The sequence below is a fragment of the Pleurodeles waltl genome, chromosome 6 (genome assembly GCF_031143425.1).
Source record: "Pleurodeles waltl isolate 20211129_DDA chromosome 6, aPleWal1.hap1.20221129, whole genome shotgun sequence".
NCBI classification, from domain to species: domain Eukaryota; kingdom Metazoa; phylum Chordata; class Amphibia; order Caudata; family Salamandridae; genus Pleurodeles; species Pleurodeles waltl.
Genome location: NC_090445.1, coordinates 391034165 through 391322522, shown reverse-complemented (window position 1 = coordinate 391322522; position 288358 = coordinate 391034165). Strand labels below are relative to the sequence as shown.

The following is a 288358-nucleotide window of genomic DNA, read 5'->3' as shown; positions in this document are numbered from 1 at the left end:
GGCAGTCTTGATAATGATGCAGAAACCCCGTGCTCATAATTTATGGAATAATGTGTATGCCTGTGTAGTGCCTAACTGTATCACTGAGGCTCTGCTAATCAGAACCTCAGTGCTTATGCTCTCTCTGCTTTTACATTTGTCACTGTAGGCCAGTGACTTAATTTACCAATTTCAATTGGCATACTGGACGCCCCTTACAAGTCCCTAGTATATGGTACCTAGGTACCCAGGGCATTGGGGTTCCAGGAGATCCAAATGGACTGCAGCATTTCTTATGCCACCCATAGTGAGCTCAGACAAACCCTTACACAGGACTGCCATTGCAGCCTGCGTGAAATAGTGCACACACTATTTCACTGCCATTTTCAATGCACTTAAGTAACTTATAAGTCATCTATATGTCTAACCTTCACATTCTGAAGGTTAGGTGCAAAGTTACTAAGTGTGAGGGCACCCTTGCACTAGCAAAGGTGCCCCCACATAGTTCAGGGCCATTTCCCCGGACTTTATGAGTGCGGGGACGTCATTACATGCGTGCACTACACATCGGTCAATACCAATTTGTAGCTTCACAATGGTAACTCTGAATATGGCCATGTAACATGTCTAGGATTCAGAAGCCCTTGTTTCACCCTCTCCCTTTGGAAATAGGTGTGAAGGGCTGGGGAGGAGTAGCCTCCCCCAGCCTCTGGAAATGCTTTGATGGGCACAGATGGTGCCCATCTCTGCATAAGCCAGTCTACACCAGTTCAGGGATCCACCAGCCCTGCTCTGGCATGAAACTGGACAAAGGAAAGGGGAGTGACCACTCCCCTGACCAGCACCTCCCAGGGGAGGTGCCCAGAGCTCCTCTAGTGTGTCCCAGACCTCTGCCATCTTGGATTCAGAGGTGTTAGGGCACAATGGACAGCTCTGAGTGGCCAATGCCAGCAGGTGACATCAGAGACCCATTCTGATAGGTGCTTACCTCTCTCAGTAGCCAAGCCTCCTGTCTCAGCAGCCAAACCTCCTTTTCGGGCTATTTAGGGTCTCTCCTTTGGGCTATTCCTCAGATAACGAATGCAAAAGCTCACCACTTCCCTCTTCGACTTCTGCCAAGGATCGACCACTCACTACTCCAGGACACCAGCAAAACCGCAACATAGTAGCAAGACGACTACCAGCAACATCGTAGCGCCTCATCCTGACGGCTTTCTCAACTGTTTCCTGGGGGTGCATGCTCTGAGGGCTGTCTGCCTTCACCCTGTACTGGAAGCCAAGAAGAAATGTCCTGTGGGTCGACAGAATCTTCCCCCTGCCAACGCAGGCACCAAACTTCTGCATCACCGGTGCTCTGGGTCCCCTCTCATCCTGACGAGCGTGGTCCCTGGAACACAGGAGCTGGGTACAAGTTTCTCCCACAGTCCAGTGGCCCTTCTGTCCAAATTTGGTGGAGGTAAGTCCTTGTCTCCCCACGCCAGACAGTAATCCTGTGTACAGCGTGATCTGCAGCTGCTCGGGCTTCAGTGCACTTTTCCAAGGATGCCTTTGTGCACAGCCTAGCCTGGGTTCCCAGCACTCTGTCCTGCATTGCCCAATTCGATGAGTTGGACTCCGATGTCGTGGAATCCTCCTTTGTGAGTCTGAGTTGACCACTGTCCTCAGATCTTCTAAGTGCCTGTTCCAATACTTCTGCGGGTGGTGCCTGCTTCTGCAGGGGCCCTCTGAGTTGCTGAGCACCCCCTCTGTCTCCTCCTCCAAGGGACAACATCCTGGTCCTTCCTGGTCCACAGCAGCACCCAAAATCCACAACCACCACTCTTGAAGCTAGCAAGGCTTGTTTGTGGTATTTCTGCATGAAAACACTCCTGCATCCTCCAGCACACCGTGGGACAACTTCTGACCAAAGGAGAAGTTCCTGGCACCTTCTGTTGTTGCAGAATCTTTGGCTTCTTCCACCCAGAGGCAGCTCTTTTGCACCTTCATCCGGGGTTTATTGGGCTTCTGCCCCCCCGGACACTTGCGTGACTCTTGGACTTGGTCCCCTTCTTTTACAGGTCCTCAGGTCCAGGAATCCATCTTCAGTGCTTTGGTAGCAGTTGTGGTTCTTGCAGAATCCACTATCTCGATTATACTGTATTTCTGGGGTAGTAGGGTAACTTTACTCCTACTTTTCAGGGTCCTGGGGTGGGGTATTTTGGACACCCTTACTGTTTTCTCACAGTCCTAGTGACCCTCTACAACCTCCTGTAGGCCTGGGGTCCATTCGTGATTTGCATTCCACTTTTGGAGTATATGATTTGTGTTGCCCCTAGGCCTATGTCTACCTATTGCATCCTATTGTGATTCTACATTGTTTGCACTACTTTTCTTATTGTTACTTACCTGTGTTGGGTTTGTGTACATATAATTTGTGTATATTTCTTACCTCCTAAGTGAGGGTATCCTCTGAGATACTTTTGGCATATTGTCACTAAAATAAAGTACCTTTATTTTTAGTAACTCTGAGTATTGTGTTTTCTTGTGATATTATGCTATATGATATAAGTGGTATAGTAGGAGCTTTGCATGTCTCCTAGTTCAGCCTAAGCTGCTTTGCCATAGCTACCTCTAACAGCCTAAGCTGCTAGAAACACCTCTAATCTACTAATAAGGGATAACTGGACCTGGCACAAGGTGTAAGTACCACAAGGTACCCTCTATAAGCCATGCCAGCCTCCTACACATAGCTAGAGTGGCCAGTGGCTGGCATTGGTGAATAGTTGGAAATGTAATTCCTTCAGTTTTGAGAATTTACTTTTTCACTGCAGGTACCATGATAAAAGTTGATTTCATTGGAAACAGTCAAAATACCCACACAAATGCCACCTGCTATAGTGTTGTACAAATGGAATGATCTTTTATACTTTAACAGGCCTTTGTGAATCAGTCACAACATGTCTAACTCCTGATTGTGCAAAGAGTCACAACCCTTTCTCTATTTTGATACTTATGCATTAATATCCCCATTTTACTCCCATTTTACACGTTTTGGGCCAAATTCAAGACAAACACATAACAGCACACAAAATAGTACCACAGGAATAATATTTTATATACTATAAATACATTTGTGAATAGGCTTCACTATTGTGAGAGAGCTGAAAAGTAGGAGCTGGGATGGGAATGTCCCACGCATGATGTACAATCATGTTGCCCTATACCTAGTGCCCACTTTGAGAATCTGGTAGCCTGCTTTTTTTTTTCTTTTATCTTGGTCCCAGCCTTGCACTCATCTTGCATGCTTATGAAGGCCTAGGCCTGTCCCTTTATGTGAATGAGGTCCTATGACGGGCTCGCAAAACTTGCCCTTGTTTTGCTGACTGTGGACCACCATTCCTGTCACAAGTTTAGCATGTAAAGCAGAAATAGCATGTATTTTGAGATTGAATAAGTGTGACAAGTCCTGTTTATCTGTGAAACTTTATTGGAGGCTTACTTGCCCACTTTTGCAAGGTACTTCTTCAATGAACTAACCCAGATCCATGTGCTAACCAAATGTGTGTTATGAGAGTACATGGATGTGGCCTGTCTAGTGAGTACATTGGCCCTGATTATGACTTCTGCGGATGGAAAAGGCCGTCCACCGAATTTCTGACGGGTAGGATGCGAGCAGTGTGGCAGCCTCCTCGTCAGGGCCTATACGAGTTTCCTGCTGGCCCAGTGGGAAACATCCTGAAACATTGTCTCCGGCTTGTAATAAAGCCGACAGCAATGCTGTAGTGTGTAGGGTGCATCACCATCGTAATGTTCACTGTCAGCAAAGAAGGCAATGAATATTGCAATGGGGCTGCTAAGGGGGGGTCCCTGCACTGCCCATGCCAAGTGCATGGGCATTGCAGGGGTCCCCCTGGGACCCACTTAACCCCATCTCCACCAGCCTTTTCATGGTGATGCTACCACCATGAAACCTCTGGAGGAGAAGGGATTAGGACCTAGCACTGCCAGACCGATGTGAAGTCATAATCTGGCGGTGCTGGCAGTCCGACGCGGGGCTACCATTGCGGTCGTAATATGGTGCTCGGACTGCCGCATTAGTGGCGGTCTGACTGCCACCGCGACCCTGGCATTCATTAGACCGCCAGTGTCATAATGAGGCCCATCATGTCAATGAGTGAGCCAGAGTACTGCAGGCTTGTGGATTTCATTTTGGAAGTCCCTGACCTTTTACTGTGCACAATATTAAGCTGATGATGTATTCCCACACAGTGGAAGTTTATTGCTGGCATTCTTTAAACTGGAGAAAGGAGACCTAGGCACTGAAGTGGGGAGAGAGAAGGTATCGCTCCTTTATCATTTTGCTCAGGAGGACTGCTGACTAGACTTCCTGCAGCACTGCCATTTGATGATGGGTGGAGGTGAACGATGGGACAGCAGTTTCTGTTTTTCAGCATATGAAGGGCCCTTTAGATGAAGCCAGACTTTTGACTATTTTCTCATTACTATAAAAGAACACATGCACATCAAACTTTAGAAAGTGGAAAGAATGAGTTTCAACAGCTTTCATAGCAAGCACACTGTGAATATATATTTTCTTGCACTCCTGGCATGTATTTGCTTCCAAGGCATGGTGGGTGGCATCGACTTTGTTACTTTTTCTGTGGAGACTTAGCAACGCCTGAGTGCATTATTTATTTTGTATTCAGTTACTTACTTTACTTATCTGATAAAGTTTATATATTTAATTTTCTAAATATTTGACTTGCTTTATAGGTTCACAATTACTGACTCCTACAATAAACATCCAGATTGATGTTTACTAATGCCACAGTTGGTCAGAAAGGAAGACATATTATTACAAAGTTCTCATAATGAGAGGGCTGTACTATTTTACTAAGGCTCATCCTCCTGTAATTATATCTTCACATCTGCCCACAAATACCCCCAAGGAACCAAACAGTCTCAGGTGGTTCTGTTCCTAGAAATTTGCCTTAACCCATCATTTTGTTGGCTCCCTTTAGTCTAACTCCCCTCGCGCTTGTACACACTTTATAAAGGTTGTGCTCCCATTACAAATATATGAAGCAAAGAATAGCATGTTTCAGAAATAATCTAAAAGGATTTACCACTGAAGACAAACGCTAGATAGTGTTCAAATAATTATCAAGATCACAATTCAAACAGAAAGTAAAATATATATCGAAAAGTGGACTTAGCAGGACACTCAACCATTTCTATGAAAATAGGACGCTGTTAATCTTTCTGTTTTTGACATATCTTGAATTTTCAGCTGAGTATTGTATTCTTTAGGGTTAGGAAGCATATTCTTAATTTGAACCAGTGACATATTTCCCACATGGCTCTTCCTACTGCAGTTCTGCTACTCTTACACATTCCCATCCAAGAGGCAGCCATACCGTTATGTTCCTTAAAGAGCCCACAGGAAAGTGGGATGGCCTGGAATAGAGACATAAACATTGGAGGCATCTTCGCAGTGCATTTCAGCAACTACAATCCTGGAACTGATTTCACTACAAGACCACACCCCACTTCGTGCAAAACGTGAGTATCTCCCTTTATGTCCAACTTTTAACAGATTATTTCCGCATCGCTCTATGATACAGTTACCTATCTTAAGAACTTCAAACTAGATGATTTTTTCAAGAAAAACGTCGATTGGACCTGTTGTTACAAGAATTGAAAAGCTTGAGAAAGACAATACTATCAACACTCCTCCATTTATGAAATAATTTCATTAGGTTTTAGATATCGCCTACCGACTCAAATGTTATCTGGTCTTTTAGTGATGTACTTACACGCATAGATGGTGTCCCATACCTCTTGACTTGTCTCAAACGATGGGGCACTGTGTTACCTGTGTCATAGCGCTAATGTACATACTATTAAATCTTCAACACAGACCAATTAAGAGCAAACTGTCTCTCTTAGAAAGGTTTTAGGTATTGGATAGTGTTTACCAATCACTAAGCCCAAACAACCAAATTCGCTTGATTACTCTTCAATTAACGCTGCCTTCCTGTCTCTCCCCAGCCAGGTAAATGTAATATTGTTGGTTTGTTGAGATGTCACAGAACACCTCACTTATGTGGCGCTGTGAATAGCGTGGTTTGCATCACATAAAATGTCCAGAATTTTTCTCTTCTATAGAACGATATCACATTTCTCCTAAAGATTTGCTCACTTGCAGATTCTGGTATTTCTTTGGACTAGATGAAAGATGCATCTTCTTTTCAAGTAAATATCTGCTTTAGGATTCTGTAGATTTTACTTCCAACACAGCTTATCTTTATGAGATCGGCCCCCCGATTTGGACGTTAATGAACAGAGTGTATTTGATGCTACTTTGTTTCCATCTTGCTGTGGTAGGATCTTGTATTTTAGAGGCAAACACAAAGTAGCTCCGAATGTTACTGGGGAAACTTAGTGAGGAATCCTGATTTCATTGACCATGGGGAAAGTAAGGTAAAACATATGAGGTTTCTTTATTGTGTATGCATCCTTCCATCACATCTGTGAACTCAAATCCTACATGGCACAAGATGAAGGAGTGCAATACTTATCCACATGGGGACGTTAGATACGTTTGGGCTTATATAGCAACACTACTTTAATTATTTTCAGTTGTTACTTAACAGGCCCCGTAGGAGAACCTGGATATTGATGCGATAAGTTTCTAAACACCATGGTCCATATTTATGGATGGTTAGCGTTGCTTTAGCGCCATTTATTTTGGCACTAAAGCGGTGCTAACCTAACTCCTGATTTATATTTTGATGCTAGACCCGTCTAGCATCAAAATATAGGAGTTAGCACCATGTTTAGAATGTGTGAAACCACCTTGAGTCAATGAGATGCAAGGTAGGCATTCCCATCCTAAATACAATGCTAACCCTCTAGCACCATATTTATCCCCAGGTGCAGAAATGACGAACAAGAAGGAGGCGGGCCTAAATAATGGTGCCAAGTCCGCTTAACGCTATTATTTAACACCTTAGGGTGCAGGTTGGCCCATTTCCATGGCTAAACACCATGGAATGGGCACAAAGATGCCCACACCAAGCCCCAGGAACAGCACAGGGACACTACAGGAGGGGGACCCCCTCCTATGTAAGTTTAGTTAAGTATACTTAATTAATGTGCACAAGCAGCATGGCAGCACACGAGCACAGTGTCACAAAATGCGTACTGCACCATTACAGTGACTAGAATACAGAAGTCAGAAAGCAAAACAGATGGGAACACTAAAAAGTGATGCATGACCTGCATACAGGTTGCGTGCCTCTGACTATAGTTCACAGCGCAAGAGTTGCTGTGGGAAATTTATGGCTGTCAACACAGTCAATGTTTAACTAACCAGATCTTCCCCAGATAATCCATTGCAGCACTTCCCTTGCTAATCCAAGGTCACTTCACTCTTTCAACATAAATCAGTACTCACTGCGGGCCTCCATAGGTGAAGTTTTTGGTACCACTGACTTGTGATAGATACCAGATCCAATTTCAAGAGGTCTCCAGCTTTACCACTTCTAATTCATTTCTCCTTACTTCTCCACTAAGCCAACATGTACAAGCTACACTGCCCCATTAGTGGTTTTTTTATATCTCGCCTGGGCAGACAATGTGCTGTTGCTTGCTAGATTTTTTGTTAGCTTGAAGGGGGCTTAGAGTCCACCCACTGCTTACCATTGGTTGGCTTCATTGTCACTCTTATTAGCTGGCTCCTGTTTGGTCAGTACATGCTGGTTTCCTTCTTCTTTGTGTGTTTCTCCTTCCCTTGGAGCATTGCCTAATTACAGCTTCCTTTCTATGTGAGTGTCTTTCTGCTGCTTACACTTTCTAATCCAGGCTAAATTTGCCTTCTATTAGTACCATTCACTAAGAGTGCATGTTTTTCTGATTTGCGTACATCCTGGTCCCACTCTATGCTGTTGCTTTCACCCGCTCCCTTTCAGTGCTTGTTCCGTTCTTCTCTTCCATCCTCTCTCCATCCATCCCTCGATTTCTCTCCATTTCTTTCTATTTTCTCACTCATACATGTGTTTTCAGCCTTTTTCCATATGGTCACACTCTGTGCTGTTGCTTTCATGCGCTCTCCTCCATCCCATTGTCTGCACTGTTGCCTCTTGACACCACCCTCCCGCCTGTTGTCTGCAGTGTTGAACGTAGATACTCGCCCTTCCTTCTGTAGTATGCCATGTTGCTGATTGATATCCACCATCCCTCCCAATGTCTGCCATGTTGTGCCCTCCCTCCAGTCCTCTGCTGTGTTTCCCCACTCTCCTGTTGTCTATTGTGTTGCCCCCCACTCTCCCGTTGTCCAGTGTCACCTCCCTCTATCCCGTTGTTCACTGTGTTGTCCCCTCATAGTCGCCACGCCTCCTGTTGCCATCAGTCTCCTGTGTGCACAAGATCCTCAGTCAGAGAGGCCTGTTGCTGCTCGTTTATCTCCAAAACAACCACCCCTGCCAGACGTAGCCAATAATACTCTTGGAGCTACCTAAGCTGCCGGGATGTGCTGCAAAATAAACCATTCCAGTTTCTAATGTATGATACTTGCGAGTTGTGTTACCAAACTCTAAATTGTGGTGTAAACTCTGATGGCTTGGGACAAGTATTGTAATCTGAATTTACCAGTTCCCATCCTGTTCCAGACTGACCGGCAATCAAACCCTATATACACAAAGGCACTAACCCATGGCTTATACCCACCACATTTCTTTCACAAAGGACCCTAAAACCCTTTGGTACACCCACTGGTATAAGACCATTCTTCAGCCCCAAAGGCACATTAACTTTTCAATTCACAAGTTTTAAAAACGTCGATAAATATTAATTAATTCATGGATTATTGAGGATGGGAATGTACAAAATAAGGCGTATTTTCTCTGAACACCTTGTTTACTGGAACTTCAAAATGTCTATGAATATAGTTACCTATTATTTAAGCATGATTTTTATTGATACAACATGAATTATTTTCTAAAAAACTAACCTCGGCTGGTTTGTGCACGTCCCCAGACAGCTTGCCTCTGAATTAACATCATTTACAGGGTACATGACTATGCAATTTCTGGACAAATGCAATTCACGTTTCCTGCATTTTTCATTATTGATTCAACTTGAAATCTAAGATAAAATGTCAACATCTAATTGCATCTGAGTTAGACAGGAATCCCATTTTTGTAGCGCCAGTCTCTTAGGCTCTGTGACCATGAACAGTTTACAGAACAGTTTTCGAAAAAATAAGTGCTACAGTAATTTCAACTGGGGTGATTCAACAATATGCTGAAGACGACTAGTTCAAAAGTCACTGATAGTTACCCGGTTGATAAGAGTTCAAATCATTAGCCCAACTATAAGAGCCACAGATAACTTTCTTGTCTTCAGAAAACTACTCAAGACTTTGCTCTTTCCTTCATAACCACCATATTCAAACAACTATGGACTGCATATGCCTATGTTGATAAATATTTTTTTCAGATTATGTGTATATTTCTAGTTATTTATAGTTCTTTAGAAAATATGTATCGCTACTATGTCATAACAAAAAAATACACACACACTCTTTAAACCTGTTTGACTAAGTATATTTTACCCATGGTTCTAATTATGTATTGTATGTGCATATGTGTGTTTATTCATGTGTGTTTATATGTGTGTATATATATATATATATATATATATATATATATATATATATATATATGTATGTGTGTGTATATGTTGTTTTTTGTGCTTGGCATGTTCGTGGGTCATTGCATGGCTCCTGGGTGGGTTGTTATACTAGATATCTATGAATTCCTGCTCACATGTTATCACACTTACCTACCCATCATATGTCACGTCTCTATCAAACTATCCTCCATTCTCACTCTGACTCATCCCAATTCCTTTCTACTACTTTAATCTCCTAAATAACTCTGCCTAAGCTCTTCCCTCCGCTTCCACATCTAACTCACCAAACCTCACTCTACTACCGTGACCTCCCACAAAACCCTACTAAATTCTCCCGCATTTATCTCACCCTTCTACTATGCTCTCCCTAACCCTTCCACATGCTCTTCCCTCCTCCATCTCCCTTTACTCATCCCAAGCCTTTGGGTTGAGTAAATGAAGGATATACTCCCAATTAACATTTCTGGATTTCTTTCCTCCTCCACCCCTCCATTACTCCAGTCAATCTAACTAACAAACTCTCATATCCACGGCTCAAATTAACTCATAATAATACTAAAACTGTGCTCATTATTTCCTGATACTAATCCATCACTAATTCTTGTTGGGTTCCAGATTAGCGTGCTACTCACTGAAAAGCGCTTCAACGCCTCGTCAGGGGTAGTAAGCGATATATAAATACGATTGCAATACAATACAATACAATACTATATATATATTTTTTTGTAAGTGCCATTGGGGGTCCCTTTCATGGGTCCCATGCCTGGCACTAGGTATGTTAGTCTTGCCAAGGGGACACTAGTCCCCTGTGGTGGGCATTGGGGTGGTGGGCATGACTCCTGTCTACACTTAGCAGGAGTCAATTGTTGGCTGCTTGGGCGTCAAACAATGATGCAAGGCTGGTTAGCAGCATATTATTTGCCGCTAACCAGCCTAATGTCATTTCAGACTCACTAGCGCCATTTTCCCTAACGCCATCCCTGACCATCTAGCTTCTTGTTTTTAGATGCTAGCCATTCCTTAGCTACATCTTGCGTCATTTAATAAATATAGCACTAAGATGGCTCTAGGAAATGGCGTTAGCCGGCGTTGAGAAAAATTATGCAAAACTGCATTAGCGCAGTGTTGGGCCATTTTTCATAAACATGGGCCAAAGTGTTTCTCCTGCCATGCTTCTGTTTTCTCTTTTGTGGCTGCTACATTCCAAAATGTTATTTTTGCCTGTTTTTCTCTCAAAGTCTTTGAACAAATTGCAGTTGCCAAATCTGCCCCTTCCTATTGTCAGCAGTTGCAGGTCTACCTGTTGTTTCTTCTGTCTCACTCAACCAGACATCAACATTACCAACATACTTTTGTTTCCCATATATTGTCTCACTACACATCTACTCAATGCTTATCCATTAACTATAACCTTGTAGACATATCTCCTTTGCTGCCTCCAAGTTCAGGTAATCACCTTTCTCCAAGAGTTTGAAACTACATAGAAGAGCAATGAATGGTGCAAATTAATTCTACCCACCATCAAAGTTAACATGTATATTTTCACTCGGCATGCTTATGTCATTTTACAGTTATAGTTCATGTAGATGCATGTATGCATTGCTAATATTATCCACAAAGCACAATAGTTCCAGGACTGTCGGTTGACTTTAGTATTTTGTTTTGAATACCTAACACTGCCAACTCCAACTATATTAGTTGCATATATGTTTTCTTATCTGAATTGTGTAGCTGCTACAAAATAAATAAATGAGCTCTGTTAGGCCTGGCATCCTTGCTGCCCTCAGACCTCCTGTTTGCTGACTTTAATTTGCTAGCCTTAAAACTTTGGCCACTTTACCACTGCTAACCAATGCTAAAGTTCTTGCATTCAAAACATGTTAGATTGGCTTGTACTCAACTTGCATATTTAATTTACTTGTAAGTCCCTAGTACCTGTGCCCAGGGTCTTTAAAATGAATGCTACTAGGGGTCCTGTTGAATGTGCCACCTTATTAAGCAAAACTTTAAACGTGTCTCAGGCCTGCCATTGTAGCCTGTGAGTGGGCAATGTTAAACTGTCATGTTGCCCTGACAAAGTAACTTTTTTACCAGGTCCAGGGCTTCCTCTGTAATATATATATATGTGTTTTTTTTTACATAGGAAGGTGCCTCTTTCTGCAAAAAAACAATCCTGCTTAAAACACTTGCACTCTTGCACCATGGTGCAAGGATGCCTGTGTTGGCGCAAGACAGCACATTGTGCACCGACACTGGGAAAAGACAGGAATATGTGCTGTATAATTTTATATAGGGCACATTCCTGTCCTTTCCCTGTCATGCAGTGCAGCATGTGACTTGCTGCACTGCGTCACATGTTGATAAATGTGCACCGTATTGTGTGAGCAAAAACAATCCTTTTGCCTATGCTCCCATAGTGAAATGAAAGAAAGCACAGGAATAACACTACTGTTAAGAATATTGATAATAATACTATTGTCTCCTTATAATTTGCTGTCCATGAGTTTAAGAGCTACACTAATTAAGAGGTGTTCATACTACTTAATCAGCAGAATTCTTGTTATAGATGGATGCAGCAATCATTAAGGTCAAATTAAGATTTGTCTTTGCTGGAGAGATTGAATCCAATTTGTTCTTTGTCCCAGAAACCAAAAAGTATTGCGCCTGGAACTGAGAATCTTAAAAAGTGAGAGCATTGTATATAATTAGGATGTTAACTCTGCCAAAAACAATTCCTAACACCCATTATCATCTGTTAGTTTTCAATTCAGTTAAACATGGTTTGAACACCTAAATATTACATGCATGTAATTGTTGCTAACATGGATCCATCTGTTCCTCGCCCAACCATCTAAGCATGCGCACTACTAACATACGCACCCTTCTGCATTGTCCTCCTTCCATATGTTCTCTCAAGCTTGAACAGGAATTATTTGCGTAATAGAGCTATCAAAAGTTAAAGATGACAGACCCTGCTCAAAATTCATGGCAGACCGAGGTCCTCATTATGACAATGGCAGTAAATTCCCAATACCGCTGCAATGATTGCTGCCAGCATACTACTGCAGAGGTGAACATCCGTCCACCAGAATATGACACATACACACAAAACCGGCAGAAAACAGCCACAACCACAAATCTGCCAGACCCACTGAATGTGATAAACTGTTGGAACTACTACCCATACCGGTACGCCACCAATACTACACCCTCCAAATAATGACCCACAAATCACCACAGAGGACATTCAACAACGGTAAACCATTAACGGTGCATACTACCAAGGTGGATATGGCCACTCAAATACAAAACAAGACTACATTGCCAAGGACAAAAACCCCACACCTGACACAAATACACAAACCCCACTCACCCACCCACCAACAGCACTATACAACACACACTCACATCACCCACAATCCTTTGCTAACACAACAGGATGGCTACACTTTGCGATGCTAATCCCAAAGAGAACTTCACACACATATAACAACTACCAATTTATCCGACACGCACCACACACCACACACCCCACCACATCACACATCAGCATCTGCACAATGTACACACAACACCCATGTACCCACAAAGGAGTTGCAGGTCATGGTTGAGGAAATAGTCAGAGTAGAGCCACAGCTGTTTGGAGCACAGGTCCAGCAGATATCCATTGCCCGGAAGATGGAGCCATGACAGAGGATCGTGGACAGGGTGAACACCATGGGACTACATTCACACACAAGGGACGACATAAGGAAGAGGTGGATTGACCTACGAGGGAAGGTGCGTTCCATTGCAGCAAGGCACCAGCTTGCCATCAGAAGTACTGGTGGTGGCCCCCGACTCCTCCCCAACAGCTGACAGCATAGGAGGAGCAAGTCTTGGTAATCCTGCATTTTGAGGGATTCACTGGAGTAGCCAGAGGGCGGAACACTGGTGAGTCAACATTTACAGCCTATCACCCACCCCCATTCCTGCATGCCATCTCGTCCCCTCACCTTGACTTCCATCACTCCTCTCCATCCCACACAGTGCACCATCCCAATTAACAAACCTAAAAGCCAAGCCATGCATGCCATACCCACTCCATGCACATCCCTTCCTGTCCTGCATGTACACCACCAATGCATTCACAGCATGGAGAACTAACAATCCCACAATCCATCACCATACACAAAGAGAGGTGGCACGGCAACAGCAATAATATAGGGGAAGCTAGTGATGCAGAATATGTCACAGACATGTAGCATAATACACCACTTAAATCTCCACAGGCGCCCCAGCCAATCTCAGTGGCGAGGAGGTGCCACAGCTACCCAGTCCCCCTCCAGAAGATGTCCCTAGTGATGACAGCAGCTCTGGAGCTCTGGATCTGGATGAACTCCCTGGCCCATCAGGGACCAGTGGTCAGTTGGCTACCCCAGCCCCAACCCAGTCCACTACATAGCCTCCCCCCTCAGAATCTAACACCACAGCTACCACCCTATGTCCCCAGACCGCTGTTCCAAGGACACATCAATCAGTAGTGTGTCCACCTGTACAGGGACCCAGCCCATACCTCACAGGCAAGACAATGAGGGTCCTGGGGTCAGTGGCCGTGGGCACGCTATTTAGGGGACACAGGCAATGGGGGCCAGGGACGGTCGGAGGACAGCTGTTCGCCAGGGGGAGGATAGGCCCAGAAAACTGACTGCCCAACAGGCACTGGTTAATGTCCTGACACCTTACCAACAATCCCAGGACAAGAAGGGTCAGCTGATAAACATCATGCAGGAGAACCAATGGCAGAAGGGGGAACACCTTCAGGACATCAAGCAAGAATTCCAGGCACTGAACACCATCATGGTCTTCATTGCAAGGGTGCTGGGTGATATGGCCAACATCATGAGGGACTACACAGCACACCAGCGAGCCCCTACCACTAGCCTGTGTACTGACCAACCACCAGGAAATTAGCCCCTCCTGAATGTCCCACTTGTGGTCCACTGTGTCACCTTGTCCACTTTAAACTGCCATTGCTCCCCTTCCTATGGCCCCTTGAACACTGGACCTGTGCTACAAACAGACTGGACCACTACACTGGACTATTCCCAATCATCACTCAACTCTATTGCACTTTGCATTGTATACACATTTTTAACACCCTTGGACACAAATTGAGTAATATTGCTTTATGTTAAGGTAATGCGCAATGTATTGAACTGTAATGAACTGCATGATCCTGTGTAAATGTCCAGTAATATGTTGATCCATCCTACAAATGTGCCTCATCAGTCTGTGCACATTACAGTAGCACACTGTTGTAACCACAACAACAACTGCAATAAGGGAAGGCATAGGTGAAAAGCAGGTGGGGTGCAAAGGTAATGACTAGCATTATACTACAGCCACCAGCACAAGTCTTACATGAGTGCCCATCATATGTGTCAATCATATGTGTCCTGTTGTCCACATCTTCCTCCTTTTCCTCCACCTCACTGTCCTCAGTGTCCACTGCTGCCACAGCTACATTGTCTCCCCCCTCCTCCATGCCGTCTGAGGGCCAAATTATGCAACATGCAGCACGCAACAATCCTGCAGACCTTCTCAGGGGAGTAGCATAGCGATCTACCTGTCAGATGGAGGCACCTGAACCTAGACTTCAGGAGACTGAAGGTCCTTTCAACAATCCTCCTGGTAAACCAAAGTCAATCATTGTACCTATTCTCAGCCCCTGTTCTCGGATTCCTAACAGGGGTCAGGAGCCAGGACAGGTCTGGTTAGCCAGAATCACCTGCAAGAAGTAAGGCACACTCATATGCTCTGCAAAAAGGCATGGGGTAGAAGTCCTGAAGGCATACACTGACATACATTGGGTGGGGACTCAGGCTCACCAATTAGCCACACTATGTGCCTCTGTAGTTGTGCTATTAGCTGTGGGACACTGCTATTCCTCAGGACAAAGGCATCATGCACCAACCCAGGATACTTGGCAGTGACGTGGAGATGTACTGGTTAGAAAGGCACACCATCTGGATATTGAGTGCGTGGAAACTCTTCCTATTCCTGTACACTTGTTCATTGGCCCTGGGGGGGACTAAGGCAATATGGGTCCGTCAATGGCCCCAAAAACATGTGGTATATGTCCCATTGCATAGAATCCAGCCTTCACAGTGGATAAATCTACCTGGGGGAATGTGATGTAGCAGCACATGTTTTTCAGCAAGGCTGCAAAAACCCTTGCATGCACAATAGAGAATATTGGCTGTGACATTCCTGCAACTAAGCCCACTGTCACCTGAAAAGAGCCAGTTGCCAGGAAATAGAGCACTGAGAGTACCTGCACAAGAGGGGGTATTACTGTGGTGCAACGGATAGCAGGTAGCTGATCAGGCTCCCATTGTGCACAGTGCACACAGCTCTGTGATTGTGGCCCTGTCCAGACGATGGGTGAGTATGATGTGCATGTCCTCCAGTGTAGCCAAGTCCACAAGTGGTCTGTACACGGGTGCTTGCCTCCTCCTCCTATTCCTCTGCTGTGGTTGGTACCTAAGGGACCCAAAAGTAAGAAGAAAGTGACAACAGGAACCATGAACACACTACCACAGTGTACACAGAGCATGCTCGTATGTTGGTCACTGGAATTGTCTAGGTGTTTACATTTGACTGAAATGACACACTTATCAATCTGTACATGTGTACCAGCATTAGAAAATGGCAACCACCTGTCCTGTATGCAGGGACAGGTAGAAGTGACCTCACTCTGCTAGTGTTCGCGTCATGGCAGGAAGTGGTCTGCACCCCCATGAAATTCCGTATTGGATAACATGGGCCTCTATGGAGTATGGGAACCAATGATGATCAACGCCGGATGTGACGGTGTTCACCAGCGCAGACGTGACCGCCATTTTATTTTTACAACTTCAATTGATTCCTGACTTTCCACAGGACGAAATCTCCACTGGTCGTGCTGCTGTGACCTGTGTCTGGACCCTGCCATGGTACATGCAACAGGGGAAAGGGCCCAAGCCTTCACATCCGAGGATTTGGAGAGGCTCGTGGATGGGATCCTATCTGTGTATGGGCAGTTGTTTGGGCCTACAGACCAACAGGTGAGTACACCATGGGTACGTTGAATGCGACATGGCTGCATGGAGATGTCTCTTTGTGCTGGCGGTGTGTCATTTGAGGAGGGGTATGGCTGGTGGCAGTGTGAATGTAGGGTATGGGTCATGTGTGTACCTGAGGAGTGGCTAATGCAGTTGTAGGCCACATGTGTAACTGGCTGGATTGTCTGGTTCATGGTGTCCCACTGTTTGTGTTTCCTCTGCAGGTCAGTGCCAATTAGAAGAAGGGGTTGTGGCGTGCCATTGCCAAGGACGTGGGGGTCTATAGCAGGCAGAGCACACACTGCAGGAAACAGTAGGAGAACCTGAGACGCTGGGCCCAGAAGACCACGGATGCCCAGCAGGGGATGGCCTCCCAACGAGTGAGGGGTGCCCGTCAGAACCTGAACCTCTTGCTGGCCTGCATACAAGCGGTGGCCTACCCAGCACTGCATGGGCACTTGAGGTCATCAGAGCATCGACAAGGGGGTAAGTACAGTATGTTTGACAACTGTCTCCGTTGCCTGGCATTGGATTTGGGTGCCGGGTACTAGTCAGTGGATGCCCCAATATGCCAGTTTAGAAATTGCTGCCTGGTCCAGCTTAGGTTTCTAGGGTGAAATGCATGTTTATGATAGCTAGGTAGCTGGCTTTCCATGTCAGACAGGGCTTAGTTGGTCCCAGTTGGTGTGTAGCTGGCATTTTTTGGCCTCTACCTGCTGTGGTACTTAGCAATGGTATGCCAGTGTGGTCCATACTTCCCATTCTCAGTTGCAGTGTGTGACAGTGATGTATATGCCATTTGGGCAGTTGGTGCTATGATTGACCCTGTGCTCCCTTTCCTGCTCCCCCCTCTCTCTCCTTTTGTCATCCTGTCCATGTGTGCATTAACATCATCTGGCGAGGGAGCAGGGGTACCAGTGAGTGAGGGAGCTGAAGCCCACGGGACCCAGAAGGCAGAGTCCAGTGACACTGAGTGGACCAGTGGGACAGAGGGCAAGGGAAGCACCACAGTGGGGACAAGAGCTGATACCACTGACTCAGAATCTTCCTCCGATGGGAGCTCCCTGGTGGTGGCGGTCCCCTCTGGGACCACCCCAGCTACAGGTTCTACCGCCACCCCATACCAGCACAGCCATCCCAGTAGCCCCCACCGAGTTACCCGTGCCCGCTCACCCAGGAGGTGGGCATCTCCTTCGCCCCAGGCACCTCAGGCCTTGCCCCAGTCAGCCCTGCTGCCCTCAGTAAGGAGCCTATTGACCTCCTGATATCCATCCAGGGCCTGGCATCCCAGATGCAGCAATACAATGCCTTCTTGAATTCACGTTGGCAGCCCTACAGAGATCGTATCAGGCTCTGGCCTCCTCTTTGACGGCAGCCAGTGTCCCTGTTTCTTCCGTTCCCCCTCCAACTACTACTTCCCAGTCTCTACACCCCCAACCCTCCCCATGCACACATTCAGACAAACATGCACACAAAACATCACACAAGACTCGTGCAGACAAACACAGGCAGCATACTTCAGTCCACAAGCACTCACACAGCCAACACACAGATACACACACCACATCATCCACTGCCTCCACTGTCTCCCCATCCTCCTCCTCCCTCATAGTCACATCTGCACTTACATCTGCATGCACTGCATCAACAGTCACTGAACCTGCCACCTGCACAGCCTTGCTCACAGTCACCACAGCAGACCCACAGACATGCACCCCACATGCCCAGTCACCACCACTACCACCACATCATGCAGCACACCCATCTCACTTGCAGACACCACCACAACATCCATCCACATGTCCTGTTTGTCCTCCCCCACTTTGTCTGCCCCACCGAAGACACAAACGCTCACACTCAGACCCCCAATAGCCTCCACCTCACACACACACTGTGTATGCACCTGCACCCAATTCCAGCACACTTCCTCCTCCTACAACCACTCATTCTACCTCCACTCCCATCCCTCCTCCCACATCCCACCCCATTGGCCCTAAGAAGCTTTTACTTTCCCACCTTGACCTCTTCCCTCCCCTCCCCCTCTCCTGCCCATAAGAGGAAGGTCCAACCCCCAGCCCAGTACCTCAAGCACCCAGCCTGACACTGTTCCTCCCCCAAAGTCTCCAGCTGCCACTGAGGGGCACATGAGTGTGATGCCAGCCCCCTGCCCCAAGGACACTCCTCCACTCCCAAAATGGAAGGCTAAAGTGCCACCCCCTTCCAAACAGAAACCAAGCCCATGGAGCCAACTCCAAAACGTAGTGCCAAGGAGACCCCTCCAAGACAAAGGCCAAGATGGCCCGCCCAAAACCAAGGTCCAGAACACCCCTCCAAGACAAAGGCCAAGATGGCCCCACCCAAAACCAACGTCAAGAATACCCCTCCCAAGACAATGGCCGAGGAGGCCCCTCCCAAAACCAAGGACAAAGAGGCCCCTCCCAAAACCAAGGCCAAGGAGGCCCCTCACAAAACTGAGCCCAAGGAGCCCAATCCCATACCAGAGGCCAAGGAGGCCCCTCACATGACTGAGACCAAGGAGCCCGAACCAGAGGCCAAGGACGCCCCTTACATGACTGAGCCCACGGAGCCCCATCCCAGCCACGAGGCCCCTCACATGACTGTTCCCAAGGCTCCCATCCTGAAATAGAGCCCAAGGAGGTCCCTCACAAAACTGAGCCCAAGAAGCCCCATCCCGAGCCATAGGCCAATGAGGCCCCCTCACATGACTGAGCCCAAGGAGCCCCAAACCGAACCAGAGGGCAAGGAGCCCCCTCCATCACCAGAGGGCAAGGAGCCCCCTCAGTAACAAGTGGGCAAGAAGCCCCCTCAGTAACCAGTGGGCAAAGAGCCCCCTCAGTAACCAGTGGGCAAGGAGCCCCCTCAGTAACCAGTTGGCAAGGAGCCCCCTCCTGAACCAGTGGGCAAGGAGCCCCCTCCAATGAGATGCCTCCCAACCCCCCCACCCCCTCCTGCCCCCGAGGTGACTGCACATTTCTAACATGATGCCCCGGAAGAGTGGAGTCCCGATGTTGTCAGGAGTCAATTTGGGGCTTGGACTTTGCCCTGTGGGCAATAGAGACTTTGGACTGGCCTCTGGGCCTGCATGTATATATGCAGCTGTGTATGTTTTGGGATTTTTAATATTCATCCAGCATGATTACAGTGGTTGGAACAGAGGTATGTGCCCTGGCTTTCTTTGCTCCTGGTTACTGCTACCGTCAATTTACTCTGCAGCTGGTTCTGGGTGTGGGGTGTGTGTATGGTGTTTGTTGTGCGTGTGTGTGTCACTCTCCCCTCCCTTCCTTCCTCGTTTGTGTGCTAGGCGGCTGTACTCACCGTTTTCATCTTTGTCAGCGTTGGTGCTCCAGGATGGCCATGGGGTGGTACAGCATCGGGAAGACTTGCAAATGAGGTTCCATGGCGGACGTGGACTCCTCTGTGTCCCTGGAGGTGAGGGTCTCCTTTAATATGATGTGTTTCCACTAGGCTTTTGGTGCAGTTGCTACCGCCCTGGAAATCCTGGAAGTGTGCTTTGTCATAATATGGTGGACGGATCCTTGTCTTCTGCCTGCCGTAGGTGGCTACTGCTGTTTTCAGAAGTCGTACCGCGCTGGCGGTTGGTGTGGTACATTGACTGCCTATGGGAGGGTTCACCACCATGGTCATTAGTTGGCGGGAATTACCACTAGCCTGGTGATGGTACTACCACCATTGCCGGCGTGGCGGTAACCTGACCTCCAAGGTCATAATGACCACCTAAGTGTGCCCGAGTGGTGAAAATGCTCGTATGACTCATTGACAATTTGGGTGACTGATTCAGTTGTCTATCAATTTCCATTGAATGGCAGTTTATAGATGGAGAAAGCACTGGCCTGTTCTGCCACCCCAGGTCTGGTGAGCATGCATCATTTGCTGACAAGTAGAATTAAACAAATTGTATGCAACACTGTGTGAATGTGTTCCATTTCCTTGTGAATATGTTTGTATGTACATTTCTGCATGTATTTTGTTTGAAATCTCACATTTTTATTTTCATGTTGGCTCTCAGGCCAGAAGATAAAACATGGCTGCACAACTTGAGCATTCCTGAATTCACATAGCATGCTTGTCTTGAAGCTATTTTGGAATGGTTGTACAAGGAATGGAGCCAGGCTCCGTGGTGGAGGTAGCAGAGAAGGAAGATGTAGCAGTCAGCACTAGCAACAGTCAGAATAAAGACCAAGAGGGGAAATATAGTACAGAAGAGGATGGGTTGAGAGGGGTACTGTGGTAGCCCTCCTTGAGAAGCACCTCTTAATAACCACATTTGTGATATTTGGACAGTTCCCAAAACATCTTAGACAGCCCAGCGAGCCAATGCCTTAAAAGAGAGTCTCCAGATTTGACAATAGTTGAAATGGGCTTGCCCAAAGCAGCTTTTGCATTTTGTTTGTGTTGTTGTTTGTGTGCATGTGGATGTGTAGTAGAGTGGTGATATGTTGCCCACCAGACTGCTAAAACTGCTTGTAGGCAGACCTAGAAAAAGAGGTATTAAAAACATAAGTGTTAGAAAAGGGGTTTCTGGTTGGCTAGGGTATGCACATAAGCCAGACAGAACCCACCCACTCTAGTCAGGGCAAGGGAGTTACATGTCCAAGATAACCCCTGCTCACCCCCTTGGTAGCTTGGCATAAGCAAGCAGGCCTAACCTGGAGGCAATGTGAAAAACGTTTACACAACACACATGTTAGACCTGACATGCCTTAGGGTGGTCACCCCTAACTTTTTGCCTGCCTCCTTCCACTTTTTGGACCCTGTTTTGCTGGCTTTTAGACTCTGCGCACTTTACCACTGCTAACCAGTGCTAAAGTGCATATGCTCTCTCCCTTTTTAAACATGGTAACTTTGGATCATACCTGATTGGACTATTTAATTTACTTATAAGTCCCTAGTAATGTGCACTATATGTGCCTCGGGCCTGTAGATTAAATGCTACTAGTGGACCTGCAGCACTGGTTGTGCCACCCACTTAAGTAGCCCCCTTAACCTTGTCTCAGGTTTGTCATTGCAAGGCATGTGTGTGCAGTTTCACTGCCACTTCAACTTGGCATTTAAAAGTACTTGCCAAGCCTAGAACTCCTCTTTTTCTACATATAAGTCACCACTACTGTGTGCCCTAGGTAACCCCTAGAGCAGGGTGCTGTGTAGGTAAAAGGCAGGACACATACCTGTGTAGTTATATGTCCTGGTAGTGTAAAACTCCTAAATTCGTTTTTACACTACTGTGAGGCCTGCTCCCTTCATAGGCTAACATTGGGGCTGCCCTCATACATTATTGAAGTGGCAGCTGCTGATCTGAAAGGAGCAGGAAGGTCATATTTAGTATGGCCAGAATGGTAATACAAAATCCTGCTGACTGGTGAAGTTGGATTTAATATTACTATTCTAGAAATGCCACTTTTAGAAAGTGAGCATTTCTTTGCACTTAAATCTTTCTGTGCCTTACAATCCACGTCTGGCTGGGCTTGGTTGACATCTCCTTGTGCATTCACTCCGACACACCACAAACACAGGGTACTCAGCCTCACTTGCATACATCTGCATTTTGAATGGGTCTTCCTGGGCTGGGAGGGTGGATGGCCTGCTCTCACACAAAGGACTGCCACACCCACTCTTTGAAGTCTCCCCCACTTCAAAGGCACATTTGGGTATGAAACAGGGCCTCTGCCCTACCTCATCAGACACTTGCTAGAGAAGAAACGTGAACCAGAAACTACATCTTGCCAAGAAGAACTGCCTGGCTGCTCAAAGGACTCACCTGTCTGCTTTCTACAAAGGACTGCTGCCTTGCTGTTGGCCTGCTGCCTAGCTGAACTCTTGTCTGGCTGTGAAAGTGCTCTCCAAGGGCTTGGATAGAGCTTGCCTCCTGTTCCCTGAAGTCTCAGGACCAAAAAGACTTCTCTTTTTCATTTGGACCATTTGTGCGCCGAAATTTTCGACGCACAGCTTGTTCCGCGGCAACAAAAACGGCGCACACCGACGCTGATCAACGCGACGCCTTCGGGACTACTGGAACTTCGATGCACGGCCTCGCAAGGACAACGCCGCCCGACCTGCAGAGGAGAAATCGACGCGACGCCTGCCGTGAGAGCGAAACTTCAATGCGTAGCCCCGCAGAATGACGCGCTGCCGGAAAACAAGCAGGAGAATCCACAAACACAGACCCGGGACATCTGGTAATCCCTGCGATCCACAGAAAGAGACAGTCCACGCACCAGAAAATGACGCACGACTTCCCCGCGTGAAAAATAACGACGCAAGTCCGTGTGTGCTGGGGAGAAATCAACGCACACACCATTTTTCTACCTATCTCTGCTTCTGTGGCCCTCTGAGGAGATTTTCCACTCCAAACCAGGTACTTTGTGCTTGAAAGAGACTTTGCTTTTTAAAGACTTAAGACACTTTATATCACTTTTCAGTGATATCTCTACAAATTCACATTGCAACTTTATTCATTTTGACCTACAATTATCCTGATAAATATTATATATTTTTCTAAACACAGTGTGGTGTATTTTTGTGGTGTCATATGGTGGTATTGTATGATTTATTGCACAAATACTTTACACATTGCCTTCTAAGTGAAGCCTGACAGCTCGTGCCAAGCTACCAGAGGGTGGGCACAGGCTAATTTTGGATTGTGTGTGACTTACCCTAACTAGAGTGAGGGTTCTTGCTTGGACAGAGGGTAACCTGACTGCCAACCAAAAACCCCATTTCTAACAACACACAACACACGGGACACAATGTGTACTCCACAAAGTAAACACAACACCTAGGTATGTAAAAATAAACTGTATTGCACAAAAACATAATTAGACCAAACATCACATGTCAGAAATATCCTGCTACCTTAGCAGTTGTCCGAACGTTACATAGGTTACTAATGCTCTGTAAGAATAAGCAGTAGTCACATTTAGAACACATAAGTACTCAGGATTCTGCAACATAAGCAGTAGTCCTGAATCACATTAAAGAAATGCACTTGTCATAGAAATATCGTAAACGCCCATTGGGAACTCCTATGGGGGCCTCATGCTGTTGTTAGGGTGGAGGGGGGCGACACACACCCCCTCCTGCTTTTATATCGGGCCCCTCCTGGGGCCTGTGATCTCTTGGGTGGCCCCCGGGCCACTATGGACCCTCCCCAAGAGGGGGGATCAGAGCCAAAACCCCACCAAGGGAAAAACAGTGGGACCGGACGGTGTGGGGCCTTCGATGAGGCTTCCACCCACCCGCGATCTCCGTTGGGGCTAATGGGACGAGTAGCCTCCATTGAGGCCTCTCTTCTCCCCCAAGCTTCTCCTGAAATGGGGCCTGGATGAAGCGTCGGGGGCCTCCAATGGGGCACCCACCCAGCTCGGGGAGCAGCCTCACCTAACATGGTGTGCGTGCTGCTCTTGAGCTCTTCCCGGGCTGCTGCGGTGGAAGCGCACCAAAAGCGGTGGCGGTTTGTGTCCTGGGGGCACCTCTAGACAGCCTCCCATGCCTCAGGTGTACTGGTGGGAGCACAGTTGCTCCAATCATCGATGTTTTGTACCCCTAGAAGACGTGCGTTTGAGACGCGCTCGAGTAATCCGGTATGCGTCAGTGATTTTCCCTCGCAGGGCCCTGGAAAGAACTTCTCCAGGCACTTTTTTTAGAACACTGCAAGGCGCTTCTCCAGGCGCCCAAAGGGATTAAATTAAAAAAAATGGTATGAAGAGAGGTAGGGGCCACAGCACCCAGTCCCTGGGGGGCAAAAAATGATGTACAGGGCAGTGGGGCCCAGCAATAGGCCAGCACAAAGTGGATGCAAACAGTGGCAATTCCTCCTGTGGGTCACAGGTCAGCACAACAGCAGCAGACCATGGCTGTCCCTGGTGAGTCCTTCCAGCAGCATTCTGTGTCCAGTTACCAGTAAGTTCCAAAGTGTCACCAAACTGTGGGGAAAACCCTCTGAACTTATACTCAATTTTATGGTGTGTCTACAACGGAGGGAAGAGGAGGTTCCAACCAGTTACAACTGGTTCCAGGAGTTCCCCCTCTCTCCTCCACCACAGGCTCCAAACATCAGTTGGGGGTAAACAACCCTATTGTGTGAGGGCAGGGCATAGCCTTTACAAATGGAGGTATGCCCCGCCTCTCCCTTCTCTCAGCCCAAGAAGACTATTAGCATGTAGATGCACCTCTGTGACACCTCCACCCTCCCTATATACAGGCTGACTGAAAAGTATGCACAAATCCCAACTGTCACTCTGCCCAGACATGTATTGGAGTCAAGCTGCAAAACACCTGAGTCATGAGCACAGAGAAATGCTCACTTTCTAGAAGTTCCATTTCTGCAATGATAATAAACAAATCCACCTACACCAGTAAGCAGCATTTCTCACTACCGTTACAACCATACCAAACATGCCTACGCTACCCCTCATAAATCAGACTATACCCATTACTCATGAGGCAGGGCATTTCCAATGCAATCCTATTAGAAGGCAGTACTCACAGCAGTGAGAAACCAAATAAGCTGTTTGTCACTACCAGGACAGGCCACATTACTAGGCACACGTCCTGCCATCTACATACATGACACCCTGCCCATAGGGCTAGCTAGGGCCTATCTTAGGGGTGACTTCCATGTAGGAAAAGGGGAGTTCTGGGCCTGGCAAGTAAATTTAGATTCTTGGTCCCTCAGGCAGAAAACTGCTCAGACAGGCCCTGCCTGAGACAGGCTTGGAAGGCTACTTTAGTGGGTGGCACACGCAGCGCTGCAGGCCCACTAGTAGAATTTAATTTACAGGCCCTGGATATAGGGATACCACTTTACAAGGGACTTATAGGTAAATTAAATATGCTAATTAGGTATAAGCCAGTCATACCAAGTTTACAAGGGAGAGCTCATGCACTTTAGCACTGATTAGCAGTGAAAAAGTGCTCTGAGTCATAACGTCAGCCAATCAAGGTCAGAAAAATAAGGAGGAAAAATACAACATTTTGGGGAATGACCCTTTAAAAGGGCCAGGTCCAACAATATGCTGAAACATCTATAGGTGCTTCAGTTTTGGCAGAGCAATGGACCTGCAAAACAATAAAAATAACATCAGTTATTCACTTTCCCTTTTTTGAATTGTGGAGTAGATTGAACCAGGAAATCCTTAAACTGCATATGCCCCTCTAAAAGTAGGCTGTGCTCTTCAAGCTAATGAAAGTATTTAAGTAAGGAAGTGCTATGGGAGAAATTAAACTCAGTATTCCATTGTATTTTTTTTAGAAGGCTGGCAATGGAGCTAGAAGAGCAAGGCAGCACTGCTCTGTGAACAATATCTGTGTTTTTAGCTTTTGCAGTGTATTCAAGCTTAGAGTTGCCTGATTGCTGTGTCAGGCACATTGTGAGAATGGTGGGACTATATACTGGTGAGTTGAGCAATTGCCATGAAGCTTGACACATGGAGAGCCAACGAGATAGCTAATTTGGTTAAGCATCTGCTGAAGCAATCTGTGTGTATGCTGCAGATCACAGGTTACATTCCAGTGCAAACATGAAACAGAAAGAGAGAGAAAGAGTGTGGATGATGGTGTCACTTTTGACTGAATAGCTGGGTCTTGTTGGTGGGTAAAGAATTTGACATAGTACCATAAATCTTTCACAAACCTCTTTTTCTAGAGCTTAAGTGGATTCCTTAGTGGCATATAGTAAATCTAACTTTAGAAAATGACACTTTCTGGAAATGCTTCTGTTGGTGTCCCTTCATGTGATGTCACTTCCCATTATATCAACAAAGTCAAAAGTTGTTCCTCAAAGTTCACCTTTCTGGGAAATCTGAATGCATGCACATTTGAGAGACAGGCAGATTGGTTAGGTAAGAGTGAAAAAACATAAAGAGGAAGAAAAGATGTGTTTTGCACACAGAGTCAATGTTTGTAACAATTCACTTTTATTTTGATGGATTGCAATATCTGTGCTCAGGTTTCCTTTTCTTTACTGATAATGCAATTGCTTTTTCTAGGAATTTAGTTTTTGATTTAGGTTATTTGAAGGCTTCATTTTTCTTTCATAATTTCCCTCAATGTAGTCCTCAGATAAGGTGCAGGTCATAGATATGTAAAATTCGAATACTTAAGAGGTGAAGAGGAGGAAATGTTTCTTATGTCATCCAACACAAAGACTTTAATGAACACCATTGTCTTTAACAGACAATGGGTTGAGTAATTTCCAAACCTCCATGGTTCACAAAGATATCTGAAACTACTAGAGATCAGAATAAGGTTGGCTGCTCCTAATCACATGTAGATACAGTAGCACGCTTGCATGTGTCTCATTCTTCTTAATGTGCATAGAAATTGTGTTCACATACTGATGGTCATCTATAAACCAAACACATGTGGCCAGATATCTGCTCTTTAGTTTGTTTTGGTACGAACGGTAGGGGGTACCCTGTGGCAAGTGCACAGGGGATTTAGCTCATTGGAGGGATGCTCTCGGCCAGAGGGGTGAGACCACTGGGGATGCTCCCAGCCAGGACATCATCAGCCACGTCTTGGGGGTTTATCAGGAGTCGCAAGGTATGATGGGCCAGGTACTTGCAGAACTACAGGAAATCAAGCAGCTGCAGAGGGACATCTATAGGGATATGTGTGAACAGTGGGAGGCTCAAAAAACCAAGTACAAGGGTACGTTTACCAGTGGACACAGATCTGGTGGTTGGAGTTAGAGAATAGTGTCTCCTGTGAGCTGATGTCATGTCACTTTCACCACTCCTCAATACCTGACAAACGTTATCCCCCAGGTGAGTAAACTTCATTTGTGAATTCATAAATACTATGCTGGCGTTTGGAGTTACTGAAACTGTGCCTCATGGCCTTAGCAGTGATATTACTCCCACTACCTCACACACTTGAGAAATGCTATCCCACCAGGGGAGCACCCTTCATTTGTGCGATACCAAGGGTATTTGGAGAAGAGAACACTGGCCCGGTGTTTGAAGCGACAGTAACAGGCCCTCCTGTGAGTTGCAGTCATGTTACCCTCACTACCCCCCAATACTTGGCAAATGTTATCCCCACAGGTGAGTAAACTTTTGGGAATCGACAAGCAGTGGTCTTTGGAGAAGTGAACACTGGGCTGGTGTGTGGACTTAAAGAAACAGGGCCTGCTGGAAGTTGAAGTCATGTCACTTTCACTACTCACCAATACTTGACAGACGTTATCACCCCAGGGTAGTAAATATTATTTGGGAATTGACAACCAGTGGTATTTAGACAAGAGACCATTGGCTAGTGTGTGAAACAGGGTCTGCTGGGAGCTGAAGTCATGTAACCCCCTGTACTACGCACTCTTGACAAATGTTGTCGTCCCAGGTGAGTCCACTTCAATTGAGAGCTCACAAACAATGGCATTTGGACAAGAGAACACTTGGTTGATAGTTGGGTTTCTAGTCCCAGGGCCTTCCTGGCCTTACAAGTCATGTCACTCTCTCTACTTTCCACATTTGCCTCCAAGTCAAGCCTGACTGCACTGTGCCAGGCTACCAGAGGGTTGTTCACAGGTTAAGTTGGATTTCAACCTGACGAAGATTTTGTTTGCTGCTGGAGTAGGTTTTCACCCCCCAACCAGTAACCCAATTTCTCACCCCTCAGTTACCCAATGGATTCTTAGGGAAAGGTGCTGATATGGAATATCAGGGGTGCTGAGGGACCATAACAACAACCTGATCAGGGATTGACAACATCACACTACCCCTTCACCTGACATATCTACACCAGGCCATTCTTCAGTGCCAGACACTGGAAGGGAGGCCCTGTTAGAAGAAAAACCCACCCAGACACCCAAGCCTTTGAAGCAGCAAATCCCCACCACCACACAAGCGGGGACATCCAGCAAAGACTCCAGGAGGAACAGAAGGCAAGCCACCCACCATTGCCAGCAAGTAACCGCTTCTAAAATGACGTCCTTTGTGTGCCACATTCACTCTGTTGACTGTTCTTCAACCACCTTCAATTTCCACTTGGGGGGAGTATACAGGACTTTGGACTTCCATTGGTATTGCATATACTCCAATGAATTCATCCACCATGACTGAACCCTTCACTTCTCTTTTTTTCCATCATGCCACAATTTAGTTTTATGCACAATTTTTAATATATCCACCTATTGTGAAGTCATTGGCTGCTTACTTCTGTTCCACATTTTGCCATGTAGAAACCATGTGAAGCAAACGAGGAAGACACAAGATACTGATGCAAGGAGGAATATGTTGCAGGTACAGTGTCCTGGTAAGGATTACTACAGCACATACAAACACATTGCTACAAGTGTGTGGTGACACTAAACATTTTATTTCATTGTACAGCACATGGGCTGTTGAAATGTCTGGACTGTCATAGCTATGAATGGCAGACACATATTGTATTAAGGTACACATGCCAAAGGTTAGCCCTCCAGACCACGAAAGGGAGAACCTAGTCAGACATTGTCCTGTAGAATAGGCAAACAGAAAAGTACATGGTGTCACCTGCTTGAGCCTTATCACATATCATTCCAAAGAAATCCAACATAAAATAAACTAAGGTACAGACAGAGTGCAGAACAACAGTTTCTGATCACAGGCCGTTCCTAATCAAATGACCATGCATCTGGTGGTATGACACAAACATATGTCAGTGTTGTGGCACAGGCACTGTGGCCTGCAATGATGAAACACATCCACAGCAACATACTGGTCAAACAAGAATAGTGTTTAGCCTATGTGAATGTTAAACCCTTGCTTGCAATTGATTACAATACATTTAATTCCCACATGATGACATGTATGATGCCCTGCATGATGCAATTGTCCCAATTCAGCACAATAAACAAGTCCAATGTGAACATCTGACCTTCCTCCGAAACACTGTTCAAGCTGCCTTGGCACAGTTCTCAAATACTCCAAATCTGTGGCCTAACTTACCTGGAACAATCCATGTCCACTTCGTATGTGAGAACTACATCAGATACCTGCCAATGTCACAACTCTGAAATGCCCACATGAGGATGTCATGGTGAAGGTACCTGTGTAAAGACAAAACAAGGAGTACAGGCTTGAAAACATACCTATTATACAAATCACTTAGCAAGCATCTGGAAAGAAAATTACATTGCAATGAGACTAACACAAACAAAGTAGCTACATCAAGGTGGGAATATGTCAAAGGCTATTGCTTCAAGCACACTTTGGCTGAGTATTGCAGAGTATCAACTCCCTAGTAGTTTCCAAAAAACTCAACTCCACACATTCTCACAGCTACAGTTCTTCATACAGTCACAGTCATTACTGACATACTTACACTCATGAAAAGCAGCTATTGATGAGATCATCCCGCAAGTCAGTTCTTTCCTCTTCAACACTGTCATCCTCACTTGGCATTTCATGAGTTTTACCCAGTGGCACTGCAGGTTCCTCCTCTTCTGGGACGGACAGGGTATTCCTCTGCAGGGTGATGTTGTGGAGCATGCAGCATGCCACAGTGATCTGACACACTTTCTGGGGTGAGTAGAGGAAGGCTCTTCCTGTCCGGTCCAGAAACCTAAATCTGGCCTTTAGGAGCCCAAAGTCTGCTCCACTACCCTCCTTGTTCTTCCATGGGCCTCATTGAAGCAGACTTCTCCTGGTATAGTTAGATTCCTTATTGGTGTCAATAACCAAGGACGGATTCGATATGCAGAGTCTCCTGTTAAGGAATGGGACACATGTGCAACATTGAGTATCTCACTTCATGATTGTAGCACCAGACATTGCACACATACAAACAGGACAGATGTGATTTACCAACCAGCCAGGCTCTCTTTGGGTACATTTGTGACATCATCTGGGGTATGGTGCTGTTCTGCATTATGAAGGGATCATGGGCTGAACCTGAATAACAGACACACAGACCTGTGATATGTAGAGATCAACCAAACAGGCAATTTGCATGTTGATGGAATGGAAGTTCTTCCTGTTATGGTATACTTGGTCATTGGCATGCAGTGGGACCAAGCCAACATATGTGCCATCAATGGCCCCCACCACATGTGGGAGGCACGCAAAACCATAAAAGTCAGCCCTCACATAGGCTAGATCCTGATCTCGGTGAACCTGGATGCAGCTGTCCAGGTGTTTTAACATTGCTGAGAGGACATCCTTCAATACCAGACTGAATATAGGATGGGAAATGTCAGCTGACAGGGCCAACGTATATTGGAAGGACCCTGTCGTTAGGGAATGCAATACTGATACAACTTGTACAATGGGTGATAGGCTGGTTAGATTACTAATAGCTGGCATCAGACGTGGCTCCAATTGAAGATATAAGTCCACTTTTGTTTGCCTATTCAGATAGTAAAGAAGAATTATGAAGGTCTGGCAGTGGATGATAGACAGGATGTTATTGCAACCTCCCTCTCCCTGGATAACTCTGTATGACAATACATGATTTCTAACATTAGTCATTGTGTCCACAGCAACATACATGATGAATGTCAATGATATCATGTGACAATACATTTCAGAAGGGATAGCCATGGCAACCAGGCCATATCACAGCTGCAAATACCACAAGGGTAACATGTGACTCCCCGATGGTTTTTCACACGTGTACACAACATGTATCTGTACCAAACTCAAAGATGTGCAACACAATTGCCCCTCGAAATGCAACTGGATATCCCCACTGCCAAAATGACCATCGGCGGGGAAGGACTGTGCCCCACTGTTAGATGCCATCTGTGCCCTGCAACATACTAAAATGGTGGTTGATTAGTAGGACCTACATAACAAGACAGGATAAGCATGTTTGTGAGCTCAAAACAACATTTTCGGAGGTGTGACAATTCGTGAAGCCCAATACCGCATTTTAGACCTCCAAAGTGGCGGCTGCCTGACCATTTCCATGGACATCAGGAAACGCCTGTAACCACTGGCAGAAGTCATCATGGCAGTAGATAGTTGCAACCTCAGCGGACATAGCCATAGGCTAACTTTGTGGCTAGTGGTGATCGAAGGCCAGTGGCTGTGTTCCCCAGCGGTAATGACTACATATGTGGCTGACGTGACTGCCATGTTCTGTAGATTATTTCACTTGACTGCTGCCTTCAAGACCTCTACAACCTGAGCAGCTGTTTACTCCTTCTGAGAACAATCATGCCACATTCAGCAGGTGATATGGGCCCCTCCCTTCTCTCCAGAGGAGCTGGAGAGGCTAGTGGATGAGATCCTACCCTTGTATGAACAGCTCTAAGGTGCACCAGAGGAGCAGGTAAGTTTCTCATGTACACAGTTTTCTACTTTCCCTCCTCACAGACTAGGAATGTGGCATGTGTGCCAGGTTGAATACTCATGTGTGTTTTATTTCAGTCTGTGTGGCTTCAACGGGATGTACAATGTGCAGGCATTGGTGGCCATTGCCACATGTAAAGTTCAGTCACATTTGTTGTGTGAGGTTTTTGTGTTCCTAGTGCCTCCTTGTGTTGGATGTATATACCCAGGGGAGGAGACATTACTGCCATCCACCGACATATCTTCCTTCGTGATTGTTATAAATGTCAGACAACATGTATATGCATGACAGCATGAGCTGAGTATGCATGTTGTATGAGTAATTTGAGTGTCATGTGAGCAATGTGTTTGGTACCACCAATATTTCTTAACATACCTTTTCCTTGCTAAATTGTTGCTTGGAAGGCATATCATGAGCCACTCAGCCCTTCAGGTGGCTACCCACTCCACATGCCAAATTGCTGTTGGCTACATGATGTACTGTCATGCATGGACGTGATGAGGATATAGTGCCATGTAGGTTTTGTATGCTTAGCCTGCAAAGACCAGGGCTTGTCAAAAGCATCTCTCAGTACGGGTCATAATCTAGGCTGTGGTAGAGTCACTGCAGCTATACAACTGTGGCACTGTGCTCACTCCCAGTACCTCAGTAGATCCTGTCATGTGGCCAAAATGTGGCTCTGGTGGCAAATCCTGGCCAGAATGGCTCAATCCTTTGATTAGATTAGGAATGGGTACAGAGGAAAATTAATAATTGAAGCTGTATGTGTACTTAGCATCATTATTAATATGTGTATTTGACTCATGACAGGTCCCTTACTCCCACAGCCATGTTGTCACCTTCACACAGGTCATATTTGTCCTGTACAGGCTTATTGCATAAATGACAGTCCCACAGTACAGACAGTGTATTGATTTCTGGGAAGCCATGATATGTCACTCAGTAGCTTGATCACATAGCATAAACTGTACAATGCATGCCTTTGTTTCATAGGTGCCATCTCTGTAGGATGGATACATATGTCCAAAGGAGTGTTCTGCAGTACAGATTCATGGCACATAACTCCACCCCCTGAAGGGGCAAGAGTTTGCATTTGTTATGGTACATCTCCTCACATGGACACAGAAGTCACTTTCTGTACCCACCATGCTAGTCCCTTCATTGTTACCCATGTGTAATATTTGAGTTTGTATTCTATCAGTTGGCTGTAAGGACTGTGTGCATAGAGTCATTCTCACAGAGTGGGAATGTGTTGGTCCATTCCTGTCTAAGGAGTTCACCATTTAGAAGCCACAGAGGTGTGATGTATTTCAGAGTGGTTCATATCACAATCAGGTTGTTGGAGCATGGCCTACATGATGTCATTAAGCTTGCTTAATTATTCTTGGGTCTGAGCAGGTAATGTGTTAGTCTTCAGATGGAGAAATATATGTTTGTAGTCATGTCTCTGTACTTATTGGCTTGTATGTGTCACACTTGGAGAGTATTGACAATTAGGAAAGTCCTAGCTTGATGTCATAGATATATATGTGACACAACTATTTGCGATCAAACTTGTGATCATGACTGTAGGAGCCTGGCCTGGCTTATAGTGGGTACCTGAAGGTACTTACACCTTGTGCCAGTTCCAGTTATCCCTTATCAGTAGATTAATAGTGTTCTAGCAGCTTAGGGTGATAGGGGTAGCTATAGCAGAGCAGCTTAGGCTGAAGTAGGAGACATGCAAAGCTCCTACTATACCACTTATATCATAAGAAACACAATACTCAGAGTTACTAAACAGTTAGAAACGTAGTGCAAATGCTGTAGAATACAATAGGAGGCAATAGGACACAATAGGGGTAGGGGCAACACAAACCATATACTCCAAAAGTGGAATGCGAACCACAAATGGACCCAGGCCTAGTGTAGTGTGTAGAGGGTCGCTGGGAGTGTAAGAAAACACTAAGGGTGTCCAAGATATCCCACCCCAAGACCCTGAAATTAGGAGTAAACTTACCTTACTACCACAGAAAGCCAGTAAAGTCGAGATAGGGGATTCTGCAAAGGTAACAACTGACTGCAAAGCACTGAAGACAGATTCCTGGACCTGAGGACCTGCAAAGGAAGGGGACCAAATCCAAGAGTCACGCAAGTGTCCGGGGAGCAGGAGCCCACTAAACCCCGGATGAAGGTGCAAAAAGGTTACCTCTGGGTGGAAGAAGCTGAAGATTCTGCAACAACGGAAGGCGCCAGGAACTTCTCCTTTGGTCAGAAGATGTCCCACAGTGTGCTGGAGGATGCAGAGTTGTTTCCATGCAGAAAGACTGCAAACAAGCTTTGCTAGCTACAAGAGGCGCGGTTGAAGATAATTGGTGCTGCCCTGGTCCAAGAAGGACCAGGAGGTCGCCCCGTGGAGGAGGAGACAGAGGGGGCACCCAGCAACAGAGACAGTCCATGCAAAAGCAGGCAGCACCCGCATATGCACTTGAACAGGCATTCAAGAAATCTGAGCATGGCAGTCGTCTCAACACTACAAAAGATGGTACCACAAAGCCGGTGGTCAACTCGGCGAGTTGAGCAATGCAGGACAGAGTGCTTGGGACCTGGGCTATGCTGTGCACAAATGAATCCTTGCAAAAGTGTACAGAAGACCTAGCAGCTGCAGATCATGCAGTACACAGGATTACTGTCTGGCGTGGGGATGCAAGGACTTACCTCCACCAAATTTGGACAGACGGACCACTGGACTGTCAGGTTCACTTGGATATAGAGCCTGTGTTCCAGGGACCATGCTTGTCAAGATGAGAGGGGGCCCAGAGGACCGGTGATGCAGAAATTTGGTGCCTGTGGTAGCAGGGGGAAGATTCCGTCAACCCACAGGAGATTTCTATTTAGCTTCCAGTGCAGGGTGAAGGCAGACAGCCCTCAGAGCATGCACCACCAGGAAACAGTTGAGAAAGCCGGCAGGATTAGGTGCAACAATGTAGCTGGTAGTCGTCTTACTACTTTGTTGCGGTTTTGCAGGCATCCTTGAGCAGTCAGTGATTGATCCTTGGAAGAAGTGAAGAGGGAGATGCAGAGGAACTCTGGTGAGCTCTTGCATTTGTTATCTGAAGAGAAACCCACAGGAGAGACCCTAAATACCCCCAGAGGAGGATTGGCCACCTAACCAGGTAAGCACCTATCAGGAGGGGTCTCTGACGTCACCTGCTGGCACTGGCCACTCAGAGGCCTCCACTGTGCCCTCACAGCTCTGCATTCAAGATGGCAGAGGTCTGGGACACACTGGAGGAGCTCTGGGCACACCCCTGGGGTGGTGATGGACAGGGGAGTGGTCACTCCCCTTTCCTTTGTCCAGTTTCGAACCAGAGCAGGGGCTGGGGTGATCCCTAAACCAGTGTAAACTGTCTTATGCAAGAAGGGCACCATCTGTGCCCTTCAACGCATTTCTAGAGGCTGGGGGAGGCTACTCCTCCCCAGCCCTTAACACCTATTTCCAAAGGGAGAGGGTGTAACACCCTCTCTCAGAGAAAATCCTTCATTTTCCCTTCCTGGGACTGGGCTTGCCAGACCCCAGGAGGGCAGAAACCTGTCTGAGGGTTGGCAGCAGCAGTAGCCGCAAAGAAAACCCCAGAGAGCTAGTTTGGCAGTACCCGGGGTCCATGCTGGAGCCCCGGGGATGCATGGGATTGGAACCCCAATACCACATTTGGCATGGGGGGACAATTCCATGATCTTAGACATGTTACATGGCCACATTTGCGTTATCATTGTGAAGCTACATATAGGTATTGACCTATATGTAGTGCACGTGTGTAATGGTGTCCCCGCACTCACAAAGTCTGGGGAAATTGCCCTGAACAGTGTGGGGGCACATTGGCTAATGCCAGGGTGCCCTCACACTAAGTAACTTCACACCTAACCTTCACTAAGTGAGGGTTAGACATATAGGTGACTTATAAGTTACTGAAGTGCAGTGTAAAATGGCTGTGAAATAATGTGGACGTTATTTCACTCAGGCTGCAGTGGCAGTCCTGTGTAAGAATTGTCTGAGCTCCTTATGGGTGGCGAAAGAAATGCTGCAGCCCATAGGGATCTCCTGGGACCCCAATACCCTGGGTACCTAGGTACCATATACTAGGGAATTATAAGGGTGCTCCAGTGTGCCAATCAGAATTGGTGAAAATGGTCACTAGGCTGCAGTGACAATTTTAAAAGCAGAGAGAGCATAAACAATGAGGTTCTGGTTAGCAGAGCCTCAGTGATACAGTTAGGCACCACACAGGGAACACATATAGGCCACAAACGTATGAGCACTGGGGTCCTGGCTAGCAGGATCCCAGTGACAGAGGCAAAATCAAACTGACACATAGGGTTTCCACTATGAGCACTGGGGTCCTGGCTAGCAGGATCCCAGTGAGACAGTAAAAACACTTTGACATATACTCAAAAACAGGCCAAAAGTAGGGGTAACAAGGCTAGAAAGAGGCTACCTCCCTACAATGATGTCTTGATTTGTCTTTTGCATCCATGCAGGTCAGTGCCCAACAGATGAAGGGATTATGGAGAGCCATCGCCTAGAAGGTGCGGACCCTGAGGGTCCATAGCTGGTGATGCTCCCACTGCAGAAAAAGGTGAGAGGGCCGGGGATGCTCAGCTTGGAAGATCGAAGAGTTCCAGCTGGGGATGTTCTCCCAATGTGGGAGAGCTAGTCATTGGTCCATGACCCTCCTAATCTCACACATTCTGGCGGTGGCCTATATAGAGCTTGGTGGGCACTTGAGGGTTTGCACAGTAGCCACTAGGTTGTGAGTACAGGGAATATCCCTTCATGTCACATTGCTGAGTGAATTAATTGTGTTCTTTTTTTTTTAATTGTTCATAAAAAAAAAGCATTATGTATTTACATTGAGTAGTGTTCTTTCTTTTTATTTTATCTCAGTGAACATTTACTATTAAAAGGACATTTGTAACAGTTCTGCTGAGCTTGATGGGGAAGGTAGGATTGGGTGTGGATGGAAAGGTAGATGAGGGGAGAGGGTCTGGTAATAGAGAGGGGTGAGGGCATAGTTACCTATATCTTCAATTAAAACAAAAAGACATACATTAAATAGGCCAGTGTACCACATCCAGAAGACTCCTGTGGTTCCTTTGCAAGCAACATCTTGTCCTGCAGTGCTCCAGTAATTCGGTGAGTGCAGCAGTTTGGGCTCATCCATTGGTGTATTCTATACCTTGTGACTCAAGGAAAAATAGCCTGGTTATTTGTCTTGTCGCCTCCTCCCTCCCAGATCTTAAAGGTAGGCGTGATGATATGTCTCACATTCGTTCTGGAGCAGCCTTTGGGAAGGAGGTGACTGTCGTTATATTTATAATAGGGGGTTGGATCTTGTCTCAGAGTCACCTATTAGGTTACCTACCCCAAGCATGTAACTTCTGAATGAGGGGGCTGTGTGGGGGGGACCAGGGATACATTCAACCACTGGGGTTAGTGGCTAGAGGCCACACCTTGCAGTGATGGATGGAGTGTTTGAGTGCTGTAGTGAACAGGTATAAGGGACATTGAGTTGGGGCGAATATAAGGGTGTGTGTCCACAGGAGGTGACAAGGAATAAGACAGGTTGTCCCAGAGGTGGTGGAGACAGAATTTGAAAGTAGAAGATAATTATTGGTTTATCATATATATAGTGTCATGATGAGAGCTAGGTACTACGCAGAATGGCTAGGAGAGAGAGAGGGGGAGGGACAGGGACAGGGAAACAATGAGAAACTATACTGAGATGTGGGGGTGAGAACAGATGAGAAAGTGAGGAAATGGGAGTGGCACCCAGCACCTTATTTGAGGTATTGTTCAAGGAAGGGAGTTGGAAACAGGTGGGGAGGGTGGGGAGAGGGGAGAGGGGAAAGGTGGAAGGTAATAGGGAACATAGGGGAGGCATCCTGAGCAGTTCTTGTTTGCTGCAGTGAGGGGTGTTTATATAGCCTGGTAAACAGGTATGAAATGCACTGCAAGGCGTCAGTGAGAAAAGATGCCCACGTTTGCTGGAATAGGGTGGTTTGATCCTGCATATTATATATAGAACGTTCAAAGGCTGCAATCCAAAACATTGCTACCATCCATTCTTCCGGGGTCAGGGTGTAGGAGACCTCCAATGACGCAGCACGCATATTTTAGCTGTCACCAGGGCCGTGTGCAGAAGTCGCATTGCGACCGAGATAGATCAGGGATTGTCCCATGTCATGGATAAGGATGAGAGATGGGGAGAACAGTGTCTGTAAAGGCATTTTTGGTGCTAGAGTGGTGCCCACTGTTAACCATTGGGGTCGGACCGATGGGCAGTTGCAAAGGATCTGTCGCAGATCGCACCTTGTCTCCAAACAATGCCAGCACTCTGCATTCTATAGTAGGCCTACTCTCTGCAATTTCCTAGGGGTCCAATACCAGTCATGGAGTATTTTAAAAAGGCAGAACTTCAATTGAGCTTCCCTAAAGCCTGTATCCAGAGCTAGTAATGTCTCTCTCCAACTCTCTACCTTGAGTTTTGTTTGTAGTCATATCTACCATTTGAGGAGTAATGTTTCGAGAAGAGGATGTGAGTGGAGGTGGTGTGTGATGATGTCGTAAAGGCCTGCCATCACACCATTGTGGTGGCCCCAAGTTTCAAGATAAGAGACGATGGAAGATATCTGAGGTGTCCATGGGGTAGTCCCCAAACCACTGTGCAAACAGTGTTTGAGTTGCAGATACTGCCATGCTTGATTGGGATGGAGGCCGTATTATTCTTGTAGACGCACAAACAATTTTAGCTCACCGTTCTCTATAATCTGGTCTAGGGTTTCTATGACCGCTGTGCTCCAACGTACCCAATGTAGGGGATGCCCTGCAATTAGTTTGCCTTCGTTGCCCTAAAGGAGGGATAAGTGGATAAGCGGGTGAAGGAGGCTGGCCTGTTTTAGAGGGGGTGCCTTGGGTACTTACACCTTATACCAGGTCCAGGTATCCCTTATTAGTGAAATGTAGTAGTGTTATAGCAGCTTAGGCTGATAGAGGTAGCTGTAGCAGAGCAGCTTAGGCAGAACTAGGAGACATGCGAAGCTCCCGCAATACCACTATAGTTACACAGTACTTATACACAAGTAAAGACAATACTCAGTGTTACCAGAAATAAAGGTAGTTTATTTTAGTGACACAAGGCCACAAATATCTTAGATGCAATACTCCTTCTGGAGTTAGTTATTATATACACTATATACACTAGACACCAAAATAAGGTAAGTAATTAGACATAGGATAGTGCAAACAATAGGAAATGCTATTGAATGCAATAGGAGAAAACCGGTCTAGAGGCAACACAAACCATATACTAAGAAAGTGGAATGCGAATCATGAATTCCCTCCTAGACAAGTGTAGTGTGTAGAGAATCACTGGAAGAGTAAGAATACCACAAAGGTGAGTAAAATACCCCACCAAAGAGCCCAGGAAAGTAGGAATAAAGTACTGCAAGTTTCCTTAGGACACACTATAAGTCGCGATTAGAGTTATTGCAAGTACCAAGCAAGATTGCAAGCAACAAATGGTGGATTCCTGGACCTCAAGACCTGTAAAGAGAGGAGACCAAGTCCAGAAGTTGCAGAAGATTCCAGGAAGGACAGGAACCCCTGCCAACACAGAAGATGGTGCAAAAGAGGAGTCTCCAGTTGGAAGGAGACTGCAGAAGAGCACCAACGAAGATGGCTGCGGCTTCCTGCATGGTGCAATGGATGTCCCACGTGGCTATGTCAGATGCAAGCGAGTTTTGGCACTGGATTCATCCAACAGGCCTCAGTCAAGCAATGTCACAGATTGCGTCAAAGTGGTGCTGCCTGGACCCAGGAGGGACCTGGGGACCTCAATTCAGACTGAGGTGGCAGAAGGGGCTTCCAACACTGTAGAGAACCCACAGATGACCAGGCAGCATCCACAGAGGTCCCAGGACATGGGGACTAAGAAGGTACAAATTGCGGTTGTTGCAGCACTACAAAAGAAGGTCCCACGCCGCTAGAGAACAACTCAGCAAGTTGAGCGTCACAGGATAGAGTGCTGGGGACCTGGGCCAGGATGTCCACAAAGGATTCTTGCACAGAGGCCTCAGGAGGTGAAGATGAAGTGGTGCACAGGGGTACCGCAGTAAAACAGGGAAGACAAGCTCTTACCTCCTCCAAGTTTAGACAGCAGGACCTTAGTACAGTCTGTTTCGAAGGGGTCTACCACCTGTGTTCTAAGGAGCATGCTCGTTACCAGGAGAGGAGTCCAAGAGAACAGGTCATCATCTCAAAAGGCGCCTGCTAGAGCAGGGAAGTGACTCCGTCACTCCATGGAAGATTTCTTTGGTCCTTCTGGTGCAGGGTGAAGACAGGGAGTCTCCAGAGCGTGCACACCATGGAAACTGTTGCAGTTGCTGGCTGGAGCTGAAGATGCAGAGGAAAAGTAACCCTTCTGGATACTTTGTTGCAGTTACAAGGGTTCCTGGAGCAGTCTACGGTCGATCCGAGGTCAGAGGATGAAGTAGTAGTTGCAGAGGATTCCTGATGGAAACTTGCAAGCAGAATCTGAAGAGAAACCCACAGAAGAGACCCTAAATAGCCCTGAGAGGGGGATTGGCTACCTTATCAGGTATGGACCTATCAGGAGGGGTCCCTGATGTCACCTGCTGCCACGGGCCACTCAGATGCCTCTAGAGTGTTCCCACACCTTGGAAAACAAGATGGCTGAAGTCTGGGACACATTGGAGGAGCTCTGGGCACTACCCCCCTTTCCTTTGTATAGTTTTGTGCCAGAGCAGGGACTTGGGGTTCCTGAACTGATGTGGACTGGTTAATGCACGGAGGGCACCATCTGTGCACTTCAAAGCACTTTCGGAGGCTATGGAAGGCTACCCCTCTGTTCTATCCAGGTGGCTGGTTCACCTGTTCGGTATAAGTCAATAAGGACGCTCAATGAAGGACCACACGCAAATTATGAATAAATTTGGCTTTACTATAATTTCAGATAAATGCAGGCATTTAGCACATTAACAATAGTGAAATAAGCATGGCAATGAAAAGCACCTATTCATATATATGTACACTACGAATGAGCAAAGAGTTCATTGACAGAGTAAGAATAGTAAATAAAAAAAAATAAAAAATATATCTATATAAATGTTTATATATAAGTACACTACAAAGAGCATCTATGCATACGTCTGAGTAAAGAGTTCATTGACAGATATAAAATTGGAATAACTGTATACCAACATGTGATACACTACAATGTTCAGGGAGCAGAATATTAACGAGTTGAACACTTCAGATAAGCTTTGATTTACTGCACACTAAAATGCACATTTCAATTACTGTGGCAGATATACACTACGATGTTCAGTAAAGCAGGAAAAAACTATAAATGAGCTGAATTTCTCAGATTATAAACACAGTGCAAATATAATAATCAATCATAATAATAGAGCAGATAAACGAAAAGCCTTTCATCCCTGGATGGAACTTAACTTAGTCACTTAGTCCACGATTGCTGGGAAGCCCTCTATCGCCCGCTTGGGCCTCTCTCCCCCTCGAGCATCACGGTCTTGGAACAGCAAAACAGGGAGGCAGCGCTGGGTCTGAAGATAACAGTTTCATAACTCCATCTGCGAGCTTCAAAATTCCCTCACCCACCTTTCAGTGTTTAAATAACCTGAAGCTTGGATTCTACCCCCTTCCAGTATTTTCTAGCTATGTGTGTTATCAGTACATGTCTCTTGGCTGCCTTGCCATTCCCTGGCCATTGTTTTCATTCTATCTTTTACTGTTGTCTCGTTCTGAGACTGACTCTCCTTTACAGCCTGTTTCTCACACATGCAGCTGCGAATAAGTTTATCTACGGAATGTCAAAAGAAAACAAGCTTGAAAGCGAACATCGTGGATTTCTTTCACGTTGTTCTGGCTTCGGCAGGCATCACGCTCATCTACACTGTTCAAGCTAATTAACCCTTCGCGTTACAATGTCTTCAACATCTTTCCCTACTGCTACACTGATCACCCTCCTAAGCCTGTAACACCTATTTCCAAAGGGAGAGGTTGTAACACCCTCCTTCCTAAGGAAATGCTTTATTCTGCCTTCCTGGGACTGAGCTGCTTAGACCACAAGAGGGCAGAACCCTGTTTGTGAGGTGGCAGCAGCTGTAGCGCAAGCCACAGAGAGCTGGTTTGGCAGTACTGGGGGTCCATGGTGGAGCCCCCAGGACGCATGTAATTGGTTCCACAATACCAGATTTGGAATGGGGGACAATAACATGATCTAAGACACCTTACATGGCCATATTCGGAGTTACCATTGTAAAGCTACACATAAGTACTGACCTATATGTAGTGCACGGGTGTAATGGCATCCCCTCTCTCACAAAGTCCGGGGAAATGACCCTGGACTGCGTGGGGACACCTTTGCTAGTTACTTAGTAACTTTGCACCCAGCCTTCTGTAAATGAAGATTAGGCATATAGGTGACTTATAAATTACTTAAGTGCAGTGAAAATGGCTGTGAAATAGTGTGTGCACTATTTCACGCAGGCTGCAGGGGCAGTCCTGTGAAAGGGTTTGTCTGAGCTCCTTATGGAAATGCTGCAGCCCATAAGGATCTCCTGGAACCCAAATGTCCGGGGTACCTAGATACCATATACTAGGGATTTATAAGGAGGGTCTAGTGTGCCTATTGGAATTGGCAAATGAAGTCACTAACCTACAGTGACTAATTTGGAAGCAGAGAGAGCATAAGCACTGAGGTTCTGATTAGCAGAGCCTCAGTGACACAGTTAAGCACTACTGACAACACACACTTTAGGCCACAAACTATGAACACTAGGGTCCTGGCTATCAGGATCCCAGTGAGAAAGGCAAAACACATTGACATATAGGGTTTTCACTATCAGCATTAGGGCCCTGGCTAGCAGGATACCACTGACACAGTAAAAACACACTAACACACACTCACAAACAGGCCAAAAGTGGGGGTAACCATGCTAGAAAGAGGCTACTTTCTACAGCGGGTTAACGCCTAGGAGTCAGTGCACTCTACTCCAGGCTGCATGCATATTTTTTAGCATTGGATTAGGTGGGTGTATGTGAGAGTGGGTTTGCAGAGTACCTGTATTACAGAGGCCTCTAAGTCCGCCCCGGTGAGTGAGTAGTAGCCTTCTGTTGTGACTCATTGCAGTACGTCATTTACTCTGGGTAGCATGCATGGTAGTTGGGAAAGGTGGAGAGTAAGAGTGTAGTGCTCTAGCGACGGGAGCCCCAGCCCTCCACAGGAACAGCGTGCTAAGAATTTCACCGAGGAGAGGCGGGGATGAGAATTACCCCATACAAAGGCTCTGACTGCAGCGTCTATCGGTCTTAAAGTTGATAGAGGTACTTGAATGGAAAGCAAGTGCGGTAAGGTGACCATCTGTACTGCCTGCACCTTACCCCACATTGAGAGCCCCAGTTGGGACCATTTCTCAAAGTCCACTTTCCTGTAGGCAATGAGAGGGTCAAGGTAGTGGGCCACCATGTTCTCTAGCCCTCGGTTGACAAGATTCCCAGGTGTTTAAGATGGAGCGGTGTCCATCGGAACGGAGATCCGTGTAATGCTGCTTTTGTGGTGACAAAGGAGAGGGGTAATGCCTCGCATTTATCCCAGTTTACGCAGTAACCGGAAAGGGTTGCAAAGTCTTCTATAATCTCCATTAATGCTGGAAGAGAACGGTCGAGGTCGGTCAGGGAAAGTAGGATGTCATCTGCGTAGTGATATAATTTGGATATTTCCCCTCATATTGGTGTGCCAGCAATTATTGAAGAACGATGTATAACAGCCGCTAGGGGCTCCAGAGCTAGTAAGAACATCAATGGGGAAAGAGGGCATCTCTGTTGCGTTCCTCTGATTATGGGGAAAGGATCAGAGAGGAAGACCCCGCAGTTTACCTGAGCCAAATGACTAGCATATAGGAGGCATACTTATGAAATAAATTGGTCACCCAATCCAAATTTTCATAGGGTCAGAAACAGGAATTCCCATTCTACACGATCAAATGCTTTTTCAGCATCTAACGATGAGGCTATGGCTTCCTCAGGCATGTTCCTGGTTTCCCATAGGGCATGGGAAAGAGTACGCAGGTGATTTCTAGAGGTGGGTCCTGGGACGAACCCTACCTGTGTTTGGTGTATTAGTGACAGGATAACTTTGCGCAGTCGGGCCACTAAGACACTGGCCAATATTTTAATGTCCCCAGTGAGCAGATAGATTGGTCAATAATTACCACAATGGGGGGTTCCATCTGGGCTTAGGTATTACTGTGATCATTTCCTGGTTCGATATTGCGCCCAGTGACTTTTCTCTGTCAGTCTCCTTGAACGCTTTGTACAGAGAATCAACCACTGCCTCGCCTGCCCATTTATAAAATTCTGCGGGAAACCTATCTTCTCCTGGTGATTTGTGATGAGGGAGCTTAGATATGGCTTGTGCTATTTCCACCTTGCTGATCTCTCCTCCTAGCAGGGCCTGGCCCTCGGCCGTAAGACATGGGAGATGTGCTGTTTCCAAGAAGGCATCCACTCTATCGCAACTAGCTACCTCCTCTGGAGTATACAGTCATTGGTAAAAGTCTGCAAACTCATTCACAATATCTTTCGGTCAGGTGAGGATGTCCCCGTTGGGAGATGTGATAGCGGTAATGGCCTGAGCTGCCTCTCTCTGTCTAAGCTGTGCCGGCAAGAGTCGACCAGCATTTTCTCCTTGATCATAGTGCCTTCCTTTCTTACGTTGTAAGGCATGTTCCGCCTGTGAGGTGTGGATCTCATTTAGGGCCATTGGGGCCTCTTCTAAGCAGCGACGGGCTGGCATAGAGAGTAGTGCAGTGTATAGTTTGGTGAGTCGTTCAACATTACTCTCTAGTTCTACTTGGCGCGCTAAGCATTGTTTGTTGGCCTGTGTGGCATCTCTCATCATTTGTTCTTGCAGGGTCGCCGTTGCCGCTGCCCACATGATCCTCTGAGAGGCAACCATGCCTTATTTTCCTGTATGTAAGTGTGCCTTGAGTTGTGTTTTGCCCTGGGGAGTGCCGTAGTGATGTACTGCAAAGCGCCAGGGTTTGCAGCCCTGAGAGGTAAGTCCTGCTTCAACTTCAACATTGTTGGAAAGTGGTCTGATAGACCGCCCTTCTGTATGTGGGAGTACAGTATATATGCCACTATGCTATACATCACCTGGAAGTAGTCCAGTCGGGACTGAGTCCCATGAACTGGTGATAAGAATGTATACTCCTTATTAGTTCTGTGTGTGAGCCTCCAATGATCTACTAACCCATGGTCTGAGGACACATCCGTGAGAATGGCTCTGGCTTGGTTGTTACATTTGTCCATAGGCCCAGTTCTGTCTAGCAGTGCATCACAGGCCAAGTTGCAGTCGCCTCCTATGATGTTTCATGTGGCTCCTATCTCTGTTAGAAGTTGGTTAATATGAAGGAAGAACAAACTCTTGGGGCCTGTGGGTACGTATATGGAACCAATACATATCGAAGAGTCTCCTATTTCCAATTTTAGGAAAATATATCTCCCTTCCGTGTCTGTCCATGTTTTGATTAGTGTCACAGGAAGTGTCTTGCAAATAAGAATCGCCACTCCACATTTCCTGAGTGCTCCGCTGTCTGGTGTTACACAGCAGCTGTATACCGCCCTCCCCACCCAGTCTTGGCGTAACTTCCTGGATTCCGTCTCATCTAGGTGTGTCTTTTGGAAGAGAGTCACATCTGCTTTCTTTGACTGTAAATATGACAGTACCTTCTTTCTTTTCACATAGTGTGTTAAACTGTTAACATTCCAGGATATGAGCCGAAGCGATGGGTTGTGGGTTGTACTCCTGCGATTCATAGCCGCAGCAGATGTAGGTGATGCTCTGAGGTGTAGGGGTGATGTTCAGGGGCGGGTGTCAATTACAATAGTGATTAGGGTATCGGATGGGGGGCAGGAGCCTTCTTGGAGCTATGAAAGAAAGAAAGGATATATGATGGCCAAGAATATTAGAGAAAGAGAGGAATGCAGTGATGAATAAGAAAAAGAGGTAAGAGACTGACTGGTAGAGGAAAAAGAAGGGGGAAGGTACTAAGAAGAGAATAGAGAGAAGAGAGGAAGGGGATGGTGGGAGCAGAGGGGGTAATCTGGAGGGGAGTAAGGGACGTGGAAGGGAGGATAATGAGTAGGAAATAAAAAAGGGAGGAAATAAGTGTATCAGGCCTCCTACTAGGGGGCAGGAGCACGACCCAAGAGATTTGGGTCTGTGATCTGCAGGTCTGGACCTACGGGCCGTCATGCTCGGAGGGGCGCCAGGCTGATGCAGATCACATGCGGAGGGCTACCCCTAGGGGCAGGTGCAAGCAAGCATCAAGCTTTGACCATTTATCTCGTTCACAATTAAAACCGGTCAGAGGTTGATGTCAAGGGCAGAGGAGGGCCGTGGGTTGTGGGAGGGCGAAAGAGAGGGTGAGATGATATGATGAGATAATAAGATTATATAGAGATGGCCAAGGGAGGAGGGGTGGAATTGGCCCTCCTGTCCATCGGGTGGGAAAGAGAGAGCACATATCTTTAATATCTCTGTCTGTCATTACCCCTCCCATTTCTTTCCACTCCTTTCCCCTCCCTCCCTCTCCTCTTCTTCCCCTCAGGACTAGGGTTTGTGGTATCTGTCCTCTACTTGTGCGTGTAGAAGGTGATTGTAGAGAGCGATGGAAGGCCTCTTCCGTGTATCTACTGAAGATGATTCTGATGACTTTTGACCAATCATGTCAACATTATAACATAACAATGATCTCTCTGGCTAGTGATCAATACAGCAATACATTATTGAACACAAATAACTCTAAACAGAGGACACTGGGTATTATGCATGCCATATACAAACCCATTATTTGCTCTCAACTATTAATCCTATCCCATTCTATATCTGCGGTCTGGTTACAAGCTGTGTAAAGCTGAGCTAATGGCGGGTACATCACATTCATTCATTGTTACTGTTTATCATTTTTAGTGTTTCATTTTGTCAGTTTGATAGGAACATACAGTTAGAGTACTGTACAGGCATCTAGGTGAAAAGTAGAAGGAATAGAGAGAAAGATGTGAGACAGGGTTGGGTATGAACAAGAGGAGAGTAAAGAAAAGAAGTGGGCTACTGCAGCTAGTGTTATAGAATGCCTAGTCATTGTCTTGGCAACATGTTAAGGTATATGCCATGATAGTCCATAGCAGATTGTAGGGTACTCATCTGTCTGCTGTCACCCCCAGTGTGCAGTATAGTTCTCCCCATTTAGGTTTGCCTCCAGTAGCAGTCGATCGCCTCTCCGCTTCCACAGTATTGGTGGCTGTTGGTACCAGTATTAAGGTTTCAAATGAGAGCGGGACTTGACTCTTTCCGATGTTTGGGTGTGGTGCGCAACTGCCTGCAGTACATGAGCCCTGTCATGTGGACCTCACGCTGGTCTCCCGGAGTCCCTGCCCCTCTTATGGGGTTTGAGGGTATTCAGTTTCCATAACTGAATTGTGCCAAAGGGTAATGAGCTGTCCTGTCGATCTATGGCCTGCTCTGGGTGTATGGTTAATGGTGTTGTATCCATTGTTTGGGTTGATAGTTCATCCAAATAAAGACACAGGTCCTCGGGCTCGTAAAAGTCTCTAGACTTGCCATCCTTGGTGATCCACATTCTTGCTGGTTCAAGCAAGCCATATTTTACATCTAGTTGCCGAAGCTGGGGTTGAAGGGACAAGAATGCTTTGTGGCAGTCCTTATTTTCTTTGGAAACGTCTGCAGTGGTTCTGACCACATATTCCCTCAGCTTGGAATGGACCATGGGAGCGAGCTTCCAGGAGAAGTTGATGGACCTTTCTGTGCCGCAGGAGACATGCGATGATCAGGAGAGGTCAAGTTGCTCCATCCATCCCTTTAGGGGCTAAGCAATGGGCTCTCTGAAATTACAGTGGGTGGAGCAAAGGTGAGTCTGGTAAGCACAGGGAGAGTTTTTATGTAAATAGGCTTGGATGTTCGCTCCTTCTGTTTGTTCCGGGATCCCGAAAAATCTGACATTGTCTCTACGACTCCAGTCTTCCAAGTCTATGAGCTTGCTCCTGCAAACACATTATTTCCTGGTCTCTGTCCGGTGTGGTATTGAGGTGATCCTCTATGATTGAGACATGCTGTTCAAGTCCCATTACTTGAATTTGAAAGCCCTCTATGTCTGTTCGTATTGATTTTGTGTCTTCTGCCAATGAGGATATATTTGAGTCCATTCCTTCTAGTATGCGACCATCCGCAGATATTTCTTGGAGTATGCGCCCTATTGTGTCATCTACTGCCCCTTTGCTGCGGCCATCGGTCGTGTGTGCTGGAGGGCTTTGGGAAAGAGAAGTTGTCTCGTTGGTCTACTTGCAGCTTTACCAGTGGTTTTTCCGTTGGGCATCTCCAGACCTAGTTGCCGACATAAGAACTGTTTTTCCCCATTCCGGAAGGTCGTATGTTTCGGTAATGTTTGATTCCGCAATGGGGAAGTAAGCTTCCGGTGCAGTAGAGTCTGTCCCCAGGCATGTAGCAGCAGAATTCCCAACCGTAGTCTGTAACTCACCTGTTTCACCCCTCTTATAATGTCTGAAAGCTGCAGAAGGCTAGGTTGATGGTGAAGCACTCCCTCTGAGGCCTCTGCTTGTGACTTTTTCTCACTTGGTCAAGTATTGAGTGCGCTGTAGGGGTGAGTTAGCTGCATGAACCCAGAGATTCCAAGCCAGATATAGTGGTCAGGATGAGGGTAGCTGATTCCCCGGGTCTGCTTTCAGGTTAACGACCTCTGCGAACAATTAGGTTTTGCTGAATCTCATGAGGAACTTGCAGAGGAAAAGGGCATAGAGGCAATTTTACATTGGGCTGGCATTGAGTTGTCCTAGATCTTTCCCCCACCGAGAAGTTCCTTACAGGCCATTGTTTCTCGAATACACAAGGATCCTCATTCAGAGTGTGCTGCTTTCCGGTCGTGGTGAGAGAGATGTGCAGTCACACTGGGGGGAGGGGGGTTGCGGACCTCTACTGCTAATGATTCATGGTATCTGAGGGGAATGAAGGAGGGGTATCAGGTCTGAGGTGTTTCGCCATTTTCACTTTTGATGGTCCTTGCCACAATGGCTATGTATCAACCCCTCCTGGATGTCTGGGCATCGCCACAGGCATGATGCGCCACTCTTTTTGGGTTTATGGGGCTTGTAGGTACTGGCTTCAATCGTCAATTCATTGTGGGGGGAGCAGCACCGTCGAAATCTGATGAGGGATGGTGAGCTATGATGAAGAAAATAGGGAGAGGGCTTTGCTATTTGAGCCTCACCACCTCCTCCCTTCTATTGTCAAGGTACCGCTGTGTCTGTCTTGCGGCGTGTTGCGACCGATCTCCTCACTTCACTGGGCGAGCTATGGGCTTTCCCCCATTCCATGGTGGCTACTGTAGGAAAGCTGTTGTCGTGCAGTAATGTGGAACAGCTTTCCCTTCTGTGGCGCTTTGGCATGGGGGAAAGGTAGTGCTAGTTTCGCAGTGCATACTTCCACGTCTTGAAGGCCGACCTGTCTGACACTTTACATCTGTGCGTGCTTCCTGTTGCTAGGCCCCCGACTCGGCTCACCAGGTCTGTTTAATTATTCAAGGCGTGGGAGGGAAAAAGGTCAGTCCAGCAGAGTCCCGTCCTTCCCTCAGTGTTCACGGGGGTCTAGCTACACCTCGGGTGTTGTGTTGCGTAGTCTCCTGCTGCTTCCACCTCTGCCCGGGGCCCATCCTAGCACGGAGCTCTCTATTTAGGCAGCCATCTACGATTGTGGCCAGACCATGCCCCCTATGAATTGTGTTCTGACAACTCCACCTGACAATTAGGGATGAGCCATGTGTCATACAGTAGATGAGTGATTGTTTGTGTAGACATATCATGTGGTGCATACTGATGTACCTTGCAAATTGACCCGGGGACCTAGGACACAACTGCATAGAATCCGCAAACCACTTGCTCTCTAGGGCTGACATATGGCAAGGTATATTGATTGATCAAACAACTACTGTTTGTTGTTGTAGTGTGTGTAATTTCTATGCAACAGACCACTGCTTCTAAATGTTACAGGACAAAGGTAAGTAGGTGATGGATTGCTGTCCTTAGCCATGTGTCTGGGTAAATGTGTAAATAGGCATGCCACCCAGATGCCACTTGTCCTCAGCGTATGATGGGTGCTGGTGCCTCAACCCAATCTGTAATGTGAAGATGGCCAACATACATGTGACAGAGCTTACATTGTATTTTGGGTACAGCTATGGGTCAATACTTTCCTTTGGTAAGTGAGGAATGTCCATTGACATGCCTTATATGCCATCACTGTTGACAACATTCCTTGTGCCTACATTTTAGCATGTATCCCTTTCTCTTTCGAAAAACATTTGTAAGCTTCTGTTTCATTCATGGTCTACCTGTTTTGATGGGATGATGTCTGTATTCCCTCACATATATGGGCATGGCAAACTGTGTGTGGAATAGGACATTTACAATGGGGGTACATTTCCTGTTGTGCCACAGACAGGAGTGGGGTCACCATTGTTTATTGGCTGAGACAAACCCTCACCCATAATAGCATGTCATTTCACATGTACAACTGCAGTAGCAATGAGGGACATGACTGGTAGGTCTAGAGGTTTGAGTCACAATGTGCATTTCTCAGCTATTGATGTATAATCATGTAAGAAAGTGCTATGCACCTATGAAATGGATAAGGTTTGTGAACTAACTGTTGGCCAGAATCATGGAGTGACTAGCAGTTATGTTGGGATCACTTGTGTTTGGCTACAAACATTTATCCACAGACAGACATCTGGGTCTGCATGACCATAATGGAGACAACGCTGTAGCTTCCATTTGGGAAACACTTTGAAGGACTTTAACAAGTTTTTGCAAATCTCTGGGGCTCTTCAACATCCAGGCAACTAGTGATATCTACTGATGCACTCAGAGTATGTCACTGTAAGGGGTGACAGACATTAGTGGTGATTTCCCTGGGGCTTGCTGGTTCATTGTGTTGTTGATTTTAGGGATTTCTCTCTCTGACTTATTGCACATGATGTCTACAGTGTCCATTTCCATGCCACATGTGTGGCCTATCTGTGCAACTTTAATACTATCTGCCTTACTCTATGGGGACAACTATCACTTGGTGAAGTGTCCGTAGTGGAACTGCTTTCAGTGGAACATGAGTATTTCAATGCCACCATCTCCAGCCTATTGTGCTTTTTTCATCAACATGACAGGATTTTGGAGCATCATTTCTTGCTGATGGGTCATCATGTATGTGACAAATAGATGTGTTCATGACCCTGTGTGGTATCTGTCGGAATGCATTTGGCATTAATCTACTATTGTATGCCAAAAGGTAACTGAGGTCTGCTCCATGTGACAAAGATTTGAGGGTGATTGGGCCTCCTTGTTGAATGGGTATTGTGATTGCATTTCAGCCATGCTATTGTAGTGCCTGTGATCCTGAATTTCCTGTGGGCAACCATTAAAAGTTCATATGGCATGCATGCATATTGTATGGCACATCTTTGGGCAACGTAGGTGGATTTTTTTGCTGGGGCCTACTTGATATCATGGTAATGTTTGCTAATCAGAGTTTTGTTCAAGTGTGATCATGGGCATGTGTTGACCCTGTTTCTCTTTGTATTTGCAGCATTAGCACCGGAAAGCGAAGGGGACAGGGAACAGACGCATGGGGAATCATCTGGCCACGGGAATTCAGGTCAAGACACCACCGGCACAGAGAGACCCAGTGGCCTGGAGGGTGAGGAGAGTGCCAGGGGGGAGATCGGAACAGTCTTCATCATCGGATTCTTCCTCCAGTGGACACTCCCTAGTGGTGGTGGACCCATCAGGGCATCCCCCTGTACCATCTCTGTTCAACACTCCGGTTCTATCACCTCCATCCCTGTTGCTCCCCACAAAGTTGGCCTTGCCCATTCACCCAAGAGAGAGGGTGTTTCTTTGGCATAGGCACCTCCGCCCCAGTCCTTGTTTGCCCTGCTGCCCTCAGTGGGGAGGCTATTGACCTCCAGAGATGTATCTTTGTGGGTCAGTCAGTCATTGTGAATGCTATCCAGGGGATGGCAACTCAACTACAACAAGCAAATGCAATCGTGGAAGGCATTCATTGTGTAATGACTGGCCTTCAGAAATCTTTTCAAGCTCTGACTTCCTCAATGATGGCAGCTAGTCACCCTACACTTTCCGTCCGCCCCACCTCCCTCTTGCCAACCCAAATCCTCCTTCCCCTATCTACCCAAAGCACACATACAGATCTCCTTGCATCCCCATCAACACACAAGAGCAGCACTCACAAACATAAGCACCACAAAACACACTGACATGCAAGCAAACAACAGCCACCCTAAAACACAACAACAGTCACCACTTCCCCAGACACCCCCAAACATCCAGCATTATACACACCACATCATGCATACCCACAGGCACAACACCAAAGTCAGTGCCATACCCATCAAACCCACGGATACCACCCCAACAAACACATACACATCCATCACCCCATCCCCCAATACCTCCACCTCCCAGACCCCCAAGAAACACAAACACACTCATTCACCCACCTAACATTCAACAACTAAACACAAGCATACCTCCCAGAAGAATACACCCACAACATTCACACCAACACAGCAAACAATTACTCCATCGACCCCCTTCTGCTGACCTTTCCCATTTCCCTAAGAAACTTTTTTGTTGGACCTTAACATTGCCTCTGTTCCTGCCTCTCCCTCTCCCAAACCCGAATGGCCCCCTCCACCTCCCAGTCCCACCCATCCGCCTCAAAGGCCTCCCCTACACCTGTGCAAGCACCCCTACCTCTCCCCCGAGAAGAAGCCCACCCCTCCCAAAAAGCAGACCACCCCTTCCAAACCCAAGAACAAATCCCCCTCCCAAATCTGACCCCCCATGAGAAAGGGTCTCTTTTTGTATGGTTAGCCCCCCCATTTTTTGCCTAGAAAATTATGTGGTTTCAAAGTGTTTGTGACCTGAGCCCCTACTAAACAGGTTACCAGGGCTTGATCTCTTTCCCCAAAACTGTACTATCTATTGACTCTTCAGCCAGCCTTGTAAGCCCCTAGTAAGTGGTACCTATGGTACCTAGGGCATGGGTACTGAAGACAGCCAGCCCCTCAGAGCTGAAGCACCCATTGTGACACTCTGAGAAGCCCACCCCAGCCTCATGCAGACTGCCATTAGAAGTGCATGACCAGGTATATTTAAAAGTTGCAAACTCAGCATGACACTCATCAAGAGGGGCCTGCACACTAGTACTGCATGCACTATAGGTAAGTCACCCCTCACATATGCCTTACACCCGAAGCCAGGGTGCCCTATAATGCATGAAATGGCATATGTTTGCATGAGCAAATATGCCCCAGTGTGTCTTTACAAAACCTCAAGACATAGTAAGTGTACAGGAAAGTCATATCAAATACATGTGCTGGACACTAGTCATTACAAGTTCCCCAGCTACATGATGACCTAGCTGAATACTGGGTTGTTTGGTATCAAATAACTCACAATAATAAACCAACACAGATGCCAGTGTTGGGTGTATTATAACATGTACACAGAGGGCACCTTAGAGGTGCCTCCTGCAAAACCTACCAGTCCTGGCATGGTTGCTGACTGGTTTTTACCAGCCTGCCACCACCAAACACAGATCTGGGCTCCTGGGGTGTGAGCCTCTGCTCTCAGGAGCCAGTACACAAAGCCTATCCAGGGTGGAGGTTTTACACCTCCGCTCCCCGAGAGGCACATAGGCCCAGAAGTCAGCTTCAAAGGCTTTACTGCCTTTGAAATATGACATCTGAATCTGCTGCTAGCAGCAGATGGCCTCTCAATCTTTCCCCCCCACTTTAAGCAGGAAAACATATTTGAAAACTCAGCCAAAGTAGAAGGTGTGACCACTCCCAGCCTGCCCCATCCCCCATGTGTGGCATGTGAGGTGACCACTCCATTTAATTTTCCTCTATCTTGGATGGCAGGAAAATAGCCTATAATGGTTAGGGGTGTGGCCTCTTCCCACTGGAAGTAGTCACATAGTTGGTGTATAATCCTAAGGTAAGTGGCCCATTCACCACTACCAGGTACCCCCCCTAAGCGCCCACTAAATGCAGTATTTAGTCAATATCCCTAGACCTGCAGATCAGATTCAATGGACACAAGAAGGCCAGCAACAAAGAAGACTCAAGACTCGAGGACAGAAGTCCTGCTGCAAGAAGAAAAAGGCACCAAACCCCACCTGCTACACCCAAGACTTGACAGTCCCTGCTGAGGGGTTGATTGGACATCAGACAGACTCTGAGAAACCTCAGAGGACCTCAGACCTTTTACAAATTGCCAGAAATCTCCATCCAGAGTGAAGGCATCACCCCCTACAGCAGGCAAGAACCAGTGAAGTCCAGTTCATTGACCCGTCACTGACCAATGAACCCGACACAGCAGCCAGATCAAATTTTACTCAATAAACCTGGTGTAGAAACCCTGCTAGTGTGCCAGGTTTGGTGGCACTGCGACCTCCAGTCACTGAGATGTGCCATAGCCTGTGGTACTGTACCCCCAACTTCAGACACCCAGAAGAAAAGTCCACTCTTGACTCTCCAATGACCAGAAGCAAGCTTCAGTTTAGAAACTTCATAATACCCAAGAACTACTCCCCAGAACCACGCCCCAGAGTGGCCCTGCTGACCTGCAATCCACACTCAAAGTGACCTGCACCTGGTTCCAAAGACCCTAGGACAGTCAACCTGAGGCTTACCTATCTGCACTGCACCCAGCCTCCCTGGCTCCTGCATTGGAAAACCAACTGTACGTTAGTGGTCCTTAATCCCTTGTGACCTCTACACTTCAACACGATATTCTTTTGAGTGTGTGTCTGCATTTATTGATACTGTGAGTACAACAAATGCTTAGCACATCTCCAAGATTAGCCTGATTGCTCAACCAAGCGACCACTAAAAGGTGGTCTATTTGATACTTCTGGATACCAAAGAGGGGTTGCTTGGACTATGCACAGTGCACATCATTTTTTACACAATGTAGCGAGCAAGCCTCCTACACCCCCCAATGATGATTCCTGAGGTGCCTGTCTGCCGACTTGATGCCCCTTTCTGTGGGGGGACCCTGGCAGTTAAGGAGTCAAGTCAGAGCACAGTGATGTGCATGATCAATTACTAAAGGACTGGCGAATGGCCTTGGACTTTTGATATTTATTATTAAATAAACCCAAAACAGTTGTTGTTTTTTTTGGGGTACACATTTGTCCTGCAATTCCTTTTCTACCTTTATGTTGTTCCTGAGTGATTTGTGTTGTCTGGCTACAGTCATGTATGTTTCAGCCTGCTTGCTGATCCATTTGCTGTTGTTTGCAGTATCTGACTTTGTGGAAAGTGAAGGTGTCCCCCAGACAATGGTATACATTGTGTGTGTGTATACTTGGGTGTGAATGCAATAGTGGTGTCATAGCATTGTGTACTGTTTGGTGTGGTATTTCATCCTGTGTTGTCCAATGTGAGCTTGTATGGTGTTAGATGTGTCCCCCTGATATGGATTATGTATTCATCTGATGTGTGTCGCCTTGACTTTTGTTTGTGCAGGCATGGCGTTAAATTGTGCTAGCTTTGTTTTCATTTGACCATGCATGTGTCCATTTAGCTGTGTGTACCTTGCATCAAGTTCTGTAGAGGTATGTCCCATTCAGTTAGAGTTGCATGTGCTTTGTTGAATAGCACTTCCACATTGTGAAGATAGGCATGTCATTTGGGTGTAGTATTGTTTGTCCCTGGGATACATATAGGGCCATTTCCTGTGCAAACTTTGCTTACACACAGAGATGTGCACTTGCTACCCGTATCGTAACCCCCATATCATGTGGACAATTGAGCAACAATCTTCTGTTACGGTTAATGACTTGCGGTTGGTTGCATCTACAGGGGCGTGGATTTTGTACACCATTGATGATCAGCAGCAGTGTTAGGATGTGCGTGATGGGTTCCATGCTGGCACTGGATGTGTGAGGCTGCCTGCATGTGAGTGTCTCCCTTCTACTGTCCGTTTCCGCCTGCTGAGACTTGGTGGTTTGACTGCCATGGTTACATTGGCAGTGTATAACCTCGTAATGTGTCCGGCAGAAACACTGTCTCCACCGGCAGCCTTGTGAACATGATAGTTTGTGCTGCCTGACGATGCAGGCGGCACCGCTGTGGTCTTTGCTCCATAGGCCCACATGACTCATAATCTGGTGGTCTGACTGCCAACCTGATAGTGGTTGTACCACCACCAAGGCAATTAATGGACTGTCAAACTCGTATTGAGGCCCCTAGTTGCTGTTTTTTGGCAGAACAGACATCAGGACTCCACTGTTCAATTGTCTTCACAGCTAAGGCAGACACCCTTCCACTTCACTGAAATTAAGAAACTTGGAAGTCTTGTCTGAAGCTGCATACTCCTCCAACCCCCACATTATTCCGGTAGTGAAGGGAATCAAATTGTAAATTTGTCTTCTTCAAAGATACCTCATAGTCTTTCATCTGGACTATTGTTTGGAAGAGATAAGAGCTGTGGTTAAGAGAAGACTAAACTGTTGTAACAAATATACACCAAATCCCAAAGTAAATAATTATTTAAGATGCGAAGATTCCAACAACAGGTAACTAGACTCTGCTTAAACCCCAAAAGACTATGTAAAGCCTGTCTTCAAAGATCTCCACTGGTTCCTAGAAGAGCAGGTTGTAGGTACACTGCATTACCCAAATAGCCCACTGCGTGGTCAAAGGACTAATACAACTATGAAATGGACCTTCCCAGGACTTTCGAGTGTATCATGCTTTTTCTATTTTACAGAGGCATGTTTTGGGGCATATAAAAAAATCGATATCTGATAAAACATTGATTGTATTAGATCCTTGTCTAAGTCCATCAACAGAATCCACAATTCTACTCTCTTTGACTGGTATAGCCTGTTATTCAACAATGGCTCATTTAACAGGTTTTTGCATATCCAAAAGCTATTTCAATACATGTATAGATTGTGGCAAAAGATGTTAGAACTTCTATAGTTCGTTATTATGCTGAGAAATTTATGATATTTGCAAAAGTATGATTTTGGGATCCTATGTGGTGCATTTATGCAATGGTACAATTTAATGGCAGTCATCATGAGCATCTATTTTCCCATTGCCACTTTAAGTTTCTTAACTTAAATGAGCTTTCTGCATGCAGTGCATATTTTTATCCTGCACGTCTTGCTCATTTCAACTGAAAAATTGCTGTATTTTAAAGTGCTAAGAGTGGTGAATAAAGACGGCATTATTCTGATTTTCAGATTCACTGTGAGGGCTTTCCGGTGGGTACAGGCCTTGGTTTTTGCAGTGAAGGAGATTAATCTGAATACTGAGATTTTACCCAATGTCACACTGGGCTTCCGGATCCACGATTCGTGCTACGAAGACACCAAGGCCATCAAAGTCGCCATTTGTCTCTTATCAGGTCAATATGATATGGTGCCCAACTTTCACTGTCAATCCAAGTCTGTCCTGTCGGTGGTCATCGGAGATGTTTATTCTTCAACTACACTATCGATTGCCAGAATCTTGGGAACATATATGTACCCGCAGGTGAGAAACTCACCTAAAAGATGTTTTAGGATTACCTTGAGGTGGTGACAGAGAAAAATGTATTACACAAACATAGTGTTTCACTTTTAGTCAGTCATATTAGTATAGCATGTTTTACTCACTGCTTTACTCTCCTGGTATCTAGTATTAAATGCAGTTTCTTCTCTTCCTCACTTACTGACTGTCTGACACTTCCTGCTATTTCGCTTTATTTTTCCCTAATAATTTTCAGCTTAACCCTGCCGCGTCATATGTCTCCTTCTCCACAATACTATGCTGTGAAATCATATAGAAAGCAATTTCATACTGCAAAGGAATTTGAATGTAGGTGAAGCTAGTGATGGTGAAGTAATGTTGTACACTAACAAAATCCTGATTTGCCTCTGGAGGTCTTTCTATGCACAAAAAGATGATTTCTAAGTCCTCTACTTTTATTTGGTACCTAGTAACACTGGCAAGGGATACAAACAAAGCTGGTATCCCTGGATCTCTGAAAATGCCTGATACTTATCCATGGCCATATTTTGCCAGGAAATACCTGACAAAACATACACTGGGAAAATCGTCATGAAAATGGGAAAGTGTGCAAAAATCGTGTGTGATAACTTCGATTCTGAATGTTATCCTTCATTTTGAAGAAATCAGAACTATGTAGCAATACATCGATAACTTAGATTCTGAATGTTATCCTTCCTTTTGAAGAAATCAGAACTATGTAGCAAGGACCACAAGGTGCAATAACAGATTTTCCTGTGTAACCTTACCATCAGATTTTCCCAGTTTAGGAGGAAATGAGCCGGCTGCCTTACCTCACATTGGCTTATGAAAATGTAGTCATTTTAAGAGCTTGCAAAGCAATAAGTTGTAATAGGTAAATGTCTCCATGAGACCATGATCAACATAATTTGTTCTTTTGGGGTTGAGGCCTTCTCCTATGCTGATGATAGCAATCTTATTCAGGTAATTTTCAGTCGCCTTCCTCAGCTTCAGAACTCTGCTCAGTTATGTGTTATGACCATCCAGGCTTGGATGAGATGCCTCTAGCTTAATGCCATCAATACAGAGGTCTTGATTTCAGGACATTTCTAGCTCTATGCCATGTCCAACAATGGCCTGCTGAGCTGGGCACCTCTCCCTCTCTTACTCCTAAATTTAAAATCATTGCCTTTCCCATGGCACATATCTGAGATTAAAAGGGTAAAGTAAGTTCCGTGATTTCGTCTTGCTATTACCAAATTTGAAACCTATAGAACATAGGCCCTCATTCGGACCTTGGCGGGCGGCGGAGGCCGCCCGCCAAAGTACCGCCGTCAAAATACCGTACCGCGGTCGCAAGACCGCGGCGCGTATTTTGACTTTCCCCTGGGCTGACGGGCGGCCGCCGAAAGGCCGCCCGCCAGCCCAGGGGAAAACGACCTTCCCACCATGTAGCCGGCTCGTAATCGAGCCGGCGGAGTGGGAAGGTGCGATGGGTGCTACTGCACCCGTCGCGTATTTCACTGTCTGCTATGCAGACAGTGAAATACTAGCGGGGCCCTCTTACGGGGGCCCCTGCAGTGCCCATGCCATTGGCATGGGCACTGCAGGGGCCCCCAGGGGCCCCGCGACACCCCCTACCGCCATCCTGTTCCTGGGCCGCCATGGGGGATTCAAATGGGCAACGGAAAACCGGCGGGAGACCGCCGGTTTTCCATTTCTGACCGCGGCCAAAGCGCCGCGGTCAGAATGCCCAAGGGAGCACCGCCGGCCTGTCGGCGGTGCTCCCGCCCCCGTTGGCCCTGGCGGTGCAACACCGCCAGGGTCATAATGAGGGCCATACCTTATTACCACCCTGACGGTCGGTGTTAAAGCGGCGGTAATACCGCAAACAGTCCGGCGGATTTTTTTTTAATTATGACCATGGCAGAAACCCCCAACATAGACAGCCACTTTAACACTCCGACTGCCACGGCGGTAGAAACAAACACCGCAGTGGTAACCACCAACAGACAGGCAGAAGACAATGTACCACCCACCGTATCACAAGAGGCCTATTCGCCAGCTTTTCGGGGTGGAACCAATGCGAACAAAAACATGGCGGAAACAGTACACAGAAGGGAAAACACTCACCTCTCCACACCCCACGAGGAACCAGGACGCCATGGAGCCCGAATTGCAGATACTGCCGATGCAGGTCTTCCTTCTCTTCTATCAGGAACACCAAAGACGGCGGTGACAACCATGGTGAGTACTGCACCTACAACACAGGGGAGGGGAGGGAAAAGAGAGTGACACACACACGCAACACACAACAACCCCACCCACACCCACAAAACCATATACACAAATACATGCAGCAACATTACACATACACCCCCACCCCCTGGAAGAACGGAAGGACAAAAGGAAAAGATTTGAACAAATGTAATCATGTGAAATCTCATTATCAAAGTTCAAAATCCAGTAAATACAATTATGTACACCAACTACACAAGTCTGGATAGTGCACCAATCATTGTCCGAGGACCACTCGTCCCAAAATGCATGGGCGAATCCCACACTAGGTACCTGACTGGAAATGGAAAGAACACTGCAGGGGCATCAGATCGAAATGAAATAGGCACCTCAGTGGGAGGGGGAGGGGGCAACTCAGCCAGATGAACGCACAACGCCACTGCTGCACGAGGGGGCTCCATGCCCACTGCTTTATCCTGGGGAGTGCAAAGCCACAGTCTCTCAATTCTCTCCAGTGGGTGGGTTGCCCACTGCTTTATCCTGGGGAGTGCAACGCCACAGTCTCTCAGGTCTCTCTAGTGGGTGGGTTGCCCACTGCTTTATCCTGGGGAGTGCAAAGCCACAGTCTCTCAAGTGGATAACAGTCTCCACTGGTTCTGGAGGGGGCCTGGTGCCCAGAGTGCTTCTTCCTGCCAATGACTGAGGTAGTAGATGTGATTTTCCACTGGTTCTGGAAGGGGCCTGGTGACCAGAGTGCTTCATCCTGCCAAGGACTGAGGTAGAGGATGTGATTCTCCACTGGTTCTGGAGGGGGCCTGGTGCCCAGAGTGCTTCATCCTGCTAAGGTCTAAGGTTGTGGATGTGATTCTCCACTGGTTCTCGAGGGGGCCTGGTGCCCAGAGTACTCCACGTGCAGTGTGGCCGGTACAATTCACCCACCTGGGTGTGCGTGGCACGACATTGGCGAGGTACAGGTAGCATGATACGCCATGGAGGCAGCGACATACCAAACACTGCTGCGGCTTTGCATTCCACCTGCAGGTGCCAACAGTGATGACAGTAATGCTTCATGGAAGCTGCCCAGGGTCCTGGAACTCACCACCAACCTCGGACGACTGACCACTGGGGATGGTAGGCATGTCAGCAGTGGTGCCACTGTCCAAGGACGTGGCGGGGCCGCTGGCGGTGCTTGCGGCGGTGTCTGTGGTGGCGGTGCTGGCGGCAGGGTCTGTGGTGGTGGTGCTGGCGGCGGGGTCTGTGGTGGCGGTGCTGGCAGCGGGGTCTGTGGCGGCGGGGAATGTGTCAGCACCTGCTGAGGGAGAAAGCAGGATGTCTCCTGCAGCCTCAGACGGCTGCCCACCAGGGAAGAGGCTGGGGACTGTTGCAGCGTCTGTAGACGTGCCGGAGGCGGTGCAGGTGGCAGTGCAGGTGGCGGTGTTCGCCACCGTACAGGTTGGCGTGGACGTGGACAGAAGGTGTGCCACTGGTCCCTCAGTCTGTGCCACCATGCCCTCTCCTGACCTGCCCTTCTGTTTTTGGCCCTTCCCCACCTTGGATGGTGGCACAGTTGTCTTGCCACTATCCCCTTTTGTTTTCACTGACCCCTTGGTGGCTGGTGGTTTCGGCTTCTCCCTCTGGGATGTGGGTACCTTTTTCCCCTTGGCAGGTGGCGGAATGTCCTTGCCCTCGTTACGTGGCACACTGGCAGCCCTGACGGTTGGCGCACTCCATGACCCCGCAGTTGCTGGCACCACTGTGCCTGGGGATGTGGTGGCTGAGGTGCTGGGCTGGGACCTGGAAAGCCTGGCCCTAGGGGAAGGACGGGGGGACAGGTGTAGGGAAGAGGTCAATGTTAGCCAGGAAAAGTTTTTTAGACACACTGGGATGGGTAGATGGAGGGGGTTTGAGAGTGGAGGAAGAGGTAGTGGTTGTAGGAGGTGTACGTCTGCTGAATTTGGGTGATGATGCATGGGCTGGAGGCTGTTGGGAGGTGGATGGCTGTTGGATGGGTGTGTGCCTGCGTTTGTGTACTTTGGGAGGAGGGCTCACAGACACACTGGGAGAGGACACTGGGGATGTGTGAATGGTAGTGAGGGTGGTGATTGCACATGAACGGTGTGTGGTGATGGGCATGCTGGTGATGGAGGTAGTGGCTGAGGATGTACTGCATGCAGGTGTGAGTGGAGACGAGACTGGGAGGGAGGAGGGAGACGTGGAGGAGGGGGACACAGTGGAGGAAGTGGATGTTGGTATGTGTGCATGGGTATGTTGCTTGTGTGAGTGCCTGTGGGATGTGTGGTGCTTATGTTTGCCTGAGCCACTCTTGTGTGTTGATGTATGTGTATGCTGGTCTGATGGTGTGCTTGGGATAGGCAGAGGTACAGGGGATTGGGTCTGGGTGGAGGAGGTTGTAGGGGGGAGGCTGGACACAGGGACAATGGCTGCCATCAGTGCTGAGGCCATAGCCTGAAATGCTCACTGTTGGGCCGCCTGGCCAGAATGAATGCCCTCCAGGTATGCATTTATTTATTGCAAATGCCTCTCAACACCCTGGATGGCATTCAGAATGGTAGACTGCCCAACAGTGAGGGATCTCAGAAGGCCAATAGCCTCCTCACTGAGGGCAGCAGGGCTGACTGGGGCAGGGCCTGAGGTGCCTGGGGTGAAGGAGATGCCCACCCTCCTGGGTGAGCGGACACGGGATAGACGCTGACGGGCTGCTGGGAGGGCAGTGCTGGTAGGGGGGCTGTACCTGTTAATGCGGTGGGCACAGAAGGGCCCGCCACCGCAAGGGATCTCCCATCAGAGGAGGAGTCGCTGTAGATGGTCTCTGCTCCTGTCCGCGACGTGGAGTTCCCCTCGCCCTCCGTCCCACTTGTGGCTAAAGACTCCGTAGCTTCACCCTCCAGGGCCAAGTGGGATGCAGCTCCCTCCTGCTCTGCTGCCAATGCTCCTCCACCTGATGATGCTATTGCACACAAGAACAGGGAGACCACAAAAAGGTGGGGGGAAAGACAGAAGAAAGACATGTTCAGTGCATGCAACACCACTACTGTTGGCGGACACAACAGACAGTGAGCAGCCCTCTGCACTACAACATGCACTTATAGTTCCTAGATTTTTCACCTGTCCATGGGGTACGAGGCCTACGCCCAATTGCTGCACACCTGGAAGTCACAGTAGCCTGACTAGGTGTAGATGGCTCTTACCACTAGTGGGGTTTGGGTGCTACATAGCCTGCCTCACAAGGGACCTTGCCTACCAAGATCGCCCTGGCCTAGGGGAACCCACTGCCCACCTCCCCCGCCCAGACACCTCGTAATGTGCTCAGAGTCAGCTGAATGAGAATGTACTCAACCCCTTGTGGCTGCTGTGATGCCCTCAAGCGCCCATCCAACTCCGGATAGGCCACCGCCAGGATCCGGAACATCAGGGGGCTCATGATGCGATGGGCACCCCTCCTATGTTGGGAGGCCATCCCCAGCTGGGCCTCCGCCGTCTTCTTGCTCCAGCAACGCAGGCCCTCCCATCATTTACGGCAGTGGGTGCTCCATCTGTGGTAGACCCCCAGGGTCCGGACGTCCTTGGCGATAGCACGCCAAATAGCCTTCTTCTGGTGGATGCTGACCAAGAGAAATGGTACAGGGTGAAAGGACATTACTCACCCAGCCGGACCGTCATACTCATTGCCCACCAGTTCCCACCCATGCCATGATGCACGTACACTCACCATCCGCACATGTAGGCCTCAGCCCCCCCATGTATCTTCCAGCCACACCACTCAAAACAGGCATTGCCCATTCAACATACTCACCGGTTTGTCTGGAGGACCATACAGTTGCATGTTCTGGTGGAGGACCACATCCACTAGTTTCTCCAACTCCTCCGAAGTGAAGGCAGGGCCCTTTCCCCAGACACTGTAGCCATTGTCTCTTCCAGACACAGGTCACAGCAGCACTTGCAGTGTAGGTCCTCGCCTGTTGAAGGTCAGGTATCAAGTGAGTGAACAGACAGAAAATGGCGATCACGTCTGCGGCGGTGCGTACCGTCACCGCCGGCGTACATCATCATTTGCTCCTCGGACCCATAGGGCCCAATGTTAACCAATGCTGAATTGTGCTGCGGTCTTCGACCGCCTACCGCGATGGTATACAGCGCCAGCTCAGTTACCTCATATCCCATTGTCCCACCTTACAGGTCAGGCAGCCACCATTTCAGGGGGCCACATGGCATTGATAATAACTGTGTCACACCTATCTAGGCCTGGAATACACACAGTTACAAGCACATTGCGGATTAATACATTTCTTCAAATGACATTTTGTGATACCTCAGTGTTTGCTGACTCTCTACTCGCTATTCTCCTCCATAGGGCACGTCTGCTGGGGCTGGTGATGAGATGGCGGCATACTCCGGTGTACAGACCCCTGCTGGACCTGTCGACAATGGAAGAGAGACACATCATAATCACATACAGACTTGATCGTGCAACAATCCAGGAACTGTGTGCCCTGTTGGAGCCAGACCTGATGTCAGCTATCCACCATCCCACAGGGGTACCCCCTCTAATGCAGGTCCTGTCAGTACTCCATTTCCTGGCAAGTGGTTCCTTTCAAACAACAGTGGCCATTGCATAAGGTATGTCCCAGCCAATGTTCTCTAACGTGTTGTCCAGAGTGTTGTCTGCCCTGCTGAAACACATGCGCAGCTATATCGTTTTCCCTCGGTAGGATTTGCCCACAGTGAAAGGTGACTTTTATGCCCTGGGACATATCCCCAAAATCATTGGTGCCATTGATGAGACACATGTGGCATTAGTACCCCCACGCAGGAGTGAACAGGTGTACAGAAACCGGAAGAGCTACCATTCGATGAATGTGCAGATGGTGTGTTTGACAGACCAGTACATCTCCCATGTGAATGCCAAGTTTCCTGGCTCAGTGCATGATGGGGAAACTGCAGAGGCACTGTGTGTGGCTAATAGGTGAGGCCAAGGATCCAATACAGTGTGAATAGGTGTCTGGGTATGGGGTTGTTCCTAAGGGTTAGTGTGTGTCTAACAGTTGTCCCTCGATATTTGCAGGTGACTCTGGTTACCCCAGCCTGTCATCGCTACTGACCCCATTGAGGAATCCCAGGACAAGGGCAGAGGAATGCTACAATGAGCACATGGGCGAACTAGGAGGGTGATCGAACGCGCCTTCGGCCTCCTGAAGGCCAGATTCTGGTGCCTCCATATGACAGGTGGTTCCCTATACTACTCACCAAAGAAGGTGTGCTAGATCATCATGGCCTGCTGTATGCTGCACAACCTGGCTTTGCGACGGCAGGTGCCTTTTCTGCAGGAGGATGGGCCAGCTGGTGGTTTGGGGTTTGTGTGGGTATCTGTACTGGACATGCTTTGGTGATGGGTGTCCATGCATTTGTGTTACATGCAGGACTTGTTTTGGGGATGTGTGGGTTGTGTTGGTGGGGTATCTGTGGGTTGTTGGGGTGATGGGTGTGAGGGCAAGGATGGGGTATGTGATGGCATGCAGGTAGAGTGGGGGATAAAGTAGTAAAGATTTGCCTTACCAGAGTCCAGTCCTCCTGCTACTCCTGCAAGGCCCTCGGGATGCAGTATTGCCAAGACTTGCTCCTCCCATGTTGTTAGTTGTGGGGGAGGAGGTGGGGGTACACCGCCAGTCCTCTGTACTGCAATCTGGTGTCTGGAGACCACGGAACGCACCTTCCCTTGTAGGTCATTCCACCTCTTCCTGATGTCATCCTGTGTTCTTGGATGCTGTCCCACTGCGTTGACCCTGTCGACAATTCTCCACCATAGCTCCATCCTCCTTGCAATGGAGGTGTGCTGCACCTGTGATCCGAATAGCTGTGGCTCTACCCGGCCAATTTCCTCCACCATGACCCTGAGCTCCTCCTCAGAGAACCTGGGGTGTCGTTGAGGTGCCATGATGTGGTGTGGGTTATGTGTGAGATGGTGTGTGTTGTGATGTGTGAGGGGATGTGTTGGTGTGTGTTGTTTGAGGTGCATGGATGTTGTGTAAGTGATGGTGTCGTGTGTCTGTGGATGCTTGTGTTGTTTAAGGTAGTGTCTCTCTGTGGCCTGCTTTCAAATTTCTTGTAGTAAAGGTTTGTGGGGGATGTGGGTGTGTGTTTTATATTGGATTGGTTGTGTGGGCGTGGTGTGTGTCTGTGTATCAGGTGTGTGTATTTCAAATTGTCCAATGTGGTGGTGTTTTGTAAATGTGTGTGTATTTTGAGCGCTGCGGTGTGTACCGCCAATGGTTTACTGTGGTTGAAAGTATGCCACGTTGATTCGTGGGTCGTGATAGTGTGGGCGTATTCTTGTTGGCATGACGGTGTCAGTTTTGTTATTGCCAGTTTATCACTGACCTTTGGTGTGGCGGACTTGTGTGGGTGTCTGCATTGTGGCGGATTCCGAGCTGGGGTCGTAATACCTGTAGCGGAACTCCGCGGCCACAGCGGTATGTTGGCGGTCTTCTGCACAGCGCTAAGCGGGATTTACCGCCAGGGTTGTAATCAGGGCCATAGTCTAATAAGCTTTTAGAAAGCAACTTAACTGTGGCTTTTTCGAAATTAACCAGACAGAAGGTCGGCCACCAACACACTCATCACAAATTCTAGCATTGTTTTAGACAGCTGCACGACAGTGAACCAGCAATTTACTATTGGTTGCTTTCAGTTATGAATGGACTCTTCTGGTAGAGGATCTTTTAAAAAAACTAAATGGTGCGTAATTATTTTGATATTTTATCAAATGTTTAATGTTTGCTTGTTTATATATTGTATATTGCATGGCCTGTTTTCGTCAGGCTGACACAATAAAGTTAATATGAATGTGTGGGTAGGCCTGATGCTTGAGACAGGAAACGCAACATGGACACATCACATTTTTACATTGAAATCTGATGTGTTTTTTGTAAAGGACATAGCTGTGGATTTTGGTCTCTAGCTCAACCGGCACCTAGAGAAACCTACCAAACCTATGCATTTTTAAAAACTAGACACCTGGGGGAATCCACGATGGGGTGACTTTTGGGGCTCTGACCTGGTTCTGTTACCCAGAATATTTTGCAAACCTCAAACTCTGGTCAAAAAAACACTTTTCCTCACACTTTGGTGACAGAAAGTTCTGAAATCTGAGAGGAGCCACAAATTTCCTTGCACGCAGCATTTCCCCAAGTCTCCCGGTAAAACTTATACCTCACTTGTGTGTATAGGCCTAGCGCCCGAGACAGGAAATGCCCCAAAACACAACATGGACACATCCCATTTTCCCCAAAGAAAACAGAGGTGCTTTTTGCAAAGTGCCGAGCTGTGGATTTTGGCCTCTAGCTCATCCGGCACCTAGGGGAACATACCAAACCTGTGCATTTTTTAAAACTAGACACCTAGGGAAATCCAAGATGGGGTGACTTGTGGGGCTCGCACCAGGTTTTGTTACCCAGAATCCTTTGCAAATCTCATAATTTGGCTATAAAACACTTTCTCATCACATTTCCCCCAAGTCTTCCTATAAAAATGATACCTCACTTGTGTGGGTAGGCCTAGTGCCCACGACAGGAAATGCCCCAAAACACAACGTGGACACATCACATTTTCCCAAAGAAAACTGAGGTGTTTTTTGCAAAGTGCCTACCTGTGGATTTATTTTGAGAGGAAAATCTTCCCTGGTCTCTGGTGGACTTTCTGCCTTCCCTGGGGGCAGTTGGACCTTCCCAAAATAAGCCAATCTGCTCCCAAGGGGGGCAGATATGGCCAACAGTAATATCCCCCCCTGGGCAGAAATGGCCTAAAAATTATTTGCCCCCCACGGGCGGCTCCCCTTATAACGTAAGAGTAATATTTAAAAAAAATCCCTGGTGTCTAATGGTTTCGGCCTAATTATATTAGGCAGATCTGCTCCCATGGGGCAGAAATGGCCTCAAAACAATTTGGCCCCCCAGGGAGCGACCCTTTCCGAAGGGGTCGCTCCCTACACATAAAAGAAATAAAGAGGAAAAAAAAAATTATCCCTGGTGTCTAGGGGTTTTCAGATCAGCCTGATTATATTAGGCCGATCTGCCCACGGGGGGTGGGCAGAAGTGGCCTAGAAACAATTTGGCCTCCCAGGGAGCGACCCTTGCTGAAGGGGTCACTCCCTAAACATAAAAGAAAAAAATGAAGAAAAAAAAAAGATCTCTGGTGTCTAGTGGTTTCTGCACCCCCTCGGGGCAGGTCGGCCTAATTATGTTAGGCCCATCGGCTTCCAGGCATGGTAGAAATGGCCTAAACACAATTTGGCTCCCCTTTCCTTTCCTTTCCTTTCATGCCTCTGCTGGCCCCCTCCTCCTGAGCAGAAGAGAAATGCTGAGCAATTCCCTTCCGCAATTGCGATGGGAGCATGTTTCCAGCACGATGGGAGGTGACTTCTGAAGAGGTCAGCACGATCTTGCGTGCTGACATCATCAGACGTCACTGGGCGGGTCGGGGGTGGAAGGGGAAGCATTTCCCCTTCCAGCCCTGACCTGGGGGGTTATGGGGTGGCCCTCGGGGGAGCGCTAGCGCTTCTCCCGAGGGCTGGTAAATGGATTTAATGGTTATGTCCATGGCAACTCACAGGCGCAGCCATGGACGTAACCATTATGTCCATGGTGAGCAAGGGGTTAACAGCTAGATTCAGCTGCATTTTCCCTAAATCAAGTCTGAGTGGGATTAAAAAATCTGTTTCCTGTTTTCACTTCGCAAGGTGTGAGAAAATCAATCCGATTAATTTCCAAAACCTGATTCAATAATAAAATCTGATTTTTGTAACCTAAGTAGAAACATGTGCAAAATTGTACTTTAGGTTGCCTATGCCTGAACTGACTTAGAAATACTTCTCCCACTTACCTGACCTCCAGTGCTGCAATAGACATCATTGGCTGGGGGAGTTAAGAACCGAAGCTCTGAAGAAAATAGATTGTCTCTAAGCCCACGAGAAACAGGATGATGTTAAATATTCTCCATCAGAAAGGGACGCAGGAATCCTGGAAAAACAAAGGGCACAATCACATCCAAAATGGAAAATGGAGGTGAGGGTGCATTTTGTGCTTAGAAATTAGCCCAAAATGCAAAACAACATGAGCAGCAGTGCGAGCAGCCACCAGCACTCGCTAAATCTGTTGCTTCTGTGCTTATTTTCCCCACAACTTACTCTTTTTAATCAACTATTTTTATTGTTTTTCATGGAAATTGCCATCACAAAAAATTAAGCAAGGCAGGAAATCTAAGACAAAAACAAATTGTATATATATTCATGCACAACATGGTCCCTATGGCATGAGTAGAGCAGTGCTAAATTTGTACATAAAAACGTGCCTATGTTCAAAGCCCTCCACTTAAACACATGGCTGCTGCAATTAAATATGGGAAAACAGAATGCTGAGGCAGCATATTCCTGAAGCCATCTTGGACCTCTTTAATACATTTACAGGCACTCCCTGCTTCTTCAGCTTTCTGCTTTCTCCCAATGTGACGCTTTTTCGCTTTTCTCTTCCTCCGTCTTTCCCATATGTGTCTTTTGCTCGCAGCAAATGCTTGGGGCAGAGGAATAAGCACTGGTGCTGATCACCGGAAACAACAACCACAAATTAAGCACTGGAGTAGAGACAGCCATGCTGCAGAAACAGAAAAGGAACCTAAAAGAGCAACTCAATCATGGATTAGAGTAACACCCAAACACCCACTTCCCTTCCTAACCCCTGAACTGAGACCCACGGAGAACTTAGGAAGAAAATTGTTACTATGGTTTCAAGGAAGGAGTAAAAGAAATGTCCTCTCCCTGAAGCCTATCCTACCTCTCCCTCAACCCTTGATTCCTCCCTATGGTGCAAATGTGTCTCCCACGGCTGTCAAAGTGTCCAGGAGTTATGGGCATGGCTCCAGCTCTATGTCCCTATATGTAGCCCAGCATTCCCATATTTTGTATTATTTCCTTGGGCACCCTCTGGCAATTTAAACCGGTTGCTCCGCGCCCAGGTACCAGTCAAGCCCCAGCTTCCAGGTCTCCAATGAAGGGGCAGCTGGCTCCTTCCATGCCTTAGCAATGTCACGCTCAGTCACCCTAAGTCCCAACCATAACAGAGCTCGGCGGTAGCGATTGCTATTCATGTCAGTAGACAGATGGAGAATTGCACATTGAGGGGATCTTGGCAGAGGCACTCCCAGCACCTCCTTCAGGCACCGGAAAACTCCACGCCAATAAAGAATCAGGGTAGGACAGCCAAAGACGGTGTGTAAAAACTCTCCCTTGACCCCCCAAATTACTTTTAACTATGCCAGGGGGTGTGATTGCCTAATTATTGGAAATACAGTTTTAAAGAGTAACATGGACTTACCAAAATTACTTCGATTACCCTGGTGTATTTACAATTACTCCCAGGCCTAAAGAGAACCTGTTTTGATTGTCACATGGGAGAAGAGCACATCTAAGTAGGTGGTGCTAGGGTGATGGAGAAAATACTGCCTGGTGGCAAAGGGTTACTTTATCTTGAAACAGGCACAGAACATCCCACAGCAACAGGGAACATCAATGCCTCAGTGCAGATTACTCTTACAAATACTCACCCCACAAGCCCAATAGATAGGAGGCAACAGAAGTGATTCTGTCTCTGGACCCTTAGGCACAAACAAGGATTGTACTTACATACACAAGACAAGCTCTTGTGGGTGCAGCTGGAGACACAGTGGCAATTCCTGGAAAACAGTGGTGGCACAGTGTTACAGTTAGGCACTTAAGACTACATACAAAACTAGACAAAGGATGTGGCAGGAATTGCCTCCTGGAAACCAGGAGCCAACCCCTGTACAAAGGAAAACATTTATACACAGGTAAGGACTAATAGTACACTTACCATCCCAGACACAATAACCCAAGAGGAAATTACAGAGTCAGAGCTGGAAAGGAGCCTAAGAACTGAAGCTCAAAAAATAGACAGGAATTCTAAGAAACTGTAACAAGCAAGAGACCTAGAGACTGCAAGAATCACATCACAGAGAAAGAGAACATAATTCGGGGCCAAGTCTAAGATACAGAAGAGAAATTACAGACACTAAGAAAGAAGAAAAAGGAATACGTAAAGGGAAAATAATACCAGTAACATAAGGAACAAACAAGGATGCAAAGTTTCTCAGGCTCAGGCTGAATCAAAGCTGGAAGAGGACTGGAAAATATGGAACGGGCTCTGGCTGAGCAAGCTGGAACAGGACTGCAAAACAGGGTGCAAGCTGTGGTTGAAGCAAGCAGCAATAGGACTGGAAAACAGGGCACAAGCTCTGGCTGAAGCAAGCAGGAACAGGACTGGGAAACAGGGAGCTGGCTGTGGCTCATGCAAGCAGGAACGGGACTAGAAAACAAGGCAACAAGCGGACCGGTACACAAAGGAAACAAACTCCAATGCACGGCAGGGAGCTTCAGGAAATGGCAGCTTATAAACAGTTCCAGGCAGCAGCAAGCCCAGGGAAGAGTTAAGTGCCAATAGCGGTCATCTCATTGCTCTGGTACCTATGTGTACGTTAAAGCTAACCACAGTGGAGAGTAGGTCAGATATAGAAATCAGTTTGGAACAAGTCAGAGGTTTTACCAGATATGTCTCTGGAATGGTAGCCAAAAATCCTCAGAGGGCAAGGCAACAGGCTGTTGCCAAAAAAGGCTCCATGTTGTTGGATAGCTACTGGATGAGGTGTCAGTGAAGCCGTTGACTTTTGACAGGAAAGGTCTGAGTCAGAGAAATTGGAATTCTGCACCCAGAAAAGATGCTGCTCCTTCAAGATATGTATAATGCCTTAGAGAGGTGGATATTACTACCTTCAGATTTAGTCCCTTTTTTGGGGCTTGGATTCTTACAGTGGGGCAACACTGTAGCTGAAGAGGGCTCCATGAGGCAAGAACCATTTTCCGTGAGGTCTTGCTGAAGAGGATTTCCTGCTGCAGAGAAGGACATACTAAAATATACATAAATGTGATGGGTGGAATGCTTGAATTAATCTCGGCCAGTGGTAATTACTCAGGGCAGCATCTAGAACATAAGCAAAGCAGGACCAGTTTTTCCCTTCCAGTGTCACAGTGAGACTAGGACCCAAGTACCGGCAAAACCATCACACATAACATAACACTGTTTAACATTTATATGACTAAATGCTCTCAGGAGATTTTGTAGCTATAGTATTACTACTGTTTGCTGTGGCTGATGAGTGGAGTGAAGCTTTAACAGATATCAAAACTGTGTTGTTAAATATGAGGTGTACTACAAGTTGTACTCTCTTTATATGCAAAACCCTTTTCTGCAATATTGAGCACCAGGACCACACAAAACTAAGTGGTGAGACACAATTTGACAGTGATCTAAGTACAAATGAACATGCCATAACCAACCAAACCAGAGGAAATGGAATAAACCTATGAGTGAGCTCTAGTCATTTTGAAGGTGTTCCCTGCTAATATGATTATATAATGCATGTGAGTCTGCAACCTCTATGTAAATGTCCATCTCTAATTTCCTTAATACAGGTGATTTGTGATGTCTTTATTCTCTTGTGATAAATACATCTTGCAAAAACAAAAAGCCAATGAAAAATGTAGGACACAGAGCATAATTAACAGCTGCATTTAAAAAAGAAAATGCATATGGGCTTTATCTTCTCCTGCACTGTTTTTCTGTATGTAGAGTGATCAGCAGAAAGTAGATATGTATGACATATTCTATACCTGTCAGTCCTAAAGTAGTCTTCCCCCAAACCTTTTACCTTTACCCTCCCCTTTTTGCTGAAGATTTTTTTTTGGCCTTAGGACTCGGTGCAGGTTAACCCTACTACCCAGTGCCAAATTGATTGTGTTCACTCCCTAAAACATGGTAACTATGGCTTACACCTGATTGGAATATTTCATTTACATATGGGTCCCTTGTAGGGTAGGATACCATATACCCAGGACTTGTACATTAAATCCTCTTGGATGGGCCTGCAGACCTTATTGTTCCACCCAATCAGGTAGCTCCTTCAAGCATGTACCATGCCTGTCATGGCAGCCTGAATGCAGTTTTAAACTGCTAATTTGGCTTGGAAAACAACCTTCTTGCCAAGCCCTAAACGTTTCTTCTATTGGAAATATGTCACCCCTAAGGTAGGCCTTAGATAGCCCTTAGGGCAGGGTGGAGTGAAAACACTACATTAATTCTTCACTACTGCTAGGCCTACCTCTCTCATAGGATAACATTTGGTTACTGTATTACATTTAATAAGTGCTAACTTTTGTTTTTTGGAACAGTTACATATTGCACGATTGGTGTCTGAGAAATTGCAATTAAAATACTAATCTAATCATCAAATTGGATATTTAGTCACAATTTTGATAATGCCACATTTAGAAAGTTGGTATTTTCTTGTTCCAGCTATTTAGTGCCTTTGACCTGTCTTAGGTCACATGAGTTGGTACAGTTGGGAGTTGGACTTTGTTTATTCCTCATAGACAGCCACACAACAGAGGAATTAGGTGTGCCTGGATGGGCCAATAACTGGAAGGATGGGCAGACAGAGCTGGGCATAGCCCAAAGTGTAACTCAATAGGCTGTGCTCTGCCCCTTGCATTTTTCATGCAGCTAGCTTGGACCCAGACTGGGGAAAGCAGGAAACTTCAAGCAATTCAAAGAAGGCAAAAGGTATAACAAATTTGATTCTCAGCCTACACTTCAGCTAACTGTCTGTATCTATGTAAGGGTCCTCAGAAGATTGCCTGCTGCTGTAGTCTGCTGTGTTCTACACACAACTGTTTTGCTCACCTGAAAGGACTGCTCTGCCTCCTGGAGATTGCCTTGAACCCTCAGATGCCTACTTTGCTACTCGAGCCCTGTTTCATCACTTGAACCCTGGACAACCAGGGTGACTCCAAGGGCTTGTTGGCTGGCCTCCTGATCAGAGCCTCAGGGACAAAAAAGATTCCAACCATCTTGAACCCACATCTGGATTCAGCCTGAGTGAAATCAGAACCCCCAAGTTGGGCACCTCTAGTCATCGACCTTGGTGGTGGTGTTAAAGGTGCCCAGATAGTCAAAATTCAAAACTTAGAACTTTAAAATGTTTTGGCTAAAAACTGCTCTGAGACCTGAGAGAAGACCTGGACCAACCTGTTCCTCCATCCACCCAAGTTGCATCGCTGGTCGACCTGACTTTGCGGTAGCTCCAGCAAAGTTCTTATCCACAGCAACAAATTATGTTCAGAAGTCCTTCACCAAAGAGATATCTGGCCTTGTGGAACTTTAATTGGCTACAGGTTCCACTTCATCGGGCTGGAGATCAAATTCCAATAAAATGATTAAGCCTGAAAGTAGAAATATTCACTGCATCTTTGTCCAGCGGCTCCCCGACTACGACACTTCCTCCTCGGACACTGCGTGTAGCCTTGCCCCGTTGGACTTTACCTTCTCAGACCATTTTCTTCAAAATGTCTTCTAAGTCAGAAGGTAAGCGCAGAATGAGCCAAATGTATTTCGTGTATCCTACTTCTGCTCCCTTGCGGTCATCATATTTTCTGAGTTGACCTGGTCTCCAGTGATGACATGTCTGTGGTTTGCGCTTTGATCTTTTAGGTGCTAGTTTTTATCTTATACTTAAAAAAAATATAACTATGGTTCTGCTGATTGGATTTTTGTTGTTTTGGTCTCAAATAATGTATTACTTTTACTCTATTTAAAAAATAAAATAATTGAATGGGACTTTTTATTGTTGTATTTTCACTTTATTGCTGTTTTTGGGCTGAGTAAAAACTTTACATGTTTGCCTGTATGATAAGCCTCACTGGTTTCTTTCAAGCGGCCAAAGAGTTCAACACAGGATAATGTAATGACTTTTGGGATTCACCCTGAACGAGATGGTGGCTGTTGCTTGAGAGGGGTCACCAGCACTTCAACCAACAACTCAGTTTATCACAGCATGTTTGTCACACACTTCAACCAGATATAGGAAAGACAGAATACTTCTACATTTTTCGTGATATTATGGGAGCAGCACTTTTTATTAAAATTGGAGTGAACTGACTCTAATATATTTCTGAAAAACATATCTAACTGCTGTTTTCATGTGTTTAATTGTGTACTACATATTCTACTTTTGTACTGCATGTCTGCCACTATGATATTTGTTTCATATAACAAAACAATGTACTAAGCATTTTACTGGGTTGTGGTAAGTGTGATGATGTCACCATATATCATAAGGAATAAACTACTTTGCCGTACATTGAAAGGATAAAGCAAGTACCTCAAATTTCAGTGATGTTATAAAGGAACTGGGTCTTCAGGCGCATTCAGCTATATGATCAATCATCTCTTCTGTGACTTGCAATATCCATATGATATATGGCAGCAATACTTTTTCCATTTATACTGAATGAGTTGCTATATACATTTGGTCAATATCTGCCCTGCCAATTTATTGTTAAAGAGAAGTTTGAAAAGAAAAGTGTCTTTATTTTTATCTTTGTGAATATTGTTTATGTTGAAAAGATATGATATTAAAATAATATGATATATAATGTGTTTTTATGTTAAAGAGAAGTTTGAAAATAGAAGTGCCTTTATTTTTATTTTTGTGAATATTGTTTATGTTGAAAAGATATGATATTAAAATAATATGATATATAATGCGTTTTTATGTATTATGTTATGGTGTATTATTATTTTATGGTTCCATTTTTATTACATTTAATTTATAAATTTTGGTTATATTATTGTTATCTTTTTTATTTTTTGTAATTTTTATATCATTCAGGTTGTGGTATTCAATGGAGAATCTGTGGATAGTGTTTAATTTATAAATGTTAAATGTGTTTTAATTACATTATTTATTTAAATTGTTATCAATTATTTGTATAATTACATTTTTAAATATATTTTTTATTTTGGTTTAATTTTTGGCTTGTGGTTTTATGATTTATTGATGTATTTATTGAGTATAGTTTTAGTTAAATGATGTTCTGCCTAACAGCAATTAGAGTAGGTCAATTCTTCCCTACTGAAACTGTAGTTTACGGTGTGACTGGTCTAGATCACAGGCTTTCCTATTTTGAGATTTGTTACTTAATTTAATCAATTATTAATGAACTTTGATTTTCATAAGCCTACCACAGAAAGCTAAAGGTGACCTCAAAGATGTTAAAGCATGAGACTGCAAGATGGTAGCTGAATGATGGAGAGATATAACAGATTTTTCAACTGAGCAGTATGTGACAATTTTCACTTTATTGCTATGCGTGTCATCTTAGGAACAACTAACAGAGGAAAAAAATTATGCAAATTTGCCACCTTGTAGCAGGAGAATATATACGATTCACTCTGAGGCAAGTATTGGCACAATCACAATAGAATTGCATTTCAGAGGACTCATATCTTTTAAAATTGGGAACTTGTTGGAACAGCAGCACTATGGTGGTGGTAGTGGAAGGCTCCTGCTCAGCCCCTGTACCCTCCGATGGCTGCACTGTGGTGGTGGTGGCTGTGGGAGGCTCCCGGTCAGTCCATGCACCCTCTGATGGCTGCACTGTGGTGGTTGCGGGAGGCTCCTGCTCAGCCCCTGCACCCTCCGATGGCTGCCCTTTGGTGGTGGTTGGGAAAGGCTTCTGCTCAGCCCCTACACCTTCCGATGGCTGCACTGTGGTGTTGGTGGTTGTGGGAGGCTCATGCTAAGCCCCTGCACTCACTGATGGCTGCACAACCACGGCTGGCAGTGGGGGCTCTGTGACAGCTGCTGATGCAGGCTCATTCCCCTTTTTTCTGGCTGGTGCAGGCTACTTCCCCTTCTTACTGGCTGGTGCAGGCTCCTTCCCCTTCTTGCTGGCTGGTGCAGGCTCCTTCTCCTTTTTGCTGGCTGGTGCAGGCTCCTTCCCCTTTTTCCTGGCTGAAGCAGGCTCCACCTTCAGTATTTGTGGCCTGGAATACTTTTCACCACGAGTAGGTGCTGATGAAACTGGGCCCATGGACAGTTTGGCTGAGGTGCTTGGCTGGGTTCTTGATACCCTGGCCATACGTGCAGGACAGGGGGGAGAGGTAGGAAAGAGGTCAATGGTGGAAGGGAAAAGCTTTTTAGGGACATTTGGGCAGGAAGAGGAGAAGAAATGGGAGTGGAGGATGAGGTAGTGGATGGTGGTGTTTGTCTGCTGGATTTGGGTGCAGGTGCATGGGTTGTATGCTGTTGTGAGGTGGATGGCTGTTGGGTGTCTGAGTGCTTGCGTTTGTGTCCTTTAGGAGGGGGGACAGACATGGTGGGGAGAGGACACAGGAGACGTTTGCATGGATGTTGTGGAGGTGTCTGCCAGTGAGGCGTGTGTTCTGCTTGGTGTAGCGATGATGCAGGTAGTGGATGATGATATAGTGCATGCAAGTGTGAGTGTGGACGTAACTGGTTAGAAGGTTGAGGAGAAGGAGGAGGAGGAGGGGGAGACTGTGAGAATAGGGGATGTTATTGTGTCTAAAACTGAATGGTGTTTGTGTGAGTGCCTGTGGGATGAAGTGTGGTACTTGTGTTTGCCTGTGACACTCTTGGGTGTTGTCCTGTGTGCATGCTTGTCTGGCTGTGTGCTAGGGATGGGTTGGGGTTGAGGAGAATGGGACAGGGAAGTGGAAGTTGGAGGGGGGTGGTTGAAACAGGGACAATGGCTGCAACCATAGAGGAGGCCAGAGCCTGGATCGATCGCTGTTGGGCCGTCAATCCACTGTGAATACCCTCCAGGAATTTATTAGATTGCTGCATCTGGGCTGCCAGCCCCTGCATGGCATTCACAATGAGTGATTGCCCTACAGAGATGGATCTCAGAAGGTCAATAGCCTCCTCACTCAGGGCAGCAGGGCTCACTGGGCCAGATCCTGAGGTGCCTGGGGTCGAAGGAGATGCCACTGTTAGAAATGGGGTTTTTGGTTGGCAGTCAGGTTGCCCTCTGTCCAAGCAAGAACCCTCACTCTAGTCAGGGTAAGTCACACACAATCCAAAATCAGCCTGTGCTCACCCTCCGGTAGCTTGGCACGAGCAGTCAGGCTTAACTTAGAAGGCAATGTGTAAAGCATTTGTGCAATAAATCATACAACACCATAGTATAACACCACAAAAATACACCACACAGTGTTTAGAAAAATATAGACTATTTATCTGGGTAATTGTAGGTCAAAACGATCAAAGTTGCAATACGAATTTGTAAAGATATCACTGAAAAGTGATATTAAGTGTCTTTAAGTCTTTAAAAAGCAATAAAGTGTCTTTCAAGCACAGAGTACCTGGTTTCTGGTGGGAAATCTCCTCAGAGGGCCACAGGAGAAGAGATGCGTGGAAAAAGGGGTGTGTGCGTCGATTTCCTCTCAGCACACATAGACTTGCGTCGTTCTTTTCCACGCGGGGAAGTCGGGCGTCGTTTTCCGGCGCGCAGACAGTCTCTTTTTGTGGATCGCGGGGATTACCAGATGTCCCGGGTCTGTGCGTGGATTCTCCTGCTTATTTTCCAGCTGCGCGTCGTTCTGCGGGGCTGCGCGTCGAAGTTTCGATCTCACGGTAGGCGTCGCGTCGATTTCTCCTTGGAAGTCGGGCGGCGTTGTCCTTGCGAGGCCGTGCGTCGAAATTTTGGTCTCACGGCAGGCGTCGCGTCGATTTCTCCTTGGAAGTCGGGCGGCGTTGTCCTTGCGAGGCCGTGCGTCAAAGTTTCGCACTCACGGTAGGCGTCGCGTCGATTTCTCCTGGAAAGTCGGGCGGCGTTGTCCTTGCGAGGTTGTGCGTCGAAGTCTCGATCGTCCCGAGGGCGTCACGTCGATCAGCGTCGGTGTGCGGCGTTTTTCTCGCCGCGAAACAAGCTGTGCGTCGAAATTTTCGGCGCACGGAGCGTCCAAGTGAAAGGAAGAAGTCTTTTTGGTCCTGAGACTTCAAGGAACAGGAGGCAAGCTCTATCCAAGCCCTTGGAGAGCACTTTCACAGCCAGACAAGAGTTCAGCAAGGCAGCAGGGCAACAGCAAGACAGCAGTCCTTTGTAGAAAGCAGACAGGTGAGTCCTTTGAGCAGCCAGGCAGTTCTTCTTGGCAGGATGTAGTTTCTGGTTCAGGTTTCTTCTCCAGCAAGTGTCTGATGAGGTAGGGCAGAGGCCCTGTTTTATACTAAGTTGTGCCTTTGAAGTGGGGGTGACTTCAAAGGGTCTCTAAGAAATGCACCAAGTTCCCTTTCAGCTCAATCCTGTCTGCCAGAGTCCCAGTAGGGGGTGTGGCAGTCCTTTGTGTGAGGGCAGGCCCTCCACCCTCCCAGCCCAGGAAGACCCATTCAAAATGCAGATGTATGCAAGTGAGGCTGAGTACCCTGTGTTTGGGGTGTGTCTGAGTGAATGCACAAGGAGCTGTCAACTAAACCTAGCCAGACGTGGATTGAAGGGCACAACAAGTTTTTAGTGCAAAGAAATGCTCACTTTCTAAAAGTGGCATTTCTAGAATAGTAATATTAAATCCGACTTCACCAGTCAGCAGGATTTTATATTACCATTCTGGCCATACTAAATATGACCTTCCTGCTCCTTTCAGATCAGCAGCTGCCACTTCAACAGTGTATGAGGGCAGCCCCAATGTTAGCCTATGAAGGGAGCAGGCCTCACAGTAGTGTAAAAACGAATTTAGGAGTTTTACACTACCAGGACATATAACTACAAAGGTACATGTCCTGCCTTTTACCTACACAGCACCCTGCTCTAGGGGTTACCTAGGGCACACATTAGGGATGACTTATATGTAGAAAAAGGGGAGTTCTAGGCTTGGCAAGTACTTTTAAATGCCAAGTCGAAGTGGCAGTGAAACTGCACACACAGGCCTTGCAATGGCAGGCCTGAGACAGGGTTAAGAGGCTACTGAGGTGGGTGGCACAACCAGTGCTGCAGGCCCACTAGTAGCATTTAATCTACATGCCCTAGGCACATGTAGTGCACTCTACTAGGGACTTACAGGTAAATTAAATAGTCAATCATGGATAAACCAATCAATAGTACAATTTACACAGAGAGCATATGCACTTTAGCACTGGTTAGCAGTGGTAAAGTGCTCAGAGGTCAAAAGCCAACAACAACAGGTCAGAAAAAATAGGAGGAAGGAGGCAAAAAGTTTGGGGATGTCCCCGTCAAAAAGCCAGGTCCAACATGACCCCCTACCAGCCTAAAGCCAGGGGAGAACAATCACTATCCTGATGTACTTCCCTGTTTGAGGCGACAGAACAAGGACCCAGGCCCACAACAGCAGGGGCATGCTCCAGTTCTTCGCCTTCCTGACTCCAATTGGATCCCTCTGTCCATACTCTCAGGGCCCACTAAGCCCATCCATGGGGAACCTTTCTCCTTTCCTGCGGATCCCATCTGTGCAGCACCTAACCTTACATTGCTCACAGATGTATCCCAGGAGCAGGATAGTACCACCAGGACCAACACAGTGGTGTTGCCCATTCTATCCCCGGGGTGTGACACTTGTCCCCTCCCCAGGGATAACTCTGTCCACCCGGACAGCAAGCCACTGTGGTTACTGACAGTTGTCAGGGATGAGAGCCAGGCCCCAGGCCTCTCAAAGCTCTCCCACCACTGTGGCTGTGGAGAGTGGGGGGCGGTAGCCCCAGGTGCTGGGCACCCTTTAACCACTCTCCCTTCCACCAGGTCCGGGATGACAGCCTGAACCTGGTCCTCCCCTCTGGGGCTCTGTACCCTCCCTCCTGGAGCGGTACCCCCAGAGTCCACCATGGTCAGGGTGCTTATAGAAGTCGCCCTGTACCATTCCCCCACCAGTGCAGGGCTGTTAACCTGCAACTGGCCCTCCAACCTGGGGTCTGTACCTTCAGGTTGGACTAGGGCCCGGGGTGAGGCTTCCCTCCCCCTGCCCTCCCTTCTGGGGTCCAGCACCCTCCAACTAGGAGTGGCCTCCTCAGAAGACAATAGGGTAGGGGCACTGTTATCAGCAGCCCCTCTCTCCAGGTCCGGGGGGACACCCTGAACCTGGTCTTCCAGCCCAGGGTCTGTACCCTCAGACTGGATCTCTGCCTGGCAAACCAGGACTTTCTGGGAGGCACACCTACCCCCCACCAGGTCAGAGTTTAACCTCTGCACCTGACCATTCAACTCAGAGTCGCCACCCTGAAGTTGAACAATTGCCTGGCACGCCAGGACTTCCTGGAGGGCACACTGACCCTCCACCAGGTCAGAGTTTAACCTCTGCACCTGACCATTCAACTCAGAGTCACCACCCTGAAGTTGAACAATTGCCTGGCGCACCAGGACTTTCTGGGAGGCACACCTACCTCCCACCAGGTCAGAGTTTAACCTCTGAGCTTGGTTCCCCAACCCAGGGTCACCACCCTGAGGTTGGGCAATTGCCTGGCACGCCAGGACTTTCTGGGGGGCACACCTACCCCCCACCAGGTCAGAGTTTAACCTCTGAACCTGGTCATCCAACCCAGAGTCAACACCCTGAGGTTGGACAATTGCCTGGCACAGCAGGGCTTCTTGGGAGGCACACCTACCTCCCACCAGGTCAGAGTTTACCCTCTGAACCTGGGTATCCAACCCAGAGTCACCACCCTGAGGTTGAACAATTGCCTGGCACGCCAGGACTTTCTGGGGGGCACACCTACCCCCCACCAGGTCAGAGTTTAACCTCTGAACCCGGTTATCCAACCCAGAGTCAGCACTCTGAGGTTGAACAATTGCCTGGCACGCCAGGACTTTCTGGAGGGCACACTGACCCTCCACCAGGTCAGAGTTTAACCTCTGAACTGGGCCATTCAACTCAGAGTCACCACCCTGAAGTTGAACAATCGCCTGGCACGCCAGGACTTCCTGGAGGGCACACTGACCCTCCACCAGGTCAGAGTTCCACCTCTGAACCTGGTTCTCCAACCTAGGGTCACCATCCTGAGGTTGGACAACTGCCTGGTACACCAGGGCTTTCTGGGGGCACACCTACCCCCCACCAGGTCAGAGGTTAACCTCTGAACCTGGATATCCAACCCAGAGTCACCACCCTGAGGTTGAACCATTGCCTGGCAGGCCAGGACTTTCAGGGAGGCACACCTACCTCCCACCAGGTCAGAGTTTAACCTCTGAGCCTGGTTCTCCAACCCAGGGTCACCACCCTGAGGTTGAACCATTGCCTGGTATACCAGGACTTTCTGGGGGGCACACCTACCCCCCACCAGGTCAGAGTTTGACCTCTGAACCTGGTTAGCCAACCCAGAGTCACCACCCTGAGGTTGGACAACTGCCTGGCACGCCAGGACTTTCTGGGGGGCACACCTACCCCCCACCAGGTCAGAGTTTAACCTCTGAACCTGACCATCCAACCCAGAGTCAACACCCTGAGGTTGGACAATTGCCTGGCACAGCAGGACTTCTTGGGAGGCACACCTACCTCCCACCCGGTCAGAGTTGGACCTCTTCACCTGGTAAGCCAACCCAGAGTCACCACCCTGAGGTTGAACCATTGCCTGGCATTCCAGGACTTTCTGGGGGGCACATCTACCCCCCACCAGGTCAAAGTTTAACCTCTGAACCCGGTTATCCAACCCAGAGTCACCACCATGAGGTTGAATCTTTGCCTGGCATGCCAGGACTTCCTGGGGGGCACTCTCACCCCCCACAAGGGACACGCCGTCCCCAAGGGCCACCCAAGAGTCTGGTTGGCGCAGGTCTCCCGACCTCTGCCCATCCGGCAGAGTCGGGGTTTCCCCCAAACCAGAAACGGTCTCACCTGGGTCATTCCTGGGGGGCTCTGCTCTCAGAGCTGACCCCTGACTTTCAAGATCCTCCACTGGGGTCTGCCACCCCCTCTCAACCCTATGTCTGGACTTCTGCACCCCCTCACTAGGAGTGGTACTGCCAGACACCAGAACTGTTGGGATGCTGTCTACAGTCATCCCCCCAAGTTCTTCTGACACTGCGGGGCTTCCCTCAAAAGGTGGCCCTACGGTACAGGTTAGGCTCTGAGACCTACCTGGGACACTACAATCCTCTCCCACCTCACTTGGTCGGGAACCACCTAGACCACTCCCTTCAGGAGCACCCCCAAATGCCTCTTCAGACTCTCTGGTACTCACCCAAAAGTCTGCCTCCACTGTAAGTTCCCTGGGGTCAGAGAACTCACACTCCACCTGGTGTTGGCGTAGCTCTGGAAAATAAGGACCAGACATATGCTCTCCAGCAATTACATCACTCTGCCCTTCACATGTATTAACCACAGTACCCTTCACCCAACCACCCAGTAACTCAGCCTTGGAAAAGCACTCTATGTCACCCTCTTGAGACTGGTGAGACAGTATCTGCCTGTCCCTGACACTCAACCCATACTCTTCTGGGATGTCTCTACACTCTATATCCAGGACGTCCACCAGGGGGGAACCCTTTTCTCTGTCACTCTCTGCTAGAGTCAGTAAAGTGTCACTCCCCCAGTAGGAATATGACTCCCTGTGCCAGTTCCCCAATCCTTCTCAGGGACCCTGTGCATAACGGGAACTACCTCATACTCTTGAACCACCTGGGGTGTGTCAACTCCCTTCTTCAAGTTGGGCACCACATCTCTGGGCTTGTGCCCTTCTTCAGCAGTACTGGATGCAAGATTTTTGCTGCCACCATCTGAACTGGACTCAGCCCTTCCGGCCTCCAGTTTCAGCTCTTTACAGCTCAGCTCCTGAGCTGCAATCTTTTCTTCTTCCCGGGCTAAGAGACTTGTTGCCTCAGCCCTTTCAAGAAACTCATCTAGTTCTTCCACCCACCGCTCTCGAGCTCGGAGCCATTCTGCTCTCACTGGATCTCTTTCCTCATCTGAGTCGTCATCCTCCTCATTTGAGTAGTCCCCCTCCTCATCTGAGGGGTATTTAGTCATTTGGTTTTTTTCTGCCTCTCTCTCTGCCCAGACTACGTAGGCATGTAGCATTTCCCTCTTAGTAGATTTCCTTGATACAGGAAGGCCCCATTTTCTGCAAAGCCTCCTTAAGTCAGCCTTAGTGAGGTGGTCAGTAGGCACAAAGAGTGAGTAGGTAAGCAATCTCATTGCTGACAAGGTCTTACCGGCAAAAACCAAAATCCAAAGTCCAAAATATCAATAGTATATCCAGGAGGACATCAGAGAACCAAAAGCAAAAAAAAAGATGAAAGATCAAGTTGACCTTCAACTGTGGGTAGGTAGTGAAATACTTAGCTACTGTATGTCACTGCACAAACACAAGTCCTATCCTCACCGCTGATCACCAATGTTAGAAATGGGGTTTTTGGTTGGCAGTCAGGTTGCCCTCTGTCCAAGCAAGAACCCTCACTCTAGTCAGGGTAAGTCACACACAATCCAAAATCAGCCTGTGCTCACCCTCCGGTAGCTTGGCACGAGCAGTCAGGCTTAACTTAGAAGGCAATGTGTAAAGCATTTGTGCAATAAATCATACAACACCATAGTATAACACCACAAAAATACACCACACAGTGTTTAGAAAAATATAGACTATTTATCTGGGTAATTGTAGGTCAAAACGATCAAAGTTGCAATACGAATTTGTAAAGATATCACTGAAAAGTGATACTAAGTGTCTTTAAGTCTTTAAAAAGCAATAAAGTGTCTTTCAAGCACAGAGTACCTGGTTTCTGGTGGGAAATCTCCTCAGAGGGCCACAGGAGAAGAGATGCGTGGAAAAAGGGGTGTGTGCGTCGATTTCCTCTCAGCACACATAGACTTGCGTCGTTCCTTTCCACGCGGGGAAGTCGGGCGTCGTTTTCCGGCGCGCAGACAGTCTCTTTTTGTGGATCGCGGGGATTACCAGATGTCCCGGGTCTGTGCGTGGATTCTCCTGCTTATTTTCCGGCTGCGCGTCGTTCTGCGGGGCTGCGCGTCGAAGTTTCGATCTCACGGTAGGCGTCGCGTCGATTTCTCCTTGGAAGTCGGGCGGCGTTGTCCTTGCGAGGCCGTGCGTCGAAATTTTGGTCTCACGGCAGGCGTCGCGTCGATTTCTCCTTGGAAGTCGGGCGGCGTTGTCCTTGCGAGGCCGTGCGTCAAAGTTTCGCACTCACGGTAGGCGTCGCGTCGATTTCTCCTGGAAAGTCGGGCGGCGTTGTCCTTGCGAGGTTGTGCGTCGAAGTCTCGATCGTCCCGAGGGCGTCACGTCGATCAGCGTCGGTGTGCGGCGTTTTTCTCGCCGCGAAACAAGCTGTGCGTCGAAATTTTCGGCGCACGGAGCGTCCAAGTGAAAGGAAGAAGTCTTTTTGGTCCTGAGACTTCAAGGAACAGGAGGCAAGCTCTATCCAAGCCCTTGGAGAGCACTTTCACAGCCAGACAAGAGTTCAGCAAGGCAGCAGGGCAACAGCAAGACAGCAGTCCTTTGTAGAAAGCAGACAGGTGAGTCCTTTGAGCAGCCAGGCAGTTCTTCTTGGCAGGATGTAGTTTCTGGTTCAGGTTTCTTCTCCAGCAAGTGTCTGATGAGGTAGGGCAGAGGCCCTGTTTTATACTAAGTTGTGCCTTTGAAGTGGGGGTGACTTCAAAGAGTCTCTAAGAAATGCACCAAGTTCCCTTTCAGCTCAATCCTGTCTGCCAGAGTCCCAGTAGGGGGTGTGGCAGTCCTTTGTGTGAGGGCAGGCCCTCCACCCTCCCAGCCCAGGAAGACCCATTCAAAATGCAGATGTATGCAAGTGAGGCTGAGTACCCTGTGTTTGGGGTGTGTCTGAGTGAATGCACAAGGAGCTGTCAACTAAACCTAGCCAGACGTGGATTGAAGGGCACAACAAGTTTTTAGTGCAAAGAAATGCTCACTTTCTAAAAGTGGCATTTCTAGAATAGTAATATTAAATCCGACTTCACCAGTCAGCAGGATTTTATATTACCATTCTGGCCATACTAAATATGACCTTCCTGCTCCTTTCAGATCAGCAGCTGCCACTTCAACAGTGTATGAGGGCAGCCCCAATTTTAGCCTATGAAGGGAGCAGGCCTCACAGTAGTGTAAAAACAAATTTAGGAGTTTTACACTACCAGGACATATAACTACAAAGGTACATGTCCTGCCTTTTACCTACACAGCACCCTGCTCTAGGGGTTACCTAGGGCACACATTAGGGATGACTTATATGTAGAAAAAGGGGAGTTCTAGGCTTGGCAAGTACTTTTAAATGCCAAGTCGAAGTGGCAGTGAAACTGCACACACAGGCCTTGCAATGGCAGGCCTGAGACAGGGTTAAGGGGCTACTGAGGTGGGTGGCACAACCAGTGCTGCAGGCCCACTAGTAGCATTTAATCTACATGCCCTAGGCACATGTAGTGCACTCTACTAGGGACTTACAGGTAAATTAAATAGTCAATCATGGATAAACCAATCAATAGTACAATTTACACAGAGAGAATATGCACTTTAGCACTGGTTAGCAGTGGTAAAGTGCTCAGAGGTCAAAAGCCAACAACAACAGGTCAGAAAAAATAGGAGGAAGGAGGCAAAAAGTTTGGGGATGTCCCCGTCAAAAAGCCAGGTCCAACACCCACCCTCCTAGGTGAGTGGGCACAGGCAACTCGCTGAGGGTCTGCTGGGAGGGTAGTGCTGGTACAGGGGTGGAGGCTGTACCTGTAGCTGGAGTGGTCATAGAGGTGTCCGCCACCACCAGGGATCTCTCATCGGAGGAGGAATCAGAGTCTTTATTGTCCCCTCCAGTCTTCGCTATGGTGGTCCACTTACCCTCTGCCCAACTGGTGCCTTCAGTGTCGATGGACTCTGCCTCCAGGGTCCTGTGGGATGCAGCTCCCTTCATCACCGGTGGCTCTGCTCCTCCGCCAGATGATGCTAATGCACATAAGGACAGGATTACAAAACAAGAAAGGGGGGAGAGAAGCAAAGGAAACCCTGGGTCATTGACTGCCCCAACACCACTGTTGGTGTACATAGCACGCTCACTCACAGGAAACAGGCCTATGCACTATGCCTTGCCCTACCAGTGATATTGCTAGCCACCAAGGCATGAGGAGGAGCACACACCACCAACTGCAGCACACCTAGGACCCACGCAGCCCTGACCAGTACTGGATGCCTACAAGCTAGGTAGGCAGTATTTCCCCTGCAAACCCTTAGCCACCAGAGGACCTACGCTGCTATATCTGGCATGGCCTAGGGGCATCCACTGACACACACCCACCACCCAAATACCACCCCTACAGCCATTTTCTTCAATGATGGCCACTATACTCACCCCCTTGTGTCTGCTGTGATGCCCTCAAGCGCCCATCCAACTCTGGATAGGCCACCACCAGTATGCGGGCCATCATGGGGGTCAGGGTTCGACGGGCACCCCTTACTCATTGGGAGGCCATCTCCAGCTGGGCCTCTGAGGTATTCTCATGCCCAGCGTCTCAGGTTCTCCAACCGTTTGCAACAGTAGGTTCTCTGCCTGCCATTGACCCCCATGGTCCGCACCTCCTTGGCGATGGCATGCCATATACCCTTCTTTTGATGGGCGCTGAGGCAATATAGACAAGAGAACACCATTAGACAATTATCCAGCATGTAGCAGGAATGGCCCACCATACCCGTTCCCATCAATATTGGCACACACATAGCCTTGCAATCCACGTGTACCCAGCCAAGAGGACATCCCTCCCCCTTATACGATGCCTTCACACATACCTCCATACATTCATGCCACATGCATACTTCCCACAATGTACTATCCTGTTGGTCTGGAGGCCCATACAACAGTTCATATTCGGGTAGGACCCCATCCAACAGTTACTCCAACTCCTCCGAAGTTGAATTGAAGGTTGGGGCCCTTTCCACGGTCACACAGGCCATGGTAGGTTCCAGACACAGGTCACAGCAGCACACGCAGTGTAAGTCCTCTCCTATGGAAGGTCAGGAAACAAGTGAGGAATCAGATAGAAAATGGCAGTTACATCCGCGGCGGTTCATACCGTCACTGCCAGCAAGATCACCATTGGCCACTGTACCCCCATAGGGCCCACTTTTAACCAATGATGAACTGCACGGAGGTTCCCGACCACCTCACCCACTGCGCACAACATCAGTGCCATTACCTCCCTTCCACCTGTCCCTCCACACAGGACAGCTGGACGCCATTTCGGGGGCGGGGCTTATGAATAATGCTGTGTCACAGGAGAAATAGGCACATACTGGACAAATCACACTGTCCCATTACGTGTTTACAGAATTCAGACTACTGTTGTGGCTCCATTGTTCAGTTTGTGACAGCCTCCTCACTCTTTTGTCCCTTAGATTCCTTCTGCTGCAGATGAATAGGAGGTGGAGACATACCCCCGTGTACAGACCCCTGGTGGACTTGGCTACACTGGAGGACAGGCACATAATACTCACCTATAGACTGGACAGGGCCACAATCACAGAGCTGTGTGCCCAGTTGGAACCTGACCTGACATCCGCTATCCATCATACCCCTCTTGTCCAAGTGCTATCAGTTCTCCATTTCCTGGCAACTGGTTCTTTCCAAGTGACAGTGGGCTTGGCAGCAGGAATGTCACAGTCAATGTGCTAAATAGTGCTGACAAGAGTGTTGTCTGCCCTGATAAAACACATATGCAGCTTCATTGCATTCCCCCACGTTGAGGATTTGGCCACTGTGAAGGCAGAGTTTTATCCAATGGGACATATCCCCAATATAAATGGGAGAATTGACGGAACACTTATTGCATTCCCCCCCAGAATGAACAGTTGTTCAGGAATCGTAAGAGTTTCCACTCTATGAACGTGCAGATGGTATGCTTAGCAGACCAGTATATCACCCACGTCAATGCTAAGTATCCTGGGTCGGTGCATGATGCCTTTGTCCTGAGGAATAGCAGCATCCCAAATGTGATGGCACACCTACAGAGGCACTGGGTGTGGCTAATAGGTGAGCCCTGGTTCCCAATCAGTATATGTTGGTGTATGCCTATGGTGTTGCCCATATAGGATAGTGTGTGGCTAAATGTTGTCCCTCAATATTTGGGGGTGACTCTTGTTACCCAAACCTATCATGCTGCTGACGACTGTGAGGAATGCAAAGACAAGGGCAAAAGAACATTATAATGAGGCACATGGGCGAACCAGAAGGATCATTGAAAGGACCTTTGGCCTCCTGAAGGCCTAGTGCTGGTGCATCTATCTAACAGGTGGATCCCTGTGCTACTCACCCAAGAAGGTCTGCCAGATAGTGGTGGCATGCTGCATGTTGCACAACCTGGCCCTCAAACGCCATGTCCCTTTTCTGCAGGAGGAGGAGACTGGAGATGCCCTGTGGCAGCAGTAGACCCTGTGGACAGTGAGAATGAGGAGTCAGAGGATGAGGATGAGGACAACAGAATATCTGTAATCCATCCGTACTTCCAGTGACACACAGGCGAGACAGTGCAACTTTACATTTCAATGACTTTCGTTGTATTCTGTGTGGCCTTGGCATGCTGGTATTTCCCACTTTTATGCCCACTTACTGTTCCCTCTGGCTATTCATTTTGCAGATGTTGGTGATTTCACAAATACTCCTAGTGTGATCACGACAGCCAGCTACAGGTCATTCATTCTATGTTCATTCTATGTACAGTTTATTTGCAGTGGTTGTACCTGTTTTAATCAATATATATTTGAAATACATGACATACTCGAAATCGATTTTTGTCAAAGGGTGTTTATTGAAGTGCTAATATATAGAGGGAAAAGTGCAGTGGGATGGGGGGATGATGGAGGAAAGTCCAGGGTATTGTTCCAGTCTGTTCGTAGCACAGGTGCATTGTGCAAGGGGAAAGAGGAAGGGGAGCAATGGCAGTTCAAGGTGGACAGGGTGACTGAGTGGGACACAAGGGGGACAGTCAGGAGAGTCTTATTTCCTGGTGGGGGTCTTGGCAAGTGTCTCTGGCTTCTGTCTGGATCGCAGGAAACGTTTGCAGAGTGGTTCACCTTCTGCAGGGGGAGGGGTGCTGGTGGCCTGTGAGTCCTGGGGCGGAGTCTCCTGGCCACTAACAACAGCAGAAGTGGAAGGCTGTTCAGATGACTGGCTAGTGGCAGTGGTCTGCTAGTGTGACACTACCTCACACATAATGTTGGCCATGTCTGCCAGCACCCCTGCTATGGGGATCAGGGTGTTGTTGATGGCCTGCAAGTCCTCCCTGATCCCCTGGTACTGTCCCTCCTGCAGCCGCCTGTTCTCCTGCAAGTTGTCTAGGATCTGGCCCATCATGTCCTTGGAATATTGATAGGCCCCCAGGGTCTCAGACAGTGCCTCCTGGTGAGCTAGTTCCCTGGTCCTGTCCTCCCCATAGCACACAGCAGTCCTCCCATTGTCCCAGGTGGCCTGTGCCTCTGTCCCCTGAACCGTGTGCCTACTGCCACTGAACCCAGGTCCCTGATTGTCTTGGGTGCAAGGTGTGGCCTGCGGTCCCTGTGGAGGTGGACACACTGCTGATTGACATGTCCTGGGGACAGAGGTATAGGGATGCTGGGTGGCTGCCGTGGTGTTGGATACTAATGGGGGAGGCTCTGTGGTGGTCTGTGACTGGGCTTGGGTAACCAGATGTTCAGTGGTCCCTGATGGGCCAGGTAGATCATCCAGATCCTGAAGACCAGAGTTACTGTCATCACTGTCGGCCTCTTCTGTTGAGGGATTGGTGAGTGCTGGCACCTCCTTTCCGGTGACATTGGCTGGGGTACCTGTGGGGGTGTAAACGATTTGTTATGGTTAATGTGTATGACATATTGTACATCCCTGGCTTCCCCTCTATGGCTGGCATTGCCCTGCCAGCTTTTACTTGTATATGTTGGTTTATGGTGGGATTGTTAGTTCTCTATGCTGTGCATGCTTTAGTGATGAGTCTCCACGCAGGGCTGTGAGGGGTGTCCATGCATTGGTATAGCATGCAGGGCTTGGCATTGCGATTGAAGAGATGTGATGGTGGAGTGTATGGGATGTAGTGGAGTGATGGGAGTGAGGGTGAGGGTATGTAATGGCATGCAGGTATGGGGAGTGATAATTGTTGAAAGTTGACTTACCAGAGTCCAGTCCTCCTTCGACTGGCCCTCAGGATGCAGTATTGTCAAGACTTGCTCCTCGCATGCTGTGAGTTGTGGGGGAGGAGGTGGGGGTCCACCGCCAGTCCTCTGTATAGTGAGCTGGTGTCTTGCTGGTATGGAACATACCTTCACCCATAGGTTATTCCACCTCTTCCTGATGTCACCCCTTGTTCTTGGGTGCTGTCCCATGGTGTTGACGCTGTCCACGATTCTCCGCCATAGATCCATCTTCCTTGCTATTGATATCTGCAGCACCTGTGCTCCAAACAGCTGTGGATCTACCCTGATGATTTCTTCCACCATGATCCTTAACTCCTCCTCAGTGAAACGGGGGTGTCTTTGTGGTGCCATGGGTGTATGTAATGTGTGGTGGTGATGGTGTGTTGGGTAATGTGCTTGGTTATGTGAAGTGGGGTGCATGAGGGATGTATGGGTGTATTTGGTGTGTGTATGTAGTTGTGTTAGTGATCTTGGTGTCAGTCTTGTGCCAATGAATTGTATTCGTGAAGGGTTGTGGGTAATGTGGGTGTGTGTTTTATAGTGGTGTGGGTGTGGTGTGTTTATGGGTGTCAGGTGTGTGTTTTTTGTATTGTCCAATGTGGTGTTGTTTTGTCTGTGGGTGTCCATTCTGAGCTCGGCGGTATGCACCACAAATGGTATACCACCGTTTAATGTCCCCCTTGGTGATTCGTGGGTCATAATGTGGTAGGCGTTGTTCTGTTGGCGTAAGGGTATGGGTTTTGATGCCACCAGTTTATCAATGACCTTTGGTTTGGCGGATTTGTGTCTGTGGCTGAATTCTGTTGGATTGCTGTGTGTGTGTCACAATATGGTGAACGGATATCTGACATGGCCGCGGTAAATTGGTGGGCATCAGCATGGCGGTAAGCGGGATTTACCACCTGGGTCATAATGAGGGCCATAGTGTCAGGTTCACCTGTTTTGCTAATGTCCTTGCAGTAGTCTTTTTTTTTTGCTGAGCCAGAATTTCTCCATGATCCTTGTTTATGTCATATTCAAATATGTCTTGGCAAGGGACTAGGTAGCATGTTACTATTTATTACAGGAGATCAAAAAATGAGATATTATGGGGGGGCAGTAATGGGTAAAGTATTGTGCTCAGTTTACTAATGCAGGCATAAGGATGCAGCAAGATTCTGAGATTTTCTGATGTCTGGCCTCATGGTTATTTGAATGCAAGGCAAAACTTATCCATGACAGAATTGTGTCTTCCAAGTCATTAGAATCCTGTCTTATTCCACAACGCTTTCCCTCAGATCAAATGATAATGACACCTTAATGGGTCACTTTTTGTAGCAGAAAAAATCTGAGTCATTGTGCATTAGGTATTGATCAGGCTGCATACACATACAGATAATGCTTATCAGACTGAAATGTGCACTCAAATATTAAGAGAGCAAACCTTTTGTGAATAGGTTTTCTCTTTAGAATTCTCAAATCACACAACAGAGGCTGTAGTAATAATAGCCAGGCAATGACATATAGTAACAGACCGAGCTCAAGAAGGCAGGGATGGCTGAACAAATTGGCCTGAGTCTTATGTTTTGGAATACATGGTGACCTGCAAACACACCAGTTCAATAAGAGTGTCACTTGCTAAAATTTTTTACTCCTCCCCAGTATCAATAGCAGCCAACCAGGGCTAAGTTTCAATTTTTCTATATTTCTCCTCTTCAAAATAAATAAATCAGTGACCAGTCTGGTTCTGAAATTTAAAGCTTTCCCCAGACTGAACCTGATCTACCCAGTATTGCACAAGCTAACTTCAGCATCTCTAGAGAGCCCACAAGGTCCAACCTGCATGTGCTTCACTCCGTCTTCCTATCAAAAGCTGCAAATTGGATGATCATTTGGTATGGAGTCCCATATACAGTCAGTCCAGATTGCATTACAAGACACACAGGGTTTTGTGAGACATTTCAAAAGTGACTACATAATCATGCTTCAATTTTATTGTATTTTTCTGTTCAAAATCAACAAATTAGGATCCAATCTGCTGCAAAGACCCAAACCCATCCTATGCTGCAAAATGGTTCAAGCAGAGCCATGTACTCCACCATCAGTGTAACTGCACACATAAGGAGGATCAGTTGTCAATTTACATGCCTTTCTCACCTTCAACATTGGCAAATTACAGATACAATTGGCCTTAAGCACCAGTATTACCTCTGACTGCATTGCAGTTCAGGCAGTCTCACTGGAACTACCAAAATCACAGGCAAGCCATTACAGGCCAAGATTTAGTTTGTTTTCTTCTGCCTAATTTCAAAATCTTCTGATCAAAGAGTGATCTGTCATTTCAACCTAAGCTTGCCTTATATAACACCACAGCTCATGCAAGGTCATGTGAACCATTGCCAGCATCTCTGCCAGTCCATCTATGTCCAAGCTTAGTTGTCCCACACTTACCCTTTCCAGAGGCATATTTGGCTTGAAGACTTAGGGGGTCATTATGACCCCGGCGGTCATATGGACGAATGTACTGCAACTGGCTGGTGGTACGTTTCTCCATTTTATGACATTGGTGGTTTGGCTGAAGCCAAACCGCCAATGTACCACACCAACTGCCACGGCGGTAACAACCGCAAGGCTGGAGACATCAATCTCCAGCCTGGGGGCCATCACTGTACTTCCTGCGTGATCATGACCCCGTCTACCGCCAAGGTTTTTGTGGCTTCCTTACAGCCATGAAAAGCATGGTGGTAGGCACTATCAGTGACAGGGAATTCCTTCCCTGTCACTTATAGGGGTCTTCCCAACCCCCCTTTCCCTTCACATGTTCCCCCCATCCCTTCCTCTCCAGACCCCCCTTCATACACGCCCCTCCCTTCACATATGCACACACACATAAACACACTCATTCCCACATTCATCCACGCATGCATACCCCTATTCACACACACATCCACACACACTTACATACATACATGCAGACACTCATTCACACAACTAATATACATGCACTCATACCCCCAGCCATGCACACACATACAATACGCAACACACACCCACATACACGCATGCACAGACATGCACACGCAGCCCCACACACATACACAACACCCCCCACTCCCCTTTTGGAGCACCCACTTACCTGTGTCCAGGGGGTCATCTGGCAGGAGACGGGATGGGGCACTGCTGCCAGCAGCAGTGTCTACCAGCAGATAACTGCCAGTCCATATTATTTCTCATAATATGGCCTGCGGCAGTCTACTGGTGTGGCGCTGCTGGTGGGAGCAGCGCCACCTTACCGCCATCTGCCAGCATGGCCACAGCCGGATTTCCGCCATCCTTATGGTGGAAATCCGGCTGTAGTCATATGGCTGATGGCCGGTAACTGCGGCGACATTCTTTTGGCGGCAGTGGCAGTAGGCGGTTTTTGCCAGCAAGGTCCAGATGAGGGTCTTAATCTCAGCTCTGATTATGTTGTAACTCAGGGTTTTTATGACCCATGTTAGAAATGGGGTCTTTGTTTGGCAGTCACGTTACCCCATGTCCAAGCACGGACCCTCACTCTAGTCAGTGTAAGTTACACACAATTCAAATTATCCTGTGCCCGCCCTCTGGTTGCTTGGCACTGAGCAGTCAGGCTTAACTTAGAAGGCAACTTGTAAAATATTTGTGACCTAAATCATGCAATAACACAGTATAAACACCACAAAAAATCCCCACACATATTTAGAAAAATACAAGATATTTATCTGATTAAAGGCAGGTCAAAATGATCAATATTTGATAAGTACACGTTGAAATCACTTTAGAAAATGATAAAAAGAGTCTTAAGTTCTTAAAAAGCAATAAGTATCTCTTGCATGCACAAAGTACATGGTTTGCATCTAAATTATCCGCAAGGGACCGCAGAGGAGTAGGTGTGTGGAAAACGGGGAGGTGTGAGTCGGTTTCTCTGGGCGCACACAGACGATGCATTGATGTGTTTCTATGCATCAAGGGCTTTGTGTCAAATTCCGGCATGCAGGCTTGAATCCTCTTTGGGTTGCGGGATGTTTGGATGCCCCGTGATGATGCAGAGAAATCCTGGGTGTGCTGAGTGAAGTCACAGGAACTACGTCGATCCGGTGGGCGATGCAGGGAAATTTCGTTTGCACAGCAGGTGCTCCTTCAATTCTTCCTCACAGGAAGTAAGGCTGAGTCGCTCTGCAATGCATCGATCCAGTGGGCCCTGCAACGAAGTTCCGGTCGCATTGCTGGTGCTGTGCTGAACTCCAGTTGGGGAGCCGGGCTGCGTCATTCCAGTTCGGTGTGCTGTGATTTTATCACTCCGGTGTAGGCTGTGCATTGATTCTGGCAGGCTGTGCGTTGATTTTTGCCGCACAAGGATTTCTTTGCAGAGATTAAGGCCCTCATTACAACCCTGGAGGTAGGTGATGAAGTGGCGGTAATACAGCCAACAGGCCGGCAGTAAAAAAAAATGGGATCACGACCACAGCGGAAACCTCCAACACAGACAGCTACTTTAACACACCGACCGCCATGGTGGAAGCAACAAACACAGTGGCGATCACCGCCAACAGACAGGTGGAAGACAATGTACTGCCCACCCCATTACAACCCACCAATCCGCCAGCTTTTCCTGGGCGGTACCAATGCCATCAAAAAGCACGGCGGAAACAGTGTTTGGAAGGGAAACCACTCACCTTTCGACACTCAATGAAGAACCAGGACACCATGGAGCCCGAGTTACAGGTCCTGCCCATGCTGGTCTACCTCCTCATACACCAGGAATATCAAAAGCGGCGGCGACGACCACGGTGAGTACTGCACCTAGCACAGAGGGGAGGGGGGAGGAAAAAGAGAGTGACACATACACGCAACATGCTACACCCCCACCCTCACCCACAACACCATACACACAAACACATGCAGCAACATTACATTTACACCCGTAACCCCCTGGAAGAAAGCAAGGACAAAAGGAATAGAGTCTAATCAGTGATATATTAGAAATAGGCAGATATACGTAACAAATAGAAAAACAGTATTTACAAATATTTACAATATGTACAGAAGGCCGTACATTGTCCTTTCCAAATGTCCATGGGCCACTGGGCCAAAAATCATGGGCCAAACCCACACTTGACTTCTGCCTCAATACAGAGAGAACACTGAAGGGGCATCAGGTCTTAAACACTCAGGCACCTCAGGGGGATGGGGAAGGGGGCACCTGAGCCGGAAAATGGAATAACGCCACTGCTCCTGGAGGGGGCTCCATGCCCACAGCGATGTCCTGGGGAGAGCAAAGCCACAGTCTCTCATGTCTCTCAAGTGGGCGGGGTGGCCACTGCTTGGTCCTGGGGAGTGCAAAGCCACAGTCTCTCAAGTGGGTGGGTTGCCCACTGCTTGGTCCTGGGAGTGCAAAGCCACAGTTTCTCAAGTGGGTGGGTTCTCCACTGGTTCTGGAGGGGGCTTTGTGCCCAGTGTGCTTCATCCTGCCAAGGAAAGGGTGAGTGGATGGCTTCTTCCACTGGTTCTGGAGGGGGCTTTGTGTCCAGTGTGCTTCATCCTGCCAAGGAAAGGGTGAGTAGATACTTCTTCCACTGGTTCTGGAGGGGGCTTTGTGCCCAATGTGCTTCAACCTGCCAAGGAGGAGGTGAGTGGATGGCTTCTTCCACTGGTTCTCGACTGGGTTTTGTGTCCAGTGTGCATCATCCTGCCAAGGAGGGGATAAGTGGATGCCTTTTTCCACTGGTTCTGGAGGGGGCTGTGTGCCCAGTGTGCTTCATCCTGGATGGTGCAAGGTCACAGTCTCTCACTTGGGTGTCACACCTACAGGTGTTGCAGGGGCCAGGACGCACTGCATCCCATGTAGTCACGACTACACACTGCTCTCTGGCGGTGACGGCTGCTCAGTGAATCAAAGTTGCACTGGAGGTGGCGGTGCTGGCAGTGGTGGTGGTAGCCTCCAGGCCTTCACCTGCAGCCTCGGACAGCTGCCCACTGGGGCTGCTGCTACTGGCAGTAGTGCTGCTTGCGGCAGTGCAGCTGGCGGTGCTGGCCGTGGTGCAGGTGGCGGTGCTGGCTGTGGTGGTGGTAGCCTCCAGGCCTTCACCTGCAGCCTCGGACGGCTGCCCACTCGAGGTGCTGCTGCGGGTAGTGGTCCTACTATCAGTAGTGCAGGTGGCGGTGCTTGCCGCAGCTCTTGTGGCGGGATTCTGGCAGTGCTGGCTGTGGTGTAGGTGCCGGTGCTGCCAGTAGTGGAGGGAGGCACCAGCCCGACTCCTGCAGCCTCGGACAGCTGGCCACTGGGGATGCTGCTGCTAACAGTAGTGGTGGCAGCAGCAGTGTAGGTGGCAGTGCAGAAGGCAGTGCTTGCGGCAGGGATGCTGGCGGTACTGGTCGCGGTACAGGTGGTGGGCCTGTTGGTTCTGATGGTGGCCACCAGGCCCTCACCTGGAGCCTCCGATGCCTGAAGTGCCTTGGCTAGGCTTTTCTGCCCCTTCCTCACCTTGGCAGATGCGGTTGGGACCTTGGCTCTGGCAGCTGGAGTTTTGGAGGAGGCCTTTCTGGGTGGGTCATGCTCCTTGCCCTTGCTTCATGTTGTCCCCTTCTTCACCTTGGCAGGTGGCGGAATGGTTTGGTCCTTTGCAGGGGTCAGTGGCACACTGGCTGGCCTGAGGGGTGCCGCCTTTGAGCATCTGGGAGTTCCAGGTACCACAGCGGATGCCGGCTTATTGGCTGAGGTGCTGGCCTGAGTTCTGGACAACCTGGCCCGAGGGGAAGGATGGGGGGGTAGGGAACAGGTCAATGTTTGCTAAGAAAAGTTTTTTAGACACACTGGGATGGGAAGATGGAGAGGGTTTGGGAGTGGAGGAAGAGGGAGTGGTTGTAGGAGGTGTCTGTCTGCTGAGTTTGGTTGAAGGTGCATGGGCTGGATGCTGTTGTGAGATGGATGCCTGTTGGGTGGGTGGTTGTTTGCATTTGTGTACTTTGGGAGGAGGGGTCATAGACACACTGGGAGAGGACACAGGGGACGTGTGCATGGTTGTGGAGGTGGTGACTGCTTGTGAGAGGTGTGTTGTGATGGGCGTGCTGGTAATGGAGGTAGTGGATGAAGATGTAGTGCATGCAGGTGTGCTTGTGTACACGCTACTGGGAGGGAGGTGGATGAAGGTGAGGAGGGGGACACAGTGGAGGCAGTGGATGTTGGTGTATTTGCATGGGTATGGTGCTTGTGTGAGTACCTGTGAGATGAAGTGTGGTTCTTATGTTTGCTTGAGCCAATTTTGTGTGGTGATTTTGGTGAATGCTGGTCCAAAGGTGTGCTCGGGATAGGCTGGGGTTGAGGGGATTGGGTGTGGGTAGAGGAATTTGGAGGGGGAGGCTAGACACAGGGAAAAGGGCTGCCATCACTGCTAAGTCCAGAGCCTGAAACGCTCTCTGTTGGGCTGCCACATCAGAGTGAATGTCCTCCAGGTATGCATTTGTTCATTGCAAATGCCCTGCTATACCCTGGATGGCATTCAGTATGGTTGACTGCCCAACAGTGAGGGATCTCAGAAGGTCAATAGCCTCCTCACTGAGGGCAGCAGGGCTGACTGGGGCAGGGCCTGAGGTGCCTGGGGCAAAAGAGTGCCCACCCTCCTGGGTGAGCGGTCAAGGGAAACACGCTGAGGGGCTGCTGGGAGGGCGGTGCTGGTAGGGGGGTGGCAGCTGTACCTTTTGTTGGGGTGGGCACAGAGGTGTCCGCCACTGCCAGGGAGCTTCCATCGGAGGAGGAGTCGCTGTCTGTGGTCTCACCTCCTCTCCCCGTCGTGGTGCTCCCCTCGTCCTCCGTCCCACTGGTGCCCTCACCCTCGGTGGATTCGGCCTCCAGGCCCATGTGGGATGCAGCTCCCTCCATCGCTGGTGCCTGTGCTCCACCCCCATATGATGCTAATGCACATAAGGACAAGGTGACAAAACGAAAAGGGGGGGAAGAGACAGAGGAAACACTTGGTCAATGCCAGCAACACCACTACCGTTGGCGTACACAACACACGGGGAGCACCCCTATGCACTAGGCCATGCCCAACCATTTACTAAGACAGTCACAAGCCCATGGGGTACAATGCCTAACACCATCATCTGCACACCAGAAACCCACAGGTCCCTGCCTAGTAGCAGATGCCCACTTACACTATTAGGGTAGGAGTGCTCCAGAGCCTGCCGAACAAGGGACCTACCCTGCCATGTTCGCCCTAGCCTAGGGGCACCCACAGCCCACATCCCCCACCCAGATACCTCCTAATGCGCGCAAAGTCAGGTTTCAGATTCTGTACTCACCCCCTCGTGGCTGCTGTGATGCCTTCAAGCACCCATCCAACTCATGATAGGCCACCACCAGGATGCGGAACATCAGGGGGGTCATAGTGCAACAGGCACCCCTTCCTCGTTGGGAGGCCAGCCCCAGCTGGGCCTTCGCAGTCTTCTTTGCCCAGCGGTGCAGGCTCTCTCATCTCTTGTGGAAGTGGGTGCTTCACTTGTCAAAGACCCCGACGGTCCCCACCTCCTTGGCGATGGCACCCCAAATACCCTTTTTCTGATGGGCATTGACCCGGAGGGAAAAGACAGCAGAAAAGAGAATTAGTCACCCATCTGGACCGTCAGACTCATTGCCCACCAGATCCCACCCATCCCCTGACACACATACATTGACCACCTTACATGCTGCACTGTGGCCAGGATGCCTCTGCACCCCTCTCCAGGTGGCTTACACACACAGCAGTCCCTACATTCATGGCCCACGCATCATGCTCACAGTGTACTCACCTGTTTGTCTGGAGGACCGTAAAGTAATGTGTACTGGGGTAGGACCCCATCCTCCAGTTTCTCCAAATCCTCCGCAGTGAAGGCAGGGGCCCTTTCCCCAGACACATGAGCCATAGTTGGTTCCAGACACAGGTCACAGCAGCACTTGCAGTGTAGGTCCTCTCCTGTTGAAGGTCAGGAAGCAAGTGAGTGATTAGATGGAAAATGGCGGTGACGTCCGCGGCGGTGCGTACCGTCACCACCAGCGTACTTCGCCATTGGCTCCTGAAACTCATAGGGCCCAATTATAACAAATGCGATTTTGTGCGGCGGTCATTGACCACCTACCGCAACCACACACAACGCAAGCGCAATTACCTCATTTCCACTTGTCCCTCCTCACTAGTCAGGCAGCCGCCAATTCAGGGGGGCACAGGGCATGGCACCTAATGGTGTCACAGCAGGCATTGGCACATCAACTGACTCTCAACTTCACATACTGTTTCTGTAAAGCAAACAAATCATCATTAGTGCAAAAGGTGTGTGAATATGACCCTCTGCTCACCGTTCTCTTCCATGGGCTTCAATCGCTGAGGCAGAATATGAGATGGTGGCATCCTCCGGCGTACAGACCCCTGGTGGACCTTGCGACAATGGAGGACAGACACATTATCATTCCCTACGGACTTGATCGTGCCACAATCCAATAACTGTGTGCCCAAATGGAGCCAGACCTGATGTCAGCTATCCACCAGCCCAAAGGAATCTCCCCTGTAGTGCAGGTCCTTTCAGTGCTCCATTTCCTGGCAAGTGGTTCCTTCCAAACAACAGTGGCCATGGCATCAGGGATGTCTCAGCCAATGTTCTCTAACGTGTCGACCAGAGTGTTGTCTGCCCTGCTGAAACACATGCGCAGCTACATCGTGTTCCTTTCTGTAGCCAGGCAGGTTCTCTTGGCAGGTTGCAGGTTCGGATGCAGGGTTTCTTTCCCAGGAAGTGCCTGAGTTGGTAGGGTCAGAGGCCCTGGTTGAATACCTAAATGTGCCTTTGACGTGGGATATATTTCAAAGAGTGGCTTAGAAGTGCACAAGGTACCCTTTCAGTTCCATCCTGCCTGCCAGGGTCCCATTTAGGGGGGTTTGACAGACCATTGTGTAAGGGCAGGCCACTGTCCTTTGACATGTAAGTGTCAGGCCCTCCACCCTTCCAGCCCAGGAAGACCCATTCAGTATGCAGATGTGTGCAGGTGTGCAGGTGTGACTGAGCATCCTATGTTTGGGGTTGTCTAAGTGAAATGCACAAGAGAGCTGTCAACTAACCCAGCCAGACATAGATTGGAGACAGGCTGTAAGGCACAGAAGGATTTGAGTGTAGAAAAATGCTCACTTTCGAAAAGTGGCATTTCTAGAATAGCAATATTGAATCCTTCTTCACCAATACGCAGGATTTTCTATTGCTATTCTGGCCATACTAAATACTACCTGTTACTTCTTTCAGATCAGAATCTACCACTCAAAGATTATATGAGGGTAGCCCTAATGCTATCCTATAAAAGGAGCAGTCCTAGGAGTTTTACACTTCCAGGACATATAGAACACACATGTTCATGTCCTGCCTTTTACCTATATACCATCCTGCCCTATGGGCTACCTAGGGCTTACCTTAGGGGTGACATATATAGGGAAATGGGAGTTTAAGGCTTGACAATTACATTTAAATGCCAAGTCGAAGTGGCAGTTAAACTGCGCCCACAGGCCCTGCAATGGCAGGCCTGAGAAATAGTTAGGGGCTACTTATTTCGATGGCACAACCAGTGCTGCAGCCCACTAGAAGCATTTAATTTACAGGCCATGGGCACAAGTAGTGCACTTGACTAGGGACTTACAAGTAAATTAAATAAGCCAATTGAGTATGAGCCCATGTCACCATGTTTTAGGGAGAAAGCATATGCACTTTTGCACTGGTTAGCAGTGGTAAAGTGTGCAGAGTCCTAAAGCAATAAAAAATGAGATCAGAAAAGGAGGAGGAGGAAGGCAGAAACGTTTGTTGCGGACCCTGCAGAAAGGCCATTTCCAACAGACACTCTTAGTTCATAGAAAAATGTACCATGTCTACGTAGGGACCACAATCCAAGTCAGAGTAAGTCACAAAACCTATATTAACCTGTTCTCATCCTTTGGTAGCCTGGCACAGAACAGTTCAGCAGGATGGGTGCAGTTCTTGCCCTCAGCAGAGCAGAGGTCAGCAAGCAGCAGGGCAGGTCAGTAAAGCAGATAAGCAGATCCTTGGAACAGTAAGTATAGTTAAAGTGGCAATCCTTACCACACAGCAGTCTTTATTCCAGCAGCGTTCTTCCCAAATCCAGTAGATTTGCTAGGGTCAGAGCAGCACTACTTATACCCAAAGATGCCTTTGAGGTGGGGGTGACTTAAAAGTAGCTCTTTAATGTGCACAGGCCCCACTTTCATCCCAGTTCTGGCCCCAGAACATCAGTAGGGTGTAATCAGCCTTTTGCGTGGCGACTATTGAAGTGTACGTGCTTACTTCCCCCTGCCCTTCTAGCCCAGGAAGGCCCATCAGAATGTAAATGACTGCAGATGAGTCATGATATAGCTACTCCTTTCTGATCAGGAATTACAATTTAAAGACCTATTAAGGAATTCTCAATTATGGCCTGTAAGAGGAGTAGGCCTCACAGTAGTGAAAAATGACTTTGGGAGATTTTCACTACCAGGACATGTACACATTAAAAGAACATGTTATGCCTTTTACTTACATAGCGCCCTGCCCTTTGGGCAACCTAGGGCCTACGTTAGGGATGACTTATATGTAATTAAAGGGGAGTTTAGGGCTTGACAAGGGATTTTATTTGTGTTTTAAATATGTAATAAAAAGGGAGTTTAAGGCTTGGCAAGGGGTCTTAAATGCCAAGTTGAGGTGGCAGTAATCCTGCACACATAGGCTCTGCAGTTGAAACATGTTCACAGGGCTAATTGAATGGGTGGCACAATCAGTGCTTCAGGCCCACTAGTGGGATTTTATTTACAGACCCTGTGTATATGGTATACCACTTTACATGGGACTTACAAGTAAATTAAATATGCCAATTGTGGCTACACCAATGTTTAGGGGAGACATACATGCACTTTAGCACTGGCTAGCAGTGGTAAAGTGCTCAGCGTCCTAAGGCCAACATAACATACAGCACAAAACAGGTGGTGAAAGGCAACAGTCCATGGTAAGACCACCCTGAGGATGCCAGGTGGAACACCCACGAACACCGTCACTACAGAGGAGAACCCAAAATGGGGAAACATATTTTTAGAAATTCTGTAATTCTTGAAAGAATATGGAAATAGTTATTGAAATGAGCAAGGTGCCTTCCTCACTACAGGAAGTATAAAATAGTCATTCAATGCTTACAGACGAATTCAGAAGCAAAACGATCCAAACCTTCTTGAAGTGAAAAGTAGGTAACAAATAGCAGCAAAGAGAGATGATGGAGATGAAAAATTAGGGATATTAGGGATTAAAGAGTTGCAACTTTCTTTCCCCAGTTAAGGCCTCTTTCAGATATGCTTTTGCTAGCATCATGGAAAACGACTGCAACATCTTGGATTTTAAACCACAGGTATTGTCCAATGGGCAGACCACAATTCCAGGAGCTCCTGGTGTTCAGTTGATTCTGAAGAAGAAGTCCAAGTATGACATCCAGCACCTGCAAAGAATTATGAAGACCCACAACACCCTTTCACTCCACACTCCATGCAACCACCCGAAAAATACAAGTGTATGGTCTACAAACACCAATACATACATACATACCTACATACATGCACACATAAAACGACCCAGTAAACGAGGATGCTCAGTAGCAGTCTGAACACAGCATCTGACAATGTCAGATGGAGAACACGTGGAAAGATTTTTCCCCTCTTATCACACGCAGCTACTTGTAAGCACTAGGTAAAGTCCTCTGCACAGAGCCTAGTACACATGCAAGATAAACTCTCTTAGACTCACATTTTTGAGTTTCTGTTAGCGGTATTACTTTGGACTTTTTATCATACTACGTGGGAAGAGCAATAGACATCAATGGTTCCTGCAGGCATCACCAGTGAACTGAATAATGTTCACAGTGAGAAGCTCCCATTCTCAGACATGTCTATAGACCAGATTCAGGCGGGAGACTCCTGAACTTTGAAGCAAAAATGGCTTTATTGTGTGTCTCCTACCAGAAATTGCATCTCCTTCAATAGAAATCAATTGGGCAAATGCATTCTCCCGAGATTTGTTTTAAATCTCCCACTTTCCTATTCTAAAATGTTGGTATGAATGCATTCCTGTCAGACAATGGTGGCAATTATCCTAGCTTCACGATGATCCTGAAATCGAAATTTAGCTATGTAATTCACAATGGAAAGCAGAAAACAGGTTTCAATTATTTGCTAGTGTGCAAAGAGCTTTTTCTATAACGCACAGACGGTGATATCATGTTTCAAAATATTTTGAAACAACTAAATATCTTACTAACTAAAGATGTGTTTCCCTTAAATCTTAACTCAGTTCATACAAACTTGCCTATACTATAAAACATTAGGAATAGCTTCCATAAAAAAAAGAAATAGAATTGTTTCACTCGTTCTGAACCGCAAACAGTGAAAGCCCCACCAGTTCCCCTGAAGGGTCATCCCAAGAACAAAGGGTATTATGGCCAAATTCATACACTGCTAAATGTCAATCCAGAAGGAGAACAATCATTGTGGCACACATTCGCTAAGTAAAGCATCTACGCTGAACCTCTTGGTAGTCGGTAGACTGATACAAGGAGGTATACTGAACCTATTAAGTAGCAAACAGTGGAGTCAAACAACAGCAGCAGGTCCCCCAATTTAGCTTGTGCAATATACTCGGCATCGCTGACCTGCCTCTCACCATGGTGGTGTCATTGTCTGACGTTTTACAGCTTTTGAGGGACTATGCTTCATGTGAACGACAATGTACATTCAAAGTGCAGACCATGGTAGTATTTTCTCTGTGTCTACCACAACCAAGATACAAAGTAGCTCCAGAGGCCAGCTGGGGACAGTGGAGGAAATCTGGCCAGCTCGGGGCATACAGTCTCAACATACCAGTTGTGGAATCAAGAAAATCCGATGGACTTTCTCCAATACTGAAAAAGTGCGGTATATTGATATACTACTATCCAGAACCTCAAATCATATGTATGGTATGTCAACTAATGAGCATCGCCTGGCAATTTATTGCCTTGTTGCATGCACTTAAAAATATTTCAGGATACTGACGTGTTTGCTGCGTTACCTATGGCTTTCCAATATAAACCCCATTAGACGTAATACAGTCATATTAATTATTTTTCTCTCACGATCTTAGTTTATGAGTGATATTCTCCCATTTCCTTGATGAGATCATGCATAAGTTTAGAATAAAGGTGAGGTGCAACAAACCCCCGTACTAGGTCTCTATTTTTGTGGGTTGTAGAACTACTATTAACTTTCCCTGAAATATGAATAAACGTTTTCTGACCCTGATCATAATTTTCCGTGGCTAGGAGCGAAACTGAACACGATGTAAATAGAATAAAATATGTGGTGTATTTTGTATGGGGTATTTAAATATTATGACTGTAATAATAGATGATTTGCCTCTGTGACTGAAATACGATAAATGATATGCAAAGTAGCCCTAATTTTGCTACCATCACCTTAGATCACATTGAAGCAACCCAAGATATACATATCCTAAACCATCTCATTGATCAAGAAATGATTGGGCAAGAAATTTTTTTTTAGAATGAAAGCGATAACATGGAATAACTTGCACCTGTATTTTAGAAAGAAGTTCTTTTTGAGCTTCTTTTTTTATATTTTTCAAGAACACGTGTACTCCAAATATGTTTAAATATGTGATGATACTTGGTGACACCACTGTTAATATTGGTCAACTGCACAATGAAAATACAATTCATTATTCTGCTAGCTTTCTTTATTGCCACTTATCCCATGCCCTTAAAAAAAAAAAAAAAGTGAACACTGTGGGCCTCATTACAGGGCTGGCAGTCTTCTGTGGCGGTACGACTGACCCATTATGACCGTGGTGGAGTCACCACGGTCCAACCGCCAACACCGCCAGGCAGAAATCTTAATCCGGCATGACAGCGCTGCCTGGAAAGGCTAGTGGAATAGGGGTGTCGTGGGGCCACAGGGGGCCCCTGCACTGTGCAGTGTAGGGACCCCATGCACAGCCTCATTGCACATTTTACTGCCCTAATTATGGGCAGGGAAATGCGCGACGGGTGCTGTCGCACCAGATGCACCACAACATTTCAGCTGGCTCAATTACGAGTCGGCGTCAATGTTGTGGTGAGTGTTCCGTTGGGCCAGTGGAACACTCTTAATATGCCGGGCAACAGACCTCCAGTACTAGTGTATTTTTGCCTGCAGAGGCTTCGGCGGGCTTGTTAAAGGACCGTCAAAGTTGTAATGATGCCCAATGTCATCAGATATGTAAAACACATAAAACATTCTTTTAAATATTAGAAGGTACATCAGTCCGTCAGTGATGTTATTAATTCCGATGTCTACCTAAATCTGCTTAATAAAGAACTTTCTTTTCCCACAGATCAGCCATGGCGCCAATCTGCAGATCTTGAGTGACAAGGTACAGTTCCCATCTTTCATGCGCACAATGCCCAACTCGGACACTGCAAGTATAGGCATTGCCAGATTACTGACACACTTCAAATGGTCGTGGGTGGGTCTTCTCTCACTAGAAAAAGGAGCCACTCAGACCACCCTTCAGATCATTAGACAAGATATCCTGAAGGCTGGAGCATGCATTGCCTTCTCAATAGAGATCCCCATTCTTCACTCCAGAGAAAAGATGCTGCGGTTGGCAGAAGTGATAAAGAAGTCTTCGGCCAATGCTCTGGTAACAGTCTGCCCTGAGCCTTATTTGGTGCCCTTCATGGAAGAGATGGCCCAACATAACATCACAGGGAAGGTGTGGATTGCAACTCATACCTGGTCCAGCTCATCTCTTCTGTCGTTGGACCGCTTCTCCAACCTGCTGACCGGAACCCTGGGGTTTGCCATCCGTCGGGGTTTAATTCCAGGTCTGGAAAACTTTTTATATAGCCTCAACCCAATGACGTTTCCAACCGATCCATTTACTAGAGGATTTTGGGAACAAGTATTTGGCTGCAGGTGGGAAAGCAATGAAAGCAGAACTTTACCCGAAGATATTGAAGAACGCGCCCAGCCTTGTACTGGTTCGGAAAAGCTGCAAGATCTGAACAAATCAATTCTTGACGTCAATAATTTCAGACTTACCTACAATGTTTACAATGCGGTTCACGCAGTGGCACATGCATTTCACAGCCTCATTTCTTGTCAGCCTGGGAAAGGGCCATTCCGCAACGGAATGTGTGCAAGTGTTAAAGACTTCGCACCTTGGCAGGTAGGACTATACTGTATACTTCTACTTGAGCATAGGTCATGAACCCATCACAAGTCGTAGACATCAATGTAGGTGACTGTCGCCCCTGTGATTTGGTCAAATGAGTATCTTTATTTCAAATATTTTTATGCCTTGAATTGTTAAACAATCGACATTATACAAACATTAAAAGCGCATCTATATTTTAGGTAAGGCTTGGTCTTTCAACCACATCATCAGACAAACTCCAAGTAACTCTAAAATAGGTTTCAGGTGAAAATATTTATCCAGCTAAATGAGTATGATTTTTTAACATTATGACCTATGTCTGTTTACATTACCCGTATTTACTATGCAAATGCTGTACAGTTCATGTGTTACCCTATTCTGAAAAGGAAGACATAGGGATAGATTTTAGAGCCCCTAGTGCCTCCTTGCACCACATTAGTGTTACCTTTTCCTCACCAATGTGGCGCAACAAAGCTAAAAACGCTCTGTCAAATTTACAAAGTGGCACAACGCATGCATTGCACGACTTTGTAACCCTTTGCGCTACATTGGTGGTCATTATGAACATGGCGGTAAACACCGCCCCACCGGCAGTGGTGGTAACTACCACAAACAGGCTGGTGGCCCAGGTACCAAATAATGAAGCATATGAGAAACAAGTAGCGGTCCATCCACACACTGCCATCTTTGTAGTGCCTATGAGGATGGAGGATGCCGCCCACAGGCCGGCGGAAAGGCCCTACCCACTCACCAAATAATGAACCACCAGACCGCCATCAGTTCCGGGACAGGAACCACCGCCATGCAAAGTGTGGCGGAAATGAACAATATAAATGGAAACACTCACTGGAGACACACAGAAAACGCCGATGCAGACGTGGAGCGAGAGTTGGAAATAATCCCAGTTCTGCTCCTTGCCATATTCCTCCAGGACGGTGACCCACAATAAAGATGACAATGGTAAGTACTGCAGCCTAGTACACACGGGAAAAAAAGACACAGTTACACACCCAACCAACCCACCCACCAACGCACTCCCAACCCCTCCCACATCCCAAGCCATACATACCATGACAAAATGTACTTACCAGACATAAGGCAACGAAGACCTGCACCAAAGTACCCACATGTGCACACCACACACCCACAGTGAAACGCCGAACAACGTCACTATATTGTGCCAACAGCACTACTGGGCACTCAAATCTATTTACATGGTAAAAGGTAATGTCCAAATAAGGCAATTGGCCAGTCCATTAGAAAATCCCAGAAGGGCCAGTAGAGGCTGAACCTGTGCAAAGGGTACTCCACTTGAAAAGGGCATCAATGGGGTAGCCAGGCACCTCAGGGAACAGGGCAGGGTTGGAGGGGGGAGGACTTACGTCTGGAAGAGGGGGCTTTGGCTTAGGTTCAGGAGGAGGAGGGGGTTTGGGCTTGCCCTTGGAAGGAGGGGGAGTGGGCTTGGACAAGGGGGTAGCACAGGGATGTGGGGCCACATGGGGCCTCTTACTCCCTGGGGAAGGGGCTCGGGAATGGGAAGGGCAGACTGGGGCGGGCTTAGACGAGGAAGGAGTGGACTGGGCAAGGATATGGGCAAGTTTAGGGCCAAGATGCAGTGGGCCAGTGGGTTCAAACAGGTCAACACAGGAAATGAAAAGCTTCTTGGGTGCAGTTGGAGGGCATTTAGACGCAGCTCTGGGAGTGGAGGTTAAGCGAGTGCTCGTATCAGGTGTAGGTGTGCTGGACGTGGATGCAGGTGCCTGTGAAGTATGCTTATGTGTGGTGGATGTGTGTGGGGTGGATGTGTGTGAATGTTTGATTGTTTTGGGAGGAGGGGGGTGGACAGAGTGGGACAAGGCAGGGTGCCATCTGCAGGTCTGGTGAGTGTGCTGCAAGAGTCTGTCAATGTAGTTGTGGTGAGTGCAAGTGTAGTTCCTGGGGTGCATATCTGGATGTCAGATGTTGTGGTGACTGCATGAATGAGGGCAGCAGCAGTGACTGACTGGGCCGTGTGTGCGGGTCTGTCGACTCTGCCTCCTTGGAACCGTGGGCTGCTGCATCCCCACTCACCGGTGCCTCAGCTCACTTGCCAGATTATGCTAATGTACACAAAGGACACAAGAGCAGAGGGGTGGGGAAACAAAACAAGGGAGTACAATGTCAAATCCTGGTAATATATTAATTTTGGCTCACACACACTCCCATCCAGGTCACACACGGACCATCAGCACAGACAACATACATAAGGAATTTGCCCCTGACTACTGTCCATGACCCCAGAATACACAACATAACCCTCATGAAACACAAATCTAATACACTGTGTGGAGTACACCCATGATAGACCATACCCAGCCAATGCACTTAAAAGTCCATAAGGCCACAATGAATCCCAGATGACAGAAAGGGGAACCCTCATAGGCCTATAGGGACTCCCAAAACTAGCTCTTACACCATCCCAAGGACTTGAAGGGGGCAGGACTGCAGGAACACACCTGCCCAAGTGCCTGGCACTACAATGTTGCTACTCACCCCCATGTGGCTGCTGTGCTGCTTTCAAGCATCCATCCAGATCCGGATAGGCCACTGCCAGAATGGGCATTTACGGGGGTCAGGGTCCGAGGGGTACCCCTTCCTCGTTGGGAGGCCTTCCCCAGCTGGGCCTCTCCAGTCATCCTGGCCCAGCGCCTCAGGTCCTCCCACCTCTTCCTGCAGTGGGTTCTCTGCCAGTTTTAGACCCCCCCAGGGCCCTCACCTCCTTGGTGATGCGTTGCCACAGGCCTTTCTTTTGACGGGCGCTGACCTGCATGGGACACACAGAGCAAATATACAGATGTCAGTATGTGTGCACCAAATATAAATGCCAAGTTGTTCCATATGGAATGGCCATTGTTGACAGGCATGTTTTCAACTCTCAGGCGGAACGTGCCAATCTACTGCTGGGCAGTCACACATCGAACCCACATGCATACAGGCATCCACCACAATCACACACATCTAAGGATGACAGATGTCAACTCATCTGCTCCTCTGGTCGCCCATACAACTTTGCATACAGGGGTAGGATCCCACCCACCAACTTCTCCAGCTCCTCTGCGGTGAAGGCCGGAGCCCATTCCCCTGCAACCCACACCATCTCAGGGACGAGAGTCAGGACACAGCAGCACACACAGTGGAGTATTACCCTACACGGGAATCGGTCAAGTGTGAAGTGTGAAGGGTTTGACAAAATGGCATAGTTACTGCAGTGGTGTGCTCCGTCACCACCGGCGGTGATCATGATTGACTCAGCTTCCCCATTGACAACCATGTATTCCAATGATCAGGTGAATGATGATGAACATCGCCTTCTGCCATGAAGACTTATGCCAGCGGAATGAAGTCACTTCCCCTTTATCAGACCTGGATGGCAGGAGGCTGCCAGGACGTCATTGCTACCAACACATCTCCATGGCCTGGCCAGAGGCCTCATGCAGGGCCCCAATCTCTCTTGCCTTCATCGCTTGCTGACATGATTCTATGATCCTCACATGTACCCATCTTTGGAAGTGTGTCCACACTGTGATGCCATTATGACAGAGTTAACTCAGCACACATTTGCCTGATGGTGTACCTCATATTTTCCGTTTGTGTGTGTGACCTACATGACACATTTTGAGTGATATCATGAGATTCAATTGTAAGTTGACACTCAGAATTTGTTCTTTCCTTCCCCATCGGTACAGACCGATGTGAAGAGGGAGGGCCCCATCTGTATACAGACCCCTGGTAGATCTGGAATCTATGGAGGAACATCACATCATTATCATCTACAGACTCAATAGAGCTACAATCCATGACCTCTGGGCTTTAATGGATCCTGTTCTGAAACTGGCTAATCGAAATCAGCATGCAATCGTTACAATTGTGCAAGTGCTATCTGTGCTCCATTTTGTGGCCACAGGCTCATTTTAGGTGACTGTGGGCATGGGTCTCACAGCCAGTGTTAGCCAAATCCTGTTCAAAGTTCTGACTGCCTACGTTCAACACTTGCAAACATCTGTCCAGTTTCCAGGTTCCGGGGCCAGCACGCCGCGGGTAGGTGACTCGAATTGAGGACGCCTATTCACAAAAGCAATAGGCTGGATCGTGCTACTCCCCAAGGGGCCCCCCACATGAAAAGGGATGGGCGACCTTTTTTGATTCAGATTCTTGACGAGACAGTTTACATAAATGTAAGTGACTGTTACCTACTTTTCACACATATAATTAGATAGTGTCCCTTTTTTTTCCTTTTGTATAAAGCCAGGAGAAGTCTAGTTTAATGTAGGTCCTGATGAAGCGTTAGAGGATCTTTCCTGACCAAATTACGCGAAACATGTTGACCAGACCTTAGGGGTCAGGTGACAATTTCCCAGAACTCCAGGCTTTTCCAAAGTGGTTGAGCATTATTCTCATTTTCCACTTTCGTATGTTTTTAATCTTGATCGTAACCCCTTGAGATAACCAGTAAATAGATTATTTAGGGGTTCCTAATCAATCTTAATATTTTCTTTTCACTCTCCTGCCATAATGAGTGTCGGACCTCTATGAACTTAACGGCAGCCACCCTTACACACAAAAAGATCTCTGGTAAAGAGCCCCCGAAAGGGGAGCCCGTCAGATATTGCACCACCGGTCTGACGAGGAGCTTCCCGATGATGAAGCATGACACCCGTTTGGGTGTGTGAGGGCTCTAGCTCCTGAAACTAAAATTGTTCCCCTAGATTTAGGAACAGTGTACTTTTTTGTGTCGGTTAATCGCATTGGGAGTACGTACACTGGACCTTCAATTCTCCCGATCCCTCTCTTTGTTGATCCCCAAAGGGTTGACCTTACTGCCATTAAATCTGGATACATGCCTTCGATAATAACCCCCATGTGATAGGTGCCATTGATGGAACCCACATAGCTCTCATACCCTCAAGATTAAATGAACGGGTGTATAGGAATTGTAAGAACTATCACTCCATGAACGGACAATTGGTGTGTACTGCTGATCAGTACATATCACATGACAATGCCAGGTTCCCAGGATCAGTCCATGATTCATTTGCTCTGAGAAACAGCAGTGTGTCATACATAATGGAACAACTACAAGGGGACAGAGGTTGGCTCATAGGTGAGTGTGTATGACACTGAATCAGTACATAGCTGACAGTCAGGCTGTATGCAAGTAAAGGCAGTTTGTTAAAGTCCTCCTACTCCCACTTTTGCAGGTTATTCTGGCTACCCCAACTTGCAATGGCTCCTGACACCTGTGAGGAATCTCAGGACAGATGCAGAGAGGAATTATAATGAGGCCCATGGACATACAAGAAGGGTGATTGAGAGCACTATAGGTCTATTGAAGGCTAGATTTTGTTGTCTCCATCTCTCGGGGGAATCCCTGTGCTATGTCCCTGACAAGGTGTGCAAGATAGTTTTGGCCTGCTGCATGCTGCACAACTTGGCTGTGAGGAAAGATATCCCCCTTCTGAAAGAGGAGGGTGCTGTCCAACCATCCCTGCAACCTCAGAGAGGGGATGAGAGTGATGGTGATGAAGAAGAGGGGGAAGATCTCAACTCCAGGACCCAGCTAATCCGCCTATACTTCCAGTGACTCTAAGGTACTGTTCAATGATGCTGATGTAATCACTGCATAGTTTTATTATGACTCATGTAATAAGTACAGTTGTGTCTATTGTCAGTGACAATGCTAGATGATGACTGAAGTGACATGTGCCAGGGAACCAAATATAATGTACAGTGTGACATACTTCAGACACTACAGTCCATTGGATCCTCTCCTGCAATAAAAGTAAGATTATAATAGTAACTAGCTAATGCATACACACTCACAATTTATTTCTCATATTGATGAGGGGCATACTAGTGAGTGCATAGGTGTATTTATTGAATGGCAAAATATACATGAGTTTTGGGACAGTGAAACAGAATAGGCACATGGTGCAAATACATACATAGGTACATATGCTCAGCTGTTTGTAGCACTGGCTTTTAGTCCATGTGGCCATTGGAAGTTGGTGTGATGGCAGTGGCATGTCAACAAGGTAGCTCAGTGGCACACAATGGAAACATTTCAGGGCAGGGTGACTTCCTGGCGCTGGGCTTGGCCTTGGCTGGTGTTTCAGTGACATATCTGGGAATGAGGGTACATTTGCGAAAGTGAAGCTGGGCTGCAGGGGTAGGGGCGCTGGTTTCCTGTGTGTCCTCTGGAAGTGGCACCAGTACAGTAGCTGCTGCAGATTTAGATGGCAGGGCAGTGTCCTGGCTAGTGTTCGGGGCTTGCAGGTAGGTAGAGGTCTCAGACTGGCTGTGGTACTGGTGCTGCAGCACCCCTGCAATGGAGGCCATAGTGGCATTGAGGTGTTTCCATTGTTCCATGGACTCCTGGTGGTGTGCTATCTGCAGCCTTTGATTCTGCTCCAGGGTGGACAGGATCGGGCCCATCCTGTCCTGTGTATGGTGGTATGCTCCCTGGACCTCAGGTACCAACTCCTGGGCTACTGCATCCATCATTTGGCCACACCCCTGGGCCACTGATGCCCTACCACTGGCTCTAGCCCCTGTGCCTGTGTCCCCTGCACAGGTCTGGCAGTCCCACTTGCAGTTGGCCTTTCATCATTCTGCCTGTTGGTGGGTGGAGACTCTGGCCTCTGTACATATGGGCCACCAGTCCGTGGCCAGGAGACACTGGTGTGAGGTCATTTGGCCAGAGCTGATGGTGGCTGAGTGGTAGGGTTGTCAGTGGTATCCTGGGTGGGGCTGCTGGAGGGTGACAGTCCAGGACTGTGGGGTGGGTCAGGGATTTCCTCTATTTCCAGACATCCCTCTGCACTCTCCTGAGTAGGGCCTCTGTCTTCAGGTGGAGGGCTGGCACTCCTTGATATCCCCGTCCGGGTGGCATGGGTGGTGGTTCCTGTGTTTGGGGGAATAGACAAGTGGGTGTCAGGTACTTTATCGGGAATTGCTGCACTGCTCTGCACTATTTGATGGTTATATACCTCTGTCGTGGCATGCCAGGTCCCTTCATGTGCATTTAGTTGCATTTTATGTGTGGGGTGGAGGTGCATTGTGGTTGCTGTAGTGCCACTGGGAATCAATGGAGGGATAGGTGACTGGGCACGGGGGCTGGATGGAGGTCTGTTTATGGGAGTGTGCACATTCATGGAACTTGGATGTGGGTGTTGGGGACTGGGTAGGGGATGTGGTCCTGGTGGTAGTGAGAGGGGTGGGGTGATACATGCATTATATGTGGGTGACTGTTAAGTTATTGTAGTTGACTTACCCATGCACAGTCCTCCAGTGAGTTTGGTGAGGCCCTCTGGGTGCAGGGTAGCTGGGACCTTCTCCTCACAGTTGGTGTATTCGGTGGGAGTGGATGGGGGACCACCACCAGTCTTTAGCAGCACAAAAGGATGATGGATGGAGTGCTGACAAATGCAAACACTCACCCCAGTCACAGATCTTGGTTTAATCCATTGTTCTTTTGCTCACCATGTCACCCCAGTTTGGACCCAGCTATATGCAAATCAGTCTTTACCCTGTTCCTCAAGGGAACAGTCCAGCCCGAACTGCCAAGCCATCACCAGCCTTCTGCACAGCAATGTTGTGCCTGGATGCCATTGACCGAACCTTCCTGTGCAGGTCATTCATCTCTTCTGGATGTCGTCCCTTGTGTGTGGATGGTTTCCCACTGTGTTGACCTTGTTGACTGTCCGCTGCCATAGCTCCATCTTCCTGGCCACGGGTGTATGCTGCACCTGTTCCCCGAATAGTTGTGGCTCGACCCTGAGTACTTTGTCCACCATGGTGGTCAAAATACCCAGCTCCCTGTCTGTGAAGCGGGGGTGCTTAGGGGGTGCCATTGTGTGTGTTGTGGGTGGTGTGTTGTGAGTGTATTGGTGAGGGTGCTGTTGTGTTGTGTGTGTGGCTTGTGATGGTGTTTGAGGTATGTATGTGTTTTGGTGGTGTATTTGTGTGTGTGACTTGCATGATGGTCAGTTCAGTATATGCGTGTTGGGTTGTCAATATCTGTTGTGCTATTGGCGCTGCAAAGGATTGTGGGGTGTGTATGTGAGTGTTTTATATTGTTGTGGATGTGTGTCAGGTGTGTGGGTTTCAGATTTGCCAATGTGTGATTTTTGTTGTTGTCGGGTCCCATTGCTGGCCGTGGCGGTCAGTACCGCCAGTGGTCGTTCGGCATTCACTATCCGCCACGCTTATTTTTGCATCATTATATGGTGGGTGGAGGATTTGTCTGCATGGCGGTTACGGGGTGGGTTGTACTGCTTTTCTGCCATTGTAGGCCCTGGCGGTGGGTGGAGGTGTCTGGTGATTACCGCCAAGTTCATAATGAGGGCCATTTTGCCTGTGCTGTTAGGAGGGCCAAAAAATGACACAAAAAAATCTAAGAGATTTCTTTGCGTCATTTGTTTTGGCACTTTTAAGGCATTAAAACAAAGCTCCCATTGGTTTCAATGGGCGTCTGGGTGCTTTTCAGGATTTGCATCAGAATTTTTTACGTTAATCCTACAAGGGGCCAAACTAGTGTCAAAAATTCTGATGCTAGTTCCCTAACTATCGCCATGGTGTGCCATATATTAAGTACGGTGCACACATGGTGGCGTTAGGGGTGCACTAAGGGGCGCAGTAAAAGTGGCACTGCACTAGGTGCAATGCCACTTTTCATAAATCTGCCCCGTAGTTTTCAAATTAACCTATTCGATAACAACTCTGCACACAGGAACAAGCCTCAAATGGCAGCCTTTGTGGGTGCTGAATTCGTGATTCACTTACAACAATTTCCTACAAAATAAACTTAGCTTTAACTGCAGCATCTGTTTATAACAGATTTAAAAAGTTAAAATAAGCCTGTTCTTATCAACTACAGGTTTACTGCACAGATCCCAACTCTCTTGGGCATGCAGTGCATTGACAAAAAATAGTAATAACCTTAAGAAAAGTTAGTCACTAGTCAAAAAACTGCCGCCTTCTCTTATCTAAAATACTATTTTGATACCAATTAAGGTGCCCCTTAAATTATGAGGAACCTTGAATCATTCTTTACCTTTAAGTGTGCATACTTTCTCTAGTGCATGTTTCTGCTTACAGCTGTAATAGAACAATAGAAAAGTGGCTAGGTCTAATTTACTAAATGTTTCATGTATTTCTGGTATTGTATGCTGTCTCAATATATGGTTCCAAGTCCCCAGATTAAATCTGTAAATGCACGTGTTGCCGAAATCAACTCTCGACTTTCTAAAGCGTTGCCTCTCCTGGAATATATACAGAAGCTGTACTGAGACAAAAGCTGTTTAGGGTGCATTCTAAACCTTTGACCTTTCCAGCATCAAACTAAAGTGCCAGGTAGCAGAAGAACGAGGAGAGACGTACTATAAACTGATATTGGACAATGATGATGAATATTTTTTTTCGATTAATCCCCTAGCTTACATCCCTCCCTCAGTGCTGAGCCATTTTTTGTGGGTATTTGGGATAGTTTGCGCTTAGACTCCCATATTTTTTTGTCCACATAACCTATCCAAACCAAATTTGTGGTCTTTTTTCCTACATCTTGGGGATTCTAAAGGTACCCAGAGTTTGTGTGGTTCTCCGGAGGAGACAGAGATACCGGCCAAAATACAGCTAAAACTTTGATTTTTGGGGAAAAATGGGGAAAAAGTGCTGCAGAGGAAAGCATCTATTTTTTTCTCCTGCAACTGGGATCAACAAATAGTTTGCTGTGATAAAATCAACATTTTCCCAGATTTCCAGAACAGGCAGACTTAAATCAGAAAAACAAAATTTTCAACACGGTTTTGTCATTTTACTGGGACATAACCCATTTTGACTATTCTTTGTGCTTTCAGCCTCCATCTAGTTAGTCACAGAAATGGGTGTGAAACCAATAGTGGATCATGGACAGCTAAACCTTTCTGAAAAGCAGACAAAATTCTTAATGAAAGCAAGGTTGAAATAAAAAAATATTGAACTTGAGTTGAAAAACACAGCCATTTTTGCTACGTTTTCTTCTGTAACATTTTCCAGCTATGGCAGATTTTTAAAAACAATATACCATTACGTCTGCTAGACCCTTCTGGTTGTGGGTATATACAAAGGGCTTGTAGGTTCATCAAGAACCCAAGATACCCAGAGCCCATAAATGAGCTGCACCTTGCAATGAGTTTTCATTGTAAACCGGGTATACAGAAATTCTTTTGGCAAAATATAAAGAGTGAAAAACAGGTATCAAGGAAACCTATGTATTTCCAAAATGGGCATAAGGTATGAAGTTTAGTAGCAATGGTTATTTGCACATCTCTGAATTCAGGGGTACTCATACTAGCATGTGAATTACAGGGCATTTCTCAAAATGACTTCTTTCTCACACACTGTTTTACAATTGAAAGGCACAAATGTAGAGAAAGACAACTGGCACACTTGTTCTTCTATTCTGTGTTCCTCAAAGTCTCCCAATAAAAAAGGTATCTCACTTGCATGGGTAGGCCTAGAGCTCATGATAGGAAACGCCCCAAAACACAACTTAGACACAACACATTTTTCCAATGAAAACGGATGTGTTTTATGCAAGGTGCCTAGCTGTGGGTTTTTGGAACTAGCTCAGCCGCCACATAGTGAAACCTAGCAAACCCATTTATTTATTAAAAAATAGACACCTAGGGCAATCCAGAATGTGGTGCCGTTTGGGGCTCTCACCAAGTTCTGTCACCGAGAATCGTTTACAAACATCAGAATTTGTCTAAAAAAACAATTTTCCTCATATTTCAGCGATGCAAAGTTCTGTAATCTGAGGGAAGCCATAAACTTCCCTCCACCCAGCATTCCCCCTAATCTCCCAATACAAATGGTACCTCACTTGTGGGGGAAGGCCCCAAAATGTATTGAGGAGATAATGATCACTAAGTTGAGTGTATTAATTAATCCTGGGATCAGGAACGATTTAGGGAAACCTATCAAACCCAGGCATTTATGAAAAGTAACCATCCAGGGGAGTTTAGGGAGGTTTAGCTAATGAGGATTCCACAAAGTTTTTTTGCCTATATAGCCCTGTAAATGAAACACCATTGGGAAAAAAACACAATTTTTCCTTGTGTTTCTGTGATGTAAACAACAGAAATATGCAGGAATCCACAAGCCGCTTACCACCCAGCATTTCTCAACTTGTCTCGATAAAAACGCTACCCCACTGGTGTGCCTGAGATTAGTGCCAGTACAGGAATGGATCACACAATGGTCAATGGTAGTCATTACATGAGGGCTACTTTTAACCTTGGGGTGATCCATTCCTGATGCAGGCAATAGGCACGGGCACACAAGTGGGGTAGAGTTTTTATCAGGACAATTGGGAAAATGCTGGGTGGCAGGGATTTTGTGGATCCCTGCATATTTCTGTAGTTAGGGTGAAAGACTTGCAAGGAAACATTTCACCTTTGCAGGGTATTCTGGATAAGAAAACTTTGGGTGATCCACACAAGCCACATCTCTGTAGACTCTCCTTGGTGTCCGGTTTTCAGAAATGTCTGTGTTTGGTAGGTTTACCTATATGGCCACCAAGCCCAGGACCCAAAATGCAGGTGTCCACCTTACAAAAACAGGTTGTTTTGTGATAGATCATTTTGATGTCTCCACAATACAATTTGGGCCCTTCGCTGTCACTGCCCTGTGCGAAGATGGGGATTACCCAAACTGTGCAAGTTGTCCAGCAGCACTGCAAGGTGAGTTTCTGCACTAACCTCATTTTGAGCGTAAGGCACAAAACTATCTTCAACTCCGCCAGCGAAGTGGCAGTCTACTAGTGTGCCCTAGTCTGGGGCCCTAGACGGCCTCAAGGCTCCCTCAGAAATTGTTCTGCACACAAATTTGTCTTCTGCACAATTTGCTGAAGGAAGTCAACATCCAAAAAGAGATGGACGTAGTCGACTGGCAGAAAGTTGAGCGTATCGACTTTACAGCCAGTGTCACCAGTAAAAGGTGGAATTTGGGACTGAACTAAATAGGGGGCTGCCAAGAGAGCACTCTGTCTGTGCTTGACACCGCACGCACCTGCTCTCTGGTTTGGACTAATCTGCCTTCGTCTCGCTGCACAGACTGTACTTGCAAAGTGACAGCACAACTGTCCTCATCATCTTCCTCAGAATTACTGGAAGAGGTGTCATTGGATGGGACTCTGCCGACTGAAAAATCACTACCAGATTCTGCTCCATTGTCCTCTCCCTCAGATGCTGTCTCAGTGTCTGCTGTCTCAGTCTCTTATCCTGGCTCAGAGCTGTCTGCCATAACCTGAATTACGGCCTCAGCAGAGGTCATCCAATGAGACACCATCTCTGCTACTGGCTACACTGTCCCTCTAAAACACTAGCCTACATAGGTAGCAGATATGGTGACAAAATTGCTAGTGTGTGTGAGTGTGATGTGTGCAACAGTAAATGTCAGTCACCGTATCTTCGTCTTATTCCCTTTATCAGCAGGTTCTCTGAAGAGACTGAAAAAACATAAAAAATACACTATTACTTCATCTTTCCACACACCTATCATCACAGCCTTTAGCACTGGTGGCACCCAGTGTGACAAGCTTTGATGCCTCTTGCTCTCCCATGACCTCCTCCTTGATTCCTTCACTACCACCCATCAAAATTGCCCTTCATCTGTCTATAGCCCCCCTTGCACAAACATTTAATTTGTTTTAAAATACAGGTAACAGCTGGCTTTACTACTCCATCCAGCAATTCATATATATATAAACCTTCTGTGCTACTTTATAGTGTCACAAAACTACCACTAGGCAAAAGTCCAATCTCTTTCTCTAGCTAGAACATAATCACAAGAGTTATTTTATTTTCTACCTAAAATATATATATATAGCCTGTGATCAAGGCTACGGCTGAAACGCGTTGTAAGGAGACTTTGCTTTTTATTAAAACAACGTATGCAATTAGAAACGTTGTCTGAGTATCTTTTTTTATCTCAGGGATGTGATGTTTTAAATATGTGGATTTCCTTGTCCACGTTCGAACCGTCATGGAGGTGTGCGGGATTCCGGTAACAGTGTATGTGGCAAAGGTTACAGGGACGTTATAGCTAGGTTCTGAATGTACTTGTACAAAACCAAAGAAATTCAGCAGTTATAGTTACAGTTCTTTCAAGAAACTAAAACTTGAACCCTAAGGCCCTAAGGTAACTCTAACTAGGACCTTAGCCATGCAGAGTTGTCTCATCAATAATTTTATTGCAAATGTGTCAGTGAGAATATGAAAGATAGCATAGGCTATGTCATCAATGATACAACATGTGGAGTAATTAGCTATGCATGGCAAAGGCGTGGGTTATAGTTACCTTGGCCTGTCAAATTCTTTATTTTTGTTTTTATTATTATTTTTCATTTTTAACTCCGGAGGGATGATCAAACCCGACCCAGGGATAAACACACTTATTTTTTTTTTAAAAAGAAGTCCCTGGATGGGCTGTCCCATTTTCAAAGAGTCTGACCCCCCCCCATCCAAGTATAATCCCTGGTGTCTATTGACGTCAGCATGCCTCACGGTGTGCTGATGTCACATATGGGCAGGTGGAGGCACTGAAGTTCTTTTGTGACTCTTGAATTGCACTGGAGTTTTTTTTTAAATCCCTCTCTGGCGTCGGCCAATGTTCGTGGCCCACACCAGGGAAGGTGTGTGTGTGTCGGCCATTGGCTAACACACGCACTAATGGGGTTAATACAATAATCATAAAAGAGCACTACAGGCAATAAACAATACAATTCAATATAAACACCATTAGAGAAAGCACAGAAGATAAGAGTGATCATCTACCTATTCTTCTTGGCAATGAAAACGCTAAAATGTCATGGCACACATATCAAGTAAGGCTGAAAAATCCTGCCTCCAAAGCAAATACATAGAACAGACTTAGCTATAAGAAAAGAGGATCACACACAAACATCACACATAGGCTCCAACTGCAAAACAGCCAGCCAGCTCAGATAACATTTAGAGAAATAGAAAAGCAGGTATATGTTGGCACAACCCCTGATTATTTAAGGATTGGCAGCAAATACCAGCACCAAAAGGGGTTATCCTACCAGCCGAAAAGGAGAAAATGCTCCAAAGACTGTAGAGAATAACCATCACAATATCAGACTAAAAGGGTGCTAATGTATAGTTGGCCCAGTGGGAAGCAAAGGTGAGACCTAATCACATAACCTCTCAAGGTTGGCTTCCTCAAGACCACTTTCTCTCTCACCTCCAAGGCATGCTTTGAGGATAATGCTTTTACATGTACACTGTCACTTTTACTAACTTTTCCAGGAGAATACAACAGGTCTGGCCTACCCAACAGCAACTATCCTAACATAATCTATCCAAGGGATTTTATTCCAGACTGACATCCACAAAAAGAGCAGAGCAAGTTTAATGAAGTCCTAGGTTAATTTCTTCATTAATAAAAAACTAGAGCTCATGGGACTCAACCAAGCAACCTCCTGCAGAAATTATTCTCCCCTCGCTGGATATTCCAGCAGTCCTGATAGCCCCAGATGGCAGTACCATAGGTCAGAACAGAAAAATATGTATTTTATACACTTCCAGTAATGGTAAGTGGGTTTGCTGCCAACATTTGTAGCAAATCTGAATAAGACTTTCCAGGCCTAATTAAAGCACAGTCACTGATTAGGAAGAAAGGGTATTCTGTGAATCAAAGGTGACTAACTAACTCTGACGATGATGTTCTCCATGATGAATATTGACCGATTTTTAAGGACTGCCATACCACATGCCTTATAATGTACTTTAGCTGTATTTGTCTCTAGATCTAACTCATGTATGACATTTACAAATGAGTCAATAAGGCCCCTGGGACCATTGGGTGTGCAGGAAAGATGCATTGCATCATCTGCATATATAAGGGCAGGAATGGGTGTGGATTTCGCTTTAGGCATTACTTTCCCGTTTCCAATCAGGAATGAATTTAGGCAATTTACATATAACTTAATAGAATAGGGGCCAGAACATAACCTTACCTAACACCCCGGGGGAGGCAAAAAGAGTCTGTACGTTCCCCAAATACCACGTGTAACAGAGGCATTGATCCCTAACTATAAATCCCTTAAAAAGCTGATCAGAGGCTGAGGAAGACCAATATCGGTTAAGATTTGTTGACCCAGTCAAAGGCGCTACTTAGATCCATAAATGCTAAAGAGATTGCCCTTTTCTTTGCTCTTACATATTTTGTTATTGTTAGCCTTTTTATCCTTGGCGTGGTCTCCCTTAACTTTTTTCCTCTGTTTCCCAGGTTGTTGATGTGTGCTGGACTCGGGTTTTGCTGTCCTTGTTACTATGGGCACTTTACCACTGCTAACCAGTGATAAAGTGCAAGTGCTCCTTTACCAAATTTGTACGCAATTGGCTTATCCGTGATTGGCATATTTGATTTACTAGTAAGTCCCTAGTAAAGTGCAATAGAGGTGCCAGGGCCTGTAAAACAAACACTACTAGTGGGCCTGCAGCACTGGTTGTGCCACCCACGTAAGTAGCACTATAATCATGTTGCAGACCTGCTATTGCAGTGTCTGTGTGTGCAGTTTTAACTGTTAATTCGACTTGGCAAGGGTACCCACTTGCCAGGCCTAAACCTTCCCTTTTCTTACATGTCAGACACCCCTAAGGTAGGCCCTAGGTAGCCCCAAGGGCAGGGTGCAGTGTATGATTAAGGTAGGACATATAGTAATGCGTTTTATATGTCCTAACAGGGAAATATTGCCAAATTAGTTTTTCACTGTTGCAAGGCCTGTCCCTCTCATAGGTTAACATGGGGACTACCTTTAAATCTGATTAAAGTGTAGATTCCCTTTGGGAGTGGATGGACATGTGGAGTTTGTGGTCTCTGAGCTCACAATGTAAAAATACACCTTTTAGTAAAGTTGATTTTAAGAATAAGGCCCTCATTTGGACCTCAGTGGTATTTTTTCAAGACCGCTGAGGTTCCCCCGGGCTGAAGACAGCCAGTTCAGGCAGTCTCCAGCCCAGCATATTATGACTGCTAGCAGCCCTCTGCCCTTTTTCGGACGGAGAACCACCAGCAGCCATACTGGTGGTCGGCGGTGAAGTGGAGGCTGCTCCACCTTCACCGCCACGTCATCAGAAAACAGCCCACGAATCACAACACAGGATTCAGCGCATCGGTGTTCTGGGGAGGGGGTGCTGGCGGCAGAGCAGCCCCCATGGATCCCGTTCCCTCCCAGAGGATCACCGGACGAGGTAAGGTGATCATCCATTAGGGGAGGGGGGTGGGGAGATGTTGTGTGTTGTGCGCGTGCATGGGGGTGTGTGTGTGAGTGTGTAGAGGGGTTGTGTGAATGCGTGTATGCATGCGGTGGGTGTATTGTGTGTATGGAAAATGTGATGAATGTCTGTGTGCATGTATGTGTGCATGTATGTGTATGAGTGGTGTGAGTGTGCCTGTAGGGGTGTGTGTGGTGTGAGTGTGTGTGTGTGCATCTGGAGGGGAGGGGGTCCTACCACCTTCGCAAGGTGGTAGGGGGGTTGTGGGTGTTAGGTGAGGGCTCTGGGGAGGGGGCAGTAACCGTCATGGCCATAATTCCATTTGTTTTTCTGCCAACCTGTTGGCGGTATTACAGCCACTTTTACTCCGACTGCCAGGGTTGTAATGAGGGACTATGTGTTTGAAAATGATCCTTTTAGAAAGTGGTCATTTTCTTGCTTATACCATTTCTGTAACTCTGCCTGTTTGTGGATTCCCTGTCTGGGTCAGTTTGATAGTTGGGCTGGTTACACAAAGGGAGCTGAGGTGTAGTCTGCATTTCCTGATGGGCCATCTGTGCTAGGAGGGAGAGGAGGAGTGGTCAATTACACCTGAAAGAGCTGTGCCTGTCCTCACACAATGCAGTCTCCAACCCCCTGGTGAGTGTCTGGGGCCTGGCCTGGGCAAGGCAGGATTTCACGTTCAAAGGAGACTTTACTTTGAAGTAGGCCTACTTCAAAGGAGAAATTGGGCATAAGAAGGACACCCAAAACCACAGACTTTAGAACACTTCTGAAAACCAAGAGAAACCTCTGCTTGGAGAAGAGCTGAATAGCTGAGGAAGAAGAGCTGCCTTGCCTGTGACTGTACTTTGTGGAGCTATCCTGCAGGTGCTGCTTCTGCCAGAGTAAGAGGGCAAAGACTGGACTTTGTGTGCCTTCCATCTTGTGAATAAATCTCCAAGAGCTTGATTTAAAGTTTGCCTCCTGTTGTTTGAAGTCTCAGGAACAGCAAAGACTTCTCTATGCCAGCACCTGGAGTCTCTGGCGAGACTCCTACTCTGCCCTGTGGTGCCCATCCAGTTCCTGGGACCCTGAAAGGAGAAGCTGACAGCCTAAGAGGAAGAAATCCATATACAGAGACTGCAATCTGCGGCGGAAGAAACGACGCGCCACCAGCTCTATGGCTAACAATCAATGCTCACTGGAAACGCAACCGAAGACTCAACGCACAGAGCTGGAGAAACGATGCACAGCATCGCTAACGGAGGCTGGGAGATCGCAACCCGTGCTGCATGGTTTTTGGATCATTGTGCGGCTGGATTTACGATGCAAACACCGCTCGGCATGAAAAAAAACGCAAGGCCTGCCCGGATCCGAGAGTGCTGACCGGATCGACGTATCGCTCTCCTGCGGAGAGAAGAAACGACACCCCCGAACCGACGAAAGGAAAAACGACGCAAAATCTCGCTCGCGAATGAAATCGACACATTGCAAGCCCTTTTTGATGCATCCTCACCCGTGCAGGGTTATTTTTTATGCAGCCATGGTACATTTTCACGCTAACAGTGTTAGTGTGTGTTTAAAACTACAAAAAGACTCTTTTTGCTTTTTAATTGATAACTTGACCTGTGTATTGTGGATTTTTGTCATTTTGGTCTTGTTTTGTTTAGATAAATATTTCCTATTTTTCTAAACTGATGTTAGGTCATTTTGTAGTGTTTTCATTAAGTTACTGTGTGTGTTGGTACAAATACTTCACACCTAGCACTCTGAAGCTAAGCCTACTGCTCAAGCCAAGCAGGGGTTAGTTGAGGGTGCTTCTCTTTTACCCTGACTAGAGTGAGGGTCCTTGTTTGGACAGGGGGTAACCTGACTGACAATCAAAGACCCCATTTCTAACATTGTTGGCAGCAGTGGTGTGAGAGAACAGGGCTGATTGCAGAGGCCCCATGACTTGTTGCCCCCATTTTCCACTTTTTGCTGGTGTTTTCCTTACTTTGATGGTGCCCTTGGTACTGCTTACCAGTCCCAGGGCCTGTGCTCTGTGTAAAATCAGTATGCAAATTAGGCTAATTATGATTGGCCAAGGTAACCTACTTATAAGTCCCTAGTATATGGTAGCGCATGTAGGTTTAAGGACCCCAGCATAGGTAGTACACCCATAGGTGCACTGCTGAGGTGCCCATTGTCATTTTAAAGGCAGGCCTGCCTTGCTGGCTGCTTTCAATTAAAGTTATAGGCAAATTCGACTTTGGAATTAAAAGTAGTACCAAAGTCGTAAACAACCTTATTTTTACATATATGTCAGCCCTAAGGTGTTCCCTATGTGCCCCTAGTGCTGGGTTCCATGTAACTATAAGCAGTGACCTTAGAAAAATAGTTTTATCAGCCCTGGTGAGGTAAAACAGCCAAATTTGTTTTTCCCTCATTGTAGTGAATGGCCTCCATAGTTAGAATGAGGAGACTTTATTTTAATTTTTAAAGTCTCCTTAAGTAACAGATAACAGAGGTTTGGTATCAAATGAATTGTTATAATATATCCCACAACTTCCAGTTGTTGGATTTAATATAACTTGTTCAGGTAAAACGTTTTAAACTTTATCCTAAAAGATGCCAACATCAGCCCTGCAGTGTTTTTTGCTGTTGTGCTCTGATTGGCCAGCCTCTGAGGTGTGAAGTGGCCTGGCTCCACACAAAGAGATGTGCCTGTGGGAGGAGATCTCCCCTCAGCAGATGGTGAAGCGGGAAGGGGAGGGCTGCCAAACTGGTCTTCAAAGGCAGAAAAGGACATTTGGAGCAACCCAGCAACACCCTCACATCCTGCAAACCCAGACAATTAGGTGTCCCATGATTAGATTAGGACAGGGCCGGAGAGGGGTGTTTTTAGGATTTTTACACACACCAGTGGGTGGGCTCAGCCAGATGTAACCTCCAAAAATCACTTTCAGCCATGATGGATTTTTAAGGAATTTTTGCTCCCTGGGATTGATTTTTGCCACACTTCCCAGGAAGTGGTCACCACAGGGGAAAGGACCCTGCACCTGATTGGAGAACCAAGACCCCCCTGTTTTTCGCCCAGGAGCAAGGATAAAACTGGCAGACCTGCACCCACACCTCAGTTCCTTACCAGATCCCTATCAGATTCCAACAAGGAAGAATTACAGGAGAAGAAGGACTGCCCTGCTGGACCCCTGACCTGCACCTGGACACTGCACTCTGGAGGACTGCGCCAGCTGCACACTTGGGCTTCACCACTAAAAGGACTTTACCTGTCTTCTACTGCTTCAAGAAGGGACTCCATGTTTGCTACAGGTACAAAGGAGCTGCCCAGAGTCCCCTGCATCAAGTCCTGCAAGCAGAGCCCAGCTGACCAGCGTCCAGGGGCCATTTGAGGATTCTGACCAGGTGCATTCTGGGAATTGTAGTCCCAACTCCCAAGGAGCGACTCAGAGCTTCTGGAACCTTGGATCAAGTTGTGGACACTGCAAAGACACAAAAAGGACATCTGGAAGATCATCCAGAAATTTGGAGACATTTGGAGCAACTCCATAAGTTGAAGAGGTGCATTGTGGGAGTTGTAGTCTCAGACCCCAAGAGGCACCCAGAGCCTCTGAACCCTTGGCTGGTGCTGTGGACCACTTTCCTTAATCAAACACTTCTGAAAGTAAGTGTGACAGTGTTACCTCGTGGGTGGCCTGAACTCTGGACTTTGTTCCTTTCCAGTGTGATCTTTTTTAACCCTTTGAGCGCTAGTTGCTTCTATGCACTAGAAAGCATTAATTCTTTAAAAATTCATATCTCTGGTTCCCCTTATCCGATTTTATTTTTTTTGTATCTTTTTAAAGATAAAAATATAATCTTATCTTATAAATTGATTTTGGATTTTTAAACTGTTTCCTGTGTTTTATTTGATTACTGTTTTGTGATATTTGAGTGCTTTATGCTTTGTCTCCTAAGTTAAGCCTTGTCGCTCGTTGCCAAGCTACCAAGGGTTGAGCTAGGTTTCATTTACTGAGACCTGACTGGACCTAAGTGGAGGTTAGTGGCCTATTGCTAAGTGTAGGTACCTACCTGCCCTTACCAATAACCCATTTTCCAACAAGTAGGATTTGTACTTGTATTTGTACTTGATATATAGTGATAAAGTGTACACTACTGTTTGAGTGCAGACCACTATGTGACCGCATACTACTTGTCTTGTGAATCTTGATTTTCTCTTTGGGACTGTTTTTGTTCTACTTCCATTTTTCGCTGATTCCTTGATTTACTTTTTTTTAAACTTCATTTGGGAACGTGTTTTTCTGCCTTTGGAACTTTGAACTTGTTTTTTTCATCATGTCCCAAGCTGGAGATGCATCAGTTGGAGCTGACTTTGAACTAGAGAATTCGGAGAGTTATAGCAAAGCTCATTTGAAGCAGTTCTGTAACACTTTTGACTGTCCCATTAAGAGCTCATCCAGGAAGGAGGAGCTGCAAAAGGTGCTGTGGTCCTGGGTGACAGCCAAGAGCACTGAGGGACACACAGAGGATGAGGGAGATGAGGAAGAGGAGGTATTGTGGGTGGGCCTGTTATGTCCAGAGAGAAGGTCGCCAGGGCAGGTAGCAGTCTCTCATCGAAGGGTCTGATACCTGAAGAGTTAAAGGACAGACAGGCAGAAAGGGAGTATCAATTGGAGCAGAGAAGGCTGGCCATTGAGTAGAGGAAGTTAGCGATGGCTCATGTGTGCAGCCTGAGAGGAGGGTGTACATTTCTAAGGACCTTGTGAAGGATTACAAGAAGAGCATGACATATATTTGTGGTTCAAGGGGTATGAGTCTGCTCTCCACATGAATCTGGTCCCTGAAGCTCATTGGGGGGCGGGTCTGTGGAAGCACATTGAGGTAGAGGGAGGGATACACTGACAGCCTTAGGGGACGCTCAGAGTCTCACCTGCACTATCATGAAGGATGCCCTACTCACAAGGTATAGTCTCATCCCTGAGCAGTATAAGGATACATTTAGGTCCTACAAGACGAAGGAATCCCAAACATGGTTGGAATGTGTTGATTCTTATTGCAGGTCGGGTGGTTGGGTGAAGGGCAGTAAGGTAACTACATATGAGGGGCTTTACAATCGGATTGCTTGGGAGCATTTGTACAGTTTATGTTTTCCAGAGCTGCACCAGCACCTGATTGCCAGCAAGCTGGCTGACCCCAGGAATCTTGCACAGGAAGAGGATCACTGGGAGAGCACCAGCGTCCAAAAGAGGTACGGGGGAGACCATGCCAAGGGTGGGCAGGGTCACCCTCAGAAGAAAGGGGGGGTAAGGCTAAACAGGGGGAGTTCTCTAAATGGCCCCAAACTGATTCCCAGGGTAAAGATTACCAACCCCCCAGTGAGAAGAAGCCATGGTTCTTCACAGGTAAGCCAGTGGCAGGTGGTCCCCCCATAAGTGCTATGCATGTGACCAGGTGGGTCATGTGAGGGGGGACCCCAAATGCCCCAAATGTACACTGGCACCCACTGGTGCCCCATCCCAGGGTTTGGCCAGTGTAGCGCTTGGGGAGGAGTTGGTTCCAGGTGGGTGGGAGCCAACTGAGGTGACCCTTGTCTCACTAGAGGAAAGTGAGATAGTCCAGAGAACCCTCGTACCTAAGAACACAGGCAGGTGGTGACCATCAATGTACAGAGGGTGGAGGCTCTGAGAGACACAGGAGCCAGTGTGACTACAGTGAGGAGTCATCTGGTGTCTGAAGAACAGATTGATGCCTGGGTACTTCACCAAGTAGTTGCAGTGAACAACTCAGAGCGCCTGTGCAGAGTGGCACAGGTTCCATTTAAATGGGGGGTCTCACGTTCCTTGAAGGTAGCTGTGAGTCCAACCATGCCTCTTCATTGTTTGCTAGGCAATGACCTGGATGATTCCTCGTGGAAGGAGGTGGAACACAGGTCTCACTAGAAGATGTTGGTTCTGCCTGGGTGGGTATACGTATCCACCCGGTCAATGGCAGCCCGTCAGGGTAGTCAAGAGTCCCTGGAGCCTGAAACAGTGGCCCACGGGACCACCAAGAAGAGGAAGGGCAGGGAGCATGGGAAACTGGCATCAGAAGTTCCCACGGTCTGGGAGTAGGTGGAGCCTGATGGTGATGCCCCAGAGCCTACAGGGGGACAGGTCGGGGAGGTCCATGAGCTGTCGTAGTGACAGCAGGAAGGGGGGCCCACCAGGGAAGCATTCTGTTTAGCACAGAAGACATGCCCTACTCTGGATGGTTTGTGGCAGCAGGCTGCAGACCAGGCGTCTGGCAAGGAGCCAGGATCACACCTGATTTATTGGGAGGATGACCTCCTATATAGCGAGCCTAAGGTTGGGAGAGGACAAAACCTTTGAGAGGCATCTCACCCACTTTTACTGGCCCCTAATGTGCAAGCACTCAGATGCACATTGCAGGTCTTGTCAGACTTGCCAGGCAAGTGGCAAGAGTGGGGGATATGTAAGGCTCCCCTCCAACCGATACCTGTTGTCAGTACTCCCTTTAAGAGGGTAGGCATTGACATTGTGGGGCCTTCGGATCCCAAGGAAGCCTTGGGCAACAGGTTTATCCTTGTCTTGGTGGACCATGCTGGTACCCAGAAGCTATTCCTTTGAGATCAATCACTTCCCCTGTGGTGGGTCATGCTTTGATGGGGGTTTTTACCCGCGTGGGGTTCCCCAAGGAAGTGGTATCTGATAGGGGTACCAATTTCATATCCACGTATAGGAAGTCTCTGTGGAAGGACTGTGGGGTAACTTACAAGTTCACCACCCCTTGTCACGGATTCGGGCGGGTCTGATCAGGACTCTGGTTGGGGCACCCATTGAAGTCACCGGATACCCTAAAGAAGTAGTGTACTGGGGCAGAAGAGCAGCCTAAAGGCATACATGGAAAGGACAGGCAAAGGAAACAGGAAAGAAAAAGCAGAGTAACCCTTGTGTGAACAAACAGGAAACGGATTACTAATGGACAAACATGCTGGGGTTTTGAACAGAGTAGGGCGCAGAACCTCCCACAGTGACAGGGAATGTCAATGCCTCTGTGCAGTTTGTGCTTACAGATAGTCACCCTGCCACCCCCATGGAAAGGAGGCAGCAGAAGTGATTCTGTCTCTGGACCCTAGAGCACAAACAAGGATAGTACTTACATACACAAGACAAGCTCTTGTGGGTCCAGCTGGAAACACAGTGGCGATTCCTGGAAAAACAGCAATAGCATACTGTCACTGTTAGGCACGAAAGACAACATATAACACTAGACAAGGATGGGGGCTGGAATTGCCTCCTGAAAACCAGAAGCCAACCCCAGTACAAAGGAGGACACTTATATACTGGTGAAAACTGATAGAACACTTACCAGGCACAAATACCGAGAGGAAACAGAAACAGAAGGGGCAAACTAAGAGACAGAGGCAGGAACTGGGAACAGGCTCAGGGTGAAGCAAAGGCAGGACTAGGACTGGAAAACAGGGTGCAAACCTCTGGCTGGAACAAACAGACAGGACTGGGAAACAGCGATCAGACTCTGGCTGGAATAGGCAAGGACAGGGCTGGAATACAGGGAGTAGGAATAAGCAGTAAACAGGACTGGAAAACAGAGAGCAGGTTCAGGCTGAAGCAGGGCAGGAACAGGACAGAGAAACAGGGAACAGGCTCTGGAAGAAACAAACAGGTACAAGGCTAAGAGATAGGGAACAGACTCTGGCTGGAACAATCAGGAGCAGGGCAGAGAAACTGGAAACAGGATCAAGCTGGAACAGAACAGGAACAAAACTGGAACGCCATCTAACAAGGGGTCGATAACACAAAGGAATCAAACTCCAATGCACGACGGGGATCTTAAGGAAATGACTGCTTATAAGCAGTTCCAAGCTGCAGAAAACCCCAGGTGGAATCACATGACTGGGCTGCACAGGAGAGGTCTCAGGTGTGTGTAGTTTCAGACACTCGCAAGTCCTGGAGGAGAGGATCCGGTGAAAAGGAGCAACTGGACTTCTCCCATAGAAAACAATTGGAATCAGAATCCAGGTTTTCCTGAATACCAGGCTGTGCATTATGGGATTTGCAGTCCCAGGAAGCAAATGTTATACTACAAAAGTATACCATGGCGAAAAGAGAAACAAACGGGAGTCAGCAAGGGACTCTAGATAAGTGTTCAAGGTGATTCCCAAGCTTCCAACAGTCCCCTTACAGCCCCCCCTAGAAATGGGACTACAGAGTCGTAACACCCCTTACCATCTCCAAAGTGACGGTCTGGTTAAGACATTCAACCGCACTTTAAAAGGTAAGATCATGGGCCTGTCAGAGCCCTTGAGGCAGAAGTGGGAAGTCCTCTTGCCATGCCTTCCGTTCGCCTACAGGGAGGTGCCTTAAAAGGGACTTGGGTTTGGTCCCTTTGAGCTGATTTATGGCCACCCTGTGAAGGGACCTTTGAGTCTGGTTAAGGAAGCTTTGAAGAAAGCTCCTATTAAACCCCCAAGGATGTACTCAGTTTCATGCTGTCTGTGAGAAACCAGACTGCCCGCTTCACAAGTCTCACACAGGAGAACGTAGAAGCAAGCCAGGAGGACATGAAACGCTGGTATGACCAGAATGCCACTCTGGTCGAGTTTCAACTTGGACAAAAAGTGTGGGTGATGGATAAGTGGACTGGGCCATTTGAGGTGGTGGAGCGCAAAAGCAAAGTCACCTACCTGGTGGACTTGTAGTCTCCAAGGAACCCTTTAGGGGTCCTGCATGTCAACTGCCTCAAACCTCACTTTTAGCGGACTAAACTGTCCATGCTCCTTGCGACAGATGATGGTGTAGAGGTGGAGAGTGAGCCTCTTCCTGATCTCCTGTCCACAGGAGACAAAGATGGGTCAGTGGAGGGAGTGATCCTCTCACCCTCCATGACTGAGGAGCAGCAAGGTGACTGTTGCCATGTGTTGGGACAGTTTGCCTCACTGTTTTCCCTGATTCCAGGGGTCACACACTTGTGCACACATGATGTAGACACTGGGGACAGTACACCTTTTAAACAGATAGTTTACAGGGTGACTGACAGGGTCAGGGCATGCATTAAGGATGAGGTATGCAAAATGCTTGCCCTAGGGGATATTGAGCACTCCAGCAGTCCTTGGGCCAGCCCAGTGATATTGGTCCCAAAGGCTGCTGCACCTGGTGCCACCCTAGAACTCCAGTTCTGTGTGGACTACTGGTGACTCAATAAGGTCAGCAAGACTGATGCACACCCCATCCCCTGAGCTGATGAGCTCATTGACCGGTTGGGAGCTGCCAAGTACCTCAGCACGTTTGGTTTAATATCTGGGTACTGGCAGATTACCCCAGATGGACACTCAATTTAAGGAGATGCCATTTGGGTTGAAGAATGCCCCTGCCACCTTTGAGAGGTTGATCAACCAGGTGTTGGCTGGGCTGAATGAGTTCAGTGCTGCCTACCTGGATGACATTGCTGTGTTTAGTTCTGCATGGGAGGAACACCTGTGACACCTCTGGAGAGTGTTAGAGGCACTGAAGAAGTCAGACCTCACTATTAGGGCACGCAAGTGCCAAATAGCGCAGGGTTCTGTGGTGTACTTAGGACACCAGGTGGGGAGTGGCCAGGTGGCACCCGTACAGCCTAAGATTGACACAATTGTGGCTTTGGAGCCTTCCAAGACCCAGACTGAAGTGAGAGCCTTTTTAGGTCTCACTGGATACTGCAGGAGGTTTGTTAAGGAATATGGTACCCCTTAACTGAGCAACCCAGGAAAGTGATCTGGACAGAGGCTTGCCAGAGCGCTTTTGATGCCCTGAAGGCTGCCATGTGCACAGCACCTATGCTGAAGGCACCTGACTACTCCAAGGAGTTTGTTGTGTAAACAGATGCCTCAGAGCATGGTATTGGAGCAGTACTCTCACAGCTTAATGAAGAGGCCTATATCAACCTGTAGCCTTCATTAGCAGGAGGTTACTACCTAGGGAACCTAGGTAGAGTGCCATTGAACGTGAAGCATTTGCTGTGTGATGAAGACCCTACTTGTTTGGGACTCACTTCCGAGTTCAGACGGACCACAGGCCCCTCAGATGGTGAATGCAAATGAGGGGTGAGAATCCAAAACTGTTGAGGTGGTCCATTTCCCTACAGGGGATAGACTTTATAGTTGAACACCGTCCTGGTACAGAGCACACCAATGCTGATGGTCTGTCCAGGTTCTTCCGCCTTAGTGGTGAGAACCCCCATGAGGTTGGGTAGTTGCTCCCTACTTTCAGCTGGGGGGAACATGTGTTAGACTTTTCATCCTTGGCGTGGTCTCCCATAACTTTTTACCTCTGTTTCCCAGGTTGTTGATGTGTGCTGGATTTTTCTTTTTTTGTTGCTCTGGGCATTTTACCACTGCTAACCAGTGCTATAGTACAAGTGCTCCTTTACCAAATGTGTATGTAATTGGCTTATCCATGATTGGCCTACTTGATTTACTAGGACGTCCCAGTAAACTGCACTTGAGGTGCCAGGGCCTGTAAATCAAATGCTACTAGTGAATGCAAATAGTGCTTCTGTGTTCCCATGCCCTCCATGAAGCTATATACCACTGGCCAAAGGACATTGTCAAGCTGGTTGCAGTCCTCAATTCTACTGAGGATAATATGGCCCAAGATTTCAACTACAGAATGCAATGAAGAAATGGGTCTGTAACAATGAGGGTCCTGTCTGCTCTCCTTCTTAAACACTGGAATAATGGTTGTTGATTTCCACAGATTAGGTATTTTAATGGAAATGGAAGTGTATAAAACATTGATGATCAGAGGGACTCATAGCAAGGTATCAACCTAGTAGAGGTCCATGGGTACCCAATCAGGCGCCAGGATATACTTCCTCAAGCTCAAAAGAAATCCCCAAAGGGAACAACAGAGGCTCTGCTATAGGATCTGCTACTTTGTTGAGCCCTCATGAATAAATCTGCTCGATGTGTAACACCCAATGATTGGGGCTAATGATAGATCCTAGGCCATCAGACAAGGGAAATGATTCCTGTTTCCCATTAACAATCTCCCAGAAACTACTAGTGTCTCTGGCATTACAAGCTGAGACTTATTGCCCCCTTGCCTCCATTACAGCTTGCTTCGCTTTTTCTGAGAGTGTCTTAATAAGCTGCCTTTGCCAAAGTTTGCTTTGCTGATTCCTTGGGGAGCATCAAGGGCTTCATGGAACATAAGGTTGTTGACACTGCATGGTTTTTTAAACCATCCTGTGTTTAGTGTCCTCCAAAGGCCCAAAAGCTCAAGCACAATTGTTTTAGTAGCATGATTAAAAGTCTGAAATCCATCTTGGGTGTACCCAGATGCCCAGTAGTGGGGATGTGGGTGAAGATTCTAGATAGTTGGGAAGAACTGGAGGAGGCTACAGGAGATGAAGTACAGGGTCAGGATATGGAGGCCGAAATCCCTAGTACAGACTACATAGAAGAAGATGAAGAAAACATGGCAGGCTCTAATGCCGAAATGAAGTAAAATGACTGCAGGGATAGCTGCTGATGAGTGGGAGGTGAAGGACAGCACCCTTTTACCATAGTTAACCCTGTCCCATTGCCCGCACCCTTGCACACCCCTCCATCACACACTTCCTCTTCCCCATATCCCCCGAATGTGGATTGTGCCCCTGGCCATATCCCACTGGCTGGGTGCCCTCTCCATTCCCCGTGCCCCCCCTCAATCCCTAATTATCCCCACTCGATAGACTCCCTCTCCTATGAGACATCCAGGTGAAAGGGGTGGTTTTGACCTATGGGCCTCTACAAACACCCCGGGAGGCTTATTGAAATGTCACTTCACTCAGACACTGGGTGTTGCAAAAAAGCTTCATTACTCCTGATGTATATATGACTGGCAGGACTGGTTGAATTGCAGTCGGACAGCTGGGAGGCCAGGGAAACAGAAATTGTCATTCTATGGTCTGGTGAGAGTTTGGAAAACACATTTACCTTAACGGCGTGTACCACTGTAATAAATATAAATAATACAGCCATAGTATATGTGTCTGAAAGGCATCTAAGATTACTGTAGGTGGGGTATTAGTAGTTAAGAGTATGTCAGTCATCATACCCAGGTTGGATCCAATGAGGGAGTTGGTCAAAGAAGGTATTGAAATTCCATGCCACTTTATCCGAAGGTCCTTATCTTTTGAGTTCATCAAGTTAAGCCAGGGAGGCAATAGGGCAAACGCTGTCAGGTATGCAGAACACAGCCTCAATGGGTTTATGATCGCTATAACTGTTTTGAACCACCTCACCCAAGCAGACTAAGGCCCTCATTATGACTAAGGGGGTGTTTTTCCAAGACCGTCAAAGCTGCCACTGGATCACCAGTGCTGGTGGCCTGCAGACTGCCATATTATGACTGCTGGCATTCATTAGGTGGAAAGTTGGCAACAGTTGTGCTGGCGGTTGGCGGTGCAGAGCCGGTTCCAACACAAGCCCCGTACCACCCCACCAAAAGGACTCCGCCAGACGTATTACGACTTGTAATTCGGCTTGGCGGTGTCCTCATTGCGGGTGCTGCCGGTGGGAGGAGCACTGAGTCCCGTCCCCTCAGGGAGGAGCACCTCATCAGACGAGGTAAGTATCCTCTGCAAGGGGAGGGGGGCGGAATGTGTGAATGGATGTGTGTGAGTGTGTGTATGCATGTCATGAATTGGTGAGGGAGGTGGGGAGTTTGTACATGGGTGCATGTATGTGTGTGTGTAAATGTGGTGATGGCAGTGTGGGTGAATGCGAATGCTGGGTTGGGGTGTGTGTGTGCATGCATGTAGACAGGGGTGGGGGTAGTGTGTGTATGTATGTTGAGGAAAGGAGGGGGGATGGAGTGTATATGCGTGTCAATGGGGGTGAATGCAGTGAGTGTGTGTGTGAGTGGGGGTGTTGTGCGTGTGTGTGAGTGTATGGATTTGGGGGGGTGTTGCATGTGTGTGTGTATAGTATAAGGGTGTTGTGAGTGTGAGTGAGTGAGTGTCAGGGTGTGTGTGTATTCGGGTGTGTGTGGGTGCATGTGTGTATGCAGAGGGATGGGGGTTAGTACAGGTGGGGGTGGGAATGTTGTAAGGGAAGGGGGTTGGGGGCTCTTGGGTAGATGGGGGGAGTCATCTACCAGGGACAGGAATGCAAATTCCTGTCACCGGTAGCCTTTCCACCAGGGATTTTGTGGCAGTGCTACCGCCATGAAATCCCTGGCGGAAAGGGGACTCGTAATACCACCAGCAGTCTTTGGTGGACCACCGGGTCGGAGATGCTTATCTCCGGCCCGGTGGTCCAACCGCCCTTGCGGTAGGAATGGGCACACGCCAAGCCACCGCACTCATAATATGGCGGTCTTCACTACCAGATCCTCGGCGGTGGGACCACCACTGCGAGTCTGGCAGTCAGTAGACCGCCAGACTCATAATGAGGGCCTAACTGTTCTAAATGCCTGGACATAAAAAGATAGTCAATGTTTGAAAATTGGCCCATCCAACAAATTTAGGGGTTTGATTAAGAGAAACACAAACCATAGCCATCACAATGAGGAGGCCCATATGACAACGTCCTCCTGTGGTCAGGTGACCTAGAATAAGTGAAAAAATAACTAGTCACTAAAGGGTCTGCTACTGGATGGTTCAGGCCCAATTTGGCCATGGAGTCCCCTCCTACAATCAGGTTAAAACAATAACAAATGGTAAATGATCTAGACTCCAGAATAAACAAAACTCCAGGATCCATAAAACTTCAAGCAGGTTCTCAATTTGAATCTGACATCCTGGGTCATACACAGAATTAGAAAAATAACAAAAAAATGTAATTTGTTAGGTGCAGCTATCCACAATAACTGAATCCCATTATGCTTGTACAGAACCTGCAAGACCGTAAAGGATTTATCAATATGAATCATGATGGCCAGGCCACCCAGTGCTCTGTGCCCCAGTGAGTAATTAGCAGGGTGTTGTAAAGTGGATTATTGGTAAGGACAGGTAAGTACCTACTCTTAGCAATAGGACACTAACCCCCACTATATTCAGTTAGGTCTCAATAAATTAAGCCCAGCTCAACCCTTGGTAGCTTGGCAATGAACAACAAGGCATAACTTAGGAGACAAGTGTGTAAAGCATTTAAAAATCACAAAACAGTAATCAAAATCTAACAGCAATGTATAGGAATAGACTGTATGTGTATCTTTAAAAAGACACCAAAATGATTACAATTAGTTAAAGGGAACTGGAGATATTAATTTTTAAAGAGTTCGTGTTTTCTAGCACATAGAAACTAAAAGCGCTAATCTAGTCATCTGGCCACACTTGACCTGGGTAAAGTCAAAATTTGAGGCCAACCGCAATGGAGCCGTGCTCAGCTACAGCAAGCGGGAGGCCTTGGTCAAAAATTTACCTTCATACGTAGTCTTTTTCTTGAAGATTTTCTTCAGCAGGACGAAGTCACCAATCTGATCTGACCTTCCTGGAGCCCTCTTCTGACCTTGGTGAAGAATTCTACTTTCAGACTTAGATGATTTTTCAGGATGGAAATCCTCATCCGGCACAAAGTTGAATTTGGATCGCATGTCCCTGAAGCCCTCCTCAACTACGCAGGAAGTCCCGGTCAACTTTTTATGTTCAGACTTTGTCACTTTTTGGGAGTTTTTTGTCTCTGATGTCGGATTTCCTTCCACAGCAAGCCAATTTTGAGTCAACATCATTGGATTGTCTTCCCAGGAGCCCCCGTGGAAATCCTAGAAGTCTGGGGCTCTGGAGCTTTTCAGCTTGACGAACCTGCAAGTCAGGCAGGGTCGCGGGTGAGGTAAGCCGGCTTGATACACAATGTCGGCTCGTCCCTTTATGGAGACTTTCCCCAAAGTTTCTCCAATCTTCTCCAAACTTTTGGATCTTCTTCCAGAAGGCCTTTAAAGGCCCTTTAGGAGCCCACATTTCACCTCAAGGTTCAAGAAGATCTGAGTTGCTCCTTGAAGGTTAGGACTCCATCTCCCAGAATGCACCTGGCTCAAGCTTCAAAATTGACAACTGGACAGTGGTGAGCTGGTCAGTTTCTTCAGTATTTGATTCAGGGTACTCTGCTATCTATTCTCCACCTGCAGCAAGCCGGGACTTCCTTCTTGAACAAGCTGAAGCCAGGCAAAGTCCATTTGGTGATGAAGCCCAAGTGTGCAGCTGGTGCAGTGCTTCAGAGTGCAGTGCCCAGGTGCAAGTCAGTGCTTCTTCTTCTGTTGTTGTTCCTTGTTGGAATCTGAGGTGTGGGTGCAGCTCTGCCAGATTTATCCTGGGGCGGAAAGTAAGGGGGGGCTACTGCCCAATCACAGGCAGGCCACCACCGTCTTGGATGACCGCTTCCTGGGAAGGATGGCGAAAATCAATCCCAGGGAGCACCATTCGTTAAAACTCCAAACTGGCAGAATCTGAATTTTGGAGGAAAGGTCTGGCTGAGTCCACCCACTGGTGTAGCCAAGTTCCCTTAACACACCTCTCTCCAGACCTCTACTAATCTAATCAAGGGGCATTTGGCTATCTGGGATTGCAGAGAGTGGGGGAGGTGCTGAGCTGCTCCCAATGTCCTCCCCTCCTTTGAAGACCAGTTTGGCTACTCTCTCAAATCCTGTTTCAGAAATCTCCTCCCCAGGCAATTCCTTTTGCCTTCAGCCCAGGCCATTTCACACCTCACACCTCATCAAGGTAGCCTGGCCGGGCTGCCCGAGGCTGGCCAATCACAAAGGGCACCACAGAGCTGAAGTTGGCAACTTTCGGGTAGAGTTCCAAAACTCTTTCCTTGAACTAGTTATATTAAATCCAACAATGGCAAGTTGCTGGAGTTATTATAACAATACGTTTGATACCAAACTTGAAATATCTAGCTCCTTTTGAGACTTTATTAATTAAAATAAAGTCTCCCCATTTTAGCTTATGGAGCCTATTTCCTACAATGAGGGAAAACAAATTATTCTATTTTTCTCACAAGGACTTATAAAACATATTTTATAAGGTACCTGCTTATAGTTACACTGCACCCAGCCTGGGGGCACTTAGGGCACTTCTTATTGGTGACTTATATGTAGAAATAAGGTATTTTAATACTTTAGAAGTACTTTTAATTCCAAAGTCGAATTTGAAGGTAACTTTAATTAAAAAGCAGCCAACAAAGCAGACCTGCCTTTAGAATGACACTGGGCACCTCTGCAGTGTAGCTATGGGTGCACTACCTATTCTGGGGCCCCTAAACCTACATGCCCTAGCATATACTAGGGAGCACAGGCCCTGGGACAGTTTAGCAGTGCCCAGGGCACCCTCAGAGTCATGAAAACACCATCAACAAGTGAGAAATGGGGGCAAAAAATTAGGGGGCTTCTGCAATCAGCCCAGTTTTCTCACACAGGGATATTTAAACTCTCAAAACCATCCCACATGATAGCCTTCAGACTACAAAATGAACACCACACCAGTTTAGAAAAATATGCAATATTTATCTAAATCGAACAAGACCAAAACAACAAAAATCACACATACACAAGTCAAGTTATGAATTTTTAATATCAGAAGTCTCACTCCATAGAAAAAATGTAAACGTTGTTGTTACAGAAAGTACCTGGCTTGCATCAAAAATAAAGCTGCCTGGGTGAGCGTGCATCAAAAAAGTAAACAATTGTAGGAAGTTGGCTCTGTATGCACGATTTCAAAGTAAGGAATAGTATGCACAGAGTCCAAGGGTTCCCCTTAGAGGTAAGATAGTGGCAAAAAGAGATAATACTAATGCTCTATTTTGTGGTAGGGTGGTCGAGCAGTAGGCTTATCAAAGGAGTAGTGTTAAGCATTTGTTGTACACACACAGGCAATAAATGAGGAACACACACTCAGAGACAATTCCGGGGCAATAGGTTTTTGTGTAGAAAAATATATTTTCTTAGTTTATTTTAAGAACCACAGGTTCAAGATTTACATGTAATACTTCAAATGAAAGGTATTGCAGGTAGGTACTTTAGGAACTTTGAATTAGCAAAATAGCATATACAGTTTTCACATAAATCACATATAGCTATTTTAAAACTAGACACAGTGCAATCTTCAACAGTTCCTGGGGGGAGTTTGTTAGTTTTTGCAGGTAAGTAAACCACCTACGGGGTTCAAGTTTGGGTCCAAGGTAGCCCACCGTTGGGGGTTCAGAGCAACCCAAAGTTACCACACCAGCAGCTCAGGGCCAGTCAGGTGCAGAGGTCAAAGTGGTGCCCAAAACGCATAGGCTTCAAAGGAGAAAGGGGTGTCCCGGTTTCAGTCTGCCAGCAGGTAAGTACCCGCGTCTTCGGAGGGCAGACCACGGGGGTTTTGTAGGGCACCGGGGGGGGACACAAGTCCACACAGAAAGTACACCCTCAGCAGCACGGGGGCGACCGGGTGCAGTGTGCAAACACACGTCGGGTTTTCAATAGGTTTCAATGGGAGACCAAGGGGTCTCTTCTGCGATGCAGGCAGGCAAGGAGGGGGCTCATCGGGGTAGCCACCACCTGGGCAAGGGTGAGGGCCTCCTGGGGGTCACTCCTGCACTGGAGTTCGGATCCTTCAGGTCCTGGGGGCTGCGGGTGCAGAGTCTTTACCAGGCGTCGGCATCTGAGGGGGGCAACTCTGGCTACTCGCGGTCTCGCAGTCGCCGGGGAGTCCTCCCTGAAGTGTTTGTTCTCCACAAGTCGAGCCGGGGGCGTCGGGTGCAGAGTGGCAAGTCTCACGCTTCCGGCGGGAAACGCAAGTTGTTTTAAAGTTGCTTCTTTGTTACAAAGTTGCAGTCTTGGGTGAACAGAGCCGCTGTCCTCAGGAGTTCTTGGTCCTTCTAGATGCAGGGCAGTCCTCGGAGGCTTCAGAGGTCGCTGGTCCCTGGGGAAAGCGTAGCTGGAGCAGTGTCTTTAGAAGTGGGAGACAGGCCGGTAGAGCTGGGGCCAAAGCAGTTGGTGTCTCCGTCTTCTCTGCAGGGTTTTTCAGCTTAGCAGTCCTCTTCTTCTTAGGTTGCAGGAATCTGAGTTCTTAGGTTCTGAGGAGCCCTTAAATACTAAATTTAAGGGCGCGTTTAGGTCTGGGGGGGTTAGTAGCCAATGGCTACTAGCCCTGAGGGTGGGTACACCCTCTATGTGTTTCCTCCCAAGGGGAGGGGGGCACATTCCTATCCCTATTGGGGGAATCCTCCATCTGCAAGATGGAGGATTTCTAAAAGTCAGAGTCACCTCAGCTCAGGACACCTTAGGGGCTGTCCTGACTGGCCAGTGACTCCTCCTTGTTTTTCTCATTATCTCCTCCGGCCTTGCCACCAAATGTGGGGCCGTGGCCGGAGGGGGCGGGCAACTCCACTAGCTGGAGTGCCCTGGGGTGCTGTAACAAAGGGGTTGAGCCTTTGAGGCTAGGCCAGGTGTTACAGTTCCTGCAGGGGGAGGTTAGAAGCACCTCCACCCAGTACAGGCTTTGTTACTAGCCACAGAGTGACAAAGGCACTCTCCCCATGTGGCCAGCAACATGTCTGGTGTGTGGCAGGCTGCTAGAACTAGTCAGCCTACACGGATAGTCAGTTAAGGTTTCAGAGGGCACCTCTAATGTGCCCTCTGGGGTGTATGTTACAATAAAATGTACACTGGCATCAGTGTGCATTTATTGAGCTGAGAAGTTTGATACCAAACTTCCCAGTTTTCAGTGTAGCCATTATGGTGCTGTGGAGTTCGTGCATGACAGACTCCTAGACCATATACTCTTATGGCTACCCTGCACTTACAATGTCTAAGGTTTTGCTTAGACACTGTAGGGGCACAGTGCTCATGCACTTGTGCCCTCACCTGTGGTATAGTGCACCCTGCCTTAGGGCTGTAAGGCCTGCTAGAGGGGTGACTTATCTATACTGCATAGGCAGTGTAAGGTTGGCATGGCACCCTGAGGGGAGTGCCATGTCGACTTACTCATTTTGTCCTCACCAGCACACACAAGCTGACAAGCAGTGTGTCTGTGCTGAGTGAGGGGTCCCCAGGGTGGCATAAGACATGCTGCATCCCTTAGAGACCTTCCCTGGCATCAGGGCCCTTGGTACCAGGGGTACCAGTTACAAGGGACTTACCTGGATGCCAGGGTGTGCCAATTGTGGAAAAAAAAGTACAGGTTAGGAAAAGAACACTGGTGCTGGGGCCTGGTTAGCAGGCCTCAGCACACTTTCAAATCAAAACTTAGCATCAGCAAAGGCAAAAAGTCAGGGGGTAACCATGCCAACAATGCATTGTTTTCTCGATCGCAAGTGAGGCCGTTCTTCATTTTCCATGTGGGGCACCTCGGGTCCACGCAAGTTTCCATTGATTTTTGATGGCCAGCGATGATACGTGAGAAATTCGGGCGCACGGTGATGGAAAGCTGCGCTGCATGAATTTTCATCATTTTCATCATTTTCAGCAGCCGCAAGTGGGTGTTGAATTGTTTCTCTAGCCACAATTCAGGTGAAGCGTCAATTTCCCAATCACAATGAAGGTGGTGAGTCGATTTCAGCTGTGAGGGGTGTGGCGCATCCTTTAACAGCCACGTTGCAAGTGGTGCATCATAATGTTTATCCGCACGGCATCCTGTGCAAAGATTTCATCCTTTTTCTGCCAGCTTCACCTTCTAAGGGCACAGGGACTGGATAGGGCACCACCTGGCATGGCAGGTGTCTCAGTAAAGAGTCCAGGTGCTGGCAGAGGAAGTCTTTGATGGCCCTGAGACTTCAAAACAGGAGGCAAGCTCAGTTCAAAGCCTTGGAGATTCTTCACAAGCAGGAATATGCCACAAAGTCCAGTCTTTGTCCTCTTTCAGTCAGAAGCAGCAACTGCAGGCCAACTCAGCAGAGCACAGGCACAGGCAAAGGGGCAGTACTCCTTCTCCAGCTCTTCAACTCTTCTCCTTGGCAGAGGTTCTTCTTGGTCCCAGAAGTAATCTGAAAATCTGGGGTTTTGGGTCCACTACTTATACTCCTTTCTGCCTTTGAAGTGGGAAAACTTCAAAGGAAGGTCTCTGTTGTTCACAAGATCCTGCCTTGCCCAGGTCTGGCTCCAGACACACACCAGGGGCTTGGAGATTGTATTGTGTGAGGACAGGCACAGCCTACTCAGGTGTAAGTGACCACTCCTCCCTACACTCTAGCCCAGATGCCCCATCAGGATATGCAGGCTACACCCCAGCTCCCTTTGTGTCACTGTCCAGAAGGGATTCACAAAAGCCCAACTGTCAGTCTGACCCAAACAGAGAATATATAAGCAGGCAGAGTCACAGAATGGTTTAAGAAAGAAAATGCCCACTTTCTAAAAGTGGCATTTTCAAACTGAAAATTTAAAAAACAACTTTACCAAAAGATGTATTTTCAAATTGTATGTTCTGAGACCCCAAACTCCAAATCTCTATCTGCTCCCAAAGGAAAACTGCACTTAAAAGTTATTTAAAGGCAGCCTCCATGTTAAGCTGTGAAAGAGATAAGCCTTGCAACACTGAAAGACAAATTTGTCAGTATTTCACTGTTAGGACATGTTAAAACATACCAGCATATATCCTTACGTTTAACATACACTGCATCCTGTCCATGGGGCTACCAAGAGCCTACCTTAGGGGTACCTTATGTGTACAAAAAAAGGGAAAGTTTGGGCTTGACAAGTGGGTACACTTGCCAGGTGGAATTGGCAGTTTGAAACTGCAAAGACAGACATTGCAGTGGCAGGTCTGAGACATGTCTACAGGGCTACTCGTGTGGGTGGCACAATCAGTGCTACAGGCCCACTAGCAGCATTTGATTTACAGACCCTGGGCACCTCTAGTGCACTTTACTAGGGACTTACAAGTAAATCAAATATGGCAATCATGGAAAAACCAATTACACATATAATTTACATAGGGAGCACTTGCACTTCATCACTGGTTGGCAGTTGTAAAGTGCCCAGAGTACCAAAATCAGCACAAATAGAGTCCAACACACAGTCAAAACATGGGAATCAGAGGAAAAAAGACAGATGAGACCATGTCAAGGATACCAGGTCTAACAAGCTTCATAACATGGCTTCTGGTAGCACACCCCAAGGTGGTCTGTTGGATGTAGTTTCTCAGTGTCAGTCATTGCAGTGCAGGTTGGAACAAGAGAAGAAATTTGTTAGAAGTTGCAATGGGAGGGTTCCCGTTCTAACATGCCAGGGGGTGATGTATTGTACAAAGCCATTTTGCATTTCTTAATGGTCTGAATCACTATTTGGGGCTGCTAAGAAAGCTGGGATTATATATTTGTGATTCCTATTCAGATGTACAACGCATTTCTTCAATGTGAATTGGGCATTTAGGAAATGCAATTACCCTTGACTTTGAGTTGATGGTAACAATGTGCAATTTTAAAAAAAAGCTTTTTTTAAAGTGCAATTGAGCACATGTATGCCCCTTTGGAATATCTGTACTCTACATGAGCACCACTATTTTCGGGGTGCATTTTGGGGTGCCTTATGCCCATAGCCATCCTTGATTTCGCATTTCCCAAATAGCGATTTCCTAATAGGGAATCGCTATTTGGGAAATGCAAAACTGGCCCTTTGTCACAAATGGCATGGGATTTCTCATTTGCGATTTCCTAATAGTTATTCCTACTAGAACTCACTATTAGGAAAATCGGTATCTTCGTATATAACATTTTGCATTTCATAAATAGAGATTACTTTGAAGTCTCTATTTAGGAAAAGCAAAATTGCATCTACGTAAATCTGTCCCTATAAGGCTGTACATGCACCTTTGGCTGCAGGTGTCTGTAAAAAACCCTGAAAGGAGAATGTTGATGCCCTCGCCAAGAGCAGTCTTCCCGCTAGTGCTATTGATCAGATGCCAGGCCAAATTTGAATGTTTACAGTTGATCACAATGCAATCCCCCTCAGATGTTTTTTGGTAGAGCTCGTCCATCCAATCCTCCTCACAAGCAGGATATCATTGTATTCATTGATGTTGAAAGTTGAGCTATGAGTTAGCCAATGGCATTCCTTATTCTTCAACTGGGAGGTCGACTCCTCATAGGTAAGGGTCAATTTAGGAACACCTGTCCTAATAGCAACATAAGGGCAACACTCTGGGGGTAGATTAAGACAAGGCAAACTCATAGCAAACTGTGAACTTACCACCATCCCATTGTCAGAGGCAGCAGAGCAGTCGCTGATCATCATCATATGGAATAAATGGCATGATAACTGCAGAAACCACTTTGATGGTATTAGCATCAGCTGGTTTTCTGCTCGAATCCCCACATCTGCAAGAGTTCAATTATCTGCGCTGGGCTAGATCAAAATGAGAATGCCTAGTTGTGTTAACATGGTTAGATCAGAAATGATACTTTCTAAAGTGCGCAATCTATCCTCCAACGGGGTAACACATTAAATGACAATTGATTAACATTTGTCCAGGATAGATTCAAAATCAAAGAATGGCACCATGTTGGCAGAACATTTATTAAAACTACATTGTGTCTGTGACCTCACATTACCAGTTCACTTGTATTGATGCTTTCATTTGAATGAAGGCCTGCAGTCACTACCATTAGAGATAGTAAACTCACTGACCTGTCCATCACCATGGTGTTGGATTTCTATGCTGTTTTAAAGCTTTTGAGAGGCTCTGCTTCTTGTGAAATGCAATTCAAATGTCAAAAGACCAACCAACAAAAAGCGTTGAAAGTCCAACAATTTGCAGAGATCCATTTGAAGGATATTTTTCAGTTAATATGTTACAGTAATCAATTTTCTTGAAAACCAAAGAATGACATTCTGTGAAGGTTGAAGGCCGAAGCTATAAACCTGAGATGCATGGATGCTGATCAATTCCATTCCAGCCTGAGCCTCAACAATATAATCAGTATCACAACACAACCTATAAAAAAACATACTAAAGAGATATTCTGATCTTGTAACTCTTCTTCTTGTTACTCTGAACCCAATAAGTAATCATGCTCTTTGTTTTACCCTACCTCCTTGTTTATCAGTGATTTTCTATCTTCTATCATAATCATACATTCTTCCTTCCCTTCTTACTAGGACTGCTCTCTAGCAGTACAATGCATGAATCAATCTATTCACACATTTACTTATTGTTCCAGTCTGGTGAGGAATCTACTACCAGGATGGTCAAACTTTGGAAATCCTTTTAAAAGTTCATTGGTAAGCAGGAAATGCTTGCATGCCTGGTCATTTTTGCAAATATTCAAAAGGCAAAAGACTAAAGGAAAAATATATAAAAACATATGAAGGCTTGGTAGGGATAACCCTTAGCACCTGGGCCTAGTGGGGTGACCAAAAACAGTTTTTTTCTCGTTTTGTCTTTTTGGATAACAAGGTAAACTAAAAGAAAAAAAATGGGTGGACTACTGCCCTTTACTATTTATTTTTTCTGTTTCACCACCCCCAGGGATGTGATGGGCTGGGACCTGGGGGCTCGGTGCACATTATTAAAGGGGTAGTGCAGTCTCTTTCCCTGAGCCACTAAATTGCCCAAGGGACCCCATCCCTGGGGCCTGAGGGAAATCAAAAAAATTATATTTGGGAAGAGGAAGGTCAGTCCTGTCCTTGAGCTATTTCCTGTCCTGAGGCACCCTCCCCCAGGGCCTCCCCTATTGGAGAAGGAAGCAAAGGGCCCCTCACTTAGCAAGTGAATTGTGCCAGTAACCCCATCCCCCAGGGCTTAAAGAGAGACAGTGTCCCAGGGACTCCATCACCTAGGATATTCTCTTGTTCCCTACTCAGGAGAGTGCAAGCAGGAAATATAAATATAATTTCCTGCCTGCACACTTCCGGGCAAGTAACCTCGCCTTGCTTCCACATAGCGGGAGCTTAAACCAAAGCTGCTTCTGTCAGGGAGGTGCAAAGCAATGCTGCCGGCTCCCACCAGGACCTATGCCATGCACAGCTTATGTCCACATATATTACATCACTAATGAATTGTTCTATGAAGCTATTCATAACATCAATGTGACTTCTGAAATGAGATAATTGATGGAAACACTATGCGCGGCGAGTGAATGCCCTCACCATGCACTGCTAATTACCCCACAAATTATGACACTCATGACATCTTTGATAAAATAATTTATAAAGTGACTTTAACATCTGCAGTAAAATTATTGATCACATAGCTGTGCACGGCAGGAGTGTGAGTTATAGTTACCTTAGGGCATGAGGTAACTCTAATTACAACTTGTATAATATCCCTCATAACTGCAATGTCCCTGTAAACTTAGTTTTTTTCACTGAAAATATATATGTACGGTGGTCGCCACTAGGTAGTTATAATTAGGACCGTGTTTCACCAGAAAAGCCTTTTTTGACTTGAGGATATCTTTGGCTCCATTTGAATAATCTTCCCAAACATTTTCCAGAAAAAGTGCCCTGATGATTTGTGTTTTGGCCAGAAAATTTTGGGATGATCCATCAAGCAGGGGCTGTGAAAAAGGGGGGCTTAAAAACATTTTGTTTCCCTTGTTAATTCCTATACGACCTTTGAGCAAGGCTTCAACCCGACCCACTGCTGTGAGTATGCAGATGGTGCTTTCACTTATTTGGTGTAAATCCGTCCACTGGTTTAAGAGATATTAAATGGAAAACAAATGTGTATATCTGAGGTCGCAACACCTTTGTGAAGATTAAGAAATTGTGCTCAGCAAATGCACAGCTTTGATTGGCTACCAACACTTCAACGAGGAAGTGTTGGCAGACATCCCGGGACTCGGCTTCAGCCAAGTGCCTCAAAAGTGTTTTTTTTTAAAAGAAGGTAAGGGACAAGGGGAGACTGACCCTGACCCCTTAGCTCTGGTGCTGGGGTCCCATAGGGACACCACCAGGACTAAAAAACACTTTTTGTTTTTAATTGTTGTCATGATTTCACAACGATATCGCAAATTTGCAGATTTTCTTTTTTTTAAAAAGACAAGCATATGCTCCTGCATCTGTATTTTAGAAGCCCCCAGGTGGGCCAGGTCCCGGGGGCATTCATAATTTATATGGGGGGGTGCACAGCCTCCCACATCCCTAGGAACTGCCACCTCCTCAGTACTTAAAATTCAGCAGTTATAGTTAGAGTTCTTTCAAGTAACTATGACTCAAGCCCTAAAGAAACTATCATTTGCATCCCCGCTATGTACTGCTAATTACCCCAGATATTATAGTGATCATAACAACTTCTATAATATCCTTAAAACTATAAATGAAACATTAGCAGTCACATTAAAAAAAAAATGATGTGCATGGCAGGGATGCTAGTTAGAGTTACCTTAGGGTGTGAATTATAGTTACTTGAGAGAACTGTAACTATCACTGCTGAATTTCTATGGTTTTGTACAAGTAAATTCAAAATATAACTATAATGTCCCTGTAACCTTTGTTTTTTCAGTGAATTTCTAAGTTTTTTTTAATTCTATTTCCTAATTATAATGTCCCTGTAACCTTTGTTTTTCTCAGTAAGTAAATTTGTAAATGTACATATTTATATAAATGTATATTTACACTGAAGAAAGGTTAAAGTGACAGTATAGTTAGGTGACTATATCAGTGACAACATTAATATTTTGAACTAAAAAAAGCACAGAAATTCACTAGTTATAGTTTGCAGAGTTCGTAACCAAGCATGCATTGCTTATCACCTTACATATCACATCACTCGTAATATGTTCTAAGACATAATTTATGACATCAAAGATAACATTTCAAATGACATAATTGATGACGTCACTGATGACATTATCCAACGAATGTTGGTTTGTTTTAAAGTTTACATAGTGGCGGGTAGCTACCATATTACTTTTCTACCTAACGTTGTACAGCCTGTGTCAAGCTGAAGGGTGTGAGTGTTTATAAAACGCCTGTGCTCCTAATGCATCGCAGGTGTGTAGGGGTATTGAGCACTTTGTAAATCTTTGCATTGAAGAGCAACTCTTTGTGCAGGTGACAGTTGATGACGTGTTCAGAATGCTCCACCCAAGTTTACGTACTCCATACTGTGTATTGTGAGCAGCCTTGAGTTATTAGTCAGAATCATCACAGCATGGCAATTTCTACATAATGCAAAAAAAACTGTGTGCACCAGCTACTAACCTTTGTACCTTTGTACACATGCTTCATTTGCTTCAGAAGATGGGTTATCTGTAAAGTTTTCACCACAGTATGAAGGCGGCAGGAAGTATAATCTTCAGCATATTCACACTTTGGTTATTGTAAGCAAATAGTGCTGCATAGAGTGTATACTGTACTTGGTAGATACTTTTTAATACTCTGTGGTATATTTCCATGGGAGTTTCACTATCTGCAAACCATGTGGTACAGAATAAACTCTCTCCGTAGAATAAAAACTGTTTACAGTACCCACTTTTCTACTTATACTGACTTAATTTCCCAGTGTAGACTAGGTGACTGTGAGGGGTTTGGTGCAGATAAAACCTGCCCTTAGTAGGAAATTTATTTTGGAAAGCATGTTGAATATCTTGAGTAACTTGATTTTATCTGAATAGTTGTGCAATGAGGGTTTCACATAAAACTGTGGTTGACTGTTAATGTAAACTAGGCTACCTGTGAAGTGTATTATATCTGGTTAATGTTGCACATAACACAGGCTTGCTACACCTAAGGGAGATATGTTTGTGATGGCATCAGGGATGCCACATATTGTTCTGAGCAATTTTGAACATACTTTCAGACCTCTAATGCCATACTAGTTTAAAGAGTATTGTGTGAAAGAAGCAAGGATGATTTCAATAAGTTAATTCATCAGTCATGTCATTAAATTATGTCATATGAGATGTCATCATTGATGTCATAAATGATGACAGAACATGTCATGAGTGATGTCATATCCTAGATCAAAAACAGTGCATGGTGGGGGCACAAGTTATAGTTAGCTCTGCTAACAATAACTGGTACATTTCTGTGTTTTGTTTTAGTTCAAAAACAATGTTATGACTGGCATAGTCACTTAACTATAAAGATTTTTTCTCCTTTGCTTTTTCAGCAGATGTCTACTTTTTTTAATACCAAAACCAGATCTTGTTATCACACCTAACTATAATGTTACTTTTAGTCAATTTGTAGGATTTTTTTAACAGTAAAGTATTATTTTATTACTGTACATCAAGCCAAACCCTGCCGTACATGGCCATTGGCAATTGGGTCTGCTTCTCCCCCCCACAAAAGAAGCAAATCCCACACTGTGCATGGCCTTTGGCTGTGCAAGGTAAGGGGGCTGGCAACAGTGCCTGGCCTGAATCCCCAATCCCCTCCGGCCATGTTTTTATTTTAAAGGGGATGGAGGCAAAGTGCCCCCCTCTGCCTGTTATGGCCCTGGGGACCCCATGCCTCAGGGGCATATGGAAGGAAATGTAGGGACTGATTTAGATCATCAGTAACAGTTCCACCATTGGTTTTCCGTTGGAAAACCAGTCTGTCACCTTGGCAGTCAGCCCGTTTTATGCAGATGCTGGCAGGACCATAGGCAAAACACAGCCTGAGTCCCAACAACTCCATAGGATTCTCCACCTACATTTTCAGACCCATTCAACAAATCAATCAGGATTTGTATAGCGTGGATGCTTCACATGTGAGGTTCTCAAGATGCTGAGGGGTTGTGCTGCAGGACGATGCTGCCTTTTTCTGTTGGTTAGACATCCATGTCTTGAGGTCCTTCCTGAACTGTTGGAGGAATGGTTAGGCTCTGAGATACAGGGTGAGGGTGTTCCAGGTCTTAGCTTCCAGGTTGGAGAATGGCCTCTGCTGTTAGCAGGGTGGATGTGCTGGGTAGCTGACAGGGAGAGGGATCTGGAATGGAGTTCTCTTGTGTGTTGTTGGAAAGTCACTTGATTGTTGAGGTGTGCCGGCCCTTCATTGTGTAGTGCGTTGTAAGCATGGGTGAGCAGCTTCAACTAGTATATCTGTGCCACTGGTAGCCAATGGAGTTTCTTAAGCTGAGAGGTGATGTGAGTCTGTCTGGGGAGGTTGAGAATGAGTCTGACTATTGTGTTGTAGATGGTCTAGAGTATCCTCATCAGTTGGGCAGTGATTCCTACATAGAGGGAGTTACTGTGGTCGAGTCTGCTGATGATGAGAGCTTGCTTGACAGTTTGCCTGTTGTTGGGTGGGAGCCATCTGAAGACACTCCTGAGCATTCCGATGGTGAGGAAGCAGGAAGGAGGAGATAGTGCTGACTTTTTTCTTCATGGACAGCTGTCAAGGATAATGCTGAGGTTGCAGGTGTATTTGGAAGGTCTGGGGTGTGGCCTAGCTCGGGTGGCCACAATTCATTGTTCCATTGGGTGTCCTTTTGTTTCCCAAAGATGAGTACTCCTGTCCTGCCTGTATTGAATTTGAGGTAGTTATTGTATATCCCGATGGCAAACACCTTCATGCATCTTTAAAACCAGTCTTTAATGGATGATGAGTCTATGGTTTCTGATGATGTTGGCAAAGGGTGTCATGTATATGTTGAAAAGGGTTGCACTTAGAGATGACCCTTGAGGTACAACACATGTGATGTTCTTAGGGATTGAGGTGTATGGGGGATGATTTTCTGCATTCTCTTTTTGAGGTTAGGAAATGATTCACTTATTGACCTGTTCCTTTGATTCCGTTCAGGTGGAGTATGTGGTGGGATACGGTGTTGAAGGAAGCTGAGAGGTTGAGGAGGATGAGGGCTGCTGTTTCTCTGTGGTATAGCAGCAATCTGTCAGCGAGACCGGATCCTCTGGGTTTGCGCCTGTTCCCAATATGTCCACCTCTTGGCAGCTCCAAACTCTACTAGCTGTTATAGCACAGAGTTAAAGAATGGCCAAGCGGGGGATGGGATTGAGGTTGGGAACAGCGGGGAAGGAGACCTGTGGAAACAAGAGTTAAGAACAGAATAGCAAAGTTATTCACATTAATCTTTATGAACTTTGTTATAAATAGCTATACTCTGATAACATGAGAGATCAAGAGCTTTTCCATAACATGACTTTTTAGTTCTGGATACCTGGAAGTAAAAGAAGGATTAGGCAGACTTTCATATAAGCGTTTCCAGAATAACATTGTATGCACTGAACATGGAACTCTCTCAAGTTAGTTCTTGGAATAGCAACTATGTCATAGCAAGAATCAATTAAAATATTAATTTCCAAAACATGAACTTCAAAAGACTAATGAATGATACTGTAAAGTCACACTCTGTTTTGATTTGAGTTTCAGGATTCAATTGCCCAGAAATTACTATGCATCTTATTGTCAAACTGTACATCAAGATACCACTACCTGAAATGATTGCGCAACTCTGCCGATCTGAACTGCAAGGGTTACTTGCCAAGAATGAATCGCGCACACTGCTGCCGATTCAACGATCAAGATTCAAATACCAGGAAATGATTGCGCACTCTGCCGATCTGAACTGCAAGGGTTAATTGCCAAGAATGAATCGTGCTGCTGATTCAACCATCAAGATTCAAATGCCAGGAAATGATTGTGCACTCTGCCGATCTGAACTGCAAGGGTTAATTGCCAAGAATGAATCACGCACACTGCTGCCGATTCAACCATCAAGATTCAAATGCCAGTAAATGATCGCGCACTCTGACGATCTAAACTGCAATGGTTAATTGCCAAGAATGAATCGCGTACACTGCTGACAATTCAACCATCAAGATTCAAATGCCAGGAAATGATTGCGCACTCTGCCGATCTGAACTGCAATGGTTAATTGGCAAGAATGAATTGCGCACACTGCTGCTGATTCAACCATCAAGATTCAAATGGCAGGAAATGATCGTGCACTCTGCCGATCTGAACTGCAATGGTTAATTGCCAAGAATGAATTGCGCACACTGCTGCCAATTCAACCATCAAGATTCAAATGCCAGGAAATGATTGCGCACTCTGCCGATCTGAACTGCAAGGGTTAATTGCCAAGAATGAATCGCGCACACTGCTGCCAATTCAACCATCAAGATTCAAATGGCAGGAAATGATTGCGCACTCTGCCGATCTGAACTGCACGCGCCAATTGCCAAGAAACAATTGCACACGCGATTTACTGAAAAGACCAAAACTCGAAAATCTCTGGAAATGGAGTCGGGGGCCTACCCCGACTTCCGCCTTACCGCCCTGCTTGAGGATCACCAAGGTAATGAGAACAGGACCTGGAAACGTCCAAGTAGGCCTCCGGAACAGGAGCCCTGGAAAATGCTGCTGCTCTGCACCGGGACCTCTAAATAGTGAGCACGTGGAGCGGGGCTGGGTTCCTTAAATAGATCCAAGCCCCACCCACCTGCCACACCCAGCCACACTTCGCCAGGCTGCAGGAAAGGCTTGAAAATTAACAATACATTGCAAACAGTATTAAAGAGATTTCAAGATAAATACCTGCAATACAAAAAGTTAATATGCAATATCAGCACATGATGCATGAATTATTGCATTACATAAGATTTGTCTCTTTGCATTATGTTGCCCGTAGAGCGTGCAGTGTCCTGGTGTTGACACATTCTAATGTCATACATGGCTACAACTAGAGCTGTGTCAGTTCTGTGTTCTGAAGTTGGGTTTGAAGGGGTCCAAAAGGTTGTGGTTCTACAGGTGTCTAGTTAACTGGATTTTGATAACTTTGTTGATGACCTTGGCTGGGAAAGGGAACATGGAGGTGGGTCAGTAGTTCTTGAGTTCTCCCTGGTCCACAGATGGTTTCTTCAGCACTGGCTTCACATCAGCATGATTCCATCTCTGGGGAAAGTGGGCTGTGGCAATTGAGGAGTTGAGGACCTCTCTGAGTTCTCTGCTGAGGGGTTGATTGCCCAGGTTGAAAGTGTGGTTGGGGCTAGTGTCTGCTGGGGCTCCAGAGTGGATGGATCTCATAATGGACGCTGTTTCCTTCTTGGTTAGGGTGTTCCATGAGGTGAGCTGATGTGGGTGGGTGTCAGTGCATATGAGGTGGTTGATGTCGTCCTTGGTGGATACCTGGGGTGCGAAGTCTTGGTAAATGGTGTTGATTTTGTTGTGGAAAAAGTCTGAAATGGTGTCGCAGAGAGCTTGCAAGGATATGATGGTGTTTTTGGTTGCTGTGGGGTTGTTGAACTCCTTGACTATGATGAACAATTCTTTGTTGGTGTTGTAGCTGTCATTGATGTGAGTGGCAAGGGTGGTCTTCTTGGTGCTTTTCAGGAGATGGTGGTAACGGTTGAGGGCATCTGTGGATCATTTTTATTCCTGGAGGGTTCAACATACATGACATCTTCTTTTCTTCTGTCTGCAGTCGCATTTCTGGGTTTTCAGCTCTTCTGTAAACCATTTGAGGTGTCTTGTTCATTTCTTGGAGTTGGTGGGTTTCCTTTGTTTCGACTTTGTCGGTTCTTGCTGTGATCCCTTTCACAGAGTTTTCCCCTACTTGTTATGGCAATGGTGGGTAAGCGGGATTTAAGGGCAGTGGTCGATCATTGGTCTGAGATTTTTGACTAGCTGCACCATATTTTACTGGCAGCAGAGGTGGGATGCTTGGGGGTTCTGAGATGGTGAAATTGACGATGTGGAGAACGGACCAATTGAACTCCTCAGTGTGGGTGTATGTTACACTGTTACTTGCTGAGAAGATGGGGGCGAGTGTGTGTCCTGTGTGTGGGTGGTGTTGGGGACAAGCTGCTTGAGTCTGTAGTTGGCCATGCTTTGTTGGACGTCGGCTGGGTTGGCATTGTTGTTCTCAAGGTGAAAGTTGAGGTCTCCTAGGAATATGTACAGATTTGAGTCCATGGCAAAAGAGACAATGAAGTCTGGAATTGTGTTGCAGAAGGCAGAGAGGGGTCCAGGAGGTCTGTTGGTGATGGTAACTCTGTTCGTGGAGGTTTTGTTGTTTGCAAGGAGTAGGAAGTGGAGGTGCTCCATGAAGGGAGTGGAGTCGTCAGTGGTGGATGAACATTCAATGTTTTCCTTGTGGATTATGGCAATGCCTTAGCCGCTTCTGTTGGATCAGTCTTGGTGCACAATCTTGTATCCTCTGAGGTGGCTGATGTGATGTCCTAAGTGGATGTTTGGTTCAACCAGGTTTATGTGATGAAAACTGCATTGGGGGTGTTCGTCATGATGATGTCCTAGATTTCCATGGTGTGTTTTCCAAGTGACAATTGATCAGCAGGCAGTTGATATTTCTAGTGGTGTTGGTTTCGGCCTTGTTGGTGTGGGTGATGTAATGAGGCTGCTTGAAGAGGTGTGGGTGGTATCCTCGGTGATGTAGGTGAAGTGGCAGTTCCAGCAGGAGAAAGGGCCTTCAGTGATCCTGGGGGAGGCATGGGTGCAGTTGTTGTTGTCCTGGCATCCATTGGAAATAGTGGCTGGCAGCAGGACTCCAGCCACTGTTCCGGCCGAGCCAATCACTATGTGCCTCCCGTCAAGGCAACTGTGGCTATGTTACGTCCACACCTGATTTGTTGAATTGGAAGAAAAATTAGGTAAAAACCTTTTTTCCTGTTTCTACTACCATTTTCAAATGGATGCGACTGGACAAGACCCACCCTTGCTGCTGCCACTGGACCACGGAGGACACTCAGCCCCATCATTTGATGGATTTGAACATAAGCATTCTGTATTACTTGCATATGTTGGGTGGTCACTTCACAATAGCTTGGGACCACTTCAGAAATATACATGACACAGTAATATTTTAAAACAAGCTTGCAACATGCACATGTCTGTAAAACAACTATGTCAGACATTAAAAGGGACACACCTGTATGTGTCACAAATCAATGACATACACAATTCTTATTGTGGTGTAAGTATACATTACCAAAGTGTGCATTTTGCAATGGGACCTGTAAGTGTCAAATTTTGCTTTCAATTGCGTATGTGAGTAAGTTTGTGTATATGTGTGTGTGTGTGTGTATAAGGATTGGCTGGTTGAGGTGGAGGGAGCTGGAGTCGTTGATGTGGTTGTGTTTGTATGTGTGCCACTTACATGTGGGTCTCATGTTTGTTGTGTATGTTGGGTTTTGCCTTGTGTTGCAGTGTGCAACATTCAGGTGAGTGTTGTTGTGTTGTTGTATTGTGGTTGTTGTGATGTGTGTAGATGTGCTTCTATGTGAGTGTGTTTATATAGCTATGTCTGTCTGTTGGTAGGTGGTTGTGTTTTATGTGGGTGTCATACCAATAGTGTCTATATGTTGTATATGTTGTGTTTTAGAATGCATGGCATTGTGTGTTTTCTGCATGTACATGTTGTACTGTGGTGGAATGGCAATGGATTATGGTGTGTATGCACTGTGTTGTGTGAAGCATGTAGACATATATGACTAATTTCCATGGGGTGATTGTTACTTGCCTTGTTGCTCTGACTACTGCCATTGTACAACGCACATTGACTTCTTTGACGGTCTCCCTACATCAGCAATCTACCACCAGAACAATGCCTGCAGGAGTGTAACATTTAAATATGTCCAGCAGGACTGACGGGTAGGAAGAGCACTTCCTCAAGGCAGTCAGCAGTTTATCCACAATGCATCTAAATATGGCAGTCAGCACTCTGCCAACTTGATGGAGTATTCATGTCCGCCACCATGGTGGGACGGCGGTAATACCGTCAAGATCTAAATCAAACCTCCAGTGCTTCCTCCTTTTTGGTGGGAGTTTTAAAAATCCTTCTACCAGGTGGGAGCAAACACAAGGAAACAAGGGAAACTGCTCTGACCCGGGGATGGACTCACTGGGGCACAGCAAGACAGCTGGCCTTGGGGATAGAGTCCCAAAGGGCAAAAAAGGCTTGGGAATAGGGTACTGTGTGGCCCTCTCACCTTTTTTTGTGGTTTCACTCCTTGGGGTAGTCTCCCCAGGACCTAAAATGTGATGTACATAACTCAGGTAGTTGGGCTATAAAGATGCTCTCCCCATATAAAAGAAAATTGGGCCCTGTGGGATTGAGTCCCCAGAACTGAATAAGGCTCTGGAAGAAGGGCTGCATGCTACCATCCCCTTAATTTAACAATGCAGCCCTGGGCCACCATTTTTGTTTTTGTTTCTAAATCCCACAGGTTTCTCACCGGAGTGCAACAAAAATTGCCAATTGTTTTTGTACTTAGACCTGGGGGGGGTCCCTCTGGGTCTCCTATGGGGCCTAGGGTAGTAGGGTATTCCTACATTGCTCTGTTATGTTATTTTGTTTTAATTCAGTGCAGGGGACTAAGGGCCAGATGTAGCAAGCCGTTTGCATGGCAAAAACTGCGAAAAACGCAGTTTGCACCATGCAAACGGCCTCACGCGATGCTCATTCCCAAATTGCGAGTCAGTACCGACTCGCTATTTGGGAATGCGACTCGCAAATAGGAAGGGGTGTTCCCCTCCTATTTGTGACTTGCATCGCAACTCGCAGTTACCACCAGTGTCACACTGGTGGTAACTCATTCGCAAAAGGGAAGGGGTCCCCATGGGACCCCTTCCCCTTTGTGAATGTCGAAAAATATCTTTTTTCAGAGCAGGCAGTGGTCCTATGGACCACTGCCTACTCAGAAAAAAACAAAACCAAATGGTTTCGGTATTTTTTTCATTTTGCAACTCGTTTTCCTTTAAGGAAAACGGGCTGCAAAATGAAAAAAAACAACTGCTTTATAAAAAAAGGCAGCCACAGACATGGAGCTATGCTGACTACAGCAGGCCACCATCCCTGTGAGTGCAGGGACTCGCTATGGGGTCGCAAAATGCAACCCACCTCATGAATATTGATGAGGTGGGTCTTTGCGACCCCATAGAGAGTTGCAGAAGGTGTCTGAGACACCATTCTGCATCCGATTTTGCGACTTGCAAATTGCGAGTCGCTCATACTCGCAACTTGCAAGTCGCAAAATCGGATTTTGCTACATCTGGCCCCAAGTCCCTGAGTCCTGTAATGGCTGCCATCAACATTTTTCTGATGAGTGCTTGCTCCCGCTGGAGTCTGAATTCTGTAGAAGCGAGATGACTCAAGGGAAAAATTCGGCCTGGACCAATCAGAATGCTTTAATTTTAAATTAGTGCTCCTGCAAGACTCTCTTGAGCCTCTCACAGACCCAACCATCCCAATATGCAATTAGTTTTACCATAATTTCTGAAAAAATAGTGAATTGATTTACACATAATCATAAAAAGCACAATCTGTGGATGATCTAGCTTCCTGACGAATTTGATGTAGTTCCTTTCAACGGGGAACCCCATGGGAAATGCATGTGGATGTCACACTTGGGGACCCCCTTTTTTCTTGGCCTCCACTTGACAGATCAACCCAAATCTTTCCCTATGAAAACTTGTCAAAAAGTAGCAGTATTTATAAAGTTTCACAGAGATTTGGCAAAGAGAGTTATAGTTATTAGCAATACAAAAATTGCTTTACCTATTGGAACAGCTGATCTAACTGTAGCTACCAAGTGATATATATATTTTGCTCAGCTCATTCCGGGAAAGCTGCAAGGTGATGCATCAAGCAGGGGCTTAGAAAAAAGTGGGTCCTAAAATGCAAAATTATTTTTGCATTTTCCATGGACTTTTTGGGAACTCGATAGTGCGAACACTACTGAATGAAAGTACACCAAATTTGGCAGAAAGCTAGATCTTGTTCCAAAAAAACGTGTTTTTGTGGCTTTGTTCTGTTCAGTAGTTTTTGAGAAATTAAAGTAAAAAAAGTTGTGTATCAGAATGGTTGGCTTCTCTTGAATCTTGCGGCAATCCTGCAAGCACAGCTTCAAATAGCAGAGTGTTCTAATTGACCTAGGAGGTTTTTTCCCTTGAGGCCGCTTGCTCCTACGGCAGTGAGGATCCAGTAGAAGTGACTGCTCTGATTGACTGGTTGCAACATTAACAAAATGTTGCAGAGCTCATTATAGGACTCAGGCACTTAGTTCCTGCCCTGAAAATGTATATAAGGGGCAGAGAAGTTCGCCAGCTGAGTCAGCACTTCCTAAATGTACTCGTGGGTGCATATTTGGGCTAATAATTTAAGAAGCCATGCAGACAGAGATTCCTCCTTTCATCAAGAATAAGATAGTAGTAATAGTAATTAGTAATATCAGTGAGTTTGCATTCTCTTCTCAGTGCCTTTCTTTATGTTGCCTATTCAGTCTTTCCCAAACACAATCTCCGGGTGATTTGTAGTATGATATCATAATAGTATGTATGCATCCATGCATTAAAAAACAATGGAGGCTGAGTTGTTCCATCAAAGGTGGTTGAGAAGCAACCATCAATTGTTGCAAAATATGAATAAGTGTTAGTGGTACGTAGTTGTAAATATAGGGCCATAATTAGAAGTCCCTTTGTGCCACCAGAACATCACGGATAATGATGGTGCAGTAGCGCAGACTGCAGGGCCATATTTACAAGGCCACATAAAGATACCATGTGTGGCGTTTTGTGGCCTTGTAAATATACGCTGAGTCATTTACTCACCCTGCATTGACTCACCCTACAACAGCGAGGTATTCTATGTGACACCCAATGACTTTTGAAACATTCCCGGATTTACAAGGTTTCTGGAATGCATCAAAAGCCTACACATTCCAGGGGAGGGGTAAGGGAGATGCAACAAGAAGAAATACCTTCATTTCTCCTCCTTTTTCAATTTTTCTATGTGTGCTTCATTCTGCAGCACACGTAGAAAAAGTAAAGATCCTCTTGTGATTTTTTTTTTTGCAGGAAGGTGTCCCTTCATGCATTGAAACAATCATCCCGCAATGCCACCATGGCGAGGGGGCACCTGGATTGGAACATGGCAACCCATTGCGCACCAACGAAGGAGACAAGGACAGGGATGCACCATATCTTGTAGATATGCCACATTCCTTCCCTTTTCTTTTTACGCAGGGCAGCACTGGAAGAGGTTTGTAAATATGGACTATAGTTTAGTGAAATTGGAGTAGAACTTAGGTGTAGGAATTAGGAAAATAAAACTAATAGGTTAAGTAGATCTGACTTAGAAAAGTACAATGTTACTTTGTTTGCTTCTGCTTGTCAAAATATTTTTGGGAAGATATGAACCACTAATTTTTGTATTTATTTATCTTTTTTATTTCTTCCACGAGCACCCAAGGGGATGAAGAGAGCAACATCTGAGGCAGGTCCATGAGGAGAGGAGGGTACCAGTGCCACCACCAGTGCAGATGCTGGAGGATCTGCTGGCCCCAGTAAGTCTTCTGGTTATATCATTATTATTATTTCCCTAATTTTCACCTCTCCTCAATTTGAATAATTTTTCTTTTAGTTTTACTGTGCCTGCCTACCTTTGTTTGTACTTATTTTATTCGATCTAAGCATTGTTATATTCTTGTTATCCCTGCATTTATCTATTTTTCATGTTTCGGTACTTGACTTCCTCCTGTCTGTGCTAGCTTTCTTCTGCTTTGTTACTAAACTTAGCTTTCCCTTCTCCAATTATATAACTTGCAGGCTGGTACTTCAGTACTAAGTCAGCAGATTTTTAGGACAGATACTTGGCCAACAAGATTGCATGTCCAAGTCAGATTTTCTACCCATGTTTGTGAAGGTTTTCTTTGCTTTGCCCATGCACATTGCATTTGCCAACCAAGACCTCACCATAGGTTCTCTTAGATTAACCAAAGTATTCCACCTCTTTATTCCACTTCAGTGACTTAGCTTTCCCCCTCCATTGCGAAATGTTTGCAATTGATTTGTCTACCTGGCTTTTCTAACAACCAACACAATTCCTAAAGTGAATGATAAAAGAAGATAGAAGAGTAGTGATTTATTGTGGTTGTATTTTGTCAGAATCCAAGACATTTCTTTCAGATGTACTGACCACCAGTACAAGGGGCAGCAGCATCACCAGTGTGCCGGACATGGTCAGTGGTCAGAAACGGAGAACCAGTGGCAGCAGCGATGGGCGTTGATAACTCATATGGCTCTTGCTCATTGACAATTACTAATATAATCGCTGCAAGGGTGTTGCTTGTGAAGCCCCTGGTTTAGAAGCTACAGTAGGGGATGAATTCTTAATGGCCTCTTCTCTCTGCAAATCAGTAGACAAACGCTCATAATGAACAGACGATATAAATGATGGCTTGATGGAGAAGCAAACGAAGGATAGATGGCTTAAAGAAAAAATGGGTGAAATTGTATGTGAGTGAAAGGATGTGTGGGTGAAAGGAAAGGATGCATAGGTGAGTGATAGGAAATGCATGGGTAGGTGAAAGGATGTGTTAAAAGGGTAAAAAGGATGCCTCAATGGGTGAAGGGAGCATGGGTAAAAGGATGCTCAAGTGAGGAATGGGTGGATGGCAACAAATGATGGTAACAAACGATTTGTGGTTAAATGGATGGATAGGTAAAAGCAGGATGTTTGAAGTGAAAGGGTGGATACTGGATTGGTGACTGTATGGATGGGCGGGTGATATATAAATGGCAGGATTGGAATGATTAAAAATACTGGATGAGAGAGTGTAAAGCTTAAATGGTGGGTCTCAAAGTGTGAATATAATATATTAATAAAAAGAGGAAAGTATAACTGCTTTGATCATGAAATAAGGGAGTTCTGGAGAGGAATGTGTCTGATCACCTACTTCACTTGGACTGCATGGTTATCAAAGCTTTGGTTCAAATTTGGGGTACTTTTATTTTCTGTCTTCTCCCTGAACTTACTGTACTTAAAGCAAGGCAGATATGCATCCTCACACCCATGATCATACCTCCCTCCTCATTAGTCACGCATGCTACTATGTCGTAACTGCAGCATGGTTCAATTCAGCAGTGCAATAGTGTTAATTCAGCATTTACAAAGTTGTCAATGCACTGCAAACTTAAAAGATGTATTTCCCTTCCCTCTCAGTTCCCGCTCTGTCACCACCTAGTACTTCAGTCATTTATCCTTTCCAAAGTTATCTCTCAGCCACCCAAAAAAAAAGTGTAAATCTCTTTTGGCGTGCATCACATTTGTATACAAGTGATTAATATTTCATGGCTTCCATAATGGATTCATGCCACTTTTTACCCTTTTGACATTTGTCAACTACAGTGAGGCAAGCGTTGGTAAAAAAAAATGTCCCTGTGACTTATTGTAATCAGCCACATCAAATTCAAATGGCCCAACGGGAACAGCAATTTACTGCTACTGTGCCACTCTACTTTTAAAAAACATTGTTTGCACAGATCACTCTTTATATTTTGTCATGTTATTTTCTCTTTCCTGCTATAGCTACTCCTGGTGGACATCCAACTCACTAGGAGATTGCAGCCCAGCTGTGACTGCAGAGGCTGGAGGGCATCCACGATGAATATCGGCAGCAGGCAGACCTTCAGGAGGAAGAGGACGAGGGCCAGGCAGTAGTCAACATGACCGCCGGTCCTAGCTCCTCCAACTGGTCGACAGTGCCTCCAGCTTCCCAGCAGCATTGTTATCACAACCAACAGCTTGAATCAGCCCACCCCATTCCACCACTGCTGCCTCCCTTGCACTCGAACCCCAACTTCTAATGCCGCATACTGTATCACTCTGCACGCTTGGACCACCAGGTGGCACACATCGAGGCAACCCTGGACGCTCTCCAGACCTGTGTGGAAAATGCCCTCTTCTGACTCTGTGGGTCAAGACAGGTAAAGGGAGTTGAGCTTGGGCTTCACACAGGGCTTTTCATCAGACTTTTGGGGAATAGGGCTATTTGTTTAGGGCAATGGGTTGGGCTGTAGTGAGTTGAAAGGGTTAATTTTTGTATTTATTAGAAATAAGAAAGGGTTAATTTACTTTACTTGATGTTTGCTTCAAATGTTTATTTTTGGTGTTCTAATTTGCACTGTTGTCTTTTAGAGTAGCCTGTTTTTGTTTTAAAATCTGCTAAAACAAGTATATGTCAATCACCTATACCCTTGCTCTACAGCCCTCTAGACTATATTGACTGCTAGGGGGTGAATGCCATTGCCTAATTTACCTACAAAAACCTAGATACACTCAGACAACATCTTCTTTACTGGGAGTTAATTACTAATCAAACAAGTTCACTTCAATCCATAGGACTTCTCTTACCTGAATAGATGAAGCGAGGGAGTCTTCTTACTGCAGGGTTTTTCCCAAGGTGGCATCTTAAGGGGGTGGTAGTCAATAATAGTAGCAGGCTAGCACGCTAACAGGGAAGACAGAGCAGAAGGTGCCACTCCCACTTATGCGAACTCCATCTGTAGGATTAATCAAATGGTTATCCATCGCTGTCAACTAGATTGAAAGAAAACAGAATTAGTGGGTCATATTATATGATAACTTTAGGAAGGCGACTACCACAATGACAGTATTTAACACACACAAAAAAAACTGATATGATGAAAAAAGCTGAGCAATGGTGGGGAGCTGCTATTTATAATCTAAACATAGGAAATTAATCATGGGGTCAGAAGAGTGGGCTCCAAGTCAAGAGTGGTTGGGTAAGGTTAAGCATTTATACAACACAAGGCATGACTGATGATGTTTATGGGGCCAGTGTGGAATATTGTTAATTTAATAGAAGATCACACAGTGAGTTGATGTCGCTTTGACCACATCTGTCCCAGCACGTATGTGATTCATTTATGGTGTAAATTTAAGTCACACATCAATAAATCACAGAGCCCCAGGGGAAGAGGGTTAGGGGTTTGATACATGGATACGAAAGGGGATTTGGGGAAAGGTGTGACAAAGGAAAACACTACAAAAAAGAAACCACAACAACATTAATTGCGGCGCTGTGCAGCACATCATCATCAATCTGTTGTGGAAGGGAATGATGAAGGGATAAGTATGACACAGTTCAGGTAAACACATTTAAAACAATCCTTCTGCCCCAGAGAGACCCAAGATAGTATATCTCCAAATGTTATTTCTTCTAGGTTTAAAAAATAGAAATAATAGAGGATTGAAGTTAACCCACCTAGTTCTAAAAATTGTGAATGTTAAAATTAAAATGATACTGTATTGCCAAATTGGAGGGGGCATCTCCATTCTTCTTTGAATGTCCATCACTATTGAGTGCCTGGCTAGACTTGTCCTGTAGGAAAGCTGGAGTCTTGAGCTTTCACCAAGTTTTGTTCATGAAGGTGAGGACTAAGAAAAGGCCTGCATATTGAAAAAACAGTAACTATATTACAGAGTAAAGGAGAAGGTCTAATTGAGTTTGATGTTTGAGTCAGCAATGCAGCAAACACATACCCAACAACCTTTTCCATCATCATGGTTTCTCTTTGAAGTCAATAACTTTCTCTTTCTATCTGTTGAGTTAGTCTGGTCCTGAGTCCTTCCATGCTCCTCCTCCTAATTCTGAGGAACTCTGTCCCAGCCCCAAACCGAGTGAGGTAGACCTGTATAGTCAAGTGAACTGCTGTTGAAAAACAAATAGAAAAACAGAACTGTAGTATTTTGTGTAGATTTGGGTTTGGTAACCAAAGTGACTGCTCTGTTCTAAGGAACCAGAAAAAAGGAGTGAACCCTCAGGTAAATTTCACTAAGTTTGAAAGACCAATTACTTTCAGGAAAAAATGATCACTTATCAACCCCCAAACATTGCAATCATCAGAATCATGTTTAGCAATTTGTTGAACTCCCTCTCTCACTGTCAGCCACCACATGCATCTTCAATCATCACTCACAATCACTCAATATATCACCACTCATTGGTTTAATAGTTAGTAGTTACCTCTTCCAATCCAAGCTTGATAGTTGAACAAAATATTATCTCCTTTATTGGTAGCAAGTAGCAACACATTGGAATTTGGCATTGGGACTGGCAGTCTTTTAATCAATGATCTTCTGGGGCAGCCCTGCTAGGTGATGTAAAAAATAAGGATAGGCAATGGCATGTGAGGGAAACAGGCATCGTCTCCAATGTCCTCAAGGGAATGTGGGTGCTTTTTCACTGCACACAGGTTCAACTCTAGTCCGGCCATATAATATGTGACTAAATTATTGTGGGGCAGCATAAGCCTAGCACAAACGTAATGTCCCACTAGCTTTTATTTTTGCTAAGAAAGAAAGAAAGAAAGAAGTTCAACATGAAATAATTAAAATGTTCTGTGGTGGCACTGGCATACTCAGTCCAGGAAATAGAGTTTGTCCTCAAACTCAGGTGCTTCACCATGAAATTGGTCAGCAAACCCACTTGATTCTGACCAATCATCCTCTTCCTCCTCCGGTGGGGTTTCGGGAACAGTGTAAACAGGTGGTATAAAATGCTGATTCATTTTGATCATAGCTAATCTCAACACATTTTGAAGCAAGAGGGTTGTCGTTCTCACTGTAACTGAACACACATTCAGCAGATACACTGGCCACAGGAAAAGCCAGACACCTTCCTGCCTTCCTGCTGAGCATATCACAATGTTCTCCTCCTGTTTACTAATTGTAAAAAAATCCCAAACTGGGGAGGACAACTTTCTAATTGGGCCACTGTCTGAAGGAGAACTGAAGGTAGATAGGTGTGCTGATTGCCTCTCTGCAATGCATACTTCTACTGAGGTGCGACTTGGTGCAGGTCTTTGCTGGGACCTTATGAATATGAGAGCTAATTGTGCTGCCTATGCTACATCTCTCGGAGCAGGTTGGATAATTATGTCGGACTTCTCTGTGGCAGCTTCTACAAGACTTGCCCATCATCATCATCCCCTTCTATGATTCTAAGGCATTCTGGAACTTTTCTTTTCCCATGCCTCTCCTGTCTGTCCCAGATTCTGCGGGGGTCCATTCCATGTCCCTATCATCGTTATCAGAAGTTGTGCATGGAAACGATGGTGGAGTACTGCTCTTCCTTTTTCTTGCTAGAGGTCTGAGAGCCATTCATTCTAAAATAGGTTATTTCTCGGCAGAAGCTTGAGCTCCTGTTTTGCTCCAACTTCAGGAAGAGCTATTATTGCTGGCTATGGCTGCTGTCCACATTGCTCTGTTTCCTGAAACAATTGGGTACTCATTTGTAAAAGGGATGAATCCAATTTAATGTCACTGTTCATCTGTGTCACCATGATTGAAGTGGCTGTCTCCCTGACAGACATGGTCTTTGGGTTAGGTTAGGGTGGTGCTGTTGATGCAGGAGTGCTGCTTCCAGGTTCCATCCCGGAGGCCAATGTGGCTGGCACATATATCCCAAATAAGGTTGTGGTTGGCAAGCCACTAGAGGAAAGTTGTTTCTTCTCGCTGGCCACTTTCTTGGGAAGCACATTCTTTGGGGCCATCTTAAGCTGTAAGTTGGCAGTAGCACTAATATGCATGAGTGGAAGAATTTGGAGGACCAAAGAAACTGTAAGGCCTTCTCTTTGGCAGTTCTGCAGATGATGTGAAGTCTCTTCTCTTGTGCACCTAACAGCTACCAAGCAAGAAAACATGCAGTTAGCGAAACCTGGCAATATTGCAGGGTGATATACTGCAGACAAATCTAATCTTAGTGTGATTGGTTGCTTATGTAATAAATACCAATTTAATCAAACATTTTAAAGTCATACTACACCATCACACCATGAGCTTCCATTTCCAATCAGGCACAAAACTTGCATATTTGGCTCTTTGTTTTATCACCTTCTGTTTTAAACGAGACATATGGGATAGTCAGAGAGAAGTGCATGGGTAAATGGAATAATCCTTAAAAAACCTATGGCGAAAGGTGTTGCAGGGGAAATCAAATATTCATTTTTTAAAAATGAATTATGCTGCTGATGTGTCTGCAGTGCTCCGCAGCCAGGGTGTGCCGGAGGAAATGGAATCATTTTACACTAAAGAAACTGAATGCTGTAGTGCGGCTGTGAGCCTATGGTGAATGGATGAATGGAGGAATGGATGTGGATGGATATATCAAGGCAAAATACAAAATTAAATAAAATTGTAACACAAAATTAAAAAAAAAAAATAAAAAAAAAATACATTATTATAAAAACAGTAAATGAAATATAAAAGCAAATAATTCAAAGGAATACAGAACAATGACAAACACACACACACACATACACACACTGGCCATAAGGAGGTATGGTGGTAACAATGAAGAAAACACTAACATTAGTTCAGCAATGCAAAACATTAAAATTACCTGAGCACTACAATCTGCACAACAAGAGTATACACATCCTCCTATGCCATCAAATATTACCACACAACATGTGCACTTTATGCAAAAAAATGAAATGTAAAAAATGGGCAAACGTTTTATTTAATCCAATGCCATCCCTTTCTTACATGAAGTTTTAAAAACCTATACCACTGAAATATTTGCTTCATGCAATGATTACTAGTACTGGGCCTACTGGTTAGATGGTCCTTGGTAATTTAAGCCACATAGTAAAATAAGTCATAAGTGTTTCAAACATGTAGGAAAGTGTGCAACAATTTCCCTTTACAAAGGATGGAAAAATCTAAGAAATGCAATAAAACTCCAGGCCGACCACCACTACTATAAAAATTGTAAATCAAATTAAGATACAAAGAAATACAATTGCGTGCCCAAGCAAACAGACAACACCCTTATCCATTAGTTTGTGAGCTTACTTGTGTGATTTCATCTAAACAAATTCCTTAAATCGAAGGTATATCCAGGAGACAAAGAGAGCAAACCTTCCACTTCGAAATCCAAGTGAAAGGTGCCCAGGAGATGGACAAAGCACTGGGAGGAGCCTGCTGGACAGGAACAGAAAGTAGGAGTCTTGGGGCACTTCCTTCCTGTTTAAAAAAACAAATGGCTTCTCAATCTAAAAATAACTTGAAGGGTCAATTGGAGAAGAAAATACAAAAAAAATCTTTTGACTAGATTTGAATGTATCTGGAATAGAAAATATACTCCAAGTGCATTCACACTTACAAGCAACACTTTTATGGTCTCTCTCAAGGTCAGAAGCAGCGCAAGTAAATACAAAATTGTGTACACACGGCATGAACCAGCGTGATTGAACGCAAAGTCTTGTGTGCGATCACTAGTGGCCCAGGAGTATTGTGGTGCTTGCAAGATAGCGCCAAAACCCAACCTCACACATGTGAACGAACTCAGCTCCATTCTGGATTGCGGAATGTAGGAACTCTGCACTACTTCACATAGTCCGATGTGCCTTTGGGTTTTGGGGCTATCTTGCGAGCTCCACAAACTTTAGCAGCGGAGCGGATTTCTACACCCAGGCCTAAAAAACATTCCTCCCTTGAGCTCAATGCAAAGCCGTCTCATGGTTGATTTTATGCTTGTTTTTTTGTGAGTTAAAATTTTTTAAAACAAAGGCACAGGGCCTCATTACGAGTCTGGCAGTGAGAACACCCGACTGCCAGATTCACAGTGAGGAGACCGCTGTGGTGCTCGTGGTCTCCCCACCAGACCCATAACAAGTTTTTCACTGGGCTGACTGGCAGGAACCAAGGTATAAGCGGTCAGCCCAGTGGAAAATGTGAGGTGGCCTTGTAATCAGCTCCACTTGGAGTTGAGTCAAATGCTGTCACAAAGAGGGGCCGACCAGCACTCTCGGACTGTGCACTGTCTGCACAGAAGACAATGCGCATTCTGATGGTGCTGGACAGGGGGACCCCAGCACTTTCTTTCCACCAGCCTTTTCATAGTAATCAGACTGCCATGAAAAAACTGATGAAAAGACGGGTTGTAATCAGCCAGGTGGTGCTGACCTCTGTGCCGCCCTGCCTGGTTACAATCCCGATCACTGTCACCTCATCAGGATCTTGGATCTTGGTGGAGAAGGTGGTCTGTTGGTGGGTCTGCCCACCAACCTTGCAATGTGGCGGTAGGACTGCCACAGCCACAGTGTCCTGACTGCCACTGAGAGTCTGGCAGTCTTGTGACCGCCAGACTCGTTATCAGGAGTGAATTGTTGGTTTTATTTAAAAAAGGTTAACATGTCTCTGACTTTCTTTTCACATCTTTCAGTGCACAAAATGAATAATAAAAAACAATGACAGAAAGACTTAGGGGGTCATTACAACCCTGGCGGATGGCGGAGAACCGGCGATAAGACCGCTAACAGGCTGGCGGTCTTACCTTGGTGAATTATGACCATGGCCGTTACCGACATGGTCATCCGCCAGTTCTCCGTCCCGCCTGCCAGGGCAGAAACGACTGCTGGGCTGGAGACCTGGGTCTCCAGCCCCGCAGCTGTCAGTATACTGCTGGCGGTATTTGGACCCGGCGTACCGCCGTGGATTTCCAGAGGTTTGAACTGCCATGAAATCATCCACCCCCCACCCCTCACCCCCACCCCGACTCCCTCCCCTACACTCCCCCACTACCCCTGCCACCCCTCAAAAGTTGGCAGGGTCCCCCTCCCCACCTCGACCCCCAACATAACATTACTCACACACACCCGACACGCATGCAGGCACCACCAACACACACACGCACACACCCTGACATACATGCCCACAGCCACACACACAGTCAGGCACGCACACCCACATTCAAACATACACGCACACATCCATACAGACATACCCACAGCCATACACGCACTCATTCCCATACACACAACACTCCTGCAAGCATACACGCACTCACACACCCCCTCTACATACACACACGCACACTCCCATGCACACACACAACACACAACATCCCCCACCCCCCTCCCCTAACGGACAATCGACTTACCTGTTCCGTCGATCCTCCGGGAGGGGACAGGAGCCATGGGGGCAGCTCTGCCGACACCTCCATGCCAACAGAACACCACCACAGCGAATCACAGGACTTGATTCGCTGGGCAGTGTTCTGTTGGCGTGGCTGGCGGTGGAGGTGGAGCAACCTCCACTTCCCCGCCGCCCGCAAGTATGGCTGTTGGTGGCTCTCCGTCGGAATAACGACGGAGACCAGCCAACAGTCATAATACGCCGAGCGCAAACCGCTCTTCCGCACGGCGGTCTTGCTAAAAGACCGCTGAGGTCGTAATGACCCCCTAAGTGCCTCAGTACGATTTGGGGAATCGGATCCCCCGAACTCCAATACAGCAATGGGGAGGCAGCCGTCAGGTAGGTGGCCTCACCACCTCTGTATTACAATCTTTCCACCAGGCCAACTAGCAGAAACAGTGCAAGGGCATTGGCCTCGCTCTCAGAGAGAGCCGAGGCCAATTCCACTGCACACAGCACACTCAGAGTTACACTCAGAAATACCAGTGTGCTGCCAGGACATGCAAGACCAATCACATGCTGCACATGCCAAAAAGCCATGTCTGGAGTGGTGTTGCTTGCCAGCAAGGGGTTGGGTGCATTGCCTGACCACAGGCTAGGCCCTGCAGATAAGCAAGGTGGGTTGGCTGCTCATATGTGGTTAGATGCAGGCATGGGGTATGTATATGTGTGTGTATATATAGAGATAGGCTTGTGTTTCCATAGGAAATGCCTTTTTTACGGTTGATAATAACATTGGCACGGTTTGAAAAATCTCCATGGAGCTTACAAAAAAATGCAACTTTTTGACTAGTTTGCACATGGAAAGGTTCAGGGTGATCCATCAAGCAGGGACAGAGGACAATGGGGGGGGGGCAGAATGTGTTTTCCTCATTCATTTTTCCATAGGAACTTTAGTCACAGCTACATCCTAAACTACAGAACAGATTTACACCAAATTTGTTATAATGCTAGATTTTGGCTCAGAAAGAGTGGTGTTGTGATTTGGTTGAAAATCCATTCAGTAGGTTTTGAGCAATTAATGAACAGAGAAATTGTGTATCTAGGGATGCGGAACCTCTGCAGATCTGACATATATCAAGCTGAGACCTGAGTAGCTACCATCACATCAAATAGGAAGTGATAGCAGCCATCTTACGACTCTGGATTCAGTCCTGAGGACATGTGTGGGTCAATAGTACGGAAATAGCAGATAAACTGGGGGCAAGCATGATTGCGCATTTAAAAGTGTGGCGGTGCATCACTTACAAATGCTAAAGTTTGGGGTGCAAGTATTACTTCCTGTTATACACCATAAAGGCTGACACACCTAATGTGGGTTGCAGTTGTATTTTTGAAGGTAGGTTGGCTTAAAGTAACCTGTAAGAAAGATAAAACCTTCTCTTCACAATTGATTATTCACCAGTGGTTATTTGGGCATGTGCTCATATAAAATAGTTGCACTACAACACTATAGACAAATTCTGTTTACCAAGGATATTCATACTGTGCAGATTATTCCAGATTATTCCACAATTTTGCTGATAGGTTGCTGAGTAATGTATAAGGTAGTGGTGTCCCACTTACATGTAGTTTATCTCTGACGGACAATGTAAACATTGCTCTGAAGGGTGTATATTGTTGTGGCCATCCCAGGAAAATACGTAGAGTATGTTACTAAACTAGGGAGTGTATCTTACTAAACTAGTGAGTGTGGTGCTGAGTGTAGGAGGCTGGCCTGGCTTATAGTGGGTACCTGATGGCACTTACACCATGTGCCAGGTCCAGTTATCTCTTATTAGTAGATTAGTAGTGTTTTAGCAGCTATATATATAGAGGTAGCTATAGCAGAGCAGCTTACGCTGAACTATGAGACATGCAAAGCTCCTACTATACCACTTAAATCATATAGAACTATAACATATGAAACACGATACTCAGAGTTACTAAAATTAAAGGTACTTCATTTTAGTGACAATATGCCAAAAGTATCTCAGAGGATATACTCCCTTAAGGAGGTAAGTAAAATACACAGAATATACACACAAACCAAAATCAGGTAAGTAAACAGTTAGAAAATTAGTGCAAACACTGTAGAATACAATAGGATGCAATACGACACAATATGCATAGGGTCAACACAAACCATATACACCAAAAGTGGAATGCGAACCACGAATGGCCCCCAGGCCTAGTGTAGTGTGTAGAAGATCACTGTGAGCGTAAGAAAACTCTAAGGGTGTCCAAGATACCCCACCCCAAGACACTGAAAAGTAGGAGTAAATTTACCCTACTACCACATAAAGACAGTAAAGTCGAGTTGGGGGATTCTGCAAAGGCAACAACTGTCTGCAAAGCACTGAAGACGGATTCCTGGACACGCAAAGGAAGGGGACTAAGTCCAGGAGGCACGCAAGTGTCTGGGGGGGAAGGAGCCCACTAAACACCGGATGAAGGTGCAAAACGGCTACCTCCGGGTGGAAGAAGCCAAAGATTCTAAAACAACGAAAGGTGCCAGGAACTTCTCCTTTGGTCAGAAGATGTCTCACAGCATGCTGGAGGATGCTGAGTTGTTCCCACGCAGAAAGGCCACAAACAAGCCTTGCTAGATGCAAGAGTTGCGGTGGAAGAAAATGTGTGCTGCCCGGGCCCAGGAAGGGACTGAAGGTCGCCCCATGGAGGAGGAGACAGAGGGGTTGCTCAGCAATACAGAGAGCCCATGCAGAAGCAGGCAGCATCCGCAAAAGGACTTGAACAGGCGTTCAAGAAATCTGAACATGGTGATTGTCTCAACACAACAAAAGAGAGGTCCCACAAATCCGGTGGTCAACTCAGTGCGTTGACCAATGCAGAACGGAATGCTGGGGACCTGGGTTGTGCTGTGCACGAAGGATTCCTTGCAAAAGTGCACAGAAGCCCTAGCAGCTGCAGATCACGCAGAACACAGGATTACTGTCTGGCGTGAGGAGGTAAGGACTTACCTCCACCAAATTTGGACAGAGGGACCACTGGACTGTCGCTGTCACTTGGATCCAGCTGCTGTGTTCCAAGGACCAAGCTCGTCAAGATGAGAGGAGACCCAGAGGACCGGTGATGCAGAAGTTTGGTGTCTGCGTTAGCAGGGGGAAGATTCCGTTGACCCACTGGAGATTTCTTCATGGCTTCCAGTGCAGGGTGAAGGCAGACAGCTCTCAGAGCATGCACCACCAGGAAACAGTTGGGAAAGCCAGCAGGATTAGGCACTACAATGTTGCTGGTAGTTGTCTTGCTACTTTGTTGCAGTTTTGCAGGCGTCCTAGAGCAGTCAGTGGTCGATCCTTGACAGAAGTTGAAGAGGGAGATGCAGAGGAACTCTGGTGAGCTCTTGCATTTGTTATCTGATTAGAAACCCACAGGAGAGACCTTAAATAGCCCTCAGAGGAGGATCGGCCACCTAACCAGGTAAGCACCTATCAGGAGGGGTCTCTGATGTCATCAGCTGGCACTGGCCACTCAGAGGCCTCACCCCTCTGCATTCAAGATGGCAGGGATCTGGGACACACTGGAGGAGCTCTGGGCACCACCCCTGGGGTGGTGATGGACAGGTGAGTGGTCATTCCCCTTTCCTTTGTCCAGTTTCGCGCAGGGCATGGGGGATCCCTGAACCGGTGTAGACTGGCTTATGCAAGGGCACCATCTGTGCCCTTCAAAGCATTTCCAGAGGCTGGGGGAGGCTACTCCTCCCCAGCCCTTAACACCTATTTCCAAAGGGAGAGGGTGTAACACCCTCTCTCAGAGGAAATCCTTTGTTCTGCATTCCTGGGACTGGGCTGCCCAGACCCCAGGAGGACAGAAATGTGTCTGAGGGTTGGCAGCAGCGGTAGCTGCAGTGAAAACCCCAGAAAGCTAGTTTGGCAGTACCCGGGGTCAATGCTGGAGCCCCGGGGATATATGGGATTGCCACCTCAATACCAGATTTGGCATGGGGGAACAATTCCATGATCGTAGACATGTTACATGGCCATATTTGGAGTTACCATTGTGAAGCTACATATAGATATTGACCTTTATGTAGTACACCTGTGTAATGGTGTCCCAGCACTCACAAAGTCCAGGGAAATTGCCCTGAACAATGTGGGGGCACCTTGGCTACTGCCAGGGTGCCCTCACACTTCGTAACTTTGCACCTAACCTTCACTAAGTGAGGGTTAGACATATAGGTGAATTATAAGTGTAGGAAAGTACCATCTTGCCTGGCATGTTAACCCCATATTTCACTGTATATATGTTGTTTTAGTGTATGTGTCACTGGGACCCTGCCAGCCAGGGCCCCAGTGCTCATAAGTGTGCCCTGTATGTGTTCCCTGTGTGATGACTAACTGTCTCACTGAGGCTCTGCTAACCAGAACCTCAGTGGTTATGCTCTCTCTTTGCTTTCCAAATCATCACTAACAGGCTAGTGACCAATTTCACCAATTCACATTGGCATACTGGAACACCCTTATAATTCCCTAGTATATGGTACTGAGGTACCCAGGGTATTGGGGTTCCAGGAGATCCCTATGGGCTGCAGCATTTCTTTTGCCACCCATAGGGAGCTCTGACAATTCTTACACAGGCCTGCCACTGCAGCCTGAGTGAAATAATGTCCATGTTATTTCACAGCCATTTACCACTGCACTTAAGTAACTTATACGTCACCTATATGTCTAACCTTTACCTGGTAAAGGTTGGGTGCTAAGTTACTTAGTGTGTGGGCACCCTGGCACTAGCCAAGGTCCCCTCACATTGTTCAGGGCAAATTCCCCGGACTTTGTGAGTGCGGGGACACCATTACACGCGTGCACTATACATAGGTCACTACCTATGTATACCGTCACAATGGTAACTCCGCACATGCCCATGTAACATGTCTAAGATCATGGAATTGGCACCCCAATGCCATTCTGGCATTGGGGAGACAATTCCATGATCCCCCGAGTCTCTAGCACAGACCCGGGTACTGCCAAACTACCTTTCCCGGGGTTTCACTGCAGCTGCTGCTGCTGCCAACCCCTCAGACAGGTTTCTACCCTCCTGGGGTCCAGCCAGGCTTGGCCCAGGAAGGCAGAACAAAGGACTTCCTCAGAGAGAGGGTGTTACACCCTCTCCCTTTGGAAAAAGGTGTCAGGGCTGGGGAGGAGTAGCCTCCCCCAGCCTCTGGAAATGCTTTGATGGGCACAGATGGTGCCCATCTCTGCATAAGCCAGTCTACACCGGTTCCGGGATCCCCCAGCCCTGCTCTGGCACGAAATTGGACAAAGGAAAGGGGAGTGACCACTCCCGTGACCTGCACCTCTCAGGGGAGGTGCCCAGAGCTCCTCCAGTGTGTTCCAGACCTCTGCCATCTTGAAAACAGAGGTGCTGCTGGCACACTGGACTGCTCTGAGTGGCCAGTGCCAGCAGGTGACGTCAGAGACTCCTCCTGATAGGCTCTTACCTGTGTTGCTAGCCTATCCTCCTTCCTAGGTAGCCAAACCTCCTTTTATGGTTATTTAGGGTCTCTGCTTTGGGGAATTCTTTAGATAACGAATGCAAGTGCTCATCCGAGTTCCTCTGCATCTCTCTCTTCACCTTCTGCCAAAGGATCGACTGCTGACTGCTCAGGACGCCTGCAAAACCGCAACAAAGTAGCAAAGACGACTACTGCAACCTTGTATCACTGATCCTGCCGCCTTCTCGACTGTTTTCCTGGTAGTGCATGCTCTGGGGGTAGCCTGCCTCCTCTCTGCACTAGGAGCTGTGAAGAAATCTCCCTTGGGTCGACGGAATCTTCCCCCTGCAACCGCAGGCACCAAAAGACTGCATCACCGGTCCTCTGGTTCCCCTCTCAGCACAACGAGCGTGATCCCTGGAACTCAGCAACTCTGTTCAAGTGACTCCCACAGTCCAGTGACTTTTCAGTCCAAGTTTGGTGAAGGTAAGTCCTTTCCTCCCCACGCTAGACTGCATTGTTGGGTACCGCGTGATTTGCAGCTGCTCCGGCTCCTGTGCGCTCTTCCAGGATTTCCTTCATGCACAGCCAAGCCTGGGTCCCTGACACTCTAACCTACAGTGCACAACCTCCTGAGTTGTCCTCCAGCGTTGTGGGACTCCCTTTTGTGTCTTCGGGTGAGCTCCGGTTCACTCCTCTTCATAGTGCCTGTTCTGGCACTTCTGAGGGTGCTGCCTGCTTCTGTGAGGGCTCCCTGTCTTGCTGGGCGCCCCCTCTGTCTCCTCACGCAAGTTGCGACATCCTGGTCCCTCCTGGGCCAAAACAGCATCCAAAAACCCTAACTGCGACCCTTGCAGCTAGCAAGGCTTGTTTGCGGTCTTTCTGCGTGGGAACAACTCTGCTAGCTTCTTCACGATGTGGGACATCCATCCTCTAAAGGGGAAGTTTCTAGCCCTCTTCGTTCTTGCAGAATCCACAGCTTCTACCACCCGGTGGCAGCTTCTTTGCACTCTCAGCTGGCATTTCCTGGGCATCTGCCCAATCTCGACTTTGTCGCAACTCTTGGACTTGGTCCCCTTGTTTCACAGGTACTCTCGTCCGGAAATCCACTTTGGTCGCATTGCTGGTGTTGGTCTTCCTTGCTGAATTCCCCTATCACGACTTCTGTGCTCTCTGGGGAATATAGGTGCACTTTACACCTACTTTTCAGGGTCTTGGGGTGGGCTATTATTCTAACCCTCACTGTTTTCTTACAGTCCCAGCAACCCTCTACAGCTCACATAGGTTTGGGGTCCATACGTAATTCGCATTACACTTTTGGAGTATATGGTTTGTGTTGCCCCTATACCTATGTGCTCCTATTGCAATCTATTGTAACTATACACTGCTTGCATTACATCCTTTTGCTATTACTGCATATTTTTGGTATTGTGTACATATATCTTGTGTATATTTGGCATCCTCATACTGAGGGTACTCACTGAGATACTTTTGGCATATTGCCATAAAAATAAAGTACCTTTATTTTTAGTATATCTGTGTATTGTGTTTTCTTATGATATTTTGCATATGACACCAGTGGTATTGTAGGAGCTTTGCATGTCTCCTAGTTCAGCCTAAGGTGCTCTGCTATAGCTACCTTCTACCAGCCTAAGCTGCTAGAAACACCTCTTCTACACTAAGGGATAACTGGACCTGGTACAGAGTGTAAGTACCCTTTGGTACCCACTACAAGCCAGGCCAGCCTCCTACAATAAGTTACTTAAGTGCAGTGTAAAATGGCTGTGAAATAACGTGGACGTTATTTCACTCAGGCTACAGTGGCAGTCGTGTGTAAGAATTGTCTGAGCTCTCTATGGGTGGCAAAAGAAATGCTGCAACCCATTAGGATCTTCCGGAACCCTAATACCCTGGGTATCTAGGTACCATATACTAGGGAATTATAAGGGTGTTCCAGTGTGCCAATCAGAATTGGTAAAAATGGTCACTAGTCTGCAGTGACAATTTTAAAAGCAGAGAGAGCATAGACACTGGGGTTCTGGTTAGCAGAGCCTCAGTGATACAGTTAGGCACCACACAGGGAACACATATAGGCCACAAACTATGGGCACTGGGGTCGTGGCTAGCAGGATCCCAGTGACACAGGCAAAAACAAACTGACACACAAGTAAAAATGGGGGTAACATGCCAGGCAAGATGGTACTTTCCTACACCGAGGGCCTGGAAAAATGTGTCCTTACAGTAGCAATGTGTACCTGCCAACTTCCTGTCTTAAAGTCTGGGATTAGGAGAAGCATTTAAGTAGATAATTCCACTGAGCTAATTAGAAAAGTGTCCACACTTGCAGTGTGTTGAATTATTTCAAGGAAACAAAACCTATAGCAGGGTGTCACAATGCTTGTATGATGTAATTTGAGATGTCATGTCATCAGTAATGTCATCAATGATGTCATTTAAGATGTCATGAGTGATGTAATATGTGAGAACATAAGCAGTTGTTACATTATACAAGGCCTAACTATAGTGTCCCTTTAACCTTTGGCTTTTTCATTACATTTCTGAGGTTTCTTTGAACATAAAGTAATATTATTCCGAGACCTAACTATAACATTACCTTCCCCTTTGTTTCTCAAGTTTAATTTTAGGGTCTTTGATCACATTTACCCAACTACTTCACTGAACATAACATTTGACTGTGCACAGTAGGGGCTGCACAAGGCTAGGCCCTCTGTCCAGCTCCCCACAGGTCACCAACCCAGCACTGTGCCTGGGCCAGGGCCTTTGGTTAACACCCCCATATGCATCCAACCCCCAACAATGTATGGCTTCAGGCCAGGCCCTCCACTCAACCCCCTGCAAGTCCCACACCCCCATGGTCACCAATCCCACAGAGAGTCAGCCCACATTTTTAATTTATTTTATTTAACAATGTGGTGGTGCTACTGCTGTGCCATTGCACAAGTGACATTACAAAGTGCCACAAGGCTGGGCAAGGTTGATTTTTCGACACTGGCATGGTCAAGTGGTACTCCTGCTGAACTGCATGTGAGTCCCATGGGACCACACTGGAGTCCTTATAGGTTCCAATGTGAGCACCATGGGTTCCACAGCACAAGAAAATATATTTTTAACCTCTACAGGAATTCCGACAAGGGCCAGGTGGTCAGGTTCCCCTTACCCTGCCCCTTGCACCTCATTGTTTTCTGAAACTCAGGATATGGAGACCAAGTCACTAAATCCTTGAAATTGTGCCCGCCACATTTCTATCGATGTTGCAGCTAGCCAATCAGAGCACTTGTTACTGTGGGACTGGTAGGGTTTTGCAGCGCTGAAGGGGCTGATGGAAAAAAGTCCTCTCAACCAATCAGGTTGCTCTAATGTGGGACCAATCATCCAGATATAACAATATTTTGAAGCTTAATTTCTGAATAAGAACTGTAAGGATTTACACAAAATCAGTGAGGGTTGGCTTGCACCCTGTGGTACAGCAAGCAAGTGGCTACTGTCTGGGCATAGCCTTGGCCACTTTGGGTGTCACATAAAACTCTTACAAGTTAATGGGAAGAATGCTTGCAAATATCATAAACTATTGCTAATCTCCCTAGGCACTATGAACAAAAAATGATGCTCTAGGGTGCTCCACAGTGCACTTGCCAAGGGCTTAGACTCTTTGCAAGCACTCCTCTGATCACATTTTGAGTGTTTGATGAATCATTTTGTTCCATACAGTAAGTCACAAATCTATATAACTTGCAAACATCAATAAATAAATAGACAAACAAAATATTCAAAGATAATTAAAGCAGATAGTTGACATAGTATTAGTTAGACAAATCCATAACAATAAAAACACTGTTCTGAATGTTGTAGTCCTGAAGAGCATTCACTAGATAGATACTACCGTTGTTGGCTTTGTAGACTATTCTTTCTGGCTTGAGCTCTTCATCTTAGTGTGGACATTCAAGTCCTTTATCACTTAAATGGGCGTGTTTGGTTTGTTACACATCATGCCTCACTCACATTCATTTACCTGCTTCGCCTGCTTATCCTGTGGAGCTGAGAATGTTGAGCTAAGAATACTGTAGGAAGTTGACTCTGTATATTCTATCTCAAAATGAGAGATAGTGTGCACAGAGTTCAAGGGTTCCTCTTAGAGGTTGATAGCAGCAAAATTCGACAATACTAATGCTCTATTTTGTGGTAGTGTGGTCGAGCAGTAGGCTTATCAGAGGGTGTGTTGAACATTTGTTGTACACACAGGCAATACATGAGGAACACACACTCAAAGACTGAACTCCAGGCTAATAGGTTTTTATATAGAAAAATATATTTTCTTAATTTATTTTTAGAACCACAAGATTCAAATTTTAGGTAAGTACATAAATTGTAAGGTACTTCAACACAGGTAAGTATAGAACTTTGATTTAAAACACAATTTTGGTAAAAATGGAAATAAGCTTTTATTAAAGTGGAAACTGCATAAATCAACAGTTCCTGGGGGAGGTAAGTAATCATTAGTTTTTCAGGTAAGTTAAGCACTTACAAAGTCAGTCTCCTGGGCATGGGCAGCCCACCATTGAGGGGTTCAAGGCAACCCCAAAGCCACTGCACCAGCAACACACGGCCGGTCAGCTGCAGAGGTCAAAGGAGGGCCCAAACAACATAGGCGCCTATGGAGAACAGGGGTGCTCCGGTTTTAGTCTGCTAGCAGGCAAGTACCTGCATTCTTAGGGAGCAGACCAAGGGGGTTTGTAGAACACTGGGGGGACACACACACAAGCACACAAAACACACCCTCAGCGGCACCGGGGCGGCCGGGTGCAGTGTGCAAAGTAGGTTTTTTAGAGTAGGCAAGGTTCGCTCCCCTGGGGGCAAATTGTATTTATACCATTTCTGCCTCCTTTGGGGGCAGATCGGACAATTTTTGTTCGGCCAAACTGCCCCCATTGGAGGCAAAAACCACTAGACAACGGGGATCTTTATTTTTTTGTGTCAATTTCACTCAAGGGGAGTGACCCCTTAGGCAAGGGTCATTCCCCTGGGGGGGGGGGGGAATTTATTTTAGACAATCTATGCCCCCCTTGGGGGCAGATCGGCCTTTTTGTATTAGCCGGACAGAAACCACTTAGGCACCAGGGATTGGTGTGTGTGTATGTGTGTTTTCTTTAGGGGGTGAGCCCCTTGGGTAAGGGTCACTCCCCATGGGAGCACACTACTGTTGGCCATATCTACCCACCCCCCCCCCCCCGGGGGGCAGATTGGTCTATTTTTGAAAGGCACATCTGCCCAAAGGGGGGGCAGAAAGCCCACCAGAGGCCAGGGAATTAAATTTTGACATGTTTTTGGCTCTTCCCTGTCACAATCACTTGGCCCATCTACACAAGTGAGGTTTCATTTTTACCGGGAGACTGAGGGGAACATTGTGTGGTATGAAATTTGTCCCAGTGTGGTGATCCTACACAGAAATGTGGGAAAAAAATGATTTTTTAGCTAAATTTGAGGTTTGCTGAAGATTCTGGATAAGAAAACATTGGGGGATCCACGCAAGTCACACCTCCCTGGACGCCCTCGGGTATCTACTTTACAGAAATTTCTGGGTTTGGTAGGTTTTCCTAGATGGATGCTGAGCCCAGGACCAAAAACGCAGGTGCACACCCTCGCAAAAACAGGTAGTTTTGTATTTGATAATTTTGATGTGTCCAGATAGTGTTTTGGGGCATTTCCTTTCACGGGCAGTAGGCCTACCCACACAAGTGAGGTACCAATTTTATCGGGAGACCTGAAGAAATACTGGGTGGAAGGAAATTTGTGGCTCCTCTCAGATTCCAGAACTTTCTGTCACCAAAATGCGAGGAAAATGTGTTTTTTGGCTAAATGTTGAGGTTTGCAAAGGATACTGGGTAACAGAACCTGGTCAGAGCCCCACAAGTCACCCCATCTTGGATTTCCCTAGGTGTCTAGTTTTGAAAACTGTGCAGGTTTGCTAGGATTCCCTAGGTGGTGGCTGAGCTAGAGGACAAAATTCACAGCTAGGCACTTTGCAAAGAACAGCTTTGTTTTCTTTGTGAAAATGTAATGTGTCCACGTTTTGTTTTCGGGCATTTCCTGTCACGTGCGCTAGCCTACCCTCACAAGTGAGGTACCATTTTTATTGTAAGACTTAGGGGAACGCTGGGTGGAAAGAAATTTGTGGCTCCTCTCAGATTCTAGAACTTTCTGTCACCAAATAAGAGGAAAATGTGTTTTTTGGCCAACTTTTGAGGTTTGCAAAAGATTCTGGGTAACAGAACCTGGTCAGAGCCCCACAGGTCACCCCATCTTCGGTACCCCTAGGTGTCTTATTTTAAAAAATGCACAGGTTTGCTAGGTTTTCCTAGGTGTCGGCTGAGCTAGAGGCCAAAATCTACAGCTAGGCACTTTGCAAAGAACATGTCAGATTTCGATGTAAAAATGTGATGTGTCCATTTTGTGTTTCCTGTCGCGAGCATTAGGCTTACCCATGCAAGTGAGGTCTTTCTCTACATTTTTTCCTTACAAATGTAAGACAGTGTGTAAAAAAGACATCTATTTGAGAAATGCCCTGTAATTCACATGCTAGTATGGGCACAGCAGAATTCAGAGATGTGCAAATAACCACTGCTTCTCAACACCTCATCTTGTGCCCATTTTGGAAATACAAAGGTTCTCTTGATACCTATTTTTCATTTTTCATATTTCAGCAAACTAATTACTGTATACCCGGTATAGAATGAAAACCCATTGCAAGGTGCAGCTCATTTATTGGCTCTGGGTACCTAGGGTTCTTGATGAACCTACAAGACCTATATATCCCGCAACCAGAAGAGTCCAGCAAAAATAACAGTATATTGCTGTCAAAAATCTGACACCGCAGGAAAAAGTTACAGAGTAAAACATGGAGAAAAATTGCAGTTTTTTTTACCTCAATATCAATATTCTTTTTATTTCAGCTGGTATTTTCTGTAGGAAACACTTGTAGGATCTACATAAATGACCCCTTGCTGAATTCAGAATTTTGTCTACTTTACAGAAATGTTTAGCTTTGGTTTCTCACCCATTTCTGTCACTAACTGGAAGGAGGCTGAAAGCAAAAAAAAAGAGTAAAAATGGGGTATGTCGCAGCAAAATGTCAAAATTGTGTGGAAAAATTGGGTTTTCTAATTCAAGTCTGCCTGCTCCTGAAAGCGGGGAAGATGGTGATTTTACCCTTTGTTGATGCCATTTTCAGGGGAAAAAAAACACAAGCCTTCTTCTGCAGCCCTTTTTTCCCATTTAAAAAAACAAAAAAACTTTTCACTGTATTTTGGCTAATATCTTGGCCTCCTTCAGGGGAAACCACAAAGACTGGGTACCTCTGGAAGCCCTAGGATGTTGGGAAAAAAGGAAGCAAATTTGGCATGGGTAGCTTATGTGGAGAAAAAGTTATGAGGGCCTAAGCATGAACTGCCCAAAATAGCCAAAAAAAGGCTCGGAACAGGAGGGGAAAAGGCCTGGCAGCGAAGGGGTTAACAGCAATGTACTAAATAGTCTCACTCTATGAAAGGAAAAATGAATAGTTATTTTTTTTTCCTTTATCAGCTTCTTCATTATCTGAAACGCGTACGTTTTAGAAGTTCTGATGGAGATGACGTGTACTTTCAGGAAAATGGTGACCCACCTGCTGTGTTTGATATTTTGAACTGGCAACGCCAAGTAGATGGTTCTATCCTGCAAGTAAAAGTCGGCACCTTCGACTACAGTGCACCCTACAGTCCCCAGTTCATTCTAAACGAGAGCGCCATCATGTGGAATGGTGGAGAAATGCAGGTCAGTTTATTTAAAGTACTCATTGTGCATCATGTTTATTTGTTTGTTTGTATATCTGTATACCACACACTGCATAAGTTATTTTTTTCAAGGTAATCTTGAAAGAGGAAAATAATTATATGGAGGAGGGATCAGGTGGGCTATAAATATTGTGGGAAGGAGTTCTCTGATGATGATAAGAATACACGTTGACCATATTTATCACGCTGTGGATTTACTGTGTGGAACACCATAATAATACTCTAGGCTTCTCACGTCACATAACACTGGTAGGCAGTGTGTCAAACTCAAATACTGTCGAGTCCAAATAGATGGTATAGGTCTATGAAGTTTTGGGAAATTTTGTATCGATATGACCCAGCATAATAGAGCTCTTTTGAGGGGGTGTAGATGTGCATATAATGTGTATAAAATGTGATTACTGTATCATTTAAGGTCCTCGTTGTACATTATGAAATCAAACCATCAATTTGATGCAACCATTTTCTTTCACTTTTCACATTTGAATATATATGATATACACATGCAGATAAGAATACGCAGATAACAATATGAAAGAAAGTATTGGCAAAACTAACTGCTTTAGTTTCTGTAAATTGAAAACACTGGGCCTGAATTAGATCTTGGTGGTCGCACCCCAACGCTGCGTCGGCTACGGACCCAAGAAAGCCATCAAGTGGCTCACCGTATACAAATGTTATAGCTCAGCAAGTGGCTTAAATTATAACAGACTGCTGACGGAGGGAGACCGTGGCAGGACCCAACGGACTTTGTAGAATGGCCGGGGCTGTGGAAGAGAAGTAAGTGACACACACAGACTCTACCTTAGCCATATGTGTACCCCCACTACACACTACACAACAGGCCACATTCACACAATAGCCCATTGCAAATCTGACACAAAATAACCTGTGCATGCTGAAAACACACATTGACATACCTCAGTGACACAACATGCACACACCATTGACACTGCAGCCCCACATGGCACAGCCACAACACAACTACAACCTCAGCCACACAAATACACTCACACACATGCTCAACTACACACATCACAACAACATCCGCCACACAACAACCACGCTCACTTGAATGTGTCACATGGCAACACAACATACACAACATCAATCTCATATGCCAGTGACACATATACAAACACAACCACATCACCCTCTCCAGCTCTCTTCCTCTTCACCCTGACAATCTTATTGCACACACATACACATACTGACTCACACACACAACTCGCAGCAAAACCTGACAGGTACAGGTCCCCTGAAATGTGCACACATGAGCACAGTTGATAGGTGTGAATGTACCGTTACTGTGGTGCCAGAATTAATTTGCCAATGAATACTGGCACCTTACTGACAGTTGAGTATGTGTGCGATATGTATTGTGTACCAGTGTGTCCCCATCTGTGTCTGACCCACTTGTGTCCCAGACATATACATGTCACAGTGGTTTTAGAAAGCACTGTGACATGTCTATGATGCACTGGTCCCCACCTCCCGTGCAGTGCCCACCCAACATACCCTGGCAATGCAGCACCTGTACCTTCAAATTTGGCAATGGGGGGGGTCATGTTTTTTTCTGTGGGCCGGTGGCAGCAGCTACGACAGGTGTTGTCCTGTCATGTCCAGTCAAAGACAGGGTGGAATCGGAAAAAAGGTGAGTTTTCACCCCTCCCCAATCCGCCAACTCAGACTGACACTTTTTTCTTGCCAGTAAGGCACATCCAATTCTGCACAGCGACAAGGATGTCTGGGTTCTTGCCGGCATCCCTTTTTCCCTCTCTTGCCACCAACAGGGACAGTATTTCTTAGCAGAGGTGGCAGTTCAATTGTGGACTTTTGCCAATGGTGGGACTGCCAACATCTAAATACGGTGGGTGGCCTGTCATGGTGGTGGGTGGGTTTCAGACGGGTTTCCAGTTGAAAGGTTGATAGCGGAACCATTACCACAAAGATCTACTTCAGGCCCACTGTCTGGAAGGTTAAGTAATACCTGAAAAATATTGCATGCTGGTAGCATTATCAGCATTTCCTAGATGCAGTCAAGATGCTGCTGCTCATTCTGTACCTGTGTTATGAATTATTGAATCTTGATGAATTCCTTACAAATGAGAAAACTAGCAGTGCTCAGCACTGGGGTCCAAAGCAGGACTTTGCAAACTATGTAGTGCAGGATGTACGGAAAGAGAGGACCAACACAGGACCCAGGAAGAAGCAAGGCAGGGCCAGTACTTTGGATCAGTAAGCTAGACCACTACATACTTGTATTATCATATGGCTTTTTCTCATATGAGTGAGTTGAGTACAAGTCACAAAAGGAGGCCCTCCAGGCCTCTGACATCTCACAAGTGCTTCCATGCAGCATACATCAATGCAAAATCATTCTGCTGTAGTTGCATTGAAAATAGCCTTAAACCTCTCATTTTGCCCACCATCTTGCAAACTTGTTGTTTTACATATGTTCATTTCCAGCTAATTTTTGTAGGTTGTGCCAGGGAAAGCTGATCCCTTCTGTGGCTCATTCCAGCAATAATAACAGAACTAATATTGCTAGATGCTGTATCTAATCAGTGTAACTATTATCCAGGTAGGTTATTTTTCAACCTCAGAAGGACAAAAGGTGAAAATGGCCTTGCCTAGTGCCTGGTGTTTTCACTATCAGACCTCATTGTTTGTATTAAAAAGGGCAAAGTGTATTCCATTGCCTTTCCCTTCCTCTCTATTCCCTTTCCTGTCTCCTTTCTATTCCTATGACTCGTTTCTGGCCTTATATTTTCACTTCTTTTATCTTTAAGACAAAATTGATAAAATATATGCCCATCGTCTTTTAGCACTGTACTCTGTTCTTGTGTGAGTATACAAATAAGGAATAAACTACAAATGGGTGAACTGTTTATGTCTGAGATATAGCACTGGAAACGAGTGTGTTACATCTAGAGAGCACATGTTATCAGTGAGTAAATTGCTTGCATGGATGGGATTTGCAGTCCTTAAATACTATTATGCTACATTGGAGTGCAGTATAATAGCTCACCTGATTTAAATGTGTATCCCAAGTGCACCCCTTTGGTAATGTTTGCTGAATCATAGGGACAATCTGCCATCTCCTCATCTTTTTTTAAAAGATGAAAACCCTAGCTCTTCTTTGTCACAGAATGTTGGCAAGTACACAATGTCTCAGGCATAGAGACATTAACAATTGTTTTCCAAAAGTTCAGTGCTGAAGTGGAATAAATAAATGTAACCCCTTAGCTGCTTGGCCTCCTTCTCCCTTGTGCTTAGCCCTCTTTTGGCTATTAGAGGTAGTTTGCGCTTAGGCCCCCATACATTTTTGTCCACATGAACTATCCATGCCAAATTTGCATTCTTAGTTTCCAACATTCGTAGTTTGTGGGTTCCCCTGGAGGAGACCAAGAAATTAGCAAAAGTGCAGCTAAAATGTGTTGGTTTGTTTTAAAAATATGAAAAAAGTGCTGCAGAAAAAAGCATATGTTTTGCCCTTGAAAATGGCATCAACAAAGGGTTTGTAGTACTTAAAATGGCCATCTCCCCAGCTTTCAGGAACAGGCAGACTTGAATCAGCAGTTAAATATAGTACTAAAAAATGAAAATGTCTGTAGGTCAATTACCAATGAGCAAGGAAACTCCGTTTCCGAAACGGGTTGGATTTTGCTTTGCTGATTAAACCTTCACTTCAATCATGCTAAGTGACGGAAACTTATTATTTATGCCTGTTGCGAGATAGATGCCCTGCTTGGCTGGAGAAATATTTTGGATTTTTTTACAGAGGGTCACTACCCTGTCTCTGTCTCCCGCATTGCTGGCAAAGGACATGAAGACATGCCAATTTTCTCTTTTTTTGGATATGTATAGATATATGTAAAATACACATATAAACACATAGATATATGAGGGAGAGATTTCAATCCCTCTGTGGAGTCTCTTTCGCCCTCTCTTTCTCGCTCATGCAGGAAATGTATGTAGGCCACGTGACATTTGAACTTAAAAGCACCTGAACGCAATGACTTCAAACAATTTCCTGTGAACAAGGCATTTCGCCGAAACGCGTTAGGAGTGTATCAGTGCATGCTGTATCTTGAATAAAATGCCCGGGAAGACTTGATTTGGGCTTCGATTATTCTTTGTTTGTGGAGATATATATATATATATATATATATATATTTAAACACATAGATATATGAGAGAGAGATTTCTCTCCCTCTATGAAGTCTCTTTCTCCTGCTCTCTCTCTTTCTATATATGTATATATATATATATATATATATATATATATACACATGTTTTAATAGCTGTGTGGTTTCTCTGGGAAGGGGGGGGTTGCGATCATGGCCCGCAGGGAAACCACACATATATTAAAAAGAAATTGCCCACACAGGGGTCAGCCATGCCCATGGGAGAACCTCTGTCATTTTTTTTTTTTTAATTTGTAAGCCTTTTAAAAAATGCCTCCTCCCCCCCAGGAGAGGGGTGGATCAGCCCATTTTACAAAGGGCCAACCCCCCAGTCAATTTTTTTAAATATGTTTAATCCCTGGGGGTGGTGGGGGGGCAATTGCGACCCCCCCCAGTGGTAAACCTAGTTTTTTTTTTAAATGCCCCCCCAGGGGGCAGTCCGACCATTTTCCAAAAGGCCGACCCCCTACTCAATTAAATAGATTTATCTTTTTTTTTTTTTTTTACTATTTTTTCCTTGTGTTATTTTTTTTTTAATGCACCTGGGGGGTAGGCCCATCTTCAAAGGGGTCGACCCCTCCTAGATGAAATCTGTGGTGTTTCCTGCCCGTGGATTGCAGCCAAGAAACACTTTCAGGAAGGCCTTGTTTAAAAGGGGGGAATCTCTCCTTTCAAACAAGACCTTCCTGAAAAGGTGGGGAGGCCCTCTTAGGTCTCTTTTACACTCCAGAGCAGAAAGCGGCCTTACCTGCTGCTTCCTGTTCTGCTGGGGAAATCACAATATGATGTCAGGGGGGAGGATAGGGGGAAGACAAGGAAGCTCCCTGCCATCGGCTACTGGTTGTGGCTCACACCAGGAAGGGTGTCCCTGTGTCATCCATTGGTTGACACACACACCAATGGGGTTAATGTGTCAAATTATATATTCAGTATTTTCCAGTTTCCATTAAAACCTTTTTCCATAAATGTTCTCTATAGAGAGGAATACTAATCTGAAGACGCAACTAATGTCACTCACATATACTCATTTTCGTTTATTTTCTCCAGTCTTTTCAGAAGAACCTTGAACCATATAATTTTTAGTTGCGGTGTTTCAAAGGCGAACTTTGTGGGAAACTAGAAATAGTTCACCTAAAATACTTCCATTTTGTTTGACTCTCACAGCCACTTTCTTGTAAAGAAGCATGTCCTTAAGTAAAACAAATTAAATTGCCTTTTTTTAATTTATTTTTTATTGAGCAGTATGTAACGAGCAGGTAAAGAAGAATTTCAGTCAATATAAATACAAAGTTAAGAAATTCATGTCTTATAGCAGCGCCGCCATAAAGTCAATATAAAATTGCCTAGTGCAGAAAATGTCAAATTATGTAGCTCAGAAATAAATAGTACAAATTTTACAGCTTTGCCATACAGTTGGAATATAATTTACAGTACCTAGCAGGATTTTACAAAGTGCAAGATGTTCAATTAAAAAAAGCCAGATAATGGATGCCTGATCCCATATTACGAGTCTTTTCCCCACATAAATGCCTCCCAGACTGGTGAATCCCTTTTTTTTTCAGTCTTCCAGCATGGTTTTAGATAAGTTGAGGCCTAGAAAAATCTGCAGTCTTCTAACAATGTAAAGGCCTGACAGTTCAGGACAAAGTTGATCAATTTAATTTGTTTATTCATCCAAATCTTCTGTGTATACCATGACAAGACAAACATTCTCCTAAATGCAGCCTACACGAGCTTTACCCACAAGATTTTTTCAAGGCTATGGATGTTAAAAGTCAAACAGTACAGTAAGAAAGGCACCATCTGACAATGTTTAAGAATACTCTTGACAACACAGACTAGGGTACGCCAAGACTAGGGCACGTAGAAAGCAAAAAGTTCACTCGGAATAGTCACTGAGACAAGCTCAGCCTCTCCAATTGTTGCTGGGTTGCCGTTTGATGGACCGGCCCCTTTACCTCCCATCCATCTCCTACCATCTTCTGTAACAAGGACTTCCTGAGGGAAGCCCATGTACCACAGTTCAAAAGAGTAAATCTCTGGACCTGGCCCCCCACAGCGTTTGATATTCCACCCCAGATCTTCAAACATGTTAGCCCAGATATTAGTTGCTCAGAAAGTGCCTCAGTGCCTGCATGCATATTAATGTTATACCAGCAAGACATAATGACAGAACAATAAAGAAAATGCCAAGTGCTAGCCAGAAAAACGCACCCAATTGTTTGAATGACTTAACAAAAGGAAAAAAAAACACAACATTGTAACCAACTTGTGTCTCTTCCAGCCAGCACAAAACAGGAAAAACTGTTTAGCTTAATGCAACTTCTAGGCCAGCACATACGCCTTGTATTTACTCCAGTATCTGCTGCGTGATCTCATTTATGTTATTTAATCTTTGATGCAATACTGCATTTAGTTGAGCCTGTGTTGCCTTAAGGTCCTGAATTTCTTCCCGCATGGTTTCTAAAAGTGACTGAAACTGACATGCTGTTGAATGACTTGCATCAGATGAACAGTTGAGGCAGTGCCCACATGTATTTTCAGGGTCGAGCCCGAGTCGCATGCGCTGCTTGCGCATGCGTATCGCTAGCGAAACGCTTTAGGAATTAGAAAAGGGCTTGGAGCTCTGTCTACCTCACGTCAGTGTCTTTTATTGGTTTGTGGGCTTGCCTGTTAGAATCTGCTTGCTTTCTTTAGTCGAAGGCAGGATGCGTCATGCCTTTTCCGGTGGTTAGTCCTCCTCGAACACAGTGACCAAGTACAGAAAACATGCGAGGCTCGCTGTTTCCTTCAGGTTTGTGGACTACTTTTTCTCTATTTTTGCAGCGCGCTCTCGCTTGGCAGAAGTCGAGCGCTTTGCATAATATCAATCCTGTTACACAGTTAATTGCACTTTTGCCGGTTACGCACATAATTGCACTTTTGCTGATTGGTTTCATTACGATGGGAACTGTAGCAGCGCGATCGCGCTGTTTTTTTCTTTTAACGTACGCAAATATTATTCTTCTACCACGAAGATGTGAACTTTAAAAGCTGCAAAAGCTGGGCATATCGCTTCGCCGAAATCACAATATTCTCACAAGGCGAAACCAATTTACCAGCATCCGGGTAAGCACGCAATTTTGCCTTGTTAATTGGTGGCTTCCAGTTTAGTGTAGTCAAAATAGTGGCGGGGAGGACGCTGTCCAGAAGTATGTTTCTCACTGCTGCTTCCAGTGGCTCTCAGAACTTCCATGCCTGTGAATGGAATCAAGGACCATCTGTCCTTTAATGTGATGGTAACAGCTGCACAGCAAACAAAATGAGGGTTTGCACACCTGACTACCGCACCGCAGCCGGCTCCCATCATGGCCTCTCGCAAGGATGTGTGAAGCTGGCTCCCTGGCACTATGTAAGCAAACCTTTCCGTGTTTACACATACACATTGTGGGAAGTGGAGCATCCACACTGACTCATGGCGGCAGCTGAAGGAAAGAGTAGGGGTGATCGGAAACACCAATGCGGCGTGCAGAAAAGTAACACTAAAAAGTGTTTTCAAATTCAATCTTTTCCCTCTTCCCACGTGTAGAAGAAACTCCTACACCTAAAGCCACCGACATTTTGTGGGGGCTTCCTATGCACGTCCACCCTGAAAATACATTTATTCCTGCCAAAGACTAATCCCGAAATGCCCACAACACTTTCCCTGCAACTACATTTGTCCACACAGACCTTATGTGGGGGATTACCAAGTGAGCAAGTCCTGGAAATCGTGAATTGGATTCTACTGATACAAATGCATTCTTTTTCATAAGTGAGTTCAATTTTGGTATGGAATTAAATTCATGACTAGGGCTCGGTGTCTTTATAATGTTTCTTTTAACTTTAGAGCCTTAGAAGTATTCTCAAACTGCCCACAGCAATTTGTTTCTTGAAAGTCCCCCTAAGTCTCCAGATTCTCTTCCTTGTGCGTAGACTGGGCCTCTTAAATGTTAAGCGCTATTAACTTTAATATCTATTGACACGGAGATCATTTACTCCCAACATATCAGTTGGAGAAAATGCTTAGACATCCAGAAATCTTAGTAACTTTAAAATATTAAGAAATACAGTTTTTAGGTTCGAGTGACATTTTTATTACGAGTGAACTGTAGCAGTCGCGCTGTTTTTTTCTTTTAACTTGGCAAGAAAAATCCGGTTGGGAGTTTACAACTGGTAATAGCTATAACTCGAACAAATGCGAGACCCTAGTGCATTGCAAATGCTTGTTTTCTCTAGCTGAGGTGATAGATGCGTGCTTATCTCTTCCTGCAGTAGCTGCTCGGAGACCGGTTTCAATGAGGACTTAAGCATGGAGAGAGCTTGATCCTATATCAAACAGGTGAAAAGTAGCTCTTTGTCACCTAAGGGTACTAATGAGACCTGGAGTGGACTTGCCTGGCTCAGTAGCTGTTACAGTCTCGATCGAGTTTTTGCGAACAGCGGACAGCCCTAAACCCCATATCCGCTTCTATTATGGGCTCTAGGCTAGTCCCAGCTGGCACATGATTGTCTCTTACACCACCTCTTTCAACTTATTCCTCCAAGGAGCCACTAACTCCTGCACTTCACCCACTCCAGATTTATTATCTTTGTAAACAGTGTGTACTCATTGTGCATGCTTGAAGAACAAAACAACGTGGCACTGATTAAACATGGAATAAAATGGCCGCATTTATTGATCATACAAATGAGTAGCCACATGTGAAATATTACATTTCTCCTTTGGTTCAGCGAGCATTCGATTTACTGCACTTCTAGCTCGTGCATCAGACGATGCTATCAACGCGCCTAGTCATACATAGAAATCAAACATAGAACATTGCATTTCCAGTGATCAATCATATTCGCGTGAGTAGCATTGACGGATTGGCCTTCAAGTCCTGGCCTCCGTTTGTCATGTCTCTTCTCGCCCTTTGGTTTGTAGGCGGTCCCATATTTTGTTTCTTGGAGGGGGCTTACTCCATATGTTTGTTTTACCATGTTTCATGAAGGGGGTAGGATCGAGTTCTTGGATTAGGCCCAACTCGCTACCTGTCGTGTACCTGTGCCCTGCCATTTGACCTGGCGGGTCTGGGCTGCGAGTGCCGTGCTCCGCTTACTCCCCTTGGTTGGCCTCCCTTCACCCTGCCGTAAGGCATCCCCAGGTGAGTGGCCTTTTTATGCACACCGCCTTACTAGGTGTGTTTACAGTCCATTTTGGTAAAACTTTTCCTTGATTACCGCCATGCTGCCTGAGAGGCTTACGTCTCCGGGCAGCTCCCCCCATCACCAAAAATGTTTTAATTTTTTTTTTTCTTTTTTTCTTTTTTTTATTCCATTATGGCCACCAGGTTGGCCCAGAAGATGCTCATCCCTTCATCTGATAGATCCACTCCATCTGGTGCATATAGTTCTGGTCGTCTTGGGTGTATCAACCCATGGCGTATGCTCTCCAGGCCGTTAGTCTTACAATACTTGGCGAATGCGATGTTCAGCTTTCGTCTGGAGTTGTCAACTGCTTTGCTTGATGTGGCCCCCCGCCACGACATTCTGGGAATAATTTCTGACCAGACGATAGTGGTGCTATCGCACCGCCTTGTCATTAATAATAATGTTTGCCTGATGTCACTCAGGAGGACCTTTCGACCGACTGTGGTTAGATCGTTGCCACCCAAATGTATAATTATCATGTCGTGGGTCTTAGCGCCGCTTAAGAGTGCCCGATCACCCATATAGACTTGGGTGGAGCCCCTGTCGATGTAATCAAAACAAATGCCTTACATCAGATGTGCGTATGTATCTTTTGTATGCGTTGGACCACCACCTGCCTACTGCTTTGATGGTGCCTTCGTCTACGCCTGAGACTGCCGCTGTTGTGGCAGCACCTATGCTAAATAAGTGGGAGCTAAAATCAGCTGGGGCCAGACCTGCTTCCTTCAGTGTTTTGCCTAGCACTGCCTTGAATTGGTATTTGCTCAAATGTTCCCCATTGTTGTGCCTGAGCAGTGGGCCGGGCAACTCAGGGCGAACTGCTAAGTATACCTTCAGGATGCAGACCGGGCAGTATTCCGTTTGACTTATGCATTTTAATTCTATCCGCGATCCCTTGCCCTGTTGATCTGTTTTTGAGCGTCTTAGTAAGAGGTGTACCTTATGCTGTTCAAAGGTGCAGTCGGATGCCTGGAGGAAGTTGTCGCCTCCTGACAGTTTTGCTGATGCGACCAGCTCGCTTAGGCGAAAAGCTCCAAAGAATACTGTGGCAAATGCTGCTTTGAATAAAGTTAGCTTGTATATGTTGGCTATCACCCTTTTTAAGTTGTCTAATAGCCGGGTCAATTTATTGAAGTCTCTGGGGTGCCTGCTGTCTAGCTTGGGACCCTCAAGCCGTCTCCATCCCTTCATTGCAGTTCTGATGTAGTGTGATGCTGTGGGGTCTGAGCCCGTTTGTAATTTAGAGTAGTGTGCTACTGCTGCGAGGTGCTCCTGTGCCCAGGACTTCGCCTTACCTTGCTGATAGGCCCCTCTGATGAAGTGTTCTACTGCCTCTCTAGTTGCGACTGGGTCGTTAAGGGATTCTAGCCCTGCCATTTCCATTAGTGTTCTGACATATTTAGCGTACCTTCTGTGTGTCTCTGGTTTGAGTGCGTTGTGCACTAGTATTGACAGGTCGGCTCCGCCAGATCCCATATGCTTTCTGGATAGGGTGTTATCGCTAGGCTTGCCTCTGGAGCCAGTTTCCTGAATCTGTCCATCTGGAAATGAGAGAGAGCGTCTGCTCGTGAGTTTTTTACTCCTTGGACATGTCTGGCCCTGATGTCCAGGTTGCCCCTGAGCTGCAGGCTAACTAGGCGTCTCAGGAGTCTTAGAGTGTCTGGGCAAGACGGGACCCCTTGTTGATGGCCATAACAATGCCTAGGTTGTCCGACCAGAATGTTATCTTCATGTTTTGTAATTGACCCCTCCAAACTGTCATGGCTACCACTATGGGGAATAGTTCTAGAAATGTGATGTTACGGGTGATCCCCAAACTGTACCACCTGGCTGGCCATTTGCCGTTGCACCATTCGCTGCCTAATAATGCCCCGAACCCGCAGCCTCCCGCGGTGTCAGTGCACAGTGCGATCTCTGGTTGATATCCAGCCTTCGCGCCAGATTAGTCTGCCGTTGAATTCTGATAGGAAAGCGTCCCACATGCCAAGGTCTCTTTTTACTGCTGTACCTAATCTGACGCGATGGTGTTTTTCACGCAAACCTGACGTTAGTTTGCTTAAACGCCTGGCGAAAACTTGCCTGGCCGGGATCACTCTGGTTGCAAAGTTAAGTTTGCCGACCATGCTCTGCAGCTCCCCCAGTGTGGCTTTCTGCTTGCCCTGCAAAATTCGGATCTCCTTCCTTAATTCCCTCACTTTTGCCTCAGGGATCCTTGAGGTTCCTGTGGCTGAGTCTAGCTCGATGCCCAAGAAAATTGGGGACGTTGTAGGACCCACTGTTTTGTCTGCAGCTAGGGGGACGCCTAAGTCTTTTGCCAGGTGCTGGAAAGAATTCAGTAGGCTGGCACATTCGCCTGTGCCTGCCTTGCCCACGAATAAGAAATCATCCAGGTAGTGCATATTTCCTCCCGCAGGGTGTTTCTTATGCAGGGCCCATTCTAGGAAGGTGCTGAACTGTTCAAAATACACACACATGATGGAGCAGCCCATGGGCATTGCCTTGTCAATGTACACCTGACCATTGTGCTGGAAACCCAGTAGGTAAAAACTGTCAGGGTGTACTGGTAGTAGCCTAAATGCTGACTCTATGTCTGCCTTTGCCAACAGTGCCCCTCTGCCTGCGGCCTTGATTATATCAATAGCGTCATCTACTGTGGCGTACCCTACCGAGCAGGCGTCTTCGGGGATATTGTTGTTTACTGATGTCCCTTCTGGGAAAGATAGATGATGTATCAATCTGAACTGGCCCGCCTCCTTCTTGGGCACTACGCCCAATGGAGAGATTATCAGGTCTTTTGGGATTTGGGAAGGTAAGGGGCCCTCAATGTGCCCTGGCTTCAGTTCTTTGTTGATTTTTTGGCAAATTACTTGTGGGTTTTCCTTTGCTGATTTCATGTTCTTTATGGTGCCCCCTATTATCTGCCCTTTCACAGGGATTTTGAAACCTTCTTCAAAGCCTCTCACTAGCGTTTCTGCATCTTTTTTATTGAAATACTCGGTGGCTAACCTCCTCATGGCTTTGGTATTGATAGGGGAACTGGTAAGGTTCCATGTCCTTTGATATGCCACTTGTGATGTTGTCAGATTGGAACTATTGTTTCTTTCTTTTCTCTTTTTTGTCTGTTCTGTGTCTATTCTTTTTCCATGTTGACGCTGGGTGAATCCCCCCCCATGTTGTGCAGCTGTGTCTAAATTTGCAGCTTTGTCCCCATGTGCATTGATCTGTGTCAAATTTCCAGCAAATCGCCTGCGTTCCTTTATCACCTTGCCCTTTACTGCTGTGCCAGTGCTTGTACTTATGGTACGATTTGTGTCTCTCGTGTTTACCCTTGGGCTGGGTGTTGCGAAAGGGCTGATCCACCCTCCCCGCCCAGGCGTTAACCTCCCTGGCCACCATCATCTTATGTATGTAACTGGATACGTTCTCCTCATTCCATTCAATCTCGGGGTGCGCCTGCATTTTTAGCCTGAAACTCTTGTCATATTCTAACCACGCGTCCCCTGGGAATTGCCGGTGTGCCTCATGTATTTTGGATTCATACAACCATAGGTCCGCTGCGCAGCGTGGTAATTTCTCTACTATTATGCAGGCCACTATCCTGAACACGCTCAGCCAATTCTCGAAATTCCTCTCCTTCCTGGCCCTCTTTCTCTCTCTCCTGTCTTCCTCTTTTTTGTCGCATACGGTCAGATCTAGCCCTTCCACCTGAATTTCTAATAAGGTGAAAATATCAATGAATTATTTTCTTCAAATCCTTTCTTTTACGGCTATCGGGATGACTGTGGCTTGCCCTGCTGACCTTGTTGTCATTGCGGGAGGGCCCAAGGATTGCCTTCCGTATGACTCTGGAGGGTTATCTGTCGCTGGGGAGGGTTCTAATACCTTACTTGCTGCCCTTGTTGGCTTGCCTCATGCTGCTGTGGGATCACCCATGGAGTTTTGCCCTTTCCCGCTTACTCGCCCCACTGGCTGGTCGCTTTTCTCTGCGCGCCCGGGGTTCGCCCCCTTCTCTGCGTTAGCTATGCCTAGCCCTGCGCTGTTCCCCTTTAGCAACAAAGGTGCAAATGATTCTAACCTTTTTGTAATTATTTCGCTGATATGCTCACCCTCAGCTGGTGTGTGCGGCGCGCTGTTCTCAGGTGGCTCCCTGTTGGTTGGTGGCGCGGGAGGATGGTTTGTCCCCTTTGCTTTCTTGGGTGTCTTCTTCGTGGCACCTCACTCGGTTCTCCGGCGCTTGCTCGTTTTCGGAGGAGGCGGAGGTGACCCCTTGACGCTTTCTTCAATCACCGGGGAGAGATCCCGTGAGATGGGTGTGGCTGCGTTCTGCATCCCTTCTTCCTTGTCTTCCATCTTGGCGCGCAACCAGTCCTTCCCACGTTTTAGCGCTTCAGCCCTCATATGCGCGATCATCCTTTCCAGGTCGTCTTGTGGTTCTACCACTTGGTCTTCTTCCATTCTGTAGCCTTGGGCTTGTCTTTGCTTGTGTAGTTTTTCCTTAGTTTGTCAGTGTCTATATTGCCCCTTTGTTTGGTGGCTGTTGTAGAAGTTGTGCTTCTTGTCCTTAAACACATTTTTTTTTTTTGGGTGTGGTCGCGTTGCCCTACGCGGGCGGTCCCACCTCCAAGAGTTCCTTTGGTTGGTGTTCTGTCCCCAAGCTGATTACCGGCTCAAATCGTTGTTATTCGATGGGGAACGGTATTGGAGCAAAGGCTCTCCACCTGGTCGATACCATAGCTCAACCGGCAGGTGGAGTGTTCCTCCCTCTAAGATGTGCCTGTGGGGTCGCGTCACCCGAGTTGGGCGGTCCCCCTACAGCTCGAAGTTAGAAAAAGATGCTTGGGCTGGCTCCGGGCCGCACGTTGAGATCCTTAATCCTGTGCCTGTGGGGTCGCGTTACCCACCTAGGATGGTCCCCCATAAAGGTTAGGGTTTCTTTTTTTTTTAAAGTTGCTGCCGCCTATGGGGTCGCGTCACCTGTGTCGGGTGGTCCCCCGTGTAGGCGGGGGTCAAAACGTCTGCCGGAAAACACGAGTCTCAGTGCAGACTGCGCCGGGCAGACGTGCGAGCTTGATTGGATGCCCGCGTACGCCGCCCTGCATGCAGCTGTGATTACGCGTCCTCCCGAAAACCAAAGCCGTGTTTATATGTCCAAGCGGCACCGCGCGGGTTTGGAGGGAAGGTTCGAGGAAACTCGTAAGTAAGTCAATTTGAGACGCTGCCTGAAAATTTGTATGAGGCTTAAGTTTGCTGTAAGGGATTTAGCGCGGCTTACTTTGTTTTGAAATGAGTAGCCGCCTGTGAAATATTGTTTGTGCGGGGCCGCGGTTCCTGCGGCAGGGGCGCTTGACCTGGTCGGGCGGTTTCTTGTTTCCTGGGTTGAACCACCGGGGTTTCCTAGCGGCAGTTCCAGAAGAAGGGTCGCGTTGCCTGTGTGGTGGTCCCCTGTTCGCTGGACTTGGACCTCTGAAAATTCCGGGCGGTTCCGGATTGAACTATCAGATCTTCCAAGCGACAGCTCCAGGTGCAGGGTCGTGTCGCCTGGTTGGGCGGTCCCCTGTTCGCTGGGCTTGCACTCGGTGTCTTACTTGAGTAGAATGCCGATCGCAGTAGGCCGTGGTTCTGGCAGCAGGGTGGTGTCGCTCTATGTGGCGGCTGAGTGCAGTTCATGCAAAATGGGAGAGCTGGTTCTATGATTCGGCGACGAGGCCTCCGGAATGGAGGAGAGGTTCAGCTCCGACGTCGTTGTTGTTTTTCTCCCGTCATCTGCTTGCCCATACGGCTGACCTTGGGCCCTTTTATGTGTCTCCCCTCGTCCCTCTGCCACCTTCAGGTGTTGGGGGGGGCTTTATTTTAGTGGCAAACCATTGGAGGGTTTAAAAGATTTGCTACCCTCATTGGCCCCCCCTTTTCGCGCCCTCACCCCTGGACCGCTGGTCCTTGGGGGGGGTGGAAAGGCGAGGTGGGGTCAAACCGGTGTAACCTTTGCTCTTCCCGTCTCTTTGTCACCAGAGCTGGGAAGTCCTGGATGAGGTGATGTCTCCTCCCCTTGTTCGGAACTGAAAACAGCATCCAGAGATGTCTCTACTGCATAACTGTATGTAGCCGTGGAACCACAGGGGGAGGAGGCGACCCCCTCTGGGTGAGTGCCAAGAACTAAAAAATGGCAGAACCGGTTCCTTCCGGGTCCCAGGCAGCTGTTATGGTGCCGGCCCGTGATGCCCCCTGCGGGGTGGCCTTTGCTCAAACAGCTGGGATTGTTAACTCCATACTGAAGCTTTTTTTTACGGGCTGTGGTAATACGTCTGCACTGAGAATTTCTTAGCTTTTGGGTAAGAGACGCTGTACCCATGGCTGGGGTTTCTGCTTCCCTGGAATGCATCTGCCTCATAATAGCCATTCCTGGCTGTAATCTGTCACGGGGTGCTGAAATGCACTTGCATCTGTCATCCAGCACTGTGTTTCTATTCCTTCCTTTGCTGCATGGAGGGCATGTGCACCTTTCCCTCTTTCACTCCTTTATCTCCTGACAGGGAGTGACTCCTCAAGGCAGAGTGCCTCACTTCCCAGTGAGGCACCTGGTGGCTCTCCACACATGTCCTCGATGCCACGCAAGTTCCGCCTTCCAGCATTTCGGGTTACCTATGCGCTTCCAGTGCCTGTTACTAGGCCAACACCGTTCTTGTCAGTACCGAGAGTGCTGTTTGCTAACGAGCAATCTGACCGGCCAGTTTGCCTAGCGGCCCCACCAGCAACCACTGCCTCATCTCCCACAACCAAAACCAGCGGCTGCATCCCGATAAAAGGGAGGTCAAAGCGTGCCTGCAGCAGATCATATGGGATACGCTGCTTTAAATTAAATTGTCCTACATATTTTCTTCAAATGGGACTTGAACTTCCAGAATTCATAAAGTTGTTAAATATAGGCCAAAACAACCAAGGCCTAGAAAGTGGCAGCTCCTTGTCCCAATAAGGAGTCTAGAAAATAAGTTTTTTTTTTTCTTAGTCGCAAATATTGATTTCTACTGATATCTGGATTTTATACTGCAGATGAATTAATCTTAAATCCCTCTTAAGAATTTGTGGGGCTTTCGAAAGCCCCCTGTTCAGAATAAATATGAACGTATTGCTCATTTCCAGCTTTCAGAATATTTATATTCTAAATTCATAAATAAAATCTGAAAATGTTATTTTCTGAAGCATTTCCGGCTTAGTAATCAGAAAAGCTATAAAGTTCAGCCTTGTTTTAAGAATGTGCTTACATAGCTCATGTAGGAAAGTACCATCTTGCCTGGCATATTACCCCCATATTTCACTGTATATATGTTGTTTTAGTCTATGTGTCACTGGGACCATGCCAGGCAGGGCCCCAGTGCTCATAAGTATGTGCCATGTATGTGTTCCCTGTGTGATGACTAACTGTCTCACTGAGGCTCTGCTAATCAGAAATTCAGTGGTTATGCTCTCTCTGCTTTCCAAATTTGTCACTAACAGGCTAGTGACTAAACGTACAAATTCACATTGGCATACTGGTACACCCATATAATTCCCTATTATATGGTACTGAGGTACCCAGGGTATTGGGGTTCCAGGAGATCCCTATGGGCTGCAGCAATTCTTTTGCCACCCAAAGGGAGCTCTGACAATTCTTACACAGGCCTGCCAGTGCAGCCTGAGTGAAATAACATCCACGTTATTTCACAGCCATTTACCACTGCACTTAAGTAACTTATAAGTCACCTATATGTCTAACCTTCACCTGGTGAAGGTTGGGTGCTATGTTACTTAGTGTGTGGGCACCCTGGCACTAGCCAAGGTGCCCCCACATCGTTCAGGGCAAATTCCCCGGACTTTGTGAGTGCGGGGACACCATTACACGCATGCACTATACATAGGTCACTACTTATGTATAGCTTCACAATGGTAACTCCGAACATGGCCATGTAACATGTCTAAGATCATGGAATTGTCACCCCAATACCATTTTGGCATTGGGGGGACAATTCCATGATCCCCCGGGTCTCTAGCACAGTCAGTACCCGGGTACTGCCAAACTGCCTTTCCGGGGTCTCCACTGCAGCTGCTGCCAACCCCTCAGACTGGTTTCTGCCCTCCTGGGGTCCATGCAGCCCTGGCCCAGGAAGGCAGAACAAAGGATTTCCTATGTGAGAGGGTGTTACACCCTCTCCCTTTGGAAATAGGTGTGAAGGGCTGGGGAGGAGTAGCGGCCCCCAGCCTCTGGAAATGCTCTAATGGGCACAGATGGTGCCCATCTCTGCATAAGCCAGTCTACACCGGTTCAGGGATCCCCCAGCCCTGCTCTGGCGTGAAACTGGACAAAGGAAAGGGGAGTGACCACTCCCCTGACCAATACCTCCCAGGGGAGGTGCTTAGAGCTCCTCCAGTGTGTCCCAGACCTCTGCCATCTTGGAAACAGAGGAGTTGGGGGCACACTGGACTGCTCTGAGTGGCCAGTGCCAGCAGGTGACGTCAGAGGCTCCTTCTGATAGGCTCTTACCTCTCTTGGTAGCCAATCCTCCTTTTCTGACTATTTAGGGTCTCTGCTTTGGGGAATTCTTCAGATAATGAATGCAAGAGCTCACCAGAGTTCCTCTGCATCTCCCTCTTTGCCTTCTACCAAGGATCGACCGCTGACTGCTCCAGGACACCTGCAAAACCGCAACACAGTAGCAAGACGACTACCAGCAACATTGTAGCGCCTAATCTTGCCGGCTTTCTCCACTGTTTCCAGGTGGTGCATGGTCTGGGGGTAGCCTGCCTTCACCCTGCACCAGAAGCTCTGAAGAAATCTCCTGTGGGTTGACGGAATCTTCCCCCTGCTAACGCAGGCACCAAAAGACTGCAACACTGGTCCTCTGGGTCCCCTCTCATCCTGACGAGCGTGGTCCCTGGAACTCAGCAACTCTGTCCAAGTTACTCCCACAGTCCAGTGACTCTTCAGTCCAAGTTTGGTGGAGGTGAGTCCTTGCCTCCCCAAGCTAGACTGCAAAGCTGTGTTCCACGTGATTTGCAGCTGCTCCAGCTCCTGTGCAGTCTTCCAGGATTTCCTTCATGCACAGCCAAGCCTGGGTCCCTGGCACTCCATCCTGCAGTGCACAACCTTCTGAGTTGTCCTCCGGCATCGTGGGACTCCCTTTTGTGACTTCATGTGGACTCTGGTTCACTTTTTCTTCTAAGTGTCTGTTGGGGTACTTCTGCGGGTGCTGCCTGCTTCTGTGAGGGCTCGCTGAGTTGCTGGGTGCCCCCTCTGTCTCCTCCTCCAAGTGGCAACATCCTGGTCCCTCCTGGGCCACAGCAGCACCCAAGAATTTCTATCACAACCCTTGCAGCTAGCAAGGCTTGTTTGCAGTCTTTCTGCGTGGGAACACCTCTGCAAGCTTCATCGTGATGTGGGACATCAGTCTTCCAAAGGAGAAGTCCCTATTCCTCTTCTTTCTTGCAGAACTCCAAGCTTCTTCCAACCAGTGGCAGCTTCCTTGCATCTTCAGCTGGCATTTCCTGGGCTCCTGCCCACTCTCGACACTGTCGCGACTATTGGGCTTGGTCACCTTTTCTTACAGGTACTCAGGTCTGGAAATCCACTGTTGTTGCATTGCTGGTGTTTGTTCTTTCTGCAGAATGCCCCTATCACGACTTCTGTGCTCTCTGTGGGTAGTAGGTGTACTTTACTCCTACTTTCAGGGTCTTGGGGTGGGCTATTTTTCTAACCCTCACTGTTTTCTTACAGTCCCAGCGACCCTCTACAAGCTCACATAGGTTTGGGGTCCATTCGTGGTTCGCATTCCAGTTTTGGAGTACATGGTTTGTGTTGCCCCTATACCTATGTGCTCCTATTGCAATCTATTGTAATTCTACACTGTTTGCATTACTTTTCTTGCTATTACTTACCTAACTTTGGTTGGTGTACACATAACTTGTGTATATAACTTATCTTCTTACTGAGAATACTCACTGAGATACTTTTGGCATATTGTCATAAAAATAAAGTACCTTTATTTTTAGTAACTCTGTGTATTGTGTTGTCTTATGATATTGTGCATATGATATAAGTGGTATAGTAGGAGCTTTGCATGTCTCCTAGTTCAGCCTAAGCTGCTTTGCCATAGCTACCTTCGATCAGCCTAAGCTGCTAGAAACACCTCTTCTACACTAATAAGGTATAACTGGACCTGGCACAAGGTGTAGGTACCTCTGGTACCCACTACAAGCCAGGTCAGCCTCCTACAGCTCATATTTTTTATAAGCTTCAACTTTCATTTCTGCATTTTGTGACAATTCTGGCCAAGAAAAGTTTCAGTGCGATGTCAAAATTAGGGAAAGTTATATCTACTCTATTATGTATACATTTATATTCTTTAGAGAGATAAACTTGATATTCTTTCAAATTGGAGGTGTTACTTGTAATATGAGATTCCTGTAATCATGAATGTAGAACAGGTATGTGTGGTATATCATGAGTTAAAAGGGAGTCCGGAGACCATGATACGTCTGTTACTGGTCTCCCGTCACGTCTAATTTTGGATCGATATACCACACATACCTGTTCTACATTCATGATTACGGGAATCTCATAATACAAGTAACACCTCCAATTTGCGAAAGCCTTGAAAAAGTCCAGTGTGACGAAACACGTGTCGGCTGTTTTTCTTTCAACTACAAAAAACTGTATTGGCCCAGTAATCACTTGGTTGTTTTCGTACGACTACGAAAAATTGTATCTGACCTACAAATCACTTACCCAGTGTACTTCATTGGATCAGGTCACCAATTCTCTTGCTACAAGTACCAAGGAATAAATGGCTTATACTGGGACTTTGAGATGTGCCGTGGTTTTCTGTTTTTCATAGATGGACTGTGACCTACATAGGAAACAACCCTCACACCCTGTGGCTGGGTGTGGTACCACTGGAGCACTCTTCTTCACGAATAATGACTTTCTCAGCATGAACTTCAATCATCTATTTTGGCAGACATATTGGAAGTGCGCACCATTCTTACACAGCCACATCTGCTGATCTTTCTGTTGTCGATATACAATAGAATGAAGTACACTGAATAGGTGTTCAGCGGAGTTGCATACGTTGTAATAGAGTAGAAGGAACTGGCATAGAGTCAAGTTGTTTACAGGTTAATAGCATTGAGTGGTGTGGCAGAGAGTGGGGTATTGTACAGTTCGGTGGCGTAGAGTGTAATAGTGCATAGTGGAGTATCATACAGTGGAGTGGCATATAATGGAGTGGTGTAGACTAGAGTGGGATAGTGTGGCATGGGGTGGAGCATAATAGCACGTGGAGCGGTGTATATGTATATATATGTATGTTAAAAAAGGATTTTGAGTACCACCATCTCCAGTACCAAAATAACGCACAGTATTGGCCTTGAGGAAGATCTCTGGGAGATCGAAACGCATTACCCTTAAATTTCTTTATCACATAGGAAGAAGCCTGTATAGTGCATTTTTTTAGGTACCGGTGACGTTGGTAATCCCTTTTCACTTTATTAAGCAGTGGCCGGCTTCCGCATGTCGCAGCGACCGTGCCAGAGTGGATGTAGCCAGGGAATGCCAGCAAATGTGTCATATATATATATATATATATATATATATATATATATATATATATATATATATATATATATATATATATATATATGTATATATATTTATATGTTCACTTAAAAAAAAAACAAAGGTTACAGGGATTACAGGGATGTTACGGTCAGGCTCACATTCTCATCATACAAAACCATAGAAATTCAGCTGTGATAGAGTTATTTCAAGAAACTATGGCTCGTTCCCTGAGGTAAATATAGCCCACACCTCAGCCATGCAGTTTTCTCATCAATAATTTCACTGCAAATGTTACAGTGATATTATCAATGATGTCATAGAAAATTTCATGAGTGATGTAATATCTGAGGCAATTACCAGTGCATGGCAAGGGTGTGATTTATACTTATAGTACAGGGTTAACCCCCTATAACCATTCAACCCCATGCCATGCACAGGCTTTCGCCATGCACAGTGGGGGTTGACAGCAGTGCCTGACCTATGGCCAGGTCCTGCAGCCAACCCCCTATAACCACCCACTGCTGCTTCACACACTGTCTTTGGCTGCACTGCAGGGCCTACCCCACAGCACTCATGAAGTGCTTTCTTGTTTGGTGTGGATGTGATCATATTCCAATATGTCAGAAAATGGGAGGAAAGATGTTGCATATCACTAATGGATATGGAGTGGGGCCAAATGGACTGGCCTTCTAGGCAAGATTACATATTTGTACTTTTTAAAAGCTTTGAACACAATCTCTTGTCTCTGCAGCAGATGATAAGAAAGAACCTACTCATCACAGACACTACATGAGATATTACACTAAAAAAAATGCAAGGATCAAAACACCTCCATTGGTGATTACATGAAAAGGTTTACGATGGAAACACAAAGAAAACACACTTGTTTTACCCTTGCCTTATGCACAATGTTAGAATGGTTAGGAGACTGTGGAGAGAGCCTCAAGGCTTCCGCTGTCATAACCGGCTTCCAGACTTCTGCAGGAGCAATCATCACTCTCACAGGCAAGGAAATGCTAAAAATGCAGTTCCCTGCAGGCAGGAACAATCTTTTCATCTCTTTCCTTGCCTGCATGACAGCATTAAGAAAAAGAAATATAACTCTGCTCACAGCAAAGGGGGGGGGCAGTTTTAACTCTCCCGCTTGCTGGAAGCAGGTTGTTTGCTTTTGCTTGCCAGGTAAAAGCAAGCAGCTACCTCCTGAGGGTGGCCAACTCGGGAGGTAGCAGGAGCCAGCCCAGGGGCCATATATGGATCCAGGAGGGGGGGCCCTTCCTTCTTTCTTCATATCTATCCAAAACTGGAGGAGTCTGCATGGACCTTCTTGTTAATTTTCTTTGTAGCCCTGCTGAGGTGGTGGTACCCAGGGCCTGGGTGGTCTGCGCTGCCCCACAACAATTTCTTACACTTAGCCCTGGGTAGGTGGTGGTCTCCGGGGCCCAGGGGGTCTGCAGGACCCGCTATTCATTTTTTCTCTCTTGTCCAGAAAGGTGGAGGTCCCTGAGGTTTTTAAAAGCCATAGAAGTGGGCCCTCATGTGCCTCTCTCCCTAATAAATAAATAAATAAATATGCCCTTAGGACATGGTCCACCTGGAGGCAAAATTAAAAGCAGACAGGCGAGACCCTGCATGCTTTTAATTTTTTTATTTCACAGCAAAATTTAGAAATGTTCACAAATTTCACTGTGAATTTAAAAAAAACAATGCTTTTGTGCCCTGGCAGGGACCCAGGGGGATCCCTAGACTAAGGGTAGGGGCTTAGGGCAACCATAGTCTGCCCCCTTTTCTTTTTTCCTGTATTGACATGGATGTCAACACTTCCTGGTTGAAGTGTTGAAAGCCAATCATATCTCAACACAAGATAGTGACTATATGCAGAGTATTTGCACTTCTAAATATACAAATATGGAATTCCTTTAATATCTCTAAAACTACTGAATGGATTTATGAAAATAACAAAAAGTGTGATCTATGTAATAAAAGCTACCTTTCTGCTACATTTGGAGCAATTCTGTCCAGCAGTTCGGGCTGCAAGCGTGTCTAAAGAGTCTATGGGAATTAAAATGGAAAACACACTTTTTGAAACCCCCCGCTTTTTCTTGGCCCCCACTGAACAGATCATCCCAAAAATTCCAATCACAACAAGAACCTAAAGGGCACTTTTTTGTAACATTTTGTGAAGATTTGTCAAACAGTGCCAAATACATAAGCAAGTCAAAAACGAGGTCTTAACTATAACTACCTACTTGCAATCAATATATATATATGTAGCATTTAATTTAACTGAAAAAAATAAAAGTTACAGAAGGGATGTTATAATTAGGTTCTCAACTTAATCGTACAAAACCAAGAAATTCAGCCGTTAGAGTTATTTTAAGTAACTATAACTCATGCCCTAAGTTAACTATAGCTCACGCTCCCTGCCATTCACAGTTTTTTATTCAATAATTATACTGTTAATGTTTCATTAACATTTTTTATGACATTAGAGAAATTGTAATAGATGGGGTAACTAGCAGTGCATGGCAAGGGATTAAAGTTACTATAGATGGTATCTATCTTGCTGTGGAAGTGGTCTGCAAGGGCGTCACTGAATTCATGTGAGGAGAGATGGAGTTTTTTATAGCTGATGGGAGTGGTTCTTGCTGGTGTGTCATATTCTCTCCAGTTGTTTGTACCAAATGGAGTTCTTTCTGCTTCCTTGGGTAGATGTCCATTATGTATTCTACACTACTGCTGTGCAATGAACCACATGTCACCAGTGACCTTGGGTGCATTTAGTCAACATGATTGTTCCTGTTGCCCCTTTCTCTAGAACTCTGTGATAACATAAATCCTCCTACAAAGAGGCCAATGAGACTACCAAGCCAGGGTCCTCTAATCTATATGAAGTAAGTGCTTCTTTGTTTTGAGGAGATGGTCCTCATACAAGAATGTGGAATTCCTATAGCACGACTCCCAGGACATATTATTTAGGGTCAAGGACAATAAGTTTTCAAGTTTATTTTGTCCTTAGGACAAATAGGCCCAACCCCCTACAGCACAAAGTTTCAAGTACCCCATTATGGATTAGGGAAGAGCATTGTCTACAGTTGAGGTAATATTTGAGTATGTATGTTAATGCTGTTTGAACCTGTATTTATGGTTCATTAATGCAAAGTCTTTATTATTAGAGTAAGCGCTGTAAGTGAAATGTAAGTGAAATGTAAGCTCAGACTGCACTGCTGACAGTTTGCAAAGTTTAACAATAAAAGGCACAAAATGCTCTCTGATTAGATGCAAATGTTGCAGAGTCTTTGCTTTTAAATTAAATGTTCACAAAAAATGTCACTTGGAAAAAAATGTTTTGCTAAACTACTGTAAATGTTTAGGTAGCTTTTCACTGAAGAATCATCTACGAAAATGAGTGGATGCATACTGATATTCCAAAAAATAGTCTTAATGGAAAATCAGTGCAAACAGTTTCAACAAGATTATGGGAAACATGAAAATAAAAAAAATCATTGTTAAAGTCAATGCATGTCTTGTTTTGACATTGTGTTTTGTAAAACTGCATTGTTGTGGGAGCTGCAAGGCCCTCATCAGTATACAAGCACAGGCAAAAAAATATAATCTTTTTTTCATTTAAAAAAGCATACATTGATAAAGCAGTCTCTGGCACTGAACAAAACTACTTTGTGTGCAGATATGCTCCTTGTGAAAGAGCAGAATGCTTTCATTCACAGTGAAGCCAGTCTATAGATAGGTAGATAGATAACTAGAAAGATAGATAGGTAGATAGACAGCTATAAAGGTAGATAGATAGATAGATAGATAGATAGATAGATAGATAGATAGATAGAACTCAAGACCTAATTAAAGGCCCAATTCTTATATAATGTCACAAAGTGCACACATGGTATATGCTGTTACATTAGTGCTAATTTACAGCTTTCATTCATTCACCATAATCTACAGAAGTAGGCCAGGAAATTGTACTTCTAAAACATATTTGTGAACTGCATTTTAACATGAACAAATATGCATGTGTAGATTTTGCTGATGAGAAAATATGTTAAGCCTTTTCACGTTCACTTTCCCTCTAGCCACTTTTTTCCTCAAACGTGAAAGATTTTTTATCTCTGCCTCTGTGGGGAGTACATTTCCACCCTTTCTCAGTGTGGGCAAAGTACAGAAACGAGTTGGTGAAAATCCCTAAATATGCAACTTAGTCAGTTTGCACAGACGTCAAAGTGCATTCCAAGCCAGAAACTATTGCTTAACGCTACCTCAAGCCCCAGTATGTAGATCTGTGGGAAGGTGGCAAAATGGGGGAAATTCAAGAATTTAATATGAGCCCTGTAATGGTCAAAGGTGCTATTAACAGAGCTCTTATACAAAACAATGCCATACTGTATCACTGCACTATGTGGCACCAAAGGGACAAGTGGATTTATGTAGTAATCTTTCCCATGTCCAAGTACATATTTCATTAAATTGCACACGCCTGTCCTCATATTCTTCGTCGTCACGAACGCGCCATCAAAACAATTGGGAAACACACTCAGGGACTGTAGGAGGCTGGCCTGGTTTGTAGGGGTAACTATGGTACTTACACCTTATACGAGGTCCAGTTATCCCTTATTAGTGAAATGTTGGTAGTGTCTAGAAGCCAGGCCTCTAGAGGTAGCTGTGGCTGAGCAGCCAAGGCTCATTTAGGAGACATGCAAAGCTCACACAAAACCACTGTAGTCACACAGTACTCACACACATAAAAGAAAATACTCAGTGTTACAAAAATAAAGGTACTTTTTATGGTGACATAAATACCAAAAATACCACAGAGACTACACTCCAGTTACGAGATAAGTAATACACAAATTATATTCACTAGTATGCAAAAACAGGTTTAAAACAGTTATAAAACAGTGCAATTAGTGAAAACCACAATATCTAAAAATGGGCCTAGGAAAACCACAGACCATATACTAAGAAAGTGGAATGCAAATGGCAGTTTCCCACCTAGGCAAATGTAGTGTGTAGAGGGGCACTGGGAGTACTAGAAAACACCAAAGGTAAGTACAAGAACCAATAGCAGTGCCCAGGAAAGCAGGGGTAAAGCACAGTAACTTTCCCAGAACACACAAGAACACGAGAAAGAAGATTATGCAAGAACCAGAAAAGAGTGCAAGACAACAATGATAGATGTCTGGAACTGAAGAACTGTAGAAGAAGGGGACCAAGCCCAAGAAGCACAGAACAGTCCAGAGAGAACAGGAGCCCCTTCTAACACAGATGAAGGTGCAAAAGAAGAACCACCGGTGAAGAAGAACAGTCAGCACTGCACCCAAGAGGATGGATTTGAGTTCCTGGTTGGTGCAAGTGATGTCCAACGCCAGGTGGAGGACTGCAGCCTGGTTTGTGTCGCTGGAGTCCGCCAACAAGCCTTGGCAAATGCAAAGTTTGAGGTTAGCAGAAAATGGCACTGCAATGGCAAATCAATTGATAGGATAGGAGGGCAAGTCCTGTGCTAAGCACAGTGAGTCAGGAACTGTTTTTTAAACTTGATCCTCTTTATGATGGAGAACTAGTGCAAAGCAGTGCATTTTGTGAAAACAGACTAGAACTTGGGGAGATCCAATATGATCTGAGCCATTGCATTCTAAATGACAAAAAATGTAAAGGGGAGTTCCCATAGTCAAGGCGAGATGAGATCAGGCCTTGAACCACCACTCTATGAACTGCAACAGGCATCCATCTAAGGGTCTTTCTGAGAGCCTGCAGTAGGCCAAAGAAGCTGGAGGGCAGCCTCTTGGCCTGGGCAGCCTTGGAAGCCTGCTAACACAAATAATTTAAAGGCTCTTAACTTCCCCCTTTAAGAGAGGGTGGTCTTTTGGGGGTGGGGGGCAGCTAAGTTGGTCGTAAAGTGATGGCCTATTACGACTAGCACCACCTATGTTTTTGTGCCATTGAGTTCCATATAGCTTCATCGTGCTAAACAGGGCAGGCCTGCAGGTATGTTTGCGTAGTCACTGCAATAAGTAGCACTATGTGTGCTGCAACCCAGTGGGGGGTATTTAACCTACAGGTCCTCTGTACATTTTAGGTACTATATATTAGGGACTTATAGGTACGTTAATTAGAGGCATGGCAATTCCATGATGTTGAAAGGGGAAGCACAGACACAGCACAGAGAGTTCTAAAGCCAGCAAAAACAGTCAAGGCAAAAATCTGGGGCACTCCACTGAAATAAAGGCCATTTACATTCACTGCAAAAACAAACATTGAAGTGGTGCTATATTTAGGTGAAAAGTTCAATGACAACAAGACATTTTAAACTAAAGAATTCACCAGTTATAGTCATCTCTAGTAACTGCTATGCCTGCCCTAAAGAAACTTTAACTCATACCTCTGACCTGCCTTAAGGCCAGACACGACTCTTCATACTGAGCAGATCCCCCATTCTGCCCTCATGTCCCTGACCCCGCCTTTGCTGACCTTGCTGCCGTAGGAAGTCCTAGGCCCTCCACCACCGCAGGCTTCCGCCTGCCCCTCTATCCCGGTGCCTAGTGGTAGGAGTATTTAGCGTGCTCTTCACTTGTATTGTATTTCATTTTTTTAATTTCAAATTTCGTTCTGTGCTTGCTGTACATTTCCCAATCTGGCTCTTGCCGGTTTCCCCGTCCCTGCAGTTGCATCCGCTGCAGCCCACCCCCATTGGCCCCCCGCCTCTCAGCTGCTCCTCCCTCTTACCTTCCCTTCTTGATGGCGGCCACTGCGTGGCTCGAAGAGTGACCCCTGACCTGCCTATAGGCCAGGCGTGACTCTTCACGCTGAGCAGATCCCCCATTCTGCCCTTGTGTCCCTGACCCCACCCTTGCTGCCTTAGGAAGTCCGAGGCCCTCCACCACCCGCAGGCTCCCACCTGCGCCTCTTCCCCAGTGCCTAGTGGTAGGAGTATCTAGCGTGCTCTTCACTTGTATTGTATTTCATTTTTTACATTTCAAATTTCATTCTCTGCTTTGTTTTCAACTGTATTTGTGCCCTTTTTCTGCCCCACTTCGTTTTTACCGCTGTGTTTTCTGCACATTTCCCATTCGGGCTCTTGCCGGTTTTCCCCTCCATGCCATGCATCCCCTGCGGCACGCCCCCCTCGCTCCCCCATTGGCCACACCCTCTCGCCTCCCAGCTGCTCCTCTCTCCCACCTCCCCTTCTTAATGCCAGCCGCTGCGCTGCTGCACAGCTTGCACGCTGGAGGCGCGCCAGAGGCAAGCCCATCTGTGCCCGTCTGCGCCTGGACTGCTCCCAGCGCCCGGCCCCCCTAAGCAGCACTACTTCTCCACAGAACTCCATGCCCTCAACCCTGGCCAGCACCCTGCCTGCGCACAGGCCAGCCCCAAGCACACACATGGACCTTTCACATGCAACTCCTGCAGTTTTTCCTGCACTCACACAAACACCAACAGCACCAACACGCACCACAACACCAACACACACCACAACAACACTAACACGCACCCCAACAACACCTACACGCACCACAACACCAACACGCACCACAACACACACCACAACAACACCAGCACACACCACAACAACAACAACCCCAGCAACCACCTTAACTGTATATTCCTATACATCAGCTCTGTCCACATGCACGCCATCGAGCGCTGGGATCTGATCACAACACACTCCCCTGACATAGCTTTCCTCAAGGAAACATGGATGAACCCCTCATCTGAACCCGACATAGCCATAGCCATAGCCATCCCAGAAGGCTACAAAATCTCCTGTAGAGACCGCATAAACAAGCCAGGAGGAGGCATTGCCATCATACACAAAAACACCATCAAAATCTCCACCAACACCCATGACACCCTAGACAGCGTAGAACACCTACACTTCTTAATCCACATAAACGCCAACACCACCCTTAGAGGAACCCTCATTTACAGAGCACCAGGACCCCGCCCCCCTTTCTGCGACGCCATCACTGATACCATCAGCTCCTACGCCCTCACCTCCATGGATTACATACTCCTTGGTGACCTCAACTTTCACCTGGAAAGCACCCACGATGGCAACTCCACAACCCTGCTAGACAACCTCATGAACCTAGGACTCAAGCAACTGGTCACCTCACCCACTCACTCAGCAGGACACACGCTTGATGCAATTTTCACCTCCAGCAATCACATCACCTTTACCGACACCACTGAACTGCACTGGACGGACCACCATTGCGTCCACTTCTCCTTCATGAAGCCCACCACCGACAACACACCACACCCTACTGAATGTGGGACAGCTGAACGCCAAACTCACACAAGCTCCACCGCCCATCACCATCGACAATGGTTAACAACTTGCGCGGACTCCATCGCCCCACTGAAAAGCAACAACAACATCCGCACCATCAAGATTGTCCCTTGGTTCACCACAGAACTCCAAGCCTCCAAACGTGAATGCCGCAAAATTGAGAAAGCATGGTGCCAAGAGCCCTCAATGAGCAATTTCTCCGCACTCAAAACATCCATACGCAAACACCACCAACTCATCCGGACCACCAAACGGTCATTCTACAAAGAACACATAGATAATAACTCACACAACAGCAAGGAACTCTTTACCATCGTCAAAGAGCTCACCAAACCCAAATCCAACCCCCCTCACATCCAAAACCTTTGCAACTCCCTCTCCAACTCCTTTCACCTCAAAATCTTAGACATACACAACAGTTTCACAGCATCCACACCCACCGCCACCACCACCGTCACCACTGACATGACCAACAACACAACACCCCCCCACACCAACCAACTACACACCTGGACCCCTACCAACGATGAAAAAAACAAAAAAACATGACTTCCATCCACTCAGACACCCCCACAGACCCCGGCCCCCACCACTTATTCAACAAGGCCAGCCAAATCATCGCCCCCCCCAGCTCTGCGCCGTTATCAACAGCTCCTTCAACACCACAACCTTCCCAGACACCTGGATGCACGCCAAAGTCAACGTGCTCCTCAAAAAACCCAAAGCAGACCCGAAAGACCTCATGAACTACCTCCCCATCTCTCTTCTCCCCTTCCCCGCCCAGGTCGCTGAGAAGATTGTGAACGCCCAACTGTTTCACTTCCTAGAGGAAAACAACGCACTCAACACCTCCCAGCCTGGATTCTGCAAGAACCACAGCACTGAGACCACCCTCATCGCCTGCACAGACAACCTCAGAACCAGAGTGTACAAGGGCGAGACCGTCGCCCTCATCCTGCTGGACCTCTCCACAGCTTTCAACACTGTATGCCACCAAATCCTCCGCGCACGCTTTTTTGATGCAGGAATCCGACACAAGGCCCTAGACTGACTCACCTCCTTCCTCGGCCAAAATAACCCAAAGAGTTTGTCTCCCTTCCTTCCAGTCCCCAGCAACCAAGATCATCTGTGGGGTCCCACAAGGATCCTGCCTCAGCCCTACCCTCTTCAACATCTACATGGCTCCACTCGCTAACATCCTCCGTCCCCACGGAATCAGCTCATCATCTCCCTCACCAGGAACCCTTCCACCACCAAGACAAACCTCCACGCCTGACTCCTCGACATCGCCAAATGGATGACAGCAAGCCACCTCAAACTCAACTCCAACAAAACAGAAATCATCATCTTCGGCCCCAACAAGACAGTATGGGACGACTCCTGGTGGCCCACCACCCTAGGACCTCACCCAACACCCTCCACCCACGCATGCAACCTCTGCATCATCTTAGACTTATCTTTCACCATGGCCCAGCAAATCAACAACACATCTCATCCTCCTGTTTCAACACCCTTCACATGTTACGGAAGACCTTCAAATGGATTTCCTTAGAAACAAGCAAAACAGTCACCCATGCACTAATCAGCAGCGCACTGGACTACGGCAACACCCTCTAAGCCGGTACCACAGCCAAACGTCTGCAAAAACTCCAGCGAATCCAGAACGCAGCCGCACGTCTCATCCTCAACCTCCCCCGCCACAAGCACATCTGCAATCACCTCAGATCCCTTCACTGGCTGCCTATCAGCAAAAGGATCATCTTCGAAGTCCTTATCCACGCTCACAAATCCCTCCATAACACTAGACCAGCCTACCTCAATGAAAACTTCCACGCACCTACTCGACCTCTTCGCGGACCTCGCCCTTGCCACATTCCCCCGCATTCAACGCACCACCTCCGGTGGCAAATCCTTCTTCCACCTCGCCTCCAAGACCTGGAACTCCCTCCTCACCAACCTACAAAAGACCCAGGACCTCCTAACCTTGAGAAAGTACCTCAAGACATGGCTGTTTGAGCAGTAATCGGCAAACCTTTCCCCCCTCCACACCACAGCGCCTTGAGACCCTAACAGGTGAGTAGTGCGCTTAATACATTTGTTTGATTGATTGATTGATACCCTTGCCGTTCACAGGCTTCTCAACAAAGTTGTTATTTCAAATGTGGCAATGGTGTTTTAAATGATTCTATAGAACATGCCATAATTAATTAAATATGTGGAGTAATTAGCTGTGCATGGTGAGAGTTGTAGTTACTTTAGGGCATGTAATTTTCACCAGTAAATTTCTGGGATTTATTACCATACATTATGCCAAACCACCACCATACACAGCCTTTAGCGAGCCATGGTAAAGGATTGGCCGCAGGCCAGGCCCTGTGGCAAACCCAACAAAGGTAGACAATCCACTTGTGAAGCATGTGGTTGACTGCAGGTCCTAGCCTCTGAGCAGCCAACCATACGCAACACAATGCCTTATGGTATACAACATGCGGTTGGTCTCACAGGACCTCTCTGTACTCAGGCAGACTTGCTGACTTTGTCAAAGAATCAACATCAAAGTATCAAAAGTGAGCCTATGGGGTTTATCAAGGGGTGAGCATACCAGTATATATAAGAGCAGATCTATCATCTTTCTCCAAAAATCACCAATATTTAGAAACAGATGTATTCTTCAGTAATTCACACAATGCAATATTTATTGATTATTATAAAAATGTTTAATGAAGCTTTAATTAGAAAAACATGTCTGTGACTCATTTTTTTACATAGTTGTTATTAACACATTTTCTGGGTGAAAATGTTCAAATAAGTAGTCAGAGAGACATATTGTTTAAAGAATAAAATCTAACCAACCTGTCTCTGAGGCTTTCTTTTATCTTTATGAAATTGAATAAAATCATAAGAACAACCAAAGGAGGGGCATACAGCTCCAACTAGTAGTGTTTAAAAAAATACAGTAATTTCTCTGGTGTCATGGATTCCCATAGCGTTTTCAGCCCCGGGGACCCCATTCCATTCCCTGGTGACTTATGTGGGTGCCATGTTGGACACCCACACACCGCTATAACGGAGGCAGAGATAGGAGCCCCCGGCCCCAACAGCCCCAACAATCAATCAATCAATCAATCAATCATGAATTTGTAGCATGTGGCTAATTACCCATAGCGTCTCGCTGTTTGTGGGTGGGATGCTCAGTCGAAGAACTAGATCTTGAGGTCCTTGCTGAACTGCTTCAGTGATGCGGTCTGCCTGAGCTGGAGAGGTAGCGTGTTCTATGTCTGAGATGCTATGTAGGAGAAGGAATTTCCTCCTGCTGTGCTTTTCTGGATCTTGGGGATGGTTGCAAGGGCAAGCTGGGAGGAACGGAGATGTCTGTTGGGTACGTAGAAAGCAAGGTGGTGGTTGAGATATGCTGGTCCAATGTTGTGCAGTGCCTTGTAGGTGTGGATGTGATTCGCTTGTTAACTGGGAGCCAGTGTAGGTTTCTGAGGAGGAAGGAGATGTGGCAGCGTCGGGGATGTCCCGGATAAGACTGGCTGCTGCATTCTGGACTCTTTGGAGTATTGATTGAAGTTTCTTAGTGATGCCGGCATAGAGTAGATTGCTGTAGTCCAGTTTGTTAGTGATGAGTGCGTGAGTGACTGAATTCCTCATGTCAGAGGTAATCCATTTGAAAATCTTATGAAGGAGTCGGAGGATGTGAAAGCATGATGAAGAGATGGCGTTGACTTGGTGGGTCATGGATAGGGAGGAGTCCAGCATGATACCCAGATTGTGCATGTGGTCAGTGGCGGCGGGGACATTTCCCATGGCAGTGAGCCACCAGGAGTCATTCCAGGCAGAAAGGGTGGAGCTGATGGCAAGCTTACCAGCCTGCACGATACTGGGTGCTGGCAGGAGCCGAAACCTAATCTTAACTCTCACTTGGATGGGAGCAGTATTTTGCTACTGCTACTACTTTGGTAGGAGCAAAGTGGAGTTTCCAGCCTGGGAGAAATCGACTCTGGGGAACATGGTCCCTGGAACCCATTAGAGGCTTGGGAGGAAGGGCTGGATGCCTCTGTCTCCTTTAAGTTGATTTTGCCCTGGGAATTGGGGTCCTTGAGGCTTTGAGTTATTTGTGGGTGGGGCCTCACTCATACCCCCCTCCCCAAATATATATTATAGACTTTTAGACCATGCCCCATGAGTCAAATTTAATACATTTTAAATGCCTAAAAGCTTTGTGGGATCCAAACATTTTTTCAAAGTCAAATTTTAATGTTGATCCTGGGATCCCCTCTGGGATATCCCCCTTCACAAGGGCTTGAAGGGCAGGAGAGGCAGTGTAACCCTAACCTGACTCCTTGTGTATATTTTCTACACACTTGTCATGGCACTAAGGGCCTGTTAGAGATGGTGTCTTTGGTTGGCAGTCAGGCTACACTCTGTCTGACCAAAGACCCTCACTCTAGTCAGGGCAAAGAAGAAACACACTTGGTTAAACCCCACTCACGCCCTTGGTAGCTTGGAGCGAGCAGGCAGGCTTAAATAAGAAGCAGTGTGTAAAGTATTTGTGCCAACACACACTGTAATATAGTGAAAATACTACAAAATGGACACTACACCACATCTGCGATGCATCGTTTTTCTCCCTCACAGGACAGCGATTCAGGTTCTCAAGGACTTTGACGCACAGGGACGATGCCTGAGAAACTGGTTGTTAGAAAACCATTCTGCACGGGGTTTGCATCGTTATCAGCAGCCACAAGTGGGTGTTACATAATTTCTTTAGCCGTGATGCATCAATCTCAACCGTGATTAAGGTGGAGTGTCAATTTTAGCCGTGAAGCAGGTGGAACATCGTTTTTCATCTGTGTTGCAGATGGTGCCTCAAAACAAATTCCCCACATGGTGTTCTGTGTGCGGATTTCAGTCTTTATTCTGCCAACTTCACCTCTCAAGGACTCAGGGACTGAATAGGACACCACTTGCAGGGCAGGAGTCTCAGCAGAGAGTCCAGGTGATGGCAGAGGAAATCTTTGAAAGCCCTGAGACTTCAAAACAGGAAGCAAACTCATTTCAACCCCTTGCAGATTCTTCTCAAGCAGGAATGCACAACAAAGTCCAGTGTTTGTCACCTTTCACAGGCAGAAACAGCAACTGGAGGAAAGCCCAACAAAGCAAAGTCATAGGCAGGGGCAGCACTTCTCCTAAGCTCTTCTCCTTGGCAGAGGTTCCTCTTGGTCCCAGAAGTAATCTAAAAGTATGGGGTTTTGGGTCCACTACTTATACCTCTTTCTGCCTTTGAAGTAGGCAAACTTCAAAAGAAAGTCTTTGCTGTTCACAAGATCCCGCCTTGCCCAGGCCAGGCCCCAGACACACACCAGGGGGTTGGAGACTGCATAGTGTGAGGGCATATACTGCCCATTTATGTGTAAGTGACCACTCCTCCCTCCACTCCAGCTCAGATGGCCCATCAGGATATGTAGGCTACTCCCCAGCTCCCTTTGAGTCACTGTTTAGAGGGGACTCGCAAACAGCCCAACTGTCAGTCTGCCTCAGACAGGGAAACCACAAACAGGCAGAGTCACAGGGTGGTTTAAACAGGAAAATGCCTACTTTCTAAAACTGGCATTTTCAAACTGATAATTTAAAAAACAACTTTACCAAAAGATTTATTTTTAAATTGTGAGTTCGGAGACACCAAACTCCATATTCCCATCTGCTCTCAAAGGGAATCTGCGCTGAAAAGATATTTAAAGGCAGCCCCCGTGTTAACCTATGAGACAGATAGGCCTTGCAACAGTGAAAACTGAATTTGGCAGTAATGCACTGTTAGGACATCTACAAGACATCAGTACATGTCCCACCTTTAACATACACTCCACCCTGCCCATGGGGCTACCTAGGGCCTACCTTAGGGGTGCCTTACATGTATAAAAAGAGAGGGTTTAGGCCTGGCAAGTGTGTACACTTGCCAGATCGAATTGGCAGTTTGAAACTGCACACACAGACACTGCAGTGGCAGGTCTGAGCCATGTTTACAGGGCTAATCAGGTGGGTGACACAGCCAGTGCTGCAGGCCCACTAGTAGCATTTTATGTATAGGCCCTGGGCACCTCTAGTCCACTTTGCCAATGACATACTAGGAAAAAATTACAATAAATGTCCAAAGGACACCTTGGATACCAAATATGGAATCCCAGGTATCCCTTAAAAGAGAGATCTCAGGAAAACAAACCACAAGAAAAAAGAAAAAAAACTGATAGAAATTAAGCATACACAATACAAAATGTATTTAAATATGATCATAATGTCATAATGTCATAATCTATATGAGCAAATTCTGGAACCTAATAAACCAACAATAAACACTCTAATAAACATGCCCCAAAAGGACCCTGGAAAATAAAGAAATACTAAAAGCAAAAAATCACAATCATACTGACATTGATTCATACAATGTTGAAAAAATATAAAGACTCAATTGATTGCATTAAGACCAACACGGATAAAGCCACAAAGGCTGCAAAGTATAAACATGCCTGACGGGCCACTGAATCTTCATCAGTGGTAACATAACACGAGCAGTAGTCCAGTAATGTTGTGGTATAGATAAGACCATCTAAAGGAATCTGCAATGTTGATTATATATTTCTTAGTAGTCCTACTTTCAGACTGCAAAAGTCCTTCTTAATTAATCAAATAGAATCTTTGGTCTTTCCTCATGTTGAATGGATAAGTTGATTGTGGATTCTGAAAAAATATCCATGTTGGCCACTGCAAGTGTTCATGAATAATAATGCTGACGTACGTTTTGGTGACCAGCACCTAGAAAAGATCGCCCACCTTCCTCAGGGCACTAGCCTTTATCTTTGTCCAAACAATTCCAGGGAACAATTTATTACATGCATAATCCTGAAATATGAAACAGATAATAAGTGTGGTTGTAGTGATGAGATCTCACAAAACAAATAATACAAAGACAAAAAACAAACCACAACATGAGAAAAACGAAATGAAAGACAAGTAAAGGATAAAGAAAGATAAAGAAAATGGTGCCTTTGTCCAAAAGTCCTTACGGAGAAGAAACCTTGGAGATACTTACATATCTCTGTGTGGTAAACATGAAGCAAATAAATTAATCAAACAATGTGTTGCAAACCTGAAAGTATAATGCACCACAAATACTCTCTTCCTAGTAAATTAAATATGCCAAAAACACATGTATTTTACACAGGGAGCACTTGCACTTTAGCACTGGTCAGCAGTGGTGAAGTACCCAGAGTAGCAAAAACGGCAAAATAGCTAAAACAGAGTCCATCACACAGTCAAAACCTGGGAAGCAGAAGCAAAAAAAAAAAACAGGGGAGACCACCCCAAGGATTCCAGGTCCAACAGGGCCTGATTAGGAGCTTGGTGGTTGTACCACCAGCCCGCACCTGGGGTGATGTGGAGAATGCCTCCAAGCCGGTAGCATTCCGACCGCTGCATCACAACATCCCCATAGGGGTACTCGGTTGTCGGTAGTGCATTCACTTGTGTTGGCATGCTTCGGCCCTAAGAGAGAGTCTGAAGCCAATGCCAGCAGCATTGCTGCACATCCAGCAAGTTGGGTGCATTGTTTTCATACACCATGTCGTACATGGCAAACAGTGTGTGCACTGACATTGCTGGCATGGGGGGGCACAACATTGGCCCCAGCAACGCACTACATCAGCTATTAACCCTGGGGCCCTTGTTGTGGACCTTTACCTGCCATTCTGCTGACCTTTTAATGGCGAGGTCCTCAAAATAAATAGGTTAGTGGAAAGGCAGCTCAGAATTTCCATGCAGTGCCAATGCCAGCACTGCCACCATTGACCGCAGCTGTTCCTACCACTGCCACCACCGCAATAGCTAAGGAGTCAGCAGTGGTGGCGGTTTTATGGCAGTCCGACCACCAATATTTTAATTGGGCAGTCAGACAGCCAAGGATGCGGTGGTCGGACTTCCAATGATGCAACACCAGTCCCAAGCTCGCCATCCTCCTAATCGGGCCCTAAATCCCTGAGTCCTGTAATAGCTGCCTGCACATTTTTTCTTCATGTTGCAAGCTGCAAATAAGAATGCTCGCTCACTGGCCCGAGAGGAAAAAAGCCACCTTTGCCAATCAGAATGCTCTATTTTTCAAAATTGCATTTGAAGGACTCTTACAAGAGTCCCTCAAACTCTACTGTCGAAGATATTCAAATATGCTTGTTTACTAATATCTTGAAAACTACTGAATTGAACCAAGATCCAGCTTACTGCCAAATTTGGTGCAATTCATTCAGTAGCTTCTGAGGCAGTGCTGCCTGAACAAGTCTATGGAAAATGCATAGAGAGATAGGGTTTTGGGCCCCCCTTTTTTCTCAGCCCCTACTTCATAGATCACCCTGAAACATTTCAGGAAGGAGCTGAGGTGGGCAAACATTTTTTTGATTGTCAAAAATTTCTCATATTGCGTCAATATTACAAGAAAATCAAAAATGCTATTCCTTTAGAAAATCAGACCAAATTCTAACTACTGAGTGGCAACTGCCACTAGATAATATATATATCTATATGTATAGCTATAGCTATATCTATATCTATAAAAAAATCAGTTTTCAAGATTTGAGTTCAATATGTCATAAATATAATTTATGTGATAACATCATGACCCTTAACCGTATAATGAGAACAAATGGGCTTGACCAGTTTTGCTGAAACGTTTGTAGATCAAAATAAAGATATGTTCAATTATTTTCTTGCATTACAATTATATGCTAAATATTTGTATGAAGGTTTAGGAATACATTAATCATTTTACTTCAAGGCACATTTTAAGTCTTGCTCTGAACATATTTCTTTTTAGGTTCCTTTGTCTGTGTGCAGCCAGAGCTGCCCATCTGGTTACAGAAAGGCCACACGAAAGGGAGAGGCAAGTTGCTGCTATGACTGTATTCAGTGTTCCGACGTTGAGATCTCCAATCATTCAGGTATGTAATGTTTCAAGTTTCTTATGTAGGCCACTGTCAAGTACCATACTTTGTGAAGGACTATTCCCTTCTTGATTGCCTGAGACAAGCGTGACTCCTCCCAGTAGCCAAGTTTACCACCTTGCTCAGGAAAGTGTACCTGAAAGATATTTAGGGGCATATTTACAAGAAAGTGGTACATCAGCTATGATGTGCCACTTTTCTTGCGTCCCCCCTACTGACACCTGACAATACCATAGTAGTACCTATTTATGATATGGTGCACCATGGCGGTCGTTAGCACAATAGCGTAAAAAATGTTGATGCTATTGATGCGCTTTGCTGCATTAGTGTCAAAATGTTCGACGCTAGTGCAGCAAAGTGCAGGGAGGCCCAGTGGTTAATTGGGTGCATCATTTTAACACCAGCTTTAAGCAGGCATTACAAATTCTGGAAGCAATGGAGCAGTGAAATCTTGTAGTTTTCACTGCAACATTTTTTTGGGCCTCCATGCACCGGAACTCCCCCCTTGCATGCATTATGCCTGATGCAAGCATTATGTGGCGCAAGGGGTTGCAAGGTGGCACAATGCATGAATTGCACCACTTTGTAAACATTAGAGTAAAATAAATTATACTAATGTGGTGCAAGGAGGTGCAAGGGGCTTGCAAATACGCCCCTTAATTTCTCCTTGAGTTGGCACAGTGCTAAGGACGAAACACAAAGGGAAAAAATGATGAAGAATAATATGGAAGTAATTAGCAAGACTCCAAATTCCCCTTACATCAGGAAAAAGAAAAGTTCAATCATGATATCCATGTATAAAATCCAGTAGATGCTTCAACTGCTGCAGCAAGTATTGGACAAAAATAGTGTCCTGAGAACAATGAATGTGGTGAAAACTAATGAAACAAATGTGTTGGAGCACAGCTAGCAATTGAAAATGTTTTCTCATTTATGATTCGAGCAAAAACTAACATCACAGGCTCCTCTTCATGTAAAATTCAGAACCTCAAATAACTTCCTACGGCCAGACAACCATCTTTGGATGGGCAACTTCTAAGGCTTGTCTCTATCCCGAAAACCTTTGTAATTGTTTGGTACACGACGAAGCCACCCAAGGTTGACATCCTTCAACCTGCCCTGGTTTCCGCATTCTTTGTTTTGAGATGATTTCAAAAGCAACAGGAGGATTTCATTGAGGACTTTTCTGAGCACTTTCTATTGCTTTCTGACTTGTTTCACTGCTTTGTCCTTCATTTACCCATGCTTTTTGAGTGCTTTCTCCTTTTAGCCTCATTTTTACTGACTTCTTCTCCACTCCCTCAATTTTTCTGTGTGCTTTATCCTGCTTTCTGCTTTGTTTTTGCTACTTTCCCCTCCTCTCCCCGCTTTCTTTGGTATGTTCTCTTCTACTTTCTGCCTCATTTTCACTGCTTTCTCTCTCCCTTCCCCCCATTTTTCTGAGTGTATTCTCTTTCTCTTTTTGCCTAGTTTTTGGTTCTTTCTTCCTAAAACCTCCTTGCTTTCCCCCTGATTTGCTGTGCGCTTTATCCTTCTCTTGGCCTTGTCTCTAATGCCTTATCCTTCCTTCCCTTCCATTTTTCTGAGTGCTTCCTTCTGCTTTGTGCCTCATTTTTACTACTTTCTCCTTGACGCCCCCATTTTTCTGAGTGTTCTCTCTTGTTTACTGTCTCATGTTCACTGATTTGCCCTTCTTTTTCCCATGTTTCTCTGAGTGCTTTGTCTTTTTGCCTTGCTTTTGCTGCTTTTACACTCCTTTCACCCTTTTTTCTCAGTGTTTTTTCCTGATTGCTGCCTCCTTTTACTCACTGTTCATTCCTTTTTTTCCCTATTGCTGCTCCTCCCTGCCACCTGTTTTTCTGCCTCCAGCCTATCTATGTCCACTGCCTCCCAGCTCACCTCCCTCCTCCCAGGACCTACTTTACGGAGGCAGCAGCACAGCACACTGTCGGTGATCCAAAAGGGTGCCCAATGCAAGGCTGTCTATGCCCCTCTGTCCCTGGGCTGTGCCCTGACACATGGCACATGTCTCTTATACTCCATGAAGATACACAACTGCTGACTTCGAAGCCCTTGACCCCGACTGACCAACAACCATTGCTGCCACACTCCACCACTTACCACCGGAGGACCATTCTCCTGCCCACACTGCCGCCTCACCTTTGGCACCCAAGCAACCAACACACCCGACACATCAATCGAGACCACCATAACAAAATTCCAGTGCATCCTATTTATTATATGTTCAGTAGTTAAACATGCAACAGAGGTCTGGGACATGATCTTCTCCCTCACCCCGGATGTCATTTTCCTCACAGAAACCTGAGTCAACCCCACCTCCGCGCTAGATATCAGCACTGCCATCCCTGAAGGTTACACAATAAAACACCGGGACCAAACCAACAAGCACGGAGGCGGAGTAGCCATCCTCCACATGGACACCATTCTCTGGTGACCTGACACCAGCAATAAAACAACTCAACTATCAACTCCACACAGACTGAAAAAGAACCACCAGAGGCACCCTTCCCTGCATACAACCAGAACGCCATGAACGCCATCTCAGAATTCATCACCCCTCAAGCAATCAACTCTGAGCACTACATATTCATAGGGGACCTCAACTTCCACCCCGATGACCCCAGCAACACCAACTCCACCAACTTTCTGAAAAGCTTGAACAACATCGGCCTCAAGCAACTTGTCACTGACCCTACCCAAATCGCAGGACACATGCTCAACCCCATCTTCACCTCCAGCGACAGAGTCAGGTACATGTACACCACACCACTCACCTGGTCTGACCACCATAATGTACACTTTACCATCTCAAGACCCACATATTCCAGCGCGATGCCCCCAGATCCACAGTAATAAACTGGAAAAAGTTACCTGAAAACCAGTGGAATTAAACTTTCTGTGCCACCCTCCCAAAATCTACACATGGCTATGAACAAGCAGCAAGAACTTCTACCAGTGGATCACAGAATGCCCAATACCATCTCCCCTGCCAAGACAGCCAAGTTAAAAAAACAAAATCAAAGGGGCAAGCTGATTCACCGAGGAACTGCACTCCACCAAATCCAACTGCCGACAACTTGAAAGGAAGTGGCTCATCTAATTTGTTGAACTCCCTCCCTAACTGTCTGCCACCATATAAATCATCAATCATTACTCATAATCACTTCACTCAATAAGATATCATCACTCATTGGTGCAATAGATGTAGTTACTGCCCCCAATCCAAGCACATTGGTAAGTACACAATTGTATCTCCTCTTTGATGCAAGCAATACATTGGATTTTGGCATTGGTAGTCTTGTCAATCAATGGTCGCCTGGAGCACATCTGCTAGGTGATGCAATAAAAAGGATAGGCATGCAAGGGAGGCAATCATTGACTCCAATGTCCTGAAGGAATTATGGAGGCTTCTTCACTGCACACTGGTGCAAGTCCAATCCAGCCATGCATAAGACTGAAAAATGGAGGGGCTGTATAAATCAGACACAAACATAATGCTACACTAGTTACATTTCTTTCTTTTGTTTTTTTGGCAAAGATAGAAGTTCAACAATGAATGATTAAAAAGTTCCACGGTGGCATACTCCGTCAGGGAAGTAGCGTTCATCCTCAATCGTCCAGATGTTGTGGATCGTCCAGAAGTTGGTCTGATAACACACTTCATTCTGACCAATCCTCCTCCTCCATCTGTGCTGTTTCATAAACGGTATAATGGTGTGGTATGAAGTGTTGGTTGATTTTAATCATGGTCAAACTCTCCATGCTTTGAGGTGACAGACTGGTGCTTCTCACTGTGACAGTAGCACCAGCTGCACTGAACACACTCTCAGCAGAGACACTGGCTACTGGACAAGCCTGATACCTTATTGCCTGCTTGCTGAGCTCTGGCCAAAGAGGCATCTTCCCATACCAATACACCCATGATTTGTGGTCTGCTTTGACCTAGTTTGGGTCATTCAGATACTCCTGGAACATCCTCTGAATGGTCATTGGTGCTTGTACTTGCTCAGCCTCTTTTGTCTCCGCTACTGCACTGGTGTTGGCTGATGTGAGACAAGACTGCCCTCTCTGGAAGTTGAAGGTGGCACACCAGAACTCCAGAGTGGGACTCTAATTTTAGGCCATTGCTCTTCTACGTCTCTAGCTTGCTCAGCAATCCCCATCTTGTATTCTGAAACATCCCATTCAGTAAAAGGAATAAAAATAGACAGAAGTTTTTTGTACCATGGATCTAGTTGTGTGGCCCAGGTGTACTCTTTGGACAACATGATGTAATTCTGCAGCATTGGATTACAAGCCAAGTGAAAAGTTATGCTCTCAACCAAGGCATGCACTTTTGGGTTTTCATTCATATGAGAGACTGTAAACTTTTCGGATCCCTTCTTTTGCTGGTATGGTAGCAGATGCAACAACAGGAGAGCTTGGCCCATCGTACTGTCCTCCTTGCTAATTTCCATGTGAAAGCCTCAAAAGGGAGTAGCATCTGTGTCAGGCATTTGACTAGGCCCCACTTGTCTGCATCCATGGTCATAGCTTTCCCAATTGCATCACCTCATCTTTGACTGACATAGTTGTTGATCTGTCTGTACTGCTCAAACAGAAATTACAACATGTAATAGGATGAGTTTGAATGTGCTGGCACCTCCTGTATATGGGCTTTAACTGGTACTCTGTTAGTATGCTGAATAATCCACAACTGCTTCAGGGCTTCAAAATAATGTCTAAAATGAGTGGAGGTTCTACATCAGGTGGCCAGTATGTTGCTGGCTATGGACCTGATTTAGAGTATCCCATTCACCCTATTACAATTTCCATAGGCTATTATGGGATTGTAATACAGCGGACAGGGTTCCTGTCACATTTTTAATGGAGTATCCCCTTCCACCAATCTCTAGATCAGGTTGATGCATTGCACCAAACTCAGGACTCTGAAATAGCCTCTGTCTGCCATGGTCGAGACTATTTTACTGCCATTGTCTGTCACACCAAATCCAATTCTGAGACATCTGAGTTGCAGCCATTCAGATACCTTGCTGTTGAATTTATCCAATATTTTTGATTTCTTCATGGTGAACATAGCTACTTTTGCATGCTGCCATACACTCTTAAAACTCTCTTGAAGGCTAAGACCTGTAGATAGCTGTTGCCTTACCTCCGGAAAAGTGATCCAGTATGCAATGAACCACATGCAACCAGTTGCCTGACCACTTGTGCAGTTTTGAGGTTGCTTATATGGGTGATGCTGGAACACTGCTGGGAACAGGGCTCTTTGCATAAAGATGTCACCCTCTTCTTCCTCATCACCTCCCACAGTGATTGAAGCTGTTGTTTCCCTGCTATCCTCACCTTCATCACCACCATGTTCAGCAATTTTTTTTAAGTTCTCCATCCACCAGATTCCATGATGTTTTTTCATGTGGGTCCTTTGGCCTCCAGTACCATAGTGTGTACCAGCCTAACCTTGATGAACACTTGCATTGCAAATGGAGCATAATGCATTGTTCTCCTCCTGCTTGCTAAATATATAAAAGTTCAAAACTGGAGAGAAGTACTTTCTTAGTGGGTCAGCGCCAATGCCTGAAAAAGAACTGGAGGTAGGTGAGTGTGTCATTGATTGCTTCTCTGCAATGCATACGTCTACTGAGGTAGTGGTTGATGCAGATCTCAGTTGGGGCTTTGCACATATGAGAAATGGCAGTGGTACTTGTGAGGCATCCCTCGGAGCAGGCTGAATAGGAGTAATGTCAGACTCCTCTGTGTCAGCTTCCACAGTGAGTGGCTCATCATCATCATTCACCTCATCATCCCCTTCTAAGACTTTCAGGAACATTTCTGTTCCTTTTCCTCTCATGGAGTCTCCCAGACTCTGTCAAGGCACGCTTCATGTCCACATCATTATCATCAGAAGTGGTGCTTGGAGAACATGGTGGGGTACCCTTACTTTTTCTTGCTGGAGATCTGGGAGCCAATGATTATAAAAGAGGAGGTTCTTCCTCAGCAGGAAACTCAACCTCCTGTTCTGTTCCAGGTTCAGGAAGATCTGCTATTGATGACTGCAGCTGCTGTCCACTTTGGTCTGTTTCCTGAAGTAATTACGTACTACTTTGCAAAAGGGACAAATCCAATTCAATGTCATGCTCATACGCATTGTCATGTTTGCAGTGGCTGCCTCGCTGACTTACATGGGCTTGGGCTTAGGTTGGGGTTGTGCTGTTGATGCACGAGTGCTGCTTCCAGGTTCCTTACTGGAGCGACAGGCACATGTCTCCCGAAAAAGGTTGTGATCAGTATGCCAGTGGCACAAAGCTGCTTCTTCTCACTGGCAAATTTCTTGGTAGCACATTTTTTTTGGATGTCTTAAAGCTCTCAATTGGTAGTGGCACTAAGCTAAAGTGCATTAATGGACCATTAAGTGGAGGCTTCATTTCTTCCGTCTAATAGAGTGAAAAACATCATACAGTGTTGCTTTTTTATTTAATATTATAGAGTCTATTTCTGTTACATTTTGCAGTGTTTACATGCAATGATTCCTATATGTTTTACTAATCTTAAGCAGGGTCAACTCTATGTGACAGTGATCCAAGTTGTGAGTTGTCTCTCATGTGTATCGACTTTGGTTTTAAGACCCTTTACCTAATTAGGCCCATATTTATACATTTTTAGCGCTGCATTTGCGCCACAAGGCGGAGCAAATGCGACGCTAAAACAGTGTAAATATGGGTCTTAGTGTCTGCTGTGCTGAAGTGTTGTACTGTTTTTGGGGCTGTGGAGGACTCTATGCGGAAGTCTCTAGAGCCTCTGTTCGCCACATGGTCGTGAGAGCATTTAATTTAATGTAGAAACAATATTCTACATACAAAGTGAAAAAACATCTGAAGTGTAAAGAACAAGTACGATCCATGTTTAGAGCAAAATAAAACTGCTACTGATGATGGTTTTTATGTACGATAAACATTGATCTTAAGTATTAGAGTTCTTAGACATACAGCTTGAGATCATAATGAACGGAATCATATTGCCTTGTCCTAAGACCTGTGTGTTTATTCAAATGTGAAGTGTTTTTTACTTATGTAATTTGCCTGGCGTTAGGGATGGGGAAAATCCTGATTGTGGCCGCTCGTTTTGTTTTAATGTACATTGCTGTCTAGAAACTTGTCGGTGTTTTATACATTTTGATATAAACCAGTCTAAAGTGGCAAGCAAGTGTGTAAAGAAACATGGTTTCCTTGAGAGCAGGACTTGAAGTGGCACAATAATCCTTTTGTGGGGTTTTAAGGCTGTGTGGTCCCTAAAGCACACCTAGAAATCTTTTCCAACAGGTGTGTGTTAGACTTTTCATCCTTGGCGTGGTCTCCTTTAAGTTTTTATCTCTGTTTCCCAGGTTCTTGATGGGTGCTGGACTATGTTTTTGCTGTTTTTATTACTCTGGGAACTTTACCACTGCTAACCAGGGCTGAAGTGCAAGTGCTCCTTGTAGGAAAGTACCATCTTGCCTGGCATGTTACCCCCATATTTCACTGTATATATGTTGTTTTAGTGTATGTGTCACTGGGACCCTGCCAGCCAGGGCCCCAGTGCTCATAAGTGTGCCCTGTATGTGTTCCCTGTGTGATGACTAACTGTCTCATTGAGGCTCTGCTAACCAGAACCTCAGTGGTTATGCTCTCTCTGCTTTCCAAATTGTCACTAACAGGCTAGTGACTAAGTTCAACAATTCACATTGGCATACTGGAACACCCTTATAATTCCCTAGTATATGGTACTGAGGTACACAGGGTATTGGGGTTCCAGGAGATCCCTATGGGCTGCAGCATTTCTTTTGCCACCCATAGGGAGCTCTGACAATTCTTATACAGGCCTGCCACTGCAGCCTGAGTGAAATAACGTCCACGTTATTTCACAGCCATTTACCACTGCACTTAAGTAACTTATAAGTCACCTATATGTCTAACCTTCACCTGGTGAAGGTTGAGTGCTAAGTTACTTAGTGTGTGGGCACCCTGGCACTAGCCAAGGTTCCCCCACATTGTTCAGGGCAAATTCCCCGGACTTTGTGAGTGCGGGGACACCATTACACGCGTGCACTATACATAGGTCACTACCTATGTATAGCGTCACAATGGTAACTCCGAACATGGCCATGTAACATGTCTAAGATCATGGAATTGTCACCCCAATGCCATTCTGGCATTGGGGAGACAATTCCATGATCCCCTGAGTCTCTAGCACGGACCCAGGTACTGCCAAACTGCCTTTTTCCGGGGTTTCACTGCTGCTGCTGCTGCTGCCAACCCCTCAGACAGGTTTCTGCCCTCCTGGGGTCCGGCCAGGCCTGGCCCAGGAAGGCAGAACAAAGGACTTCCTCAGAGAGAGGGTGTTACACCCTCTCCCTTTGGAAAAAGGTGTCAGGGCTGGGGAGGAGTAGCCTCCCCCAGCCTCTGGAAATGCTTTGATGGGCACAGATGGTGCCCATATCTGCATAAGCCAGTCTACACTGGTTCAGGGATCCCCCAGCCCTGCTCTGGTGCGAAACTGGACAAAGGAAAGGGGAGTGACCACTCCCCTGACCTGCACCTCCCAGGAGTGGTTCCCAGAGCTCCTCCAGTGTGCTCCAGACCTCTGCCATCTTGGAAACAGAGGTGTTGCTGGCTCACTGGACTGCTCTGAGTGGCCAGGGCCAGCAGGTGACGTCAGAGTCTCCTTCTGATAGGCTCTTACCTGTGTTACTAGCCTATCCTCCTTCCTAGGTAGCCAAACCTCCTTTTCTGGCTATTTAGGGTCTCTGCTTTGGGGAATTCTTCAGATAACGAATGCAAGTGCTCATCAGAGTTCCTCTGCATCTCTCTCTTCACCTTCTACCATAGGATCGACCGCTGACCGCTCAGGACGCCTGTAAATTCGCAACAAAGTAGCAAAGATGACTACTGAAACCTTATATCGCTGATCCTGCCGCCTTCTCGACTGTTTCCTGGTGCTGCATGCCTCCTCTCTGCACCAGGAGCTCTGAAGAAATCTCCCATGGGACGACAGAATCCTCCCCCTGCAACCTCAGGCAACAAAAGACTGCATCACCGGTCCTCTGGGTCCCCTCTCAGCACAACGAGTGTGGTCCCTGGAACTCAGCAACTCTGTCCAAGTGACTCCCACAGTCCAGTGACTCTTCAATCCAAGTTTGGTGGAGGTAAGTCCTTCCCTCCCCACGCTAGACTGCATTGCTGGGTAGCGTGTGATTTGCAGCTGCTCCGGCTCCTGTGCACTCTTCCAGGATTTCCTTTGTGCACAGCCAAGCCTGGGTCCCCAACACTCTAACCTGCAGTGCACAACCTTCTGAGTTGTCCTCCAGCGTCGTGGGACTCCCTTTTGTGTCTTCGGGTGAGCTCTGGTTCACTCCTCTTCCAAGTGCCTGTTCTGGTACTTCTGCGGGTGATGTCTGTGTCTGTGAGGGCTCCCTGACTTGCTGGGCACCCCCTCTGTCTCCTCATCCAAGTGGCGACATCCTGGTCCCTCCTGGGCCACAGCAGCATCCAAAAACCCTAACTGCGACCCTTGCAGCTAGCAAGGCTTGTTTGCGGTCTTTCTGCGTGGGAACACGTCAGCAAGCTTCTTCACGACGTGGGACATCCATCCTCCAAAGAGGAAGTTTCTACCCCTCTTCGTTCTTGCAGAATCCACAGCTTCTACCATCTGGTGGCAGCTTCTTTGCACCCTCAGCTGGCATTTCCTGGGCATCTGCCCACTCTCGACTTTGTCGCGACTCTTGGACTTGGTCCCCTTGTTCCACAGGTACTCTCGTCCAAGAATTCACTTTGGTTGCATTGCTGGTGTTGGTCTTCCTTGCAGAATTCCCCTATCACGACTTCTGTGCTCTCTGGGGAATATAGGTGCACTTTACACCTACTTTTCAGGGTCTTGGGGTGGGCTATTTTTCTAACCCTCACTGTTTTCTTACAGTCCCAGTGACCCTCTACAAGCTCACATAGGTTTGGGGTCCATTCGTGGTTCGCATTCCACTTTTTGAGTGTATGGTTTGTGTTGCCCCTATACCTATGTGCTCCTATTGCAATCTACTGTAACTTTACATTGTTTGCTTTACTTCCTTTTGCTATTACTGCATATTTTTGGTATTGTGTACATATATCTTGTGTATATTTGGCATCCTCATACTGAGGGTACTCACTGAGATACTTTTGGCATATTGTCATAAAAATAAAGTACCTTTATTTTTAGTATATCTGTGTATTGTGTTTTCTTATGCTATTGTGCATATGACACCAGTGGTATAGTAGGAGCTTTGCATGTCTCCTAGTTCAGCCTATGCTGCTCTGCTATAGCTACCTTCTATCAGCCTAAGCTGCTAGAAACACCTCTTCTACACTAATAAGGGATAACTGGACCTGGTACAGAGTGTAAGTACCCCTTGGTACCCACTACAAGCCAGGCCAGCCTCCTACATTGGTTGTCCAGCGGTGGGATAATTACTTGCAACTACTTACCACTTTGTCATTGTGTACTTTTCATAAGAGAATAATAGACAAAACAAGGTCAATGTATGTACACCTAACCAAAAAGTTTTGCTTTTCTTCTCTTACACTATCTGCTAAGTGCTGAAAAGTACTCTTAAACTTTCTAAAAAGTTTCAAAAAGTTGAAAAAGTTTTTTTTCCTGTTCTTTAAAAAGTTCTGAAACTTTTTCTCTCTTTTATCTGTCCCTAAACCTTTTCTATCATGTCTGATGTAGGAATTCCTCTTAATTTGGTCAGCACAGCTTATGACCACCTTAACTTTAAGAGCCTAAGGAGTCTCTGCATTGATAGAGGTTTAGTGGTAGGAAAGAATCCCTGTAGAGAATTATTGTCTAACATGCTTGTTGAAAATGATAAGGCCTTAGCTGGCACTTCAATTGAGAAGTTAGGAGATAGCTCACACTCTGACTCAGGAGAGCCCCCAGTAAGAGTGTTAGAGGGTGCCCTTCCTAATCTGCCCCTTAGCAGACCACCTAGCAATGCTGGTAGTAATAGAAGCTCCCATCACAGTAGGGATGGTTTTGTTCCTGCAGGCCAGGTTACTAGGGTGCCAACTGTTAGGGACATTTCTCCCTCTGCTCATTCAAATCTTTCTTTTGTGTCAAAACATTCCCAACCCACCCACCCTGATGACAAGATGTTAGAAAGGGAACTCAATAAGTTGAGAGTGGAAGAAACCAGGCTAAAGCTTACACAGCAACAGCTGGCTCTAGACAGGGAATCCCTAGACTTAGAAAAAGAGAGACAGAGGTTGGGGTTTGGACCCCATGGTGGCAGCAGCAGTATTCCAGATAGCAATCCTGTGAGAGAACATGATTCTAGGAATCTGCATAAGATAGTTCCCCCTTACAAGGAGGGGGATGACATTAACAAGTGGTTTGCTGCACTTGAGAGGGCCTGTATGGTACAGGGGTTCCCTCAATGCAGTGGGATGCTATCCTATGGCTATCTTTCAGTGGAAAGGGTAGGGATAGGCTCCTTACAGTTAAGGAAAGTGATGCCAATAATTTTACAGTTTTGAAGAATGCACTCTTGGATAGATTTGGCTTAACCACTGAACAATACAGGATTAAGTTCAGAGAAACCAGAAAAGAGTCCTCACAAGACTGGGTGGACTTTGTTGACTATTCAGTGAAGGCCTTGGAGGGGTGGTTACATGGCAGTAAAGTTTCTGACTATGAAAGCCTGTACAATCTAATCCTGAGAGAGCATATTCTGAATAACTGTGTGTCTGATTTGTTACACCAATATCTAGTGGACTCAGATCTGACCTCTCCCCAAGAATTGGGAAAGAAGGCAGACAAATGGGTCAGAACAAGAGTGAACAGAAAAGTTCATACAGGGGGTGACAAGGATGGCAAGAAGAAGGATGGTAAGTCTTCAGACAAGGGTGGGGACAAATCTAAAAATGAGTCTTCATCAGACCCACAAAAACACTCTGGTGGGGGTGGTGGGTCCTAATCCTCTTCTAATCAAGTAAAGAAACCATGGTACTATTTATGTAAAGTAAAAGGCCATTGGACAACTGATGTCAGTTGTCCAAAGAAAAGCACCAAGCCTCCCACTACCACAACCCCTACTGCAACCTCTAGTGCCCCTAGTAATAGCAGTGGTGGTGGGAGCAAACCTACTAATAGCCAATCCAAGGGAGTAGCTGGGCTCACTTTTGGTAATTTAGTTGGGGTTGGTCTTGTTAGGGAGATCACAGAGGCTGTACTAGTCTCTGAAGGTGCCATTGATTTGGCCACCTTGGTTGCTTGGCCCCTTAATATGGATAAGTACAAGAAACTTCCCCTAATCAATGGTGTTGAGGTTCAGGCCTACAGGGACACAGGTGCCAGTGTTACCATGGTAATAGAGAAACTGGTACACCCTGAACAACACCTACTTGGTCACCAGTACCAAGTGACAGACGCTCATAACAACATTCTCAGCCACCCCATGGCTGTTGTGAATCTCAACTGGGGCTGGGGTTACTGGTTCAAAGAAAGTTGTGGTTGCCTCAGATTTACCTGTAGACTGTCTACTAGGAAATGATTTTAGACATCAGCTTGGGCAGAAGTGGAGTTGGGGCTCATGCAGCAATGCTGGGCATTCCTGGGCATATTTTTGCTTTGACAAGGGCTCAGGCCAAAAAGCAAAAAGGACAGGGTGACTTGGATCCTGGAACAATGGACCTAGTGCTCCCTAAAGCTAGGGTTAGTAAGGGTAAATCCCTACCCACTATCCCTCCCTCTACAGATGATTCAACTTCTGAGGAAGAAGAATTTCCCCCCTGTGCAGAACCTTCACCAGAGGAGCTGGAAGCAGACACTGCTGAGGTTTTGGTGGAGGGGGGCCTGCCAGGGAGGAGCTGAGTGTGGCACAGCAATTCTGTCCCACATTAGAGGGTCTAAGACAGCAAGCTGTCAAACAGCAAAATGGGGATGTCAGTGACTCACATAGAGTTTACTGGGAGGACAACTCTTGTATACAGAGGCAAGGGACCCAAAACCTGGAGCAGCCAGGAGATTGGTCATTCCCCTGCAATACAAAAAGTTCCTCCTAACTCTGGCACTCGACATTCCCTTGGCTGGACATTTGGGTCAGATTAAAACATGGGAAAGGCTTGTCCCCCTGTTTCACTGGCCTAGGATGTCATAGGACACAAAAGACTTTTGTAAGTCCTGTGTGACCTGCCAAGCCATTGGCAAGACTGGTGGCACCCCAAAGGCTCCCCTTATTCCACTGCCTGTGGTTGGGGTTCCCTTTGAAAGGGTAGGGGTTGACATAGTTGGCCCCCTTGACCCTCCTACTGCTTCAGGCAATAGGTTTAACTTAGTGGTGGTGGACCATGCCACAAGATATCCTGAAGCAATTCCTCTAAGGACCACTACAGCTCCTGCAGTGGCAAAAGCCCTCCTGGGATTCTTTTCCAGGGTTGGTTTCCCAAAAGAGGTGGTATCAGACAAGGGTAGCAACTTTATGTCTGCATACTTAAAGGCCATGTGGAAGGAATGTGGTGTAACATACAAATTCACCACACCTTATCATCCGCAAACAAATGGACTGGTAGAGAGGTTTAATAAAACTCTCAAAGGAATGATAATGGGACTCCCTGAATAACTCAGGAGGAGATGGGATGTCCTGTTACCTTGCCTCCTTTTTGCTTACAGGGAGGTACCCCAGAAAGGAGTGGGCTTCAGCCCCTTTGAACTCCTATTTGGACACTCTGTAAGAGGTCCCCTAACACTTGTGAAGGAGGCTTGGGAACAATCTTTAAAAGCTCCCAAGCAAGACATAGTGGACTATGTACTCGGCCTAAGTCCAGAATGGCTGAGTACATGAAAAAGGCCAGTAAAAACCTTCAGGCCAGCCAAGAGCTCCAAAAGCAATGGCATGACCAGAAGGCTGTTCTGATTCAGTACCAACCAGGACAGAAAGTGTGGGTCTTGGAGCCTGTGGCCCCAAGAGCACTCCAAGACCAATGGAGTGGACCCCACATCATTGTTGAAAAGAAGGGAGAAGTCACCTACTTGGTTGACTTGGGCACTGCCAGGAGTCCCTTTAGGGTGCTCCATGTCAATCGCCTAAAACCCTAATATGACAGTCTGATCTCACCCTGCTCATGGCAACATATGAAGGATAGGAAGAAGAGAGTGACCCTCTCCCTGATCTCTTCTCTTCCACAGAACAAGATGCTCTAGTGGAAGTTGTAGTTTTGGTAGACTGTCTTACTGCTGAGCAGAAAGACCACTGCATAAATCTCCTGGGTCAGTTTTCTGAACTCTTTTCTACTGTGCAAGGCACCACTTCTTGGTGTGAGCACACTATAGATACTGGAGACAGCATGCCTGTCAAAAGTAAAATCTATAGGCAGCCTGACCATGTCAGGGACTGCATATAACAAGAGGTTCAGAAAATGCTTGAACTGGGAGTGGTTGAACACTCTGAAAGCCCATGGGCCTCTCCTGTGGTGCTTGAACCAAAGCCTCACTCCAAGGATGGAAAAAGGGAAATTAGGTTTTGTGTAGACTACAGAGGTCTCAACCAGGTAACTAAAACTGATGCTCACCCTATACCCAGGGCAGATGAGCTCATAGATACACTGGCATCTGCCAAGTATCTAAGCACCCTTGATTTGACTGCAGGGCACTGGCAGATCAAATTATCAGAGGATGCTAAAGCAAAAATTGCATTTTCGACTAATGGAGGGCACTACCAATTCACAGTAATGCCCTTTGGTTTGAAAAATGCACCTGCCACTTTTCAGAGGTTGGTGAATACAGTCCTGCAAGGGTTGGAGGCTTTTAGTGCAGCATATCTAGATGATATAGATGTCTTTAGCTCCACCTGGGATGCTCACCTGGTCCACCTGTGGAAGGTTTTGGAGGCCCTGCAAAAGGCAGGTCTCACTATCAAGGCTTCAAAGTGGCAGATAGGGCAGGGGAAAGTGGTTTATCTGGGACACCTGGTAGGTGGAGAACAGATTGCACCACTTCAGGGGAAAATCCAAACTATCATAGATTGGGTTCCCCCTACAACTCAGACCCAGGTGAGAGCCTTCTTAGGCCTCACTGGGTATCACAGGAGGTTCATTAAGAACTATGGCTCCATTGCAGCCCCACTTAATGACCTCACTTCCAAGAAAATGCCCAAAAAGGTATTGTGGACAGCTAGCTGTCAGAAAGCTTTTGAGGAGCTGAAACAGGCCATGTGCACTGCACCTGTCCTAAAAAGCCCATGTTACTTCAAAAAATGCATTGTTCAAACTGATGCATCTGAATTAGGGGTAGGGGCAGTCTTATCACAACTCAATTCTGAGGGCCAGGATCAACCTGTTGCTTTTATCAGCAGGAGGTTGACCCCTAGAGAAAAGCATTGGTCTGCCATAGAGAGGGAGGCCTTTGCTGTGGTCTGGGCACTGAAGAAGTTGAGGCCATACTGTTTGGCACTCACTTCATTGTTCAGACACACCACAAACCTCTACTTTGGCTAAAACAAATGAAAGGTGAAAACCATAAATTGTTGAGGTGGTCCATATCTCTACAGGGAATGGACTATACAGTGGAACATAGACCTGGGAGTACCCACTCCAATGCAGATGGACTCTCCAAATATTTCCACTTTGACAATGAAGACTCATCAGGTCATGGCTAGTCTTATTGTCCTTCGTTTGGGGGGGGGGGGGGTTGTGTAGGAAAGTACCATCTTGCCTGGCATGTTACCCCCATATTTCACTGTATATATGTTGTTTTAGTTGTATGTGTCACTGGGACCCTGCCAGCCAGGGCCCCAGTGCTCATAAGTGTGCCCTGTATGTGTTCCCTGTGTGATGACTAACTGTCTCACTAAGGCTCTGCTAACCAGAACCTCAGTGGTTATGCTCTCTCTGCTTTCCAAATTGTCACTAACAGGCTAGTGACTAAGTTCACCAATTCACATTGGCATACTGGAACACCCTTATAATTCCCTAGTATATGGTACTGAGGTACCCAGGGTATTGGGGTTCCAGGAGATCCCTATGGGCTGCAGCATTTCTTTTGCCACCCATAGGGAGCTCTAACAATTCTTACACAGGTCTGCCACTGCAACCTGAGTGAAATAACGTCCACGTTATTTCACAGCCATTTACCACTGCACTTAAGTAACTTATAAGTCACCTATATGTCTAACCTTCACCTGGTGAAGGTTGGGTGCTAAGTTACTTAGTGTGTGGGCACCCTGGCACTAGCCAAGGTGCCCCCACATTGTCCAGGGCAAAGTCCCAGGACTTTGTGAGTGCGGGGACACCATTACACGCGTGCACTATACATAGGTCACTACCTATGTATAGCGTCACAAAGGTAACTCCGAACATGGCCATGTAACATGTCTAAGATCATGGAATTGTCACCCCGATGCCATTCTGGCATTGGGGAGACAATTCCATGATCCACCGAATCTCTAGCACAGACACGGGTACTGCCAAACTGCCTTTCCCGAGGTTTCACTGCAGCTGCTGCTGCTGCCAACCCCTCAGACAGGTTTCTGCCCTCCTGGGGTCCAGCCAGGCCTGGTCCAGGAAGGCAGAACAAAGGACTTCCTCAGAGAGAGTGTGTTACACCCTCTCCCTTTGGAAAAAGGTGTCAGGGCTGGGGAGGAGTAGCCTGCCCCAGCCTCTGGAAATGCTTTGATGGGCACAGATGGTGCCCATCTCTGCATAAGACAGTCTACACCAGTTCAGGGATCCCCCAGGCCTGCTCTGGCGCGAAACTGGACAAAGGAAAGGGGAGTGACCACTTCCTATGACCTGCACCTCCTAAGGGAAGTGCCCAGAGCTCCTCCAGTGTGCTCCAGCCATCTTGGAAACAGAGGTGCTGCTGGCACACTGGACTGCTCTGAGTGGCCAGGGCCAGCAGGTGACGTCAGAGACTCCTTCTGATAGGCTCTTACCTGCGTTACTAGCCTATCCTTCTTCCTAGGTAGCCAAACCTCCTTTTCTGGCTATTTAGGGTCTCTGCTTTGGGGAATTTTTCAGATAACGAATGCAAGTGCTCATCAGAGTTCCTCTGCGTCTCTCTCTTCACCTTCTACCAAATGATCAACCGCTGACTGCTCATGACACCTGCAAACCTGCAACAAAGTAGCAAAGACAACTACTGCAACCTTGTATCGCTGATCCTGCCAACTTCTCGACTGTTTCCTGGTGGTGCATGCTCTGGGGGTAGCCTGCCTCCTCTCTGCTCCAGGAGCTTTGAAGAACTCTCCCGTGGGACGACGGAATCCTCCCCCCTGCAACCGCAGGCAACAAAAGACTGCATCACCGGTCCTCTGGGTCCCCTCTCAGCACAACAAGTGTGGTCCCTGGAACTCAGCAACTCTGTCCAAGTGACTCCCACAGTCCAGTGACTCTTCAGTCCAAGTTTGGTGGAGGTAAGTCCTTGCCTCCCTACACTAGACTGCATTGCTGGGTACCACATGATTTGCAGCTGCTCCGGCTCCTGTGCACTTTTCCAGGATTTCCTTCGTGCACAGCCAAGCCTGGGTACCCGACACTTTAACCTGCAGAGCACAACCTTCTGAGTTGTCCTCCGGCGTCATGGGACTCCCTTTTGTGTCTTCGGGTGAGCTCCAGTTCACTCCTCTTCCAAGTGCCTGTTCCGGTACTTCTGCAGGTGCTGCCTGCTTCTTTGAGTGCTCCCTGACTTGCTGGGCACCCCCTCTGTCTCCTCATCCAAGTGAAGACATCCTGGTCCCTCCTGGGCCAAAGCATCATCCAAAAACCCTAACCGCGACCCTTGCAGCTAGCAATGTTTTTTTGCAGTCTTTCTGCATGGGAACACCTCTGCAAGCTTCTTCACGACGTGGGACATCCATCCTCCAACGGGGAAGTTTCTAGCCCTCTTCGTTCTTGCAGAATCCACAGCTTCTACCATCTGGTGGCAGCTTCTTTGCACCCTCAGCTGGCATTTCCTGGGCATCTGCCCACTCTCGACTTTGTCACGACTCTTGGACTTGGTCCCCTTGTTCCACAGATACTCTCGTCCGGAAATCCACTTTGGTTGCATTGCTGGTGTTGGTCTTCCTTGCAGAATTCCCCTATCACGACTTCTGTGCTCTCTGGGGAACATAGGTGCACTTTACACCTACTTTTCAGGGTCCTGGGGTGGGCTATTTTTCTAACCCTCACTGTTTTCAGCGACCCTCTACAAGCTCACATAGGTTTGGGGTCCATTCGTGGTTCGCATTCCAATTTTTGAGTATATGGTTTGTGTTGCCCCTATACCTATGTGCTCCTATTGCAATCTACTGTAACTTTACATTGTTTGCATTACTTCCTTTTGCTATTACTGCATATTTCTGGTATTGTGTGCATATATCTTGTGTATATTTGGCATCCTCATACTGAGGGTACTCACTGAGATACTTTTGGCATGTTGTCATAAAAATAAAGTACCTTTATTTTTAGTATATCTGTGTATTGTGTTTTCTTATGATATTGTGCATATGACACCAGTGGTATAGTAGGAGCTTTGCATGTCTCCTAGTTCAGCCTAAGCTGCTCTGCTATAGCTACCTTCAATCAGCCTAAGCTGCTAGAAACACCTCTATTCTACTAATAAGGGATAACTGGACCTGGCACAGGGTGTAAGTACCACAAGGTACCCACTATAATCCAGGCCAGCCTCCTACAGCTATGCACCCTTCTTATCACTGCTGCAAGGCCTTGCACAAAGATATTCTTAATGCAATATTCAAGTCGTAACGCTGCCCCTGAGACTGTATGATTACAGGAGGCCATGCGTCTTAGAAATATGGCCTTCTGTCTTGTCAAGAACATCCCATGTATTTTTGTTTATGAATTCAATCGCATATAAGAGAGTCGCTGGAATCCTGACCTGGTCGGCAGACAATAAGTGTAAGAAGTGACGTTTACCTTTTACATTATCAAAAGCCACCAAACCTTGGGCATTTGAAATAGCCTTATTAGTATTATGGCAAATATGCTCTTGCTCATTTATTGAAGCCGAAAAGATCTTACCCAAAAACTGGTAGGAATCTTGCTGATCCAACTTGTGTGACCCAGAACCCAAGGGGAAGAGGTTTTCCCTCTGCTTTTTTTTCCCAGAGAAGCATACCACCTGAGACTTTGCTGTATTGATTCTTAAGTAGTGCTTCTCCGAAAATGTAGGGCGGCCAAGCTTTGATTTAGGCCTTTTGGGGTAAGATCGTACACAACTATGTCATCCGCATATAAAAAGCATATGACTGGCCAGCCCCCCACCACAGGGGCATATCCAAAAGTGCTCCTAAGGCTTATGGGAACGTCATGAATATAAATGGAAAAAAGCAATGGGGCCAGTAGACAGCCCTGTTTCAGGCCATTTTAGGTTGAAACCTTTGAAGACAATCCCTGCTCTCCACCCATTAGGATTTTACACCAGATTGATGAGTGCAGGGCAATCACCAATCGCAGGAGACAAGGTGGGACCCTTAAATCTTGGAGTTTCTTCCACAGTATTTCCCTATCCACTCTGTCAAATGCTGTGGAGTAAGCGATAAATAAAACATACAATACTCCTCAACTAGTCTGGACATATTTATCAATTATAGTTTGCATTATAAGGATATTATCTAAGGTATTATGGGCCTTTCTGAAGCCTGCCTGTTCAAATGGAAGAATACCATTTTCCTCAACCCAATCAGTTAATTGCAGTAAGATGCTTTTCGGAAATATCTTTCCAGTTGCGTCTAATAAGGCAATTTTTCTGTAATTTGATGGTACTGTTCTGTCTCCCTTTCTATGTAGAAGAAGTATTATACTACCCATCCATGATTCTGGGATATTGCCTTGGGCGTAACTGGAGCCAAATACTGGTTGAAGTAGTTTTGCCCAAAGCAAAGGCTTCCTTTTATTTAGTCATCGGAACCTCATCGGGCCTATAGCACCCGAAGAGTGCAATGATGTTATAATCCCCTCTAATTCAGCCACAGTTGGAGCACCCGTATTGTCCATGTTGCCCCCTCTGTTTGAAACTATCACCTTTCTCCCAGGGTCAGCACCCTGGTTTTCAGCATAAAGGTCTTGAATATACAAATTCCAATCTTCCTCTGCTATCGGGGGGGGCTAAGATTTTACAGTTTCCGCACCCCTCTGAGATGATAGCCCAAAATCTTCTGGGGTTTCTCTTTACGATTGCTTCCCTCAATGCGATCCACTTATGGTCCTCTTCTTTTCCTCAACTTGCCAGTTTCAGAACGCGATCTTCTTTTAAGTTTTGTTATTTTCCTATTCATTCCCTTAGTCTTGTACTCCAATTGTCACCTTACTAACATTTATTTCTCTGTTCAGTTTCAAGATAGGAAGTTGAGCTTTTTTAACTCTAGTTATACTACGCTCAAGCTGCTTAAGCAAAGTAATGTTGGGCCAGATGTATCAAAGCTTTTTGCATTCGCAAACGGTGCCAATGCCCGTTTGCGAATGCAAAAAGCCATTTCAGAATGTATCAAAGGCATTCTGAAAGCACTTTTAAGGAATCGCTAAAATAGTGAGTCCTTAAAATTGCGACCCTGTTTAGAGAGTCGCAAATTGCGACTCTCTAAATAAGAAATTCCGACTCACAATTTGCAACTCGCAAATTGGTATGCAGAACGGTGTCTCAGACACCGTCTGCAACTCGCTATGGGGTCGCAATGACCCACCTCATTAATATTCATGAGACACCGTTCTGCATACCAATTTGCGAGTTGCAAATTGCGAGTCGGAATGACTCGCAATTTGCAACTCGCAAATTGGATTTTCCTACATCTGGCCCTTGCTTCTTACATGTGTTTTAGCAATCGCAAATTGCGGCCCCATAGCGAGTCTAGGCACTCCTCCAGCAGACCTCCATGTTCGTGACTGCTTTCAATAAAGCAGTTTTTTTTTTTTTAAGTGTAGCCCGTTTTCCTTAAAGGAAAACGAGCTGCACTTAAAAAAAAAACCGAAACCTTTAGTTTTTTTTTTTTTTTAGGGCAGGCAGTGGTCCCTTGGACCACTACCTGCCCTGAAAAAATTGTTTTGGGTCCATTCACAAACTGGAAGGGGTCCCGTGGGGACCCCTTCACATTTGCGAGTGGGTTACCATCCACTTGAAGTGCATGGTAACTGCGATACCCTTTGCGACCGCATATGCGGTCGCAAATGGTATTGCATTCCACTCCGAATCGCAAATAGGAAGGGAACACCCCTTCCTATTTGCGATTCTGAAATGCATATTGCGAGTCGGTACCGACTCGCAATATGCATTTCTGCATAGCAAAGAGGCATTTGCACCTCGCAAACGGCGATTTTCGCCGTTTGCGACGTGCAAATCCTTTGCTACATCTGGCCCCAAGTCCTTTATGCGAATTGGGCATTAAGGAATCGCTATTTACCACCAAGTTTGCAAATTTTTAAAATGCATTTAAAATGCATTTAAAAAATTTACATGTAAAGCACACAAGCCCTTTTGGCATGTGTGCACCTTACATGTTGTAAAAAAAAAAATTCGGGTGCTGCAGAGGGGGCCTAAGGCCCCCAGCACCCTGGAGTTTGCATTTCCAAAAATTGCGAATTCCAGTTAGGAATTCGCAATTTGGGACATGCAAAATATTCACAAATATGGGCTGACAGGCCCAGAGACTCGAATGGCGGCCGGTATCGCAATTTGCGATTCGGTAATAGCATTTGTGATTTTTAAGAAATCGCTATTACCGAATTGCAAATGTGATACATTGCATTTTGCGAATCAGAAATAGCGATTTCTTAAAAATCGCTAATTCCGATTCGCAAAAGGCATTCTTGATACATCTGGCCCGTAGTTTATTAAGTTGGAAAAATGTGTTAAAACATCTTTCCACCAAACCTCCATATTTCCCACAATGTTTTCCACCAATGGCTTAATCAATATCATTTTAGCTGTCGTCCAAGACCAAAGACACACTTATTTCATGCACTGATGACTAGTACTGGGCCTATTAGCTGAATGGCCCCTTGGAAGACTATCCTAGATAGTAAAATAAATTAATATTGCAAAAGTAATAGACAGGGAGAAAAGGTACTGAACTGTGCAACATTTTTCCTTTACAAAAGGTGAAAAATGAAATGGAAAAAATACCTTAGTCCCTACTTAAACTCCAGGACTCCGACTACAATGACATTTAAAAATCAAATAAAGTACAAAGAAAATGTGGTGCATGCCTTATCAAACAAACAACACCCTCATACAGTGGTTTTATTACTTATTTGTGTGATATCACAAAAAAAAAACAAATGGCCTTATTTAGAATTTGGCAGAGGGGTTACTCTGTCATAAGTATGACAGATATCCCAGCTGCTACATTACAAGTTCCATAAGCTATAATGGAGTTGTAATATGGCAGATGGGATATCTGTCATACTTGTGACAGAGTAACCCTCTCTGCCAGGCTTTAAATCAGGCCCAACGTTCATATATCCAGCAGACAAAGAGAGTGATTCTTCCACCTTGAAAGTGACCAGGAGATGGAAAGAGGACTGGGAGAGGACTGGGAGAGGCCTGCTGGACAGGAACAGGAAGTCTCTGGGGCACTTCCTTCCTGTTGGAAACAAAAGTTGAAAAAAGGCTTCTCACACTAAAAATAAAATCTTATCAAGTAGATTTAGCTGCTTCTCGAGCTGAGTATCTGCTTGAGGTGTAAGCATGAGTGGCACTCTAATGGTCCCGTCATATCCAGAAGCTGCTCAAGAAGGCGGGTAATATCATGGGCTAATTGGCCTGAAAACATTGTGGTGCAAATGCGCGCCAAAAAACAAATCTTACACACTCTAACGGAAGAAAGAATTCTGCTTTGCACCAGACTGTGGAATTTAGAAGCTCTGTGTTACTCTGCATAGTGCAGAGTCCCCAAGATTTTAACATCCCAGGCCTCATATTATCACAGGTACTACCATTGTTGCAACTGGTTCTACCCATTCAATACATCTGCATTTTATTTGCTTTTCGGATCTCCCGGTTTTGGACTTTATACTGTGGATGAGTCTCACTACATCTGTCTCACCCACGATAATCACATGGCACATGGCCACACTTGTTTACCCCCAGTGTCTGTTTTATAGGATAATGCTGCTATGATGCAGCACGGGTAAGGGTCACTTGACTGGTTCCACAAGAACATGCATAAACATGTTTGTTCACATGTGTGCAAGCTGCACATGGAAGACTATTGTTGCCCACAGTCCAGTAACTGTGCACAGATAGCCTGGTGTAATAAGTACTGTGCAGGATTAGATATTGACCTGGGTTGTGTCTTGTAATAATAATCTACAGTGATAAAGAGTGATTTACTGTTTTGTCTGCACTGACACTTTATCATACATATAGGGAGAAAACTGCCTTTAACTGCAGTTTTGCTTCCCTTTGGCCTACAGAGACCAGTGACATAAATATTTGAGGTGTAACCTGTGCGGGTTCCAAAAAGATATCTGTACAATTTATGAGTGATCCAGAATTGTTGTATTTCTCTGGCTAAGCTAAGGATCAGAGCCCAGGACTTTTGTTACCCTACTGTACAGGGTAATTACATTACTCTCCAGCAGAAGCAACAAATGCTATCCCGCACAAAGGGAACAATGAAGAGGAAGAAGGTGGTGAATGATCTGTATCAATAAATCAATCAGTTATCACAATGTGCCAGGGATGGGCATGCCAAAGTCCACTAAGTAAAGGAGGGAATCCAGACCTCTGCAGCCAGCACAGGAGGGGTCCCCCTTTGAAGAGTTAGTGAGGACCGCCCTGGCAGTGATGTCAGCGAGGGGCAGAGCTGGGGCCACCAGAGGAGATGTGACTAGTGAGTCCTAGATGATGCAATTTTGAACTGTTCTAGTAGGCTGTACAGGAGAGTTGGGACATGGGGTAGAGAGGTGACACACTATAGGACTGGTTAGGGGTCACTGGCTTCTGGAACTTTCCACTTTCCTTTAAAAACTCTTGTACAAAGGGGAGACTCTCTCTTGCTTGATGCTTTCCCAGAGCTTTACTGCTGGACCCTAGGGGCCACCATGAAGCTTTGAGAGGACCCCCTTGATGTCCATAAAGGACTAAGAACTCTGCTCCCTTGACCCCAGGATCAGTGGGTATTCCCAAGGGACAGCAGGACTGGCCCCCATTTACCTCCAGAGGCCCAGATGGTGGAATTTCTGAACTCCTGTTCCTAGATACAGAGACCAAGAGGAAGGCTTGCATAGGGAGCTAGAAGCACTAGCATTCTGAAGATTATACCACTTTAGAAGTAAGGAGTTCTGGGGCAACTGCCCTGATGGCTGGAGTGCGCCACGAAGAGTACAGTGAGCTCAAGATCATAAATATTGGCCCAACAGGGCCTGAGTAATGGCACTTTATTTTTTGGCAACCTTTAAACATTTCTTTCTAACAAAGTGCTTGGTGCTCCATCACCATTTCTTACCCTACCAGGGCGGCCCAAGGACTGGGGTCGGAGTAAGATGTAATTATTACATTTCTCACAGGGAGGGAATGTGCATGGAGGCCCCCTCCCCAGACTGGCTACTGTCCTGGGGACGCCAACCCTCAGGACGTTTATGCAAAAATTGGAGTAGGACCTCATCCATAAACAAAGGATAGGGAGTGCCATTTCACCCCCTCAATGGTGGTGGCCTCACACCAACTCCTCGTGCCTGTGTCTACGGGGAGCTGGGAGGCCACAGCAGAAGACTACACCCTGCCCTGAGTAGAGGGCAGAGAGATAGCAGCTTCTGTCTCTCGCAGCTGCACTGAGAGGTGTGAGCTGATCGGCAGGCAGCAGGGCAGTGAGTTGTGGGATCCCTTGATTGCCCCCAATTAGTGAAGTCACAGGGGTACCCAAGTGGGGCCAGACATCTCACAAAAAAAGAAAGAAAAGCATAAAAGGAGAGTTGCTGTTGAAATATTCACTGCTCCAGAGAAGTGCCCCATAAAGCCCTAAGGGGATAGAAACAGACAGGACCTTTGCTGCTGCTTGTGGTGGCCCCATGACAATGGGCCACTGCCAATTATGTGACAAAAAGAGTGTGGGGGGGTTGGAGGAGTGTCACATCTCCCCCTTATGAGGCCCAAAGGATTGATATAAAAATAATGACCCTTTGTCTCCTGGGCCACAGAATATGATTTTATGGTTGTAATTAGTGTGGCCTCAACCTGCAAAAAGAAGACTTATGTTTTATAGCGACCTCTAGAGGTTGCAGGAACACGTAATCAAAATTTGGTTTCCTCTAGGGGCTGTTTTTATTATTACATTTTCATAGTTTAAAAGTCTACAAAAACACACAGACCCAGACTTTTCTCATTTTAAATGCTTCATTGACAAAATAATGGATATGCTTTTTTACCATTAATAAGTGTATGTTCACCTGATGACTAATATCGATGACTTGATAATTATTATGGATGGCTGAATTTACGTGCAAAATGATATCTTTAACATGTTTTTTTGTTTATCTTGTACCTTTGACCAAGCCAGTAGACTTACCTTGCATGTCAGTGTCAAAGGTGATTATGAAACGTTATCTATGGTATTTTTCATCTACCGATGTAAATATCTGTAATTTTACTGGGTAGTATTTAGTAGTCTGTGTGTATTAAATGTACTGGACAATAATTTCTTAAGTGTTATTATTATGTGCCTGCAAACAATGATACTAGCCTACACCACCTTCACTGAGTAGGCCTTGAACTGCTCTGCTTTGCTACCCTGAAATTGGGTGCTTGGTTCCCAGTAAGGGGAATTGGAGACCTATTAACTGTTCACGCCACACAACTAGTAAACCAGTTTCCATGTAATGTTCATCATAAATCTAAGTAAATTTAAACTGCAATGCTTGTTCCGCAAAAACATCTTTGAAGTAAGCACCCAGAAGAATAACTGCTAGCTCAAAATACAGTGGGAATAATTCATGAAATCCAATATGTGTTTGGAAACTGATGATGTCCTACAACAATTGAAGTATGAATTTTACATTTTGGAATAAGGGTCAAGATTATCAACAAAATAAACAAAGATAAGTGGTCTGAAAAGAAAATTTATGTTGGGTGACAATTATTTAGGTGCCAGGTCAAAAACAGATGGTAAATCAATCAGAGGTTGAGAACAGTTTTTCCTATCCACCTCAATGCCAGACCCTGCAGCCTACCCCTGCTGGGCATGCCACAAGTTGACATGCAGTGGGTGCTTGCCCCGTAAAGGATGGACAGAGCAATTGACCTATAGCCTCGCCCATGGGCCAGCATCATCTGTGCATAGTCAGAAGAAATATTAGGTGGGGAATGGCTGTGTTGTGCCTGCCATTTTCAAATGATGCCTTTGAAAGCATCATGTATAACATCTCAAATGACATTACTCTTGACATCATTAAAGACTTCACCTATGCCATCACTAATGTTATAATTGATTACATCACTATTGAGGAGGCTTATCAATTCACCAGAAAAGCAACACAATAAATTACAAAGTATAGAACACAAATATAAGACATACTTTTGGGTTTATTTTCTTTTTGCAATACCTGCAAGTGTTCAATAGAACATGTACTCTGTTTTATTTGTTTTATTACAGCAGCATACATACCAATCATATGTCTTTAGAGGGCTTCTATGAAATGGTTTGTGGGTTATAGCCCTCTTTTATGAGACTGAATGCTGCCCCATTATTGGGCTGGAGGAACTGGCAGTGATAACATAAATACATTTTATTCAAAGGAGCAGGACATTTTGAGTATTTCCTTTGGTGGGAGAGTTGTCCAACGTCCTTCACTCCATCAATATGGGTCTTAGATTGTGTGAGAAATCGGGTTATTGGATGAGGGGCTTTTGAGCCCTTCTCAAACAACATCCACAATCCTGGTCAGAGTGAACCACAAAAGTCACTGAATTAACCTGTGATTGACCCTCTGGTAGTATGGTACACAACCAGTCAGGCATAATTTAGAGGCAATGTGTGAAATATTTAAGCAGCACTCAACAATAATAAAATAAAAATTACAGAAATCCAAACAGTAGAACCAGAGTTGTTTTTTAAAGTTTTTAGTCGAAGCTAGCGCCTAAAAGATCAAACACGACCAGGGATATCTAGCCACGCAAGACGGATGCAAAGTCGAAAGTTATCGATGTCTGCCTTAGACCATGGTTCAGATAATTGAGGTGCATTGAGTCTGGTCTCTGCTTACCTTCAAACTAAGAAGAAATGCTGAAGAAGAAAATGACTGGAAAGCTAGAGTTTAACAGGGCAATGCAGCTGGCGGCATCTGAAAAGAAGACAGTTGGGCCTGCTAGAAGAAGTTGCATGAGGATTTCTACATTTGGACTTAGGGCCTGATTTAAATATTGGCGAAGGAGCTACTCTGTCACAACAGTGACAGACATTCCGTCTGCCGAAACCTAAATTCATTGATATTCTATGGGATTTGGATTTTGGCAGACAGAATATCCGTCACTGTCATGACGAAGTAACTCCACCGTCAATATCTAAATCAGGCCCTTAATCCATTTTTGGAAGTTGAAAATCTCCAGAGGTACAAAGCTCCAGGCTTTGGCCAACAAGTGTTTCAGGAGTCCAAATACCCTTTCAAAGATGAGTCCCTGAACAGGATTTACTGCTGCAGAGAAGAACATAGTAGGAGCTGCCACAAAGTCAGGCTGCCCAGCAGAGCATATAGGGTGGACCTGCGAGCAGTTAGGTCCTGGTCTCCTGTCAGTTCTCAGAGCAAATTTTGCTGAAAATTGAGATTTTGGTCTATCTGGTCACATTCAGCACCACTTCCAAGAGTCCATGACTGGGTGGGCACCACTTGGAGGTTCAGGACTCACTCAGACTGGGTCCAGGTGTAGGTTCAAGATGGTTGAAGCCTATTCTGTCCCTGTGATTCTGAAAAGGAGGCCAAATAACTAGCTATTGCAGTTGCTCCGATAGTCCTCAGTTCAAGCAGAAAAGCACTTTTCAGAAGCAGGGCAGTCCTCTGAGGTACACAACAGGCATCAGGCAGCGAGGTAGTCCTCAGAGTCTTCTGCAGGTCCAGAAGTGAACTGAAGAGGGGAGCAGAGCGTCCAACCTTTGTACATGTTGACAGCTTTGAAGTGAAACATACTTCAGGAGTTTTCTCACAACAGATGGTTCAGGATTTTCTTGCCCACATGCCCTGGTCCTAGAGTCCCAAAAAGGCTAGTTTAAGTGTCTTTGTGTGCATGCTGAGGAAGCTCCTTTGAAGTGTAGGTGGGACTGTGCACAACTCCATCCCTCCCATCCTGACAGGATGGCTCATTCTACCAACACTGAGTCCCCCTTTGTGATATTGTCTTTGAGGAATATGCATAGCAGACTGCCAAATTCACATAGTCATTTGACCCAGGACACAGGTTGCAAGCACAAATTGGTTAGGACAAGTAAATGCCCACTTTTAAAAGTGACATTTCCAGAATTTGAACTTAAAATACAACTTTACCATTAAAGGGGATTTTAGATAACAATTCTTTAGAGACCAGACATAACATTTCTACGTGTTCCCAAACAAAAGTTATTACATATTTAATGTAATAAGCAAAGCCATTGTTTTCCTATGGAAAGATAAGTCTTGCAGTAGTGACAAATTAATTTAAGAGATTTTCACTGCCAGGAAATACACTGCTCCTTGCTCTAAGTGGTGTTTGAAGCCTACCTTTGTGGTGACTTATATGTGTTAAAATGGAAGGTTTAGGATTGGCAAAAGGGTTATTTTGCCAAGTCAAATTGGAAGATAAAAACTACATACCGGCTTGAACATCAGGCCTGAGATATGTTTAATAAGGCTCGTTCATTATATGGCCCAATATATGCTGCAGGCCCAATAGTAGCATTTAACTTACAGTTACTGGCTACATATAGTACCATTATACTAGGGGCTTCACAAATAAATTAAATATGCCAATTGGTTATAGGAACATTTTATAATGTTTAGAGGAGTAAGCACAATCACTATAGCACTGGTTATCAGTGACAAAGTGCACAAAGTCCTAAAGCCAATAAAAACAAATTCCAGAAAAACAGTGAGGGGAAGGCAAAAAAGACTGGGAGCAGTTCTAACAGATAGCACAAGTATATTTTCTCTATCTTTGTGAGAAAGAGCCCACCTGTATGTGGTACTTAACTGTGTTGAAGCAGGAACCTATTTTTGAGCTCCAGTTTGTGGCCAACAAGAAGATGGTTGAGGCTGAACGTCTGTGCTGAAAGTGTTTTCAATATAATTTTGCTATGTCAGGTTTGGGATATTGGTTCTGAAGCTCCTGCATCATGCTTGGAGAAGCTGCCATGAAACACCTTGAGGAATACCACCTGTCTACCATAGAGTTACTGTAGCAGCCCCTGCATGATGTATGAACTGTCCAGAAAAAAAGACCCTAAGTAAACTTACAGGAGGACCTTAAGGTGGCCGGCCTGTACCCCAGTGAGGGATCTGCACTATGATGCCATGTGGTAAACGTCTTCTCTTCATGGCATCTGCATTGTGCCCCAGAGAAAAGTTCTCTGGTCACATGAGGGCTACTGACCCGACCCAGCATCTCCGCTCTTCCGACCTCGCCTTCGCAACTGTCACACGCATCCGCAGAATGGCAATCGACGGCAGATCATTGTCGCACCTCGCCGCCAAGACGTGGAACACTCTTCCCACCCACCTGGGTCAGACCAAAGACCTCCTTACCTTCAGGAATCTTCTCAAGACCTGGCTGTTTGAGCAGTAGCAGCACCTCCCCCCACAACTCTGCACCTTGAGACCCTCATGGGTGAGTAGTGCACTTTACAAATTCCTGATTGATTGATTGGCCAGTCCCAGTCAGCTGTGTGAGGTCGCTGGAAAAAGAGAAGGTGACGACCAGTGGCAAGCTTGAGGGAGAAGTGTCTGTGTTAGCTTGGTACTAAGAGAATCACAGCCAGGAGTTTTATGTCACAACTTTTCAAGATCACTGCTGTGACGCCAAGTTAGCTTTTTATTTAAGATTGCTCCTAATGAAGACTTGAAGACAACAGCTCCGACCTCCCCTGCAAGAATGAATTGTCTTCTCCTTCTCTGACTTTGCAGATGATAAATTAGCAAATTAATTTCGGAATATTGGTAAGAGAATAGATAAATTAGGCCAGTTGCTTGTCTTCAGCAGTTTGATCAAATGTTTAGCTACCGGAATCCACAGGTTCTTAAACTCATTTGTGTTAACGCTTCACAAACTTTGGGCAATGCAAAAACTGTTGCAAAATAACAAGCATCACAAGATGGAGTAGTTCATACCTCTATATTGTCAATGACATTAAGTTAATCATTCGTTTACTTTCTACTTCTTGTTGTCTTTGTAAAGCAAGCACTTCGCTGCAATTTGGCTAGGTTTCTACTACAGAAATACCACATACATGACACATAAAACCCTTCATCTCATTGACATCACATGTGATGATGGAAGGAGTTATTCTTTTTTCACTCTCAGCTGCTTTGTGCGTGAGAATGAATATGATGTTTCGTATCATAGTTAACAGAATGCAGAGATCAGAGCAAGATATATACTGCGCTCTATAAAGTTCATTCAGGCAAAAAGAACCAGCGGGAGACAGCTGAGATTCGGGTACTACTGCATTTGCAACATAACCAATTGTGAGCCTAAAGTACATGTACTGCTAAACGTGTACATTACAGTTTCCATCAACTTCTTGTTCTCACGGTAGCGCTGCTTCACCAACCAAGAGTTATATGATCCCAACCATCTACTCTGTGAGTAACACTGATGTAAAGCAGGGTGCTGCTAGACATGTTTCCTTGCACTAGCTTCTACTTTGGCTGTGGTATACGATGGAGAGCATGCTGAAGAACATGTTCTTTGTTTCAACTAAAACAGAATTTCTCCTTTGTATTGGCACTTGCTGATTAAAAAATATTATTAAAAGAAAAAACTCTGCAGTATATTGCCAAGATAAATATTAGACCTAAGTTTGCTTTACCTTTCACAAGTGAACGACCACTGAGTTACTATGAACATATTCTGAGCAGAGGTGGTAGAGCAGCAGACTACTTTGAAAGTTAAACAAGTTTACCAGATGAATACATTGTATATAAATAAATTAGCAATACGGTAAATTGAACATTTTATAGTATTCTGCAAATGTGAAGGAATTTGATATTAGAGGCGAAAAATAAGACGGTGTCCTCAGATAGATTTGTATGAGCCCTGCATGTGCATCAAAGAGAACATACTATGGACGATAGCTGGCCTCAGTTGAATTTAGAAAAGCTCCAACTATCTCAGTAAAATTAAAATGTTGTCCTTTTTTTATATTTGTTTGTGAAACAAATAAAATATTTAATAATTTGTGTATTCGACTGATAAATGCTTTTTCAGTAATGTTATGTATTGTTTTGCGGTTCAAATCATTGAAATTGCTTAGCCGAGGGTCCCCAGATTCCAGTAGATATCCAGAGGGGTTCATGCATTACAATAACCATTCAGGGGTGTCCCCTGGTTCCAGTAATAATTAAGTGGAGGTCCACAGAAGTCAAGAACCGATGTGGTAGAGTATTACAGTTCCATGTACTATGCTGCTATGAAGCAAGATCAACAATGGAACCAATCCTCTGCATCCCTTCATGTTATGAGCCATACACCACTGTACCTACTGTCTAGCATCGCCAAGTGATTAGTCTCATTATATAGGTATTAGCGTTGTGTACTGTTTGCCACATTGGATAAACATTGTTTCAGTGCTCCAATAATGTATTATGTTTACAATTTACTGCATTTTAAGAGCCACCTTTGTATTAAACCTGATAGTGTAGGGAATGTAAGCCTTGATTCTGTGAATTGATCCTCAGTCAGCCTCATTGCTTTCTACGCTAAGATCTTCTATCTCTCATTCTAAAATACATGAAGGTATCCATAAAAAATGCTTTTAATTTACACTTTATGCAACTGTGATTTTTTTAGATTCTGCAGAATGCTTCAGTTGTCCAGATGATCAAATACCTAATGAGAGGCAGGACAGCTGCATCCCCAAACCCATCGAGTACCTCTCCTACCACGAGCCTCTAGGTGCTATCTTAGGCGGTATCTCGGTTTTTGGTGGTCTCCTTACAGTCTGTGTTCTTGTAATATTTGTAAGAAACAACAAAACCCCGGTGGTGAAAGCTAACAACTTGACACTCAGCTACTTTCTTCTCCTCTCCCTCTGTCTTTGCTTTCTTTGCCCTTTCATATTTATTGGAGAGCCTTTCTCTGTTACCTGCAGATTCCGGCAGACCACCTTTGGCTTCTTATTCACGTTGTGCGTTTCCTGTGTTATGGCTAAAACCATCACTGTTATAATGGCTTTCAGTGCCATCAAACCGGATAGCAGGGTTCGGAAGTGGGTAAGATTTAAGATCCCCTACTGGATTGCTTTTATCTGCTCCTTGCTACAACTTCTGCTATGCGTCTCCTGGATAGTCCTGTCGCCACCATTCCAAGAACAGAATTCACAGATTTCCATGAGAACAATTGTCAATGAATGCAATGAGGGCTCTGGGGTGGCCTTTTGGTTAATGCTGGGATATATGGGACTTTTGGCCATGGTCACCCTAATTGTGGCCTTTCTGGCAAGGAAGTTGCCTGACACTTTCAACGAAACCAAGCTAATTACGTTCAGCATGCTGGTGTTTGTGTGCGTTTGGTTGTCATTCATTCCTGCCTATCTAAGCACCAGAGGAAAGCATATGGTTGCTGTGGAGATTTTTGCCATCCTAGCTTCCAGCTTGGGGATGTTTGGTTTTATATTCCTTCCTAAATGTTTTATCATTTTACTGAAGCCAGAGCGAAACACAAAGGAACACATTATGGGAAAGCAACTGGATTAGGGAGGACAAATGCTAATTGAAAACCTTACAAAATCATACAGGTCTTTTAGTATGTACTTTATGGAACTCTAACGTTATGCCCATGTACCTCAATGACGATCACAAATCAGCATAGGTGGGTAAATGAATCGGTGTAATTTACATTTCATTGATACTGATAGACATTTTATCGCTTACACTGCCCTTTAGACATAAACTCTCAAGATGCATTAAACAGAGTAAAACAAATTTGCAGACTATATAATTGCTGCTTGAACCCACTTCCTAAAGAAAAATAAATGATTAGTATTGGTTTATGTGGTATTTTGTTCAAAGTGTATGAATAAACAATGTTGTTTTCACAGTTTCATTTCTACCATAAGTTGTCGAAGACAAAAACAATATATCACTGGCACAGGTATGTAACTGGTACTCCTCTTGTGTAATGCCCATGAAGCTTCATTACTTTAACTCACTTCTAAACTAACATGCGGTTTTGGGACTAACTGCAGACAGTTTTAGCTGTCTGGGAATGCCTAAATTCAACACACAGAGCGACATGAAACGCAGTGATGTGCTGTGGCTTATACCTTTTCAGCCATTGCCTTGTTTGGTAAAGCCTCCTTCAGGCAGTGGCTGAAAGGCCTGTCTATTACATCTTGGTATTAGTTTATTGCACTTTGTGAAAGCACGCTTTGTTTGACTTATTTCTGTCTGGATTGGAAGCAAAGTAAACTACAACGTTTGGTTGATGAAAGATTGCCATTCTACCGTCTTGCAGGAGCACTGGAAATACTGATACTTGCATAATACTTTAGGGGCATGAGGTGGTTGCTAGGGATGCCAAGTTGGATGTTCTTCTAGTCGCAGTGGTTAGTTTCCATTAGAGGAATGAATATGTCTCTAGCAGCCAAAGGAGTCCATTACTGGACACCTAAATGCTTTACACACATCAGCCCTCAGTTGGGCTGCTGTGCGAGGTGAGGAGGCTACAGATACTGCTTCAGATGTGCACTGTCCAACTTTTGTGCAGTGCCACATTGACAACAACTCGGCTGCATTTACATGATTTCCGAGTTCTGCCTCTAACATCACACCAAAGACCTGCACACTTTCTGCTGAAAATAGGCTATAGGGTTCTGGAGGGATGATTCTAGTAAGGCAACAAAACCATTTAGCCTCTTTCCATTTTTATAATATCTTTGTCTTGTCTCTCAGTGGGAATCTTCCACCAATCCCACTTTTAATTGTTAGGCATCTGCTATAACATTTGGAAAAAGTGACATACAATTACAAAGAACCTTGCCCATCATGCACATCCCAGTATCTAGTTGATTTATTTACAAACACGGATTTTTTTCTATATAGTTTAACTTTGCAATAAGGTATATATTTGTGTTGTGATTTCCTGGCGGCTGCATCCCTATTGAAGATACAAATGAAAATATTATTTTACGGTAATCTTCATGGCCAAACACCTAAGTCCTTCCTCTCCCAGTACATACTTCACGAGGAGGTGTGCCGTCTCTCTAGACCACATCACTAACTATTCTTTTTTTCCATTACATGGAAGAAGCTACCCCATCCACCATGACAGGGCCCTTCCTTCACATTCTAATGCTTTTAATATTAAGCTGCATTGAGGAGTTATGTACCTCCAACCCCATCTTAGACTAAGGTTTCTGATAATGAAGATTATCGGTAAATAATATGTTCATTCCCTATTAGGAGCTGAAACAGCGGTGTAGATGGCACATTGATGACACATGGCATACAGATATAACAAATAGGGAATACACAAGCATAACTAAAAATCCTCAATGCTTCAGAAAAAAAGACAGCACATACTGATCAACCATCGTTATTTCTTTCAATGTTTCAAGAGATTATTATTGAAAATTGCTGTTCACTTTATAGCAGACTTTAGCACTCCGAAAGCAAACTTAACAGAATCATTCAGTTCCTATCTTCAGCGTTTCACAAAAGTGTCCTCTGATAACCAGTTTGCAGCTCTGCATATCTCCAATTAGAGGAACATTATGTAATTCCACCCACGAGGCTACAACTCCCATCGTAGATCTCCCTTGAATAGAACCAGGGAATTGAAGTTGCATTTTAGAGTAGGCCTTAGTTATGGTTTGACAAACCTTTCTACTGATAGTTATTGTAAACGACTTGTGCCCCTTATTAGAGTGACAGATGGAGATTAGTAAAACAATCCATGTAGAGGGCTTGGAACTGTCCCAGGGAAAAACTCTTAATTCCAAAAATAAGCAGTAAACAGACAGAGTGGTTTGTGTCACAAACCTCTCACCAGTCTCTAACAAAATGAAGAAATACATTTTAAAACACTGGTTGGTATTAAATGCAGGACCTCTTAATCTTAAATGCCCATTATTTGACTTCTGCAGAAATAAGAACATCAAAGATCTTTTAGTCAGAGCCAATTTACCATCTAAGAATACCAATCCCTTGAAAACTGATCATTGGTATCTACCTCTGTGGTTGGTCATTATAATTGTGGCAAATGCAGTGTGTGTCACCTTACCAAGAAATCAAAAGAGTTTGTGTTTGGTAGTAATAATATTTTATTTAAACAATTTTTAAATTGCAATACGGTCAATGTTATATACACAATCATGTGCCCATGCAACAAAATCTATATTGGTCAAACCATGCAGAAGATATGAATCTGTATCTGTCAACATAGAAGCTGTATACGATGTAAAGTGGCCAACGCACCTTTGGTGGAACACTACTTGGAAAAGGGACACAAAGAAGACAATCTATGCTGTCAAGTTATTTCAGTAATCAAGCTGCTCCAAAGAGGAGCAGATGTTCGGGCGATTCTCAACAAAGAGGAAACAAATGGATTTTACGGACTGACAGTCTGCACACTGGCCTGAATAAAATGGAGGCCTGGACTGCACTGATATAATTGATTGCCCGGCCTTAAGAAGAGACAGCTTAACATCCCCCCTTTTTCCCGATGTGCTGGCTGGTCAATACAGTTAAGTATTGGGACATATGTAGGCCCCAGCTCCATTCCGTGCTTTGGTTGTTTTTCAAAGAAATGTGTTCTGTCAATTCTTTGAATGTTATTTCACATTGTGAAGTCTTGTCATGATTCGTTTTGGCACACAGAATGCCCTGTTTCATATCTTCTTTGTATGTTATTGACTAAGAAAATTATGTGCCCTCTTGTTCTACTCAGATTCAGTACTTGCTGGAAGGTGTTTTTAAAACTCTAATTAAGGAGGTCTGATTATATGAAGTTGTTTTTGTATGTCACATTTTGTATATAAGTAATTTTACAATTTTGTGTATCTGAATGTTTCTGTTATATTTTAGGGCATTTGCTCACTGTACATACTCTTTCATAAAAATGCAATGATTTCTAATTTGATTCTCGTTTAATGTATTCTCCCTTTGTACCCTCTATCGTCCTTACCTCTTTAAGATTACCACCACTTTGCATGATCTGTTCCACACTTTCTGGTTCTCGAGGAGCACGCACTTCCGCACATGCGCAGTCATGGGTATATTGGCTGTGATACGCGGCATGCTATTCAGATGTTTCCGAGCAGCCGCTGTAGATGGTGATTGTTGATTTGCAGGAAATAGGTAAGCAATACACCAATCTGGCAGAACACGCCTATTGGGTGCCAAGTTTACTTTTGATTTTGAAAGTCATTCATTGTTTTCCTCACGATAAAGGCCATTGAAACTATCCTGGTTTGCAGACCAATTTCCTCATATTTTGTTACCACATAACAAGTCCTCTCCAGGTATGTTTCACATATTACTGAACTGGTGTGATTTTACTCAATATGACTGGCCCATAATAACTATTCCTTGGTGGACACAGCAATACTTTGGCTATGCTGTACACATGGTGGTGCTACCCAGCAATTTATAGTGATTGTCTGTACCTGTTGATGATTGGATAACTAAGAGGTTCAGTTTGTATGATTGTTCAGGTACAGTTTCTCTTTTAGCTATACCTTAATGCATGGTTTTAATATGTATTCACTCCCTTAATTTTTCACTGGATACGGGTCCTCTGTATGGTCTTGGAACTATTTCCTGCTGCTTTCATCATGACAGGATAACATGCTTTCTTTCGTCTGTAGGCACAGCAATATAATGGCAAGGCTGCCTATATGCTCTACACATCGTGGTACTACTCTGTTATTTATAATGATTGGCAAAACCTGATGTGTGGAGATTCTAGTGGCTTTGTCCATTGCTAGAATAGGTGTTGTTCTCTTTTTGTTAGGTGTTAATGCATGGTTGTGTCATGTAGTCACTTTTTCTATAATTCTTCTCTTGATACGTGTCGGTTGCAATGTTTTAGCACTATTTCCTGCCACATTCATCTCAAGTCAAGCAACATTACTGCTGGCGTCCCCTCATTCCATCGTATATAACATGGAGGTTTGTGTCCAAAGATCTCGCAATTTACTTCTTCTTACTTATTCCTCTCTTCCCTTTCCCCTCTTCTCCCCCTATTTCACCTTCTCTTTTACAGGCATCTGGTTACAATTGTAAACATCGGTATAGTCCTCAGGCATTGATTCCATGTCCTGATGATGATCCCATTTATTTAGGAGAGATCGAAACATCATTGACCAGAAGTACTCTGAACTGCATGTGATTGTTGTGTTGAATGAGTAGTTGCTAGATGTAACTTTAATTGTCAAATGTACTGTTGTCACACAAAAAGATGCCTGATTAATGAAAAGTCTCGTTGATCGTGCGTATGTTAAGGTTTTAATATGGATCAATAAATGTACAATATTTTCCTTTTAAGTCTCCCTTTGGATTTAATTGTATTTCCATGTGTTATTGACATTATTTTGATTGTTTCCTAAAGGGACCACTGTTCCTTTGTAGAAACATCACTCCACAGTTCCTAGGTATCCATGGGTTTTCCCTTGTGTGTCACAAATGATAGTATAATAAATAAGGCCAAACTGAAAAAGGTTTTACATCATGTTTGTGTATTTGCTTCACACATGCACAATGCAAAATTCTTGATTGAATTTTACATAGTAGTGCACATGTCTATCTGCTTTTCTTTTATGAAAAAATGCAGTGCCTTGTATTACTTCGTCTCGGGTTGGTGATAAATGGATGGTGGATTGGCGTTCCCATGCATGCACTCTTAGTTTTTGAGCCAAATCCATATCTAAATGGACGTGAAATCCTGTCTCTTTCAAGGAGTAATATATGTTTGCCCAAGAAGGCCTCAAAGGGTATTTTGTTGCAGTAGGAGGACTATCACACTTGATATAAAAGGCTGTTTATCCTCTTTAGCCAGATGGCAACAGAAAATGCACATGTTGTTTATCATTGGATCTTAATGGGAAGACTGATGCCTTTCCTTGGCTAGTATTGAAAGTCTTACTGCTACTGAAGCAGCAGCCTCCACTTCATCTATTGTGGAGAGCATTGCAAAACTGCAACAGCAAGAAAGACATAACCATTTTGTAGCTGCAGAGTCTGGTCTAAGCAAGGAAAGAGGCAGGAGACTTGTCTCAAGTGCCCACCTCAGCCAGTCCTACGTTTTTCAACTTGTTTTTTGTATACTACAGAAAAGCAAAGTACTGGGAAATTGACTGAGATGGAGCTGCCTTAATATTTTACCTGTGCATGGATGCATACCTTCCGTGGGGCCACTAATTTACACCGCAAGCAGCATTACAAATGATTCTCTCTACTTAGGGAAATCACCGACTTGCTTATGCTCTGCTTTCCTCCTTTTGTTGCTTCTACTTAGGGAAATCACCGACTTGCTTATGCTCTGCTTTCCTCCTTTTGTCGCTGTCAGAATGCGATACGTGCTCTGTTTGCCATTTGGCAAGTGTGTTACAGTCCCCAGAGTGCACATAACAGTGATCAGGACATAGGCATGGAGTACCCATCTTGCAAAACCTAAAGTCTTTAGTAGCTTTTGAAGTGCTCTTTGGAAAATGTATGCAGTCTTTCTCAGCATGTTTCAGTTTAAAAGGTAGATATGCTTACTCAGTTTGAAGAATGAAGGGCCTTGGAAGTAATTCTCAGACACGCTTAACTTGCATCCACAAACTGGAAGGGGTTGGATTTAGCGCAGTGATTGAGCTAAAGGGGCATGAAAGGCATGTTTTCTTGAACTTCAGGTAGCTAGTGAATGGAGGTACTAGTTGGCAAGCATACAGGATTAGCCAAGAGATCGAGACATGAGCAGACAGAACATGCTTCGGCATGGTGTGCTTTTAAAAGAATATATCAAATAGGCAAAAGGCAGATAGTCAAACATTATGGATAATTAATTACCCCCTCACTCAACTAAGCAGATGACACTAAACCGAAGAACACAGCACCATGCTCCCACTCAACCTTCCACCATGCACACAACCTGCACCACTAAGTGCTTCACTGGCTTCCCATCCACAGCTCTCTTCTAACTCCTGACACACAAATGCAAAGCCCTACCCATACTGGCCTAGCAAACCTAAAATCAACTCAGAGTCAGAAACCTTCCAGACACCATTACTCAGCTAGCCTCCCACTTGCACACATTCCTTTCAAATACAGCACAAGAACAGGCAGTAGTGACTTTTCCTGCCTTGTGCCATATGCACTGCTTCTTAAAATGTTACATTCCACACAAAGCCAAAGATTTGGCTCTTCAACTAGGTGAGTCTATGGAACAGTCCTGACAGACCCTGCATCAGCGTTAGGATTTTCTTCAAGGTAATAGTGTGCTTTACAAATACACATAACATTACAGAGAACTCCACTCCCAAAGCTGAAAGTATGCCATGTTCATTATATAATTGATATTTAGTTGGCCACATGACAAGTGAATTACATTACTGCACATAAAGCTGGACGGGACATATGTCATGTTCTCACATCTTGTGTGCCAAAAGTGAATCTTCTTCGTAGTTTAGTACTTGTTCTTTAGAGAACTTAGTATGGTCTTGACCAGCATGTTTACTTTAGCCGCAGACATGCTGTCTCAACATGAGGAATCTAGGCATTGATCCATCCTCAGACATGCCCTACTAACATCCACAAACTTGAAGGAATTGTATTAAACAGAGTGAGAGTGCTAAAGAGTCTTACCTGGCTCTCGTGGGAGTCATTACTGAAGAATTAGTAGTCAAGCATTTGATAATTCTCATAATGTTGATGGAGGTGAATTCTTAACAGATATTAAAAATGTGGTCATTTGTTTTCCTTTTGTGATGGTTGTTTAGGGATCAACCATCAACATGACTGGACAAATGTGTTTATAGAGATTTGTTTGTAGTCTTTTTTTATGCATTTTGGTTGATGACAGGGTGAGACGTGGATTGATTAAGGGTTTTGCCCTGAGGCATATGAATTTGATGGGCCCTTGAAATGCAGCATTATGTTGATGTGAGTACACTGATGTGTTTTGAAGGTTTGTGTAAATGGCTATGTCAACCTTTTATTCACATTTTGTGAAGGATATTTCTGAAAACTGTTGCACAACCACCCAGCATTCCCACACGCCTCTACATAAAAATGGAACCCAATTTTTGTGGTTGGCCCTAGTATCATTGACACATCACATTTTTCCACACTAAACCACCCCGTTTGCACAAAATGGGTAGCTGTGGATTTTGAGCCTTGTCTGAGTCACCATCCACAGAAACCTACCATACCTGCACATTAGCTAGACAACCAACAAAGTCAAGGAGTGCATGACATGTGTTAGAAATAGGGTCTTTGGTTGGCAGTCCGGTTACCCTCTGTCCAAGCAAGGACCCTCACTCTAGGCAGGGTAAGTCACACACAATCCAAATTATCCTGTGCCTACCCTCTGGTAGCTTGGCACTGAGCAGTCAGGCTTAACTTAGAAGGCAATGTGTAAAGTATTTTTGCAATAAAACATTCAATAACACTATATAGCACCACAAAAATATACCACACAGTGTTTAGAAAAATATGTAATATTTATCTGGATATTTGCAGGTGAAACGGATCAAAGATGCAATAAGTAAATGTAGAGATATCACTGAAAAGTGATAAGAAGTGTCTTAAGTCTTTTGAAAGCAAATAAAGTCTCTTTTAGCACAAAGTATCAGGTTCGCTTGAAAAATCACCGCAATGGCCGCAGAGGAGGAGAGGCGTGGAAACAAAAGAGGTTTGAGTCGATTTCTCGTGCCGCACACAGCGATGCGCATTTAGTTTCCACGCAGGGACGGCTGTGCGTCGATTTCCGGTACTCAGTCTTGGATCCTCTTCGGGTTGCGGGGTTTTCCTTTGCCCCGGGGTCGGTGCATGGAATCCTGGGCTTGTGGAGCGAAGCCACAAGGGCTGCATTGTTCCAGTGGTCGTTACGGGGAAGTTTTTCCCACATTACAGGTGCTGTGTCGATTTCCCCTCTGGAAGTCGGGCTGCGTCATCCTCTGTCAGCTGTGCGTCGATCCAGTGGGCCCCTGCATCTAAGTTTGGTTGCAACGCAGGCGTGCGTCGATCTTCTCCTCGCGAAGTCGGGCTGCATTGTTCTGGTTGGGCGTGCAGTGAATTTTTTATCGCAGGGCAGTCTGTGTGTCGTTTTTAGCAAGCTGTGTGTCGAAGTTTCGCTGCACAAGGAGTCCAATTGCAAGAGAGAAGTCTTTTTGGTCCTGAGACTTCAGGGAACAGAAGGCAAGCTCTATCCAAGCCCTTGGAGAGTACTTCTTCACCACAGCCAGGGAGCAGCAAGGCAGTAGGGCAACAGCAAGGCAGCAGCCCTTCACAGAAAGCAGTCAGGTGAGTCCTTTGAGCAGCCAGGCAGTTCTTCTTGGCAGGATGCAGGTTCTGGTTACAGGTTTCTTCTCCAGGAAGTGTCTGAGTTGGAAGGGTTAGAGGCCCTGGTTATATACCCAAATGTGCCTTTGAAGTGGGGGAGACTTCAAAGAGTAGCTTAGATGTGCACCAGGTACCCTTTCAGTTCAATCCTGTCTGCCAGGGTCTCAATAGGGGGTGTGGCAGTCCTTTGTGTGAGAGCAGGCCCTCCACCCTCCCAGCCTAGGAAGACCCATTCAAAATGCAGATGTGTGCAAGTGAGGCAGAATTTCCTGTGTTTGTGGTGTGTCTGAGTGAATGCACAAGGAGCTGTCAACTAAACCCAGCCAGACGTGGATTGTAACGCACAGAAAAATTTAAGTGCAGAGAAATGCTCACTTTCTAAAAGTGACATTTCTAAAATAGTTATATTAAATCCAACTTCACCAGTCAGCAGGATTTTATATCGCCATTCTGGCCATACTAAATATGACCTTCCTACTCCTTTCAGATCAGCAGCTACCCCTCAAACAATATATGAGGACAGCCCCAAAGTTAGCCTATGAAGGGAGCAGGCCTCACAGCAGTGTAAAAATGAATTTGAGAGGTTTACATTACCAGGACATGCAACCTACATCGGTACATCTTCTGCCTTTTGCCTACACAGCACACTACCCTATGGGCTACCTAGGGCATACCTTAGGGGTGTCTTATATGTAGAAAAAGGGGAGTTTTAGGATTGGCAAGTACTTTTAAATGCCAAGTCGAACTGGCAGTGAAATTGCACAGACAGACCTTGCAATGGAAGCCCTGAGACAAGGTTAAGAGGACATTTAAGTGGGTGGCACAACCAGTGCTTCAGGCCCACAAGTAGCATTTAATGTATAGGCCCTGGGCACATATAGTGCACAGTACTAGGGACTTATAAGTAAATTAAATAGTCCAATTTGGTATGATCCAATGTTACCATGTTTAAAGGGTGAGAGCATATGCACTTTAGCACTGGTTAGCAGTAGTAAAGTGCGCAGAGTCTAAAAACCAGCAAAAATGAGGTCAGAAAAAGAGAAGGAGGAAGGCAAAAGGTCTGGGGATGACCCTGCAGAAAGGCCATTTCCAACATCATGCATGGCTCTCACTAAGTAAGTGCACAAAGAAGCGCTTTCAAGCCTCAACGTTTTGAAAAAACATATATTTTCTTACATTTTGGAGACAGGAAGTTCTGGATTCTGTGTGGGCAGGTCAAGAAACCACAACACTGCAGGCAGTATTGTTATTGGCACCATCTTTAAATCCACTGGGAGTGTAATTTTCAAATACATCTGGGTTTGGTAGGTTTTCATGGGTGGCGGCGAAGCACATCCCCAAATACAGAAGCAATCCAAATCAGTGATCTCTACAAATAAAGCTTTAAGGCCTTTTGTGTTGAGGTCTCTTGGCCTACCCACAAATGTGGGGTACTGTTCTTATGAAGAAACTGCGGGGCAGTCTACAGATTCCAGTAGATTTCTTCACAGCAATTTGAGGAAAGTATGCAATTTAGTCAAAGTTTGGGGTTTGCAAGGGATTCTGGGTACAATTACCTGGTAAAAGTAATGCAAGCAATGCACCACTAGATGCCCTTGGCTGTCTAGTATTCAAAAATATGTAAGCTTGCGAGGGTTCCCTAGTTGCCAGGTGAGCTAGGGCACAAGTTCCACAGCTACCCGCACTACAATAAAAGGTTCAGTTTTCAGTGTGGAAAAATGTGATGTGTCTATGTCGCATTCTGGGACCTCTCCTGTTGCGACCATTATAACTACCCATTCAAATGAGGCAGATTTTTTATCAGGAGACTTGGGGAGATGTTGAGTGATAGGAAATGTGCAACTCCCCATGGTGTTTCTGACATAAATGTAATGGAAATATGTGGTTTATTAAAATTTTGAAGTTTGTAAAGGCTCCTGAGTGAGAAAACCTGGACAGGGCCATGCAAGTCATCCCACCCTGTATTTCTCTGGGTGTCTATTTTTCAAACATGTGAAGGTTTTCTATGTTTCCCTAGACGTCTGTTGAACTAGAAGCCAAAAATCCACAGCTACTCATATTGCAAAAATGGTCAGTTTTCAATGGAAAAATGTGATGTGTCCATGTTGTACCTTTGGGCACTTTCTCGTAACAGGCACTAGGACTATGCACGCAAAATTGAGGTACTATTTTTATTCAAAAGCTTGAAGAATGCTGGGTGTTAGGAAATCTGTGACTCCCCACATATTTCAGAAGGTTTTCTCACAGAAATGTGAGGAACATGTGTTTTTGATTACATTTGAGGTTTAAAGGGCCTTCTGGGTAAAATTACCTGGTGAGACCCATACAACCCTTGCTCCCCTGGAATCCCTTGGTTGTCTAGTTTTTAAAAATGTGCAGACCTAACCACACAAGTGAGATACCATTTTATTGGGAGATGTGGGAACACAGAATAGTAGAACATTTATTATTACCAATTTGCTCTGCCTGGGGAGTTTGAAGAATTTAGCCTCTCTGTGCTATGTGGAACTCCCAAAATTCCACAATCCAGAGCGTGGTGGAATGTATTTTTTTTATTACTGTGTGAGAGAATTTTTTTGGCACATGCATATGCTGTGATAGTCCAAGGCACTTGAAAGGGTGCATGAGATTTCTTATCCACTCGTGTGGCTTCCAGCTACAATGGTTCCATTATAGCACTACTCACGAGTGACCACAGGTGCACCTCAAGTAGATTCTCAACTCAAGAAGAGCAGCTAAATCTACTCTAAATGATGTTTAGTGGATTTTCTACTCCCACAAACCGTTCAAATTGTTTTTAGTGCTAGAAGCCTTTTTAAAATGTTTGTTTTCCAAAAAGGAAGGACATGCCCCAGAGGCTCCAACTTCCTGTCCAACAGGCTCCTTCCTATGTTCTGTCCATCTCCTGGTCACTTTACTTTTCACTTGGATTTCTAAGTGGAAAGATCTCTCATTTTGCCTGCTGAAAATATATATTTTGATTTAAGGACTTTTTTTTGTAATATCACAGAAATTAATTAATAAACTACTGTATAAAGGTGCTGTTTGTTTGATTGGGCAAGTGCAACTATTTCTTTGTACTTTTTGCTTTTAAATTTTATTGTGGTGGGTGGTCTGAGGTTTCAGTAGGAGCCTAACTATGTTTTGCATTTAAATTTGCATCTTTAGTAAAGAAACTATGCTGCAAAGTTAGTTACCTTTACTCCATGATTGTTACATTTATAATATTCAATTATTTTACTATGTGGCCTAGTCTGCCAATGGACCTTTCAGCCAGGAGGACCAGTGCTGGTTATCAGTGCATGAAAAATATGTTTCTGTAGTTTATGTTTTTGGAAATATCATTTAGGGCAGGGATGGCATTGGATAAAATTAAAGCGTTGGCCAATGTTTGTATGTAATGTTTTTTCTTAAAAAATAATATATGTGAGGTTAATTAGATGCCATAGGAGGATGTGTGCTGTTGTCAAATTTGTATAGTTCAGTTAATTTTTGTATTTGGCATTACTGAATTATGCATAGTGCTTTCTTCAGAGTTACCATGCCCCCTTTTTTCTGGCCAGTGTGTGTCTGTGTGTGTTTGCCATAGGCCATCATTTGTCTGTTCTCCATGCCATGAGACCAGGGGCCATTTTGTGTAGTTTGTGTCCATAGCCCTGAATGTGTTCTTTGTTCTCCATGGCTCCTTGCTCAGATCTAGTATATGAGCCATAGCCTACACCAGCCCCATTTACCCAATGATGCATTATTCATCAACATCCTCATTCAAGCCTTTTTTTGTGTTGCATAAATGCTTAACCTTGTCCACTCCACTCCTGACTCTGAGCTCACTTCTCCTGACTCAACGATTTCCAAAATTTTGTTTTAATTAAATACTATCTCATAAGCTCAGATGTAGTTATTATTTCTATGTTTTTTATTATATCAGGACTTCTTTGTTGGGTCATGTTGGTAGTTTGGTCTGTCTTCCTACAATTCTGATATCAATAATATAACCCACTAATTCAGTGTTTTCTTTAAATATTGTAGCCTGTGAGGGATAATCCTTTCATTAATCCTACACTTGAAGTTCACCTAGGTGGGAGTGGAACCTCACATGTAATGTCTTCTCTATAGTGCACTAGCCTGCTACTACTACCATCACTGAGATGGCACCTTGGGAAACCCTGCAGTAAGAAGACTGAGAGAGGTAGCATACCTTGCTTCATCTATTCAGTTAAGAGATCTATGGAGTGAAGTGAAACATTTTAGTTGATAACTAAATTCTACTGAAGTGATGTTGTTTGTGTGTATCTAAGTTGTATGCAATATACACAATGACAGCCCCTGCTCCAGTGTTCAATATAGTTACAGAGGGTTGTAGGACAAGCATATAACTAACTGGCATACACTTTTGAAGCAGATATTTTTTGTTAAACAGGCTACGCTAAAAGACAGCAGTGCAAAGTAAAACACCAAAATAAAGATTTGAGGCTTAAATAAAGTAAAACAAATAATTCCCCTTTGATTTTTTAACAGTTATAAAACCCACCCTTTAACAGACAACAGGCCCATTCCTCTCCCCAAACAAATCACCCTGTCTCCAAACAAGTCCAAATCCCAAGCTAGTCCAAACCCCTCCCTTTTCTACCCTCTCCACCCACAACAAAGTTCCTCCCACCAAAAAAAAAAATGTAACAAGGGCTAAAAGGGATGTTCTCCATGTGGGTCCGAGAATCTTCAAGGAGTCTCTCATGGTGCACCTTAGCTCTAGATTCTGCAGGATGCAGTGCTGGACTATGCAGTCTGATCAGAAGAGGGACTGCAGTGGTCCAGTGTGGACGGGCACAGCCAGCTGGAAGCGGTGCTGCAAGTGATGTTGATCATGGGATACTGGAGGTACTGGTGGGTGGCTGAAGAAGCAGAAGCCAGCAGACAACACAGCTTCCTTTCTGCAGAGCCACCAGCTGCTGGTACTCCGAATGGATGGCCTCCAGTCTCTGCTGCCCAAGCCAGACTGCTATGTACGTGGTCGACCAGGAGCAGCTATATTAAGAAAGAAAAAAAAGACGAACTGTAAACAGTGCTTTCTGCAAACACTTGTTTAAACTTAGAGTGGCATAGTACCAGTACATTACTTGTCCCCTTGTTCCATTGGAATTTGATGTGGCTGATTACAAGCCACATGGCCATTTTTTACCCTCACATGACTCACTCTGGTTGACAAATGTTGAAAGGGGACATTTATACAGGCATTAATTTGTTATGGAAGCCATGAAATGTATGAATCACTTGTCAAGAAAAATGTGGCACAGCACAAAAAATGATTTTTCTATATTTTTGGGTGGCTTGAACAGAACATAGGAAAGAATAAAGGACTGAAGTACTAGGAGGTGACTGCCTGGGCACTGTGAGGAAATGGAAACACACCTTGTTTTCAGTTTTCAATGCATTGAAAACTTTGTAAATGCTGCATTAACTGAAGCAGATGCTCATTGCACATACAGCACTATTCTACTGCCAAATTGAACCATGCTGCAGTTAGGTAATGGCATGGGTGACTAAATGCCATGGTTAGGTATGTGATAAATGATGATGGGTGGGTGGATACACATCTACCTTGCTTAACAAATACAGTGAATTAAAGGAGTAGACAGAAAATTAAAATGTTCCATACTTTGAGCACAAGCTTTAAAACCAAGCAAAGTAGGTAAACATATCCTTCTCTAGAAGAAACCCCTTATTTCTTCATTCAAGAAATTGTCTAATCATTATTTTATTGTTCAATTCACCCTTTGATACCCACAATTTAAGCTTAACACTCTCTCATTGAGTTTTTCACCATTTCCATCCACCCATCCACCCATCCATCCATCCATCCATCCAATCATCCACCCACCCATCCATCCATCCATCAAGTCCATCCATTCATCCATCCACCCCTTCAATCACCCTTTTACTCATCCATCTATTTACCTAAGCATTGTTACACATTTACCCATCCTTTAACCCACCCGGGCATCCTTTTACCCATCCACCCTTCCTCCTTCCAAGCATCCTTTCACCTATAAACCCTTTCATTCATCATTTCACCACCCATGCATTTCCTATTAACCACCTATGTATCCTTTCAACCACCCACACATCCTTTCACTCATATACCATATCACCCATCCTTTCGTTTAACTGTCCATTCTACTTTCCCTTTTCCATCAACCCATCATTTGTAGCATTCATTATGAGCTTTTGTCTGCTGTGTTTTGCAGATAGAAGAGGCCACTGACAACTCAACTCCATTGTAACCGCTAAAGCCGGGGGTTCACAAGCAACACCCTTGCAATGGGTATACTAGTGATTGCAGGCAATATGACTTACCAACACCGGTCCCTGCTTTAAGTATTTTGTTGCTTAATTATTTTCGAAAAGCCAATTAGTCAAATCAATCCAACTGCAAACATTTTGTATGGAGCAGCAGAGCTAAATTCCTGAAACACAATTAAGGGGTGGAATAATGGGTCAATCAAGGACATATGGTGAGGTCTTGGTTGGCAAATGGCATGGGTCCATGTAGGAAAGTGACCCTTTTTGACATGGTCTCCCCCACTTTTTGCCTGGTACCTGATGCAATTTTGACTGAACATGCACTGGGTTCCTGCTAGGGTCCCCAGTACCAGATTGCTTTCCCTAAGACTGCACAATTGTCCTACTTTGCAATCCTTTGATACCCCTGTAAGTCTTAATAAATGGTACCCCTGGTACCTACGGCATAGGTACCAAAGAGGGTCACCAAGGTTTGCAGCATGTGTTGTGCCATCCTCAGGGACCCCTCACCTAGCACATGAAAGCTGTTATTTCAAGTTGTGTGTTTTGGTGCAGCTAAAAGTAAAAACATGACAAGGCATCTAGCCTAAGTCAAATATAAATAAGTCACCCCTATAGCAGGTTCCACGGCCCTAAGTCAGGGTGCAATATATTACATGTGTGAACAAATCTGCAAAAGCAGATATGTACTGGCTATGTCTTTCTCCAATTCTTAGACATAGTAAGTGAACAGGAAAGGCATTTACATGTACATGTGCTGGACATTGGTCAATATGAGTTCCCCAGTTACATGATGGCTTCACTGAAAACAGGGATCAATACATGCACCCAGAGGGCACCTTAGAGGTACTCCCTGAAAACCTACCATTTACCTGTGTGCTACCCAACTAGTTTGAACTAGCCTGCCACCAAGAGATAGGTTTCTGACCCCTGGTGTTAAAGCTTTTGATTTTGGGTGATCAGCAACAAGCTCTGCCCTGTCAGGGGTTTTATAATACCCCTCCCAACAGGATGACCTGCAAATCTGCACTTCGAGGCAGGAGGCTTCAAAGAAGCCTACCACCCTTGTTGGCAGATCTAGCTACTCTCAGAAGGGAGATGCTGATCTCCTACCCCAGGGCCCATTTGACATCTGGACCGGCAGGAAAATTAGTAGTCAGGATGGCATATCAAATCTAAGGTCAGTTCCACAGCCCAAGGTATGCATCATACAGACCAGGCTGCCTAGACAGTGAGAGGACAGTTATCTGAGCTGCAGAATAGACCATTTTGCCCTGGTATCTTGGTGCAATGGTTTCATGTATTGTATTGTATTGTAATCGTATTTATATAGCGCTTACTACCCCTGACGAGGCGTCGAAGCGCTTTTCGATGAGTAGCACGCTACTCTGGAACCCAACAAGAATTAGTGATGGATTAGTATCATTAAATAATGAGTACAGTTTTAGTATTATTATGAGTTAATTTGAGCCGCGGATATGAGAGTTTGTTAGTTAGATTGACTGGAGTAATGGAGGGGTGGAGGAGGAAAGAAATCCAGAAGTGTTAATTAGGAGTATATCCTTCATTTACTCAACCCAAAGGCTTGGGATGAGTAAAGGGGGGCGGAGAGGGAAGAGTATGTGGAAGGGTTAGGGAGAGCATAGTAGCAGGGTGAGATGAATGCAGGAGAATTTAGTAGGGTTGTGTGGGAGGTCACAGAGGTAGAGTGAGGTTTGGTGAGTTAGATGTGGAGGTGGAGGGAAGAGCTTAGGCAGAGATATTTAGGAGATGAAAGTGGTAGAAGGGATTTGGGATGAGTCAGAGTGAGAATGGAGGATAGTTTGATAGAGACATGACATAAGAGTGATGAGTAGAAAAGTGTGATAAGATGAGAGCAGGAATTCATAGATATCTAGTATAACAACCCAAAGAACCAGGAGCCATGCAATGATCCACGAACATGCCAAGCACAGAAATAACATATACACATACATATATATATATATATACACACACACACACACACACACACGAATACACACACATATGCACATACAATACATAATTAGAATCATGGGTAAAAAATACTTAGTCAGACAGGTTTAAAGAGTGTGTGTGTATTTTATTGTTATGACATAGTAGCAATACATATTTTCCAAAGAATCTATAAATAAATAGAAATATACATATAATCTGAAAAAAATATTTATCCACATAGGCATATGCAGTTCATAGTTGTTTGAAAAAGGTGGTTATGAAGGAAAGAGCCAACTCTTGAGTAGTTTTCTGAAGACAAGAAAGTTATCTGTGGCTCTTATAGTTGGGGGTAATGAATTCCATAGTTTGGCTGCTTGGACGGAGATGGATGTACCACCTATAGTCTTTTTCTTGTATGGTGGTGTTCTAAGGCGGGGTGCCAATCTTGAGCGGAGGGTTCTTTGTTGGATGTATTTGGTAATTTTCTTTCTGATAAAAAGCAGTCCTGTTCCATGTATAGCTTTGTGGGTGATACAAAGCAGCTTGAAAGTGCATCTTCTGGCAACGGCAGGGGAGATGTGGGCTTGCTGCTTTATATGTAGTAGTAGCCTGGATGCGGAATTCTGGATACGTTGTAGTTTTTTTCATAACAGATAGAGATGATCCATGGTAGAGGCTATTGGCATAATCCAGTTTGGATAGTACAAGCGAGATAGTAGCTTGCACCTTGTGTGGAAATCCGAGGTGGGGGAAGATGCGTCGTAAAGTCTTTAAGGTGATGAAGCTTGTGCGTGCTAATTTGTCTACTTGGGCATTCATAGTTAACTTGGAATCCATGGTGATTCCTAGGTTTTTAACTTCCTTGGATAATTGAGGAGGTGGTCCAAGATCGTCAGGCCAGACGCACAGAGGGTCATAATTGGGGTCTTCTAATTTAAGTAGTATCTGTGTGTCATCTGCATAGTTGTAGCATGTGAGATGGAAATCATTGATCAGTTCTGGTAAAGATATCATGTAGATGTTGAAAAGCAAAGGTGAGATGATTGACCCTTGAGGGACCCCTGCTTTTGTGAAGTAGGGTTCGGACGAGAAGGGGGGTGAGTGGATGATATTTGCTCTTTTTTGAAGATAGGAAGTAATCCAGTCGAGAGCAATCCCTTGTATGCCTGCTTCGTGGAGTCTTTGAGTTAGGGTGTCATGGTCAACCGTATCAAAGGCAGCTGAGAGGTCCAAGAGAAGTAGTGCAGCAACTCCATTTCGGTCGACTGTGTTTTTAAGATCGTCCCAGATTGCCATGAGTGCCGATTCAGTGCTTCTTCCTGGGCGGAATCCAGTTTGGAAGTCTGAAAGTATAGAATTGTCTTCAATGAATTGTGACATCTGAGCGAATGCTGCTCTTTCTATCAATTTGCCCAGGAAAGGTCCATTTGTGATTGGTCTGTAGTTGTTGGGGTCTTGCGGGTCTAGGTTTGTTTTCTTTAATAATGGTCATATGTATGCCTTTTTCAGGTCTGCAGGAAAAGTTCCTGAAGTTAAAGTGTGTAACACCACTTAGTCAGGGTGCACAGACAAGAATGAAGGCTTTGAAGAAAGAGCTTGAAGCTCACTTTCTCTGCGAGCTGGAGTGATGGCACCCAGAAAGACAGTTTGGAGGGTTTGGAGGATGCAGCGGGGCAGGGGGGGACTGGGCAGACCTCTGGTTCCCTGTCCCATGCCCACGTGAGATTCCGCATCCCTGGCCATGCAGCAGCTGAACAGCATGGGTGACACGGTGGCTGGGTTGAGGACACAACAGGGAGGCAAGGGGCAAAAGGTGGAGTGTTGGAGGCGAGGGGCAGTGGAAACGCCAAGGGACTGAGCCGTAGCGCGGGAGTCCTTGAATCTCTCTAAGGCCGGGTCCCCCTTGTCTTCAAAGAGACGGGAGCCATCAAAGGGCATGTCCATAATAGACTGTTGGACATTCCCCAAAAAACATAAGTACGCAACCAGGCATGGCGCCTCAAGGTCACCGTTGTAGCAACTGATCTGCCCAGAGAGTCGGTCGTGTCCAGCCCACATCGGATCGTGAACTTCGCCACATCTCTCCCATCGGTGACAGCTTGGGAGACGATAGCACAGTCCTCCTCCGGTCTCGGTGGCAGAACTTGTGCGACCGTATCCCACAGAGAGTGGGTAGAGCGGCCCAAAAAACATGCAATGTTCACGGACCACAGCGCAAGACTGGAGGAAGAAAACATCTTCTTCCCAAATTGTTCCAGCCTTTTTAAATTCCCTATCCGGGTGTGCGGAAGGGAATGCACCCGAGAAAGAGGAAGCCTAGATGACAAGACTCTCAGGCGTGGGGTGTTGGGACAGGAATTTAGGGTTGTTTGGGACGGGCCGATGGCAGCGTGCGATAGTCCTGTTCACAGGAGCCCCTTTGTTGGGTTTGGGCCAAGTACCCAAGAGGACATCGGTGAGGGCTTCATTGAATGGCAATGGCAATTGTGACTCCCTGTCAGGAGGGATAGTCAGAAATACTTTAGGGTCCACTCTGCTGATGGACACCTGCATCTCCAAACTCTCAGGTCACCTCAGCCTGGTCTTTGTTTTGAGGTTCAAATCATCAAAAATGTTTAAGCCGTCGTTCCCAGCTTCTGGTAATGACGACTCAGTGAAGTCATCAGGTCGCTGATTAAAATAATGATTCAATGGGGTCCCTAGATTACAATGATTCAGTGGGCTTCCACCACAGAAGTAAAAAGCTTAAGAACTGCTTTAGAGTGCAAACCGATTCACAATGAGCATTCTCAAAAATACTGAAAAGATTTACTCAATGCACTCCCCAGTAGGCAAATATTATCCCAATTCTCTCTGGGTGCAGATGCCACTCATGGTCAGCTAGATGGAACCTTCTGAGCACATCAGCCCTGACATCTAGGAAGCCTGCCTGATGGGTCGACAGCCAAGGAAGTCCCTTTGATCGTTTAGCCAGTGCCAGTGTCCGAGTGCCTTGTTTGTTGCGGTACCACACGGACGATGAAACTGTCAGTCACAACTTGCATAAGGCTGCACCTGATGGAAGACAGAAGCTGAGCCCACTGAAGGCAGAGGCTCTACTGAAGAGACTGCAAGTGCCAACAGGCAGCCTCAGAACCATCTGGGGTGGAACACAACACTGAGCGGGACAAACTGAGATAATTGGAATGTTCCAGACTCGCTGCAGGAGCGGAAAGAGTTTGAACACCCCACTGTCCAAAGCAGCTCCTGATAAGGGAATCCTATACCCGGGCTGAAGGTGGGATTTTGGATTGTTAATTAAGAACCTCAGGAAGAAATGAATGGCAAGAATAGTGCCACCATATGCTGAGTGAAAACAAGAGGACCTGAAAAGGCAACGAAAAACAGGAACTGCAAAGAACGGGACAGAGAGAGAATGTTGTAACCATGAAAAACCGCCTGCAAGACCCACTGGTCTGAAGTAACTGCACGTCAGATTGGCAGATAAAAATCTGTTCTGTACCCTACTGCCTGTCTGGTTCTGCTGAAGGAGGAAACAGCAGCTTGGCAGCGGAAGAAGATGAGGAAGAGGAGTGGCCTTATCTGCCATCAAACACCCACTTGGTGCCTGAAAGGGGCTGAAAAGGCCACCTCCAAATTTGAATTTTTGGTACTGTTGATGGAATTGGCAGGCCCAAGTAGTGGCCAATAGCATGGCTATATTTGAAAGGCTTCATAACTGACTCTTCCAAACAGCCTGGAGCTATCAAAATGTGTATCAATAACAAATCCTTGCATGTCCATACAGATACACATGGTGTGACTCCAGGAGTGATGGCGAATCACCACACTTCTGCTCATTACACAGCCCACACAGTCTGGCGTCCAGACCTGCCCATTTGATGAACTTGGTAATATGTCCATATCGTGGACCATCTGGGCAAATGTATTTTGGAAATCCTCAGGGAAGGCAGGCAATATATTTTGATTGCCACCTCACAGAGGGCAAGAGTGCATTCCCCCCCAACCCCCCAACAAGCATTTAGATACCACAATGCTAAACTTGCAGTGGAGAACACACACTTTGCCAAATGTTTCACTGTACTTCGATCTGCTGTTAACACAGGGAAAACTAAATGGTTTCTTACTCGTAGGGGTAATTATGCAGCTTGTAGAATTTTTCTGGATTTCCATGCTATGCCTTATTCTGCCACATAGTGGTTGGGTCAGGAATTTCCCAATCTAGTAGTAGTAGTTATTTCTTTTTGAGCATCGACAGTCCCACCACCTTCCTATCCAGACATCATACCCCCTCTCCGAAAGCTCCCACTCATGGTCACCATTTTCAGATTTGTTTTTTTTCCTTCTTTACTCCTATCTTTTAGGGGAGGTGGGTGGGTGGCTTGAGAATACAGAAAATTCTTCAAGCTGCAAAACTACTTCTACAGTTAAGACACCATTTTGTTTTGCAGCATGAATCTTTTCGGAATTCACATGCTGCGCATTGATCTTGGAGCTATTTCTTGATCCTGCGGTGGCTGGGATGAGGCTGAGCATAAATTTGTAAATAGATGTTTGCGTACTTTGTCCAGCTTGAGCTTCCTTTTTCATTTGAATGTCTATGCAATAATGTTTATTAAACATGTGAACTGATGACCAAGTAGCTGCCATGCAAATGTCCTGTAAAGGTATATTTGCTAGAAACACAACGGTTGCTCCTTTTTTCTATGTTTGGTGACCTTTTGGGTAAGAATTCAATTGTATTCCTGCACTTGCGTGACAAACTTGAATTGTTTGAGAGATCCACTTAGCAGCAGTACGCCTAGTCACTGGTTTACCCATGTAGTTGTCTATAATGGAGACAAATAATTGCTTTGTTTTCCTACTTTTTTTCTTTCCATGTAGTACGATTGCTCTGCTTGCTTCTAAGCATGTGCAATGCTCTTTTTGCTTGTGTTTTTGTTTCTTGGAAAAAACTTGGAATTTGAATTGGTTGACGTGTGCAGGAAGTTACCTTCGGTAAGAATTCAGGATCTGTCCTCATGACTATTCTGTCCTTGTAGGTAAGCCTCTTAAATTGTAAGTGCCTGCAGCTCACTCACCCTACAGAGTGATGTCACTGCCACCAGAAAGGCAGTCTTCAGCGTGAGCATTTTTAATGATGCCTTGTTTAAAGGCTCAAAAGCCTCTCATCAATAGTGTTAGTACTAGATTCAGATTCTATGTAGGTGCTGACACCCATCTCGGTTGTACTATTCTCTTTGCTTCCTCTAAGAATTGTTTTATTACTGGTGTTCTGAAGAAACTTCTTCCTATATGACCTCTTGTGTAGGCCACAATCTCTGCTAGATGTAACTTTAATGAGGCACAAGTTAGTTTGCAGTCTAGTAGGTGTACAAGGTATCTTAGGACTATTGTGTATTTAATATTTTCTAGTAATAGGTACATTTTTTGGCACCACATTGAATATCCTTCCCATCTGGCTATGTGAAACGTTCTTGGCCTTCTTGCATTTCTCATAATGGCCATTGTGTTTTCAGATAAGCACAGAAATTCTAGGGCTATAGGAGCCATGCTGTCAAACTGAATCTCTTGTTCTGGATGGGGAAATCTCCCCTCTTCTACTGACCACAGATCTTGTTGTCTTGGTAATTTCTGCATGTTAACCTGGGCCATTTCTATTAGTTCTGTCTCGCCCACTGAGGGGCAATAAGTATTAGCATCATTCTGGCCGTCTTGCATTTGTTGATTACGTAAGCAAATATCCTTAACCAAGGGATTGATGGTGTGGCTGGCTGTATGCAAAGTATTGGTGTTAGCTAGTTTTGCGGATAGAGCTAGTTCTGGTGTTTCCCATCTCTTGAATATTGTAGGAAGTTGGCTCTGTATGCACTATTTCAAAGTAAGGAATAGTATGCACAGAGTCCAAGGGTTCCCCTTAGAGGTAAGATAGTGGCAAAAAGAGAATACTAATGCTCTATTTTGTGGTAGTGTGGTCGAGCAGTAGGCTTATCAAAGGAGTAGTGTTAAGCATTTGTTGTACATACACAAGCAATAAATGAGGAACACACACTCAGACAATTCCAGGCCAATAGGTTTTTGTATAGAAAAATATATTTTCTTAGTTTATTTTAAGAACCACAGGTTCAAATTTTACATGTAATACTTCAAATGAAAGGTATTGCAGGTAGGTACTTTAGGAACTTTGAATAATCAAAATAGCATATACACTTTTCACATAAATCACATATAGCTATTTTAAAATTAGACAGTGCAATGTTCTCAGTTCCTGGGGGAGGTAAGTATTTGTTAGTTCTTGCAGGTAAGTAAACCACCTACCGGGTTCAAGTTTGGGTCCAAGGTAGCCCACCGTTGGGGGTTCAGAGCAACCCCAAAGTTACCACACCAGCAGCTCAGGGCCGGTCAGGTGCAGAGGTCAAAGAGGTGCCCAAAACGCAAAGGCTTCAATGGAGGAGGGGGTGCCCCGGTTCCAGTCTGCCAGCAGATTCATACATAGAGTATTGCCCTTGGACTGAGGGTGTGGGTATCTGGACACAATGTTTTGACATTTTGAGTTTTCTGCACTGGCGAAGAGATCCATCTCTGGTATTCTCCATAACTGAAGGTATTTTTAAAGTACTTGTGGGTGAATTTCCTAAACGTGAACTTGTGGCTGCGTCCTGCTTAATAGGTCCGCCATCTTATTGTCCATTCCTGGGAGTTATTTTGCCAGTAATTGACTGATTGTGAATCACCCAGTTCCAAATTGTCTGAGCTAGAAGAGACAACTGAGATGAGGGTGTCCCCTGTTTTTGCAGATAATACATTGCTGTCATATTGTCTGTGCGTACTAACGCTACCTTGTGTGAAATTTGAGTAAGGAATGCTTTGAGTGCTAGAAAGACTACTAGCAATTCTAAATAATTTGTGTGATAAGTCTATTGAATGGGATCCCATTTCTCTTGTATGGTGATGTTGTTGAGGGGAGCTCCCCAACCTGTGATGCATCTCTCGTGAGAGTAATCTGAGGCACAGGGTCCTGAAAGGGCCAGCTTTTTTGAAAGGTTGGTGGGATTCCACTATTGCAAAGAGCAGTGAGTCTGACAGTCCAACAACACTAGATCGTGAAGAAACCGTGTGAGACCACTGTTGAGAAAGGCACTGTTGAAGTGAATGCATGTGCAGTCTTGCATGGGGAACTATGGCTATACAGGAAGCCATCATTCCCAACTGTTGCATCACTAGCGTCACTTTGTAAGTAAGTATGATTCTGTTGCAACTGAGCGAGGAGATTTTGAAAAGCCTGAATCCTTATTGGGTTTGGATATGCTAATGCTGCCTGAGTGTTCAGAACTGCTCCCAGTTAAGGCTGTATTTGTGATGGTTGAAGATGAGATTTGAGGTAATGTATGAACCCCAAATCATGTAGAAGATTTATAGTGTACTGAGTGTGTTGCTGGCAAGTTTGAATGGTATTGGCCTTTATGAGCCAATCGTATAGATATAGGAAAACATGTATGTGTTGTCTTCTGAAAAATGCTGTTACTACGGCCAAGAATTTTGTAAATACCCTTGGAGCTGTTGTTACCCCCCGAATGGTAATACCTTGAATTGGTAGTGCTTTTCTGCAATGACAAATCTTAGATATATTTGTGGTGCGCTAGATGCATGGGAGCATGGAAACAAGCATCTTTGACGATTTCCATATTGTAGGAAGTTGGCTCTGTATGTGCCACCCCAAAGCAAGGAACAGCATGCACAGAGTCCAAGGGCCCCCCCAGAGGCAAAACAGCGGCAAAAAGAGACAACACCAATGCTCCACCCGGTGGCAGCGCGGCCGAGCAGCAGGCCCACCCAAGGAGCAGTGCCAAGCATCTGCTGCACATACACACAGACAACAAATGAGGCACACACACCCAGAGACAAATCCAGCCAATAGGCCCTGCCATAGAAAAACATCTCCTCCCAGTTCACTTCAAGAACCACAGGCTCAAACCCAACATGCAATATCCCGTCCGAAAGGCACTGCAGGCAAGCACACCAGGAACCCCGAATCATTTCAATTGCATGTACACCTTTCAAGTTATTCACAAACAGCTACTTCAAAAGTGGACACCCAGTGCAACCTCCACAGCTCCCGGGGGAGGCAATTTTTTGCTAGCCCTACCAGGCAAGCAAAACACCCACAGGGTTCAGCCCCCGGTCCAAGGCAGCCCACCGCCGGGGGCCCAGAGCAACCCCAAAGTCACCACACCAGCAGCTCAGGGCCGGTCAGGCGCAGAGTCCAAAGCGGCGCCCAAAACGCACAGGCCCCAATGGAGAGAAGGGGGCGCCACGGCGCCCCGGTGTGTGTGATTATGTGGCCTTGTAACATGATGTTCTGTACAATCCATCAATTATCCATTCACATTGTTTTGATAATGATCCTGTATGTCCTGTATGTAGATGTTGATGCGTTTTCTCATTGCAGGTCATAGTGCCTGTACCATAGCACTGAAATAGGTGTGTGACATGTCACTAGATGCCTAACCATTGTAACAGGATGGTTCACGGACTAGGGACTGTTTTACTGTCCTCTGTCTGTGTAAGTAGGATAGACCAGGTCAATCTGGTGAAAACATACACCAATTGTTTGACAATAGTACGGAACAGGGTCTGATATAGCCCTTTTTTGTGTGGGCAGGGGGATGGTACTTTGAGATATGTATCCAGAAGCAAAACTGTTCACACATTCTTGGCAATGGCAGTCCAGACATGATTGCAGCCTATGGGCTGTTCAGTCTAAATACAAATGTTGGTGTGAATTACTACTTCTGTTGTTGTGTAGCTAGTAATCCTCAGCCTCACACTGCCTGTGATATATCTCTCCTAACATTACCATCATAACTGTACCCCATCATAATCACATGATTTTGAAACTGTACATCTCACAATGTTGGAAGATCACTATCACACTATCAGGCATTAATTGTGTGCTAGTTGTGTTTATTCACATGTGCTCTAAACATTTAGGTGGAAATGGATTTTGAAAAAAAACAAATAGTGAAGATATTAATCATGGTGAATGTTATCAATGGAGTAGTTGCCATAACATTTGAAGTCCAATGTCCAGTATCCTACTATCCTGGAAAATGGATAGGATGTGAAGAAAAGTTAACAGAGTGATTCTGTGGCACACACAGGGGATCCATCAGGAAGTTGTCACTTCCTGTCAGTGGCAGAGTTCTTGGCATCTGCACCTTCTGGATGTTTGGGTGGAAGTACCTGCTTGCGTGGGTGTTCTTCAGCTACAGAGGCAGGGGTGTCAGTGGCAGGTTACTAGGCCAATGGAAGGAGTCTGTTATTGTCAATCCCTGCTCAGGGTAGTGATGATGTCCCTCAGCACCCCAGTAAGGGAGGCCAAGGTGGCATTGGTGGCCTCCCACTGTTGCAAAGGTTCATGGTGGTGATCCCCCTGCAGCTGTTTGATCTCCCTGAGTTTGGTGAACACTGGCCAATCAGTCACTGGGACTGTTGGTAGACTCCCAAAACTTGGATGATGGTGTCCTGGCCTGACCAATCCCCGGCACCCCCATGCCAAAGGCCCACACCATCTTTCCAACGTACCCTACCCCACATGCCTGGCCTGCACCCTTGACACAGTTTGGCCCCTACCACTGGGTCCAGGTCCATCATTGTCAGAGGTGTCTAGATGGGACTCAGTTACCCGGACAGGGGAACACAAGATTGTTGATTCTGTCCTCGAGACACAGGTTTAGGGGCAAATGGTTGCCTGAGATGTTGATGCAACAGGGTGAGGAGGATTTAATGTGGTCAAGATGAGACTGGCAGGTGTTATCTGACCAGGTACCCCTAGATGGGCCGGTGCTATCCCAAACACCCACACATCCAGGAATGGTATCCTGAAAGAGGGCTTGATCCATGTGATGAGCAGTATTCACTTGACAGGTGTCTGTCTACCCAGTGGCACGTAGACTTGTGGAAGTGAGAGACAGAATATTACAGGTTGTATTGTAACATGTACCTCCAACAGGAGGTTGCAGTGACATTTCAGTGAGGCAATGTACACATTGGCTTTGCTATTTTCCCTTATGTGAGAGGCACAGCTGTTATTAAGAGTATGGACCTCACATTTTGGAACCAGACCAATTGCATTTCAAGTCATCTTGCTAAAGGAGTATCTTGGCACTTGGACATCTGTTCAAAGACTAGTCTTTTTCCAGCAATACATGATGTGGATTAATTAAACTCAGGACCTAATAGACTGTTATGCAGTCAGACCCAGACCCTTATTGTACATGTTAGTTGTCATTACGTGATCAGTGCATTGTGAATGAGTGTATTGCCACATACATTTGGATGATGAATCTTGGCAGCTTTGAGTTGTACTACATTAATTGAGCACATAGGTTGGGCTGTCCTTCCTGTCCACATTATTTACATCTTGGATTATCTGTTCAAGCTGGTGAAGCTGGGTCTAGTTGATTGGGCATATCACTGTGTGTACCATGATCTGCATGATTGTCCTTCCCAGGTATATAACCTGCATTCATGTATTAATGGACAGAAGCACAGTGTCATTGTGGACAGTGTCCTGGTTATTGGAGTTAGGGGACTGCTCCTCCTGGTGTTTTCCAGTCATGTTACACCAACTAGTACACACAACATGCATTAGTCAACCTCTCAGGTGAGTAAACTTTCATAGCAAGTTGCTGTACAAGGATCTTAGAACAGAAACACAGTGATCAGGTGTTTGCATTGAGAAGACAGTGCATAGAGACCTTGGCATTGCTGTCTTTGCCTGTCCTACCCACAGCATATCCAGTTGATATCCTCACAGGTGAGTAAATAGCAAAGGTTGAGTAGAGGGAGAATGGTCATAGCAGCAGAGAACACAGTATTGGCTGAGTGGAGTGACATTACCAGTGCCTGTTGAGCTTATCACTACTGTCATCGCCTGTCCTACTCACACACTATACAGTTGACATCCCCACGGGTGAGTACATAGCATAGCCTGAGTATCAGGAGAATGTACACAATATTGGCTAAGTGGAGTGATATTGCCAGTACCTGCTGGACCTATCATTGCGTCTTTGCCTGTCCCACAAACACACTGAATAGTTTATATCCTCTCTGGCAGGTACACTCCTATGAGGAGTTGGTGAAGGTGGTGATTTTGATGTGTTTACACTGTTCTGGTATTAGTGATGGTGGAACAATGTCTGCTGGGAGTTGTAGTGCTGTTAATCCCTGTACTACACCCACTATACAGAAATGTTGTTCCCTCTGGTGGGTGTGATTGGCTTGTTGGAGGCCAGACAGGGGTTTATGGAAAGGTGGACACTGGTCTGGTATGACTTTGTAGGTGGGGAAAGGTGATCAGTGAGCATCAATGCCAATACATTTTGGTGGGCAAATGTTGTTGATTTGACTTACCCGACTCGACTCCCTGAGGTATTCTTGTCAAGCCCTTCGGATGCAGAATGGCCACAACCTTCTCCTCCCATGATGTGAACTGTGGGGGATTTGGTGGGGGACCACCGCCAGTCTTGTGGACTGCCAGCTGGTACCTGGCTGACAAGGAACAGACCTTCCCCCTGAGGCCATTCCACCTCTTCATGATGTCATCCCTTGTGTGAGTTAGCTGCCTTCAGAATTAACTCTGTCGACTATCCTGTGCCACATTTCCATTTTCTTAGTGATTGTAGTCTGCTGGACTTGGGCTCCAAATAGATGTGGCTCTACTTTAATGACTCATCCACCATGATTCTTAAATAGACATCTGTGAAATGGGGATGTTTTTGTGGTGACATGGTGGTGGTAAAGAAGTGATGAGCAAAATAAATTGTAGGTGCTGTCTGATGGGGGGGGCATGGACTTACATTTACATTGCATATTTGGACTTATATTTACATTGCATATTTTACAGTGTGTTGTAAAAGTGTTGCATTTTATTAGGGGAGAAATGTGATGTATTCAATTAATCTCTATTTAATGAAGAATATAATTCATTTGGGAATCAGGTTATAAAAGAGTAATGGGGCAAAGGCTGAGAAGTAATTTATTAGAATAATTATTTCTAATTTACCTGAATTTGAATTTGATTCAGATTTGCATGGAATTTTTAAAGTGATGTAGTGGCAAACAATGTTTGTAAGGTAAATGTAATTTCCATAGAGATACATTATAATTCAATGTAAATTTTATCATAATAGATGCATTGTCGTATACATCTATCACGGAGGACATCATCACTGTTTGTTATGATACTCTTCCTCCTCTTCACCATCTTCTGGTAGAGAGAAATAATAGAAATCTGTTCCAAGAAAGTAAAACATGGCAATACTATTATTCTTATTCACCTTTTAAATTTAAATTATGGTGTCAATATTTAAAAAATGACCTCTAACAGGGCTGCTGTCCCTGCTGCATGGAGAGGAGTCAAAGTCAGCTCCCACCAGCATCCTTCACAAGGGCCGTAGCATGATGCAAAACAAAATAAAGAGAGGTGGCCCTCCCCAATCACCACCAAAGTATAAAACACCTCATGCAGGACAAAGCAGCACAAACAGATGCAACCTGCTCCATATACCCCAAGGTCACAGGAAAGCAGACTACTGAGACACAATCCTCATGCAGGTTCTCTCAGCAGGGAAGCATGCCACATTCCTGAGCTCAACGCAGCCACTGCATAGGACCTGAATAAATAGTAACACACCAAAATTGCTAGTTAGTCAAAAAATGTAACCAAAAATTAGGAAGGAGTACCATAGCAACCCATTCTAGACCCAATGTTATGATGCAGGCAACACCAAAGGAAAAACAAGAAGTGCAATTGGGGTGGACAATGTTATGGGAGGAGATGGGTGAGAGATGAATGGAAAAGGATGACAGCTTAGGACGTTGTGTATATGGGGAATGCATGAGGTGCACTAAGTAAGTACTTTGGCAAGGAAGAGGATGCTTTGGTGATGGGAAAAAAAACTTAGGACCTCACTGAGAGTTTGGCGGTTGAATGAGCCGACCGCCAAACTCGCAGGGATGAGACCACTATCAACCCAGTAGCCTCACCCCCAGTCGCATTATGATGTTCCCACTAGGCTGGCTGGTGGGAACATCATATTACGACATTCTCGCCAGTCTGCCAGGCAGGAACAGAGCTACAGTATTGGTCTTGGCTCCCTTAAGGGACCTTGTCCAGTGGCTCCTATATGATGATACCACCTCCTCATAGACCACCTGCAGTCTTGCACAGCTGGACTTACACGTTCTCTGATAATTTTTCTTCAAATTTTTTATAAGTCCACATAAAAACTCTGACCGGACCCAATTCATTTTACCATTGTAGTTGGTCATATTTTTAACTTGCACCCCACTGTTGGCACTTTGATCTTTTAGGCACTAGTTTTTAACTTAAATTTCAAAAATTGATAACTGCAGTTCTATTGATTGCATTTTTGTCATTTTGGTGTCAATAATTTATTAAAATATACTCTCTTTGTACCCTTTGTGATCTGCATAAATACTTTACACACTGCCTGTAAGTAAAGCCTGACTGCATTTGTGCCAAACTACCAGAGGGTTCACAACAGGCTAATTCAGTGACTTTTGTGGTTTACCCTGAGAAGGAGTGTGGCTGTTGCTTGAGCAAGGTTAACAACTCGTTCAAACAACAACCCAATTTCTCACACCCACCATATGCAGTTCCTGTACCTCAATACAACATATCAGTTTTGGCCCATAAATTCAGAAACCCATGTAGAGTTGGTACCACCATTTCACAATGTAAACAGCCTATCAACGCTTTTCACCCTCATTATGACTGCAGCAGCCTTTTCCCAAGACCACCGCAGCTACGGCTGCCAGAAGACTGCCATATTATGACTGCCACCAGATATCCGCACCTGCTGGTGGTTGGATAGACGGCGGTATTCACTACAGTGGTCGGTGGCATTTAGGTGGCTCGACTGCCGACACACCATGCCTAAGAAAAGACCGCCCACAGAATTACAACCAGTAATTCTGTGTGGCAGTCTTTTTCTGGTGTGGTGGTGCTGGTGGTAGGAGCACCGGGTCCCGTCCCCTCATGGAGGAGCACCTCGTTGGATGAGGTAAGTATTTGTGAGTATGTGTATGCATGTCATGAATGTGGGGGAGTGGCGGGGGACTGATTGTGCATGCATGTATGTCTGTGTGTAAATGTGGTGATGCATGTATGTATGTAAGTGGACGGGGTGGGGGTATGTGCAGGGGTGAATGAATATGTGGTAAGGGGGCGTGAGTGAGTGTGTGCGTGCAGGTGGGTGTATGTTTGTATGTGCATATGCTGTGTGTGTGTCTGTGTGTGTGGAGAGGTACAAATGGGGGTGGTGGTGTGGTTGTGGGAAGATGAGTGAGGGAGTGGGGATTGTGTATATATGCATACAGTTGAAGGGAGGGAGTGGGGGATAGGGATTGTATGTGTGATGTGTATGGGTATGTATGGATGTCTATGGAGGTGAATGTTGTGAGTGTGTGTGTGAGTGGGGGGTGTCTGTGTGTGATTGTGTTTGTGGGTGCATGTATGCGTGTGTGCAGAGGTGTCATTGGGGGGTATCCCAGCAACAGGATACCTTTCTGCCAGCATTTTTGTGTTGGTGAGACCATAAGGAAAATGCTGGTAGTGTCCCTAGTTGGAATAACCTCGGCGGGATGGGCAGGGACGTGGAGGTTTGGTTGTGGCCATGGACTGTCAGGGTCAAAATTAGGGTAATTGTGTAAATATTTATCTTGCCAGGAAACACGACTGAACCAGAACATGTCAGGATCAGGTGAGGATTGCTGGCTGGTTTTGGGTTAATTCTGGCCTTCCTGTGGGCATCTATGTATATGTTGACACAGTACTTTCTGTCAATCAATGGGAGCCACCATGTAATAGTAATAATGTGTACAGCTTTAATTCTGCATCTGTCCTTTTTCCATTTAGATGTGAGGACTATGGTGTTTGATTTAGTTTTAATTTTTAACTTCTACTCTTTATTCACTAAAGCAACATGTCAGAACGCAGAAGCACATGTGCTGCAACAAATTAATTCTAGAAATTGAGTTTCATACAGAGAGCGCACATGCCATATTAGATTTTGGGGTAGATTTATGGTGCTGCATTTATTTCATGTGCTCCATTATATTGAAATATTCTTGTCACTCTTTTCTTTTGTACAGCCTTTCAACCACTGACCTTCTTGAATGCTCACTGATTTCACACAGGTAATGCAAAGAAAGACAAAATCTGACCTGCATGTCAGGTTGCCTTAAGTGCTCCAGAATGAAAAGGTGTGCAATCAATGTCAGGGTATTCACTAATCAAGATGTAATAATGTTTTGAGCCACCCACATGATGCTTCTGAGATCTCACTATATGTAGTATGTAAAGCTAGCATTGCCTCTCCGTTTAGCTCAAAATGGACACATACACTTCCACAGATCTTAGTAGGTTGAGGATGTTTGCCAAACCAGTATCACACATCAGACAAAACTTCTGGCTTCATCATGTGCACAACTCAGCACCAAACCATTTGTTTAGTAAAGAACAGACTCTACAGTGCATGGCCATGGCAAGAGAGATTTGTAATTTACAGAAAGCCAACAGGCTGGATTAGAAACAACTTCTAGCACTGTCAAAGAAATAAGTTGACAGAGCGACAGACAATGTGCTAATCATTTTATTTGCCTTTCTACATATCACAGCCATCTCCTTCTACAAATCTACATATCAACTATCCAGAAAATGTAATCAGAACAAAATTCGCACAGGATTAAGTAAGAGTCAGATTACAATTCTTGTCACAGATGCCTCAAAACATGGCAGACACTCAAAGTGAAGCTGTGGGCATTCCTACAACCCAGAACAACAAAAACAATATCATTGTTCTTTGGTATGCACATCCATCCACATAATGATCTACACAGATAATCAAGCCCAGTCACCCTTCCATGCAGTCACATGTAAAAACTCAGACCTATAGACTTAACTGTCCTCAAAAATTCAATGTGGGCACACCAAGACAATCTGCCCCAGTACAAATAATAATACTAATCCTAAACCTCAAAACAGAGTAACAATCCACACAGGGAATGCATCTCTGGTCTGCATTTTTCTGAAGGGTTCATGCCAACTTAGACCTCTAAAAAAGCATGAAAAAGGGATACATTTAGTCAGCAGAAACACTATACATTTGGGTGGCCAATGGACATTTATGAGATTCATCCTATGAAATGAGTGCAATCACTCCAAAGTAGCACTACAAAAGTTTCTTCAACATTTATTTAATCATAAAAATAAGCGAGCAAAGCACAACTGCAAAGAAAGCTACTCTTGGTATTTTTTGAAGGCTCCCTGACATTTCTCAAAGTGTATCCACAGCCGTCACATCGGGCTGCTTTTTGTAAGTTGTTATTCTTAATAATGAAAGACCATGAAGCAAGAGTGCAACATATTTAAATTGAGGAAAATATGAAAAAGAATCAATTTGTAAACAGTTTAGCATAAATATGCATACGTAGGCAAAATAATATGTGTAATGCATAATTCTTACTGATGTGTAAAGTTTTACATGCATTCCCCCACAATTGGTAAATTAATATACCCAAAATGGTAAACCCTACACACAAAACAGGATAAGGTTTTCCTTGTAAAAACATATAAAAAATGTCC

General features: G+C 45.8%; 1 protein-coding gene across 1 annotated transcript; it reads left to right on the top strand.

The window, feature by feature from the left end:
• The first annotated feature begins 57386 nt into the window (after nt 1–57386).
• On the top strand, nt 57387–256272 carry LOC138301580 (extracellular calcium-sensing receptor-like). Its single transcript, XM_069242097.1, has 6 exons — nt 57387–57800; nt 106482–107318; nt 183222–183449; nt 190337–190453; nt 221617–221740; nt 253733–256272. Exons 1-6 carry the CDS (start codon nt 57387–57389, stop codon nt 254635–254637), a joined length of 2625 nt encoding a protein of 874 aa, XP_069098198.1. The 3' UTR covers nt 254638–256272.
• Nucleotides 256273–288358: the final 32086 nt, after the last annotated feature.

What these genes read in the sequence shown, in the direction of transcription:
- LOC138301580 (XM_069242097.1), top strand. Translation starts at nt 57,387, where the DNA reads ATGAGCTTTCTGCATGCAGTGCATATTTTTATCCTGCACGTCTTGCTC. An exon ending in GAACATATATGTACCCGCAG is followed by an intron (nt 57,801 to 106,481) that starts GTGAGAAACTCA and finishes CTTTTCCCACAG; the next exon opens with ATCAGCCATGGCGCCAATCT. An exon ending in AGGCTCGCTGTTTCCTTCAG is followed by an intron (nt 190,454 to 221,616) that starts GTTTGTGGACTA and finishes ATTTCTTTTTAG; the next exon opens with GTTCCTTTGTCTGTGTGCAG.